At 45.0% G+C, this 287,656-nt stretch overlaps 4 protein-coding genes across 29 annotated transcripts; all 4 read left to right on the top strand.

The window, feature by feature from the left end:
* Positions 1 to 55,004: 55,004 nt before the first annotated feature.
* Glce (glucuronic acid epimerase) lies at positions 55,005 to 121,037 on the top strand. 3 transcript variants are annotated; one of them, XM_063265760.1, is made up of 6 exons: positions 55,005 to 55,227; positions 75,956 to 76,120; positions 87,632 to 87,725; positions 105,968 to 106,566; positions 107,388 to 107,633; positions 117,247 to 121,037. In XM_063265760.1, exons 4-6 carry the CDS (start codon positions 105,981 to 105,983, stop codon positions 118,269 to 118,271), a joined length of 1,857 nt encoding a protein of 618 aa, XP_063121830.1. In that variant the 5' UTR covers positions 55,005 to 55,227; positions 75,956 to 76,120; positions 87,632 to 87,725; positions 105,968 to 105,980; the 3' UTR covers positions 118,272 to 121,037. The 3 variants fall into 3 exon arrangements, with proteins under 3 accessions (XP_063121830.1, XP_038938365.1, NP_001414556.1); XM_039082437.2 differs by lacking the exon at positions 75,956 to 76,120 and having other exon boundaries at positions 55,005 to 55,341; NM_001427627.1 differs by lacking the exon at positions 75,956 to 76,120 and having other exon boundaries at positions 55,057 to 55,227.
* Positions 121,038 to 153,442: 32,405 nt separating this feature from the next.
* On the top strand, positions 153,443 to 235,247 carry Paqr5 (progestin and adipoQ receptor family member 5). 3 transcript variants are annotated; one of them, NM_001014092.1, is made up of 8 exons: positions 153,443 to 153,671; positions 200,847 to 200,994; positions 214,112 to 214,239; positions 217,338 to 217,543; positions 221,271 to 221,397; positions 225,849 to 225,945; positions 227,862 to 228,003; positions 232,624 to 235,247. In NM_001014092.1, the coding sequence occupies exons 2-8, from the start codon at positions 200,944 to 200,946 to the stop codon at positions 232,863 to 232,865; spliced, it is 993 nt and encodes a 330-aa protein (NP_001014114.1). In that variant the 5' UTR covers positions 153,443 to 153,671; positions 200,847 to 200,943; the 3' UTR covers positions 232,866 to 235,247. The 3 variants fall into 3 exon arrangements, with proteins under 3 accessions (NP_001014114.1, XP_006243271.1, XP_038937420.1); XM_006243209.5 differs by lacking the exons at positions 153,443 to 153,671; positions 200,847 to 200,994 and adding an exon at positions 213,687 to 213,869 and having other exon boundaries at positions 232,624 to 232,881; XM_039081492.2 differs by lacking the exons at positions 153,443 to 153,671; positions 200,847 to 200,994; positions 217,338 to 217,543 and adding an exon at positions 213,713 to 213,869 and having other exon boundaries at positions 232,624 to 232,881.
* A 5,485-nt stretch (positions 235,248 to 240,732) lies between these two features.
* On the top strand, positions 240,733 to 269,205 carry Kif23 (kinesin family member 23). Of its 22 annotated transcripts, none has more exons than XM_063265493.1 (24): positions 240,740 to 242,166; positions 243,400 to 243,465; positions 244,554 to 244,682; positions 248,707 to 248,812; positions 249,016 to 249,152; positions 249,440 to 249,549; positions 250,759 to 250,929; positions 252,820 to 252,864; positions 253,903 to 254,015; positions 254,171 to 254,292; positions 256,159 to 256,261; positions 258,431 to 258,510; positions 258,597 to 258,716; positions 258,893 to 259,019; positions 259,356 to 259,511; positions 260,455 to 260,612; positions 261,000 to 261,173; positions 261,334 to 261,513; positions 261,917 to 262,228; positions 264,991 to 265,218; positions 266,335 to 266,417; positions 266,606 to 266,684; positions 267,337 to 267,407; positions 268,776 to 269,205. In XM_063265493.1, the coding sequence occupies exons 1-24, from the start codon at positions 241,987 to 241,989 to the stop codon at positions 268,789 to 268,791; spliced, it is 3,066 nt and encodes a 1,021-aa protein (XP_063121563.1). In that variant the 5' UTR covers positions 240,740 to 241,986; the 3' UTR covers positions 268,792 to 269,205. The 22 variants fall into 22 exon arrangements, with proteins under 22 accessions (XP_063121570.1, XP_063121568.1, XP_063121567.1 ...); XM_039081483.2 differs by having other exon boundaries at positions 240,745 to 242,166; positions 252,823 to 252,864; positions 266,603 to 266,684; XM_039081482.2 differs by having other exon boundaries at positions 240,745 to 242,166; positions 266,603 to 266,684.
* A 2,566-nt stretch (positions 269,206 to 271,771) lies between these two features.
* On the top strand, positions 271,772 to 273,105 carry Rplp1 (ribosomal protein lateral stalk subunit P1). Its single transcript, NM_001007604.2, has 3 exons — positions 271,772 to 271,954; positions 272,364 to 272,438; positions 272,868 to 273,105. Exons 1-3 carry the CDS (start codon positions 271,883 to 271,885, stop codon positions 273,063 to 273,065), a joined length of 345 nt encoding a protein of 114 aa, NP_001007605.1. The 5' UTR covers positions 271,772 to 271,882; the 3' UTR covers positions 273,066 to 273,105.
* The last annotated feature ends 14,551 nt before the right edge of the window (positions 273,106 to 287,656 follow it).

Here is a 287,656-nt window from a genome sequence, read left to right as displayed (position 1 = left end):
GACCAAGGACAAAGTTTGAGGCTAGTCTGGGGGGTGAGGGCAGGGAAAGAAGGAAGGTTCAACCTTCAGTGGCCCCCGTCAAAGTGCCAGGTATGTGAGTGTCTTGGCCATCTTAGACTTTCTAATTGCAACTTCATGAGACCAGAAGAATAAACTAGATAAACGTCTGTCAATCCAGAGACTCACGAGAAAAAGAAAGTCGTTTAAATCACCAGGTTTTGGAGCAATTCCTTATGAAGCAACAGTGGAAACAGTGAGTCTCACCTCTTGTCTGGACCCCTGACAATGATTTAGATAAGTTAGAGTTTCATTGTCCATACCAAGAAGTTGGCTTTTGTTTCAAAGGCCAGAAGCAGCTGTACCTATGGCAAGAGGGGGCTGTAACACCTGAGGAAATGTCACCGTTAGCTGGGTATGCTGATGTGCTGAGCAAAACAAAGGGCATTCTCCTTAAGACTTACTTCCTTTTTAATTATTTGTATGCCAACATAGGCCAGAAGAGGACGTCAAATCCCCTGAAGCTTGAGTTACAGGTGGTATTAGCCACCTGTCATGGATGTTAGGAACCAAACTCAGGTCCTCTATGAAGTCATCAAGCACTTAACAGCTGGACTATCTCCCCAGTTCTCAGAGTGTTGACTGGTAGACCTAGATAATGCCTGTCAGGACCAATTTCTATCAGGAAAATGACTAACTTGTGATTGTCTAGTGAATTTTACTTTCTGTAACAAATTTAACCATAAAAGCGCAAGCCGGGCAACCCATACAGCATCCGCACATCCTGCATTTGAAGGAAGAGGTCTCTTCTTAGCCACTCAATAGCGCGTGCTTTTCAGCTTCCACTGGGTTCAGTTCATAAGCAGCTAATTGATCTTGATTCAGCCCGTGGATGTCGTCACTGAGGATCAAAAGTCCCTGGGCAATCAGCTTCAAGTCTGAAGCATTGCAGGCAAGCAGGCTGTCTGGTACAAGTGATCATGGAAGTAGCTAAAAATAAAGTGGGTAGTTCACACAGTGATCTGGGAGCTGCTACCGGAGTTAGACAGGCATTGCAGTGGACGATGACAGAAGCCATAAAAGGAAATGAGGTTAAAATCCACTTGTTCTCTCTCCTCTCAGTAAATTCTTGGAAGGAGGAAATTCAGATGAATGAGACACGAACTCAGACTTGGCAAGGCTTCTACGGATAACTGATCAACCCTTCCCCCTCTTGTAAGTCACAGTGGCTAACGTTTGTGAACAAGTATTTACTACAGGTCAAGCATTATGCAAAATATGCTTGAATTCATTCTTGAATCTTATCATTGGTGCGTTCCTTCAAGGTACCGTGATTTTAATGTCCACTTTATGACATCTTGGTAAGTAAGTTGCACACAGCCATACTGAACAAATCAAGGTGTGACTGTCTAAAGACTCTGCCCTTTGGCTATTGGAGTGTCAAAACAATTGACCCCTGGAAACTGGCATCCCCCCAAGATTCTCATACTTGGAGGGGGAAAGGGATAGAGTCTGGTGTCAATCAGAAGAGAAACTTGTCTTCCAGGCAGAGATTTTCCACAGCTCTGATCAACGTAGAAGAGACTATCCTGAAACAATGATGGTGATGATGATGGTGGTGGTGGTGGTAGGCAGGACCACGCCCTGATGAGCATTGCTTGGTTATTCATACCTTCCCCATCTACTTAAATATAACCTTTATAGCAGGACCCTGGAGATAGACTGTGGGGGCCGCTGGACCTCTGTGTTCCTCTTCCCAGAATGACCATGTTGACTACATCTCCCTTTTCTGCTTTTCACTACTGTTGGTTTGATTGGCCTATTGAAGATGGACCTCTGTTAACAGGAGCCCCAGAATTCCTGGCTAAGCACACCCCTCCCTCAGTTCTCACTCCATTCTCTAGCAGCCTGGATGCTCATCTCCCTTTGGAAAAACTAGACTGCTCAACCACTCATCTATATCTTATGATGACATTTGTTTTCCCAGAACCCTTTCCATCTGGGCTGCCCATTGAGGTAACACATCGGCCAATTCTGTTCTAACATGGCCCTTTCACTCAGTGTCCTCTGAGCCTTTACATCTTCAAACTGAATGTCTGCACCAGTCCTCAGTCCCTCTCCTCAGATACTTGCTGTGTGTGTGTGTGTCTATGTTCACATGTGTGGGTGGGGTGCATGTGGATATTGTGTGTGTGTCTATGTTCACATGTGTGGGTGGGGTGCATGTGCATATTATGTGTGTCTATGTTCACATGTGTGGGTGGGGTGCATGTGCATAATGTGTGTGTGTCTATGTTCACATGTGTGGGTGGGGTGCATGTGCATATTATGTGTGTCTATGTTCACATGTGTGGGTGGGGTGCATGTGCATAATGTGTGTGTGTCTATGTTCACATGTGTGGGTGGGGTGCATGTGCATAATGTGTGTGTCTATGTTCACATGTGTGGGTGGGGTGCATGTGCATATTGTGTGTGTGTCTATGTTCACATATGTGGGTGGGGTGCATGTGCATATTATGTTTGTCTATGTTCACATGTGTGGGTGGGGTGCATGTGCATATTGTGTGTGTGTCTATGTTCACATGTGTGGGTGGGGTGCATGTGCATATTTGTGCATATGAGCCAGAGGTCATTGTTGGGTGTCCTCTTCAATTATTTATTCCACTCCTTTTTTTTTTTTAAGACAGTCTTTTATTTAACCTGTAGTTCACTAACCCAGCTTTAGGTTGTCTGTCTGTCTAGAGAGCTCTAGGAATCTATCTGTCTCTGCCTCCCTAGAGCTGGGATTACAGTCACCATCAGTATACAATTGCTAGACAGTCCAGTTAAGTTCCTCTTGCCTGTAGAGCAAGCACTTTACCTGCTGAGCCATCCTCCCAAACCTCACAACAGATATTTTTATGGACTATGCTGCCTCTATGTGTGAACCCCAAACTCAAACTTCTGCAAACCCCAAGCTAGTCGAGCAAATGAAGAGTGAACCTGGAACAGTGAGGTCACTCAGACATCTTATGCCTTTATCTTTCCACTTTCCATAGAGACATGGACAAGGAGCCTTTTCTCCCCTCCAAAGTCAATGATAAAAGACAGCTAGCACTCAGCCTTGCCCTGGGGACAGCAAGGAGTGATGAGCACTGAGGCAAATTGGCAAGCAAATGCTTGATCTACACGGCGCAGACATCTCTCAGATCCCTCCAGGTATTGCTACAAGAGGGCTGAGCTGAATTGTCTGAACTTTCTAAAACCTGCCGGAATTGGGGGTTTTGTTTGAAAACTTTTGGCTTTTATCAGATTTTTTTTCTTCTTCTCATCTTTTCTTTTCCCCTACCAACTTCTAGGCTTTAAGAAAAGTTAAAATTGTTTCTGTGAGTTAAACAAAGTGAGTCTGTAGATGCCTGTGGGTGTTGCTGTTCTTTCTTACCAGGTAGACCCAACACCCTGACAAGGTCCAAGGGTCGGGGAGCCTTACCCCACTTGACCTGAATATCATACTTCTAGGAATGCAGAGTTGTCTCCAGGAGCTTCTCAAGCAGCTGTATCCTATCATCCTTGAAACTGTTATGATGCTTGTAGCCAGGTGGCAAATTGCAAGTCTTCAAATGTGGCCCTTCATTAAGTCATTTTGTTAATGGTATGTGGGACCTAACATTCTAATTCTGTATTCATTCATGCCATCCCCATTCTTTCTTGGAAAGGTTTTGACTGTTTTCCTCCAATCTGACTTTATGTGGAGCTTGGAGCATCACCTTTTCTGTGAAATCAACAGCTGGATTCAAAACCCCATTGAAATCTGACAGTCTACCAGCATTCATAGAAACATGGACTCATGGGCTGGTAATGTAGCCCAGTAGGTGGAGTATTTACCCAGTGTGAGTGAAGCCCTGGGTCTGATCCTCTCTACCTTGTAAACTGGATGTGGTGGCACATACCTATCATCTTGGCACTTGGGAGGCGGAGGCAGGAGGAACCTAAACTCAAGGCCAACCTTGATACAAGGGAGCTCAAAACCAGCGTGAGTCTTGGTCCCAAACAGCCACAGAGGTGGCTCATTGTACAAAAGCACTTGCCATGAAAGCTGTGTAACACAGGTTCAGTCCCAGGAACTATAAAGAAGCTGGGTATATTGCTGTGAACCTGTGATCCCAACATTTCTAAAGTGAGAAGAGGGGAAATAAAAAAACTACCCAGAAGCTTACAAGCCAGCACAGCAGAAACTAGAGAGACCCTGTTTCAGCATAGTGGGTAGAAAAGTAAGAACCAACTCTCAAAACTTGTCTTCTGACCTTCACATTCCATGCCGTGTATGTCCTGGTATGTAGACCACTCACACACACACACACACACACACACACACACACACACACACACACACACACACGCATGCACGCATACACACACACATGCACGCATACACACACACATACACACACACGCATGCACGCATACACACACACATGCATGCACGCATACACACACACACACGCATGCACGCATACACACACACACACACACACACAAGAGAGTGGACACTCATGAGTTCTTGTACTTCAGCCCCCTCCTTCTCTTTTCCTACCTCCTGTAGGAACCTATCTCATGGCTCTGTTCTGATGACTGTGGACAAACATCTAGGCTTCATCTCAGTGTCATCTGAACCCCTATCTCCAGTCTAGAGTTCCCACTTCAATGCCTGGTGGAACTATTGTTCTGGATTTCAGTTTCCCTCTGAATGCACATACATGTGCTCCACCCCATGAGTTGGCCTGGCTTTGGCATCTGGCCTACAGACAGAGGACACACACATTGCTGGGCACCATCTCTGGGGCTGCATTTCCATCTTCTCACTTCATAATGAATCTGCTTCCTCCTGTGGTGGTTTGAATACGCTTGGCCCATGGGAAATGGCAGTATTAGGAGGTGTGGCTTTGTTGGAGGAAGTGCCTCACTGTGGGGGAGGTCCTCTGCTCAAGCTCCTCCCACGGTGGAGGAGTCCCATCCTGGCTGCCTTTGAAAGACAGTTTCCTGTTGACTTTGGATCAAGATGTAGAATTCTCCAGCACCATGTCCTGCCTGCATACTGCCATGCTTCCTGCCATGACAATAATGAACTGAACCTCTGAAACTTTAAGCCAGGCCCAATGAACTGTTTTCTTTTGTAAGAGTTGCCTTGGTTATGGTGTCTCTTTACAGAAATAAAACTGTAACTAAGACACACAGCCACCCAAGCCATGCTTTTTTTTTTTTTTTTTTTCAGAGCTGGGGACCGAACTCAGGGCCTTGCACTTGCTAGGCAAGTGCTCTACCACTGAGCTAAATCCCCAACCCCCAAGCCATGCTTTTAAACAGCCTTATGCATGACCAAAGCATTTGTTCTATTTGTTTTCTTTCTATCTCCCCACTAGTGTAACCAGGAGCAAGGTAGCTCGATGTTGGGCAACTTTCTTAACTTGCCATGATAATCTTCTGATGCAATCTCCCTTAGTCAAAGTGGGGAAGTGGGGATGTGAGGAAGAGTTCCTAACCTTGGCTCCTGGAGTGTACAAGGGCGGAAAACTTGACCTGAGCATCAGCAAGCAAGTAAGCATGAATTCTTTTCTCTCCTCTCTTTACTGTGGGTGTGATGTGACTGGCTCCTGCCACCGTGACTTCCCGTGCATGCCCTGGAATTGTGAGCTAGCGTGAACTCTTTCTCTCCTAAGTTGCTTCATTGGGTGTTTTGCCACAGCATCAGTTATGAAGCCGTGATGGTCATCTAACCAGTAATCTACTCAAAATAAATCTTAGATTCCCAAGTTCTACATGGGAAGGGGAGAAAAAAAACATACAGTGACAGATGACCCACAAATGCATTTATGGCCCCATGTCTTAAAGGTACAAGGACACATCCAACCCTCTGTACTGAGGGACCCAGCTGGCCATGGGTCCCCACAGCAACTCTCATCTTTCGGAATCTTGGTGCTAGCTTTGTTGACCCGACCTGATACTTCCCGAAAAGAAAGCAGGCAGTGAACGCACCGACAAATGGTACTGGCTAGTGTCATGACCAAGCCTGACATTTTCTATCACCAAAGGATCCTGGCCCATAGATATTATTCACTTAAATAATCAGTCACTGTCAACCAATTCCAGAATGCTGAGTGAAATTAGCAAAACAAACTATGGGCGTAAAATTCATTCAAAGCTCAAATTGGTGACAGCACTTGCTTTCAACTAGTCTGCCCAACTCTTTGAACATCAACCCTCTTCTACCCGTCTTTTTTTTTTTTTCTTTTAATAAAGAAATAAACAAGCGTGATTAACCTTTTTGTTCAATTGCTGTTGGGTTCGATCATATCATCATGACACTGCTCTTGTCTGAGCGTGAGGTAATTAAATGGTGAGTTGACAGGAAGGCTGCAGGGTGTCTGTGTAGCTTGTCTGGGGTCCCCTTCCCCCGTGGCCTGGGGACCCTTGTGAGTGAAGAGTGGGGAACAGGTCCATGAGGATGAGGGATATTTGAGTTGAGATATTCTTGGAGAAGACTTGTGACACCCATGCTTTGGCCTCAATTTTCCCCATTCTATATACCTGGGTTTGCTTCCTACAGGCCCTGTGACATTGCCCCAAAACTCAGCCCCTTCACCTAGAACTTAACATACCCTCATGGTCCTCTGACAACTCTTATTCAGTTGCTTTAACTGGAGTGTTGAGTCCCCTCAGACACTGCCCCCCAGCCCAGCTCCTTGAGCCTCAACACACTTCAGATCTCCCAGATGGACTGCACACTTCTCTTTTGCCTATCCCAGGAGCTGCACAGGGGTCTGTCTGCGCCCTCATTCTGTTCTTTAACAGATGTTACAGGTTTCTCTCTGTCATCCCACACAGACACTTCTGCCAACCTTTAGCCACTCCACATTCAAGATCCTGCCCCAGTGCCTGGACAATCCAGCCCAAAGCTTCACATCAAGGGTGACCATTACCAGCAGCCACTACCTGCTGGACAGAGCCTCCCCTGACTCCCCCACCTTTGATCCCCGTGAATTTCAAATTGTCAGTTCCGGCTTTGCTTCCCAGCATGCCCTGTACTCTCCTGCCCTCACACTTTGGGTTACAGCAGCCTCATGCAGGGAAAGCAAGCCTTTTCCATTTCTCTCTCTTAGGAAATTCATTCTTCTCAACGCCTGCTCAGAGCTCACATCTGCCATGAAGCTTCCGTGCCTCACCCAGGCTCCAGCGATCTGTCAACTTCAAAGAGCTCGAGAGCTTATTGTCTGGAACATTCTTTTTGATCCTTAACAAGAAGCTTTGTGATTTTTTTTCCCCCTCCATTCACTCGGCTGACTAGTACATTCTTTGAAAGCAGGGCCATGCCTTGTGGACCCTGTGAATGGTCTTGCTTAATGGGTGAAGCCATTTCCAAGCTTTCTCTGAGAAGAGGGCATGCTGGGTAGTTTTATGTCAACTTGACACATGAACTAGAGTTGTTTGAATGGACAAAACCTTAATTGAGGAAATACCTCCATATGATTCAGCTGTAAGGCGTTTTGTTAATTAGTAATTTATGGGGATGGCCCAGCCCATTGTGGGTGGTGCCATCCCTGGGCTGGTGGTCATTGGTTCTATAAGAGAGCAAGCTGAGCAAGCCCCGTGGGGAGCGAGCCAGTAAGCAGTGTTCCTCCATGATCTCTGCATCAGCTCCTGCCTCAAGCCAGGTTCCCGCCCTGCTTGAGTTCCTGACTTCCTCTGGTGATGAACAGCATTATGGAAGTGTAAGCTGAAGAAACCCTTTCCTCCCCAACTTGCTTTTTGATCATGGCATTTTGGGCACAGCAATAGAAACCCTAACTAGGAAGGAAGTGATGTGTCCATTTCTCTCATCTCCAGCTTTCAGGAGATGGCTCAGATGGGTTATCAAAGAAGCTATGCCTTAGAGCAGTTATAGCAGGCATCTGCTTGGCATTCCTATGAGGCAGGCAGCCTGGAAGAGCCCCCCTCACATATGGACATAGTGTTTGCATTGTAGCAGTCTCTTGCTGGCTGTGGCCGTGAACCATATGCCCCACTAGTTCACATCACCCATTTGTCTCCCCAGAGACTCAGGGAGTGGGCACAACACCAAAGGTCTGAGGTGCTCGCACTGTCACTTCTTTCCCTGTGCAGAGTTGCTGCAGGGGAGTCGGCTGCATGGCAACATTAGGAAGCCTGGCCCCTCCAGCAGCCCAGCAGCAGAGTTCTCGATGCATGGCAGAGAACCTCTGTGGATTCTCAGGATTCTCCTATCAAAGATCCCAGGGTGTAGCCCAAGTAGTAAGGCCTCTCCTTTCTCAGGGCTAAGAATGGAAAGAAATAGAAATCTTCTAGCTGTGATTCTTCTCCCCAGCTCCCCAAGGTGCCTCCTGTGCACTAGCAAGATAATGTTTATATTCTTCGCTGTTGTCGTCATTGTATATGTGTGTGTGTATGGTATACATATGTGTGCAGCATGCAAACATGAATGGATTCTGTGTGTGTGTGTGGCATACATATGTGCATGTGTGCAGCATGCAAACATGAATGGACTGTGTGTGTGTGTGTGTGTGTGTGTGTATGTGTGTGTGTGTGTGTGTAGGCACACATGTACCTTGGTATGGGTGTAAAGGTCAGAAGACACCCAGGATGTTGGTCCTTACCTTCTACCTTGTTTAAGACAGGTCTCTTGTTTACTGTTGTGTATGCTAGGCTACCTAATCTGTGAGCTCCCAGGGTTTTTCTGTCTTTGCCTCCCCGCTGCCATAAGAGTGCTGGGTTTATAGACACATGCCACCACATCCTCCTTTTTTAACTTGAATACTGGGATATGAACTCAGATCTTTTTTTGTACAACAGACACTTTACTGAATGAGCCCTCACCTTGGGCCCGCGTATAATTATTATTATTATTATTATTATTATTATTATTACTATTACTAATGTATTTCTGAGGAATAGTTTTACTCAATCACCTTCTGCCTCTGCCTACTGGTTATGGGTTAGCGCAAGGTTATATGTCACAGGCTCACATTTAAGAAAGGACCCCTTAGGTATGCCAGGAGCTATACCAAGGATTTCACACATGCTATCTCCTGCCCCACTCATAGAAACCTGCTAGCAAAGGTTAGAGAGAAGGCCCAGGCTGGAGGAAGCTCTGGGCCCAGCTAGGAGACAGATTAGGCTAGGAGCACAACCGAGCCCATGGCTCCTCCTTCACCAGCCGCACTTGCTCTGCCCCTAGCTGCCCAGTTCTAAAGCCCCATGTCTGGGAAGCTCCTGCCCCGGTTGCCTGGATCATGGCTTACTCTAGCTGTCCTCTGTTTCTGTCATAATCTGAACTGGTGGCTTCAGACACTCTTCCTGACATGTTGTGAGGCTGACCTTCGAGGACTTGGGGATCACGACCACAGAGTCCACACCAGCTGGCCCTGCAGTTGGTCCACAGGCAAACTGTCCATCTCTAAGGCTGGCTGACCAATGTGTTTTTAAAACCTCACAATACAAACTGTGTGCCTGTGTGGATTCTAGGTCACTGTGGCTCTCTGGCTGCCCATGCAATGCTCTTTAGGAAACTGGGCTATACCAGCAAGGCAAGTCCCAATCTCTTTCTTGGATTTAAGTTCTGGGTGACTTGGTGAAGGACTTTACCACCCTGCCTCGGTTTCCTCCGGTGTAAGTGAAGCATCAGTCATCAGTCATATGTCATTCTGAGTGGCTGAGATACAGACTAAGACCCAGCACAATGGCTGTAGATTGTGTGTTTTTTACAAACCTTAGGGCTTTGCCTTCTCACACCCCAAAAGATCACCCAGAACATAACTGCCGTGGAGACAGGAGACTGAGCAATTGCTTCTAGGACAGTGCCAAATGACCTGTGGTAAGTAGGGTCAGGCCCCTGCCTCAGCTCCTTTCCCTGAGCCCTTCTAAGAGAGCCTGAGGGAGAACTGAGGTTGGGCAACAAGGGTCCCCAACCCTTTTCCCTAAAGACCTTATAGAGTCTTGACCTAGGGAATACCCCGCCTCTGTCCTGGGGTGAGGCATGAGCCTTGCTTATATCTTATTGAACTCATTTAGCTGGTTCAAGTTCCAGTTCTGCTCATTACTGTCTAGGTAACCTCATTGTCCTTTATTTTCTCCTCTTGATAATAAGAATGCAATAGTACCTGTTGAATTTGGACCGAAGGAATGTGATTTGGCACGGCATACCACTCATTAAACGTTCAAAATTCACAGTTACCTGAAAGGTTCTTTGAGTCTTAGGACTGAGTCCCAGCTTAGGGACCAATCTTACCCCACAGCTGAGAACACTGACAGACGTGAGATCTTGCTGTGTCAGGGTTGGTGCCTGAGTCCTCCCTTTCCCATCCTTTGGAAATGTATTGCTGAGACTGCCTGGATGTGCTCCCTGTACCTCAGTGCCCTCAGATGAGCAGTGTTTCTGCCTTTTACCCCGTAACTGTTGTGTGCACTAGTGGAGGCAGCTGCCATCATTGGGCCACACCTGCTATGCCCTGTCAGCCCGTGTCAGATGCAACCCCAGGGCAAATCGCAGTCCAGCTAATGAAAAGCCCAGCTTTGGCCCTGGAGCTGCACAGCTGCTGGCTTTGTGTTTCTTAGCCGTTTGCTTGGTGAGCTGGCCCTAGCACCAAGAACCAGGGCCAGAGCCTTGGCACCACGGTCTCCTTCTCCAGTGATCTGGTTACAGAACACATTCTCTGGCTCATTTTGAAAAAAGCAGCTTTTTGATATAACTTCAGGAACTCTGGGGGGAAAAAACCTCCCCAAGCTTCAAATATTTTCCTACTACAAAATTGAAAATCTACCAGAGGGCCAGTGATTCAGAGCCTAATTTTCAGAGCCCAGGCACATCTCCTGTGCGGTGTCAACTGGCTTGCTAGGAAAGCAGATTCTTGAGGCTGGGACTATAGCTTAGTTTATAGTGTTTGCTTAGCACGCATGAAGCCCTGAGTTCCAGCCCCAGCCCATGCCTATGATCCCAGCACTCAGAAGGTGAAAGGGGAGGGGAGGATCAGAAACTCAAGGTCATCCCCAAGTGTGAGCCCAAACAAGTCCTCCTTAAGTTGCTCTGTCAGATGTTGCTTTGTCTCAGCGATGAGACAAAGTAATATAGATGTCTGCGTTGACTGTGTGGAAAGATGACCACTGATGGGGATTTGAAAACCCTAGAAGTATAGACCAGCAGAGAGAGGGGGGAAGAATGGGGAAAGAGATGCTCCCTTTAATCTCATTTCCCTTGCTCTATTCTGCAGGGACTGATTCTCACCGCCATTCTTCCCTTCCCAGCTTCCATTCCAAGAATGGTGCTTGACCACAGTGCTCACTCTAGATGTGTCTTCCCAACCTCCTTCCAGTGTGTGTCTCACAGGCTGTAAGGGTCCTTTACAGAGGTGACTGGTGACTGGAAATATGGGAGGGGTGAGCTCTCCTGCTGTTCTGGACCTTTGGCTTTAAGAAAAGAGCTTTTGCAATTTATGTTGAGATCACCTCGGAGACTAACTTTTGACCAGATACCTTACAGTCCTCCTGTCTAGTCCACAGGCAGACAGTGGGGAGGATGCCCAGAGAGGAAGACAAGTCCCTGGAGAGACAAATATGTATGGTCTATGGCAGCACATTCGGTGGTGACCTGAGTGAGAACACTGCCTACCCCATCCCCCCAGGGCTCAGCCATTTGACTACTTGCACCCTGTTTGGCAGGGATATTTGGGTAGTTTTAAGAGGTGTGGTCTTGGGTTGGGGATTTAGCTCAGTGGTAGAGCGCTTGCCTAGCAAGCACAAGGCCCTGGGTTCGGTCTCCAGCTCCGAAAAAAAAGAAAAGGAAAAAAAAAAAGAGTTGTGTTCTTGCTGGGAGCAGTTTTTGAGGTTTGAAAAAAAATCTCCCACAGGTGGCATATACCTTTAATCCCAGCGCTTGGAAGTAGACACAGGTGGATCTCTTTGTAAGTTTGAGGCCAGCCTGAACTACAGAGAGAGTTCAGGGTAGCCAGAGTTACACAGAGGAATCCTGTCTAGAAAAACAAAACAAACAGACAGACAAGCAAACAAAAATGTCTCCCATCATTGCTAGTGTTCCTAGGACTTTCTCTGCTTCGTGCTTGGAGTTTAAGGTTGTGAACTCTCAGGATCTGGTTCTGCTGCTTGTTCTGCTCCACACCCCCCCCCCCCAAGACTCTTAGTTCTCTGCAACTAAAAAGCCACCCAAGCCTTCCCTTCTATAAACTCCTGTGGTCATGATGTTTTATCACAGCCATAGAAAGCTAATAAACTCCCCTCGGTTTTCAAGCCTTCACATAAGGTACCTGAGCCTATGATGGAGGAGGGAGTGAGTCAAGATCCTAGTCTCTACACAGCGCTCACATGCAGGAGTTTTTAGGCCTGTTCTCCCAGTTTCCCTCTTTTCCCATTGCCAATGTTTTTTTTTTTTTTTTATTTAGAGAATACTTTATTAGTTTTTGTAATCAAACCCACGTATATAAGACCTTACATATTTAATACAGTGTGTTACCCCTGTACAAATGGAAAAAACTTAAGTTCAACATTTCTAGACCAATATGGCTGTTAATTTCTGTACAGTGCCAACTCAACACAGTAAACGGGGATACTTTTTTCGAAAGTTGACAGCACAGGTAAAGTTTCAAAAAATTCAAATTATATATCTGTATATATATATTTATATTTATATAAAAAGACCAATAATAGCAGTGTGTTATGCATCAACAGCAGCAACAGCTTTTCCAGGTTCTGCAGTCATCTGAACAAAACTGTAGAGACATCCAGCACACTCCATTAAAAAAAAAAAAAGTAAAAAAACAAAACCCGAGAAAACAGCACAGTTCTGTTACTCTTGTGGTACCTGGCACCATTTTTTTTTAAATTAGCTTCTCAATCATCATCTGGAAAGAAAACATTCTGAGCAACATCATTAAAAACAGCTCTGATAAAGCACGGTCACTACTACGTATCATAAAGCAGGTACAAGCTATTTTACATCCACAGAGGTATGATACAGTACTGCCCTACATCTATAATACTAGAGGATACAATTTAAAAGGCATTATTTGAGACTTGATTCTACTTTTCCAGCAGAGGGCCCAAAGGATGGTGTGACACAGCTTTGTAAAGAAACATACTCTAGACAGGATTTCCTTTCACTAGTGGCACACTTCTAAGGATTCATTCTCTCCATGAATGTCAGCTAAAACCGTTATTAAAAAAATGAAATATCCCTAGAACAAAACCGTATAACCACCGGATTCACATGAAGATGACCTAGTGGAGACAAGCTGGACCTCACCTTACCAACAAGCTATCAAATCTGTTATGTTTAAACAGTGAGACCTCCAAGGAAGGAGATGCCAAGTAGTGCTTCAAAGCTTCGGATCACAATCAAACACAGCATCCTTTTCAACAGAAGCAGAAGCTCATCTGAATATGCTCATGGATGCTGACATCAACATTTAATCATCTCCTCACTCATCCAGGAAGAGGGGGAGATCAGTTACTACTGTACTTTAATGTGTTCAACCAAATCACCATATTACAAAAATAGCAAGCTGCCATAATAAAAAATAAGGCTCCTCTATCCAGCACGAGATAGCATCATTTTACTTTCAAGCCTAGAAATTGCACACTTGTATATAAACCAACCGAAGATGAGGATTGAGAGTTCATCTTGGTGGATTTTTCCTTTGATGAATATGAAGTGTCCTTCCTTATCTTTTTTGATGACTTTTAATTGAAAATTGATTTTATTTGATATTAGAATGGCTACTCCAGCTTGCTTCTTCTGACCATTTGCTTGGAAAGTTGTTTTCCAGCCTTTCACTCTGAGGTAGTGTCTGTCTTTGTCTCTGAGGTGTGTTTCCTGTAGGCAGCAGAATGCAGGGTCCTCATTGCGTATCCAGTTTGTTAATCTATGTCTTTTTATTGGGGAGTTGAGGCCATTGATATTGAGAGATATTAAGGAATAGTGATTATTGCTTCCTGTTATATTCATATTTGGATGTGAGGTTATGTTTGTGTGCTTTCATTCTCCTTGTTTTGTTGCCAAGACGATTAGTTTCTTGCTTCTTCTAGGGTATAGCTTGCCTCCTTATGTTGGGCTTTACCCTTTATTATCCTTTGTAGTGCTGGATTTGTAGAAAGATATTGTGTAAATTTGGTTTTGTCATGGAATATCTTGGTTTCTCCATCTATGTTAATTGAGAGTTTTGCAGGATACAGTAACCTGGGCTGGCATTTGTGTTCTCTTAGGGTCTGTATGACATCTGTCCAGGATCTTCTGGCCTTCATAGTTTCTGGCGAAAAGTCTGGTGTGATTCTGATAGGTCTGCCTTTATATGTTACTTGACCTTTTTCCCTTACTGCTTTTAATATTCTTTCTTTATTTTGTGCGTTTGGTGTTTTGACAATTATGTGACGGGAGGTGTTTCTTTTCTGGTCCAATCTATTTGGAGTTCTGTAGGCTTCTTGTATGCCTATGGGTATCTCTTTTTTTAGGTTAGGGAAGTTTTCTTCTATGATTTTGTTGAAGATATTTACTGGTCCTTTGAGCTGGGAGTCTTCACTCTCTTCTATACCTATTATCCTTAGGTTTGATCTTCTCATTGAGTCCTGGATTTCCTGTATGTTTTGGACCAGTAGCTTTTTCCGCTTTACATTATCTTTGACAGTTGAGTCAATGATTTCTATGGAATCTTCTGCTCCCGAGATTCTCTCTTCCATCTCTTGTATTCTGTTGGTGAAGCTTGTATCTACAGCTCCTTGTCTTTTCTTTTGATTTTCTATGTCCAGGGTTGTTTCCATGTGTTCTTTCTTGATTGCTTCTATTTCCATTTTTAATTCCTTCAACTGTTTGATTGTGTTTTCCTGGAATTCTTTCAGGGATTTTTGCGATTCCTCTCTGTAGGCTTCTACTTGTTCTCTAAGGGAGTTCTTTATGTCTTTCTTGAAGTCCTCCAGCATCATGATCAAATATGATTTTGAAACTAGGTCTTGCTTTTCTGGTGTGTTTGGATATTCAGTGTTTGCTTTGGTGGGAGAATTGGGCTCCGATGATGCCATGTAGTCTTGGTTTCTGTTGCTTGGGTTCCTGCGCTTGCCTCTCGCCATCAGATTATCTCTAGTGTTACTTTGTTCTGCTATTTCTGACCGTGGCTAGACTGTCCTATAAGCCTGTGTGTCAGGAGTGCTGTAGACCTGTTTTCCTGTTTTCTTTCAGCCAGTTATGGGGACAGAGTGTTCTGCTTTCGGGCATGTAGTTTTTCCTCTCTACAGGTCTTCAGCTGTTCCTGTGGGCCTGTGTCTTGAGTTCACCAGGCAGGTTTCTTGCAGGGGAAAAGTTGGTCCTACCTGTGGTTCCAAGGCTCAAGTTTGCTCGTGGGGTACTGCCTAAGTCCTCTCCGCGGCGGCAGCAACCGGGAAGATCTGCGCCGCTCTTTCCGGGAGCCTCCGTGCACCAGGGTTCCAGATGGCGTTTGGTGTTTTCCTCTGGCGTCTGGATGTGCACAGAGTGCAGTCTCTTCTGGTTTCCCAGGCGTGTCCACCTCTCTGAAGGTTTAGCTCTCCCTCCCACGGGATTTGGGTGCAGAGAACTGTTTATCCGGTCTGTTTCCTTCAGGTTCTGGCGGTGTCTCAGGCGCAGGGATCCTGCCGCTCCTGGGCTCTCCCCTACGGGAACCCAGAGGCCTTATACAGTTGCCTCTTGGGCCAGGGATGTGGGCAGGGGTGGGCAGTGTTGGTGGTCTCCTCCGCTCTGCAGCCTCAGGAGTGCCCACCTGATCAGGCGGTGAAGTCTCTCTCCCACGGGGTTTGGGAGCAGAGAGCTGCTGCCGCCAATGGTTTTAGAGTCAATGTTTCATCATTAATTTAAGGGTGTAATCCATACTAGAATTCCGTCTCTATTGAATGAGTTCCGGGCTTAGGCCAGTCAGGGTTTAAATCTTAGTTCTACTCTTTGTTAGTCGTTATGTTCCGGGTTAAATATTTAAACTCTTGGAGCTTCCTGGTTTCCTTCGTAAAACGGAATCCACGTTTTATGCTTCCAGACGCCTATCTATAGATACTCATTATTATTTCAAGGGATAAAAATATGGGTCTGGATTTCTCACGAGCACATTTCTTCAAAGTTATGTAAAAAGAGATGTGTTTGGAGACAGAAGTGAGTGTTTGAGGATTTTGACATTGACGTGGATGCGTGCATGACTGCTGGTGTTTCTAGAAATGCAGTTATAAAATATAAATATAATGTGACCAGGCACGTGGTAGCATGTGCCTTTAAAGCCAGAGCTCAGGAGACAGAGTGGAGGCAGGCAGATCTGTGAGTTCAAAGATAGCCTGGACCATATAGGAGGTTTCCTACTGAGACCATGCCCTGCCCCGCCCCTCCGTGTGTGTGTGTGTGTGTGTGTGTGTGTGTGTGTGTGTGTGTGTGTTAGGGTGGGGGCTGGGAGCGTTACTAACCCACATTCCCTTCTCTGGTCTACTTGCTCCCCCTCCCTGAAGGCAGAAAGCCAGACTATGACTTTCAATTACCAGCAGTAGAACTGAAGGAGCCCATTACCTGGGCTCTTCAAAGGCAAGCACAGAGAGAGCTACTTAGCCTCTTAATTGAATGCAGCCTCCCAGCATCATCTAACCCTTGGAGCTGTCCCCAGTCTCAGTGCCCGTCCCCTTGATCATCATGAGTGAACTCTTTTATGTGTTCCCATGAGGAAAAAGAAGAGTGCTTCTCTGTAACAGCCTCAGACACATGTTTGTGAGCCAGAAAGATCACGAAGCCTGTTTCATCAGGGTTGAATGAGAGCTGGGGACTGAGGAGAGAGAGAGGCTTGGAGGAATCAAGCTCCCATGGGAATCTGAATTCTAACTTCCTGGCTGCTTGGAGATCAATGGTAGCCTTTGTATGTGCTTCCCAGCTGGAGGGGCCTGGGGCTGGCAGGTGTTTTACATTATTAATAGCGAGATCTCTTTCCTTCCCGATAATCTAGTCTCCTTCCACATGCATGGAACCACTTAAAAGACCAGCCGTGTCTATGTGAGTGTTAAGTAGGTAGCAAGGCATATCGGGCTCCTCTCATCAAGTGTGGCAGGCCTCTGGACTTCCAAGGGCCCGGAAGACATTTCGATTTGGGTTTCTCTTAAAACCAGGATGAAAAGAAAGAAAAGTAATGAAAGAACAACAATGAACATAGTCTAATGACTCAACTGTTTGTCGATACTAGTGCATATAGTATTTAACATCTTACTTTGCTGGAAGAGCCCACAAAAGCAAAAGTGCATAGGGCCTGTGGAAATTATATTATGGTCCTAGACACAGACATTTTAGTGGAGTCTGAAGACAAAGATGTGATTCTACCTTGGGCCCTGGTAACCTCTTGACCTCAACTAAGTCATTCCCCCAAAGTTGTAGTGGTCTTGGTGGTCCAGGATTCTGAAGTGCAGAACAGCACTGAATGTCCCCCTCTTCTCATCCTGTCTGGCTAGGATCTAAGGACACAATCATTATACAACTGGAATTCATATGCATTTGGTAGGTGTGTGCCTATGAGGACAGTGGAGTCTGCACTCCACTGTACAGGAGTGAAGGGTTCTTCAGGAACATTGAAGAAACCCACCGGGCGGCCATTACCTCTCCATTCCTAGGAAAGGTAAGTTACTAAACAGATGGGCTACTAAAGATGTGTGGAGTCCCAGACAATGGGCCCAGAGAATGGCGCAACCCCACCAGAACCCATCAAGGTGAGGCAGTCTACAGCTGATAGGGAGAGAAGGTTCCAGAAGTGAGAGAGGTGTGGCCCACCTGCAGACCAGCTGACTATCCAGCTCAGTGGACCTCCTCAGCTGATATGAAGAGTTGAAGAGATCTGGGAACTGAAATGTCTTTTCATAAATACACCTGGGATCCAGCAAAACAGCCAAGCCAGTAAAGGTGCTGACAACCCATGTTCAGTCCTAGAACCCGATGTAGGTAGAAGAGAGAACTGAATCCACTAAGTTGTCCATCGTCCACACACGTGTCACCAAATACATGCCTCCCCACACAAAAGCAAACTTGTAAAACCAGAAAGAGAGAGAAAGAGAGAAGGGGAAGGAAGGGAGGGAGGGGGGAGAGGGAGAGGGAAAGGGAGAGGAAGAAGGAGGAAGAGAGGGAGGGAAAGAGGGAGAAGGAGAGAGGGAGAGGAAGGGAGGGAGGGGGGAGAGGGAGAGGGAAAGGGAGAGGAAGAGGAAGGAAGAGAGGGAGGGAAAGAGGGAGAAGGAGAGAGGGAGGAAGAGGGAGGGAGAGAGGGAGAGGGAAAGGGAGAGGAAGAGGGAGGGAGAGAGGGAGGGAAAGAGGGAGAAGGGGAGAGGGAGAAGAAGGGAGAGGGAGGGGGAGAGGGGGGAGAGAGAGGGGGAGAGAGAGGATGGTGTTTTCCATTCCAGAGGAGGATCAATTTAAAGTCACCTTCAGCTACATAATGAATTCGAGGTCAGTCAGGGCTGCATGATACCCTATCCAATGAGGAGCGGAGAGAAAGGAAGAAAGAGTAAGACCATGGGAGAGAGGGAATGTGGGAACATTTTGGTTAGGGTCTGCTGTTCTTGATGTGACACAGCTTCCTCCTTACTCCCAGAGACTCATGGGAAACGAGGCAGCGCCAGAACCGGGTTGTGTGTTCTGAGCTGTCCTTTACTGATAAGCATGTCCACCGTGTGCTTCAATCTACCTCCTCGTCCTTCCTCTCCTGCCTCTTCCCCTTCTGTTTCCCCCTTCCAACCCCCCCCTCTTTCACCCATTCTTTATTCTCCTCTTCCACTCCCTCTTTCCAGAAAGATCTCTTTTCTCACAAAAATGCAGGGAAAACGTCTACTTCAGGCTTCCCAGTTGTGGGGACCCCAGGTTAGCATGTCAGGAAGGCTTCTGAGAACAGCTGCTTAATCTTTGGGTCACATGAAGAATAGGCTTGGGTGCCTTGTTCTGACTGTGAAGTCTATGCAGGTCACCCCAGCATCTTGTGTCATTACACCATTTCCTGACCCTCTCCTTGCATTCCTTCTGTGCCTCAGTAGGGAACAGGGGTGATCCTTTTCGGTTGATCCATGGGAACGGGGTCCAGGAGGTCATGCCCAGCTGGCGCGGAGAGATCAGCCAGCTGGCCTTCGCTCTGTCAGCCTGCAGAGCTGGCAGGTCAGGGGCCTACGGATACAAGCTGCATCATCTGCAGGGGCAAACCCAAGACAACTTAGACAAGCGAAGGACAGCTTGGCTATGCTTCACCTACCCTGTGGGGGAGAGGAAATGCAGAGCTCAGCTAGAGGGGTACAGGAATCTCCACAACTGTGATGGGATGTAGAGCTGACTGAAAGGCAGACAGAGCTCTCTCTACCTCTGTGGGACTCTACCCACCAGGGCCCCAAGCTACTGTAATTAACAATCAAAGAAATGTGCATCCACGGAATCAAAAACCATCACGAAACTTATCAGATGGGCAGTTCAATAATAAATGTTTTTGAAGTTTACCTTCCAAGCAGGTGTTTTCAAAGCCTACAGGGAAGAGTCCTCTGAGCTTTCTGAAGAAGTGGGTTGGAAAAAAAATGCTAGCCTGAATATATTTCTCGACACAACAATTCATTTCTAAGAATGAATCCTAAGAAAGGCATGGTGAGCAAGAGTGAGGACCTGGGTTCGAATCCCCAGAGACTACATGAAGTTGGCCCCCATGATGGCACAGCGTGCTTATAATCCCAGTGGGCTTATAGTGAGATGGAAGGTGGTGGGTCAGAAATTGGTTCTCTTCAGGTCCTAGAAGTCAGACATCCGCTATTACAGTGTCGTCAGGGTGGCCTGCCCTTAGCAGGCTGTAGGGGCACATCTTTCCTGGGTGCTGCCATTCTAGGGGGCGCTTCCTTCAGCCACCATTGCCACACATTCTCTTCTCTGGGTGACTCTCCTCTGTGTGTCTTTCATAAGGATGTGAAGTCCTGGATTTAATCTAACTAATCCAGGATGGCCTTGTCTTGAGATCCTAGGCTTAATAGCATCCACAAACACCTTGTATTAGTCAGCTTCTCATCTCTACCACCAAAATGCCTGACAAACAGTGGAAGGAGGGAGGATCCTTTCTGGCTCAGACATCAAAGGACTCTGCTCATTCATGGTTGCTCCATTAGGGTAGAGCCTAAGGAGATGGCTAGAGAGGGCTTCTACCTCAGGGCAGACATGAAAAATAATCCAGTGGCAATGGCTTGGAGGACGGCATGCTAGTCATGGTGTGTGTGTGTGTGTGTGTGTGTGTGTGTGTGTGTGTGTGTAAGGGTGTGTGTATGTGTAAGGGTGTGTGTATTCACTTATTTTCTCCCCCACCCCATACCCTTTAGCCTAGCAGAGTACTGGGTACTTGGTACTTGAGAAGGAGGTAGGAGGGCCTAAGTGTATTGAACTGACCAGCAAGAAGCCACGCCCACTCTAAGACATTTAGTCATTGCTATTCTGTGCCTCAGTTTCTTCTCTTGTAATCTATGGTGAGTCAATGAAGTCAGTGGTTTCTCAACTTTTATTTTCTTAGCAATGGAGCCCCACCCTTAGCCTCACCCATTACAACTAGTACAGAAGGGACCAAGGAGATGGCTTGGTTAGTAAAGTGCTTGTAGTTCAAATGTAAAGACCAGAGCTTAACCTCCAGAACCTACACCACCACCACCACCACCACCACCACCACCACCACCACAACAACAACAACAACAAGGCAGGTGGCAGAGATGGGGACTCCCTAGGGCTTGCTGGCCAGCCAGTGGGGCTGAATCAGTGAGCTCTAGATTCAGTAAAAGACTCTGTCTCTATTGCAGTGCACATAAGAAAGGCATTTTTTGGGCACACATTTGCATATGCACATGGACACGTACACACACACACACACACACACACACACACACACACACACACACACACACTAAAATCAACCCCAGCCCAGCAGTGAGCAGAGTCCAGTAACAGCCCAAGAAACAGACGATGAGAGAGCGCTGTGTCTCCCTCAACCTCAGCTGACCCTCCTACTCACTAACATGTCACAAATGTTCCATAAATACCACTCAGTAGCCAAGTGCTCTGATTTCTTCCAGGCCTTTCTTGCTGCCGCACTGAAACGCTCTACCCTGTGTCCCTCCACCTGGCAGAATCTGGCTGTTCCATCCTCTCTCCTCTGTGGGCCAGGCTGCCCTGCTTCAAATGCTGCCGTGCTGAGTGTGCTGTGGAGGAGTCCTCAGGTCTGGGCATCGCGTATAAAATCTCACTGGTGTCTCCAGTCAGACCCAGGGCTCCCTGGGGAGTTGGAAGCAGCTCTGAGATCCCCTGTTAAGCTAGCCAGAGAGTCTCTGCTCTTCTCTAAGCTTATGGATAAAAACCCTATGGGAGGTTTCCTGGCTAAAAATCAAATCTATGGCCCTGATATCTTATGCTTCCCAGCCAGGTGCCTCACTGCCTAGGCAGATTTCAGGAAGCTCTCTTCAGTCCTCTGATCTTTGCACCCCATCTATAAGGTGACGCTAGCCACACGCAGCGTGGCACTTCGGAACATGTACCCTGGTCGTCAGTCACTCCCTGTGGTAAAGCCAATGCCCTCACACCCCAGCACTCCAGCCTCCCTTCTGGAGATCCAGATGCCTACAAAATCACCAGCCATGTCAGCATCTGACCTAGAAGGAAATAGAGACCTCACACCAATGCTGTGGTCAGGGTCAACTCTGACAATGGGTGTCCGGGTCCTGCTGGTTGTTAATGCTCTAGTGACACCCTTGGCTACATGAATACCAAGTCATGTGCACTCGGTACTTGGCACACTGGTTCCCGGGAGTCAGAGAAACCACAGTGTTTGTAACGGTCATGTGGCTCAGAGCAGGGCTTCCCTCTGTTAGTGTCCTGATAACATGCCTTCCTTCTGGCACTTTTCACAGTGCCTGATTCCTCTCTCCTCTGAGACACAGAGGATGCTGTTAGTTTTATGTGTTGTTCATGTGTTGGCTCCAGATAGGAGGTGAGAAGAAATGAAGCCGTTAGTCCAGAGAAGTGATGAGCCCCACCACGGAGCTCTACTCCAGGACTGGGGTGGGAGGCCCTCTGTTAGAACACACCCTTTATTTCTCTCTCTTTCTCCCTCTCTCCCTCTCTCTCCTCCTTCTCCCTCCCTCCCCCTCTCCTGTTCCTTCCCTCTTTCTCTCCCACTCCCTCCCACCTTTCTTCTTCCTCTTCCTTTTCCTTCTCTTCCCTTCTCCTTCTTTTTCTCCCTCCCAAAATCAAGCCACACCCCTGCAGTTCTCCTCTGTAACAGAGAGTTGATGATTAAAAAGTGATACTGTGGACTTGAAGCCCCTCCCTTGTCCCCTTACAGCTTCCAGGTTAAGTTTATGGTCTCAGCTAATGTCTGCTTGGCTCATTGGCCGGGCCAGGCTAGGCCATATGGTACAAAACTTACCTCCCCCAACATACACACACCCTACTGAAAACCTGTAAGACAGAAACTCCCTTTGTTCTGGAGAGTCTTAGGGAAACGAGGGCCCAGAGGCTCGGTATCTCCCCTTCAAGACCCTTCACAGCTGCCCCTGGTTGCAATGCTGTATCCACTCTGATAGTCTGAGACCAGAAAGGCAGGCTCTTTCTCCCTTTACCATCCCATCATGGCTGCCTACAGCCATGACACTCTGCTGGTCTGCTGCTCTGCCGCTCCAGGGCCTCATGACAGACAGCTGTGGTTGTGAGCTTAGAACTCGTCTGGTAAAGTTTTTCTGAAGGCTAGTTTCATGTCGGCCTTCCCTATGAACCTGCTGTGTTTCTTAGTTCCTAACATTCTCCAGTGGACTTAGGAGCATGGCAGCCAAGTATGTTCTTTGAAGCAATGTATGGCTGGCTACCTGGTGCCTGCTGGCTCAGTAGTGCCCCTCCCAGAGGATATGCCTATATCCTGACTCTCAAAGCCTAGCAATAGGAATTGATTTACAGTAAAAGCTTATACAGTTTGAATATAAAATGGCCCCCTCATGTTCATGTAACTCAAAAGAAAATCAACTTACCTCCAAAGAAGGAGACCCTTCTGATCTCTTTTTTTTATAGATAAAACAAAATCAGAAATTAGAAGTTAGGATAGGAAAGCAGCTTACATTTGGGGGGCCTGTGGAGACTCTGAACATGGGGATGTCCTGTACTACTCTGGCCCCCAACCAAAGAGAACTCTCAGTACACTCTAGCCCAAATAACCCTGCCCAGGACCCAGTTAAGGCTGTGTGCCCTTTGCCCCACTTCCCTCTGATTAATCTGTCTTGGCACCTTGGGCTGGATGATCCTGTGGAACCCCAGTTCCCCTAAGGACTGACGAGGAAGAAACTGAGTGAGAGAACAGGATCTCAGCACGGATTATGGGAACCCCAAATATAGCAAGTTGCAGAAGACATCCCTGCCACAGTGTAGTTAAATTACAGAGATGTTCAGTGAGGGGAGGCACGATAGCCTGACACCCCAAATCCAGGAATAGAGGGGAAACCTGGAAATGAAAGAAAACATTGTTAGGAAGCTTTGGTGGGCATTTCCCTGGCTCCGATCCTAATGCTTTTAGGAAAGCAGACATAGAGAGTTCCCCTTACAGGAGCAGGCAGGCAAGTTGGTTACCATCCACCCACCCTCCATGCTATACCCCATCTTCTTCCAAAAAGTATTTATGGCAGGTAGAAGTAGGCAAAAGCTATTGTTTTTAGCGATTAAAAATAAATTAAAAATATTCAGTATCTTTTGGGATGTTGATGGGGGAGGGGAGGAAGAGGAGAAAGAAGAGAGGAGAATAGCAGAATAGCTAGAATGACACATAGCTGAAAGTCGGAGATAGAAGAGCAGGGGAGGGGGAGGGAGGGAGGGAGGAGAGAAAAGGACAGACCCTCTATAGCACAAGTCATTTATTAAGCAAACGACCTTTCTCCCTTCCTCTGCTATGCTCTCGAAAGGCCTCTGCTGAGTAGTATCGATTGGAGAGCTGGCCACAGTCCCTGCCTGGCAGAATCCATCAAGGCAATACCTGCTTTCACAGAAGATGGCTTTCTGGCACTGATGGATTGGGATCCAGCCGGTTCCTTGCAAGACGGTTTGGATTGTAACGTGCCCCAAGGAAAGGGATCTGCAGGCTGCTTTTTCTTTGATCTTATTCAGGGGGCCGAGTCTAAACAATGATGGGGGAAAAAAGCTCAAGGTCACCTGAGCTATGTAGTAGATTATGGGCTAGCCTGGTCTACAGAGCAAGACACTCCCGCCCCCATCTCAAAAAGCAAACAACACATTAAAGATTAAAAAAATAATAATAAGAGAGATAGGAAGATGGTTCAGTGGGGGAAACATTTGCTATGCAAGCATGAGGACCTGACTCTGACTTCCCAGAACCTACACAAAGCAGAACATGCTAGCCTGTGTTTGTAATCCCAGAGCTCCTACGGCGAGAAGGGAAGCCAACAGGAAGCCAAAACTGAATATTTCCCAGAAATTCTCAGCCAGCCAGCCAGCCTCTCATCCTCACTGACAAACAGAAAAGAGGCCCAGTCTCAAACAAGGTGGAAGGCTCCTCATGTGTGACTTGTCACGTGTGTGCCTATACTCAAACACTACACACAGGCGTGCACACACCGTACCATGCATGCAGACTCAAGAATAAAAAGAAGCTGGGACAAAAGTTTTGGGACTTTGGATTTGCCTTCCTGTAGATGCTTCAGCACTCGGACCGGGCCCACTGTCCTGGGGACGGCCCTGGAGTCCTTCCCTGAGCTCATGGGGTGGGCTGTTGATCAGCCAGCCAGTCAATCAGTTGACTAATGGGTCTGTATTGAGTACTTGAGGTGTTCCAAGGAAGTGCTTGAATGCTGCCCTCTGAGGTCGTTTCGAGGGAGAGCCATTGTGTATTTGACAGCCAATCATGGCTTTAAACAGTAAAGGAAAGGGGAACAGAGTCTCGGTGGTTTCGGTGACTGCCCTTATTAGGAAGGAGCTGGCCAGGTGATAACTGGAGCAAGGTCACGTAGCCATAGAACTGAACTGTGAAGACAGCAACCTGATCCAAGGGCCCAGAGTCTAGAGCCACATCTGCCATGAGCACAGGCAGCCAGCATACAAAAGAGACAACTGGAGCGGTGACTTGTTGCTTTGGCTTAGATGCATCCCCTGTGAATTGCTAATGCTCCAGCACACTTGGGAGGTTGGTGTGTTCGCAAGGCCTTCCTGGCTGCCTGCCTACTCCATCCCTGTTGGGATGACAGCACGTAGGAATTGTTTTGCTTCTGAGCTGGTGGTCTCCAGGAAGCTTTATATGTGTATATAGTTAGCCACAGGGTATCTATTCTCTCTTGGCTAATACAAAGGCAGAAGTTTTTATGGTGAGCTGATCAGTGACCAGTCCGAGCCTGCTTTTCATCCACACATGAGAAGTCAATTAGTCATTCTACACCAACGAAGGGGAACAACAGGAGAGTGGGAGTCATGGATCCTGCTTCTGGGGAAGGCTTATGCAGTGTAGACACTTGATTAACCTGCAAAACAACCCTTGTGGCAGTTACTGTTATTATAGCCACATTCTACATAATGATACATTCCCTGTCCCTTTTAGGGAAGATGGGCATTTTCTGGGGCTGAGGAGATGGATCAGTTGGTAAAGTGTTTGCTCTGTAAGCATGAAGAGCTGATTTGGATCCTCAGAGCCTATCCTCAGGCACAGTAGCATACACTTGTAATCCAGTGTTGGGGAGGCAGAGGCAGGAAGACCCTTGGGGTCTGCTGACCAGCTAGTCTAGCTGTTTCAGAAAGCTCCAGGCTTACTGAGGGACCCTGTCTCAATATATAAGGTGGAAAGTGATTGGAGGAGACACCTAACCTTGACTTCTGACCTCCACGTGCATATATACACTTATGAATATCCCCCACAAACACGCATGTGCATGTGTGCACGCGCATACACACACACACACACACACACACACACACACACACACTCACACACACAGATAATTGGTGGTGGAAAGGCCACACAATTGTCCTGCTTCTCTTTTGCTGCTCTAGGGCACTGGATGAGGCTCAGACTCCTCATCTATAAAATGGGAGCTGGGATTGAGGAATGGAGAAGGCTCCTTTCTCTTCAGTCTCTTAGATTTGGTGATTCCTCTCATGGCCTTGACCTCGGCTTCTAGCGCCCAAGCTGGCTGCTCAGATCCTGTTCTCTCAGTCGTCCCTATGTTAGCAGGCACCAGCTCCAGGACTCTACCCAAAGTCGTGCCCTCCCACCCTGCCCCAGGGCCATCTTGAGCATCTGCCCTCCCTTCCTGCTTCTTGGCATGCACGGGCACAAGGGGTGCCACCCTGTAGCGCCTGGCCAAAAGGCCAGAGCAGGGCAGATGGCAAACAGAGCTGTCACTTGCCACCCTCACGTTGGCTGAAGTCTTGCTCAGCTGGCATCAACTCCTTCCGCTCAGTTCTGCCAAATGGCCTTTACAGACAGAGCCCTGACAAGAGAATATAGCTTCTGTTTCTCGTGGCTTTTGATCTTCCAGCTGGATGAGGACACTCGGCTCCTTCTCTGCTTCTAATGTTCTTGGGTATTGATTGCATCAGACACATGAGAGACTTGATGGTCTTCCACTCTGGTCCTTGTAACAACTCCAGGAAATAGGCATTATTCTCCTTTTTAGTCATGGAAAACTGAGGGCCCAGAGAGGTTAAGTGGTCCACCCAAGCTTACACAGCAGATAAAATAGCCTTGGATTCAACCCAAGTCTCCTTAACTCTGAGGCGGTGTTCCTCTTTGTTATCCCCACTGGTCCGAAGGGCTAGATGCCACGGCGGAGTCTAAGTCCAGGCCAGGAGAGACTTAGCATGGCCCCAGCTTATGGAGCGGGCTGCGGGCTAGAGTCTGGGCCTTTATCTTTTCTGCTCATCTATCTCAGAGATCATTGAGCAATAGAGGTGGGAATAAATGATCTCTGGGGGAAGTCCCACCTGCTGCCTCTGACTGTCTGTCTCTGTCTTTGTTTTTGTGTCTCTGTGTCTATGTCTCCCTCTCCCTGTCCCCTCCCCTTCTTCTTCCCCCTCTCCCTCCTCCCCTACTCCCCGTGTCTGTCTGTGTGTGTCTGTAGGTTGGAGGCCAACTTCAGGTGTCATTTCTCAGGTGCCATCCACCTCGTCTTTTGGGTCAGAGCCTCTTACTGGCTCAGAGCTTGCTGCCCAGGCTGTGGGAGCCACCTGTCTCCACTTCTCTGGCACAAACCGCTTGATTTCATTTTAATACATGGGCTCTGGGGAATTGAACTCAAGTCCTTCTCCCCATGCTTATGTAGCAAGTCCTTTACTGACTAAGTTAGCTTCCTAGCCTTAAACAAAATATCAGGAGTACACGGCCATGCTTGCTGGCTAAAGCTGCTGTTGTACAACAAAGATGAATTGTTGCAACAGAGGCCATATGTGGCCTCCAAAGCCTAAAACGTTTGGTGTCTGGCCCTTTGGAGCAAAATCCAGGCAAGACCTGCTCACCATATCTCTTCTCTCAGTCACAGGGGCTATAGAAATGCTTGCTGCTTTGCTTAGTTACAGCTGTGTAATGATGCAGACCTTATAGGGTCAGCTGTGAGTCAGACCTCAGAAGTGTTTGACTTGTGGTTTCCTTTACCTTGCATGGCTAGTGTGGCATGTGTTACCCTGGTGGGTCTGGGGCAGCATCCCACAGTCAAATACATGATTTTGTTTTAAAACCTATTTTAACTTTTGTTTTTTAGATTTCTTTTTTGTTTTATATGTCTATCACCCTGTGGGTGCTGGGATCTGAACTCAGGTCCCCTGCAAGAGCAGTGTGCACCCTTAATTACTGAGCTATCTCTCAGCCTCATGTGAGTTTTTTTCTAGAGTGAAATAGAGAAGTACTCCTATTTTATAAATAAAACCATGAACATCAATTTAGGCCAGTTTCTGTGACAAAATGTATTCATGTTGCATGAAAGGTGGCTGCCGAGGGAGTTAAATGGGCCACTTTGGAGACCTTAAGAACTTTAGACTTGAAGGCCATTTAGATGTTAGTTAGATGAAGAGGCAGAGGCTGGGAAGGGTCATGCTGAGGTTCTGTAGTTGGTAAAGAATGGGTGTAGACTCTGACTGAAGCCTGATATTTCTCTGAATTCATTTCCCAACCCTCTAGAAGACCCAAGTTTCATTCTATGGCTCCCAACGTCACCTTGCATGAAGCTTCCCTGAAAAGGAAAACCTATATTTACTTTTAACATTTCCAGGGGTTCTTTGCCTCAAAATCTAGTACTTAATTACTATGTTAACTGGTGACATCATACCCCCGCGGTCTCTATTTGTAGGGTGGAACCTGAGTGTTCATCTTTTCTGAGTGATCGGTTGCTGGTGACGGTCCATTACTAACTGTAGAAGGCACAGAGCAAAGGGCTTGGGAGGTGGCTCAGTCTGTAAGTACAGGCAGGAGGAAGTGAGTGCCGTCCCTAGCGCCTGTGGAAAAGAACCAGATGTGGCAACCTGAGCCTTTGATCTCTGTCCTTGGGAGACAGACAGAGGAGGATCCCTGAGGGCTTGCAGGACAGCTATTGAATTGGTGAGTTCTATAGAGGTTGAGTTCTAGGCTGTGTCTCAAAACAAAAGAAGAAAAAAAAAGGATGGGAAACAATTTAGAAGGACACCTGATGTCATCCTCTGGAAAACATACACATCCACACAGACACACACGGAGAGACAGATAGAAATAGAGACATACACACAAACACACAGATACATACACATATACACACACAGAAACAAACACACACAGACATAGACAGACCTAGAAACATACACAAACACACACAGACATAGACAGACATAGAAACATACACTAACACACACAGACATAGACAGACATAGAAACATACACAAACACACAGAGATACACACATAGACACATACACACATAGACATACGTACAAACACACACACAGAGACACACACAGACAGACACATACACACATAGACACACAAACACACAGAGACAGACAGATATAGAGACATACACACAGGCACACACAGACACACACACACATAGACACATAAACACACACATAGACATACAGACACACTCACATAGAGACATACACACAAACATACAGAGAGACACACATACACACAGGTGCACAATTTAATCTGGGCAGTAGGTCTATGTTTTCTGCCCAACATGGGGTGGAATGCAGGAGGTTGCAGGGGTCTGACTACGGAATAAGAAACATGTAGGACACACCCCATTTGACTCCACTAGAAGCCTTAACACTCCCTAATCTGAAGGGCCAGTTTTGAAATATGTTCCTGTGGAAATGAACCATGTGTGGGCCACACATTGTTGGAAAATAGACCTCAGGAAATCAGTAGATCCTGAAACTGGTATCTCAATCATCAAGGGCAGCAAGCAGGCAAAGGCAGCCATCCTTCTGTGGTTGATGTCAGCAGAAAAGCCAAAGACAGAGTCTGCATTTAGGAGAAGCATTTAGGAGAATCTTGTGGCTGAGGGCTCTCGTGGGGCTTGGGTAATACTGATGAATATGTGCGTTTTGAAATGGTCAGGAGTCGTCTAATAATCCATCACATGTAAAGATGCCTTGGGGAACCACTAACCCTTTCTCTGCTGCTGTGGAGTCTAACCCCTTCCAATGACGGGTGCCTGGGCTGCACCACCACAGGATTTATCATCATTATCAGTACTCATCATTGTCAGCCATGGGAGAGACTAAAAGGTCCGCTTGTGTGTGGTGCTTGGCAAAGCTCTGTCCAGAGTGAATCTTCTCTCTCCCTTTAGTGATCGCATGGCCCAACCTTTTCTAGGCAAGTGCTCTACCACTGAGCCAAATCCCCAACCCTGGCCCAACCTTTTCTATGAAACATACTAAGGGACCATGCAGGACAACGCAGGAAGGGTGGCTAGTTGTATTGGTAATCTAGGTAGAGAGTCTAACTTTGCTAGATTATCTGGCCTTAAGCAAATTATTTACTTCCCTAAATCTCACATTTTCATCCATAAAAGGGATTTTCAATAGTAACCCCTTTGTAGGGTTGTCCTAAGGTAGGAGGGCATTCACCCATGCAACTGCATAAGGAGACCAGAAGTTGAGGTTGGGATGCCTTCTTCAATCATGTCTGTCTTTTTATTATTTTACTTATTTATTAACTTTTGGAGACAAGATTTCTCACTAAATCTGGAGCTGGCTATTTTCAGCTAGATTGCCCAGCCAATGAGCCCCTGAGGTTTACCTGTCTCCATTCCTCAGTTCTAGGATTATAGGCAAGTGCTACCACATCCAGCTTTTAACATGAGGTCTAGATGTTCAAAATCAAGTCCTCGTGCATATCTAGCAATCATTTTACCCACTGAGCATCTCTCCAGTGCTATAAGTAAATCTTAAGTCCCTTCCTTTCCTGTCTACTTGCTACTCTCAAAAGGTATTGATAACCTAGTTGGTGCAGTGTTTGATTGTTGATGCCTGCCACACGCTCTGGAAGGAAGAGGGGTAGTATGTGTCCTATATGTAACACACGCAGCAGGCATCAGAATCAATCATTGTACTACACTCTATCTTGCTAGTCTTAAATCTAGCTCCAGAACCTTCAACACAGTGTTCTAGGCTCCAGTCAATTAGGGTTTAGATAGTCATATGCACAATTCCATCCACTCATCCTCAGATAGTGTGGGAGGTTTGCTTTGAACCTAAGCTCTGATCACAGTCAGGTGGAAAATGGTTGTTAAACTGTCAGGACAGGTCCAGCAGGAAATTATTCATACAAAGAACCAAGGAGTCTCCTGGAGAGAAGTTACCCATGAGGAAGAGAAAGGGTATCATAGAAGATAAACTGAAGGTCAGAGGCCTGAAGTGGGGAGGAATTCTACCATCAGAATGACCTCTGCCTAGCCCACTGGGCCAATGCCTGAGCCCTTTTGGTGGTAAAAACTATCAAAAAATTATAAAAGCAGCTTCCCAATGGTGGTCAGAGATAATAGGATATAAGGCAGCTGCTGCCTTAGAGACAGGAACTATTGTGGGATGTGGGCAGGGAGGAGCATAGGGAGGGGAATGAGCATCTTCTGCACAAGCATCAGGGAACAGTTGTACCTGCTGACAGGCCTTTGGTAGTCGGCCTAGTGTGCCTGGGTATGGCCACTCCCTGTGGTGGCTACTGTGTCATTTATAATAGCTGTGACCTGCACAGTGAAGCACCACAGGTGGGCAAGCTAGTGTTCAGTGCTCTCAGATCCCCACAGTGAGCCACCCATGGGGAACACCCAGACACGAGTAGTGTCAACACTATTCTGAGCTTCCCCACAATCCATGTTGTGTAGTCCCAGAAAGTACAGTTTCTGTGAACTGGAATCACCATGCATCTTGCTATTTTTAAAAAAAATTAAAAATCTTATCAATATGGGTGTTTTGTCCACATGTATGCTTATGTATCATGAAGAACAGAAGAGGGTCACAGATCTCCTGGAACTAGAGTTACAGACAGTTGTGAGTGCCATGTGGGTGCTGGAAATTGAACCCCGATCCTCTGGAAGAGCAACCAGTGCTCGTAACTGCTGAGCCATCTTGCTCGTCTGTGTTGTGAATTTCTTTTCTCATAGTTTCAACTCTGTCAGGTCAGAAGGAAAGGCTGGGTCAATTTCCCATTAATTCATTCATTAGTTAATTGAGTCAATAACTGTTTATTGAGCTCCAGCTGTCCCTTTGCCCATTCACAGAGTCTCTTGACATGATGTTTGCTGAGCACCGGTGGTGGCAGGAGCTGAATGATAGCAGAAGAAGAAAGACCTCAGCAAAATCTCTGCTCTATGGGGCCCAACACAGACAGAAGCTGTTAATCCTGGGCTCTACTGACGTGTGACCCCCAGTCAGTTTCCCCATACTCAGGTTGTCAAAGGCCGATTTACCCCCAGACTCTGTGCTGTTTTGCTTCTTGCTCTTTAATAACTGGTCAAGCGCACTGCTGCAGTGGCCACGTGACTAATGTGGCATGAACAGAGGCCACCAGCCCACCCTACCTCACTACCTCTATTTACCCTACTCCTCTCATTTGTTCAATGGTTTCTGTCCCTTTGCAGCCTCAGCTCTCCAATTGGAAGAAGTATCAGCACGCTCTGGAACTCCAGCACCTCAGGTAAAGCTCCCATACACAGCTTCCGCCTATCTCTTGGCTACAGTCAGTAATTCAGCTACAGCCTGCTTCCTCTGCTCAGGACTCTCCTGTTCTAACTCCACCGAGGCAGAGCCACGTGCCAAGCTCAAGTTGACCCTGTTTATCCAGATGCAGAGGTCAGAACCACGATCATCCTGACTTAGAGTCCTAGCTTTCTTGATATTAGAATCATTGCTACTGGTTCTCTTTCCTGGATTTTCTTCTTTACAGTAAATATCTCCATGTCTAGACTGGGAAGATGGATCGCTTGGTAAAATGCTTGGTTGCAAGCATGGGGACTTGAGTTCAATTCCCAGTTCCCATGTTAAAGAAGAGGAGGGGGGAGGAGGAGGAAGAGAAGGAGGAGGAGGAGGAGGAGGAGGAAGAGGAAGAGGAAGAGGAAGAGGAAGAAGAAGAAGAAGAAGAAGAAGAAGAAGAAGAAGAAGAAGAAGAAGAAGAAGAAGAAGAAGAAGAAGAAGAAGAAGAAGAAGAATCAGTAGCAAGAACAGCAGCAGCAGTCAGGCATAGTATTGCACTTACATAATATTACTGACTTTACAGTGGTTACAATGCCAGCACTGGAGGGGAGGAGACATGTAAATCCCCAAGTTTACTAGCTATCCAGCCTAGCCTGCCAGGCAAGCTGCAGACCAATGAGAGACCCTGTCTTTGAAAATAGGGTGGACAGCACCTGAGGAATGCCAGCTAAGGTTGTCCTCTGGCCCCATAAGCACATGGTTCGTTCTCTCTCTCTCTCTCTCTCTCTCTCTCTCTCTCTCTCTCTCTCTCTCTCTCACACTTTCTTTTCAAATTCAAACACGATTTCTCAGTTCTGAAGAACTTCCTGTCCCTCCCTTCCCCCTCCCCCTCTGGCCATCTCTCACCCCTCTCTCTGAACTTTCTTTTTCCTACAGAGCCTTCAGAACCTGCGCTGCCCTATAGTGAACCATGACAAAGAATGTTAACCAGGAATTGAGGCCAGCCAAGCTGCTGTTTTAAGTGACAATTATGTTTCTCCTTGTGCACACTTGGTCCACATTAACCACTTCTGACACACTCTCAGATCTCATTGAGATGATACTAAAATACCACAGTCCTGCCTGGAGTTTTATTCATAGGTGGAACTTGCCTAGTATATGAGAAGTTCTGGGTTCTGTACCCAGCACAGCAAAACTCATGCAAACAAACAAACAAACAAACAGAACAGAATAGCTATTTTATAAATTGAGAACCTACTAATACTTTAAAAATTACATTCTTGAAATTATTAGCAGTTTAATTGTTTAATGTTCACATTTGTCTTATACTCAGATACTTGGCTCAATTCTTATATTAGTTCTAAGAATCTGTAGGTCACTTAGGATTCTTAAAATACTTATAGGGTTGGGGATTTAGCTCAGTGGGGTTGGGGATTTAGCTCAGTGGTAGAGCGCTTGCCTAGCAAACGCAAGGCCCTGGGTTCGGTCCCCAGCTCTGAAAAAAAGAAAAGGAAAAAAAAATTACTTATAGTACATTCAATGAATGAATACTTAGAATATTTTCACTGCTCATTTTAACTTTAATTTACTTTCTATGACTCAATAAAATTTTAAAATAAAAAATCCAAATCTTTATTAATAGATAAAATATGAACATGTATATTAAGGTTGAGATAAACCATGAAGATTCTCTTATAGTTCAGTCTACTACAGGAGTACATTCATTCATTCATTCATTTATTTGTTATGAGTATCGATGTTTTGTCCACACATATGTCTGTGCACTATACACATCCCTGGTATCTAGGGAGGACAGAAGACATCACTGAATGTCCTGGAACTGGACTTACAGATGGTTGTTGAGCTGCCATGTGGGTGCTGGGAATTGAACACTGGTCCTCTGGAAGGACAGGCAGTGCTCATAACTGTCAAGCCATCTCTCTGCCCATTCATTTGACAGGAGAGGAAGCTGAAGTTCACGAAGGACAAGTTGAGCTCCTGTTGAAAGCTTGTGTGGAATGGGGATGGACTGGAGCTCCTGAGTCCTGATCAGCTGTCCTTTCTGCTACATCACACAGCCTATTGATTGGCAGCCACCTCTGAGAAAGCAGAGTGGGTCTTTCTTTTCCAGTCAATTTCTAACTCAGTATTTTGTACTGCTGTGGGTTTTTGAAACTCGATGCATATATTGACTCCTTTTCTCCTTACTATGACAAAATACTCAACAAAACCAACTTGAGGGAGGGGGATGTTTTTGTGAGCAGTTCAAGGATCCAGCGCATTATGGCAAGGGAGACATGGTGGCAGGACCCTGAGGCAGCAGATCACAGTGCACCCACAGTCAGGAAGCAGGGAGAAATGAATGCTGGTGCTCAGCTTGCTTTCTTCTTTACTCAGTCCAGAGCTATAGCCTATGGGACGTTGCCAAGCACAGTTAAGGTAACCATCACAACACACGACTCTGAGGTTAGTCCCTTGGAGTTTCTCCTAACTGCATCAGTCTGAGGAGACCAACCTTGATTTTGTCAGGCATTGCTACAGCAGATACTCCTTGTCTGTGGGTGTCAGCCTCACACACAGACCTTTCTCATCCAGGAGGCTCCACGTTCTGTGACCTATGCTAGTCCATTGCACTGTAAGCCCAGCAAGCTGAAGCCACTCCTGAAGCCAGCCTGACCTCAGTCTCCCCCCATCCCTGAGGCTAGCCTGACCTCAGTCTCCTCCCCTGAAGCCAGCCCTACCTCAGTCCCCCCACCCCTTTTTGACTCCTAGCCTGTTGCCTTCCTTTAGAGCCCTCTTTTCCCACCTGTCTCTCCTGCACCATAGGAGCCCCAAATTCATTTCAGGCTCTGTCACCAGAATGGGACGAATTGTGGAAGATAACCAACTGGACTTTGGCTTCTTCTGTAACACACCCTTTTCTGAGAGTCTGCATGTTGTAGTGAGAGGACTCTGAGCCAGGCGTGTCCAGGCACTGGGTGCTGTCATTCTCCCGATGCTCGGCATTTCTCTGTCCTCAGTTTTCTCACCCATAGAACCGGAGGAGATGGAAACTCACAGCATAGCCGTGTCCCATGCTAGGAGCCATCCTGCGGGCCTCATTTACAGTCTTTCACTTAATTATCAACAAGCCCGTGGAGCAGACAGCATCCCTTTTTGAAAGAAAAGTAATATGGGCAAAGTTAATTTGCCAAGGATTACCCAGCTGGCAAGTGGCAGAGTTTCTTGATCTCCTGCCCTTCCTTGTTGAGTTATCATAAAATATCAAATAATTTAGTAATGACTGTGAGGCTGCTTTGAATGGTAGCAAGCACTCTGTAAATATAAGGGAGTATTATTAAAAGACCTGGGCCTCTCCATCCACTCCCTTCCTTTCTCCTTTTCTGTCACTCTCCTAATGTATAAGCAGCTGCCTTTGGTCCAGACCTATCAAAGAAATGTCATGAAACCATTTTTCAAAATGTCAAATGCCCATGTACTTTCCCCCAAAGTAATTAAGCCTTTTTATTTTCTCCAAGTCATGATGCAGGGACCCTGGGAGCTTCCAGAACATGCCCTTTCTCCTCCATCCTGAACTAATGGAAATCAGCGCTGAAGGGTGAGCTTGCCTGGGACTCCACAAGATCCCCTCAGTGCCACAGAGGCCTGGCCTGGCTTTGGCAGGCCTCCAGCAGTGACCACAGAGCACTAATGACCGGGGATCAGTTATCTATCCAAGGGCCAAAGACTCATGGTGGCATGAGGGCTCACATCTTAAACCGCAAGAAGGAAACAGATCGAGGGAACTGGGAGCAGGTGGAGGTCTTACACTTCTGAGTGACATACTTCCTCAAACAAGGCCACATTTCCTATAGCTTCTCCAGGCAGTACCACCAACTAGGATCTAAGAGTTGAGATACCCAAGACTGTGGAGGGACATTTCATTCAAACCACTACACATCGTGCCCCAGAAATACCTGGGCTTTGGGGTGACGGACAAGACTTGTGAGTCAGCTTGCTTGGCTTGTGCGTGTCAGCCTCACATGCAGACCTTTCTCATCTAGGAGGCTCTGTCTTCTGTGACCTATGCTAGTCCATTACACTGCAAGCCCAGCAAGCTGAAGCCACTCCTGAAGCCAGCCTGACCTCAGTCTCCCCTTCTTATTCCCCCGAAGCCAGTATGGGCTAGTCCTAGCAGATGCCAGGATCCCTTCACCCAAGGTGGGCAGTTGCTTGTGGGTGGATTGCAGTCCTGACAGCTAGCCCCTCCTTCTGTCATCTTCCTGGGTCACAGATGTCATCCCTGCCTTTGTATACAACACCAAGCAAGAACATCATGCCCAGAGGGCACCTGACATTTCAGTGGCATTATTGAGTGTTGACATTGAGCTCAATATTTGTACATACATTTTCCTATTTCATCTCCATGGCAACCTTTACTTTCCCTATCATCCCTGAAAAAAGAACCAAGGTTTATGCGCTGTGGTAACACAGTTAGCAAAGGGCAGAGCTGGAATGAGAGCATAACAATTTCTTCAAAAGAGGTTTTGCATTTATTTATTTACAGGAGTGTGTGCGCGGACATGTGCCATCACAAATATTTGAGGGTCAGAGGACAATATATTAAAGTCAGTTCTTGCACTTTATGAGTTCATTTAAGAGATCAAACTCAGGTCATCAGACTAAGGCAGCAAGCAAGCTGGCCCACAAAGTCTTGTCCCTCACCCCAAAGTCCAGGCATTTCCAGGACACAGTGTACAGTGGTTTGAATGAAATGTCCCTCCACATCTTGGGTATTTCAATTCTTGGATCCTAGTTGGTAGTACTGCCTGGAGAAGCCTTAGGAGATGTGGCCTTGTTGGAGGAAGTGTGTCATGTGGAAGTTTAAGACCTCCATCCACTCACTCCCGGGTCCCTCGATCTGCTTCCTACTTGCAGTTTAAGATGTGAGCCCTCAGTCTCTGCACCAGGGGCCATGTCTGTGGACTGCTGCAATGGTTTCCCTCTGTGCTGGACTCCTACCCGTCTAGAATCAAGAGCCAAACAAACTTGTCCATCTCTTAAGCTGCTTTGGTTATGGTGGTTTATCACAGCAATAGAAAGGTAGCTAGGATACCGTGTGAGCTTTCTCGCAGACAGCTTTTTCTTTGATAGTTACTTTCAAAAGCTCAATCAGGAAAGTTTAGATGATGACAGACACAGTCTTAGGCATCTGTTTATGGTCTTCCTAGTTTTATTCCTAGCTTCTCATCAGATATGAAACAACCCAGACTCAGAATCATCTAGAAGGGTTAAAATCCACATCCTTGGAATACACCTTTGAAGGCTGACCGCAATCCTAACATTGGTAGTGGGATGTAAGGATTGGTATTTTTTCAGCTTCCTTGGTGATTTTAATAATCTCTCAGGCCAAAAATCATCATTTTAGGCAAGCCTTTCCTCTAGTCTCTTTCCAAATTGCCTCCTATATTCTAGTATCACTGAGGTTGCACAAGTCCATGGACTTCAGTTAGATTGGGTGGGCTTTTCTTTCTTCCACCCATCACTATTTTGTTGTTGTTGTTGTTGGTGGTGGTGGTGGTGGTGTTGGTTTTAGACATTCTCATTATGTAGCCCAGGCTAGCTTAAACCTCACAAGTGCTGGGATTATTTATAGGTATGTACCACCAAGCCCTTCTTACTCACCAGTATTTTTTACTTTTCTTTTCTCAGACAAGGTCTCATTATGCAGCCCCTAATGGCCTAGAACTTGCTATATAAACCAGGCTGGCCTTGAATCCACAGAGGACGTCCTTACTCTGCCTCCTATGTGCTGAGATTAAAGGCTTTCAGCACCACACTTTGCTTTAAAGAACTATCTTTAATTGTGTGTATTTCTGTATGTCTGTGCATGTGAATTTAGTTACCTGGGAAAGCCGGCCTCAGATTCTTTGGAGATGGAGTTACAGGTGATTACAAACTGCAGACAGTACAGGGAACTGGACCTGGGTCTTCTGCAAGAATAGTGTGTGTTCCTGACCATAAGCCATCTTTCCAGCCTCTCGTTAGTGTCTTACGGCAGGCAGCTCATGCTCTGTGACCTCTGGGGGATACTGGCCACCATGGCTTGCAGGATTTGCCCTATAGTTTGTCTCCGTTAGCCCTGTTGGTTTTCATCTGGCTTCTCTATTGGTTAGAATCTGTGCTTAGAAGGTACAGGAAAGACCCAGACAACAGTGGCCTCACTTAGCACCTAGAAATTGATTTCTGTCTCCGGGGGGAAGAATGGGTCCAGCAGTATCTCTGGGTATCAGAGACCCAGGCTCTACTATCTTGTCGCTCATCCATAGCACAGTGTCTTTGTGCCTATGAGTCAAGCCAGCAAGCTCCCATTTAAATGTTTCGGCTAGTGGGGGAGGGGAAAGCAGGGTGAGGAGGAATTGCACGGCAGAGTTATGAGCACACCCCACTGTCTGGAACTTGATTGTGTCGCCATACTCAGCTGCAATCAGGCTCACAAGATTTGGGTTTATTTTGCCCAGATTAAAACAGCTGATTATGCTAGCAGATGAGGAAAACGGACTGCAGGGAGCAGCCTAGCAGCTTCAACTTCGACTTGAGCTTAAGTTTTCCACTCTCACCCTTGTTCCGAGCTTCACTGTGGAAGCTCTGTGAGAACTGGGCCCTGACCACCTCTCTGTGACTCAGCCATCCATCATGGGAGGCACAAGTTAAGGACCACTAACCGGCCTGAGACTGGAGAGATGGACAAAGTTCCAGAATGCCAGGCAGGGCTTTTCTTGGTTTGTGTAGTCTATAATCCAGCGATGTCTCTTAACCCCTCTGAGCTTCAGTTTCACTGAACCATTAAATTTAATTGAAGGATGCTTAGGGTATCTACTCCTACCCTCTGGTTTGGTAGAGGAGGAAGCTGAAAATGAGAAAGTGTAGTGATTTGTCCAGGATAAACACACACACACACACACACACACACACACACACACACGTATGCATGCACACACACGCCCCCCCCCCAAATTAATTATAATGCTTTGAAGTTCTGTGAGTAGGCAGAATCAGAGATCAGGCCTCTCAGCAACCAATTCAAGCACAGCATGAAGACATTGCATCTGCAGAATGGGGCTGCAGGAACAGGGTTTTCTTCTTCAAGCTTCCCCCCAACTCAGAAAGCCTGGTGCACAGACTCAGCATCCCCACCACTCAGTCAAATGAAACACACGACTGGGATCATTTCCAAAGCTGGGACTGTGGCACCTATCTGGATCGTGAGACTGACTTTAACAGTTTTGAGTGGTGAGCCAGAGGTGGCGGAGGTGAGACCTTGGGTTGCAGAGAAGCAAAGCTGGGTGGAGGAGCAGAGGACAGAGACCCAAATGATCCATTGTACCTGACCAGAGGCAGCCATGTTCCAAGAGTCTCTGTAGGACACTGATCTGGGTGCCACAGAGCCTCTTCCCTCAGAGACTTAGAACCTGGGTCGCACACGGATAAATGACAGTGGAGGAGGGTGGGTGTCTGTAAGGTTCAACAGAGGAAATGTCACAAGGCAAACTGGCCATCTTAATAATAACAGCTTCCGCTTATTACTCAACTGCCATGCGGGCCCCTCACTGCCATAGGTATTTATTTTATAGGCTCGATCTCATTAAATTCTCACGACAAGCTTCTGGGATTACTGAAGGTCATACAGCTGGTAAGTGGTGATTAATTGTCGGAGGAGTGGTGTGAAGAACATAAATTATGGAGTGGCTCGGGAGGGGAGGAGCGTGGGGATGGAGTGATCTAGGGAACGCTCTGGGGTGGGGGAGGAGAGACTTCGGTGGGACTGCTGAGGGCAGGTACAACTGGTGGGATCAGGGACGAGTTCAGAGGGCAAGGTCAGCCTGGATTTAGGGGTGCTGAGAGAAGGAGGTCCAGATAAGGTAGAGGAGTAGCTAAAGCCAAGGACAGATGTCCCAGTTTGAGGATGGTAGGACTAGCAAAGTGGTGAGGGGGCGAGACACACCCGATAATCATTCTCCCAGAACAGGATTAAAAAGTCAATAGATCATCCCTTGCTCCTCCATGGCCTGCCGCCAAAGGAAAGGGAGAAGAAAATGAGTAGAAAGCTCCCAAAGCAATCTGTATAGAGAGCCCTCCACGCAAGAAGCTCGCTTTTTGGATTAACCCAACGAAAATGTCAGGGACTCCCGGCGAAAATGGAAACAATGTAACCTCTCAAAATAGGAAAGTCCAGCGAGCACCATACCCACGGTTTACCCTTATCTACAACAGCGTTAGCGAGCTTGTACAGCACAGAGGCCTGAGGATCACGTAACCAAACACAAAATACTAAGTGAGGCAGCAGAAGGCAAAGCACACAGTTCTTAGCTTAAAAGTACAGATTTTATAAAATCATGTGTGTCTCTACACATGGACAGAAAAGAAGACAGAAAAGAAGAACATTGTACCATGTACATTTTTTTAAATAAAAGATGGGCTAAGAGCCCAGGTTGGCCTTGAACTTTATATATGGTTGAGGATGACCAGGAACTTCAAATCCTCCTCCTGGTACCTCTCAGATACTGAAAGTCGAACCCAGGACCTTATGCATGCTAGGCAAGCAGTCTTCCAACTGAGCTATATGCCCAGCTCCCCTCTTTGTTTTGTCTTAAAGGCAATTTAGGAGTTGTTGCTGCCATAGAGTTTTGGGGAGTTCATTTAAACCTGATTTTCTGGGCTCTTAGGTAAAGCTCCCAGATGCACGTCCCTTCCCCCCCCCATACCCCCAGTGAGTCAGAAGCACTAAAGGCTCCCATTAATGGTCTCTGTAGCCGTTTAGATAAATTGTCATCCACGGAGCCATAAATCCTAAGTGAACGACACTCTTATTCCAGGGGACAGGCACCAAAGCCCGTTTCAAACTCAGTGATGTATGGATCTGTAGCTTTCAGAATGTCAGGGTCCTTCATCAATATCTGAAGGACCTTCCCAGGTACTGGGACGTACCACAGCTAGTGAGAAGACGTTGTATTTGGGTGAATCGTCGTGACCCTTATCCTTTTGCTGTGTTTGGGTGGTGAGAGGATGTTTTTCTGCCTTCCACTGGTATGGTTGGGACATTAGCAGAAGGACAGTGTATCAGATGTAACTTGATCTCTCCATCTGCAACAGAAAGGCTAATAATACCTGAGAGAGCCCCTCCTCTCTTAACCCCAGGACAGTGCCCCAATACCAGGTGACAATTAGGAGCCTCCATGAATACCAGTGACCAGTGATCAGGCAGAGCTTTGCCCAGGTCTCCGATGAGCTCCAATCTCCATTCATCATGCAAATTGACAGCGCCCAGAGCCAGAGGATGAGCACCAGGCTCAGTCTTTCTGTTTCACCCAGTAAAATGATCGATGCTGCTAGGACTGAGTGGGAGAGAGGCAGGGGAGGGAAGCAGGGAAATGAAATGGGCTTGTCTTCGGTGAGCTTGGGCAACAGCTCAAAGTGTCTGTCTGAGACTCCCAGAGAAATATTGCACAATGATTTTGCTTGTTCCTGCTCGCAGCCTCCTGGCTCTCAGACAAGAAAGGCTCTACCTTCAACGGTTCTCTTTGTGGAGGCGAGGCAGCGTGACAAATTGGAGCAAGCACACAGTCAGTTGTAAGATTTCTGCACAACTTTCTCTGGGCTGTGTTTTCCCATCCATGGAATGGCCCAGCTTAGAGAGAATTTTTTTAATCAGAAATTATATTTTAACTTATAAAACAAATGCCCCAAAGACTTATTTTTGAAAGATTTGTGTGTCTGTGTGTATACGCACATGTGTGCAGGAGTGAAGGAGGCCAGAAGAGAGAGTCAGAGCTTCTGGAGGAGGAGTCGTACATAGGCAGTTGGTTGTGAGTTGCCTGACACAGGGGCTGAAAATCACATTCTGGTCCTCTGCAAGAACAGTAAACACCTTTAACTGCTGAGCCATCTCTCCGCCCTATTGTGCCTCTATTATTCTGAATTTTAGGACGATGATTTTTAGAATAACAGCTTTTCGAATCTAAAGTCTACAGAGACTCCTCAAGGCTGGTGAAATCCCAGCCAAGACAGAGTCCCACCCCACACTAAAGATGGAATCTAAGCTTAACTAGCCACTTGCCCAACTCCATATGTTTGTACCATCCCTGGTTACTTCAAGTCCTTCCAGTCTCTGGATGAGAGACCTTAATTATTCCCAGAGCTGCTAACTATGCTTCCTAGTAAAACATGGCACACATCCCATAATGATCAGCTCACAGAACTCTTATCCTCAGCATGCAGCACCAAACTCCTAGGCATAGGGCAGAATGTAAATGTTAACAGCCTCATAGCTCATTGGTGTAAAGACTCTTTTATGAGTACCTAAAGAACTGGTGGTTTCCCAGAGACTGAAGCCTGTGCAATGTCCCAGCTCCCACTGGGAATGTGAGAACATACAGGGCCCACTGATGTTCAGGGAGAGCCTGAGGACCTCATCAACATGTGCCCACTGTGGGTCACAATGCTACAAGGAAGAGAAGAGGCCCCTTCCTTCGGGTGTTGATGTCCTTTCCGTGTTGGTTGGTATCATGTACTGCCGGATCTCTGAACTCATCAGAACTGCTTCTTGTCTCCTTGAAGTCTCCCTGACCTGGCACTAAGTGGCAGCTGTCTGGTCATTCAACTCAGTGGCTCCTCTCAACTCTTCTTCCTGCAGCCTCTCTCTACTTGTCTTGTCCAAGGTCTCTTGATTCCTGTCTTATATGTTGAGCTCTGATTTCCTGGTCTCCACTGTGTTGCTTGGTTAGCTCCAGGGCTTGCTCTCCTTTGCCTGTGCTCACCAAATCTTCTTGATGTGTGTGGCTATCCAGTCATTCCTGGAATAAGATGGCCCCACAGGACTGACATATTCTGTGACCTTCATTCTTTGTTCCCCTGACATTAGCCCCTAGTCAGGGGAGGTCCTGTCTTATTTCCCTACCACCAAACCTGCCCTGTGATCCAAGTCACCAAGTCCTATTCTTTGACTTGAACCTCTATCTTAGCAGATTCCTTTCTAAGAGTTCTGATTATTCTGTTTGGAAAAATAAGGCCCTACTTTCCTCACTATGCAAACTGTGTTCCTAGGGAGTAGAGTCCAGGGGGAGATTCAATCCCTGAATCCCAAAGCCTTGGTCATTCTTGACCCAGGTCAGACTATGGCTGCCAATACCACTTTCATGGCCTTAACTTCTAATTTGGGCTCTGAGCTCTCGACCTGTCCATCCCTGGTCACAGTATTTTGTCTTTCTGCAAGGACTATCTGTTGCTATTTGTTGCTAGGTTTGCCTAGCAACCTGCTCCCTCTCACTGACAGACACCAGGGCAATCTTATATCCCAGCAGTGTAATGTAATAGCGAGGTCATCATTTACTTCAGGCCAACAGTTTACCCTTAAGCTCCTTGGGATCCTTAACTGTTTCTTTACATCCAGATGGCCAGTAGGTCAGGCAGGCAGTGGATGACTGAGACAGCAGAGGATACCTCAGGAGATCCTAGGGGCTGACGGAGAAGCAGCATTAATGCCTCTATTCTCATCACTGGCTTGAAACTAGCCAAGCGTCCCCTAAGCAATGCAATGTCCTGAATTCCACAGGGGACTCAATGATAAGAGGCAGGCACAGCTTTGCCTCTGGCACACAGTGGAAGCATCTTTTGTCTAAGGGCCCTCTCCTCCCAGTCCAGCACGCCTCCCACCCTGGTTTCAGTCTAGTCCAGAAAGGTCCAAACACCAGAAAAGACATCTAAGAAAATGTGGCAAGGGATATGAACCCGGGCTTTTGTCTCCTCGATTGATACCTGAGCAAGAGATGAGTTCCAGAGGGAAGGTCACTTAGAATCCCTCAAGTCCTGTATACTTTTACACATTGAGCTCTTCCTGATGAGTGACAGGCTTTCATGTCTTCCCAGCAATATTTTCCTCTCCCCCACCCTGGGGATTTGTTCTGAGAGAAGATACCCAAATGATAGATGCTCTCCAAATATCCAGATGCAGGAGAAAAACAATGTGTGAGCAAAACTTTAGACCAAACAATGTAGATCTCCATGGAAACCATCTTTAGAACACACTAGAGGGACGGAATCATCGTTAACATGGGTCTTACTTTGCAGATATATAATCACAAAATTGAATTTTAGAGCCTTCAATCATGAAACCTTCAAAATGCTGGGGTTGTTATGAGCACATATCCTGTGCTGGTTCTCAGGGAAGTGTCCTGGTCCTCAGTACTCTTTAATGAGGACAGCACTTTCATTAAGCAACTTACTGTTTCCCCCAGTGATTAATTTAAAATCAGTGAGAGGTAAGTTAACATTAACCTATTAACACCACAACTTTACTATATTATTCCACAAGTTTTTTTTTCATTCTTCGTGACAGTTGGAAGAATACAGAAGAGGGATATTTTAGTCAAAATGTGCATCAGAGAGAGAGAGAGAGAGAGAGAGAGAGAGAGAGAGAGAGAGAGAGAGAGAGAGAGGTCTTTTATATGGTATGGAAAGAAAAGGAGAACCTGTTCTCCATTATGCAAAATCAGCCTTTCTTACTTTTCTGTCATGAGAAAAAAAGTCCTCAGATGCAGGCGCACTCAGTCAGTGGCAGTGAATCTTTGTGGCTGTTTAAACCAAATCTCTGGGGGGCCGCTGTGTTAGTTGCTTTTCTGTGGCTGTAATAAAACACCATGACCAAAAGCAACTTAAGGAAGAAAGGGTTTATTTTAGCTATGGTTCCAGAAAGATAAATTCCATCATGTTAGGGAGGGTGTGGCATAGTGGCAGAGGAAGCTGGGAGATTGCATTTCTTCCTTTACACATAGAAAGGGGAGAAGGAGGCATGGTGTAATGTGTAGTTTCTACTACCCTGCTTTAAGCTCTGGGTAGACTGAGCTACCAGACACTCCCTGGTTCCCTTGGATCTGCAGATGAAACACACACACACACACAGAGAGAGAGAGAGAGAGAGAGAGAGAGAGAGAGAGAGAGAGAGAGAGCTCACTTTTAACCTGCCTTATGGCTCAGCAGCTAGGCTCTTTTAAGTCTCCCATAGCTAGTGTGGTTTAGTGGCTGGGCTCTTCTAAGCCTCCTGTGGCTAGGCTAGTGTGCCTTTTCAGTTACTCCCTGTGCAACACCCTACATCTGCCCTCAGCTTAGTTGCATTTCTAATCTCCTGCCTGGGGAAGCAGGCAATGGTCACTCTACTCGAGATCTCACATGGCTGGTGACTCTCTGCCCTGAAGTATGGTGAATACTCTTTCCCCCTCCTGTGTCTCCTAGCTTGCCTATGGGAACCTGGAACTCTTGCCTGTTCTGCCCAGCCATTGGCCGCTGGCAGCTTTATATGATGATCAAGAACCAATTGGAGAATAGGACCGTCAATGATCACAGGCAGATTCCTGATCAGAACCACTCCCTACAGCAAGGCTATAAAGCTGGTCCCAGTAGCATACTTGCTTTAGCAAGGCTTCATCTCCTAAAGATTATATAACCTCCTTAACCATTACTGGGTTCTGGGGAAAGCATTCATAATACATAAACATTCCTACTGGAGACATTCCTTATTCAAACCACCACAGTTGCTAATGAACAATTTAACCCAAAGGCTTTTAAATGTATGCCAGAAAATGGAGATGACTCTTTCAAGTGAGTCCTCAGTGACAGGATCACCATAGTCTGGGTGCTGGCATTGAATCCTGTAGTGTCTGCCCACAGTCCCTACCCCAATGGTCTTTCAGGATTCTCACATTGCCTATCTATTCTCAGGTTCCAGCCTTCTTGGAGAAAAGCTGTGTATCTTCCTCATTGGAAGGCAAAGCCATCTGATCCTGTAGTTGGGGAGTCAGGAATTCTTAGATATTTACCTTGAAGACTTCCAGAAAGTGTCTGCATTCCTTTCCATGAACTTCATATAAACAGAATAGTGCATACAGACAAGCACTCCCAAGCACTTCATCTCTAGATGCTGTGCAATGAGTAATACTATGTCCATGTCATGTGAATAGGTGTCACACAGCGTTGTTCAGGGAGTGAGAGCAAGAAAAAAGAGTCTATTTATGTTCAGTATGGACTCAAATTTCTCCCATATGTTTTTGATGCATGGATGGTTGCATCCATGGATGTAGAATCAGGATACAGAGAGTTGATTATATATGATGATGTATATGGGCTCGGGGAGAAGAAAGGCAATTTTTTAAAAACCCAAAACACAAGCCAAGCCTTCTTTTTTTTTTTTAAAAAGATTTCTTTATTTAATGCATGTGAGTACACTGTCACTCTCTTCAGACACACCAGAAGAGGGCATCCGATCTCATTACAGATGGTTGTGAGCCACCATGTGGTTGCTGGGAATTGAACTCAGGACCTCTGGAAGAGCAGTCAGTGCTCTTAACCACTGAGCCATCTCTCCAGCCCCCGCCTTCTTTATTTCTTGATTTCATTTCTTCCTGCAAATCTCTGCCAAACATGTGCTAGGAACTAGGCATCCTCTCCAATGCCAGAAGTGTTCTCACTGTATGCCTCCTACCCATCTCTAGGATTTCCCTTTGTTCCTACATTAGGCACCAGATCCCTCCCTAGCTATTCTTCTGTGAGTTGCACACCTGTGCTAGATGGTAATTTCCTCAGAATGGAGCCTTTCCCTATAGGAGGGAGGGAGAGGCTCTGGAGATTCAGGAAGTAGACACAAGGTCACAAGTCTGGAAAAGTGAAAATTCTCAAAGGCCCTTTCCCAGTTTTACAAAAAGACTAAGGCAGCTGGGAGAAGACTGTGGCCAACAGGGTTGCAGAATCGCCTGTAAGCTGTGCAGAGAACTCCAGGGTTGGCACTTTGGTGGGTCCCTTACTCATGGGTGGGCTTTCTCATGGTTCAGCTGCTTTGAATTTTCTCCCCTCACCCATAGCCTTTGTAGTAACCCTAGTGCAAACTCATTGGTTTTCCAAATTGGACTTCAGTGCAATCATTAATTTTGGTCTGTGATGGGTTCCCTATCTAGAGTGCCCACATGTTGTACATGTGTGTGTGTGTGTGTGTGTGTGTGTGTGTGTGTGTATGGTATCTCCCCAGGAAAGGTCTGTGTCACGTAACAACCTATTCTCAAGGAAGAAAGTTCACGAGTTGTTTGTACTTTGGTGCAAACGTGAGTGGCCGTGTTGCTCTTCTTAGAAGAATTACTATTTTCCATTTTGTGTTTACTGTTGTGTCAAATGAATGCAGTCATCGATCTGCAGAGGAGAGAGTTTCAAGGCAGAAGACTTCCCACATAATCTTTACCTCCAACCATCTGTTGGATTTTGACCACCCACTTAGACTATAAATGAGATTGGCCCTTTGTTGGTGTCTTCGTGTGTGCGATCCAAACAACAAATGGAATTGCAGGAAGGACCTCAACTACAACATGTTAGTATTGCTCTCAGCTTGACAACACAGAGAAACTGATAACCTGTTGCGTCCCACCTAAGTCTTCTGACATGTTTCTCATCTCTGGAGAAAAGCCACGCTGGGATTTTTCACACCTCTGATGAAGCAGCATCTAATCTTAGCCCATGCTTCTGGAGTGAATTACCCATTATCCACCCTCCACCACATTTAACTCCTATTCCTGCCTCAGAATTACCCTAACTGCCATTTGTGCTGGGACATTCTCTCTGATCCTCAAACACTCATGGGATTTGGATAGGTGCCCTGGCATGTGATTTCATAGTATTCAGTAATTCTCATAGCATGTACCATAGTTGTACTCTCATAGCATGTACCATAGTTGTACTCTCACAGCATGTACCATTATTTATTTTGTGGACGTATGCCCCAATGATATCAGTCTTTGCTTATTTCATCAAATTCCCATTTGAATGTTGGGCTCAAAGTAAACATCTGTGGAAGGTGTACATGACCAATCTTGAGAATTATTTTTCTAAGATTCAATCACGAAATCTGGACATGAGAGTTCTCATATCTACTGAAATGCTGATCACTGGGCCTTGCTAAGGGATCACCTACAGTTGAAGTCGCACGTCTCAGGAGGAATTTGTTCTTGGTCTACCCTCATTGACTCATTCCTGGGAGGTCCCCACTTCAAGCCAACTTGTGAGATCACACTGGCTACTCTGGGCACGGGGTTAACCAGGTCACTCTCAGCTTTAAAGCCTCTGGTGACTTGGACTTGAATTTGTCTGCAATCTGATCCTGACCTGCATTTCAGTATTTATTATTCTTCACAGAGTCGTGTGTCCTTTCTCATGGTCTTGAAAAAGGTCTTCTGCATTGTTTATTTCAACAAGAAGCACCCATACCCACACCTTTCTGTGCATCATGCTTCCACCCATCCCAAGAGCTACAGTGTAGCTCAGCCATAGAGTGCTTGCCAAACATCCACAAAGCCCTGGGTCTGAACCCCAGCACCCCATAAATTAGATATGGTGATGCAAATCTGTAATCCCAGCACTTCAGAGGCAGGAAGATCAGGAGTTCATGATCAACTTTGCTATGCCATGCCCTCCATTCCAAAGGTTGAAATTCCCATTCTGTTCCAATAGCGGGACCCTGATCACCTGGTGGAAAATCACTCTTTCATGAAGTCTGTAGGATTAGCCCCACAGGTTTCAGGAGTGGAAGGTTTGGCTGCTTATGGGAAAGCCCTCTATCTGTTCCTTTTCTTTCTTCGGCAGCAACTGTGTTGGTTTTGTTTGCTTCTCTCCTGCCCCTATTCTTCATGATGCTCTACCCTTGTGTATTTGTTGTTTCTATTTGACTGTGAGGTACTGAAGGAAGCAAAGATTTTTTTTTTCTAGGATCTTGTGGTCTAAAGAATTAACTTTTGTCCTCATTGCTAAAAGCCATAGGATGTCTACCACACATCTGAGTCATGGAGATGTGAATGTATTCAGATGCATTTCCTTAGCTGTAAGTTAACTGTTAGTCAGTTTGTAAATGGTCTATGTGTATGGCCGATCTCTATGTCTCTTATATGTGAAAAGTGCAGTTTATTGTGCAAGTGTATAACTTGGCTGAATGGTTTTCTTTTTATATGAATTTTCTCCTTAAAATTAGATAGATAATGGAGGGGGTAGTTCATGCTGGAGCCTATGTTTGATGAGAACAATTTTGTGGACTCAGTTCTCTCTTTCCACCATGCAGGTCCTGGGATTGAACTTGGGTCATTAGGCTTGGTATCAAGCCTTGATATGCTAAGCCATCTTGCCTCATTTTTAGAGAAACCAATTCTTCCTGAATTTTAATTCATTGTGTGTTAATTCAGAGACATACTAGCATATTCAGAAACAATTTCAATCTTCTTGCTGTCAAGCAAGGCTTGTACTTGTCTGAACACTTAATGTCCTCAAAATGTCACTTTTCTTTTGATAGGGGCTCTATATAGATAGAGCTCTCAACTTTTTATTCTGGGATAATTTGGATGGGTAAGAGGATGCTTTCTCCCCTCTGTATTCAAGAAACATGTATTTTCCACAAGATTGGCTGAAAGTGGTGGGTTTGTGGAATGATCTAAGTGTTTGGGAGAAAACAGTTCCCCTACAGCTGAAGAGCTACTATTAACTGCTCCAAATGGCTCCATACTTGCTGTCTCTCCAATTGCTGTAATGCTCTTCAGGGCCTGGATTTTAAGGCACCAGAATCATTGTGTCCATCAATAAAGGGCTTCTTCTACTCTTTATGGGCTTAGAGACCTTTGCATTTTATATGCAGTGAGTTGTGGCTGCTGCTCCGTTGTCCTTCTTTTTAGGTGTCCAGTGCTGTGGGAAGGTAGATTTCTGTGCATGGGTAGGGACTGATCCAACTACTCTTAACAACTACTGTGGCTACAGATTTGCTGCATAATAAATGCTCCAGAATTTTCAAACCCAGACATGTATTATCTCATAGGGTCTATGTGGAACTAGGAGAGACTTTCCCTAGGTGGTCCTGACTCATCTCTTATGAAGTTAGGCCAAGCTGCAGTCTCCTGTGATGGCTAATCACAATTGTCTACAAATTGGAATCAACTAAAAAGCAAGCAGAGGTGCATATACATAAAGGACTGGAGTTTTATTTTCTTTCAAGACAGGGTCTCACTATACAGCACTGGGCTATCCTGTGTAGATCAGGCTGGCCCCAAACTCACAGACACCTGCCTGCTTCTGCCTCCTGGGCACTGGGGTTACTGGTATGTGCCACTACACCTGGCTTTTGATTGCATCGTTCAAGGTGGGAAGATCCTCCCCAAACCTGGGTCACACCTTCTGGTGGCAGTGGTCGGAAGGAGGGAGCTCTTTTTTGCCTGTTTGCTGTCAGTCAGTCTAAAGCAAGTTCATCTATCTTGTTGCTGAGGCATTTGGTTTTTGGTATTATTAGAGCCAGCCCATTTTGGGAGGTAGATTCCAGTGATGTCTGAAGATCGGCTAACGCATCTAGCCTCATGCACCAAACAACTACCAGACTCTTGGCCTTTCCATCAGAATGGTCCATTGTTGGGCTAACCCCCTCTGTGGCTTCTCTTCAACAAACGATCACACAACCTGCAACCACACAGCAAAGTCAGAAGGCTGAATTTCAGCCTCCTAACCTAACCAAATAGGGTAGAAGTTGGATCTGACAACTGGGTTTCTTCTTCCAACTTAAAAAAATAAAAACCTCATTTTATCGTCATGCTTATGAGTGTTTTGCTTGCACATACGTGTGCCTCACATGCATGCAGTGGCCACGGAAGCCAGAAGACCTCATGGGATCCTATAGGACTGAAGTTGCGGCAGGTTGCAAGCCTCCATGTGGGTGCTAGAAACTGAGCCCGGGCCCTCTGCAAGAATAACAAGTGCTCTTTACAGGTGAGCCATCTCTTCCAGCTTTCTGAGGAATACTGTCTTGTATGGTCTTTGTGAAGATGAGGTTAGCCAGGAGGTAGTGAAGCATCCCTGCCAACAAGGATAGAAGTGTTCACTTGTAGTCACTCAGACTACTAGGTCAGGACACAGGCTGCAGAGGGTGTGACCTCAGGAAGAAGCAGGCTGGTTCTCTCCTACTGCTGGTTGGCAAACACCAATCACAGATGGTAGTGAGAAGGCTATGAGCAGAGACCCCAGTGCCAGGATCAAGCAAGTCCCAAATCCACCTGCTAAAATCACCCTCAAACCACTGCCAAGTGGCAGAACCCTTGAGTGGAATTCTATACTTTGATCTCTAAACGGAGACCAAGGTGGCTCTGGTCCTGCTGTGCCTCTAAGAGCAAAACACAAGGAAGAAAGCTCTTGGTACCAGATGGAGAGGTTGTGGGAACAGAGATGACTGTCAGGCCACAGACGGATGCATCATGCAGTAAAGACAGATGGTGGGAGAGGGGCCCCAATCTACGATGGCTTTCTGCCTTTTCAGCACTCACCCTCCCTGTGTGCCCTTCACACACAGCCTCTGTCAGAGCTTTTGACTTCCAACGCTTTTTTATTTAGAAGTCAAACACAAAGTGCTCTGAGGTTGGATGCCCCTCTGGCTGAGAGCACTTCATCTCTGTTCAATTTTCTCAGCAGATGTCTGATACACTAATGATTGAGAGACACAATGGAGTGTCCCAATCCATGAAACTGGAGCGTTAGAGAGAAGAGCATCCATGTGTGTGTGGAGTCAAGAGTGCAGTTTTCTTTTAGTACATTCCTGCTTCTGAGACAACAGAATGAGGGCCAAGTTCGTGGGAACATAGAGAACACATGGATTTATTCTTCAAGATATAAGTTGGTAGGACTCATCACTCCTAAGAGATGTCTCAGCTCTGCTAATCCTCTCTTTAAAGGGACCTGCCTTTAAAGGATTCTGCACTGCCCTCCTACATAAGGAACAGGGATCCATTAAGCTAAGAGGTGTGTGTTCATAAACCTATTTAGTTCACTGTACTGTGGTAAATCTCTCTCGCCAAGTACCCAGAATTGTCCACTCAAATGGCTCTGAGCCCATTTCCAAGGCCTATGTGGGCTTTTCCTAATGTATTCATTAGTGTGTATGATTTGTGTGTGTGTGTGTGTGTGTGTGTGTGTGTGTGTGTGTGTGCACATGTACCACAGCTCATGTGTGGAGGTCAGAGGACAGCTTTCAGGAGTCGAATTTTCTCCTATCATTCTGGAGTCCTGCAGGTGCTTTTTTATAAGCTGAGCTATCATTCTGGCTCCATCCCTGCACTTGTGACGTGCTTGTCGAAAGGTTAGAGTGGGCAAAGTAGGAAAGAAGCTTGGATAGGTGAGCCTGAGTGTCCCCAGAGTGGCAGCTCCTCTGCAGTGTGGCCCTGGTCCAATGTACTGGTTACTTTAAATATTGCTGAACCAAAATATCCGACTCACAGAGGGTACAATCCAGTATGGGTGGGAGTGACAGTGGCCCTAACAGCTTGAGTCAACTGGCTGCCCTGCACCCACAGTTTGGAAGCGAGGAGAGATGATGCTGGCACTCTTCTGTTTTTTCCTTTATGTATTCTAGGGGCCCACCTAGGAAGTGGTGCCACCCACATTTAGGTTAGCTCTTCCATCTCCAATCTAGAGCAATGCTCACAGACATGGCCAGAGGCTTGCCTTCCAGGAGCTTCTCGAGTCCCGTTAGGTTGATAATCAATGTCAATGTTCACAAGGGGCTGGAGGATGTGTTGTGAGAAGGGCCTCTTTATGTCTGCTCTCTTTAACCTGTCCAGTTCCAGCAGAGGACTCTGAGACTCTCACCCTGTTAACAGCATTTTTTTTTTCTTTTTTTTTCGGAGCTGGGGACCGAACTCAGGGCTTTGCGCTTGCTAGGCAAGCGCTCTACCACTGAGCTAAATCCCCAACCCTGTTAACAGCATTTTAAATCCCAACCTGGACATCCACTTTACTAAGTACATTTGTTAAGAAAAAAAAGGTATGTTTTAAAATTTTTTCATAGAATGTTGACTTGTTTTATGTTTCTCTCTCTATATATGTATATATATACACATATATATGTGTACACACACACGTGGTAGAAGTGCTTCCTTACAGCTTAGCTTCCTTATATCCCCTACAAATATTTGGATTTGTTCAGGTTTCCCATTTAACAGCAAATCAAGTGCAATTACTGTGGCTTGGTATTCAAAGCCTTTCACTAGCTGGCTCCTTTCTGATCTTGCCTCCCACCCCCACCCGGCTTCTGCGGAGATCTATTTACCGAACCATCCAGCTTGCAGCCGGGCTCAGCTCACAGGCTTTTTATCTTTGCTCTGGTTTATATTATTTTTCTCTGAAAGGCTTCCATTTCTGCTTTTAATTTATATGGGCCAACTTAGTATTTTACCACCCAGCTCAAGCTTTACAGCCGCCTCTCTTCCCTCTGGATTTTTCTAACAGCTTTTGTCTGAACCAATTTGTGGTTCTCAGAGTGTGCAGTGGTGTGTGGACATTTTTTCTTATTATGCACAAGGTGTGCAATAAGATAAGGAGTCATCAATATTCAACCATTTTCAAACTAGGAGAGGGGACTTTTTAAAAAGTAGCTAAAGAATTTTAAAAACACACAGGCAAGTGCTAAAGGAAGATATCCTGAGCTCCTGAGCACTGTCAATGGGCTTCAGAGAGGCCATTGGGGAAAACATCCTACCAAATAGACTATTTGTCTATTAGGAGACAGGTCTTTTGAAACTGTTGGGAGAGCAGCAGATTGTCTGGGCAAAAGCGGCATTGTAGTAGGGGAAATAAGGGATGAGAAGGTGGGGACCACAATATACTTTAATGTTCTCAAGACCTGGGATTCTCAGGGTAGCTTTAGTGAACAGAATGGGCAGGGAAGTTTTGTTCTGTTCAAAGAATAGGGGATACTGAATGTATTCTGGGGATAAAAGAGTTAGAAATTGGTAATGGGGGGAGCAGAGTGAACAGTCTGGGCAGGCTGAGGTCCAGTGCACAAGGGCAGGAGGTAACCTTGAAAAAGAGTAAGGCTACTTTTTGCTGTGGGCAAGGGAGACTAGGGGAGGGTGAAGGAAAGCTAACTGTAGGCATAATAATGAGAGGAGGGACTTAAGTGAGAGGGGCAATGGCTGCCATTATAAACGAAAGGCTAGGAAAGCCCCGTTTCTGAGGCCAGTCCAGTTATTGAATACCCCACCTGTGCTAAACATTACTGGGCCCTAGGGTCTGCAAAGATACAAGTTCTCATGTACTTCTCGGACTTGTTAGGTTAGTACTCATCTGAGATTTCGCTTTTTGACCCTTGTGGAAGAAGACTTTTTACATTGAATGCACAAATGAATTAGAAGGGTCCTTTGTTAGGCCAGATATGCTGGGTTGGAGCTTAAAGCATACGTGACAATACCGCCCTGTTTGAAATAAAAACTGAAGAGAGGTCGAAATGGGGGAAATCTACATTAAAGGGGGAGAGAGAAGTGAGTAAACGAAGGCTGTAAATCTTCAGGCTGGTAGATGGGACTTCCCTGCTCCCTTCAGGTAGCTGTGTAAACGAAGGTAACAGTTCCTCAGTTTAAGCAATATTAAATTCAGCTTTTCAGCTAAGTGTCTCTACGGCGGCCGAGAAAGACCAAACTTTGCCCAAACTACGTCATCTAAAATACCTTTGAAACTGCCCAGGTCTCCAGACTTCGGGCCAGCAACACCTTTGCCCACAATTTATTGATGAGAGGCGGGGAGAATTAGCTTTACTCTTTTGCAATTGGTCACAGGAGATTGTCAGTCCCGCCTCCTGCGCTGCCGCCGCTGACAGGTTTTCGAGACTGTCATTCGAGGACTCTCCGCCCCTCAGCATGGCCCCGCCCTTCAGTAGGGCTCCTCCTCTTGGTGGCCCCGCCTTCCACGCCGCCGCTAACAGGCTTAAGGGGCTGCCACTCGAGAAGCCTCCTCCTCGCCCCCTCCTCCCCGGCATGGCCTCGCCCCTCACCGTGGCTGGGATCTCGCGGGAAGAGCCGCGGGCACGGCAGCGGCTCCGCTCCCCGGTAGCGCGCCGAGCGGGCGGGCTCTCCTCACACGAGCGCTTCCTCGCCGAGAGGCTGGAGCTGCGGCAACGCAGGCCTGGGCCGCCGTGTCTCCGCCGCCCGCTTCAGTTTTCCTCAGGGCTCTGGGGGTCGCTCGTCCGCCAATGCGCCTCAGGTGAGGGAGCTCGGCGTGTCGTGGCTGAGGAGGCGACCCAGAGCGGCCACGGCAAGCGGGCTCGCGACGGGGGCGGCTCCCGGGATGTGAGGCGCTTTGAGTGCGGGTATCTTGGTGAGGCGGCGGGGGCCGGGGTCCCGGGGCTCGTTTGGCTTGGGGGTGGGGGTGGGTGGCTGCCCAGACCGTCCCGGGTCTCTGGGGTCGCAAGAGCGCTTCCTGTGTCCTGAGAGCCCGTGTGCTGGCATAACGCGGTTCTGGGACTTGGAGATGGTTTCTGGCGATCCCGTGCAGTTGGGGGGCTCAGGATACAGTTTAGCCTTGTCCGGAGGGCACAGGGAGCCCTATGAGCGGGGAGGGGTCCCCTTTGCATTCTTGAGGTAAAGCAGGAGGATGTCAGGGTTCCAAAGACCTGGGTTTGTTTAAGGTCGCCTTGGGGTGATAAGACCATGCCCGGGTCCCTCCCGGGCAGAAACGAACTGGGTGGGTGTGGGTGGGGGCGAGAAGCGTGCACGGGGAAATCAGCATTTGTATTGGGGTTTCTGTTTCGCCCAGAGGGGGGCGGTAACTGTGCGTGATGGTCCCCATTCTTTTTAGGGCGACTAGGAGAATGATCTTGCCGTGTGGGCGCGGCTCAGCGATCTCTGAGTCTCCAGGGGTGCCAGACCCGGTTTCAGGAGCCACCCCATGGCACTGCTTGTAGCTTTCGGTATCTAACGGTTTCGATCTGGTCTCTTTCTCTCTAGATGAGATTTAACTCAATGCTTAGTTGGACGATTGATCGGGGCAGTTGCCTAGTTGGAGACACAGTGGGTTTGTTCTGCAGTTTTCTTTTCTTTGCCCAGGATACCTTTGGGGACGCGCTGGTGTCGCCCAAGCTGTGATCTTTTTAGGAGCGATACCGGAGTTGAGGATTTAGCTCCTGAGAGTAGGGGCGGCTGTACGATTTGGGCTTTCTGTTCTAGGTAGTATTTAATGGTCCTGCATGGTTTTAAATCTGTCCTGAATTTGTCTGGGTGTTAGGTAGTGCCAGGAAGCATCCTTTTTAAAGCATTTGTGGAAGAGGGGGGAACTTTAAAAAAAAAGTATCACACATATATATGGTCTCAAGTCCAGATTTCTGCAAAAGCGTCATTGGCAACCTGTTAAGGGTGTCCTATAGAGCTCTTTTGGAGAATCCTAGTGCATCAGTTTTACCGTGCTTTGAATCTTAGAGAGTTCTTGAAGACTCTGCCAGACTTAGGTGGAACTTAAAATGACTTATAGGTATCTGACTGTGACTGGTTTAAAAATGTGTGTCAGAATGTCTGCATTTGCCCGAGAATTCTCCTGGTTAAGCATTCTAATGTCACCTTAGTGTAAGGAAACATTGCTGAAGTGCTTATAAACAGAAAATATGATATAAGCAGGCAAATTGAAGTATCTTTGCTTTGCCAGTCCTTTTCTTGTCAGTTTTTTTAAAAAGACAGTTTCTTCTGTCTTTTTAATCAGAACGATTGGGAACAAGTTATTAAAAGTTTGAATTTCGCAATCATAAAAACAAAGGAATGTACTGTAGTGATAATTGGGCTTTGGGGCTGGGTAGTAGATTGGCTTTCATTTTCTGACACCAAAATATGGGATTTTTTTTTTTTTACCAGTTTTGATCAAAACTCAGGTAGATTTTCATTTTCAAAATGTTTTTTTGAGAGAAAGACAAATGACAAAGTAGCCAAATTTAAGAAGCTCCAATTAATTTTCTTCCTTCCGTCCTTCTTTCTTTCCTTCCTTCTTTCCTTTTTTAATGAAATAAACATAGATTAACCCATCAGCAAAGACAGGATCATCTATTAGGTGCCATGATGCTGTGATTACAGTAATGCATCCTATGTGGAGAAGGAAGCAACAGATAAATAAAACCATAACATTTCGATACTGATGAAGAAAACAGTATCCTTGGGAATCAGCATTTTTTTTCCTTAAATAATCCCCAAGTAATAATTGACATCTATTGAGCTAACCAGAAGCCCAGTTCTATACCTTCAAAAATTATTTATGATCAGTACAGTTTGAACATTAAGTAAATGTTGCCTCTTTGAAAATGTTTTTGTGATGTAAGCATGAAGAAAGCCTGTGGAAACACAAATGGCACTTACCATGTTTGCAGGTGTACTTAGGAGGGGGAATGGATGGTAGAGAGCTGTCTGATTTTAAACTTTAATAGTCCTTGAAATCATTTCAGTGAGATGTGTTGATCACATGAACATTAGATAAATCCAAAAATGAAAACATTTTGTACACTACAAACTTGTAAACTATGCAGTATTTATAGGCTTTTGTCAGTGTTGCCCATTTGCCTGTTTGTACTAATGAAAAACAAAGCTATTTCTGTTACCTAAAAATTATGAGAGGTAGATGGACAAGTGAGAGCAGAAGACAAAAACATGTATAGCTAAATGTTAAAATATTTCAAGATACTAGGTATTTGATTATACATAAAGTATGTGCGTGCGTGTGCGCGTGTGTGCACATGTGCTCTTGTGCTGACCAGAAAGATTTTTTTATTCTTTGATCAAACATAGGCACATTTAATGGTTGTGTTTTTCTTGTGAGTCATATGAACCATAAAAGTAGTTTTATAGTTTCATTATTACAATGCTGAAAATGAGAGTACCAAAGTGGGTTTTGGATTATTCAAAATTCTAGAACCACAATGTTATATACTAAAGCAGTTTCTAGAAAGGGAATTGTGAGGCATGCATTCTAATATCACTACTGCTAATAGTATGACCGTTGATAATTCCTGGTCTCTCAGGGCCTTGGTTCCCTGTGTAAATAATGGATGCAAGAAAAGCCTGGTCAACACTTCGTACACACTCAGTTCCAGGGATTGTACTGTGTCAGCTTTTGTGTTGCAGAGTCTAGAATGTGACACATAGAAAAGCAAGGAGAACAAGTGGCTCGTTCTATATATAGGATATAACTTGTTCTATATAATATATATTATATATATATACTTCCATATATATGACTTCAGAGACTTCTTCATAGAAAGTATTTAATTCCAGAATACACATTCATGAAGGTAAATGCTTTTCTTTGGATAACTTAGTTTCACATAATACAAAGGTCTTATTTTTAGCATTTTTTTTTTTTTTTTTTTTTTTTTTTTTTTTTGGTATCTGATCCCTTACTATGTGACAAAATACCCATACAGTAATGTTCGGCTCTTATTTAATTTTGGGGTAGAATGAGTGAGCTGTTGCCCTAGGCTTGCCCCTGAATTCCATCCTTACACTGCTTTCAGCATAATGTAGATCTGTTTGTTGCGCCTTACTTAATACCCATTGTTCTTCAGCTCCAGGATTTAGTCCTAACTGTCATTACAAGGCCTTTCATCATCCCTTTGACTCATCTGCATTTTCTCCACCGTAAACCTCAAGCTCCAGTTGCACTAATGAGAGCTGCTTACTGAAAGAACCATCCTGTTTCCTTGACTCAGCCTGCAGTTAGATTCTTTCCACTGCTTAGCATGCCTTCTCTGGCTGGCTGCCGTAAAGACTACTGATTTTTCATTCTACTTCACACTGTGCATTTTAGATCTATCCTCTCTGGCCTTTCTTCCCCCTCCCTGGGTTATTAGCTTAGGTATTCTTGTTCATTCCTTTGTAAGTTTATTTTTTTGCTGTAATTGTATCTTTTTCTAGATTCAAGTAGTTTTTTTTTCCATCCCTCTTTTTCGTTTACACATATGTGGCTCTCTACTTACATGTTTGAAATCTAGAAACCAAATGTTCAAGATTACTTAACCACACATGTCAGACTTGTCCTACTCTCCTAAACTCAGCTTCTTCTAGATTATCTTTACATGCCTTACCCACACACTGATACTAGAACTGTAGTTCTTAGCCTCAAATTAAGTGAGACTTCCAGTACAATAGGAGTTAAGACTGTACAGAAAAATGTACAGGAAAGTCCTGTGGAATTTGAGGCAACTACTCTTCCTTAGCTCTTGGATTGCTGGGTGGGATGCCAACTTTCCAGTCCTGGACATGGGTGATTGATAGGTGCTGTACCTTGACTGCTTCTTACATGGAAAACAGTGTTTGCTAATGTGTGTGTGTGTGTGTGTGTGTGTGTGTGTGTGTGTGTGTGTGTGTGAACATTGGCTTCATAGTTGCTTTCAGTTGATTGCCTTTCATTTTTCAAAGCAAATTCTGACATTAACATGCTCTCAGTCATTACCTCCCAAGAAGTAGACAGTGAGTATGTGTAGAGGTCTGATTTATACTATGTTCTATGCTTTTTCATAGTACTGCACTGCTTTCTGAATTAGGTTGCTTATTCAATGTTTTAAATTACTAATAGGTATTTTACTCATTTTATAAATGGAAGAAGTAAGTTATAAAGTTTGTCTATTTGGTACTTGTCCTCTCCCCCCACAAATTCTCAAAAGGAGAATTTGTGATCACTTTGACTTTAAAGACTAGCCATAAAGCTTTAGTATATGAGGATATTATATATACAGTAGTGGCTGAATAGCTTCCTCAGAATCACAGAGCCTATTCATAATATATTTTATGCCAATCTAGTTGTGAGCACTGATGTGAATCTATTATTTGAGCTGGGAATGATGGCAAATACCCATGAGCCTTCACTAAGAAGGCTGAGGCAGAAGGATTTTGAATTTGAAGTCATCTGGGCTAAATAGTGAGACTTGGTCTCAAAAAACAAAACCCTCTTATTTTAAAGGAATACTAGATGCCTGATTTTTCCCTCCCAAGAAAAGTGATGCTGAGGATCTTAAAGTCTTAGGAAATGACTCAGAAAATCCTGAGCTTGGATCATGTCATGCGGGACCTCCTTAGTGCCTTTACTTCTTTATTTATCTACTTCCCTAATCTTGTTTTATTTTTCCCCCTTTTTTCCTTAAAAAACAAAAGGCTTCACAGATTACTGAGTTATTAGTATCGGGGTATCAATAATCTCTTATGGGCTTTGATATGTGCCAACTCTGTCAACTAAAAAGGCTACAAACGACATAAAACCTAATCACTTTCCTGAAGGGACATAGTGTGTGGGTATGTGTTTGAATAATATCATCTTCCAGACCAGTATTTAACTTTCCTAACTCTACAGCCCTTTAACACAGTTCCTCATGTTGTGGTGATCCCCAACCATAAATTTATTTTTGTTGCTACTTCAGAACTGTAATTTTGCTACTGTTATGAGTTGTAATGTAAAGATCTGATATGTAGGATATCTGATATGTGACCTCAACCACAGATTGAGAACTGGTCTTCTGGTTCTTAGCCCAGGAATGATTTTTAGTGGTTAGCTTAATGAATTTTTTATGCATGTAACCACCAATCTGGTAAATTTACAGAATATCTATATGATTTCATAAAACTTCTTCATTCCCTGTTCTAGTTAGTACTTTCCAAAGGTAATCTGCCTATGTCGTCACCATTAATCTAGATTGTGTTTGCTGTCTGCTCTTGAATTTCATTTAAGAAAAAGGCAAGCCTTTTTTAAATGGTTTTCTTTATTCAACTTAGTGTCTGTAAGATTCATTCTTTTTGTTTGTTTGATTTGTTTGCTTGTTTGGTTTTTCAAGACATGGTTTCTCTGTGTAACCCTGCTTGTCCTGGAACTCACTTTGTAGACTAGACTAACCTCAAGTTTTTGTGTGACCCAGCTTAATTAATTTTTCTTTAAGTTAGCAGTAGTTTATTTTTTGTCTATATATTATTTCATTACATGTGGACATATGTACCTATTCTGCCTTTGGATATTTGGGCTGTTGACAGTTCTTAGCTCTTAAAAACACAGCTATGAATAACAGTTTTGTACATGGTGTTTTAGTGGACATGTAGATTCATTTCTTGGCTAGAATCAGTAGTTACTTTCATTTCAATATATTTAACACATAAGCACACATAGAGTATACATAAAAGATTCTGAGCTGCAAAGGCTTTATATAGATTTCTAGACTGACAATGAGGTATTTGTAGCGGGTCACCCCTCTGCATGATCTCCAGAGTCCAGATGGTACTCTACCTAGAAGAAGGCTTGTCTCGGGGCTGGGGATTTAGCTCAGTGGTAGAGCGCTTACCTAGGAAGCGCAAGGCCCTGGGTTCGGTCCCCAGCTCCGAAAAAAAGAACCAAAAAAAAAAAAAAAAAAAAAAAAAGAAGGCTTGTCTCTTCAGGCCTTTGTCTTTTGCTTTCATTTCAGTCCTTCCCCCTGATTTAAAGGGTATATATTCCCATTGGAGCTTCTGGAAAGATGCCAATCTCTATGTTGCCAGAATTGAGTATTAGTTTTTTTTAAGTTGTAATTTGATAAAAAAAGATTTTACTTTGTATTTTTTATTATAATGAAATTGAGCATGATAAACTGATTTTTAAAAGAACAATTACATGTTAAAATATTTATAAAAAAGATTTTAAAAAATTTCCTCAAGTACTGTTTTAGGGGATATTTTAAACTGGGAAGCTCATTGTGTGGTACCCAACTCATATGAGTTGTCTGGCCTCCAACTCATAGATCTGTCTGACCCTGCCGAGATGAAATTGTGTACCACCACCATTCCTGGCCCATTTTCCCCTTAAATGGAAAATTTTTTTGAATGGTTATTGCAAAAAATTATAAAATTTCGAAGACCTAAGTTTTAAATGCAGTCATTGTTACTTCAAGTTATTGTGTGTACTTCTACAGATAGTAGATGTTCATGTGTATACATCCATTTCCCATCATGCTCAGGGAGTAGTTATCAGTGTCTATGAGTAGTCTTGTATACAAAGTGGTATAGTGCCCATTTTCAGTATTCTTTAGGTTGCTTATATTAGCTCCTCCTACAATGTAAAAGCTATATAAATATGTGTCAGACTCTATTTTTAGGAAGTAATGATTAGAAAAAAATCCATACATGTTCAGTGTAGGATTTTCTCCTCTAATATTTCCAATCCTGGGTTGGTTGAAACCAGTGAAATATAGAAGACTAACTATGTATGTAATGTATGTGTGTGCAAATGTGTACAAATAAATGTGTATTATATAATGTATGTGTCCATGTATGTGTCCATGCATATGTGTAAAGGCTGAACATACATATACATATATATATATATCAGAATAGGAGATAAATTTTAGAGAACATTCATTTAAAATACTATCTGCTTTAGATGTGGTATAGTATATCATATTGTGTACTCAAAATTAAGAAGGGTCTAAAAATGATTAGTATCTGGCTAGTGGCCCAGAAGGAAGAAAAGCAGAATCTGGCAGCATTTGGCAGTAATTTTCTATAAGACAGTGGCCATAGCTCTTTTTATTATTAGATCAATTCTTTGACAGTGGCACTTCTGTTTCTAGTACTGATTCCGGACCTATGTTCTTTGAAGGGAAGCTGTGGGTCCATGTTCCGCCCACTGCTGGGATATAGGACAGTTTTTTTTTTTAAATTAGAGAGTTGATACCTAAAAGAAATTAAAGTACAAAAGTATTTGGTAGTATTCAGAAGAACATTTAGGGGGAAAACTATATTAGACATTTTAGTCCTTCTTTGCTTGCAGTTAAAGAGTTTTAGCAGAATTTTCATGATATTCTTGGTTAACAGTGAGAGATTGAGATAGAAAAATTGCAAATAAAAGTCATCATTTTTCTAAACTCATTTGCCTAATTAAAAAGCTAATCAGCCTTAGTATTAACATTTTAAATATACATTCTAAAGATTTTCATGTTAATAATATAGAAGTAATTTATATCATACATCAAAGATCTTTTAAGCTTGACTTAAATGTGATTGCTGAATAAGTGGTTTGTGCAGTAAGAGTCAGATGGGGAATGGAGAGATGGCTTAGTAATTAAGAGTACTTGCAAAGGGCCATGTTCAGTTTTCACGACCCATGTCAGGTAGTTTAAAACTAACTCCAGCTTCAGAAAATCTGACACCTTTTCATGAACACTTAGACACACACGCATATACTCTCATACAGAAGTAGACACACACACACATATACACAGAAATAAATAATAAATAACATAAATAATAAAATATAACTTTAAAAAAGTCATACAGAAATTGTATATTTTATACAAAAAATTGTGTTGTAATGGTTTAGGGAGAAGATACTTGCTTTGTTAATAAGTTTTTTAAAAAAGTCTTCTATTTCTAAAATTTGGAGATAACTATTTACTGAAAACTCTGGTTTTGTAACTCTGGATCTGTAGGGATAATATCAGATATCTTGTTCAAGATTATAAAGTAAAAGGACCACTTAAAGAATTTATGCCTAATAGAGAGATATAATATTTAGAGAGTTTTACAGAAAGAATTTGTTAGAGATAGAAAATGCTTCCTTTTTTTCTTAATGTTCAATTATATTTATTTATTTATTTTTGATCATTTTTTTCTTTTTTGAGACAGGATTTCTCTGTGTAGCCCTGGCTGTCCTGGATCTCTATAGACCATGCTGGCCTGGAACTCAGAGATCTGCCTATCTCTGCCTCCCAAGTGCACATTAAAGGTGTGTTCTATTTTGAAATTGTATATATTTTTGTAAAATCGAATAGTGTAGAGAACTACTTTTACCATATATCCATCTTGGCATCCCCTAATGTTAGCACCTTACATAATTGTCCATTTATCAAAACCAAAAGATGCAGGCTGAGTTTTGAAAAAGGAATTCAACAACTTTTGGTGGGAACACCTGTTATATATGAAGGATTTTAGCTCTGGAGTGTGTATATTGTTGGAAAACAGGGTCTTTCCGGTGTTGTGACTCAGAGTTTTTTTCCCAGGAAACTTCTTTTAAAGTCCTTTTTGGAATTGGAGTATATATCACAAATAAAAGCTATGTTCACATAACCTTATTGTTTTGTTCGTTTGGTTGATTGGTTGGTTGGTTGGTTGGTTGGTTGGTTGGTTGATATCCCGAGGCTGGTGGTCTTGGGTTTCTCCATGTAGCCTTGACTGTCCTGGAACTTACTCTGTAGACCAAGCTGACCTCAAACTCAGAGTTCTACCTGCATTTGTTTCCCAAGTGCTGGTACTAAAAATGTGCACCACCACCTTCAGTTCAACTTTATTGTTAAGTAACATAATTTTAACTTCTAAGGTCAGCCAGTGACTTTGAGGGTAGACCCTTAAGTTGCCTCTATTATCACAGAACCCTGTTGCTTATTATTCCCAACACTTTAATAGTGTCTAATTGATAGCAATGCTATATGTTGTATTAGTGAGTACATCAGTGACTGACTGAAGCCATATGGATACACCCAAGATCTAAGATAGAAGAATTGGATGATGATTACAGTTTCTCCATATCTGCATTAATTTTATTTCTCAGTTTTGTCTCAATTTTACAATGTTTGCCAAAACTAGAAAGTTGTTTTAGTTGTTTTGGTTGTTGTCTTAGTGTTTCTATTGCTAAGATGAAATACCTCAACCAAGAAGCAAGTTGGGGATGAGACTGTTGATTCAGCTTACACCTCCACATTGCTGTTCATCACAAAGGAAGTCAGGACAGGAACTCAAGCAGGGCGGGAACCTAGAAGCAGGAACTGATGCAGAGGCCTTGGAGGAGTGCTGCTGACTGACTTGCCTCACATGGCTTACTCAGCTTGCTTTCTTCTAGAATCTAGGACTACCAGCCTAGGGATGACACCACCCACAGTGGGCTAGGCCCTTCCCTTTCACTAATTGAAAATGCCTTTCAGCTTGATCTCATGGAGGCATTTCCTCATGACTCTTTGATGACTCTAGCTTGTATCAGGTTGACACACAAAACCATCCAGCAATTACAGTTAACTTCTGAGATTTATCTGAAAACAATTGATAAGAATGTTAGTTTCATCAGGCAGTGGTGGTACATGTCTTGAATTCCAGCACTTGAGAGGCAGAGGAAGATGAATCTCTTGAGTCTAGCCTGGTCTACAAAGTGAGTTCTAGGTGGTCAAGGCTACACAAAGAAACCCTGTCCCCAAAAACCAAAAAATAATAGTTAGTTTCCGAGGCTGGAGAGATGTCTCAGCAGTTAAAAGTACTAGCTGCTCTTTTCCGAGGTTCTGAATTTAATTTTCAGTACCCACATTGTGTCTTACAACCATCTATAACTGTAGCCTCATGTAATTCTCATGGAATCGAATGCCTCTTTCTGGTGTGCAGATGTATATGCAGACAAAATACCCATGTACATTAAAATACATAAGCAAAAAAAAATACTAGATTCTAAGAATCAGGGCATTTCTTGTCAAATTGAACTATAACAATGAAAGCAAAGTGGAAAATGTTTCAAAGCAGAATTAGAAGCAGTAATTTACTTTTTTTTTTTGGTTCTTTTTTTTCGGAGCTGGGGACCGAACCCAGGGCCTTGCGCTTCCTAGGTAAGCGCTCTACCACTGAGCTAAATCCCCAGCCCCAGTAATTTACTTTTGCTTATGTTGCATATGATGAATATAAATGATGTCAATCAAACGAAGTACCACTGTTTATATTGGGAGTCCACCTGCTTTTTTTAATAGCTTCACTGAGGTATAGTTGACATTCAATAAATTGCACATATTTAAAACGTACAGTCTAATAAATTTTTGGAAACCTTTGTATTCAGGATTGCAAATAAACTTACCGCCTCCAGAAATGTCTAAATGTAATCTTTAAATGTCATGCCTCTTCATATACCCATATTCCACCACCTTAGACCATTGGCCTGCCTTCTGTCACTAGGTTGTTTTGCATTTTCTGGAGTTTTATATTTATGTAATCAATCAGATACTATGTGATGTGGAGAGGAGAGGTCTAGCTTATTTCACTTGACATAATAACTTTTAGATTATTTTCTGTTGTCTGTCTCAGTGATTTATTTCTTCTGTTATTGATGTTTGTCTCACTGGTGCACTGTCTGGCACTTTGTAATCCAGGCTGGGCTCACAATCTCCTTATAGCAGCTCAAGTGCTGGAATTACAGGGATATGTCTTAGGGTTTCTTTTGCTGTAATAAAACACCAAAGCAACTTGGGGAAGAAGTGGTTGATTTCATCCTACAGTTTGTAAATCTATCTTGAAGAAAAGTCAGGCAGGAACTCAGGCATGGTAGGAGCTAATACAGAGGCCATGGAGAAATGCTGATTGCTGGCTTGCTCAGCCTGCTTTCTGTATAGCACTCAAGACTATCAGCCCAGGAGTGACATTGCCCACAGTCAACTGGGCCTTCCCATATCAATCGTCAATTTAGAAAATGCACCACAGATTTGTTCAAAGGCTACTTTTAGCATTTTCCCAATTGAGGTTCCCTCTTCTAAAATTATTCTAGCTTTTGTCAACTTGACATAAAACTAACCAGCACAGGGTAGTCATCATGCTTGCCAATTTATTATTTTTAAATTGTTTAGTACTAGAGCTTCATGACACATTTGAATATACACCAACATTTGTGTACCATTCATTTGTTGACTTTGGAATTCTTTAAAATTTTATTTATAAATGTAGGAACTATAAACAGTAGTGTATTAATCTAATTTAAAGTTTTCTTTTTTTAAGATAAATACTTAGGAATAGTAATGGCTGTGTTCCAAGGTACATTAATGTTTTAACTTTGTGGAGGAGTAGCATTATTATAAAAGACTGATTTTCCTAATACTGCAGAGAGCTTATAAATTAATGAGTAAAGAAAAAGCCAACAGCCAACAGAAAAATGGCAGAATGGCAGAAACCATAAACATGCACTTCATGTCAAAAGAAATACAAATGATGTTAAGCCTAGAAAAAATTTCTTTGGAAGCTAAAGATATTTTAGGGAAACATTCTCTCATGTTCTCGTTCATGTTCTCTCTGTCTCTGTCTCTGTCTCTCTCTCTCTCTCTCTTTCTTTCTCTCCCCCCTTCTCGTCCCTCCCTCTCTCCTTCTCTTCCTCCCTCCCTCTCTCACCCATACATTTGTGTTTGTGTCTCACTGTCTGTCTATGAACAGGTTAGAGAACAGCTTGTAGACACTAGCTGTCTCCTCTTACCTTATGGATTCCAGGGGTTGAAATCAGGGGTCATTAGGCTTGGTGGCAAGCACCTTTATCCACTATGCCATATTACCAGCTGAAAGCTAAAAAATTTTGAGGTGCTATTTCTTGTTTAGACCACAAGATAAGAATGCTTGGGTTTGTACATTTTTTCACTTGAATTGTAATCTGTATTATCAAGTTTTAAAAAACTACTTTGTGATTCAGTTTCCTTGCCAATGAAATTGAAGCATTAATACTTCCTTGAAGGAATGTAATGAGAATTAGATGTATACAGGAAGCTCTCACAGCAATCCTTGACACACATATGTCTTCTTTGAAAGAAATTATTCTGAACCAGGCATGGTGGTACATGTCTGTAATCCCAGCATCAGGCAACTAACACAGAATTGTGATTCGGAGGTTATTCTTGGCTACAGAATGAGATCTGGTCCCAAAGAGCATAGTTAGTTACTGTTATCAAAGTCCAGATTTAAACAAGGGCATTTTTACATACCAGTTTAAGCAGTAATGGCAAGGGTATATACAACCCCTCCTCTGTGCTATAGGCAGGAATGGAAGCATGTGCAATTTCTTTGCAAGTTGAGTTGACTTACTAAAATGATAAATGTTCATGCTTTTTAATTCGCTCATTTAAAAAGATTTCTTTTGTTCATTATAGCATTAATTATATTATCAAAAGCTATTAATGACTTTTAATATGATCTGGTTAAAAATAATGGCACAGCTACACAATGAGGTGTCATATAGCCATATAAAGGAAGATGAGGAGCATTAATGCCTGGGATCATCCTCAAACATCTTTTTATTTTTGAGATAGTATGCCCCCATGTACCCCCGACTGGTTTGGAACTCACTGTGTAGACCAAACTGACCTTGAGCTGTGATGACTTTGACCTCCTGATGTACCACTATGCCTGGCTCTAATCTTCAAACATCTTACTGAGTGGGGAGGGGGGGAAAAGCTGCATAAATGTTTAGGACATGGGGTTGGGGATTTAGCTCAGTGGTAGAGCGCTTGCCTAGGAAGCACAAGGCCCTGGGTTCGGTCCCCAGCTCCGAAAAAAAGAACCAAAAAAAAAAAAAGTTTAGGACATGCCAGTATAATTATAAGAAAATTAATTGTATATGTGAGTGTACGTAAACATGTACACAGTAAAATCCATTTATTACTCAATGTGCATTGACGACTTAAAGAATATGAGTAAAAAAGGAGACTAATTCTAGAGGGACTGAAGAAAAGGACTGGAAGATTAAAAGTCTGGGATGCTGCACTGGCTTGTGTTTATATTTAAACTGCTACAGTGGCTCTGGGTTTCTGTTTAAATCTTGCCCTTTTTTGAAGCATTTACAGATCCTTAGAAAGTTGATACCTTGATACAGAGAAGTCCCACTTATCCTTTCTTCTGGTGGTGTACTGACCAGTTTTCTGTATCAACTTGACACAAACTGGAGTTATCACAGAAAAGGAGCCTCAGTTGTGGAAATGCCTTCATGAGACTCAGCTGTAAGGCATTTTCTCAACTAGTGATCAAGGGGGGAGGACCCAGCCCATTGTGGGTGGTGTTGTCCCTGGGCTGGTGGTCTTGGGTTCTGTAAGAAAGCAAGCTGAGCAAGCCAATAAGAAACATCCCCCCATGGCCTCTGCATCAGCTCCTGCTTCCTGACCTGCTTGAGTTCCAGTTCTAACTTCCTTTGGAGATGAACAACTTGGAAGTGTAAGCTGAATAAACCCTTTCCTCCCCAACTTGTTTCTTGGTCATGATGTTTGTACAGTAATAGAAACCCTGACTAAGACAGATGATAATATTTTATATCATTCTAGTACAGTATGAAAACTATGATACATGATGCAGTGTACATACTTTTCTCACATTACATCAGTGTTTAAATATATTCACTGTGTGTTTATATGTTATTCACCTTCAAGACCAAATTTTATCATACCAGTTTTACAATTGTTAACATAGTCAACATACACAAGTGTCCTCTCACCCCCAAAAGAGTATCTCTGGGTCAGCCTTTAATAGTCATATTTGTCATCCTAACCTCAAGTCTTAAAAAACATATACTCTTTTTAAAATTATTATTATTATTTTAAGTATATAGGTGTTTTGCCTGAAGGTATGTCTGTGCACCATGTGCATGCCTGATACCTATAGAGGCCAGAAAAGGACACTGGATCCCCTGAAATTAGAGTTGTAGATGGTTGTAAACTGCCATGTAGGTGCTGGGAATCATAACTAGATCTGCTGGAAAAAGAGCTATAAGTTGATAAGATTGACAGAATTTGTTAACAGTCAAAAAGAAGGGCCCAGAGAATGAGGAAAAGCAAGAAGTTAAGTATAATATGGAATTCTTGATAGGAATAGCTGAAGGATAGAGTTTGGTAGGTAAAATTAAAAATTTTGGAGAAGAAAAGTTTTGGACAACGTAATTTTGGAATACCTACTAGGTGTCTTATTGAAAAAAAGAAAACTGCAGATTCCTGTATCTTGAAACAAAAGAGATGGACTAGAGATTTAAGTTTGGGAATTAAAAGAAATTAGATCAAATGGCTTCACAAAAAAAGGGTAGAGAGCTGAGGTCCCAAGCCTGAGATCTTAGGCACTGCAGAGTTTAAAAGTTGGGTGGTAAGAAGCCAGAAAAGTAAACTGAGGAGGATCTGGTTGAAGAGAAAAAGCTAGCAGGATAGAGTCCTGGAAACCAGATAGAGAAAAAAGTATTCCAAAGAGGGAGGACAAAACCTCGTTGAATGCTGTTGACAGTTAAAGAGGAGGACTAGTAATTATCATTTTGGCAATGTGGAGTTAGACTTCTAATAAGAACTACTCTGATGATGTGGCACTGGTTAGTGGGAGATCTGATTGGAATGGATCAAGAGAAAGGGGGGGGAGAAGTTAGAAATAAGCAGAAAGCACCCTGATAAATTATGTTGAAGAAATGGTAGTAGAGAGAATGAGATGTTTGGAAAAGATTTGGTTGTGAGATGGAAAACTGACTTTTTTTTTTTGTGGGGGCCTAGTAAGGGAAATTTTGATAAGAGGTAGGAATAGGTGGTGAATGAAAATGGAGTACGTGACTAGAAGACTGGGCTATCTCTGACTCAACAGCTGATGCAGTAATGAAAGAGTTGAGAGTATTTGGGCACAGATGTACTTAGATGTGTCTGTGAGCTTATAGAAGTTTATATTGCTTCTTTATTTCTTACTAAAGTGGGAAGTACATTTTAAAGAGTGAGCACATGAAAGAGGAAGGAATGGGAGATTAAGGAACAAAGAGTATAAAGTAGTTGTGTAGGAGAGGGACAGTAAATAAAAAGATATACTTATTAAGCATCATTACAGAGTCATTGGAGATTTCTGGTCCTGAGTTTAAAAAGAAAATAGTTACTAACAAAGACTCTCTCTAGCAACATTGAACTGTGTAAGTACCTACATGGAATAGGCAGAGAATTGGGTTGGTACCGGTTTTAGCCAAGATTGATAAAGTATAAAGGAGGAAAACTTGTTGAGGTTTTGTGCAAGACAGGGAAGTAACAAATGGTTGAATAAGAATTTAAACTCAGATAAGATGGGGATTGAGAAGACAACAAAAGAGAAGGAGAGAAGTAGTGGCAGTAGACTAAGCAGGTGTGGTGGCACAAACCTACAGGGAGGATGTGGTAGAACTGAAAATTTGAGTTCATTTTGAACTACATAGTGTGTCAGTAAACCAAGATGAGTAAGTAAGCAAAGGGAGTGAACTGATAAACCATGGTGCTTGTGTGTGTGTGTGTGTGTGTGTGCGTGCGCCTGTGTGTGTGTTTACATTCATTAAAAAAATATATATGTATATTGAATGTATATATAGTTACATTCATTAAAATTAACACATTTTAAGCTTTGACCATGGCATAAGTGGCTAAAATAACATTGGAATTAAAATGAACTCAGATTAAGCTTTGAGTGTGGGTATTAGTGGATAAATAACATTAGAATAGGATCATGGGAAGAGAGACTGTTAAGGAATACCAAAGCAAAGATTTGGGGAGGAAACAAGGGTAATGGTAGAATGAGCAAGCAGCTGTAGCCTTGAAGAAATAAGTGGAGCATCTGAGAGGTAATTGGAACAACAATAGTCTTGTGCCAGTAGAATCCAAGTTGAATGTTTTCAGGGAGGAGGGGACAAAAATGTGTTCAATGGACACAAGATACTTGTTCTACCTCTGTAGTAAGAGGAGCTGGGAGAGTAAACATAGCACAGAAGAAAGCAATAATAAGGGAGAATCAAGTAACAGACAAATGTCATATATGGATGGAGGCATAGACAATAGGAAGAGTTGAAGTTGATAGCAAAACTAATGCAACTTGGAATTGAAGGCTTTTTCCTTCCTGTTTGATGTCTTTTAGAATTATATACAATTTAGAAGCATTCTTTGTGTTTGACCCATCTAGACTTTTATCCTAAAAAAAATGAATGCAAGCTGGTGTAGCACATTCCTTTAGTCCTAGCACTCAGGAAGCAGAGGCAGGTGGATCTTTTGTGAGTTCGAGGCCAGCCTGGTTTGCACAGTGAATTCCTGGACAGAGCTACATAGTGAGACTTCTATATCAAAACAAAACAATGCCATCCCCAAGACATTAGCAGAGGGTTAATCTTGCCATCCCAGCTTAGCAGAGTATAATTTAATTTTCCCAGGACTGATTGTGAACATTAATAAGGATTTTTGTTGTAGCTGCCCAGTTATTTCCTCCATTCAATTGTAGCTTTGGGCATTCAGCGTAGAATAATGACAGGTCTCCCTCACAAGCTTGTCTCCTTTCAAGTCTGTTAGGAATGTCTAAATCAGAGAACAGTAACAGTTGTAAACAATAAGCAGAGAGCCGTTCCGTTTCTTTTCCAGAGTTTGTTCTATAATTTAATCCCTGTCTTTATTAATAGAATTTTTATTTTCTTTACATTTGAGAGAACATTTTGCTTCACAGATGCCCTTTATATATGTCAGCTAATATTTGTTCCAGGTATGACTGTTTAAACATTAAATGTAAAAGATACCCAATTCAGGTAGCCTTACACAATAAGGAAACTAACCAGTTGTGCACAGCTGGAAGTAGAGGCAAGGTATGCCTCCAGGTTAGTCAGTGAATGCATTAATGCAGACTCAGAAGATTCAGATTTTTTCTGTTGTTCCAGTCCACTTTGCATAGGAAAGAACCTTATGTTCTAAAGCAATGGTTTTCAACCTTCTGAATGTTGCAACCGTTTAATACAGTTCCTCATGTAGAGGTGACCCCCAACTAGAAAGTTACTTTGTTGCTACTTTATAACTGCAATTTTGCTACTGTTGTGAATTTTTAATATAAATATCTGATATGCAACCCTAGAGGAGTTACAACATACAGGTTGAGAACTACTGTTCTAAAAGATGAAACAGGCTGATTTCCTCAAAAAAAAAAAAAAAAAAAAAAAGGATAGACATAATCAGAAACCACCAGAAAATCTTGTATCCTACTGATCTGATTCTCTTTCATCTCAGAATCAATTTATGGCGGTGAGATAGGCCCATTATTGAGCCAAAGTCAGTTCTCCAAATTGCTGTCACTCAGTTGTCGAGTAAATATTCCTGGTAACATATCTATTACAGTTTCTGCCTTGGTTGTGTTCTAGTGTCTTGAAGCTTTTTAATGTTTCTATAATGAGCCAAAATATGTTTGCATCTGTTTTCTTGCTTTAGTTGCCATGGTCATGGGTTTCTATCATGTAAAACAATACAACACTTATCAAACATTCCTTTCTGAACAGAGAATGCTGACACAATGAGAAGGTAAGAGATAGATTGCAAATTTGAACACATAGCTTCTTGTAACCAACATCCTTAACCCTTCACCACCAGGTAGTTGACTTAGCTACCATTTCAATGGAAGCTTTAGTGATTTGATTTCTATCTCTTTTTCCATCTTTGTTAAAAGTTACCAGCACTGAGCCAAAATAAAAAGCAAGCTGTGTTATGATTGAGGTTCTAATTCTAGCTCCACTGCCTTCCAGTAATATGTGATCATAGGCAAACCACTTCATCTCCTGGACCTCCTTTCCCCATCCTTCATGAGATGGAGAATGCTAAATCTTACCAAGTGTTCTTATTGAATTAAATAAGCTGATATGAAATATAGAGTAAAATATAGAGTAATGTGTAGTTAAAAATTGTTTTTTATACTAACAAAAGAATGAAAGTTGTTATAAAGAAACCTTAATAACCTGAGTGATAATTGTTTCTAAAAAACAATTATTCTTTGTTTCTGAATGTCTAAGATACACTATAATACTAAAGAGATAATAAAAACAGAATGTGAACTGCCTTCAAATTCATAAAGGCAGATGTATCATAGATTAGCTACTTGAATACTTGATTTTAATTAGTGTGTATACTAGGGTTGGGGATTTAGCTCAGTGGTAGAGCGCTTGCCTAGGAAGCGCAAGGCCCTGGGTTCGGAGCTGGGGACCGAAAAAAAAGAAAAAAAAATTAGTGTGTATACTAAACATTTAAGAAAATTTTTACTTTAAAATAATTGCCCTAGCCAAGCATGGTGGTGCACACCTTTAATCCTAGCACTTGAGAGGCAGAGGCAGGTGGATATCTGAATTCAACTACAGAATGAGTTCCAGGACAGCAAGGGCCACACAGAAACCCTGTCTCAAAAGACAAAAAACAAACCAACTCACTCTCTCTCTCTCTCTCTCTCTCTCTCTCCCTCCTCTCTCTCTCTCTCTCTCTCTCTCTCTCTCTCTCTCTCTCTCTCTCTCTCTCTGTGTGTGTGTGTGTATTTTCATTCTCCTGACATTTTTAAAAGATTTAAAAAAAATTTTTTTTTAATTTCCTTTCCAGTGGAGGGAAGGGGATACCAACACACCCAAAAACTTTTCTACCCAAAATTTGTCCTGCATACAAGATGTGCAGGGATAAAGATGTTTGAGGGGACAGCCATCCAATGGCTGACCCAACTTGAGACCCATCCCATGGTAGAGCCTACTATAAATGTCCTGTGAGAGGCCTCATCCAGCAGCTGATGGAAACAGATGCAGAGACCCATAGCCAAACATTAGGCAGAGTTCTGGGAGTCTTGTGGAAGAGTGGGAGGAAGGATTGAGGGAGCTGGAGGGGTCAAGGACATCACAAGAAAATCTACAGAGTCAAATAACCTGGGCCCATGGGAGCTCACAGAGGTTGAACCACCAATCAAAGAGCATGCAGAGGCTGGACCTAAACCCCCTACACATATGTAACAGATATGTAGCATGATCTTCATGTGGGTCTTCTAACGAGTTGAGCAGGAGCTGACTCTGACTCTGTTGCCTTTCCTTTGGATCCCTTTCCCCTAGCTAGACTGGACTGCCTCGTCTGCTCTCAGTGGGAGATGATATGCCTAGTCCTGCTGCATCTTGGTGTGTCAGGGTGGCTTGGTACCCATTAGGGGTGGCTTCTCTTCTCAGAGGAGAAGGGAAAGAGGGAAGTGGGGGAGAGCGGTATGAGGGTGGGTCTGGGAGGGGGCTGCAATTGGGATGTAAAGTGAATAAATAAATAAATTCAGGAAAAATTGATAAAATTTAAAGCTTTAAAAAAGTCAACAGTGGAATAGATTGTGAGCTGCATTGCTTTGTGTGTCTTAGATGGCTACCTTTATTTATCTCAGCAATTGACTGTTGTCTGTTATGTGCTGTGTTCTTTTCTTTCTCAGAGCTTTGTTAATTTGAGGGAATCACACTGAAAAACAGCAATTTTTTTGTTAGTACTAAAAAGATAACACATTTTGCTTCTGAAACTCTGAAATGTAAAGCATTGTGTTTGAAGGTGGAAATAAGATAACATGAAGAAAATGGACTTTAAAAATTACTTAATTTATTCATGTCTTAGGTTAATGTTCATGTTGATTCTAAATATATTAATTGTAGAATATCAAATACAGTTTTAGTATCTTAACTGCTATTAGGGAACCAAGGCACATATGCTTCTTGAATTGACAGTATTGACCTTTTGTTTTTACTAGTCAGTGTTACCTGGCAAAATAAATTCCAAAATTTCAAAAAGACCAATTTTCAGTTTATGCTTTTCTTTTGCATAGGAGGTTCTGTATTAATATATAGGTATTGATGAAAGAGAGGAGCTAACGTGTTGGCTTTGCCACCATTTACAAGCATACAAAGAATTTAACATTTATATAATTTAATTTTCCCTTCAACCTGATAAGAGGTTTTAGTATTCCCATTTTGTGAAAGAAAATATTGAAATTTAGAAATTAAGTAAACATGAAATTCATGGAGTAATAATCTTACTTTCTTTCTGTCTCTCCGAGAAGAAACCTATGGTAATTCTCTTGTTTTACTATCTGTAATGCAACTTTTAGCACTGGAATGCACTAATTTGGCCCCTTTTTACAGTTGTGATAGGCCTTTTGTGTGAATATTTGTCCTTGTTTATTCTTCCTTGATCTTAGAACAGTGTGTAGCTTCGAAAGTAGGGATTTTTCTCTACCATTTTTTCTAATATTGCCTTGTTTTTGTTTTTAAGTGTCCATTGTACATATGTTAAATTGTTAATACTGCTTCTTGTACCCTGTCATTGAGTCTCTTCATTTGTGGAGAACTGTCACACTCTCTCTTTCAGGTTTTTTTTTGTCCCCCACCCCTTGGAACAGTTTTATTCCATGGTTTTAGGATTACTGATATTTTTCTCTCTCCTACTTTCTCTCCTTCCTTTCTACAGAGTCTCACTGTGTAGCCCAGGATTGCCTGGAGTTCATTGTATATCCCAAGTTTATCTTGAACATGCAATCCTTTTCCGTCAGCTTCCCAAGAACTGAGACTACAGGCGTATACCACCATGCCTTTGCTAAACCATGGTTTCTTGAAGGAGCTGTAATAAAATCTGGTATTGTATCTCAGTCTCTTAGTATTGGCAGAGAAATGGAAAAAAAAAAGTAGAAGCATGTGCTTTGCAACAAAGTCAAAGCCATGTGTTAAGAAACCTTACCTGTTTTTAGTTCAGTCTTGCCTGGTTGTAGAACTGAATAGCTCTTGACATATGTGCTGTATTCCAGGAATTTCATATGAGCTTATTGTCCAGCAGATTTGCAGCCATGTTGTATTTTGAGCACCCCAAATTAATGGCTAAGATTAGTTGGAAACTGACTAGGATTCAGAAATAAATCCGGATTTCTACTAAGAAGTGGGTTTTAGCATGGGATAAGGTACACTAGGCTCTAAAGATGTGAAGAATCATGCTTTCAATCTTACATGATTTTTAGTTTAGTTTGGGTTGATTTGGGTGGGTTGGTTGGTTGGTTGGTTTTTTGTTTTGTTTTGTTTTGTTTTTGGCTTGTTTGATTCTTTTTCTACTTTTCGTTTGCTGTGGGGTATTCATGAAATTGGAGGGCTCAAGGAATCTCTTCCTCAGAATATTAAAGGGAACAGAAAGTAAGTCAAATGAAAGGAGTCCTGGAACCATTTGTTTTTCTGAACCTTGAGCTGAAGTCTTTGGGGAGAAGGGCAAAATAATTTATTATTCTTATTTTCAACCAGGATTGATGATATATTCAGGTGGAGATGGAGGCTCTAACAGTAATAAAATGATCTGAGCCAGAGTGGCTTCTGTCAGATACCTTCCTCAAGTACTTGCTCTGGCAGTTGGTCTCTGCCAAAAGTAGTCTTGTGTTTATACGTTGGGTACTCAGTTTTTAATACTGACTTCCTGAACTTTTTAATTTTTTAAAATAAGAACATTAAATACACTTATACCATCTACAAAGTATTTTTATAATAAATAGGAATATGAAAATTTCCACTTCACTCAGGAAGCTGCTAAAATCAAATAAGTCTTTTTGGGCCTGTGTAACAGTACCCTTAGTCACTGAGTAGTGGGATGTATTGTAGTAGAAAACAATGGACTTAAAACAAACAAACAAGCAAACAAAAAATCCAGTCAATTATAGTTCAGCTTCACTGTATAACTTTGTAACCTTAAGCAAACTAGTTAAACCTAAGATACATTTTTCCATCTGAAAAATATCATGTATATCGGGAAGGTATGGGGAGATAGATACTGTCTACCCTATATGTTAGTATGAAGATCACAGTGGAGGTATGAAAGTGTTTTTGGAAATGTGTAATTATATAACACAAGTGTAAAAACCGTTTATAAAATTAGCTCAATCAAGTCTTGCTTTTAAACTGTGGATTTAGCTTCTCATCTAAATATTCCTTTTATTGCTGATAGTTTTGAAAAAACTGAAAATAATGTCTAGGTTGGAAAATGGATGTAAATATATGGTGTTTTTGGCAGATATACCAATATGAAAGAATTAAATAATTTTTAACATTCTTTTTTAAATTATTTGAAACTTTTATCTTTTTAATTCCTAGTTTTTAATATCTTTTAAATGTTGAATTCTGTGACATTACATGTGAAATTTCTACCTTGGATTATCAATAGAAAAATTATTATTGTTTTCTATATGTATGTAATATGTATGTATGAGTGTGTGGGTACATGTTCCTATATACATGCATGCTAATGCCAGAGCAACACATGGAGTGTCTTCATGTATGGCTCTCAATCTGTTTCCAAACCAGAGGCTCACAGTTTAGGGTAGGGGGGCTGATCAGAGAGCTTTTGGGATCTGTCTTTCTGTTCTTCAATGCTGGTGTTAGTCAGGACAGTATACCTGGCTTTTTGTCTGAATGCTAAGGATCCAGATTCAGGTTCTCATGACTGCTTACTACCAAACTATCTTTCTGGCCCTGAAAAATTAAAACAATCTGGTTGCTTATTGTCTGATTCTGAAACTGAATCCTCTTCTAATTAGTATGTATGTATTCAGAGGAATGCAAACTGACTTAATATAATTCTAGTATGAGTATAATTAGGGAGTTAAGCTTGTCAAAATGTAAAGCAATGATTGAAGTATGAATGTAATATTTTGGTACCTTCAAAATTATTCATAGTATTCTGTTGTATTGGCATAGATCAGTGAAAGAATCCCATTGGTTGCTATAATCATTCTTAAATGCATGCCTCTTATGGTTACGCTTACATTCTAAAGGATGGAATTAGAAAATAAAAGATAAAATACAGTGTATCCGCAATAAATACTACAGAGAAAAGGGTGAGAAAGGGAATGTGGAGAGGGCTGAGAGACATGGAGGTTGAAGGTAGGCAGGCTTGAGAAAGTAGCCATCTAGTGAAGCCTCAAAGGAATAATCTGCATGAGTAATTCAGGGAAGAACACTGGGATTGCCAGATATAGCAATAATGTCTGTAGAAGGTATGCCTGGAGTGTCTAAGGAAGGAAAAGGACAATAAACTGAATTAGAATCAGGCTAGAGGAGAGCTGTAGAGGTCAGAGAAGTGAAGTAACTTGTTGGAACTTTGCCGTTTGACCTGGAATGATGCAATTGGAGAGTTTTGAACAGAGGAGCCATATGGCCTTATTATTCTTAATGGCAAGAGAGATTTGAGAGTTCAAGGCAGAAAGTTTAGGAGACCATTGCAATAATCCTGTGAGCCTCGTAGAAGTGGAACAGTTTTTAAGAGGTTGGGCTTTATTTTTTAAGTAAAACCAGTAACTAAAGGATAAAAGAGATGGGATGCCTGTGCAACTAGAAACTTGGTGTTACCACTTACTAAAAGGAGGAAGACTGGTGGTGGAGGAAGGCTGTATGTAGTGGGATTGTGCTGAAGCTGGTCAAGGCTTTAATTTTTAACTTCAGTGCATATTAGATGTGCAAGTAAAATATGCTCAGAAGGTACTTGTATATATATATTAGAGAGCAGTTGTGGTGAGAAGACCAAATTATAAATAATTTGGGATATGTAAGTTTGTAGATGTTGTGTCTAAAATCTGGAGGAGACCATGTGGGGAGTAAGCATAGGTGAAAGAGGAGAGGTCCAAGAACTGAACTCCAGGGCATTTTAATCAGTAACATGGAAAAGTTAGGCAAGTTTGGAAAAAGTCTGATCAGTGTGATTTCAAGAGAAAGTGGGAAAGGCTGAGGATGTAGCTAGATGATACATTACCTACCTACTATGGGCAGGACCCTGAGTTGATTTCCAGTAGTGTTTAAAAAAAAAATTTAAGGGAAATTTTACTGTAGAAGGATCTACTTCCTAGCTTGTTCATATTGTGGTTGGCAGGATTCCTTTCTGCCTGTGGCCAGAGACCTCTGTTCTTTACCGTATGTACCTGTAAAACATTTCACAGTTTGAGAGCTGACTTTGTCAGAGCAAGCAAGAAGGCAAGAAAGAATCCCAGCATAGAGCATGGTAGCAGGAACATCAGTCTTAATAACCTTGTCACATAGTGGCAGTCATCCTATCATTTCTGCCATATTTAATTTGTTGTTGTTGTTAATAGATTACTAAGTCCATCCTACTCTTAGAGGAAGAAGAGATTACATAAATGTGTAAATACTGGGTCAATCATAAAGTACATCTTTGAAGTTTGCTACTCAATCTTCAGATACTGCTACTGTAAGATGCTCATCTGCTTGCATGAGTTAGCCTTTTTATCTAGCATATTCATAACTGGTAACACTCATTTGTGAGAGAACTGGGTGAAGGTAAGAATTTGGTTTAGGACTATTAGATAACATGCTTTGTACCCGTGGTCCTGTTTTTTTCTAGTGATTCCTTTTATGAAAAGATTTAACAGTGTTAAAGTCATGCTATATCCAGTGATATGTGCCTAGCGTTGTGGAAGCTGAGTCAGGAGGGGGCCAAGTTGGAGTCCAGCCTGAGATACATAGCAAGACCCAGTGTAAAAGCAATCAGACCACTACCACCAAGAAAAGAAACTAAAATTTTATTCGTAAGAACTCAACAAAAGTAGGAAAGCTATTAAAATCAGAAAATATGCAGATACTTTTATAGAAATTCGAAAGATTGCTTTATTTTAAGATAATTCAAGTTTTCATACATTTCCAACATAGATACTATTTTATGACTTGGAAGGAGGTGGATATATAAAAATCTATGCAGTTGAAGTATAGCTGAACTTGATATATACTGTAAAATAATCTTTTCTTGTAAAACTAAGCATTTAACAGACCATGGATTCCAAATGTTTCTTTGTTATTGTTGCCTACCCCTTTGGCATAGTTTATATGTTGAAGTCAGTTCAATCTTTGTAGGAGAACTAAAAAAAATCACCCTAGACTCACAGCATTTTAAATATTACAAATAACTTTCCAGATGAGGAAATAGTCACAGAGAGATGTACTCAGGTTTGCTTATGACAGAGCCAGTGCCCAATGCCATTATAAGTTATAATATCCTGATATTATAAGTTGCTAGGAATGAGCCTTATGTAACTGCTTAGCATTTTAAGAACCCTCCCTGTCTCGTACCCACCAGAGTTTAGAGTGTAATTTGCACACTGAGATTTTTGAATGCTGCTGAGACATTTCCACTTTGCAGCAGAATTTGGGGACTTATGCTTTTCAGGGAATTGGTGTACTTTAATGATCTGAGACAAATCAACAGTGCAGACTTTGTTCATTCTGACTTGTTAATCTTGTATTTGGCTAGGTTTGGCCAGGGTAGTAAGAGAAAAATCTTTGTGTTAAGAAATAATCAAGAATTTTGCTGTGTTGACTTTCTCAATAAAGTAATACTGTCACTAGTTTTTGCAGTTTGTAAATACCGCGTGCAGACTTCCTTTTTTTTTTTTTAAAGATTTACTTATTTATTTATTTAGTGTATATGAATACACTATAGCTGTTTTAGCCGTACTGGAAGAAGGCATCAGATCTCATTACAGATGGTTGTGAGCCACCATGTGTTTGCTGGGATTTGAACTCTGGACCTCTGAAGAGCAATCAGTGCTCTTAACCACTGAGCCATCTCTCCAGCCCATGCACAGACTTCTTAATCATGAAATAGAAGTTCTTGACACTGATGAGGAAAAGACAAAGTCTTCTGCCATCTGTGTTGTGGCAGGCTTTGCTGTTGTGTTAACTAGATAAGTTCTAATTACTGTTAAACAGACGGTTTGTGAGGTTGTGTTAATACTTTAGAGAAAGTGTGTAAATACAAATCGGCAAAGAGCTGGTTCCAGATTTAGAAATAAAAGCCCTAAAAAAAAAAAAAATTAAAAAAAAAAGGGGGGTTGGGGATTTAGCTCAGTGGTAGAGTGCTTGCCTAGCATGTGCAAGGCCCTGGGTTTGGTCCCCAGCTCCGGAAAAAAAAAAAAATTAAAAAAAAGCCCTAGCTTTGGAGGTAAATCAGTTCTAATCTGTAACAGTTTTCTTTAATAGTATATTTCTTGGTTTTGTGGCAAGGGAAAAAATGTTTGCAATTTGGTGTAACCTCTCTGTGGTACTCTCCTGTTCTCTGCATGCTATAGACAAGATAAAATACTAACCTCTGATTGGTTTGTGGCATACCTTCCCTTCTCATCAGCTCTCTCCACACCTCTTCCCACTCCTTCTTTCCTTTACTCTTTCCCCTTTGACACTGGATTTCACTGTGGCCTAGGTTGCCTCAACCTCCAGAGTTCTGTGGTTCCAGGTAGCTCCCGAATTTTGTTCTTTTAAAGATGAAGTTGATTTTGGTTTAGCTTTTTTCCTTCCTAAAGGTTAGATGTGGGAGTATGAAGTCAGAGAGTTAAGAATAGCAGAATTGCCTGTGGTGACACACACCCCTAATACCAGAATTTGGTAAGTAGAGATAGGCAGGCCTTTGAGATTAAAGTTAGCCTGATCTACATAGAGTTAACTCACACCTGAGCATGCATGCTACAAAAGCTAGTGCACGCACACGCACACACACACACACACACACACACACACACACACTGAGTTGCATGTGCATATGCATGTGGAGTCCAGAGGTCAACCTCTTGTATCAATACCTAGGAACCATCCACTTTGTTTTTTGAGACAGTCTCTCACTAACTAGCCTGAAACTCTACAAGTACACAAGTCTAGCTAGCCACTGAGCCTCAGAGATCCACCTGTCTGCCTCCCTAAGACAGAAATTACAAACATGCCTGCATGACCCATTTTTTTTTAAAAACATGTTTTCTGGGAACTGAACTCAAGTTAAAGCAAGTGGATAAATCCCCTGTGGATAAATTCTCGGCAGTCTGACCATTTGTGTTTCTCATAAGTAGATACAAAGCTTCATTTCTGAAAGAAGGACTTGAGGAACAGTGAATGGAAAACTCATTGGATTACCTTTCATGCAGATCAGCCTCTGCTGTGATACTGTTAAGGTCGTAACAAGTAAAGGAAGGCAATTTCTGTCTTCACCTTGATAGAGACAGGTGGTTTAATATGCTATATTCTTTAAAGGGTACTTGTGAAGTAGGAACTTCTTTTTAGTACCTCAGTGGCTAAGAAACTATAGTGTCCTGTTGGATTTAATTCATGTATAAAAATTCTAATTACATGGAACTTGAAGAAAAGTAGACTCTTGTGGTAACCGATAATGACAGAGGTCTGCTATTTTTGGGTGCTACCATTTAGTCTCCCCAGTTTGGATTTATTTTTTTAAAGATTCTTCCAGTACAAAGCAGTTATCTGGTAACCTTAGCTTTTTGTCCATCAGAGCTGCTTAAACTTTTTCCACTTATAACCCCTTTTTGGCAAAAAATAAATAAATAAATAAAAATAAAAATAAATAAAATCATGAGACACATTTAAAATGTGTACATTTTAGACATTTAATGATAACCATAGATTTATTTTAAAACAATTCCTTGGTTTACATATAATTTTGCCATTCATTAAAGATGAAAGCAAAGTTGCATATTAATGAGATATGTATCTTTTTTCTTATAAAAATTAAATCTTGTATAAATATTTGACACTCCAGGGCATAGAGCATTTTACCTGTATTCAGAGTTGATCAGTATTTTGATTTTATAATTGTCAATGGTGAGAAAACATCACATAAATACCTGGTACAAAATGACAGAAGTAGGTTTAGGGTCATTTCAGAAGTTGTTGGAAATTTTGCATACTACCATTCCAAAATATATTTAACATTTTTTTAAAAGAAACTCTAGATAGTAAGTTCAAATAACAGGTTGTTTAAATTGTTTAAATAAAAAACTGTGGCCCAATGTAACACAAAGATATACTAATTGATGCTTCCATGCTGATAGATAATAGGAAAATATTAAAATTCTTTGAGGTCCACGATTAAACCCTTGTGTTTCTGTAAGAGCAGAACAGTTTTTATGTATATTTAAAGTGCTGCAGTTCATAGTGTAGTTTAGAATATGAGCGTATTGGCATTGCATGACATCAAAGCATGTGTGCATAATGTGAGTTGTTTTCGGAACCATGGCTGTAGGGGAGTCCAAGAACACTGCCGGAAACGCTCTGGGCTCATTGCTTGTTGGGTTTTGAATCAAGCCTTGGTTGTTGCACATGCAGATCCTTTTACTGTTGCCAAAGTTTTTGTGACCTCGACTTGAGTTATGCAACCACAGATGAGGTCAGAGCCCACTCTGAGCAGCTGTGTGTTGACCTTCTTTCCCATTGCCTCTTACATCTTCTAAAGGCCAACTGTATTTACTCAGTAATTTCCATGATCACAGGATTTTGTCTTGTTTAATTTCTCTTATTAAATGTTTGTTAATTGACTAAATTTAAGTATTCAAATGGCTGGCCTTACTGTAAGCACTAAAGACAAAGAGAAGTTTGTTGTCATAGGTCCTACACAGCAAAGAAAAGGCAAGAAAGAAGAAATAATGATTGATTTTTTCTTGATTCTTTGGAGAAGGGAGTGAAATCTCTGTGATTCTGAATATTAAAATATAGGAGCTGCTTAAATGTTTTCAGTGCCACAGAGAGACTGACAGCTAAGATGTACCAACCCTGATAGACGCTGTTGGCAAGTGTCTTGCATTTTGGAGAGTCTGATTTGGTTATGAAACAGCCTTTTAAAAAGTAAATTGATATACATGGACTGACCCTGGGCTCCAACTGCATAGGTAGCAATGAATAGCCTAGTAAGGGCACCAATGGAAGGGGAAGCCCTTGGTCCTGCCTGAGGGGAGAGCGGTATTGGGGGGGAGATGGGGAGGGGAACACCCATATAGCAGGGGAAGAGGAGAGGTTAGAGGGATGTTTGCCTGGAAACCGGGGAAAGGGAATAACAATTGAAATGTAAATAAGAAATACCCAATTTAATAAAGATGGGGGGGGGGGAAAGTAAATTGAACATCTAGTGAGATTATGTGAAACAATACTACACACATGGCTTTCTAGTAGGAACTGTATGAATAAATGATAACGCTAAACTGACCTTGTTGAATTTTTACAAATACCACATACTTTGGTTAAAAAGAATTTGGTAACCAATGTAAATAATTTTCCTCGCCATGTATTTGTGGAGCAAACCTAAATTATTGAAGCATACCGTTTCATTTTTAATTGAATGTAATCTAAGAACAGAAGTCCTTTGGTGAGAGCTGTTCCTTACAGACCCTTGCCTTCTATTTGAAGTTAGTACAAATGCAGATGAGAAAAGAATGACTGTGAAATTGTTGCTGATGTTAGCAGCACAGGCGAGGACTGAGTTTACCGTACATAGAAGTAGTTGGCTGAATATTACTTTTTAAAATAAGTAGGATAAAGAATAATCAATAGATTAAATGACATGAAAAAAGTGTTTGAGACATGGGACAGTATATTTAATTTTATTTCATTATTGTACTGTTGTTCTATGACCATATATGAGTAGTGTAATAATCATTTATTGGAAGCTTATATATAGTTCTGCTTCCATAGAGGTGGTAAGATAAACAACGTAATTACTTGTGAAATCTCTTTCCCACTTTGCTTTTCCTCACCCTATTTATTAAAATACCTTGCTTTCCCTGATAATAAACTCTTATTTTCCCCCATAATAAAAAAGCAAATGAAGTATTGTTTTTTATTTTCAGAATGTTTTCTATGTAATTACCCCCTCCTCTTTTCTACCTAGTATAGGTTGGGAGTGTATGTGGGGGATGGGAGTGGGAGTGTGTATGCATTTGCCAGAGCACATGCGCGAGGCCAGTGATCTGTATTGGGTGTCTTTCTCCATTGCTCTATCTTCCTTTTTGAGACAAATCTCTCTCTGCCCCCAAATCTTACTATTTCGGATAGACTGGCTGGCCAGGATGTCCTAAGGGCCTTCCTATCTCTACATGCCCCTCCCCCCAAACACCAGCTTTTTTATTTGGATGCTAGGAATCTAAATTCTGGTCCTCATGTCTGCATAGAAGCACTTTACAAATTGAATGCTTCCTTGTCCCGTAAGTCAGTATTCTTTAAAAAAGCTTTTTAGACTTATTCTATCGGGGTTGTTTTGTGTTTGAGCTGGGATTTCACTATATAGTCCTGTCTGGCCTATAAGTTGTGATTTTCCTACTTCAGCCTCACAAGTAACTGGAATTACAGGTGTATACCACTATGCCAGCTAAGTTTTTTTAGTTGCATAAAATTGACATTGTTGCTTTAATATCTGTTAAATTAGTCAGGGTTCTATAGAGAAACAGCTGATAGAATGAACACACACACACACACACACACACACACACACACACACACACACACACAGAGTTTAGTAGAGTTACTTGTGGTTCCGATAGTGCAACAATGGTTGCTTCCTGATAGAAAGTCCAAGAATGGAATATTCGACGGGAGGCTGAATGTCTCAGGTGACCTTCAGCATACATTGGAATCCCAAAGAAGTAGTTCTAATACCAGTTAAGAAATGAATTTGCCAGCTAGAATGAGAACAAGCAGGCAAAAAGCAAAAGCTTGCTTCTTCTGTGTCTTTTCTCTAGGCTGCCATCTAGAAAGTATGGCTCAGATCTAGGGTGGATCTTCTGCACCTCAAATGATCCAATCTAGAAAACAATCCCTCACAGGGGTGCTCCGCTGCTTGGACTTCAGTTAATTCTAGAAGTAGTCAAGTTGACAACAACTTTGGGTTTCAGACTCATTTCTCACTAATTCCCTTCTAGTTCAAGATTCCACAGAACTTTTGTGGAGTGTCTCCTATAGTCTGTGACAGTTTCCTGTCTGTCTTTGCTCACATGACCTTAATTAGTCTGAGTGCTGGCCAAGTGTCTATAGAATGTATCTCATGTGCTTTGTCTAGCACTTTCCCTCATGATCAAAATGTGGGATTTAGAAAATAGCAACACAGAACCAAAAATGTCCTTTCACACTTTTTTCTGGGAGTAAGTAGTACATGAAGGCAACACTACTTAGAGAAGATAGTGTTTGCTCAATTTTCCATAACAAAGTAGTTTTGCCTTTCTGTATTCTAACCTTTGGAAATGAGTTACTGAATTCAGCCCATACTTGGGCCAGGACAATGAAGTTTCATGTCATGGGAAAGCAAATGGATGTATTTAAGGAAGTTTTCTCCCTTGGTCGTTTATGTACAGTATGTACAGTTAATATGTTGATTTATCATTCAATCCAAATAGCCCTCCATTTATGGTGGTTAGACTTGAAGTCTTCTCAACTTTGTCACAGTATAAAGCAAAGCATGCCCATTTTCTAAGTTTTCACTTTCACTATACTGTTCAGTAAATTACACAAGATACTTAACACTTCATTGTGAAACAGGCTTTTATTAGAGGATTTCTCCTACTTTTGGCCTACTTAGTAGCCCGAGTGGATATAAACAAGGCTGTGATGTTCAGTGATCTAGGTGTACTGAATACAGCCCCTGGAATGTGTTCAACACTGGGCAGGCTGTCAGTCTGTGATCCTATCATATTTCATGGTGTACCTATAGGATGGTATTTTGCTACAATGTTGGTCTCCTTGTTTAGCAGTCTCTGGGCTCTCCTTTTTCAATCTCTGATCAGAAACTGGAAGCTTTATTTGTTAAGGTACGCTCCCTGAAGCTATGCTCATCTTTAGGACTAAGCAGTAGGAGGATATAGAAGGGGATGGGGACAGGACCCATACACACTAAGGATTCCCATGTCCTCTTACACCAGTGAGCAAGGTTCCCTTGCCCCCTGAGCTTTAGATTCATAATCTTTATTGCTATTGCTCCCACAGATTGCAGGGCCAAAGATGGAGGAGGGGTGTGTGTGTGATATTCCTATACTTTCTTGTGAAAAGATTTACCTGTTCAGTCACAGCTGGAACATGAAACTGTTCGTTTGGGCTCTATATACACTCCAGGCTGGATGATACTAGGAGAGAACCCAATAGCGGCCATTCTGAAATAGTGCTTTGCATTCTGATCCTCTTATAGGATCTGCCTATTGCCATTACTCTTTAGGGTTTCCGTGTATTCTATTGTAGGCATTTTACCCAGGTCTTAGAGCTTCGTTCAGTTGGTGGGACAGTTGGGATGTTGTATTTGCTATATTTTATCTGCAACTAGAACCTTGCTTAAAGGTTTTTTGTTTTGTTCTAGGAATTTAACAAGAAACTGAAGTTTCAAAGATTCAAATATTTTTTGAATTGAAGCCAGAAATGTACTAAGATTTTGATTCTTTCATTTGATTAAGGTAAGATTATTTAATAAAATGTAATTGTACCCTGACATGTTTTCAAACATATTTTATTAAAACATTTTTATTTCTGAGTCTCTAGATATTTGTACCTAAAAACATTTTTATGGGTTCTTAAAGCATTTTATGTTTGCTTGCCACACACAAAAGCCTGAATTCTATCCCTCATACCACTTAAACCAGGTGTGCTGGGGGCACCTGTAATAATCTCACTTTGGCGACAGAGGCAGCAGGAGGGTTAGAAGTTCAAGGTCATTCTCAGTTACTTAGCATGTTGGAAGCCCCGCTAGAATACATGAGATCCTATCAACAGAAAGTGGGATGTGGGGGTCCTTCACCATTTAAATGACTAGTGTTCCTTGTAACAAATACCAGATATAACGGAAGCAGGATGGTATGATTACCAAAGGTGTAATATATTACAAAGAAATGTTTACCTGGGGCAAAAGTCATCAAGTTGTCCTACAGCCTGGCCACTTGTTTTAGTAAATAATGTTTTATTGGAATATAGCCATATCCACTCAGTAGTCTTTGTCTGTGGCTACCTTAGCATTTCAGTGCTGTGTTTATTACTTTAAATTTAAATATACATTGTCTAAGTACCTGTGCCAATCCTAAAATCTTGAAATGAAAGCCTTAGAAGTCCTAGTTTTCTAGCTAGATGTGGTAGAGGCAGAGGCAGGCAAATCTCTTGAGTGTGAGTCCAGCCTGGTTTACAGAGTGAGTTCCAGGCCAGTCAGGTCTACACAGAGAAATCTTGTCTCAAAAAAGCATACAAACAATAAATAAATTAAAAATAAAAAGCAATACTAGTTTTCTGAGATAATTGGTGTATTAAACACAGACGTAATGCTGCCGGTAGTGTGTGCTAAGTGCTTATTTATTTCTAAGTAGTGCTCTATGTTTTCAATACTAAAAGCTTACATAATGGTGGTTTTGTTCCTGTGCTAAAAAGAGATTCATACCAACTATATTTGCTTCCCTAGTAAGGTTAAACAGAACTAATAAGACTGATGAGAGGATGATGAGAGTGAGAGAATGATGATTGTTATTAATAGCCGCCCTGAGTAAGTAATTTACAGTACATGAAGTTTTAAGTGAAAATATCCTAATATAAAAGAACATTAGTGAGCCAGCTGTGGTAGTGCACTGTAGGTTACTTGAGAGGCTAAGGCAGAAAGATTAAAAGTTCAAGGCTAGCCTGGGCTACATAACAAAATCATCTAGCAGTTAAAATAGGAATTACATTTCCCTCTAAAGTGTGAATTTAACATCTAATGTGGTCAGCCTTCCATCTCAGCAAGTTCCATATTGGTGGATTTGACCAACACAGATGCAAGATGTTTACAAGAAAAACTATATAAACTTTATTTCTTTGTGGTAATTCCCTAAATAAAACAGTATAACAACTACAGACAAAGCATTTATACTCTTTTTTTTTTTTTTTGGTTCTATTTTTCGGAGCTGGGGACCGAACCCAGGGCCTTGCGCTTGCTAGGCAAGTGCTCTACCACTGAGCCAAATCCCCAGCCCCAGCATTTATACTCTTAACAGTTGGTGTGTGAGTGATCTGGGCTGATTTATAGGGGAAGAGTTATTGAGGTTCATGAAGGTAGTGTGCTAGTTTATAAAAGGGACATCAGCACACAGATTTTTATGTTCTTGGGTACTAGATCTAATTTAATGGAATTCCTAAAATTGTGAATGTTTAGAAACATTAGAAGAAATTACAGTTGGAGTCGGGTAAGATGTATGCTGTGCTTCTCAATGATCTCTGAAAGGCTAAAGAACAAAAGTATAACAATCTGTGGAGAAATTATAGTGCATTTCCAACTTCTACTAAAGAAACACCTGTTTTAGACACCAAAATCTGAAGGGGAAAAGTAATGGTTTGGAGGGAACTCATTCTGGGTAGCTTATTAAAAATAAACTTTCTGTAATTTTCAGTGTGTTTAAAAAAAAAACAAAAACCATTGGATTTGAAACATATATGTAACACCTAGCCTGAGAGAATATTTGGTTTAAAATAGGTTTGGATGTTATATTTGTGTTTACTTTGTTCTCAAAAAACAAATTTAAAACTTTTAGAGAAGGAAAGCTAGAAATTTAAAGCATTCGTTATTATTTTGTGTTGATTCTTTATGAGTTTCACATCATGTATCCCAACCCCACTCATCTCCACATCCCTTCATTTCCCGCCTTCACCCTTGCAACTTCTCCCCTAAAAAAAAAAGGCATTAAAAAATCTCACTGTGGAAGCTGTAGTGTATCACAGTGTGTCCCGCGGTATATACCCTTTGTCCACACATCTTTACTTGCAAGTGTTCATTTCAGCGAGTCTGGGTCTGTTTCAAGGCCTCTGGCTTCTACTACACCATCAATACTGGATCCTCACCAGGACTCCTCTCAACAGACGTCCTGTTGTTGCCCTGTGTCATGGAGATCCTGCATCTTAGTCCTCTTGTGTGTTCCAGCAGTTTGTAGTTGAGGTAGACTAACTCAAAGCCCTGGATCTCTGGCCTGTGTGGTAACTGAGCTGGTCGGCCTGCCTGCTCTCCTGCCTCCACAACACCAGGGTGAGCTCTCCAGCACTGCCCCAGTGCTACAGCTGGCAAGGGGCAGAGTCATCTGTCCTGTTCTCATGCTCTCAGGGCCAGCCCACCTGTACCCATGCCGCCAGAGCCAGATCTGTGGTGCCAAATCAAGGTGTGGCTGCTTTCCCATGAGCTGACACTTGGAAGAGGTTGGGCCACCTCTCCTCTCACACCTCTTGACTCACCTGCAGTTTCATCATCAGGGCCAGCTCTTCTGTGCTGCTACCCAGGTAAGGTGCAGTGCTCTCCCAAGTACTGCAGCCTGCAAGAGGGCAGGGTCAGCTCTACACAGTTCTTGGACATCAACATCATCCCAGGCGGCAGCCCAGACCAGGAACCTTCACATATTCTTTAGTGGCAATATGAATCAGTCATAGACACAGACTCTTGCTGCTATATGGCCACAGTCCCAGATATGGCCCTCAGCAGCAGTATGGACTGCAATTTCACCATGGCCTCGGGTGGCAGTTTACAGTAGGCTGTTCATTTCTACCTCAGGTCTCCAGTTCTACCTCTCTTCATAATGTTCAAACTGTTCTGCTTCTTTTTTTCTCCCATCTGTCCACCACATAATTACACATCTTAGTGGCTCCCACTTCAGTTGAGCCACCAGCAGGTGGGTCTCTGGGTATCCTCCTCTGCCTGTACTCTATGGTATGGTATCTGGGTGCCCTAGGACTCCGAGTCACTAAGCATCATTTCCGTAAGCATTTCACTGGACTATCAGAAAGTCTGAGCATGTGTTGAATTTCTGAATTTCACCTAATAGTAATACAGACATGTATTTTCTAATGCATGGTGATTTGTTTACAAGAAACAACTCATTTTATGGTAGATCAATAAACTACAATGATTAGACCATCTTTATATTAACTATGTTTTATTCTGTAGTAATGCTAAGCGTTAATATGTAGAATTGTCAAAATATACTTATTGACATTTTTATTTTACTAGTGGCATGTTATAGTACACTTAATAAAAATTCATCTACATACCAAGGATTAACTATTTCTAGCATATTATCTTCAAATCAACAGAAAATATTTCAAGTATGACAAAATTGTATGAGAAACTTTTTCGGGATATAAGAGCCATCAGTCTACATAGATCTTTCCCTTAAAACTTAATAAATGTTATTTGACATTTGGTAAAGAAAAAGACCAAAATAATAAAAAAGAAAGAGTCCAAGACTTAATGTTCTTTTTTTTTTTTTTTTTTTTTTTTTTTTGGTTCTTTTTTTCGGAGCTGGGGATCGAACCCAGGGCCTTGCGCTTCCTAGGTAAGCGCTCTACCACTGAGCTAAATCCCCAGCCCCCTTAATGTTCTTTTAAAACATTCTAGGATAAAGTAGATTGTAGACTGTCTGAGTAATATAAAAAAACATTATTTGGATATATTTGTTTATTCCTTCCTGTGTTCAAGTAGATCAGTACAAGTGGTAAATTAAAAAGTAGGATTTGGAAGACTTGAATTGCTGCCAGACTAGTTGTGTGAACAGCCACAAAACTTAATCTTTTACTCTGTAAATTAAATCATTGGAGTTTGGCTTCTAAGATTAAGTCTTACTTGATGTTCTTTTGTTTTTATTTGTGTGTGTATGTGTGTATGTGTGTGTGTGTGTGTGTGTGTATGTGTGTGTGTATGTTGAAATATGTAAAACATGAAATTTGCTGTCAACCATTTGTAGTTGTATGCTAGTCATCTTTCTCTACAGTCTTTCATTTTGGAATTTTGTGCCCATTAAAATAAGTTCTTAGCAACTTCCCCTGGCAACCACTAGTCTTCTATCTCTTTAATTGTGATTTTCTATTTCATTGTATCTATTACGAGTCATATTGTACTTGTTTTCTGTGTGTAACTTATTTCACTTAGCATGATGCCCTTGAAATGTATCTATTTTACAGCATATAGTAAAGGATACCCCACTGTATGTATTTGCCAAATGTATCTATTCATCCATCATTAGACATATGGGTCATGAACATGAACAGTGCTGCCATCAGTATGGGTGTACAGATAGAACTTCGTGATCATGTTTTAGTTCTTTGGGGAGTGTGTTAAAGTACAGAGTTGTTAGGGCATAAAGCATCCTGCTTTCTACAGTGGTGGCTAAGCTCTAAGTTCTTTCTATGTGGTGTTCATAGTATTTTCTGGTTGTTTCTATTCATTCATATTTGGGAGATTTGGAGCTATATTTTTTTCCATACAATCTCTGTCCCTTTCTTTCTCTTAAAACTCCTACAGTCCATATATCGGTACACATTATGGTGGTCTTATATTGTAACCCTTGTTCTCTGTTCATTTTGTCAATGTTTATACGCTCTTGTTTCTTAGATTCCATAATTAGTGTTCAAGAAGTTTCTGTTTTCAAGACTTTTATCAACACCTAAAATTTAACTGTATGCAATCCGACAAATAAATGGACTTATTTCTCCATTGTGAGAATGTTTAGTGGGTCATTATTTTCAATGTCAGAACCCTCTTGAAATGGATTTGAGACCTTATTTTTAAAAGCTAGATAGATGCTTTGCCATTGCACCAAATAAGGGCCATTTAAAATGGTCAGACTCACAAAACAGTAGTTGGCAAGGACTAGGTTATATAAGAATAAGGCTTTGTGTATTTACATGTAACAAAATCTGTGCTGTACACTTGACTCAGGAGGGTAAAATGCAGTGAGGACATTTTCATGCATGTGTACTATGAATAGTAACTGCTTTTAAAAATGCAATATATTACTGAATACTTCACTGAAGTTAAGCATACAAGATAAATATATCCATAACTAATTTGGAAAATACGCTACTTAACACAAATTATCAGACATGCGAAAAGGCAGAAAAATATGAACCTTAGCAAGGACAAAAATCAACCAGTAAAAAGGGAGAAGTAAAATGTGATGGGATTATCAGACATGGACATTAAAACAGCTATTACAGATGTACTTCATATGTTCAAGAGAACAATGAACATGCCAAGGAAAATGGAAGTTATTTATAGGAAGAGATCCAAATAGAATTTCTGTAAAGGAAGAGCAGTGTCTGAAGTGGAATGAGTAGCATGTTAAATATTTTAGGAGAAAAGGGAAAGTTAAAGTTGGACCACCAAGGACACTGGCTGCCCAGGCGTGGTCCCTGGAATCTGTGTGAGTAGAGAGAACTGACATTGTCGTCTGACCTCTACATGGATATCATGGTACATGTGCCAACACATATACTCTAAATAAATTAAAATGTGATGATTGTTTAAATGAAACACTAAGTGAAATACTCAAAGAAAGAAAAAGAACACAACATCACTGAACTACAATATGTTATCAAGCAAATTAATAAAATATAGCAAGTTTTAGAAGAAAATAGAGACAAAAAAATAGTTCAGATAATGGCCAAATATTACTATGTTTGATGGAAGAATTTGAATAGTGAATAACACCATTTTTTGAGTTGTCCATGAATAACTAGAAAAATAATTTTTTTGAAAATGGATTGGGGTAGAAATGGAGGGATAAGCTGGGTGGTGACAGCATACGCCTTTAATCCCAGCACTTGGGTGACAGAAACAGGCAGATCTCTGAGTTTGAAGCCAGCCTTGTTTACAGAGGCTTTTATACAGAGAAACCCAGTTTACAAAAACAAAACGAGAAAAAACGAAATGGAAAGGATAAAAACAGATGTCCTGTCTTCACATTCAGTATGTTCCTTTAGACTTCTTTTAAAATTGTCTTCCTAGAGATTAAAAAAAAAATGGTTCCCCAGAAAGAAGTCCTTCCTCAATTATGAATATTTACCATAGGCCATATAATCCGTGTAGAAGTTCAGCTGCATTGCAGTTGCTATAATGGAAAAGGGAAGATTTGTGTGTCATGTTAACTTTTGATTTCTTACTCAGTATCTGTTAGCCTTTGAAATCTACAAGTTACAAAATGTGAGTAATTACTTTTCGATGCTGAGAGTTGGACCCAGGACCTTAAGGAACTTAGGCAAGAACTCTACCAATTAGCTTCATCCCAAGACTGAATAATAATTAAACTAATGTCTTGAAGCTTTCCTACTTTTTTAGGCATGGAGCAGTGTATAAGTTATGTGGTAGAGCTTATAGTGGGGAGAGGATACATTCAAGTCTGTGTGAGGTATTGTGATACCTACACAAACACAAGGAAGTGGTCAAGGATGTGGTTGGGGAGAAGCAGAAAGTTTTTTGCTTTTTGTCTAATACTTAGGTTCAGCTTTTACTTCTAAATAATCATGTTGATTATTATGTAAACTGCTTACATAAATATCAGCAAAGTAAGGTTTTAACTTCTAGATTATGTTATGTGTAGGAAATATATTTCCATACTTAGGAATAATTTTTGCATTAAATTTTATGTCTACTACAACTGTATTATTTAGCTAAACAGAATTTCTGTGCTATAGTCTGCTTGCCTTTCAAGTTTTAAAGCTGACAAAAATATGTCTATCCTTCACTCTTGAGTGAGGAGAAGCCTTAGGAGGTAGAGGAGGAAAATGCTGGATTTCTTCAGTTAATCTAGTTCAGTCCCCTTCCTGTTTGTTTGAAAATTGTTCATCTGGGAAAGCTTAGCTTAAATCTTACTTAATTCCCATTTGTGTCTGATAAAATTTATGTTCCTGATCAATATATGATTCTGTGCAAAGGTGGATTATATTTTTGTCTTGATTGCTGCTCTTAGCAACTTTTATGAGATAATAAAAATTACAGAAGCTTAAAGAAAAGTACTCTTCTCATGGGAACATGTACTCTGATTTTTCAGATTGCTTATTTGGGAAAATGGCAATAGATTATTAAATATTTGATTAAATGAACTGCTAGGTAGATGATTATTTAATTTTGCTGGCTTTCAAGGACATAACTTGATAAACATTTCCCTCATTCTGCCTAGTATGAGTATCTGCTATGTGGTGGGCACTACATGGAGGTGTTCATTTTATCTTATAACTATTTCATGAAGTAGACATTATATCTGATTTATAGATGAGAGAGATTTTAGAGAAAGGTTAATTTATATAACATTGTCTATCTTGAGGCTGAAAAGATGGCTCAGTGGTTAAGAGCACTGGTTGCTCTTAGAGAGATCCTGGGCTTGTTTCCCTGCACCAACATGGCAGCCCACAGCAGTCTGTAACTCTAGTTCCACACTCTCTTCTGACCTTTGCAGGCACCAAGCACATAAGTGGTGCACAGACTTATACATATAAAATAAATAATTTAAAAAAGAAAAATTTTAAAGATTGCCTATCTTAGCAAGATTCAAATGTAAGTCTATCAGCCCCTAAAGCTTGGGTATTTTTCAAAATACATAACTTACCCTTGTGTCTACCTTTGTTCATCTTACTTCTTTAACTAGTTTCTTCATTGTCATAGTAGTTTTAAAATTTTTGTGTATATACACAGATGAAGTGATGCATACCTGAAATTCCAACAGTTAGGTGGCTAAGGCAAGAGGACTGGGAGTTCAACGCCATCCTGGGCCTCAGAGTGAGTGGGTCTCAAAAACAAATAGATGGCTTATGTGCATTTATTCATGACTAATTTTACATGTTGTTTAAAAAGTCGGATTTTTAAAAATTATTTGCTTTGGGGGCTATGGGAGAGATTGAGGTACTTGGATTTGAACTTGGGCTTTATGCATGCTAGGCAAGTGCTCTACATTGAGCTGTATCTTCCTTCCTCTTTTACTTATTATTTTGAAACAGTCTTACTAAGTTGACTCTTCAACTAAGTCTGGCTTGAAGTATAATATTTATATAATAAAACGTGCCCCCGTTAAAATATACAGTTAGTGAGCTTTGTCATTTGCCCCAACAGTCAAAGTCTAGAATATTTTTATTGCCCCAGAAAGTTCCTAATTTTCTTTTGTGCCATCCTCCTTGATAGATCTCTTTTTTAGCCACTAACAGAAATGGAATTATATGTTGTCAGTAGCTTTGGATTATGTTTTGGAGATTCATCCATGTTGGGGGAATTTCTTAGTTAGCTTTACTACTGTGAACAGACACCATGACCAAGACAACTCTTATAAGGACAACATTTCACTGGGGCTGGCTCACAGCTTCAGAGGTTCAACACATTATCATCAAGGCAGAAGCATGGCAGTGTCCAGACAGGCATGGTGTAGGCAGAGCTGAGAGTTCTACATCTTCATCTGAAGACCACAAGGCTTCCAAGCAGCTAGGATCAGAGTTTTAAAGACCATACCCACAGTGACACACACCTACTCCAACAAGACCACACTTCCTAATAGTGTCACTTCCTAGGCCAAGCATATACAAACCATCACAGGTAATATTGGAACCAGTATGTTGCTGAGTTATAGTCCATTGTACATATGAGCCATTTTATCCTGTCACCAGTTGGTGGACATTTGGATTACTTCTGGCCTAAACTGCCGTTGGTGCTCACGCATAACCTGTTTAATTTGGAATTTCGAATGACAGTCTTCTTTAGTGAGTACTTTATAGATTTCTTCAGCTTATATCACCTAAAGTAGGAGCTACGTCATTGAAGGCTCTGTTATAAATTGAAGATAAAAAAATTGTGTTGGCTGTTTTGAAAATTTGGAGATCAAATAAATGACATCTGGAACACAATTTTTAAAAAGTTTTGCATGTTCTAGTAATGCAAAGATAAATGAAAAGAAATGAAGTTGAGCAGAAATGTAGTGTGGCAAACATTGGATTAAAGTTTAAAATTGGCCGGATGTGGCAATGCATGCCTTTGATCGCAGTATTAGTGAGGTAGAGGCAAGCAGGCTCTGAGTTCTAGACCAGCCTGGTCTACAGAGTGAGCTACAGGACAGCCAAGGTTACATAAAGAAACCTGTCTCAAAAAAAAACAAAGAACTTAAAATTGTAGTTAGGCCTATTATCTGGCTTTAGTTCAGCCGTATCATTTGTTAGATTTCTACCATTTATTAGTCCTGGGTCAAATTATAATTTTGAACAAATTAGTAACCTATATAAAAGGAAAATAGAACTCTGATGTTTATCCAACTCAATCACCTTCCTGTTTAGAAACATTTCCACACTTTCATGGGTACATACGGGATCTCACTTTGTCCTAGCCACTTTTGGGCGCCAGTGAGAGAACTAGTACAAGAAGTGATTGGCAGCAGCAGCAGCAAAGCCTGGGCGAGTCAGCACTTGACTCGACAGCTGTGTTCTTATCTGGAAAATAGAGCCTCTGTCTAGTTCAGAGAAAAAAATGTGATGACTGATAAGGACTCAAAACTGCCAGTCTCTTCCTCTTCCCTTTTGTAAGAAGCTCCCTTGTCTCCTACTTACCATTCTGTTGAATACTTATTTTTTTTAATTGAGTATTTTACGTATTTACATTTCAAATGTTAATCCCCTTTCCACTTCTCCCACCCTCCTTCCTCCTTCCCCTGCTTCTATGGAGATGCTCCTACTCCACCCATCCACTCCCGCCTCAACACCCTGGCATTCCCCTATACTGGGGAAATGAGCCTTCATAGGACCAAGGGCTTCTCCTATTGATACCAGAAAATGCCATCCTCTATTACATACGGCTGGTGCCATGTGTTACCCCCTACCCCAATGTGTACTCTTTGGTTGGTGGTTTATTCCCGGGAGCTCTGGGGGTGTCTGGTTGGTTGATATTGTTGTTCTTCCTATGGAGTTACAAACCCCTTCAGTTCCTTCAGTCCTTTCTCTAACTCCTCCATTGGGGTCCCTGATGGTTGGCTGCAAGCATCCTCATCTAAATCAGTAAGGTTCTGGCAGAGCCTCTCAGGAGACATCCATATCAGGCTCCTGTCAGCAAGCACCTCTTGGCATCAGCAATAGTGACTGTATATGGGATGGATCTCCAGGTGGGTCAGTCTCTGGATGGCCTTTCCTACAGTCCCTGCTCCACTCTGTGTCCTTGTATTTCCTCCTGTGAGTATTTTGTTCTCCCATCTAAGAAGGACTGAAGCATCCACATTTTGGTCTTCCTTCTTGAGTTTCATATGGTCTGTGAATTGTTTCTTAGGTATTCTGAGCTTTTTGGCTAATATCCATTTATCAATGAGTGCATACCATGTGTGTTCTTTTGTGACTGGGTTACCTCATTCAAGATGATACTTTCTAGTTCCATCCATTTGCCTAAGAATTTCATGTAGTCATTGTACTCAATAGCTGAGTAGTACTCCATTGTGTAAATGTACCACATTTTCTGTATCCATTCCTCTGTTGAAGGACATCTGGGTTCTTTCTAGCTTCTGGCTATTATAAATAAAGTTGCTATGAATATAGTGGAGCATGTGTCCTTGTTATATGTTGGAGCATCTTTTGGGTGTAAGCTCAGAAGTAGTGTAGCTGGGTCCTCAGGTAAAACTATTTCCAATTTTCTGAGGAACCTCCATACTGATTTCCAGAGTTGTTGTATTAGCTTGCAATCCCACCTTTCTCCATCTGTTGTCACCTAAGTTTTTTATCTTGGCCATTCTGACTGGTGTGAGGTGGAATTTTTTGATTTGCATTTCCCTAATGACTAAGGATGTTGAACATTTCTCTAGGTGTTTCTTGGCCATGGAGATGGAGGGAAAACCAAGAAGGGGATAACAGTTGAAATGTAAATAAATAAAATGACCAATAAAAAAAAGAAAAATCGTGGAGATCATAGATATTGAAAATGAATTCACAAGACAGTAAGGCTAGGATGAAAAAAAGAATACTAGCTAATAGAAAGACATAAATTAAAAGGGTGTAAATAAAATAAGGACAATAGGATGGAAACTGTTTTCAAAGCATTAAAATAAGCAATAGAGTAGAAATTGAATTATGCAGTAGCCAAATTAAACTGTACCAGAATAGAAAATACATCTGAAAGTTGAATTCATGATATAGAATACAAATTTGAGAAGCTTTCCCAAAATGCAAATGAAAAAAGAAGTAAAATATTTGAAGAAAGTAAAGAATAAAAAGATGTAATATATAGAATTTATATTCTAGAGAGACCAGAGCAAGTTGAATAGGGATCGGTTTGTTATTAAACACTATAGGAAAAAGATGGAGTATAACTTGATTATAATTCAAACAGGAATATTCTCTAACATTTGCTACATTTAAAAATGAGTCAAACAGGTTGGAGAGATGGCTCAGCGGTTAAGAGCAGTGACTGTTCTTCCAGAGGTCCTGAGTTTAATTCCCAGCAACCACATGGTGGCTCACAACCATCTATAATGGGGATCCGATGTCCTCTTCTGGTGTGTCTGAAGACAGCTACAGCATACTTATATATAATAAATAAATAAATCTCTTTTAAAAAAATGGTTTTAAAAAATGAGTCAAACAAGCCTATTCTGGTGAAATTTTGTCCTGAATTAAAATAATCTTTAAAATTAAAGAACTTTATCGTGTATCCAAGCAAGAAAGAGAAACAAGCAAGCCTTCCAATACAGAGACTTGCTGTAGGCTGTTCTTACAGTTAAATTGTATTTATATGTGCATGAACAGTTGACTGGGGACAGAATTCAACCTTGTCTAAAAAGAGCTTTGTAGGTGTGGTAGCACATGTCTTTAATCCTTAGTTCAGCACTCCTGGGGCAGGGGCAGGCACATCTCTGAATTTGAAGCCAGCTTGGTTTATATAATGAGTTCCAAGCCATCCATCGTTGCACAGTCTCCACACAAAGAAAAAAAGAAAGAAAGAAGAAGAAGAAAGCTTAACATGCAAGTTTAGTTGACTATCAGGGAATCATTCAGTTTCTGAAAGGTAGTTTTGAATAATACAGCATAGATATTCTGTGATATATTAAGAACACAGGCCTCACAGTCTGACAGCTAATGTTCAGATCCCTTTTGATCTTAGTTATGTGAGTCATCAAAGTAAATCTTCAGTGACTATTTGACATCACAAGACTTAAGGCGTGCCATGTTTAAAATCAGGCAGACACATGTGAGTCTTCGTGTGTAGCCCACACTGTCCTGGAACTCTTGGTCATTTTCAGCCTTTCAAGTGGTAGGATTACAACCTGTATCACCACTCTGCATTAGGAATGTAATCTGATTTGAAGCATTATGAGCCACTTGTGTCAGATCATGTTAACTAAAAAAATTAAATGAGCTAGCAGAGCTTAGCTTTGTCCTATTGTGAATGATTTCTAGAACATACTTGTTTACACTTCTAGAAGGGTCTTAGTCACCCAAAATACTAGGTCTTTTTTTAAGTTAAATCCATATTGGATATTTAACCAATTGACTGTATAATTTAAGTCTTCAGTCTATCAAGCAGTAAACAGCAGTAATTAAATTGCAAATCTGTTTTAAAGAGTTGGCCAAGATACATCTCAGTTTATTCTGTTACTTATACTCATTTCTGTTTGGTTTATGGTTTTCAGTTACCTAAATACAGGAAAGAAAACACAGCTGCCTGATTTAAATGCCTGTCTTTTTAATTTGCATTTTAAACAATGCTATTTATTTAACAAATCTTTAATCAAGGTCTCCATTGGACTAGATACAGTCTTAGGCACTGGGAATGCAGTAATGAGTTGGAGATGGACAATAATCTTAGTAAGTAAGTGGACTCAGGCTGAGTAAAGAGCTGGAGAATAGTGGGTGCATGAACTGGTCACTGAGGCCTTTTTAATTGACATCTAAGCAGGGGGTCAAGTGAAGTAAGGAAGGAGGCCAAGTGGATGCTAGGGAAAGAGAATGTCAGGCAGGGGAAATGGCAAACACAAGTGCAAATCTCCTGACTAGAAGCATCCCTGACATGAGTCAGTTTTCTGCTGATTACTCCTTGAAAGGTTTCTGGTTCCCATAAAAAAATTAAAAGAGAATTAGAGGTTTCTTTCTCTCATTTCAGGGCACCTTCTTCCTATCTTTTACAGCACTCGTATCATAGTAACACTGATGATGCCCTTTGATTTTTTTTTTTTTTCGAGGCACATGGTTAGTGTCTTCCTTACCTGCTGCATAATAACTGGAGAACAATTGCTTAACCAGTCAATTTGGGCATGTGTTGATCTTTTTCTTCTACTTACTACCTAAGAATAAAAAGAAAAGTAAATTGCTTGATATGTTAATAAAAGGACATAGTAAACAAACACAGTGTATGAATCTACAGGTCAAAGCAGTCATATCTTCCAAAGCTGCCTGCAGTTGTCATTTCATGAGGGAGTGCATAATACTCATTTCCTGCTGTTTCTCTTCTACATTACAAACTGGCCTTCTGGGAAATAGAATACTACATTGACTGGGGCTATTGAACCATTCTGAAGTATAGTTTGCAAAATTAGTTACTAGTTTCACTGATTTTTTGTTTGTTTGTTTATGGGGTTGTTTTGGGGGGATGACTTTATCCTTTTTAGTAGTGTTGAGACTCTGGATTTTTATTGACCCCATGTGTTCCAGTTAACTTCAGATGTAATTCTCTCAATTTTTAACAAATAAATTTGAAAGAGAAACTTTAAGGCTGACCACAATTCTTTTAGCTGCACAGCACTGTACTTTTTTTTTTTTTGATTGTGGAATGTTAAACATATAAGTATGTAACTTAGTATATAATATGGCTGTTGGTCAGATTTAACATTAACATCTTTTTCCAATGTTGATCTAATGCCCTCTTAACTTTTTCTGATCAGGTTCTTGCTGTGTAACCCAAGCCAGCCTCAAACTCAGAATCTTGTTTTAGCTTCCTAGGTGCTGGGGTTCTGGACAGCACCACACCCAGCTTCTACAGCTGTTTTGACCCATGGGTTATGATTCCATCAATTTTTGAAAGTTTTGTTGTTATCTATCATGAACCTAGAATCATCTAATTTTTTAGGAAGGTCCGTTTTCTTTTGTTTTGTTTTTAGTAAGAAATGGTATCATATATAAATCTTGGCATCAGGGTTATTAAAAATGTGTTAAACTATGTTATTTTGGTTTTCCCATCGTGTGCCTTGTCATAGAGTAGTGTTGTTCCATGAGCAGTTACTCATATTTGGGTAGAGGAGGAAAGACACTCCTCAAAGATATAACAAAGAGCCTTGTATTTCTGTGTTTAAATATTATTATTGTTGTACATGTCCATGGTATTTGGATTGGAGTGTGATAACTGTGGAGGTCAAAAGAACTTTGTGGAGTCCTCTTCTTCCATCATGGCTCCTGGGATCAAACTTGGCTTTATTAAGCTTGTGTGGCAAGAGCCATCTTGCACCCAGTATTTCTGTTTTAATGGTCAAAATGTCGGGTATAGTGGATATATTATATAAATGATAACACATGGGTGTTTTGGTTGTTTGCCTTTATTACAACTTAAGGAAATCTTTTATTTATAAGTATGACCTTTAACAGATCACTTGTACACACTTTGTGCTATTTTGTTTTTAAAATCACTTAATGTGTTTTCTCATAGTAGCGATATAAATAATAAAACATTATTAGAATGAGTATTTCTAATACAAGAAGAAATATTAAATATCTCCCAGATCCAAATTTTATGAATAATGATTTGATGCTACAAGTGGAAAGTGGTAATGAAACTTCCTCATGCACAAATCATCAAAAATACTCTATAAAATTTGGAGCTGGTATGATGGTTTAGTTATAGTCACTCACTGATCTTGCAGAGGACCTAGTTTGGATTTCCAGCACCCAGATCAAGCAGCTCACAGCTACCAGCTCTGGTTCCAGGGTGTCCAGTACGATCCTCTGGTCTCTGGAAGTACCTGCACACACACGGTGCACACACACGGTGCACACACACGGTGCACACACACGGTGCACACACACGGTGCACACACACGGTGCACACACACGGTGCACACACACGGTGCACACACACGGTGCACACACACGGTGCACACACACGGTGCACACACACGGTGCACACACACGGTGCACACACACGGTGCACACACACGGTGCACACACACGGTGCACACACACGGTGCACACACACATACAGGATACGTATATTTTTAAAGTATATAAAGTTCATTTTTAGGCTTTCTCTCATGTTTTATATTTGCGTGTGTGTGTGTGTGTGTGTGTGTGTGTGTGTGTGTGTGTGTGTATAACAAATTAATTTTGTGACTAGATTTGAGTCCCATTTCCAAGATATCAAAGACCAGGAGAGAGGCAAACTTTTCTGGATATTCAACTTGTATTACATTCCCAGCTTTTCACTTCTGTGTGTATATTTTCAGGACACACACATACACACACACACACACACACGCACACACACACACACACACACACATCTTTGCCTCCTTTCCTTTTTGATGTTCCACTGAAATAACATGTCTAGAGATCAGAAATGTATAGATGTGACTAAGAGGATGACAGTTGAAGAGACCTTTGTTTGGTACTAGAAGGCCCAGTTGCACCTTCTGCTCACCCCTCCAGATTTTACTTGTTCCTGCTCTTGACTGCTGATAACTGGCTTAATTCCAGGTGAAACAACAGGCAAACTTTCTGTAGAGAAATTAGAAATGGCTAGGCTTCCAAAACTATGTGCATGTTTGTTCTGACAGAGGGCCTGCTGCCTTCCTGTTCTCCACTAGAAGAGTGCTGCTTTTAGCATCTACCTGGCCCACACAGAGCTCTCTCTCCACACCCCATCCCTGCAATCTAACCAAAAAGCAGACCATCTTCACAGTAATGGAGAGAATCTAATAAGAGATCATTAGGCATGTGAGGAAAACTTAATGTCAGGAAAAATAGACAAGATAACCAGGAAAAATGCCAACACAATAAATAGAAGTAATCACAGAGAACTTTATTTATAAAAAGGAACTCTGTAGCATGTAGAGAGCTACAAAGACAGCACTTCCATTAAGCCATAGGAGGACAAACTGTCAGACAGAGCACATCTGGTACAGAAATAGTCAGCCAGCATGCTGTCTTTTGAAAACTGGAATTCATGAGATGAACAAAAGCTCCTTAATGAAGTCATTCATAGTGACAGCTATTAGACTGCACTCAAACTTTACCAGTAGGTAACCCTTACTATTTTAAGATTGTGCAGTTCTGCCCTAAGACTTTGAAGCTAATCCGAACACAATCTACATCCTGCCAAACTGTTAAGAGTGGGAGCAAAAGGGCTGGAGAGATGGCTCCGTGGACAATTCCCAGAACCCATGTTGAATGGCTCATAACTGCCTGTAACTCCAGCTACAGGGAACCAGGCACTCTGGTCTCTGTAGGTACCCACATTCCTGTGTGCATACCCACACGGAGACATATACACTTACAAATAAAAGTGAACCTTAAAAAATGTTGGAGTTGAATAATTGATTTTAGGCATTCAGGGCCCAAAGTTTACTTTCTCTTGTAATTGGAAGAAATTAGTGGGTTTTATGTTCACTCTTAACTTTCTTAATTGAAATTCATCATTTAATTTTTCATAAAATATTTTATTTGGGCATTTGTTCCTTGTATCCTACGTAAAAGGTATATTGTAGAGAAAGTGAGAAGAAATTACAAACAAAAGAAGTAAGTGTGGAATCACACTGCATATTAAATTACAGAGCGACCGGCAAACATAGACTATGCTTTTACATCATTTACTCTGAGCAATCTCAAGTGTTCCATTCACCACACATAAAGCTAACACGTAATTTCCCATGTTCCCCTGGGATCCCTACATATCATTATAGCTGACTAATACGCCAATGGCCAACAGGGCCAACAACATCAGTGTCTTCTCCCTTCAGACTTGAGAATAGACTTGGGGGTGTAATACTAGGCATGGGTAGAAGAGGGCCAATTTGGCCAGTGTTGAAGTGCTGCAGGTAAAAAATGACCACAGCTTATCATTGTGGCAGTAGTGAAGTTGGTCATTTGGGTCTCAGGTGATCAACATAGGAATCCAAGTTTTGTCTGAATATTAGAAGAGTGAGTGGGTTGAAGGAGAAGATCTGTATGAAGCTGTGAGTGTTACAGTGCAGAAGCTTATTTGGCTTCCAACTAAAGATACCAGTTACTTGGATTGTCTCTTGGGTATGTATATATCTGTAGTTATAAAGGAAATCTAGCTTTGATAGAGAATTTGGGGATAGTCAACATGCAAGTTCCTACTAAGGCATGAGGCTTGAGTGAGATCACTCAGAAATGAACAGAGATAAGGAACCTTGTGGCCTAGGACTGGAAGATCTGTCAGCATATAAGGGAGGCTCAGAATAGACTGAAAGGGGAATGGCCAGTTGGGGGGCTAAGACCAGTTCTTTGGTCTTAAAAATAGAACTATAAGATGTTTCTTTTAAGATGGGGTTTCTTTCTCTATGTAGCTCTGGCTGTCCTGGAACTCATTCTATTAGACCAGGCTAGTCTTGAACTCACAGAGATCCACCTGCCTCCCCACCCACGCACCCACCCTGAGTGCTGGGATTAAAGGTTTGTGCCACCACTGCCCAGCTATAAAGTGTTTCTTTAAGTTTAGGGACATAGTAAATAAACATTGTTGAGTACCAGAGGAGCACCAAATGAAAATTTGGACATCTCTGCTTTAGGTTTGTGCTGAGCAGTTTGCCTATGCTGAAAATTTGAGTTCATAATTTAAATACAATCAGGCTACATGCATTTGATAAAATATCCTGAACATGCACAATGAATAAATATATTTTAAATGAACTTACCTATGAAGCATCAGTATGTCAGTCTCTGAATGATTTTCTTCTTGCCTCCATAGGTATGGTCTGAATATGCGTTGTTTGGCAGCTCGGGTCAACTATAAGACTTTGATTATCATCTGTGCGTTATTCACTTTGGTCACAGTACTTTTGTGGAATAAGTGTTCCAGCGACAAAGCAATCCAGTTTCCTCGGCACTTGAGTAGTGGATTCAGAGTGGATGGATTAGAAAAAAGATCAGCAGCATCTGAAAGTAACCACTATGCCAACCACATAGCCAAGCAGCAGTCAGAGGAGGCATTTCCTCAGGAACAACAGAAGGCACCCCCTGTTGTTGGGGGCTTCAATAGCAATGGGGGAAGCAAGGTGTTAGGGCTCAAATATGAAGAGATTGACTGTCTCATAAATGATGAACACACAATTAGAGGGAGACGAGAGGGGAATGAAGTTTTTCTTCCATTCACTTGGGTAGAGAAATACTTTGATGTTTATGGAAAAGTTGTCCAGTATGATGGCTATGATCGATTTGAATTCTCTCATAGCTATTCCAAAGTCTATGCACAGAGATCACCTTACCACCCTGACGGTGTGTTTATGTCCTTTGAAGGATACAATGTGGAAGTCCGAGACAGAGTCAAGTGTATAAGTGGAGTTGAAGGTTGGTATCTGTTTGCTCTACCTGGCTTTTTCTAGCTTGATTATGTTAAGGACTAGGAAACTGAAGATGTCAGTTACATAGCCACTGTGTAGGACAATGGGAAGGGGACTGTGATTGTTTCTCTGTCTCAGCAAGGAGGAACAGGCAAGTATAAACCTATTGAGCTGCCCAGTTGGGGTGAGAGGGAAGGGCAGCAGTAAAACCAGACTGAATAAATAGGGTTGTTCCATTAATCTGCCTCAGAGTCTCATTAGTGAGGTCAAAGTACCAAGCTCCAGAAATTGGGCTTCAAAACAACATAGGTACTAGAGGAGGGATGTGGCTCAGTGATACAGTTTGCCTAACATGTGCAAGGCCTAGAGTTCAGTCCCTACTATCACAGAAACATATATGTAGCAATAAAAACTGTATGGATACAGGGACTAGATGGACAGGGAGACCCAGGCTACTGGTAAGCTTTCTAGCACCTGAATTCTTTGTCCAAGTGTAGTTCCCCAACGTTAAATATTTTATCACTTAGTTAAAAGGTCAGTATATATATATATATATATATATATATATATATATATATATACATACATACATACATACATATATATATCTTTTTAAAAATAAGTGATTACAAAGATGTAAAATAATGTACAATCAGAGTTAAGAATTGAGCTTGATCAATAGAACAAACATACAGCATTAAAGCAGGAAAAAAAAAGCTTCAGAGTTGCAAATAACCCTAAAACATTACCCAGAAGTAGAACGGTGAAGAGTGGTCCTCAGAATGACTTCGTGTCCGGTTTTAGTGATCCGTTGTTTGTTTTTTATAGGTGTGCCATTATCTACACAATGGGGGCCTCAAGGCTATTTCTACCCAATCCAGATTGCGCAGTATGGGCTCAGTCATTACAGCAAGAATCTAACCGAGAAACCCCCTCACATAGAGGTATACGAGACAGCAGAAGACAGGGACAGAAACATCAGACCTAATGAATGGACTGTGCCCAAGGGCTGCTTCATGGCCAGTGTGGCTGATAAGTCTAGATCCACCAATGTTAAACAGTTTATTGCTCCAGGTGAGTTTCATGCTGTATGTCTCTTTCATTTAAGTTGACCTAACGAATTGAGGCACTTTAAAATTTTTAATGTTTTTTTAAAAACATAGTAACAAGCCCTTTATGTTACATAACCACAATGATATTATCAAAATCCCCCAAAACAGAACTGGGGACAAAAAGTCGGCCTTATAAAAAGGAGAATTGGGGCTGGGGATTTAGCTCAGTGGTAGAGTGCTTACCTAGGAAGCGCAAGACCCTGGGTTCGGTCCCCAGCTCTGAAAAAAAGAACCAAAAAAATAAATAAATAAATAAAAAGGAGAATTTACTACATGAAGAAGCAAACCGTAGAATGATGCTAAAATGTAGATATGGCTATTATGTGCATCCTGTGGTCTGTATGCTCCAGGATGAAGGGGGTTTTTTGTTTTTTTGTTTTTTGTTTTTTGTTTTTTTGGTTTAATCTTTGGTACTGGGATCTAGCCCAGGGCTTTGTACATACTAAGTAAACATTCTTCCACTGAGCATCCTTGGGGTGTGTGTGTGTTCGTGAGAGTGCGTGTGTGTGCGTGTGGGTGCGTGTGTGTGTGTGTGTGTGTGTGTGTGTGTGTGTGTGTGTGTGTGTTAGTGTTATGGCACAGCAGAGTTGAATTTAGATATCCTTTCCTTTGCCTTTTTTTTTTGTTGTTGTTGTTCTTTTTTTCGGAGCTGGGGATCGAACCCAGGGCCTTGCGCTTCCTAGGCAAGCGCTCTACCACTGAGCTAAATCCCCAACCCCATTTGCCTATTTTTTTTAACCAGAATTTTCTTTTTGTAAAGAAATTGTAGCATTACCAAATAGGCCTGTTCTCATTACTAAATTTTGTTCATGCACTACATTATCTGAAACTTCATATAAAACAATTTTCATTAATAAAATCATTTATAAGATCAAATTAACCTTATGCAACATTTCCCTTTTACTGAGACAGTCTCATTAATTCGTATGTAATGTATTTTCCTGACTAATCAATATCCATGAGAACTAATGAGTCCATTACTTAAAAAGACAATGAAATAATCTTAGCACCTCAGGCTTAATCTTGATGATGAAATGTTGTCAGATTCAGGATTCATTCCTCCCCTACAAACTGAAGTAGGTAAATGAAAGAGAGCAGAGGAAAGAGCTCCTTTGTGTTTTGTATTTTGTTTTTGTTCTTTATTGACGGCAGACTAGAAAGCCACATATAGATCTACTCATTCTACATTGTCCTAAGTACTGCACTTAGGAATGTTAATGCAGTGCAAAGAAGGGATGACTTTTAGTTTTTATTGCCTCTAGAACTTCTTTTCTCCCATGCCATTTTGTGATACTCTAGTGCATAGAATGTCTCAGCTTATCATAAAACACCTGCCATGGTTGGGTGAAAGGGTACAAGGAAATGCTTAAGAATAGTTGTTTTCTAACTATTGTTGTTTTGCAGCAGGAAATTATTACATGAAGCAAAAGAATGTTTGCAAATCCAAGGAGTTTCATTTTACATCAGTAGTGTTGTCTAGATACTGGCAGAAAAGTGTACCTTTCATTCAGTCTCCTAGAGTGTCTGAATGGTCTGGTTCTGTCCTGTTAACAGAAACAGATTCCACTGATGCCTTGCTGAATTCAAAGGTAGACTCACAAATCATGCAAGGAGGGATCTTCCCCTTAGCCTGTCATTCATTCAGTGGACAGTTGTTAGAGATAGATCGTTGAGGGGAGCGGGTGTCAAGCTCACAAAGAACTTTTGGCAGCCTTGTTGTTGGAAGGATATAACTACTCAGTTGCTCTCTGTTGGTATAGTCTGTTAGCTGGGAATGGCATGCACATGTTATTGTGGGAGTTACACTATAAGGATGAGGGAGAATGATTGCAGCTACATGAGAACTAAAATCAAAGAAGTAAGGTGGCATCATTGAAGCATGGCTATGAGGCTTGAAGATGTTTGGAAAATACAGTTTTGTGGAAAATAATCCAAGGCATCATTGTTGAGAAGTTGAGACTTGTCTTAAAAGCATGGATGTAAGCGAGCTAAAGCTCTGGGGAACTAGGGAGTCATCTTTCTTGTTTTTAACTCCCAAAGGAGTTTGCTTTTTCCAAGGGAACAAATCCATCTTGAGCAAAGAACTATTTTGTAAGCAAGATGTACTAGTGTGCCTATGATCCCAACACTTAGGAAGCAGAGCCAAACAGGAGTACCAGAGCAGCCTAGACTGCACAATGTGACCCTGCCTGAAAAACATTACACACTTGGTGCTGACCATTTTATGTCTGCAACCTATTCTTTATTACTAAATAATAATTTCCTTAAAATTGATACACACACACACACACACACACACACACACACACACACACACATAGATGTCTATTTATACGAATGGATAGGTGGGTGGGTGGGTGGGTGGATGGATGGATGGATGGATGGATGGATGGATGGATGGATGGTAGAGTTGTGACCTTAGCTGGCCTCAGACTCACTCTGTGGTTGAGGATGGGATAACCTTGAACTCTTAATCTTTCTGTTTCTCTCCCAATGTTGAAATTGCAAGCATGCGCCAGCATACCTGGCTCTCTTTCGACATGGACTGTTTTTAGCTTCTAGGTATTACAAATAAGGCTGCTATGAGCATGGTGGAGCACATGTCCTTGTGGTATGGTGGGGCATCTTTTGGGTATATGCCCAAGAGTGGTATAGCTGGATGTTCAGGTAGAACTATCTCTTGATTTTCTGAGGAACCACCAGATTGATTTCCAGAGTGGTTATACCAGTTTGCAGTCCCACCAACAATGGAGGAGTGCACCTCTTTCTCCACATCCTTGCCAGCATGTGCTGTCACTTAAGCTTTTGATCCTCTTTAGCCATTCTGGTTGGTATAAGGTGGAATCTCGGGGTGGTTTTGATTTGCATTTCTCTAATGACTAAGGACGTTGAACATTTCTTTAAGTGCTTCTTGGCCATTCAGTATTCTTCTATTGTGAATTCTCTGTTTAGTTCTATACCCCATTTTTAATTGGGTTATTTGGTCTTTTTGGAGGTTAGCTTCTTGAGTTCCTTATATTTTGGGTATTAGTCCTCTGTCAGATGTGGGGTTAGTGAAGATTTTTTTTTCCCAGTCTGTAGGTTGCTGATTTGTCCCATTGATGGTGGTCTTTTGCCTTACAGAAGCTTTTCAGTTTCGGGAAGTCCCATTTATCAGTTGTTGATCTTATAGCCTAGCCATTGGTGTTCTGTTCAGGAAATTTCCTCCTATGCCAATGAGTCTGAGGCTCTTTCCCACTTTCTCTTCTATTAGATTCAGTGTATCTGGTTTTATGTTGAGGTCCTTGATCCACTTGGACTTGAGCTTTGTGCAGGGTGATAAAGATGGATCTATTTTCATTCTCCTATATACAAACTGTCAGTTAGATAAGCAACATTTATTGAAAATGCTTTCTCTTTTCCAATATATGTTTTTGGCGTCTTTGTCAAAGATCCAGTGTCCATAGGTGTGTGGGTTTACTTCTGGGTCTTCAATTCTACTCCATTGATCAACCTGTCCGTTTTTATCACTATTGCTTTGTAGTACAGTTTGAGGTCAGGGATGGTGATTTCCCCCCACCCTCAGAAGTTCTTTTATGGGCTGGAGAGATGGCTCAGTAGTTAAGAGCACCGACTGCTCTTCCAGAGGTCCTGAGTTCAAATCCCAGCAACCACATGGTGGCTCACAACCATCTGTAAAGAGATCCGATGCCCTCTTCTGGTGTATCTGAAGACAGCTACAGTGTACTCGTATATAATAAATAAATAAATCTTAAAAAAAAAAAAGTTCTTTTATTGTTGAGAATTGTTTTGGCTATCCTGGATTTTTTGTTTTTCCAAATGAAGTTGAGAATTGCTTTTTCCGTGTCTGTGAAGAATTGTGTTGGAATTTTAATGGGAATTGTATTGAATCCGTAGATTGCTTTTGGTAAGATGGCCATTTTCACTATGTTTATTCTGCCAATCCATGAGTATCTTTCCATCTTTCAAGGTCTTCTTCAAATTCTTTTTTCAGGGATTTGAAGTTCATGTTATACAGATCTTTCACTTACTTGGTCAGAGTTACATCAAGATATTTTATACTCTTTGTGTCTATTGTGAAGAGTGTTGTTTCCCCAATTTCTTACTCAGTCTGTTTATCATTTGTGTCAAGGAAGGCTACTGATTTGTTTTGAATTAATTTTACATCCATCCACTTTGCTGAAGTTGTTTATCATCTGTAGGAGTTCTCTGGTAGAATTTTGGGAGTCAGTTATGTATTCCATCATATCATCTGCAAATCGTGATACTTTGACTTCTTCCTTTCCAATTTCTATCCCCTCGATCCTCTTTTGTTGTCTAAATGCTCTAGCTAGAACTTCCAGTACTATATTGAATAGATAGGGAGAGAATGAGCAACCTTGTCTTGTCCCAGATTTTAGTGGGATTGCTTCTAGATTCTCCATTTAATTTGATGTTGACTGTGGGTTTGCTATATAATGCTTTTATTATGTTTAGGTATGTGCCATGAATTTTTACTCTTTACAAGACTTTTAACATGAAGGGGAAGGGTATTGTATTTTGTCAAAGGCTTTTTCAGCATCTAATGAGATGATCATGTGGCTTTTTTTCTTAAAGTTTGTTTATATAGTGTATTACATTGATGGATTTCCGTATACTGAACCATACCTGCATCTTTGGGATGAAGCCTACTTAATCGTGGTGAATAATGATTTTGGATTTTGTTGTGTTCTCGTATTCAGTTTGCAGGAATTTTATTGAGTAGTTTTGCATCGATATTCATAAGCAAGATTAGTTCTCTTTGTTGGGACTTTGTATGGTTTAGGTACAAGAGCAACTATGGCTTCATAGAATGAATTAAGTAGTGTTCCTTCTGTTTCCATTTTATGGAATAGTTTAAGGAGTATTGGTATTAGCTCTTCTTTGAAGGTCTGGTAGAATTCTGCACTAAAACCATCTGACCCTGGACCTTTTTTGGTTGGGAAGTTTTGTGACTATTTCTATTTCCTTAGAGGTTATGGGACTACTTGATAGTTTACCTGATCTTGATTTAACTTTGGTACGTAGTATATGTCTAGAAAATCATCTAAATTTTAAAATTGAATGATTTAGAACCTCATGCTTGTAATTAGCTTTCCCAAAGCATTCTTTTCCTTCTATTTTCATGACCTCTCCTCCTCTCTCTCCTGTTTAGCTGTTTTCTCTCAGGGTTCCCACCATTTTTTCTACTTCATCCAGGGTTGAGTAAGGCTGTTTCTCATCTGATGTAGCAAACATGTTGACAATGATTAAATAAATGATAGTAGCTTTATGTAAGGATACAGACTTAAAGACTGTTCTGTTTTCCTAGCTTTACTGAGTGTAATTTACAAATGAATTTGTATATAATTAGGGCATACAATATGATGTTTTGAAGGATATACATGGTGGAAATTGGTTACCAAGATCAAGATAGGTAGTTTATACAGAGCTGGAATTCAACACCCATGCCAGGTGGCTCACAGCCACCTATAACTGCACTTCTAGGAGATCTGGATCTGATGGCCACTAGCCTCCCTTGGCACCTGCACTCACATACACAAGCCCAGATACAAAGACATAGTTAAAAATAATAAACTTTGTTTAATTATATGAAAACAAAAGATGATTTACAAATCTATTACCTCATAAGTTGGTGTGTGTGTTGTTAAGAGTGTGGAAAATGTCAGCGTACTTTAAGTGTAGGATGCAGTATTAGCCGTAGTTTGCCATGGTATACGTCAGGCGTCTGAAAACTTGTATTCGCTGGCCTCCATCTCCCTATTTCCTCCATTTTCTAGTTTCTGAATACACCAGTCTATTTCTATTAGTCCAGCTTTCTTACTAATTACTTATAATATTTAATATAGTATATATTATATATATACTATATACATAGTATATATATAGAGTATAGTAGCAATCTGCAACCATATACAGTGTCTGCCTTTCTGTGACCAGTTTCATAAGCATTAGCTCTCAGATGGCAGGGTTTCTTTCTCCTTACAACTGAAAATTACAAACACACATTATCCATTCACCTATTGCCACACACATGTTGTTTCCATGTCTTGGCTATTTCTACTAATCTTTCAATGAACATGGGCTATCTGTCACCAACATACCTCTTTGAAATGGTAATTTTGTCTCTTTTGATGAGTGTAGACCCAGAAGTGGGATTCCTGGTTCACCGAGTTCTGGCTTTAGTTTGGAGGGATCCATTATACAATGCTGTAATGGCTATACCAATTTACATTATGCACAAAGATCCTTTTCCACGCATCTGCTGCAGACCTCGGTTAGTGTTCATGCTTCCCTTGATAGTCCTAATGTATGGTGGCTGTTGTTTTCCTATGGTTTTGTTTGTACTTCATTTGGGATAAGGGATGGACACCTTTGCATATATCCTGACTTTGGATATATTAATTAATCCCAAATTAATTAAATAATTCTTCACCTTATTGCTTTTGTTTTCTGTTGAGTTCCTTATATATCATGGATGTTAACCCCTTCTCAAATCTATAATATACAGATATTTCCTCCTGTTTTTTTTATTTTTCTTCTTTTCATTTAGTTGATTGCTTTATAGTTTGATACAGTTTTAGTCTTCTGTTTGGTTTTGGTGATGGTGCTTTTAGTGTCAAAATAGAGAATAATTGGCAGTGTGTTTGCCCTCCTTTGTTAATGTACACGTATGTTTGGTACGTCTAGACCAAACAGAAAGTTTTAGTAGCTCCTGAAAAATAACTGCACAGAAAATAGGGTCCATGGGCTTATGGGATTCCAAATAGCAGGGAAGTCAAAACTTCTGTTAGTAGATTGGAAAGGAGACCCCAGACAGCAGGTGTTCTAAGGAGAGCACCGTCTGCTGTATTTTCTGTTTACCACACCAACCCATATTCTACCACTCAGACGCCACTGTAGTCTGGCAGATTATATGACTTCACAAGTATGGCTAAAAGGAGGACGTTGAAAGACTATTTCCTATCATTGCGGGGAAGACTCCAGTTGTTGACTGGTTGAGGACTATGACTTCTTATCGATCCTTTGTGTCTCAAAGCCCTTTTGTTAGTGTTATGGATTTATAAAATTTAATAATCAGACCTTTTGAAAAGTTCATTCATTACTGAATCCTTTGGACTCATGTGGTATATTAAGATATAATAAGAGGATTGACTAGACTATGTCACTTAATTCAATTTTTATAAATAAAATGAAAAATTAGAACAGAATTCTGGGGGGAAATGGATTTCAGCTTCCCTTCATCTGAACTTTAAAGATGGGGCATTGTCCCCAGTCTGCCAGAATAGATGTAATACTTAGTGATAGCAGATGAATGAGGTATCACTAAAAAACTAGAGAGAGAGAGAGAGAGAGAGAGAGAGAGAGAGAGAGAGAGACATCAGAGTCTACTGTGCCGAGTGTAACTCAATCCTGTGAGATGCGTGTGTCAGTTCAGAATCCTGCAGTGTCTCAGGTAGTTGAACTCAAGCTCCAGATTTCACTTTACTGCAAAGGAGGAGAGTACTAGTTAGAGCACACCTGCTGACATCTTGACAGATAAAACTAAGTTCTTACTATTGTGGTCAATTTTTAAAATATCACCCAGGCATTATTTGATTTGTAAGTCAGCTAAGATGTTCTCATTCTTAATACAATTTCCATAATAATTTTCATTATCAGATGAAGTCATTAAGAGCTTTGGGCCATGTTTATTCTGGTGTATACTGTGGAATCCAGCATGTGCTTTGACTCCACATGCTGATGCCGTCCAGGCTGATCTGGTCTTTGCTCCTGAATATCCTCTCAAGGACTGGTAGCAGCAGAGACCTGCTTTCATGGCTAGGTCTGAGGGAAGGAACCTCTGCTGAGTATTCTTCTGAGCATATATTTTCTGCATCATTTGTTTTCCTTCTTGGTACTTGGGCCCAGAAACCTGGACTATAGGCGCCGCTGTAGCTGTTTAACCTCACAGAACCTGCAGGTCTTTAAAACAGAAATAATCCTTATTTACCAGTCTTAGGACCAACTGACAGTTTGTATGTGGGTGTGTTTGGGAAATAGATATTCCTATTTCCCTTTGATGTTTTAAAGTTTGTGCTGCAAGTATCATTTATTTCTGCAATGTTTGTGTGCTTCTGGGCGCTATCCTTGCTGATATCTGGTTTTACTATGCACAGTGTCTTGGTGGCTATTAGGTGAGCATCATTCAAATGGTCATCCTGCTAAGAGCCAACCATCACTGTACTCTGGCTATACAAGAGAAATTCCGTACTTCATAGTTTGATAGATAAAACAGAGTTTACCATTTTATTAGCATGTGGTAATCAGTAGGTGGCAAGAGTCACCATCATTTGTCACTGTTCTAAGCCACCGTCTTTTTTTTTTTTTTTTTTTTTTTTTTTTTTTGTTCTTTTTTTTCGGAGCTGGGGACCGAACCCAGGGCCTTGTGCTTCCTAGGTAAGCGCTCTACCACTGAGCTAAATCCCCAGCCCCACCACCGTCTTTTTTAAACTCAAAATTATACTGCAAAGATAATGTTGTCTCTGCTAACTCTTGAAACTGGGACTTGGAAAGGTCTGTTTTGCCTTTTCAGAGCCTCTGTTTTTTACCCCTTTCCTTCTTTTATCTTCTACATAAGCCCATTGTTTAATGTCCAGTAATTTTGTTCACAGTTCCAGAGAATATAAAGAATAAACATCATTTTCTTTTTTAAAATATTTTTTATTTACTTTTACATTCCAGATTTTATTCCCCTCCTGGTTCACCCTCCAACCGTTCCACATCCCATGCCACCTCACCTCCCCCACTCTACCCCATCTCCACGAGGATGTCCCCACCCCACCCACCCTACGACCTCTAAATTCCCTGGGGCCTCCAGTCTCTTGAGAATTAGGTACATCTTCTCTGATTGAGTCCAGACCTGGGAGTCCTCTGCTGTATATGTGTTGGGGGCCTCATATCAGCTGGTATATGCTGTCTGGTTGGTGATCCAGTGTCTGAAGGATCTCAGGGGTCCAGGATAATTGAGACTGCTGGTCCTCCTATATGGCCATTTTCAACATCAAATTAAGACCCAGACTGGACATTCTGGATTCTGCCTTTGTATTTGGCAGGTTTCTTACCTGTGTCTCAGTTACACATCTGTGCAGTGGAGTAAGACAAAGCATGCTCACAGCTAAGCAGGCACCAAGTAAGGTCGGAAACGTGGGACACAGAATATAAGGAGCAAATACAAACTGCATTAGAAGTGAAATTTTATACATAGCCATTTTATCTAAAACTTTAGCTCTCTTGTAATAATATGCATTGAATCAGCTTTTGGCTATTTTTTCTCTCTTTTATGGAATAAGTGTATTAGAATAATCAGTGAGTCTTCATCAGTTGGCATCAGGTCTAGAAAGGACAACTTTATCAGCAATTCTTAGTTATTTGCTCAGAATCCTTTCCAAAGGTAAGGAGAAGCCATCATTAAATTTGTGGAGTTAATTTTGTGTGGTCAGTAGTTGTCCAGAATAAACTATAACTAAAGTATAAAGATACTTTTATTCTAACCAGAACTTGGTCTGTCCCCACAGAAGCCGGTGAGGGTGTGTCTTTGCAGCTGGGAAATACAAAGGACTTCATTATCTCATTCGACCTCAAGTTCTTAACAAACGGAAGTGTGTCTGTGGTTCTGGAGACCACAGACAAGAATCAGCTCTTCACTGTGCACTATGTCTCAAATACCCAGCTAATTGCTTTTAAAGACAGGGACATATACTACGGCATTGGGCCCAGGACTTCATGGAGTACAGTTACCAGGGACCTGGTCACTGACCTCAGGAAAGGAGTGGGCCTTTCTAACACAAAAGCTGTCAAGCCAACCAAAATCATGCCCAAAAAAGTGGTTAGGTTGATTGCAAAGGGGAAGGGGTTCCTGGACAACATTACCATCTCAACCACAGCCCACATGGCTGCATTCTTTGCTGCTAGTGACTGGCTAGTGAGGAACCAGGATGAGAAAGGTGGCTGGCCAATTATGGTGACCCGGAAGTTAGGGGAAGGGTTTAAATCTTTAGAGCCAGGATGGTACTCTGCCATGGCACAAGGGCAAGCCATCTCTACCTTAGTCAGGGCCTACCTTCTAACAAAAGACTATGTATTCCTCAATTCAGCTTTAAGGGCAACAGCCCCATACAAGTTTCTGTCAGAGCAGCATGGAGTTAAAGCCGTGTTCATGAATAAACATGACTGGTATGAAGAATATCCAACTACACCTAGCTCTTTTGTTTTAAATGGCTTTATGTATTCTCTGATTGGGCTGTATGACCTAAAAGAAACAGCAGGAGAGAAGCTTGGGAAAGAAGCAAGGTCCTTGTATGAGCGCGGCATGGAATCTCTTAAAGCCATGCTGCCCTTGTATGATACTGGCTCCGGAACCATCTATGACCTCCGCCACTTCATGCTTGGCATTGCTCCCAACCTGGCCCGCTGGGACTATCACACCACCCACATCAACCAGCTGCAGCTGCTCAGCACCATCGACGAGTCCCCAATCTTCAAAGAATTTGTCAAGAGGTGGAAAAGCTACCTTAAAGGCAGTAGGGCAAAGCACAACTAGAGCTCAAAACCAAAAGTGCGTTCCAGCCTCTTCTGAGCTCCAGGGCTGAGCTGTGTCAGCGGCAGAGTTCAGCAGCACGTTGCACATTTTTAAATGCGGTGTGTTCTGGGTTTGTGAGTCACAGCACTGTGAGAAGAGACCCTTAAAGTTAGTCTTCTGAAACAGTTGCATTCCATGGGTCAGGTGCTTAGAAAGGTAGGCAAGGAGAGTGCTTGGTCAGTGCACTGAGCACAGATGTGACCTCCGCCCTGCTCCTCATGTAGGCCTCCATGCAGTCTCTCAGTCTTGGGAAGATGCTGGGAAGTCACTGCTGCCTAGCACTTACCTAAACCTTAGCATGGAGTGCTTTTAAAATGTGATTATTTATATTTGTACTGAAAGCAGGCTTAGAAATCAGTGTGCTGTGCTGCAGGAAACACATGCATATAGCCTGGATCGTGGACTCTTTTTTAAAAGTGTTTCTTTCCTGTAGATTCATTTCTTGAGAGGGAGTGAGCATTTGTTCAATTATATATGGAAAATATTTTGAATTATGGTTTTCTTGAACTATGTATATCTAAACACAGCCCGTGTTCAGGTTTCACGGTCATATACATAAGCACAACTAAAATGAAACTTGTTGACTGCACAAGAAATTACAGACATGCTATGTTTTATGAAACTTGGTCTACAATCAGTAAAAGTTTGATAATCGTCTTCCCACCTCTGCTCCAGTGCAGTTTGTCTTCGTCACTGTCTAGAAGGTTGCACTTCATTCATTTCATACTGTCCTTTAGTAGTTCTGTCTGTTGAGAGGACATTACTCAGAATATTATAAGCCTAAATTTGTGACAGACTTAACAGTTTGAAACTAACCATTGGTACTTCCTCCATAAAAGAAAAGTACTGGGTTAAGTGTCATGTTCAGGAGTCACAGTAAAGTTTTCCATGCCTGGGTTGTCCCCATTGCTTTTCACGTCATGGCTTCTGTCCTCACTATTTCTCTGAAGCTTAATTTTAAATGATTCCAGCATTGAAACAGAAGAGATGCTACTTACTATGTCTGCTGTCTGTGTGCCATCAGATCTGTCAGAGTCCTCATGCTATGGACAGTGTCTGTGGTAAGGCTTCAGGCATTAGATAAAAGCAACAGGGATTGGTTTTGCTCTGGTATTTGTTTAAGGGTGTGATAATATGGAGACAATTGGGTAACATGAGCCTCACACTTTCTAGGGACAAACAGTGGAGCTTATCCATGCTGTTGGTCAGATGCACGTTTAAGATGGGGTGGATGATCCACCCACACACATTGTACTTCTACTGAATTCAGCTAAAAAGTGCTGTTGAAAACTGGAGTGCATAAACGCGCACGCACATGTATACATAATGATACATATGTAAACTACATTAACATCAAAGGCTGGAAAGAAGGTCTGTACTGAAGACAATATTAAACTGTTGAGAAGTAAACTTAGACTCCCGGTTTATATGACCACACCTTAATTTTACCTACAACGTAACTAGCGTGGTCATTAGGTTCCCCAGTTTTTACCTCTGGTTCTCACACACTAGGTGTTTCAGCAACATCTGAACATGCACATTTTGTCTCAGCAATAAAAACGAAGACTCCCTTTTTCAGTACCTATGTTCAAAACAAGCTTGCCCACCTGGGAACACTGTTCACTACAGATTTGTCACTGGAGTGCTCCCAACTCTGCTTTCTGTTTGCATACTGGTCTTCAGATGAGAGGAGTCAGTGAATCCTGGAACTGATTTTTGTGACAAACACCAGTGCCTTACCAATGTGGTTGTCCTTTTTGTTTCTGTTTCTGTTTCTGAGGTAGAGATGGCAGTTCACTGCTGTTGCATTTCCACTGCCTTCCACATTGCAACAGCCACTTGACTTGTTTGTGATCCCAGAATTCCCTAAGAGGTCACACAGAGCCTGTGATAGCACTGTCAGTGCTTGGCTTGTCAGACATGAGGATGCCTCTGTTGTCACTTGGCGGTTAACAGAATGAGACTCTGGCTGCAGGAAGTCTGCCTGTGAGGTGGGGATCCACTGCATGTTGACAGGTGGGAGAACCGGGCATGTGTGAAGGAACACTGCCTGGGACCCATGCAATTTTGCTTCCAGAAAACTTCAAAGTTTCCTAGGTTTTTAAATCATGTGTTTACTTATCCTGAGTATGGAGAGAATGGGGAGGGTATTTTAAATTTTTATTGTGACTCTTTAACTTTTTTCTTTAAAGGTAATGGTTTGGTTCACTTATCTGAGTTAGCTTCCATGTTGAATCTTTTGCCATTTCAGTAGTAAAACAGCCAAAAGTTTCTAGCAAAGGGCAGATTTGACCCTTTAGGAGTTACTGTATATAACAGCTTCATTCAAGAACCACACAGCATCTGTGAGCAAGTGCAGAAGTGACACCGCACCCTCCAGATGCAGGCCTCTGTCTTTGTTAGTGTACAGACTCTTACCAAAAGCTGCTGCTTTGTTCTTGTGATTGTTTCCTTGCTTCTCCATTGTACATGTGGGGTATATGCCATGTGTCAAATATGCAATAATGTGTTTACCGGATGCCCTTCTGCAGGGTGGTCCTCTGTAAAGCTGTACAGCCTTTGCAGTTCAAGCACAATGTGCACATGTTAGTTTTATATACAGCAAAACTTGATTTTTTCAAATGGAAAGGTATTTTTTGTTTCTATACAAAGTTAAATGGGTTGTTTGTGCTTAATGTAAAGCTGCTTTATAAAATTGTAAAATAAAGTTTTTATCTCAAAAAGAAATGTACTTGGGTATGTCTCTCCTTTTTCTGCTTAGTTTGTGATTATGTGAACCCAGCAAGCATTTGACCAATATTTCTTGTTGAAACTGAAGACAGGGAACCAAAGTATCTCACAGGAACCTTAGTTTGTAGAAGAACTAGAGTACACGGGACAGGTTCGTAAAATAAAGTGCTGCACTGTAGGAACTGAAACCCATGTTGGGGCTCTAGGATGAGGACAAGTGGAAGTAGGGAAAGGGCAACTCAAGCCAACACTCAGGTACCCCAGCTGGGTGTGAGCATGTTCTGCCTGGTTACCATCTGAGAGTTCCATGCTGTCGGTTGTCTTTCTGTTCTAGCCTCTTTAGAATGACTAGCACTGCCTCATAGTCTCTATGGCTTCATTTTACTAAATTCCCCACACAAATCTATGCTGGACTCCAGTTGATCAGTCAGCTGTTAGCTTTCAGTGGCCATGCAGGTCTCAGCATGAGGCTGTACCTCTTTCTTAGAAGCTATTCCTTGCCTTCCACCCTAGTTGAGGAACAGCTGTGTGGTCACAAGCAGTCTTGGACCAGAGTGAGTCACAGACTACTCTTGCTTTGATTTTGCAATGTGTGACAAAATTAAGAGTTGACAATGAATCTCATACTCATTTTTTCATTGCCCTTGAGGTACAGGTCCTCCAAACCACAGAGGTCTTTGATACCTGCAGAGCACTTCTTTCCTGCCTGGGTGCTGGACAGTCGTGCCAGTAGCCAAGCCACTCAGTCTCTCCAGCAAGAATCCAAAATTGAGTTAGAACTTGTAGGCTGAAGTAAAAAGAAAAGCAAAGGTGAAAAACCAATCTTGGCAAGGCTCCAAGCCCTGGATGCAGTGCATTCAGAGAGCAGTGGGATTCCACTCCGGTTCTCTGTGTGTATTTACATCATCCCCTGTGTGCTGACGTTGGCTAGATTCGGTTTCTGTGGCTTATAACAGTGGAGGCCTCATGAATAGTAGTAGTGTCTCCACTGTTGAGGAAGTGGTCCGCAGAGGTACATTTTTTCATCCACTAGGACTACTGTAACTAAACACCACAGGCCAGGGTAGCTTAAGCAGCAGAAATTCACATTCTCAATTCCAGAAATGAGAACTCTCTAAAATCAAGTTGTAGGTAGGGTCAGTTTCTTTTGAAGTTGCCTTTCCTTCTTTCTGTCTTCTTCCCGTATCTTCACGTGGCTGTCTACCTATGTTGTCTGAGTCCTAATCTCATAAGGAGTCTAGTCCCACTGGATTAAGGACTATTCCTATGACCCTGTTTTTTATAAGTATCTCCACATACCATATTTTGATATATTGAGGCTTAAGACTTTAACATGCCAATTTAGGGGCAAGGTATCACAGTTCAACCCATAATAACCACACAGAACACAGAATGATCATTTGATAATCACTGAAAGTCCCAACTCAGGTGCTTAGAAAACACAAATGGGCAGATTTTCTATTTTTTTTTTTAAACATCTAGACCAAAGTTTCCCCTCCCTCCTTCCAGTCCTTCCCTCCAATCCCCCCACACACACTCCTCCTTTCCTCGGAAAGAGGTGGGTCTCCTATCAATACCAACCAGCAAGAGTATATCAAGTTGCAGCAAGAGGAGGCACCTCCTTTCCTTAATTAGAGCTAGATGAAGCAACAGAGGAGGAAGGGGTGCCAAAGGCAGGTAATAGAGTCAAAGTCACAGCTCCCTCTGTTAAGAAGACCAAATTACATCACTGAAACATATGCAGATGACCTAGGTCAGTCTCATGCAGGCTCCCTGGTTGGCAGTTCAGGCTATGTGAGCCCCTATATGTCCAGATTAGTTGATTCTGTGGGTTTTATTGTGGTTTCCTTGACCCCTCTGGCTCCTACAATCCTTCCTCCTCTAAATGCAGGATTCCCCAAGCTCTGCTTGAATCTCTACTTTTTCCATCAGTTACTGGATGAAGCCTCTCTGATGACAATTGGGCTGGGGAATATCATTAGCTATCATTTCATTGACTTTTTTTTTTTCTTTTACCAGTCATGTTTGGCTTTATCCTACATCTGTAGGCTATCTAGCCTCAGGTTCCTGGCCCTCCAGGCAGCATCAGGTTATGCTCCCTCTCTTGGCATGGGTCTCAAGCTGGACTAGCCATTGGTTGGCTTCTCTTAAAATTTCTACACCACCTTTATCCCAGCACATCTTCTAGGCAGGACAAATTATAAATCTAAGGTTTTGTGGCTATGTTGGTGTCCCAGTCCCTCCACTAGAAGTCTTGCCTAGTTATAGGAAATGTCCAGTTCAGGCTTCCTACCCCCCCCCCCATTGCTAGGAGTCTTAGGGTCACCCTCACAGATGTCTATGAGTTTCCATTGAACTAGGTTTTAGTTCATCCCAGAGATGGCCCCAACCCTGATTCCAGTTGTCTCTCACAGTGCTCCCTACTTCCATCCTCCCTATACCTGATCCCTCCTGTTCCCATCCCCAGCCACTTTAGAAATCAATATGTCAGTTTCTCAGAAAATTAGGAATTGACCCCCCCTTAAAACCCAGCTATACCACTCCTGGCAAAGGATGCATCACCATACCACACGGACGCTTGCTCAACTGTGTTCATAGCAGCTTTATTTGTAATAGCCAGAAACTGGAAACAACCTAGATGACCCTGGACCAAAGAGTGGATGAAGAAAATGTGGTATGTCTACACAATGAATCATTACTCAGCTTAAAAAAGAAAAAGAAAAAAATGACATCATGAGATTTGCAGGCAAATTGATGAACTAGGAAAGATCATCTTGAGTGAGGTAACACAGACCCAGAAGGACAAACATGGTATGTACTCACTCATAAGTGGATACTAACCATAAAGGATAGCCATCCTATAATCCACAGACCCCAGAGAAGTTAAGTAATGGGGGTGGGGGCATGAATCTCACTGTGAAGAAGAAATAGAATGGACTCTCTCTAGTACTGTCCAGAAGAAATCACATTGGTTTTTGTTTTTGTTTTTGTTTTTTTTTTTTGTTTTTTGGCTATTTTTTTTGGAAGAGCAGTCAGTGCTCTTTTTTTTTTAAATTTATTTATTTAATGTATGTGAGTACACTGTAGCTGTCTTCAGACACACCAGAAGAGGGCGTCAGATCCCATTACAGATGGTTGTGAGCCACCATGTGGTTGCTGGGATTTGAACTCAGGACCTCTGGAAGAGCAGTCAGTGCTCTTAACCACTGAGCCATCTCTCCAGCCCCGGTTATTTTTTAAAAGATATATTTTTATTTTATTTTATTTATATGAACACACTGTAGCTATCCTTAGAGACACCAAAAGAGGGCATCAGATCCCATTACAGATGGTTGTGAGCCACCATGTGGTTGCTGAGAATTGACCTCAGGACCTCTGGAAAAGCTGTCAGTGCTCTTAACCACTGAGCCATCCCTCCAGCCCCTCCTTTGGGTATTTTTTTTCTTTATTAACTTGAGTATTTCTTATTTACATTTCGATTGTTATTCCCTTTCCCAGTTTCCGGGCCAACATCCCTCTAACCCCTCCCCCTCCCCTTCTATATGGTTGTTCCCCTCCCCATCCTACTCCCATTACCGCCCTCCCCTCAACAATCTAGTTCACTGGGGGTTCAGTCTTAGCAGGACCAAGGGCTTCCCCTTCCACTGGTGCTCTTACTAGGATATTCATTGCTACCTATGAGGTCAGAGTCCAGGGTCAGTCCATGTATAGTCTTTAGGTGGTGGCTTAGTCCCTGGAAGCTCTGGTTGGTTGGCATTGTTGTTCATATGGGGTCTCATGGCCCTTCAAGCTCTTCCAGTCCTTTCTTTGATTCCTTCAACGGGGGTCCCGTTCTCAGTTCAGTGGTTTGCTGCTGGCATTCACCTCTGTATTTGCTGTATTCTGGCTGGAAATCACACTGTTCTTAAGAGGAATGTTTTGTTTGTAAACAAGGCAAAAGGGATGTTTTAAAAATGTGCCATTAGAAACTGAAGAGATGGCTCAGTGGTCAAAAGTACACACTGCTCTTGCCAAGGACCTGAGTTCAGTTCCCAGCACACAAGTCAGGTAGCTCACCTGTGATTCCAGTTCTCTGATGCCCTCTTCTGACCTCTGAGGGCACTGCACTCACACATACTTGCATATGCTCAGACACACATATGCATGTAATTTAAACGTCTCATACTGGACAGAAAACTCAACAGTTAAGAGCACTTCTTGCTCTTCCAGAGGACCTGAGTTCAATTCCCAGCACCCACATGGTGCCTCATAACCATCCATGACTCCTGTTCTTGGGAATCTTATACACGCGAGTGGTGTGCTTACATAGATGTAGGTAAAACGTGTATAATATGATACGTAACTTTAATAAGATACATGTTTTTCCAATGAATTTTAGGGCTGGAGAGATGGCTCCCTGGCTAAGAGTAAATGCTACTCTTTCAAAACAATTCCCAGCTCACTACTGCCTGTGCCTCCAGATCCAGAGGATCCCATCCCTCCAGCCTTCAAGAACATCCCCACACACATGGTATAGCACACAAATTAAAACCAAATATTTTTAAAAGAAAAATTTAAAATATGCCAACATAAATGACTACATTTTTATTTTGAACACAGCCACAGAGGGGGTGGGGAGATGATTCACTCAGTAAGGCACTTGCAGTGCACGTATGAGGACCTAAGTTTATATCCCAGCATGCATGTAATTAGCTGGACATAGTGGCCTCTGTCTCATTCTAACACTGGGGAGGCAGAGACAGGGAGATCCCTGGGGCTCCCGGGCCATCCAGTCTAGACAGTCATCCAACTCCAGGTTCACTGAAAGAACCTGATTCTAAACTAAGGTTGGAAGTTACTGAAGAAGAGACCAGTTTCTGGCTTTTACCCATATTTCAGGTGCATGTGTAGATACACACACACACACACACACACACACACACACACACACACACAGACGTGCACACAGACGTGCACACAGGACATAGATAAGTACTTGAAAATTGCAAACAGGCTATTTTTCTTCCTTTTTCTTTAACATATAATACAAATACTTTAATAGTTGTAGGTCACCCCATGGGCCAAATGGTGGATATCCAGAACACAGCAGCAAGATCAGCACAGCCTACGAGCCTCTCTTTCTGACCCCAGTAGAGTAAGCACATCACCCTCTTGCATAGGACCTTTCACATTGCAGATGGTGTCATTGGTAAATTCACACGAACCTGTGTGCACTGTCCTACAAACCAGTCCAGCCTGGCTGGCACTTGGGTTACCCTGGCCAGTGTGGTAGTCTGTATGTGGCACTTATTCATGATGCCAGCAATCTAGCAGACAAGAGAATTTCTTTCTTAATTTCAGTGTTTTGTGTGGGATTTGTTTTTTAACAGCTTTTGGACAGAGCCTCAACTATATTGCCCTGGCTGACTTGAAACTCAATATGCTGGCCAGGCTGGCCTCGAACTCACAGAAATCAGCCTTCCTCTGCTGCCTGAGTGATTAAAGGCACACGCCACCACGCCTGGCTTTAATAAACAATTTTTAATCCCAAGTTCTCATTTTTATAAACTGTTTAAAACAGTCAACAATCTAGGATAAAACACTGATCTCCATTTTACCAGCCCATTAAGGATGTCAGGTTGAAATAGATGTGAATTTAAATGTTGTGTTGGTGATGAATTTGAATGTTTGCTGCTCCGTTTCTGGTGAAAAGAAATACATTTACCATCTGGAGCAAGTGATTGATCATTCCCATATGTAAACTGCACTTCCTGAATGTTAAGGAGCAGCCACTCAAAGTTGCTAATCCTTCTCCAGGAGTAGAGGGATTTTGCAAAATGATAGCACTGCAAAAAGTCATTAATGAGGAGGAACAGCAGCAAACAGGCAGAGAAAAGGACCGTGAAGCGCAGAGCCAGCAGCTCCCACAGGAGGCAAAAGGTTAGGCAGGTGTTGTTAGGTAGCCCAGGGCTCATGGCAGCTGAGAGCCAGTTGGAGGAGCTGGTACCTGCCTGGGGTTTTGCTCTGGGATAAAACTGAAGGAGGACAGGCTTGGCCCCCTTTGGGGACCACATATCAGAAATCTGCATATTGGATATTTATGATTCGTAACAGTAGCAAACTTAGAGGTATAAAATAGCAACGGAAATAATTTTATGGTTGGGAGTCAACACAACATGAGGAACTCCATTAAAGGGTTTCAGTATTCGGAAGGTTGAGAACCACTGAGTTAGAGAGATGACTCGGTTGGTAAAGGCTTGCTGAGAAACCATGAGTATCTGAGTTTGAATCCTAGATAAAGCTGGGTGTGGCAGTGTGGGCCTGTAATTTGCTAGAGAGGCAGAGACAGGTGGATCCTTGGGGCTCATTGGCCAGGCAGCCTAGTCAAATTGTTCAGCTGAAGGTTCAGGAGATATCCTGTCTGTGTTACTTTTTTAAGTTGTTTATTCTTGTTTTATGTGTATCAGTGTTTGCCTGCACAGTAGTGTCTAGAGATTCACATGCACCAGATCCCCAGGAACTGGAGTTGTATATGGTTGTAAACCACTATGTTGGGGGAGAATTGAACCCAGGCCCTTTGCAAATTATCAAGTGATCTTAACCACTGAGCCATCTCTCTAGCCTCCAAGATCCTGTCTCTAAAAGAGAAAGGAGAGAGAGAGGTGAGGGAGACCGGAGGTCAACCTCTGACCTACACACACACACACACACACACACACACACACACTCACACACACACACTAGTATCTAGAAACCCTGGTATCTATTGCTTTGAGGCCTAGAGAGGACAGTCAGTCGTCCCCGGGTGACCTGAAGCCGAAGTCTTGCCTACTAACAAATATGGAGCAAACTGCACATTTGAATTTGATGCCTGATATCATTTTTAACATCTGCGAGATAAATTCTCTGGAATTGAATTGACTACAGTGGGAAATCCCAAACAAATTCCCACATTCGATCTGTAGAACAAGTCAAGATGAAGTGGAGGTGGGGTCTTGCTTCCCTAGCTCCTGCAGGGGGCGCCGTCTCCATGGGCCTGTGGCTCAGTGGCAGCACCCTGGCCTAGCGCGCACGATGTTTAGGTTTAGCTCCCAGCCCTATGAAGGGGAAAGTATAAGAAATTACAAATTTAGATTGGGGTTGGAATTACGGCACCTCCACAGCATGTTCCTGCTGCATACTTCCTAGAGTCCTTCCTTAGATTGTGCTTTGTCCTCGGAACACGCTAGGTAGAGGAGCAGGAGCCATACAGTCAGTCACACAGACCCAGAGAAGGGCGGGGCTCTGGGGCTCCGGGCTGACAGTGCTGCCCTCACATCTGTTTCAGTCTAGAAATGAGCCGGGGAATTTGGGGACCCTGAGGTGCATCTTGTATCTCAGCTTGTCCTGTCAGCCTCAGGCTTGGCTCTGAAGGAGAGAAGGGACTGGGTTTCCTTTCCCTCCTTTTGGTTAACGGTTCTGGATCGCCTCTGAGCTCACACCCATAACCACACTGGGCAGGTTACCCGTCTGCTCCTGTTCTCTTGGTTCCTAAAGTGTTATGAGCACTTTTCCTCTTCGCAGGGAGTCCTGTGTCTGTCAGACTGGGGTGTCACCAGGGGAGGGGCTAACATCAGACTAACAGTGCTGCTTCTCATCTCTCTTCAAACCTGTCACCCAGAGTTCACACAGTTTGCTGGTGAATATTCAGTCACAGCCATAGATTAGAGTGAACCCCAGGGTACATAGCCTTCTGGGAATTCAGAGCCTTCTGCAAGCCCAGTGAACACAACCGATCTGCAGGAAGAAGCCAGAGTAAGGATATATTGTCAGGGAACTCACAAACCAATCTAGGCTAGCCTGATCCTTTTCTTGGTTCTGTCCCTCCTACTCCCTCTCCTACCCCCTTTTGTTGTTCATGTAGCTCAGGCTAGGTAACCAACTCACTATCTAGCTAAGGATGACTTTGAATTCCTCATCCTCCTGCCTCTACATCCCGAGTGCTAGAATTCCAGAGGTGTTCAACTGAGCCCAACTCAATCTGACCTTTCCAGTACCAGCACACTGGATCCACCCAAAAGACACTGGACCCACTCATAAGAACCTGATTTGTCCTTGGGTTCCAAAGAAGAATTTGCACGCCCTGGTTGAGAAAGTGGGATTCCGATGTAAAGAAGGCAGTCTTGCTCTTTCCCCACCCTCTTTCTCTCAGTCCCTCTTCTTCCTCCGCTCCTGAATCAGACTCCGCCCTGGAGTGTGAACCATGAGCTGACTAAAATGTGAAGTCACTCGTAAGTCCTCCTCACCATCTGGCATTGGTACCCACAGCACAACAGGGGCCTCTTAGGAGCATTAGAAGAGGACATGAGGGATTGGGGACTTAGCTCAGTGGTAGAGCGCTTGCCTAGCAAGCGCAAGGCTCTGGGTTCGGTCCCCAGCTCTGAAAAAAGAAAAAAGAAAAAAAAAAAAAAAGAAGAGGCCATGAATGGGTCCTGGGTCGCAGCAGAGGTGAGAGTGAATGAGGCCTGGCCTCTTAATCTCCCAGGCTGGCTTCTACCACTAGGCTGCTATTCCCATCTCCCTCTTGGGCTCTTTCTCCTCCAGAGCAGTCTCTGAATAGATGGAAGAAATCGTTTGCTGAGGCGTTCTGTCTGGGTCACAGTCTCAGTCGGCACAGCCACTTCTTATCAATGTGCCCAGCCCTCCAGTGACAGCCCGGCACCTGCCTGCGCTGTAAGCAGATCTCATGGTGAATTAATTTTTTTCAAATGACTAATTGAATTTAAATAGACTGAGAGGAAAAGGCTGTCCTGTGCTGATGGCGTGGATTCCTCTAGACCTCTGCAGAGACCTCTGCCCCAGGCAGCCAGCCTGCGGGAAGGCAGGACCAGCCTCCAGGAGAACTCTGTGGATTCTGGGGACCTTTGCCAGAAAAGTACCCAGAGAGAATTCTTAGGGACTTCCTGCCCCTTCCTGCCCAGAGTGGTTAGGGCTTTCAACGCTTTCAGCCAGATGTCTAGAAGAGTCCACAAACCCAAGTAAAAGGCCATTATATTCAGGGCTGGGAGGGCTCAGCCATTAAGAGATTTATTCCTGCAGAAGGGTTTGATTCCCAGCATGTACATGTGCCTCACAACCATTTGTAACTCCAGCTCCAGAGGATCCAATGTTCTGGCCTCCACAGACATCATACATGTACATATATGCAGATAAACCACACATACACATAAATTTAAATCAATCTAAAAGAAAAAACACTATACTCTTCATATTTAAAACATGAACTTGGGGGGGCTGGAGAGATGGCTCAGCGGTTAAGAGCACCCGCCTGCTCTTCCAGAGGTCATGAGTTCAATTCCCAGCAACCACATGGTGGCTCACAACCATCTGTAAAGAGATCTGATGCCCCCTTCTGGTGTATCTGAAGACAGCCACAGTGTACTTATATATATATATAATAAATAAAATAAATCTTAAAAAAAACAACAACAACAAAAAAAAAAAAAAACATGAACTTGGGGCCTAGGAATAGCTCAGCTGGTAAAGTGCTTGTCTTGCATGAATGAGGTCTGAGTTCTATTCCCAGCACCCATGGAGAAAAGAACGAAGTGGTATGTCCTTGTAACATCAGAGGAGGGAGGCCGAGACAGGAGAATCTGCAGGGCTCACTAGCCAGACAACCTGAACTACTTGGTTAACCCCCAAATTCTGGTCAAAAAACAAGGTGGGGTTGGGGATTTTGCTCAGTGGTAGAGAGCTTGCCGAGCAAGCGCAAGGCCCTGGGTTCGGTCCCCAGCTCGGGGGGCAGGGGGGAACAAAACAAAAAAAAAAAAAACAAGGTAGACAGTGTCCTGAGGAAGTTAACCCTTTGTTCCCTGTAAGCATGAGCCTACAGAGAACACACACACACACATACACACACATACACACATAAACACACACATACACATACCTAAATACACACAGATACACACACATACATATACACATATGCATACACATACATACACACAGATACATGCATAAACACACATACATATACACACACATACACACCTACGTACACACAGATACACATGCATACACACATATACACACACATACACATGCATACACACAGATGCACATACATACACACATATACACACACATACACACCTACATACACACAGATGCACATGCATACACACATACATATACACACAGGAAGACAGGAGGAAGAGAAGGAGTGGCTGCAGAAGACCACCACAACCCCTATGTTCAGAACCTTCAGAAACCTGGGTCTGTAAGTGATAGGAGTGGGGGCTGGGCGTGGCAAGTAGGAAGCATTAAAAATTGTTTCAAAAATTAAATTACTTCTTGTCAAGTCTGGTGCCGTATGCCTGTAGTCCCAGCACTGAGGGGACTAAGACAGGAGGATGGCCTCAAGTATGAGGCCAACGGTGGGCACAATAGGCCCTCAGGCTGAAGAAGCTACAATAACTGCTGGGGCTATCACTTCCAGGTCAGATGGCTCAGAGTAGAAGCCTGCCTCAAAAAGCAAAAATAAGGGCTGAGGATGAGCTTGCTGGGCAGAGTGATGGCAGATACTTATAAACCCAGGAAGTGGAGGGTCAGCGGTCAAAGTCACCCATGGATACATAGTGAGTTTGAGGCTACTATTATTATTATTACAAATAAATTACCACTAGATATACAAACAAAATAAACATTAAAGAGTGGGTTTGACTGGTGAGGAACCTGCGTGTTGTTAAACTCTGATGGACATTTACACTGGCCTTCTGTTCTCTGCCTCCTGTCTCACTTGTCACTCCCACAGGACTGAGCGTCACTTGGCGTGAGTGTTCTGTGTTCCCTCCTTGACCTCAAGGGTCAGCTTAGCTCCACGCTCGAGTTCAATGGCACTTCTGGCTACAGAGCATACATACCTGATAGCCCATACCTACAGCTGCACCCACGACCACCATCCTTTGGTTACAAGCTGTGTGTGCCTGAGTGGAGCCTCTCAACTTCTGAACCAGCCGTCCCGAGTCTTCTCTGATGTGATTCCCAAGTCAATGGCTCTCACTGGGGGCTATTTGGCCCCTTGGGGAGCTCTGGTAGTGTCTAGAGACCTTTTTTTTTTTTTGCCACAATTTGAAGAGGGGGAGGGCTATTGTCATAGAGTGCATAGAGGTCAGAACTCTTCAGAACATTCCAGAGAGCACCGGACGGACAGCCACTACACTGAAAGACTACAATGAAGATGAAACTCTCCGAGTCTGTGCCTGGCTGAGCTCGCGTAGGCCAGGGTATGACTTGGTTCATCCTGTGGGCTCTCAAGGTCAGTGACATGGGGTCCTATCTGCAGTAGGCACTCAACATGGTCATGGTGTGGGTCTGATAGCAGGGATGAGGACTGAGGAGAGCAGCCCACTCTTGACACCACCTAGCTTGGTGCTGAGACGAGGACGCGGATGCACGCACTCTCCTTCGTGGTTCACACTGCAGCCGGGTTCACCAACAAGGATGCTGCTTTGCTCTAAGAAGGCTTCCAAGGGACAGTAGGACTAGGTGTTTGGTTTAGACCGGCTCTTAAGATTGCAAGAACATAACAGAACTTCTGGAAAGCCAGTCTCTGGGAAGAACAGGGGATCCACCGTGAGGGTGAGCTGGGTTAAGACACTTCGGCCTTCCGTAAGACAGTGCAGCTGCATTTCTGTCTCTTGTACCATCCCACCCCCACCCCAGGTCCATCCAGACATTCCCGTTTCCCCTTACCTGGAACCCTTTGAGTCCAATTCACCCACAGTGACTAGAACCCATTGTACCTTTTATGAGCCTGGGAAATGTTTTCTTTAAAATGAATACAATGATGTGAGTTAGGGTGTGGTTCAGATGTGGAGTGCTGCTACACCTAGCATTCATTCATAAGGCTGGGTTCCCTGGCACCATGGAAATGTGTCACAATCTTCATGGTGTTGGGATTGACCCACTGGGGTGACGGGGAGCAAAGAGATGACAAAGGTTGGGATGGTTTAGAGGTTGAGAGCGCTGGCTGTTCTTCCAGAGGTCCTGAGTTCAATTCTCAGCAAGCATGTGGTGGCTCACAACCATCTGGTCTGTAATAGGTACATAAAATAAATAAATAAATCTGAGAGGGGGGGAAGAGGTCAGCATTTATGACAGACTACTGAATGGGGAGGCAGGAAGCTCATCTCAGCAGGGAGTCTCTGTGGGGAAGCAGTACCAGGCTGCTGTCATCAGAATGGTTGGTACTACCTGTCCACACTGTCAACGTCTGCAATCAGGAAAGGGAAGGCCTTGCCATTCCCATGGACCTGGAGCACGCATGCCTTTGGCATGATCTTGTTCATGTGAGCAATACAAATTCATTCAGGAGTTTATCCACTTTCCACAAGGAAGGAAGGAAGGAAGGAAGGAAGGAAGGAAGGAAGGAAGGATAATAACAGATTGAAAATCATGAAAGCCAAGTGTGATGATGGAGCACCAGGTACTTGGGATGCAGGGACCAGTCTGGAAGACATAAGAGAACCTTGTCTTGATGATGGTGATGGTGACAGGAGTGGTGGTGGTGGTGATGGTGGTGGTAGTGGTGGTGGTGGTGGTGGTGGTGGTGGTGGTGGTGGTGGTGGTGATGGTGGTGGTAGTGGTGGTGGTGGTGGTGGTGGTGGTGATGGTGACAGTGATGGTGGTGGTGGTGGTGGTGGTGGTGGTAGTGGTGGTGGTAGTGGTGGTGGTGGTGGTGGTGGTGGTAGTAGTGGTGGTGGTGGTGGTGACAGTGATGGTGGTAGTGGTGGTGGTGGTGGTGGTGGTAGTGGTGGTGGTGGTAGTGGTGGTGGTGGTGGTGGTGGTGGTGGTGGTAGTGGTGGTGGTGGTGGTAGTAGTGGTGGTAGTGGTGGTGGTGATGATGGTGACAGTGATGGTGGTAGTGGTGGTGGTGGTGGTGGTGGTGACAGTGATGGTGGTAGTGGTGGTGGTGGTGGTGGTGGTGGTGACAGTGATGGTGGTAGTGGTGGTGGTGGTGGTGATGGTGGTGGTGGTGGTGGTGGTGGTGGTGGTGGTGGTGATGATGGTGATGGCTGATGCACACAGACTGTCACCTGATAATCCTTTTATTGTCTGTGAAGGATGGGGCACAAAGACCCTGCCTACCCTCTTTTTCCCTCCCTCTTGTCTTGTCCTGGGTACAACTTCAATCCAAAGCAGATCTGGTTTTTCTGTAAAAATCCATAGAGGAGCCTTTTGGGACACAAGCACAGGACTGGATGTCCTCTGATGTTGATGAGTGGTCTCTGGGAAAGCTCTTTCCGGAACGGACTCTATTAAGTCAATTTAATTCGTTGATCAATTTCCTATAAACCCCAGTTAAACTATTTCCAATGTTTTCCTTTCTTCATTTCCAGTTGACTGAAACTATTTTCGTCAGAATCTAGTTCTTTCCCTTACATGTTAGAGAAGAGATTCATCTTGTGGGTCAATGTTCGTCGATAGCAAATCCTCGCTGATAGCAGTTTCCACTGTGGCGGGTTTTGTTGACTTTGTTTTGTTTTGTTGCCTGTATTTCTACCCTGTTCATCTTCTGGGGTCAAATTTTTATCTCAGGTCCATCAGGGACATTTGATTCTTTCATGAGATCTGGCAGATTCAACCTACCTAGTGAAGACATTTGCTTTCCCATAAACTTGTTAAAAGACTTCAAGAGTCTGTAGCTTGCTGGGCAGTGGCAGCACACATCTGTAATTGCAGCATTTGGGAGGCAAAAGAGGAGGGGACCTCTGAGTTTGAGGCCAGCCTGGTCTACAGAGTGAGTTCCAGGACAGCCAGGGCTACACAGAGAAAAGCCTGTCTCAGAGGTTAAAAAAAAAAAAAAAAAAGAAAAGAAAAGAAAGTCAGTAAGCGTCTATAGCTTTTCCTGAGACTAAAGTGTGAGGAGGATGTGACTTAGACTCTAGAGGTACAGCAAGGGGATACACAGGAGAGGAGGGCAGCAGAAAACTCTGAGCTGAGTTCTTCCTGAGTCCTCGGAGTATCCTGAGGAGGGAGAGGCCCATCAAGTGAGAACATGGGAATGCTGTCTTCTGTTCTAGCTGATCTCATTGTTTGGAGTCCTTTCAACACTCTTGGGGTGTGCTGGTTAGTTAACGCCTTGATGTCACCTGGGAGGAGGGAACCTCACCTGAGGAAAAGCCTCCATTGGGTTAGCCTGTAGCTAAGTCTATGAGGCATTTTCCTGACTAACAATTGGTGTGGGAGGGCCCAGGTCGCTGTGAGCAGTGCGGTCATCATCCCCAGGCAATGGTCCTGGATGGGGGGTGGGGGGGTGGGGGGGGTGGAGGACTATAAAAGACAACTGACAGTGAACCTGCACAGGAGCCTGCCCTCGGCGATGAACTGCTACTTGGAAGTGTAAACTGAAGTCAATCCTTCCTTTCCCGTGTTGGTTTCAGTCGTAGTGTTTGACACAGCATCAGAAAACAAATGGGGATATATGGTCTCCGTCTTGTGATGTGACATATGACAACATGCACCTGCCTGCCACCAAATCAAGCTGCACCAGCAGTTCTTGGAAAGTAGGGAAGGCCAAGAGAACCTCGTGTCTAGAGGCCTGGGAGGAACAGCGCATCTGCATGGTGGTTCTCTCTTAGAAAGCTCTTTTAAACAGTCCCAGACAGGAAGGGCCACTTTGGGTTTGCAGATGATGGAAGGGGATTAGGCTAATAAGGAAGTCCTTTTCTTTTGAACCAGGTGAGTCTCCCTTGAGTTTCAGACCCTCTGAGAAAAAGGAGAGTGGGGAAATCTGTGGCACACTCTCCCCAGTTGGCAGAAACTGTCAGGATGACTCTTAGCACTTCTGGGGTCTGGAGTAAGAGCACAGTAGGGAGGGCTGGGTTATCGTGGTGGAGAGGGTGCTGAGCTTATCCAAGGGCTTGGGCTCCCCCACCAAACTCCCCTCGTGCACCATGGCAGGAGGCTTCCAAGTGGAAGCCTATTGTGTAGTTAGAGATTTTGATCCAGTGTTCTTCAACACAACCTGTACCTAACAGAGAGGAATTACTATGTAGAGGAGGAAACCTGTACTTTCATATTTACTGCAGTGTTGTTTACAGCCAAGACACAGAATCAACCTACGTGTCCACCGGTGAATAAAGAAGCGGTAGAGTATGCTGGGAATGTGACTCTGCTAGTAGGAAGCTTGCCCAGTGTGCCCAAAGCCCTGCTTCACCCCCAGCTCAGCATAGACCAGCATGAAGTGGGCTATAATCCTAGGCTTTAGGAAATGGACAGAAGGCCCAGAAGTCCAAGGCCATGTTGGGCTCCTTGAAATGCCTGTCTCGAAAATTAATTAATTAATTAATTAATTAAAGACACAACCCATGTACATAATTTTATTTAAACATTTAAAATAAAAAACAGGATAGAACTCTGCTGTTTGTCCCGTGGCAACAGTGTTGAAACTTACATGGTCCAGGTGGTCACTGTGTCACATGAAAGAAGTCAGAGCGCCAAAAGTAGCTGCCCCCTGAGCTCCCTCACCTGTGGGATCTAAGAAAGTTGCTTTTGGATGTAGATGTTGTGATTAGCATGGTGGCTGCCGGGGGTGTGGGGGGGTGGTAGGTAGTTGGGCTGATGTTGGCCATAAGATACACATTTGGGCCGGTGAGATGGCTCAGCAGAAAGAGGTGCCGCTGGCCAAGACCAAGGACCTGAGCTGGACCCTTGAGACTCACATGGTGTAAGAAGAAAATTGAATGACACAAGTTGTCTTCTGACCTCTACATGTACACACACACACACACACACACACACACACACACACACACGCACACAAATAATTATTTTAACAACATACAATTTCAGTAGAAATAGGCAATGTAGTGACTCTAGTTAGTTGGATTCTTGAAACATTCTGAGAGTGGTTGTAAAGCGTTCCATATTGAGTGATGTGTGTGTTAGTTCAGCCCAGGGAGGCTAGCGTGTATGTTTGTCATGCTTAGCCTCAGCAGTGAATTCTGTAAACCTAGAGTCATCTGGGGAGGAGGACTCTCACCTAAGGAAATGCCCACTGTGGACGGTTCCATTCCTAGGTCACTGGTCTTGGGCTGGTAAGAGAGACAGTCAGAGGAGCAAGCAGTAAATGACAGTTCTCCATGGCCTCTGCATCAGTCCCTGAACTTTCATAATTGCCCTTCCCTCGTGACCTCTACTTGTACTCATTTTCAATGATCCACAGAGTCAGAAAATACTTATTTGTGAGGCCAGCGAGGTAGTTCAGCTGGGAAAAGTGTGTGGCAAGCAAACCTGACAGCCTACATTTCATCCCTAGAACCCATTAAAAAATGAAAGGTAGGTGTTGCAATGATAATTTTTGGTTTCTTTAAAAATCAAGTTATGTTTTGTGAATGTTTTTGTTTCAATCCCAGGTGTGGGATAAGAGGCTGCTTCACAGCAGTTTTTATGATTTGCCTCATGCACCAGCAGGAGCATGATTTTTGCCAGCTGCAGAGAGTTTAATGGAGGAGGGGGAGGGAGGAGAAGGTTGGAGGGGGTGTGGAGAGGGTGTAAATGGTCCCGAGAAGGCTTGGGGCTGCTGCTGCTGCTCCCAGTTGCTCTTGTAGAATAATGAGCAGAAGTTGGAGATATCCTGATGAGGAAAACTGAACTTGCCCTAAGGAACTCAATGCCCCTAAAAATCAGGAAGTCGGCAAAAGAGGGCTACATCCTCTCTCCCCTCTAACCTTCCTTCTCTCCCTCCTGTTAGAGATTGGAAGGAAGACTGCCTGGGAGGAATAAACGTTGGAACAGAGGTAGATGTATAAGAACCCGATAAAATAACTAAAAACAAACACGCCAACAAGGTACAGAGCTGAAGAGATGAGTCCTTGATTAAGAACATTAGCTGCTCTCCCAGAGGACCCATGTTTGGTGCCTCAACCACCTGTAGCCCCAGATCCAGGGCATTCGATGCCCTCTTCTGACCTCCTTGGGCACCATGCACACGAGTGGTGTTCAGATCATACGTACAGCTGAAAAGCTCATATACACAAAATAAGGGATTAAAAAAAAGCCAGGTGTGGGGGTGTGCATTTATAATCCCAGCACCCACAGTGAGGTGGGGTGGAAACAGGAAGCTGGCTACATGGTCTGGGTTACTCTACAGTGGAAATAAGAGAGCCTGCCTCCACACAGTGGAAGAAGATGGCTAATTCCTAAGAGTTGTTCTCCCGCCTCCACAGCGCACCTCCACACGCACACACACATGCACACACATACCTACACCTACACACATGCACACACACACACACCTATACACACATACCTACACCCACACACATGCATGCACATGCACACACATGCATGCACATGCACACACACACAGGCACACAATGCACACACATACCTACACCTACACACATGCATGCACGCACACACACCTACACACACACATGCACACACATACCTACACCCACACACATGCACGCATGCACGTACACACACACATGCATGCACATGCACACACACACAGGCACACACATGCACATGCACACCAGATGTATATACATATTTTGAAAAATAAAATTTGTTATATTCAGAATAAGACATCTAAATGTGCTTTCATCAGAGAAATTAGATCAACTGTGAGAATTCTTTTGAAAAGGTATGTGGAAATGATTTTTCCTAAATTATTAAAGCATATCTTAGCCAGATGTGGTGGCCCATGCCTTTGATCACAGCATTCAGGAGGCAAAGGCAGGCAGATCTCTGAGTTCAAAAGACAGCCTGGTTTACAAAGCAAGATCCAGGTCACCCAGGGCTACACAGAGAAACTATGTCTCAAATCAATCAATCAATCGATTGATTGATCAACAATTAACTAGTTAATTAATAAAAACTATGTTTGATGGAAATGGTAAAAATTCTAATTATCTGTAGTAAATGTCAAAATTTGAAATAAAAATTATTTAAATCTGAGATTCCCAATTTAATTTTTTGAAATTGGTTAAAATTTAGCAAATATTTTATAAAAATGAAATAACTGCAGTTGTATCCTTCAATGCCAGTCAAGTAGTCTTGGTGGTGAGATGCACTGTCACTTTCCCTAACTCCTGGACACATGTGTCTTCACTGTAGCAGTAACCATTAGCATTTGTCTGTCTCTTGTTCTCACAGTCTAAAGAAGAGAGACTGCTGGCTTTTGAATTGTTTTAGGGTGGGAGGGAAAGATCAAGGGCTTGCAGAGCAAGATGACTTCTGCTCTGCGAGTCAGCTCTGTAGTTGATCTGTCACATTCAAGTCTCACCCTAGCAAAAGTGCCGAGGGCAGAGTCTTAACTCACAGAGCTGGAGGACTGCTTCAAACCAGGCCAGTGGTTTCTGAGTCTGACGTGATGTGGAGTCCCACAGCCTGGAGCTGAAAGAGTGTTGGGAACGCAATAGCTGAGCGGAGGTGTGAACCGTCACCAGGGCGCCACCTGCAGGGCAGTGGAGGCGCAGCGGAGCTAAGAGGGAGAACGGAGGCGGCCGAAGTAAGATGCTGGGGAGCACAGTAAGGAGGGTGCTTCCTTCCTTTCCTCACCAACTAACCTATTTTTCCTTGTTCCTTCCTCTGGCAGAGCAGAGGGAAGTTCTTTCCGGTGTCTTACTGCAGACACCTCATTCCGTGACTCAGAACAAGCCAGAACAATCTCTCCAAGATTTTTTATTTCTAAAGACCTGGCTAGCCTGGAAATCACTATGGAGACCAGTTTGGCTTCACTACAATCCTCCTGCCTCTGCCTCCCTAATGCTGGAATTAAAGGCATGAGCCACCACGCCCAGCTGGAATTTCGGTTTCTTTACACTTTTTCAGATTTGACATAAATATTTTCAAACACACCCATATTAGTTTTGTAAATTATTGAAGTATCCCGAGAGAGGGGAAATCACATAGCTGAGTCTTTACAACCTGATATCATTCAGTCTGCCCCACAGAATTGCCATCCCAGAGCCCCATCCAGGGTTTTCCTCCGAGCAGCTTTCCAGGGGTCACCGCTGCCTTCAGCGCTCTGGCAGCCCCCCGACCTCCTAGCCTGGGTGTCTCTGAGTTCTCCTCCTCCACTTTTGTGGCCCTTCTTTTCCGATGAAGGACTTAAGGACTCATTTCATTCCCTCTTCTTCTCAATCTCCTTCCACCCCCATGAGAGCTTATTAATGTCTGTAGCATCAGGAACCGCACCTAAGACTCAATGTGGCTGTGGGTGCTCACTGGCTCTATGTGGTGGGACCTGGGGACCCTACCAAAGCCAAGTCCTGCTTCCAGGGACGTGCCCTTCTCTGAGAGGAGTTAGACAGTGAACTTGTGAACCAACAATTTAACAAGTTTATTCCAGAATCCGTGTGAACAGGACCCTGAAACGCCTGTGGGTGTGGGGAAGCTGGAAGCTCGCGCTGCTCTTCCAACACGATTGGTTGTGGTGGCTGCCGGGCTTCAGCGTCTCAGGGGCCAGCTTCTCTGCCAACACACACCTACTGAGTAAAAACCTCTGTACTGAAGAGGCCAGCAACTGGTTCTCACTTTGCTCAAGGGGACTCTCCCAGGGTCTCCAAAGAGCCTTTTCAGGTAAAGGCCTGCTTATCTTGGTGTCAGTGGGTGTCACGAATTGCCACAAATGTAGTGACCTCAAACAACACGAATTCGTTCTTTTCTCATCCTGGGGCTTAGAATCAGCTTCACTATGCTCAACTCGGATGCTTGCAGAATTGAGTCCTTCCAAAGCCCTGGAAAGACACTATTTACTGGCCTCTTCAGCTCTGAGGGGGGGTTCAGATCCCTTAGAGCCTGGCTACATCTATCTAACCCCCTACTTGTTAGATCGATTGCTCTGACTCTAATCCTACTTGGTCACTTCTGAGTCTGTTGGCCCCACCCTGGGAATCCAATATAACTTTTCCAACAGCCTTAAAGTAAGATCCTTGGGCTGAGGATGTAGCTCAGTTGGCAGAATGGCTGCCTAGCATCCACAAAGCTTTAGGCTCCATCCCCAGCACTACACAAATGGGTCTTGATACTGCGTCCTAAACCCCTGAATATGGGAGAAAGAAGCAGAAGAATCATAAGTTCAAGGTCATCTGTATAGGGCTATATAGGGCACTCATTCAAGGCGATCCTGGCCATTATTAGACCCTGCCTCAAATACACACACACACACACACACACACACACACACACACACCACATGCACGTGCACGTGCACACATACCACATCACATGTATACACACACACATACACCACATCACATGCATACACAAACACACATGCACATACATGCATATATACACACATGTTTTTACTTGGGTTCTGGGGATCGAAATCAATGTGCAATATTGATTTTCAGTACTACCTACTGAACCATCTACCTGGCCCCACACTGTAAGTCTTTTTGAGGAGGGAAATTCTCTTAAGACAGGAGGTAGCCAATGTAGCCAGCAGAGTCTGTAATTCATGGGGTAGCCTCAGACCAGTCAGTCACTCTTATAGGATCCTAGAATGTTACTAGGTCTCCATACCCCATCTGGTTTAGTGGATTCCAGTGTAGGAATTGGACCAGGAGTACTCAGCAGCAGTACCCAGAAGTAAGCCAGGAGTACTCAGCAGTGGAACCCAGAAGTAGACCAGTAGTACTTAGAAGCAGTACCCAGAAGTGGAGCAGGAGTGCTCAGCAGTGGTACCCAGAAGTGGACCAGGAGTACTCAGCAGCAGTACCCAGAAGTGGACCAGGAATACTTAGAAACTGTATCCAGAAGTGGACCAGGAGTACTTAGAAACTGTATCCAGAAGTAGACCAGGAGTACTGGGAAGCAGGTTATAAGTATTCAGAAGTACTCAGAATTAGTCAGTGCCAGAGGGAAAGTGGATCAGCCAAATATGGAGATATAAACCTGGAATCCCACTTTCAGGAGGGCTGAGGCAGGATGAGCAGGAATTTGAGGTAAGTGGCTGGAGAGATGGCTTAGTGGGTAGAATGTTTGTCACATGAGTATGAAGACCTGGTTTTGGATCATCAGAACCCATAAAAATAGTTGGGCATGGTGGCACATGACTGTAATTATGGCTGGAAGGCAGACAGGAGGCTCCCGCAGGTTCACTGCCCAGCCAGTCTAGCCAATGAATGAGCTCCGGATTCAGTAAGAGACCCTCCCCCAAAAGATGGAAAGCAGTAGAAGACATCCAACATTGACTCTGACCTCCACGAGTACACACACGGATAGGTTCTTACACCAGATACACATGTGAGTGCACACACATGTGCACACCCCTGCACACGGCAACAACAGTATGGTGGGCCGCCTTAATTAGGGTTTCTATTGCTGTGATGAAACACCGTGACCAGAAGCAACTTGGAGGTTTGTGTCGGCTCACACATCCTGATCACGCTCCACCACTGATGGAAGTCAGGGCAGGAGCTCAAGGCAGGGACCTGGAGGCAGGAGCTGAAGCAGAGACCGTGGAAGAGTGCTGCTGACTGGCTTGCTCCTCGCTGTTTGCTCAGCTGCTTTCTTATGGAACCCAGAACCACCAGCCCTCAGGCGGTATTGCACGAATTGACCTGGGTCCTCCCACATGAGTCACGGATCAAGAAAATGCACCACAGACTTTCTCACAGGCCCATCTGGTGGTGGCATTTTCTCAATTTGCTGTTCTGTGTTCCAAAATAACTTGTGTCAACTTGACCTGAAAGTAGTCAGCACATGGACCAAATAATCACAACTTCACCTCAGGGTAGGACGGGTCCCACACAAACCCTGGGCTCATAGGAGAGCAGGAGTCCTACTTTGAACATTAGCCAAGAATCTCAGAATAGACTTGTTTCAGATTAGACTGGGTATAGATAGAAACAGAAATACATAAACACACATTTAATTTTTGAATCCACATACGCCCCTTCCCCTATGAGAAACAATCCAGGCAGAAAATGAGGAGCATCAAGTTAGGACCTGTCCCGACTGGAGAGTACACTTTGGGCACAAGCGAAGCTCCAGCTTTCTGAGGCGGGAGGCGTGATGAGGGCAGATGTAGGCAGCAGTCTAGAGCCTGCAGAGAACGCCACCGCTGGCCTGGACTGGGAGCTTGGCAGATTCTCGCTGTTTTCACCTTCGGCGCTCTTAGAGCAAAGCTTTCCCTAGCGCCCTGAGTGTTCTGTGTGAGCGGCAAATTGGTCACAGACCCCAGGATCTGGCCTAAGATGCCCCATGGCAGCGAAGCGAGAGCTGCAGGGACTTCCGGTGCCTATCTCTGATGGCTCCTGCGTCTGGGGCTGACAAAACACATTCAAACTCCGTCCCATCTTTCCTGAGGGCACAACTCTGAGATGCCCATACCCCAGCTGTAAGAACCACGGCCCAGCACCAGCTCCTCTTCCCGGGGTTGGTTATCCATTCTGGTGCTAATTATAGAAGTCTCCCTGCCCAGCTAGCCTGCTGCTGAGGAGCCTCAGAAAATAGCGGGGTCCTCTCTTCTCCCCACACTAGGGGACGATGCAGAAATAGCAGATTTAAAGAGCAAACGAACAGGGCTGGAGAGATGGCTCAGTGGTTAAGAACACATACAGTCCTTCCAGAGGTCCTGAATTCAATTCCCAGCAACCACATGGTGCCTCACAACCCTCTGTAATAGGATCTGATGCCCTCTTCTGGTGTGTCTGAAGACAGCTATACTATACTCACATACATAAAATAAATAAAATTTAAAAAAGAAAAGAACAAACAAACAACCCTTCAGCCAAGCCTGGGAAGCCTGGGACTACCTGGGCTCCAAGCTCAGCCCTGCCTTCTACTAGCAAGGGGATTCTCAGTGTCTTTCTGGCATTGGAGGGTGTCTCGTTTGCCTTTTAATGCTGAAATAAAACACCAGGACCAAAAGCAACTTGTCGAGGAAACTTTGTTTCAGCTTACAATTCTCAGGTCCCACTCCATCACTGAAGGAAGTCAGGGAAGGAAGCTGGAGGCAGGAACTAAGGCAGAAGCCATGGAGGAGCAAGGTCTACTGGCTTGCTCCCCATGTTTGCCCAGTTTGCTTTCTTCTGCAACTGAGAACCACAAGCCCCGGGGTGGCTCCACCCACAGTCAACTGGGCCCTTCTAAATCAATCATAGAGGGGGGAAAAGTCCCAAAGTTTCGCCTATAGACCAGTCTGACAGCAGCATTTTTCTCAATCGAGTTTCCCCCTCTCAGATGATGCTAGCTTGTGTTACATGAAAGAAAGAAAGAAAACAGGGAACATAAGACAAAGCTCCCTTCTGACCCCCTGTAAGAGCCCTGACTGTCCTGGAACTCAGAGACATCCATGCGTCTCCGCCTCCTGAGTGCTGGAATTAAAACTGTGCACTACCGTGCCCAGCCCTCCATTCTTACTGTGAACAATAACAAAAAGCTATCTGGAGAGCGAACACTCAGGGCACGAGGTGTCTGCCTGCAGGTCCTCCATGAGCAGCTCGTGTGGCGAGCTTATATGAGTCCCTTCAATGAGGGGCTGTGTAGAGGAGACTCACCTACAGTTTCGGGGGGCTCCGCTGCCTGTGGAGTAACCCCATCACCCTGTCCTGGAATCCCTGCATATCTGAATCTTTGTCCTTCACAGGCCGGTATTCCAGAGCAGCTGGCTTGTTAGCCCCTGTGTTCACATGCACAACTGAATTCCAAGGCCTTCCTGAACGCAGGGCCAACGATACTATTGTTCTAAGCCCATGTCAAATATTTATAATACAAACAATATTACATCAATAGCAGGAATCAAAAAAAAATCACCCACAATTCCCCAAACCTGGAGAGTAGACCGCTTGGTTTTCTTTTTATTTAGTTTTTATTTTTGGCTTCTCTTCCGGCTCTTATCCACCCACAAAAATCATCTTTCCAGTGCCGGGCTTCTATCGTGAAGCAATGCCACGCGCTGGGCACGGCATCTCCAGTGCTTTCCTGTGCCTCAGCGACTTTCCCCATCAGCTTTTAAACCTTTACGCCCGGATGCTGTTGCTAACCGCTGGGGGAGCTGGCCACAGAGGCTGCGGCTGAACTCTTCCATCATTCAAGCTGCTTTTCCATTTCTCAGGCTGTTAGGCCGCCCTCTCAGGTGTGGGGCTGCGAGGGAAGAGGGGGCAGGCATCTCTTCAAAGAGCTGAGTGTGGAGTTTCGCCTGGGGCTCGCAGAGAGCTGGTACTTGAGGGAACCAAGGGTCAGAGAAGGTCTCCAGAATCTCTAAGTGAGCTGGAATTTGCCTAGGGCAGTCTTGAAAGGCCTTTATCCCAGAGGTGGAACCCTGGCCTCGTGAGAGTGGGTTGGAGAGGCTGCGCAGAGATGAGCTGCTTCTGCCTCCCTGACTCCCGTACAGCCTCAGTGCCTGTGGGGGTTTACACAATCCAAGTAGGGGGAGGAGGGGGGAGGGGGCGGGGGGAGGCACCCAGAGGAGCTGCAAGCCGTTGCTTCTAATTCATACAGTAAGTGCAATTGTTAAAATTGCTGCTAAGAAAAACCACCCACCATCCCTGTGCCCTGGAGCTGTCTGAGGAAACACCATGGGTTCTGTGTATAACCTCAGTGGGCTAAACCTAACCTGGAACATTGCAAGAGACGATAAGGGAGGAGACATAGTCTCTGTCCTGATGTTTCCACACTCAAGCAGGCCGAGGTAGATTGACTGAGGGCCCCACCCTCTTGTGCATGAGGGTCCCCAGAGGCGCTTATGAGTCAGCTGACACACACCCAAAAACCCAGAACTTGGAAAGCTGAGGCAGGAGGATGGTGAATTCAGAGCTAGCCTGGGTTACCTAGGAAGGTCTCAAGATTTTTTTTTTCGTGTGTATGTGGTGATTACACAAACATGTGGTTATGTGTGTGCACGTACGTGTGTATGGGTACATGTACACGTATACGTGTGTGGAAGCCAGAGGTGACTTCCTCTTCCACTCCCTACGGACGTGGGAGAGACGAGGGAGAACTATTTCTATGGCCTAGGATAACCTTGTTTTCTGATCCTCCTGCCTCCACCTCTTCCTCTATCTCCACTTCCCTAGTCTCCGAGGCTGGCCTTCTGGGTGTGCAGCACCATACCCTGTTTCTGTAGTGCTAGGAAGGGAACCCAGGTTTCCAGGAGGCTACACTTCCAGCCTCCTGGTCTCAAGACTGAAAAACAACAGCAAAAAAAAAAAAAAAAAAAAAAAAAGGTAAGAGGGGGTTTTAAACAGGCTGAAGTGGTGTGGCTGGACTGGTGTGATGCTCTCTGAGAGGGCACACTACAGTTTGGATGCGGTTTGCATGTGAGAGACTCTGTAGCTGGGCCTGCTAAATCTATGCGGCAGTGTTGGGAAGTTATGGGGCCTTTAAGAGCTGGAGCCTCCTGCAAGGTCATGGCAGTGCCTCCCTCAAAGCAGACTAATGTTGGGACCCTAGTTAGTTGCTGAGAGAGTGGTTATAAGAAGAATGAGCCTGATCCTTGCGTGCTCTCCTGTTTTTCCACCTCACCATGGGATCCTTGGTCTCGTACCCGTTACTCTGACATCATTCGCCATGAGACTTAACCCGATGTCAAATCAATGGAACTGCCTAATCTTGAACTTTCAACCTCCTAAACTATTAGCTAATTTAACCTCTTTTCTTTATAAACTACCCAGCCCTGAGTGTTTTGTGATACTAAAAAATGAGCTGGTGCAAGGGATTTGGGGATGCAAGGACGGGGACACTTTTATGCTAATAAGAGAAAGAAATTTACGAAAGGTAGCAGGGTGCTTGCAAGGAGAGGGAGAGCTAAAGCCTCAATCAAATATCTAAACTTCCTCCCCACCAAGTCTTGTCAAAGAAACTCCCACCTCTAAATTTTTAAAAGACTTATTTATTGTATTTTATTATACTCATATTATATATGAGTACACTGTAGCTGTCTTCAGACACACCAGAAAAAGGCATCAGATCTCATTACAGATGGTTGTAAGCCACCATGTGGTTGCTGGGATTTGAACTCAGGATCTCTGTAAGAGCAGTCAGTGCTCTTAACCGCTGAGCCATCTCTCCAGCCTGAAACCCCCACCTCTATAAAGCAGTATCTCTCCATGCTAAGGATAGCCTGGCCCCCTGGTACTCCCCTTGTAAACAGGGGGCTGCCCAAGAGAGTCAAGTAAGATCTTACCTGATGTAAAGCTAGTGCCTGGGAGTGAGGCTGGGGTGTGAGACAGGCAGGTCTGGACATCACAAGGCTACTGGACTCTCCAGAATGTTTCTGTTGCTCTTGGACCATCTTGTTCTTCAGGTCAGATAGGCCTAGAGGCCCTGCAGGGCACTCTGGCTGTGTTTCATGTTCAGGTGTATGTGTGTGTGTGTGTGTGTGTGTGTGTGTGTGTGTGTGTGTGTGTGTGTGTGTATGTGTGTGTATTTTACAAGTATGCGTGTACCTATGTTTATATGTACATGAGCTCATGTGTGATGGTGGGCGCATGGGTAGATCTGTGCATGCTAACACCAAGTTAATGTAGGGTGTCTTCTGTGATCACTCTACTCTTTATTTACTGAGGCAGGGTCTCTCACTCGAATTACACCTTACCCATTACCTAGTGCAGTGTCTTAGGCAGTGCTCTATGGCTATGAAGAGATACCATGACCACGGCAACTTATATAAAGGAAAGCATTTCATCGGCTGGCCTATGTTTCAGAAGTTTAGTCCATTATTGTCATGGCAGGCAAACATGGTGCTGGAGAGGTAGCTGAGAGCTCTATATCTGGAGCAGTGGGCAACAGGAAGGAGAGTGGGCCACTGGGCCTGGCTTGAGCTTCTGAAACCCCAAAGCCCACTCCACAGTGTCTCACTTCCTCAATGAACCCACACCTACTCCAACAAGGCCACATGTCCTAATCCTTTCAAATAATGCCACTCCCTAAAAGCCTATGGGAGTCAGTTTCATTCAAAGCACCATTCCCAGCTTCTACCTCCCAAGTTCTGGGATTGAAGGAGGGAGGGTTCACCCAGCCAGCTTTTACATGATACCCAGCTTTCCCCATGATGTGGCAAGTACTGTACCACTGAGTCATCTTCCCAGCCCCCGAATTCTAGTTCCGATAGACACTGGACCTACGAACCTTCCAAGCACAGAACAGATCTGGGGCTTCCTTTGAATACCTGAAAAGATGGACTCTTGAAGTTTCTTCTTGGTGAGGCAGAGCCCTGAGCCCTGGCCAAATGGAGGTCCACTCTTCCCCTTACAGAACCTTCTGTCAACCACACACACTCATCAAGGGCCAGTCTTTCGCGCTCCACCTCTCTAAGGGCTGCAGTTAAGCCAAGATCTATACATGAGGAGGGCCTTCTAGACACTGTACCCCTACCCCAAGGGGTCTACCTGAAGCTCTGTGCTCTCAAAACACAACATGAAATGCAAGGCTTCCAGGTCCTATACTGCAGAAAATGGCTGTGGTGTAGGGCAGGCTAGCAGAGAGAAGCATGACTTTCTCCAAGCCCCTTCTCTTGGACAAAGGGTTTTCCAAGGGAGCCCTTAAAGAAAGATTATCAGAAGGGGGTACAACTGGTGCTGTTCAGATAGCTATGGTCAGACTGTGTTGTGTGTGACGGATCATCTCGCAGGGAGACGCAACACACACGTCTACTCACCCCAGACAGGGATGTCACAAGGACCATCCAAGTGGTCTTGGTGAACCCTAAGTTTTATAGGAGTATGAGTGAGGGGTTACAGGAATGACTCAAAGACCTTCATCACCAAGGCCTTCCCCAACATGAATGGACAGCTCACAAAAGCCAGGAACCTGAAGCCCTGCATAGCCTGCAGGAAGTTCAAAGGGCTGGACAGTGTTCCTTTCCAAGTGTCTCTGGTCTAAACTAGCTCAGCTAGTTTCTGCTTCTTCCAGGCAGTTGATCTGGTCTCATAGTTGTCTTTGCAGCCCAGCTTCCTTCTTCTGAGAGGGACTCTCAGCTTTTATTTCTAGTGTTTACTTTGGTAGGGAGGGGCCTGGTGAATCTGGCCAGTTTCTGGGATTTCCTGGAGCTAATTCGAGTGGTTTTTACAAAATAGGATATTTCAATCTCGAGGAAACTGTTACACAACAGACATAAGGGAGGCAGAGAGGGAACTCGCAGGCTAGTGAACCCCAGTCCCACTCTAGCAAGATTTCCAAACAGCTGTAGTCTTCTCCTCCTTCATGACTCCACTCAGAGGGAGCAGAGTCTGTGAGCAGCTGTGAGGCCCAGATGGAAAGGCCGCCTGTGGGTACTACACCGCCCTGGGCTGCAGTGGGAGGAAACGCACACTGCTCTGGACCATGCTTGGCTACCTTTGTGTGTCCTCGTTCCTACTGCTGTGATAATGACTAAGGTGGAAGAGAGGTCTGCAGGTGTCACAAAGTTCAGGCTGTTCTGACCCAAACAGTTGTCTTCCCTGTCCTAAGGCAGAGAGGAGAGGCATGGAGACACCGGGACAGCTGCGTGAAGATGAGGACAGAGAGCAGAGAGGCTGGCTGCAAACCCAGAAACATCTGGAAGACGAAGCTAGGAGATGAGGACTGTCTCTCTTCTTCCTTGGCCTGCCCCTCCTTTTCACCCTTTCTTCCCTCTCTCCCTCCCTCCCACACTTTCTGAGACAGGGTCTTACTGCTTGGTCCCTTGAGCATTGGGATTACAGGTATGTGTCACCACCCAGACTTGGACAAACCCTTTCCCTTGATTCTCGTGTTTTTATTCGTGTGTGTGCACGCTGTGCAAGCGCAGAGGCATGCAAAGATCCGACAGCTCTCGGGAGTGGTTCTCTCCTTCCACAGCGGGAGAACAAATGGCAGGCTTGCTTGCACCACAAGCTCCCTTACTCACTGAGCCCTCTCACATGATCTTAGTCCAAAGGCCAAGAAGCGATCATTGAGCCCTCTCAATAGCCCATTCAAGGCATTTTGAACAGACACAAAAGAGAAGTCACTGTCTGGGCCCAGTCTAGAGAAGCTAGCAAATCCCCCAAAGGTAGGCCTCATGTGCCGGCAGTCAGGAGGAGGTCAAATACCTGAGGAAAGGCAAGATGCTCAATCACAGGTCGTGTGGAGTGGACTGGTTCCTTTGAGTTAGTTTGTAGACATGTCAGAGGGAGACAGACCCTATCCTCCCCACCGTCTCTGGACCACCCCTGACAGCTGCAGATCCCTGCAATGTGAGTTCTAATCACCCAGGCCGACAAGCCACCTCCACAAACCAACATGGAGGCTGGCAGGGAAAAGCCAATGCCCCTGCACACTTTAGATCTACTCTGTGCTCTGTGTTCAAACAACGCTTCCAGATGTGATCTGCAGCCACACCATAACCCCAGGAAGGAAGAGGTTACCTGCTGCTTCAGGTCTGTTTGGATAGAGATGTCTGATTGATGGAACTCACCCTGCCTGTCATATTACCTGTTGCCTTCTCGGCAGGTAACCTGCAGTCTTGTTGGGCATTTGGGGGATCACTTCTCTGCAAGGACATCTGGTGCTCCTGTTCCCCAAAGAACCATGTGCATTGAAATTAGGAGCCTGCTTCTCACAGTGTTTCTCTTGTACTGGGAAGGACTCTAGGCGGGCACTGGGTGTCTCTGTTTTCCTTGAATACTAGTGGGGTGTATGCCCATTCTATGAGCTCTGCAGTTTCTGCAGGGAGTACAAAGAGGCCTTCCAGAAGTAGGTAGGGCTTAAAATGCATCTACATCTGCAGTTGTCAGCCTGGCTTTCCTGCTCCGAGCCACTCCCTCCCTGCAGATCCTGCCACTGTCCTGGCAGCTTGCCCCACTGATTTTAGTGTTGAGGCTTTCCCCACTGCTGATCCCTGGCTTGTCTCCACCCCAAGGCACCCCATATTTCCCAGGCTCCGCATTTCCTTGGGTTGCACAGAAAGTCTAAAGTAACACCTGGTCCTGAGGACCTGGGTCTACATTTCAACTCTGCTACTTATGAACTGTGACAATGTGACCTTGGGCTTAGGGTCTCCACTTCCTCAGCATGACAGTGTGAGTTGAACCCAGTACAGTCGGAATTCTTTTCTGTACTGTCTATGCCAGCCCCCACTCATGCCTCTTTCCGCTGCTCTGATCTTCCTGTGTGTGCACCGTCCCTGCGTCTCTGTTCCACATGTTTAAAGATCTAGCTAGCCAGCTAGTCAACTACTGCTATAACGTGTGTGTGCCTGAGCGTCCGGACATGTACCATGTGCATTGGGTCACGTGGAACTGGAGTCACAGGCAGTGTGAGCTACTGGTGTGGATGCTGGGAACTAAGCCCAGGTCCTCTTTAAGAACACCAAGTGCTCTTAACCACAGATCTGTCTCCCCAGCCCTCCACGTGGTATTTTTATCATTCAACTAATCTCTGAACTCTGTGAGAGCAGGGATGAGTATCTGTGGTGTCGATCTGCAAGACTGTCATGAATTATGATGTGCTAATGAAAAATCACCAAGATCCGTGTGCATTTAAATTAGGAGCCTGCTTCTCCTCACATGCCTGCACTGGGCAGGACTCTGGGTGGGCATTGGGCATCTCTGTTTTCCTTGGCTGCTGGTAGTGGGGTGCATGCCCATACTGTGGGTTCTGCATGGAGTGCAAAGAGGCCTCTAGAGGATGCCGCATGCCTTCATCTGCCTCCAAAGCCCATTCCAACGCCATAATCAAAAGATGATCAGGAGGCACGCAGGGCTGGCCGGTTTTCTGCTACTGCCATGCCATGACGGGGGGTGGGGCGTGGAGGTGGGGGAGGGAGGGAGGGAGGGGCCTTTGCCAGTTGCCTTGGGAAGACAAAATAGGGGTCTGCATCTCCATCTAGTGGACTCACTCAAGGCAGAACTCAGCAGAGAGCCCATTTCCACCCACTTGTCACATTGGTGAGCAGAAGATGCCTGCCTACCAACTTGGCTAAGTCACTTTCCCCGTAAGCAATTAGATCTGGGAGGGCTAGAGCAATAGCGCATTGGTAAAGCGCTTGCCTTTCAAACCAGAAAACCCTGTTCCATCCCCCACGGTCCATGTTTAAAAGGTGATGGGAAGTCAGAGAGAAGACTCAGCATCAAATGCTATTACTGGTCCTGCAGAGGATCAGGGTTCAGGTCCCAGCACCCGCATCAGTGGCTCACAACTCCCTGTAATCTTGGCGAATCCAGCACCCAACACCTTTTTTGTTTTCTCTTTCATGGGCACAAGGCATACACAGAGACACACAAACTAGGAAAAGAAAAAGTCAGGAATTTGTAGTTTATCTTATAATCCCAACACTGGGAGGTAAAGACATGTGGATCCCTGGGCCTCACTGGCCAATCAAAATACATAAATACATGAACACACACACACACACACACACACACACACACACACACACACACACGGGGGGGGGGAGGAAAGAGAGAGAATCTGAGAAAAATAAACCCAGCCACTAATAAAGCAAGGTCATGATCCCAGATCTATACAAGGGGCAATTTGCTCCAACACATCACATTGACTTCATTCAGAAACAGACCTAGAAGGGGCCAGAGCTTTGCTCAGTCAGAGTTGAATGGAGTCTGGGGCCCAGGTGTCTGGAGGCCCAGTCGCCTGTTCTTCCTAGTGTGCATACCTGACAGCGAGGCAGCGCAGGCAGCAAAAGGGAGGCAACTTCAGGGAGGACCACGGTGTCTGCCCACTGCCCACTGGAGCCTTCTAGATTGATCCTGGAGATTGATTGCCTGTTGTGGGGTAGGCAGAGGAGGGAGGGGGAGGGAAGGGGGACAAAGGGGGAAGGAAGAGGAGAAGGGGGAGAGGAGGGAGGAAGAGAAGGGGGAGGAGGCAGAGGGGAAGGAGGTGGCTCTGAGCTGTTCTGCACCTGGAGGAGCTAGCTTCCAGATTCCCAGAGCCAGAATTCGTTGTCTTCTGTGTCACTTCACCTCTTATATCTGTGTTCACTAGATGGGCAATGGCACCTTCCGATCTAGAAGCCTAAGATCTGGACCTCAGAGTCTGTGGAGAAGAGTAGAAGGTTGCCAAGGAGGTGTCCTAGGTGGTCTGATGGCAGGGATCATCAGCCTGGGGTCTCTTAGCAGGGGAGAGGGACTCCGTGGGGTTGGGCATCACACCAACTGTTTTCCTGTCCTTCAGCGAGCTACAAGGTGGTCTATGGGCTCCCTGACCTCAGATCTAAGGATAGTAGTGTAGAGTACCTACCAGAGAGTACAGGGTGCGCAAGAGAACCTTGTGCCCCTCAGATTTCAGCTACAGGGCACCTGAGGCTGAAGGGACGCGGGGGGCTTTGGAGAAGGGGTCTAGGGTTCAGCGCACGAGGCCTGGAGAGACTAAGGAGCTTGGAGGGGAGCCCATCGCTCGGCTCCTCCCCGAGTCGCTCTGCCCCGCCTCCGCCCGGACAGCCTGGGCGGGGACCCGCGACGAGAGGGTGCGCCGCGCCTGGTGCTCCAGGTGCAGTTCCCAGGCGCTTGGGGGCCCGCGGTGGCCTGGGAGGGTGGCCTGTCTCGGATCTGCTCTTGACTCGTCTCTACGCTCTATCCACTGGACGCCAGTGAGCCTCAGAATTCAGGTAACCGAGGGCGGAACTCCTGGCCAGTGTCCCCCACGGGTCCCCGTCCACACGCTCCTACTCTCCGTCGCTGAGCCATGGAGCCCGGGTGCTACTTAGAGATGAATCTTAAAAGTTTGCTCTTGGACGGCGTGCATCAGGTAACTGCCAGGGCAGACATTTGCACCCGCGCACCCCGAGCCCACGTGAAGGAGGGGCGGCCTCTTTCCCAGCCTTTCTAAATATCCAGTTTTTCTCATAACTAATCAACGAAGCAGACACCCTCCCCATCCTGGCTCTCCATCCCTTAAAAAAAAAAAAAAAAAGTCCTGGGATGTAAACTGACAGTTGGTAATTCTTAAGCCTTAGGGATGTTTATATGTGTACTTCCCGCCTCCCTTCACCAGACACACGCTATGAACCAGTCAAATAGTGTGCGGGTAAGGCAAAGTGGTACAGTTTTGTGCCCAAGGAGGTAGGTCTGCGCCCTGATAAAGAGGGTGCCCAGAAACAGGAAGCTGTCTTGTCTTGTCTTTTTTTTTTCTCTCTTCTCTTCTCCTCTCTTCTCTCTTTTCTGTTCCTTTCCTGTCTCCTTCTGTTGGGTCAGGACAGGTCCTTTTTGACGCCCATCCCAGCACTCTCAAACCCCAGACTGAGGTGCCTACGCCATGAGGTGGTTGGGCTGCAGCCTGCAGGTGCAGAGCACTAGAGCCCACAAAACTCTTGGTGGAAAGAAGAAAGCCGCACCTTCCCCCAGAGCCAGAAAGAAGGGAGGGGAGGCTGGGTGAACCCTAAAGCAGCCATCATGGCTGACATGGACACCCCGATTTCACTTTCCAGAGGGGACAAACCATGCAGGCGGTAGCTGAAGAAAGGAGACCCCACAAGGTTAAAGCATTTGACCCAAACACAGTGGTGGGCCTCAGCCATGGTCTCTTAGACCAGGGGCTTCTGGGTTTTAAGAGATTACTATATCTGTTTATTATTTTGTTTTGGGGTGGGGAACATGTGGAACTCTTAATCCTTCTAATCATGTGGGGTCTGAGGATTGAACTCCGTTGTCAAGCTTGGTGGCACTACTCCCCACTGAGTCACTTTGCTGGTCCTTTTCTGCAGTCTGGTTATGCCCTTGACCAGCAGGGGCCTGTTGCTCCCTTGAAGTTCAGGAGTGCGCAAGGCGAGGGCACCTCCAAATAGAACTCAAATCCCCTTAGGAAAGTCTGCCAAACTCCCGCCAGCCCCTTGTTAAGCTCCCCTGACGCAGGAGGCAGGACCCGCATCCCTTCTGTATCCATAGTACTTGGCACAGGGACGAAACATGGCCAGAACATCGTGAGTTCTTTTCCAGCAGACGGGACTCTGCCCTTGAAGATCAGGAAGGACGTTTGAAAAGTAGCACCAGAAAATTGTGAACACACTCCCAGATGCCTTCACGCTCTGCCCCTACTTGGAGCAATTTATTTCTTAATCCAGCAAATAAACTATAATCATTAATCCTACTTCTTGTGGGGCCAAGGAAAAGCAGAGTGTTGGGTAGACAGCTGTCCCTCCCTGGAGGTTGAGATGTCAGCCCACCTAGTGGGCTTCCTCCCTCCTCAGAAGGTCTCATTTGGAAACATTAATTACCATTGCCTCTCCTGGATTCTTACCACCCTGCAGGGTTGCCAGGGATTGGGGAAGGAATTTGTTTTTCTTGCCTTAGTTTCCCCTAGTGATAAATAAAGTTTTATGAGCAAGTGGGTGCCTGGAAGGGATCCGTATGCTGCAGAGCAAATCCAACAGGAGACATGGGTATCTATGTGTGAGTGATGGGGGCTTCTCCAGGTGGGCTTTCTGTCTCCCTTGAGCAGTAACTGCATTTTAGTGTTCCTCAGAGAGTAGGCCTCACTAGAGGCACATAGTAGCTTTGTATGGAGTATTCACTGATGGAAAATAATCTCTACAGGAAGAAAATTTGCCAGAATTCATGAGACCTAGCAAGCCTTGACTCCCTCTTTCCTTTCTTCCCATGTAAGGGGAGCAGCACCGTGCTGTAGAACCAGGAAAGGAGAGAGGAGGGAGGGCTCCTAGAACCCAGGCCAGGGCCTTCAAGCTGGTAGCCCCCAGAGTCACCTAGAGGGATAGCTCCATCAGCTGATGGCCTCTGCAAGGGCCAGTGAGAAGATCCTAAGAGGGGCAAGCCCAGTTTCCGGAGGAGGGATAGAGGCTAAGATGAGCCAGTCTGAGAAGTGCGTCCAGAGGCTATGGGGAGCTCAGAGGCTCCCTAGGAAGTCAGGAGAGCCTGGAGGCAGGGGAGAGATGCACATCCTCATACAGAAAGCAGTTTTTCTGCATGACCCTGGGAGCTTTGGCTTTTGCCCCAGCCCTGCCTTTGACCCCAGACAACTCTGTTCATTGTCAGAGCTGGAATGCACCTGCTGAACTTTGGCGTTGGGACAGAAAGTGCAGAAGCCCAGCCTGAAGAATGTGTTGTTTCCTGGCTTGTTGGGCTACTTGGGGAGGAGGAGTGGGCAGTCAGGGAGTCACTAAGGCTTCACCAGAAGGATTGAGTCAGGGTGGGCCTTCTCCTAGATCTGAGGCCATTGTAGTCTTCCCTAGCCTTCTGCTGCTCTTGCCTCTGGCCACCCTCTGTGGGAGAGTACGGCCCTGACTGAGGCCTGGTTTTCTGTTCCCTTTCGTGGTGGCTTTCTCCTACAAGTTCAGTGACTTTCCACCACAGTGGATGGAAAAGTACGCCTGTGGCAATGCTTCCTGACTCAGGGTCCACTCTCCTGCCTAGTGTCTGGCCCTCACTTGGAGACAGTGTTGGATCTTTGGAGAAAGGGACAAGGAGATTGCTATGAACTCATGCAGGCTTGCAGAGGGGAGCCATTGCACATAAGAGTTTTACTAGTTTCTTGCACTTGGGGAGACGGATGGTGTTCCCCGAAGTGGTGGCCCAATTTTATCCCCGTCCCTGCACTGTCTGCTAAGCTGGGTTTTAGTCTGTAGTATTCTCCTGCCTTCTGACCTTGACTGGGCCAGGATCACCCAGAGGAGGCTCTGGACTGTGCATACCCGAGGAACAAGAGTCACCTGAGCCTCAGGCAGGGCATTTGCCCCTTGAGATCACCCCCACCTTCGTTTCGGTTAATTAGTAGCTTGTAGCCAAGGTGTCCCTTATAACTTGGAGAGTTCATTGGAAGCCTGTCAGAGACACAGAGCCCAACCGTATAGCTTCTAGAGCCCAGATCTTGGAATCCAGCAGCCTCAGTATCCTATCACTAGTTGTGACCTTGGCTTTGACTGCACTCCCAGTGTCTGAAGGCTGGCACATAGCTTCCTCGGGTTCTGGTTCTAAGATTGTTGAGCTGGAAGTGTGACATTGGTCCTGTCTCTCTCTGAGCCTCAGTTTCCTCATCTGTCAGAGTACCTTGGATTCTATCAAGGCATCTCACCTTTAGCACTATTACCATTTGGATGCAGAGAGGAGGAGACTGTCGTGTGTCATAGTGAGTGTTTCCCTGTGCCATTGGCCTCTATACAACATCACATCAACTCTGAATCCCTTGAAAAAAATTACACACACATGCATGCACGCACACACATGTGCGTGTGAGTGTTACATATTCCATGGATGTTTTCCCTGCATGTGTCTTATACCACTTTCATGCAGTACCCATAGAGACCAGAAGAGGGCATTAGTTCCCTTGAAACTGGCATTAATAGATGGCATGAGCTGCCATGTAGGTGCTGAAAACCAAACCCAGGACTCTGGAAGAGCGAGCGGTCAGCATTCACACACTGGGGTGTGTGAATATAGTCCTTGGCCGGCTTCAAACTCACAGCGAATTGCTTGCCTCTGCTTGTATTAAAGACTTGTAACACTATGCTGGGCTAATCTGAGAATTCCTCTGGACTTCACCAAATGTGCCCCAGGACAGTATCACCTCTGATTGAGAGGGGTTGTGTTATATCCGTGGTTCTCAGCTTTCCTGGTGCTGTGACCCCGTAATACAGTTCTCCACGTTGTAATAACCCCCAACTATAACATTATTTCCTTGCTACTTCATACCTGTAATTTTGCTACTGCTATGAATTATAATATAAATGTGCAGGAGATCTTTATGTGTGACCCCTGTGAAAGGGTCATTCAACTCCCCCAAAGGGGTTGCAGCCCACAGGTTGAGAACAGCTAACTGTATTAGACAGTCTCTGAAGAACTCCCCTTCCCTAGGATTCTCTTGGGACAAAAGCGCTTCCAGCCAATCCTGTGAGTGTGCCCTGGGCATGAATGAGGGGTAAGTGAGTCAGGTCAGAGGGAAGGCAAGGCTGTTGGACCTTATGCTGAGAGCCAAGGCTTAGCTCTCTTTGCCTCTAGAACTTGAGTTACATAAGAAGTGGGGAGGAGGGTAGAAGGCAGGCCTGTGGTCTGGATCCCATACCGAGGTCAGCCACCTTCCGGTGCGGGGTAGCATGGTAATGAATGCTCTGCCCTACTCCACAGTCCCCTCTCTCCTTGCCCTGGGGAGGGGTACAGGAAGTGAATCAGCCCAGCAAGCTCATACTTCAACCAACCCACCCCCGGCTGTGTTTTTGTTATTCCTCCCATGTTAGCTGTTTATTAACTCTGCCCACGGAATCCCCCTCTGACCTTGTTGCTTAATGGAAGGACAGAAGATTTATTTTGACAGGGTTAGGGTTGGAGTTGGGTGCTATGACTGTTGATGAATCCTCGAAGGAAATGACAATTGCTTACAGTCTTCCAGAAGAAAGTCAGCTCTGGGCTGTGGGCCTCATAATGGGAAGGTTCCCTGGGCTGCAGAGACCCTAAGCCAAGGTCAGTCACTGACCTGTGTAAATGTACAAGAGGAGGGTGTGGCCAGCCGCAAGGGTGTGGTCAGCCATGAGGTCCTGTGTGCTGGAGGACATTCTACAGAAGGAAGTTCCTTCAGGGAGGTGGCAGTGTCAGAAGCTCACAAGAGGGAGAGGTGGAGGTGGGAGGTGGATTATTTGTGTCTTTGCTATTGTGGTAAGACACATAGAATATAGAATTCTCATTTTGACAAAGTATGAGCGTGTGCCTGGTGTGTGTGTGTGTGTGTGTGTGTGTGTGTGTATGTGTGTGTGAATCTGTGTGCACATGTGAGCATACATGGGCCTCAGCTGTCGTTCTTCAGACAGCACACACCTGGTTTTTGAGAGAGGCATTCTAACTCGTATTTAGAACTAACCTCGTGGGCTAGGCCCTCTAACATGGGATTAGAGGTATGTGCTGTCAAACCTGGCTTTTTTAATTACATGGGTTCTGGGTATCACCCTCAGGTCCTTATGCCCACAAGGCAAGTTCCTTACTGGCTAAGCTCTTCCCGGAGCCCTGTTTTTAGGAGTATTAAAAGATTGGGGCTGGGGATTTAGCTCAGTGGTAGAGCGCTTACCTAGGAAGCGCAAGGCCCTGGGTTCGGTCCCCAGCTCCGAAAAAAAGAACCAAAAAAAAAAAAAAAGATACAATTAATTGTCAGCAAGCACGTTCATATTATTCTGTAGCACTCACCGCCATCCAGCCCCACAAATTCATCATTTACCAGCTAAAATTTTGCACCTACCATACACCAACTTCCCACTGTCCAGCCCCTCGGCTTCCTGTCTCGGTGACTGGCAGCTCAAGGTGCCTCGTATCAAGCAGTATGACTCTCTGTTTTTATGGCACATCGCACAATACGGCCATAGTCTACGTTTTTAATGAAAGGTTTATTTGGTTCACAGATCTGGTCCAAGGTTAGTGATGTGTCTAGTACTGACCCTTCTGTCTGGAAGCAGCATAGAGCATGTCCTGGCAGCAGGCAAGAAGCACAGCTGTGTATACACGTCTTCTCCTCCTCTTCCTGAGAATGCGTTTGGAGGTTCTAGCTGGGCACACCACTACTTATATACCCTTGACTCCGAATGGTCTGCCATTCAAAGATGCACACGTGGGGAGCACAGAAGACTGCACCGTTTGTAGTAAGCAGAATAATCCAGCATCTGTCTTTCTGTGGCTGACCTCTCCATTTCCAGAATGTCCTTGTGGTTGGTGCACGTTGTAGCCTGAGTCAGAATTTCCTTCTGTGGTAGCTATGGACCACATTCTTTGTGTCTGTTCTTCTGCTCCCTGGACACCTGGGTTGCTGCCACTGTCAGTGATTACAGGGTGAACCAAGCGAACCAGTAACTATTTAACCTCCGACTTTGATCTTTTGGAGTGTATGGCCTGAAGTGGAGCTGCTGGTCATAGAGGAAGAATACATTTAGAATTTTGTGTGCTTTTTGAAACAGGGCTGGGCTGGATGAGACATGTCTCAGTGGTTAAAGGCATTTGTCACCAATCCTGGGACCCACATGATGGAAAGAAAAACCAGACTTTTGAAAATTGTACTCTGACTTTCACATGATTATTGTGTGCACGCACACACACACAATTAATAAATGCAATTTTAAAAATTTAAGTCCCTCGTGATAGGCTCTCCTGTGCAGCTTAGACTGGCCAGACTCTTGCAATTCTCTTATTCACCCTCCTGAGTGCTAGGACTATAGGCATGTACCTATGTTTAGGGTGCTTCAAGGAGGGGTGTTTGACATTAGTTTCAAGATTAAATGATCTCTCTGGACATCTAAGAGGGTGGACGAAAGGAGAGCTCTAGCAGCAGGAGTGACTGGTTTGCAGGCTTATGGTCTCGGAGGCTGTGGTGGGAAATGAGCTAAGGAAATTGTGTTCTGCTCCTTGGACACTGAGAAACAATGAAAGAGCTTTCAGGTAGGAAGCCATGCAAGTTGATTGCCGTCTTAAGAGGATGGAAGTGTAAAGCAGGTGAGCTGGGAGGGAAAGAGGCTGGAGGCAAGAAAACCCTGTGGGTAGAAAACCAGGGAGCACCACAAAGCCCAGGAAGGTAGTGGCTGCTCAGGGGGCGCCCATCTTCAGGTTTGTAGCTAAGTGGACAATGCGGCCGGTCTCTGGTTGAGATTATAGGGGTACAGGTTATAGGTTTGAGAAGGTAGGAGAAGATCCTTGGGCTGGGTGGCTCTGAGAGCCCAGGAGACTACCCAGGTGGAATGAACTGGGAGACAGCATCGATCATCCTGAGAAGGCAAGAGTGAGAAGCCAGTCAAGGGACATGACTGCCTTTGGGTGGCACAGAGGGCCCAGGAGAGCGGGAGGCTAGGGCATGAGGTAGCCTTTGCACGGTGTGACCTGCCCCATGAGTGTCTTAGTCCACACGTTTTGATTGCCAAGCTCCAGGCTCTGTGCCTAGGCCCCGAGGACTGGACACAGGTCAACAGGAGCTATGACTTTAATCCGTTTATTCATTCCATAAAGCTCAGGCTGGAACTGGGCCAGTACTTTGCACTGCTAAAGATTGAATGCTGATAGGTGGCATGCAGGAGAAGTAGAGCGTGCAGTGACAGTGTGTCCCAGGCCTTGTCAGTGTGAGGTGGGGCTTCTCAGCACCCCTGACATCCACCTTTTTTGGTTCCTTTGTTTTGTTTTGGTTTAGTGCTGAGGTCCCATTTAGCCCAGACTAGCCCAGAAGTCATACGTCGCTAAAGATTACCTTGTACTCTGGATCCTCTGACCTTCATCTCCTGTGTGCTAGGATTACAGGGGTGACTACCAAGGCAGTTTTACACAGTGCCCTCAACCCACGGGCTGAGTTTTGGTCCAGCAAATTCCTTGGGCCTCCTTGGTGTAAAGGAGCCACTGTAGAGTGTCCAGCAGCATTTCTGGCTAGCTGTGAGTAAGCACACTCACATGGTGTCAGACATTGTTCTCTGGGAAGCAAAATTGCCCTCCACCAGGTGAGCTTCTTTGGTCAGAAAGGCCAATGAGAAGACACTAATCTGAATTTGTCAAGGCTAAGCAGAGGTGGAGATTCTGTGCTAGCCCTCTGTCTATCGCCATGATGGAACTAATTAACCTTATATCTGAGATAATCCCCTTAGACAAGGAAGGGCTTATTCTGGCTTGCAGTGTGGGGAGCTCCATCTATGATTGCTTTGCTCTGTTGCGTTGGACCTGTGGTAAGCACAAGGTGGGTAACAGGCTGGGAGGCAGAGAGAAAGGAATGGGTAAAGCTCCAAGATTTCACTCAAGGGGCTTTTGTCTGGCAGACTTCACATGAGGCACCTTAAAGGTTCTTAAAGGTTCTACTTCCTCCCAACAGTGCCGTGTGCGGGAACCATGCCTTTAACACATGGGTCTTTGGGGGGACACTTACCAAGCCATAACAATAGAAGAGACATTCATGGCATAGATTATAGGATGTTCAAAGGTCTTGAGGTGGGGAAGGGACATAAAGGGAGAGCAGTAAAGAAGCTGGAATCTGATGATGAAGGCTTTAATTGAATGAGCAGTCGTGGAAAAGGGAACGAGGGAGATCTGAGGTGTATTTCAGAGGTGGCTTAGCTATATTTCAATGGCTGACAGGCTTTTAACACCACAGTGGTAAGGGAACCTCCCAGATGTGTAGAGCAAAAGTGTCTGGAAGCTAGTGAGCCACATCTGGGCGTGTGTCAGTTGAAGATACTCGGGCTAGAAGAGGGAGGGGTCTTGTTAGAGACCCACATAGAGAATTAGCAGCACACAGACTACTGAAGACACGGGACAAACTGGAAAACCCTGGATGGAAGGCTGAGCCAAGGACAGAAAAGTCAAGTGGGGTCTAGTCTGCTCCACTCTCAGACACGAGCCATACTTCCCAGCTCTGCCTGGGGAAGGACAGGTTCAGAGCAGGAAAAGGCTTCGGAGTAGGGAGCTGTGTCCACACTGGGCTGAGGAGACTACAGCACCACCTGCAGAGTTGGGAAAGTCAGATGAGAACAGGAGACACCCACTCAGAGGCAGCAGGGGGCAGGGCAGCTGGTTTCCCCAAATATTTGTGGGCTGAGGGTTGGGGGAAGGAGTACAGAAGGCAGAATGGACAGTGTTAGGGAGGGCTTAGGGTGTTTATCTGATCCTGTGTTTTCTGCCTGGTTCTTTATTCTCCCATTTAGCTATTGGGAGGTCTTCCTTGTCTGCACAGAGAGTTTCTCTCTGGTCTAGAATACAGGTTGCCACATTCAGTCTTTTGGCTCCACTCAGCATATTCCACATGGTCACCTTGTACCTGAGTCACTTTTGTGAGTGCAGGTGGCTGTACATGAGGTACTGTCCCAGGCACGGAGTGGCCAGCCAGTGTGGTGCAGTGTTATCAAACTGACTCACTGATTTGGAGATAAAGACAGCATCTCCCTTGCAGCTTTTGCTTCTTTTGTTTGTTTGTTTGTTTGTTTGTTTGTTTGAAATAGGGTCTTACAGTACAGCCCAGGCTGTCCTGCAACTTGCAGTCCTCTCACTTTGGACTCCTAAATGCTAGGATTGTCGATGTTCAATATAATAATGAGAAGAAAACAAATTTCTAGTTGTGTGTGGGGCAAATGCATGTGCCAGTGCACATACATGCACTGTTAAAGGACAGCGTATGAGGGCTGCCTCTTTCTTCCAATTCAGATGGTCAGGTTTGGTGGCAAGCACCTTTATCTGATGTGCCGCCTTGCTGGCCAGACCTGTTCTTCTATGTCATTTTAACTTGCATTTTTCTTACCGTGAGCAAGGTGAACACGACAGACAGGAGCCTTTTGTACTTCCCTTTCTGTGAACAGTCTGTTCATGTTTCCCCCAAAAATTTCCTCAGGTTTTTTGGTTCCTTATTGAATTAGAGGAAATCTTACTGAATCAAAGGAAATCTTTGCTTGTTTTTTTCCCCTTTTGAGACAAAGTCTCACGTAGACCAGGCTTGAATTCCCTATGCATCTGAAGATGACCCTGAACTTCTGATCCTCTTGCCTCTGCTTCCTGAGTGCTGGGATTGCAAACATGCACCACCTTGCTTGGTTTATGGGGTACTGGGGGGGTCAAACCCAGGGCTTTGTGCATGCTCAGCAAGCGCTCTACCGATTGAGCTGCACCACCAGTCTCGGAGGAAACCTTTATGTATCAAGAACTGTGCCTTTTTATCTCGAATGTAAGTTATAAGTCATCCTCCTTTGTTGGGTCAAGGAAGTTGTGTGTGTGTGTGTGTGTGTGTGTGTGTGTGTGTGTGTGTGTGTGTGTGTGTATGTGTGTCGGGGATAGGACTAATTTATTTTGTTTTATGCATGTAAATGCTATGCTCCTATGCATGCCTGGTATCCCTGGAGGTCAGAAGAGGGCATTGGATGCCCTAGAGCCGGAGTTATGGATGGTCATGAACCTCCATGTGGGTGCTGGGAATCGAACCCATGTTCCCTGCAAGAACAAATGATTGTAACCACTGAAGCATCTCTCTAGCCTCTGTTTTCTGGATTTTGCTGTTGCTTCTAAATTGTAAGGTTTATGAATGCTGATGAGAGGTAATTCCCTAGTTGGCCAGCAGGGGGCTCAGCCATGGAGGTCCCTGTGGAGGCAGTGGTCTAGGACAAGGCCCTAGGACAGGACTGTAGACGGTCTTGGAGCAACAGGGAAAGGATTGGACCTCCTCCTGGGCCAAAGTGTAAAGAAAGATGCCATGTGCCTAGAGGTTGGTGGCTACACACCGCAGGAACAAGGGAGATGGCTGAGTTAACCCAAGGATGAAGTCAGGTCTGTGAGATATCTGGGTTGGCGGGGTCTGCTGTGTAAGAAAGAGAGGTAGATGGTCTCTGAGTCAGAGCTAGATGGGGGAGGGGTGAAACCTCTGTTGCCATTGCATCTCCTTAGGTCCCATTTGTGTCCTTAGCTTCTGTCAGTCACCCTGAGGTCTGAGCCTGCCCTAGGGACCATGATTTCCCTGTGCTCTCCAATGCCAGGCCTGGTGCCGCACAGTGGGGTAGCTCTTAACTACCTAGTTAAACCAGCCTGTTCTTAGCCATTTCCCCTGCACTGCCTCGCCTTTCCCAGGGACCCAGACCTCCCTTAACTGCTCCTGGCTCCATCCACTGACTAACATAGTGTTCCGTGTCCCTACATGGCACAGCCGCTCCCTAGATGAAGGTAAGTAAGTAATATAGAAGCTTCGGGTGGAGTCGCCTCTCTATGTAGTCACTCGCATTGATTCCATGTGTTAAGTCCTGGAAGGGAAACCCCGGCATGTAAGAAGTAGGCGAGGCAGCACACTGCGTGAGTGGGTGCTCAGAAAGCCAAAACTCCGACTGGAGAGATGGCTCAGGAGTTAAGAGCATTTGCTCTTCCAGAGGACCGGAGTTCAGTTCCCAGCACCCGGGTGGGGTGATCACAGCTGCCTGTAACTCCAGCTCCAGGGCGTTTGTTTAATGCCCCCTTCCTGCCTCTGGAGGCAACTAGCCATTCAGGGCGTATATCCCACAGACATACACATGCATAAAAATAGATCTAAAAAAGCTCTCTTGGAAGCCATCCTAGAGGAGGTGGCTGGGTGGCTGGAGGTGGCTCTGAAGAATGAAGTTGAAGTGGGGTGTTGGGATAAGAATGGCCAGAAGCAAGTGGGAAGCATAGGAAGTGTGTGTGTGTGTGTGCACGAGTGCGTGCGTGTGTGCGTGTGCGTGTGTGTGCGCGTGTGTGTGTGTGCTTGTGTCTCTGTGTGTGTATGAGTGTGTGTATGTGCGTGTTTCTGTGCGTGTGTTTGTGTGTGTGAATGTGTGTCTCTGTGAGTGTATGTGTGTGTGTGAGTGTGTGACTCTGTGTGCGTGCACGTGTGTGTGTGAATGTGAGTGTGTATGCTTGTGTCTGTGTGTGAGTATGTGTGAGTGTGTCTCTGTGCATGTGTGTGTGTTTGTGTGTGTGCACGAGTGCATGCGTGCGTGTGTGTGTGTGTGTGCTTGTGTCTCTGTGTGTGTATGAGTGTGTGTATGTGTGTGTGAGTATTGTGAGTGTGTGACTCTGTGTGTGTGCACGTGTGTGTGTGAATGTGAGTGTGTATGCTTGTGTCTGTGTGTGTGAGTATGTGTGAGTGTGTCTCTGTGCATGTGTGTGTGTTTGTGTGTGTGCACGAGTGCGTGCGTGCGTGCGTGTGCGTGTGTGTGTGTGTGCGTGTGCGTGTGTGTGTGTGCGCTTGTGTTTCTGTGTGTGTATGAGTATGTGTGTATGTGCGTGTTTCTGTGCGTGTTTGTGTGTGTGAATGTGTGTCTCTGTGAGTGTATGTGTGTGTGTGCGTGTGTGTGTGTGTGCGCTTGTGTTTCTGTGTGTGTATGAGTATGTGTGTATGTGCGTGTTTCTGTGCGTGTTTGTGTGTGTGAATGTGTGTCTCTGTGAGTGTATGTGTGTGTGTGAGTGTGTGACTCTGTGTGCGTGCACGTGTGTGTGTGAATGTGAGTGTGTATGCTTGTGTCTGTGTGTGTGAGTATGTGTGAGTGTGTCTCTGTGCATGTGTGTGTGTTTGTGTGTGTGTGCACGAGTGCGTGCGTGTGCGTGTGTGTGTGCGTGTGTGTGTGTGTGCTTGTGTCTCTGTGTGTGTATGAGTATGTGTGTATGTGCGTGTTTCTGTGCGTGTGTTTGTGTGTGTGAATGTGTGTCTCTGTGAATGTATGTGTGTGTGAGTGTGTGACTCTGTGTGCGTGCACGTGTGTGTGAATGTGAGTGTGTATGCTTGTGTCTGTGTGTGTGAGTATATGTGAGTGTGTCTCTGTGCATGTGTGTGTGTTTGTGTGTGTGCACGAGTGCGTGCGTGCGTGTGTGTGTGCGTGTGTGTGTGTGCTTGTGTCTCTGTGTGTGTATGAGTGTGTGTGTATGTGTGTGTGTGAGTATTGTGAGTGTGTGACTCTGTGTGTGTGCACGTGTGTGTGAATGTGAGTGTGTATGCTTGTGTCTGTGTGTGTGAGTATGTGTGAGTGTGTCTCTGTGCATGTGTGTGTTTGTGTGTGTGTGCACGAGTGCGTGCGTGCGTGTGCGTGTGCGTGTGTGTGTGCGTGTGTGTGTGTGTGCTTGTGTTTCTGTGTGTGTATGAGTATGTGTGTATGTGCGTGTTTCTGTGCGTGTTTGTGTGTCTCTGTGAGTGTATGTGTGTGTGCGTGTGTGTGTGTGTGCGCTTGTGTTTCTGTGTGTGTATGAGTATGTGTGTATGTGCGTGTTTCTGTGCGTGTTTGTGTGTGTGAATGTGTGTCTCTGTGAGTGTATGTGTGTGTGTGAGTGTGACTCTGTGTGCGTGCACGTGTGTGTGTGAATGTGAGTGTGTATGCTTGTGTCTGTGTGTGTGAGTATGTGTGAGTGTGTCTCTGTGCATGTGTGTGTTTGTGTGTGTGTGCACGAGTGCGTGCGTGTGCGTGTGCGTGTGTGTGTGCGTGTGTGTGTGTGCTTGTGTCTCTGTGTGTGTATGAGTATGTTTGTATGTGCGTGTTTCTGTGCGTGTGTTTGTGTGTGTGAATGTGTGTCTCTGTGAGTGTATGTGTGTGTGTGAGTGTGTGACTCTGTGTGCATGCACGTGTGTGTGTGAATGTGAGTGTGTATGCTTGTGTCTGTGTGTGTGAGTATGTGTGTGTCTCTGTGCATGTGTGTGTGTTTGTGTGTGTGTGCACGAGTGCGTGCGTGCGTGCGTGCGTGCGTGTGTGTGTGTGTGTGTGTGTGTGTGTGTGTGTTGGGCATGGACAGTCATCATCAATAACTCCCAGGGAGGGAATTCTTTGATTGTGGGGTAGGAGCAGGCCAAGGTGAGAGAGTTGAAGCATCCTGGCATGCTTAGTGAAAACAGGTTTCATATAACAGGAGTGATTGGCTGTGTGTGAAGTCTTGTTGCACGCTCAGGGCAGGGCGGAGCCATCACGTATGCTAAAGGTTCTGCAATGAGCTGTGTTGGGGCCACACCAGCTCCTGATGATACAGTGAGGCTCTTCCCCATCCTTCCTGGTGCCATCAACAAAGCCTTGCCCTGAATGAACTCAACCACAGGCCTTTGCTCCCTCAGCCTCAGGCCCCGGAAGGCTACCCTCCTTCCTGCCTGACTCCACAGCACAGATGTTTCCCCTCCTACTTGATGTGAGCCTCCCTCCTCCCTTCTCTTGCCTTCTCCCTTCTCTAGTCTCTCTCTCCCTTCTCTAGTCTCTCTCTCTCTCTCTCTCTCTCTCTCTCTCTCTCAGGCTCAGAGCCCACACCTGTCCTCTGGTTCTGACCTTTAATTTATGTATGGGTATTTTGACTACATGATTTCTGTATAGTACATATGTACCTGGTACCCATAGACTCCAAGAAAGATCTTTGGGGTGCCTGGAGCCACAATTACAGACAGTTGTGAGCCACCATGTGTGTGCCGGGAATTAAACCTCTAGACGAGGAGTAGTGCTCTGAATCACTGAGTATCTGTCCAGCCCCTGGTTTTCCTTTTAATTATGTCTATATGTGTGTGTCATTGTGCATGTGTATGCATGTAAGTGCAGTGCCTGCAGAGGCCAGAAGAGGGCACCTGGTCCCCTGAAGCTGGAGTTACAGGTGGTGTGAGCCGCTTGACAAAGGTGCTAAGAACCAGACTCAGATCTTAACTGCTGAGCCATCTCTCCAGCCCAGAAATAACCCTTAAACACTCAAAAGGCTTCAAAACACCAGAAATGGGGCCTGGGGGAGTGGCTCAGTGGCAGAGCACTTGTGGAACATGGTTCAGATCCCTGCAACAGGCTGCCAAGATGGCTTAGCAGATAATGGTGACTGTCGCCAAGCCTGGGGACTTGAGTTCAGTTCCTAGGACATACATGGTGGGAGGAGAGAGCCAACTGTTACAATTTGTCCTATAACTTCCACACATAGACAGTGCCATATTTACATGCGCGCGCACACAGACTAGCCAAAATGTAAAAGAAAAATGTTTGTGCCTGCATCATTCACGGAGAGGAGGGAGGAAAGCAGTAACAATGGTGGTGACTGGCTGCCGTGCTCCTGTTTGGCGCTACACTCCTCAGAACACAGACTCTTAAGGTCCCAATGACAGATGAGGCAAATTCACTTGGGAGAACCAGTGGCTTCCTTTCAGAGCATAAACGAGGGGTTTCTAACAGGAGGATGGGTGCTCCTTCCCCAACAGGTCACACCTGGAAAGCCTCACCCCACATGGATGAGGGTAGAACTCACCCCCCTAATCTTGCCCAGAACATATACTCTTAGCCACACCCTGAGGGCAAGAAGGCAGGTTTGCGTCCAACAAGTGGTAGGGAGCAGTTGGATACTCGGGTGAGGGTCTCGTGCCCCTCCCAGTCCTCCTGGAGGAGGTATACACAGCCAACAAGCACAGTGGAGATCATTATTTTGCAAGAGGGCACCGCTGAATGCCCCAAGATGGCAGTTGCTTAGCTCAGAGGACAGCAAAGTCCCTGTTCTGCAGGATGATCACCCTGATCTGGTCATTGCTGGCATTACCTTGTGATTTATCTCGTTGTTACCAAAAGAAGTCTGTACCTTTTGGAGTGAAATTGGTGGGGAAATAACATTGTGCTCACCAAGCCCTTCACCTAGCTCTCATTTAACTGCTGTATGGTGGCCTTGAAATGCGTGTTAAGATTTTCTTTGCCCTTTGGCTGAGATCCAAATCTGGTGTAACGAATATTACACGAGGCTCCAGATGAACTGTGGTTGACAGAGAGGTTTCTGGAAAGAGGAAGAACACAGCAGACTGTGGATAGGAGGGGTAGTGAAGGGGAAGGAAGAGACAGAAGTCCACAGACGGATGGACGGATGGCCCCAGTGTGGGGCAAGTTGAGTGTCAGATTACATCAATGCCAGAGCATGTTGGTTGGTCAACCTGGGGAGTCAAGGAGCTACTGAAAGGACAGAGTAGGCTCAGAGGAGTCTCTGTGAGCTTCTGCCCCTGGGGAACTCTGAGAGACACCCCTCCTTGTCAATGGAGGAGCCTGGGGATCCCAGCTAGAAGGACTTAGGGCACTTGGAGACCCTAGAGACTCTAAGAAGTTGGGTGCAGCCTTCTATCCACAAGAGGCCAATTACACATGTCAGAGGAGAGAAGGGAGATTTCTTCATGTGACTACATCCGGCGAGAAGTGAAAAGGTCCAGCGCCTCCCCACTCACTCCATTCCATCCACAAGGTCCTGACATGAGGTTCACCTTTGCATAGGAGGTGAGAGGTATGGCCAAGGGGTGGTCCTGCCCATTGTCATTGCCTGGGCTCCAGTCTGTCCTGCAAGATGGTCTGACACATTGTCAGAACTGTGCAGTCTTTCTCCTGGAAACAAGCCCCTCTTCTGGCTGGCACCAGGCTTTGGTTTTGGCTTCTCCCAGCATGAGATTCCTGGGGGAATCCTAATTCCTTGGGGTCTATTTTATAATAGATCACCAAGAGGAGTGGTCCACGTTCTCCTTAGAAGGTCTTCACTCCTCTCAGGACCGTGACATGCTCAGGGCCTGGCATTTCTGTGAGAGACTGTGATTCATTCCCAAGCTCCCCTGTACCTGTCCAGAGCAGGCAGAGGCCAGCTCAGTGCTGCCTGTTGCTTGGTGAGAGGTAGGAGGGAGGTATAGGTCAGCCCATGGGAAGAAGCTTCCTGGGAGGGGAAGTGGCTTCCAGGCTCGATGGCTGGGCCTTAGCAGCTCATCTCTTGCATGGTTTTGGTATGTGTCTTCTCTGGAATTTTTATTTTTTAAGTGAAAAGAAAGAGGAGAGATTAAACAGAAAAGGGTGAAGGACTGGCTTCCCAGGAGACTAGAGGAGGAGAGAAACAAAGAAGGGAAGTCCTTGACTCTGTGGTCCTCCCCCTCCCTCCTCCCCTTTCCAGTCAGGCCTAGTTACTCTTCTTCTTTGGTTGGATGGTCGCTGGTGCTCCCATTTCTAGATTGTCACATCACGAAACTGGAGCTTCTGGGCTTCTCCCTGAGCAGCTGGTTGTATGATCTTGGGCAAGCCTCTATCCACAGCTGCAGATTCCCAGCCGGTTTTCTGCTGCCTTTGAGGTGTCTAGCCCACTCGTTCCTTCTCTTCTCTGGACTTCCAGGGTGTCCTCAGAGGACTAGACAGAGCAGGGGGACTGAGGCAGAGCTGACAGAGGCTGTGGGGCAGGGAAAGCATTAAGGCCTCTACCTGGGCTCTGCAGGGCTGGGAATGTCCTCCATTGACCCAAGACCTCAGATTGCCTTTAAAGGGAAAGCCCTCTGCTGATGGGAGCTGTGTGGTAACACAGGCGGCCTTTCATTCTGAACTGGGCTTCTAGCTTTGTAGTTTTAAAACCAGCCTTCCTGTGTGAAAACTCAAGTTGACTGACTGGTCTCTGGGGTTAAATGACTTCTGCTTGAGAAGCTGAAGGGCTTCCTGAACCAGAGCCCTGGCCAATTGTGCCTTCACTGTCATAGGCCAAAAGTGTCACAGGCCAAAAGCTTGCCAGAGCTGGGCACTATAGTGTGTGTGTATACATATATGTATATGTATATGTATGTATATATATCATTAGTATAGATACATATATATAGTATATGTATATGTATATGTATATGTATATGTATATGTATATGTATACATATACATACATATATGTAAATTTGGGGATTTCCTACCTGTATATAATGTGTTTTGGTGAAACCCCCCCATTTCCACCCTGTCTTAGTCACTGTTGTATTGCTGTGACAAGACACCGTGACCATGACACTTTCTTTTCCATTAACTTATCTATTTATTCACTTTGCATCCGGACTGCAGGCCCCCCTCCTTCCAGTCCCCCCTCATACAGCGCCTCCCCAACTCCTTCTCCCTTTCTCCTCTGAGAAGGAAAGCCCCCTCCCCAGAGTATCAACCCACCCTGGTACCTCAAGTCACTGCAGGACTAGGTACATCCTGTCTCACTGAAGCCAGACAAAGCAGTCCAGCTAGGGGAACAGGGTTCGCAGGCAGGCAACAGAGTTAGGGACAGCCCCTGCTCCAGTTTTGAGGGGAGTGCTGCATGAAGACCAAGCTGCACATCTGCCACGAGTGTGCAGGGGGCAGGCCGAGGTCCAGCCCGTGTATGCTCTTTGGTTGGTGGTTCAGTCTTTGGGAGCCCCCAAGGGTCCAGGCTAGTTGTCTATGTTGGTCTTCCTGTGGAGTCCCTATCACCTCTGGGGCCCTCAATCCTTTCTCCAACTCTTCCACAAGACTCTCCGAGCTCTGTCTAATGTTTGGCTGCTGGTCTCTGCATCTGCTTCAATCAGCTGCTGGGTGGAGACTCTCAGAGGACAGTTATGCTAGGCTCCTGCTGGCAAGCATAAGAGGGTGTCATTAATAGTGTCAGGGTTGGTGCTTGCCCATGGGATAGGCCTGTCCCTGTTGGTAGGGCATGATCCTGGGCATCCACTTCCTCACTCACATGCCAGCCCCACTGTGGCATTGCAAGGCTAAGGAGTACAGGGACCCAGGTCAAAGTCCACGCTCCTCTTAAGGACATCCTGTAGCACTCTGCAGGACACTGAGGACAAGGGTGCCTTCGCTGTGGAAGTGGTTACGATTTCTTCTTGTCACCATCCATAGAGTGGGCCCACTTACCCTTCCTAAGCACAATGAGGGATTTCACATCGTGAGCATTAACAGCTGGACTCAGAGGCCACTGTGCCCAGCGCAAGCCAGGCTTCAGGGACAGCTGTAGTGGCCTTGCCTCTCCACAACTTGTCATCTGCTTGCTGGCTCCTCACCTGTACCTCTGGTAAGCCCTTCTGGATTCTGAGTGAACTTAATCAGGAGCCTCTAAGGCCAGCCTTGGAGCTTCACAGTGACCCGGGGTGACAGGTGCCCAAGAACAGGGTGAGTTATGCACCTCTCCTGTTTTAGAGGGCCGATTTAGAGAGACATGTTTCCAATCTTCATGAGTTTCCTCCTCCTCCTCCTCCTCCTCCTCCTCCTCCTCCTCCTCCTCCTCCTCCTCCTTCTCCTCCTCCTCTTCTTCCTCCTCCTCCTCCACCGTGTGTGTGTGTGTGTGTGTGTGTGTGTGTGTGTGTGTGCGCGCACCAGCACTTTTACATGTGAGTACAAATGCTGGTTCACAAAGAGGAGCCTTCTCCAGTTGCTCCTCTGCCTTATTCTTTTTTTTTTATTAACTTGAGTATTTCTTATTTACATTTCAAATGTTATTCCCTTTCCCGGTTTCTGGGCAAACATCCCCCTAATCCCTCCCCCTCCCCTTCTTTATGGGTGTTCCCCTCCCCATCCTCCCCCCATTGCCGCCCTCCCCCCAACAATCTAGTTCACTGGGGGTTCAGTCTTAGCAGGACCAAGGGCTTCCCCTTCCACTGGTGCTCTTACTAGGATATTCATTGCTACCTATGAGGTCAGAGTCCAAGGTCAGTCCATGTATAGTCTTTAGGTAGTGGCTTAGTCCCTGGAAGCTCTGGTTGCTTGGCATTGTTGTTCATATGGGGTCTCGAGCCCCTTCGAGCTCTTCCAGTTCTTTCTCTGATTCCTTCAACAGGGGTCCTGTTCTCAGTTCAGTGGTTTGCTGCTGGCATTCACCTCTGTATTTGCTGTATTCTGGCTGTGTCTCTCAGGAGCGATCTACATCCGGCTCCTGTCGGCCTGCTTCTTTGCTTCATCCATCTTGTCTAATTGGATGGCTGTATATGAATGGGCCACATGTGGGGCAGGCTCTGAATGGGTGTTCCTTCAGTCTCTGTTTTAATCTTTGCCTCTCTATTCCCTGCCAAGGGTATTCTTGTTCCCCTTTTAAAGAAGGAGTGAAGCATTCACATTTTGATCATCCGTCTTGAGTTTCATTTGTTCTAGGCATCTAGGGTAATTCAAGCATTTGGGCTAATAGCCACTTATCAATGAGTGCATACCATGTGTGTTTTTCTGTGATTGGGTTACCTCACTCAGGATGATATTTTCCAGTTCCAACCATTTGCCTACGAATTTCATAAAGTCATTGTTTTTGATAGCTGAGTAATATTCCATTGTGTAGGTGTACCACATTTTCTGTATCCATTCCTCTGTTGAAGGGCATCTGGGTTCTTTCCAGCTTCTGGCTATTATAAATAAGGCTGCTATGAACATAGTGGAGCACGTGTCTTTTTTATATGTTGGGGCATCTTTTGGGTATATGCCCAAGAGAGGTATGGCTGGATCCTCAGGCTGTTCAATGTCCAATTTTCTGAGGAACCTCCAGACTGATTTCCAGAATGGTTGTACCAGTCTGCAATCCCACCAACAATGGAGGAGTGTTCCTCTTTCTCCACATCCTCGCCAGCATTTGCTGTCACCTGAGTTTTTGATCTTAGCCATTCTGACTGGTGTGAGGTGAAATCTCAGGGTTGTTTTGATTTGCATTTCCCTTATGACTAAAGATGTTGAACATTTCTTTAGGTGTTTCTCAGCCGTTCGGCATTCCTCAGCTGTGAATTCTTTGTTTAGCTCTGAACCCCATTTTTTAATAGGGTTATTTGTCTCCCTGCGGTCTAACTTCTTGAGTTCTTTGTATATTTTGGATATAAGGCCTCTATCGGTTGTAGGATTGGTAAAGATCTTTTCCCAATCTGTTGGTTGCCGTTTTGTCCTAACCACAGTGTCCTTTGCCTTACAGAAGCTTTGCAGTTTTATGAGATCCCATTTGTCGATTCTTGATCTTAGAGCATAAGCCATTGGTGTTTTGTTCAGGAAATTTTGTCCAGTGCCCATGTGTTTGAGATGCTTCCCCACTTTTTCTTCTATTACTTTGAGTGTATCTGGTTTGATGTGGAGGTCCTTGATCCACTTGGACTTAAGCTTTGTACAAGGTGATAAGCATGGATCGATCTGCATTCTTCTACATGTTGACCTCCAGTTGAACCAACACCATTTGCTGAAAATGCTATCTTTTTTCCATTTGATGGTTTTGGCTCCTTTGTCAAAAATCAAGTGCCCATAGGTATGTGGGTTCATTTCTGGGTCTTCACTTCTGTTCCATTGGTCTATCTGTCTGTCTCTGTACCAATACCATGCAATTTTTATCACTATTGCTCTGTAATACTGCTTGAGTTCAGGGATAGTGATTCCCTCTGAAGTCCTTTTATTGTTGAGGATAGTTTTAGCTATCCTGGGGTTTTTGTTATTCCAGATGAATTTGCAAATTGTTCTGTCTAACTCTTTGAAGAAATGGATTGGTATTTTGATGGGGATTGCATTGAATCTGTAGATCGCTTTTGGTAAAATGGCCATTTTTACTATATTAATCCTGCCAATCCATGAGCATGGGAGATCTTTCCATCTTCTGGGGTCTTCTTCAATTTCTTTCTTCAGAGTCTTGAAGTTCTTATTGTACAGATCTTTTACTTGCTTGGTTAAAGTCACACCGAGGTACTTTATATTATTTGGGTCTATTATGAAGGGTGTCGTTTCCCTAATTTCTTTCTCGGCTTGTTTCTCTTTTGTGTAGAGGAAGGCTACTGATTTACTTGAGTTAATTTTATACCCAGCCACTTTGCTGAAGTTGTTTATCAGCTTTAGTAGTTCTCTGGTGGAACTTTTGGGATCACTTAAATATACTATCATATCATCTGCAAATAGTGATATTTTGACTTCTTCTTTTCCGATCTGTATCCCCTTGACCTCCTTTTGTTGTCTGATTGCTCTGGCTAGAACTTCAAGAACTATATTGAATAAGTAGGGAGAGAGTGGGCAGCCTTGTCTAGTCCCTGATTTTAGTGGGATTGCTTCAAGTTTCTCTCCATTTAGTTTAATGTTAGCAACTGGTTTGCTGTATATGGCTTTTACTATGTTCAGGTATGGGCCTTGAATTCCTATTCTTTCCAGGACTTTTATCATGAAGGGGTGTTGAATTTTGTCAAATGCTTTCTCAGCATCTAATGAAATGATCATGTAGTTTTGTTCTTTCAGTTTGTTTATATAATGGATCACGTTGATGGTTTTCCGTATATTAAACCATCCCTGCATGCCTGGGATGAAGCCTACTTGATCATGGTAGATGATTGTTTTTTTTTTTAAAGATTTATTCATTTATTATATAAGTACACTGTAGCTGTCTTCAGACACACCAGAAGAGGGCATCAGATCTCATTACAGATGGTTGTGAGCCACCATGTGGTTGCTGGGAATTGAACTCAGGACCTCTGGAAGAGCAGTCGGTGCTCTTAACCACTGAGCCATCTCTCCAGCCCGTGGATGATTGTTTTGATGTGCTCTTGGATTCGGTTTGCCAGAATTTTATTGAGTATTTTTGCGTCGATATTCATAAGGGAAATTGGTCTGAAGTTCTCTTTCTTTGTTGTGTCTTTGTGTGGTTTAGGTATAAGAGTAATTGTGGCTTCGTAGAATGAATTCGGTAGTGATCCATCTGTTTCAATTTTGTGGAATAGTTTGGATAATATTGGTATGAGGTCTTCTGTGAAGGTCTGATAGAATTCTGCACTAAACCCGTCTGGACCTGGGCTCTTTTTGGTTGGGAGACCTTTAATGACTGCTTCTATTTCCTTAGGAGTTATGGGGTTGTTTAACTGGTTTATCTGTTCCTGATTTAACTTCGGTACCTGGCATCTGTCTAGGAAATTGTCCATTTCCTGCAGATTTTCAAGTTTTGTTGAATATAGGCTTTTATAGTAAGATCTGATGATTTTTTGAATTTCCTCTGAATCTGTAGTTATGTCTCCCTTTTCATTTCTGATTTTGTTAATTTGGACACACTCTCTGTGTCCTCTCGTTAGTCTGGCTAAGGGTTTATCTATCTTGTTGATTTTCTCAAAGAACCAACTTTTGGTTCTGTTGATTCTTTCTATGGTCCTTTTTGTTTCTACTTGGTTGATTTCAGCTCTGAGTTTGATTATTTCCTGCCTTCTACTCCTCCTGGGTGTATTTGCTTCTTTTTGTTCTAGAGCTTTTAGGTGTGCTGTCAAGCTGCTGACATATGCTCTTTCCTGTTTCTTTCTGCAGGCACTCAGAGCTATGAGTTTTCCTCTTAGCACAGCTTTCATTGTGTCCCATAAGTTTGGGTATGTTGTACCTTCATTTTCATTAAATTCTAAAAAGTCTTTAATTTCTTTCTTTATTTCTTCCTTGATCAGGTTATCATTGAGTAGAGCATTGTTCAATTTCCACGTATATGTGGGCGTTCTTCCCTTATTGTTATTGAAGACCAGCTTTAGGCCGTGGTGGTCTGATAGCACGCATGGGATTATTTCTATCTTTCTGTACCTGTTGAGGCCCGTGTTTTGACCAATTATATGGTCAATTTTGGAGAAGGTACCATGAGGAGCTGAGAAGAAGGTATATCCTTTTGCTTTAGGATAGAATGTTCTATAAATATCTGTTAAGTCCATTTGGCTCATGACTTCTCTTAGTCTGTCTATGTCTCTGTTTAATTTCTGTTTCCATGATCTGTCCATTGATGAGAGTGGGGTGTTGAAATCTCCTACTAGTATTGTGTGAGGTGCAATGTGTGTTTTGAGCTTTAGTAAGGTTTCTTTTACATATGTAGGTGCCCTTGTATTTGGGGCATAGATATTTAGGATTGAGAGTTCATCTTGGTGGATTTTTCCTTTGATGAATATGAAGTGTCCTTCCTTATCTTTTTTGATGACTTTTAGTGGAAAATTTATTTTATTTGATATTAGAATGGCTACTCCAGCTCGCTTCTTCTGACCATTTGCTTGGAAAGTTGTTTTCCAGCCTTTCACTCTGAGGTAGTGTCTGTCTTCGTCTCTGAGGTGTGTTTCCTGTAGGCAGCAGAATGCAGGGTCCTTGTTGCGTATCCAGTTTGTTAATCTATGTCTTTTTATTGGGAAGTTGAGGCCATTGATGTTGAGAGATATTAAGGAATAGTGATTATTGCTTCCTGTTATATTCATATTTGGATATGAGGTTATGTTTGTGTGCTTTTCTTCTCTTTGTTTTGTTGCCAAGACGATTAGTTCCTTGCTTCTTCTAGGGTATAGCTTGCCTCCTTATGTTGGGCTTTACCATTTATTATCCTTTGTAGTGCTGGATTTGTAGAAAGATATTGTGTAAATTTGGTTTTGTCATGGAATATCTTGGTTTCTCCATCTATGTTAATTGAGAGTTTTGCAGGATACAGTAACCTGGGCTGGCATTTGTGTTCTCTTAGGGTCTGTATGACATCTGTCCAGGATCTTCTGGCTTTCATAGTCTCTGGCGAAAAGTCTGGTGTGATTCTGATAGGTCTGCCTTTATATGTTACTTGACCTTTTTCCCTTACTGCTTTTAATATTCTTTCTTTATTTTGTGTGTTTGGTGTTTTGACTATTATGTGACGGGAGGAGTTTCCTTTCTGGTCCAATCTATTTGGAGTTCTGTAGGCTTCTTGTATGCTTATGGGTATCTCTTTCTTTAGGTTAGGGAAGTTTTCTTCTGTGATTTTGTTGAAGATATTTACTGGTCCTTTGAGCTGGGAGTCTTCACTCTCTTCTATACCTATTATCCTTAGGCTTGATCTTCTCATTGAGTCCTGGATTTCCTGTATGTTTTGGACTTGTAGCTTTTTCCGCTTTACATTATCTTTGACAGTTGAGTCGATGGTTTCTATGGAATCTTCTGCTCCTGAGATTCTCTCTTCCATCTCTTGTATTCTGTTGGTGAAGCTCGTATCTATAGCTCCTTGTCTCTTCTTTTGGTTTTCTATATCCAGGGTTGTTTCCATGTCTTCTTTCTTGATTGCTTCTATTTCCATTTTTAATTCCTTCAACTGTTTGTGTTTTCCTGGAATTCTTTCAGGGATTTTTGTCACTCCTCTCTATGGGCTTCTACTTGTTTATTTATGTTTTCCTGGAATTCTTTCAGGGATTTTTGTGATTCCTCTCTGTAGGTTTCTACTTGTTTATTAATGTTTTCCTGTGTTTCTTTATGGGAGTTCTTCACGTCTTTCTTGAAGTCCTCCAGCATCATGATCAAATATGATTTTGAAACTAGATCTTGGTTTTCTGGTGTGTTTGGATATTCTGTGTTTGCTTTGGTGGGAGAATTGGGCTCCGGTGATGCCATGTAGTCTTGGTTTCTGTTGCTTGGGTTCCTGCGTTTGCCTCTCGCCATCAGATTATCTCTAGTGTTACTTTGTTCTTCTATTTCTGACAGTGGCTAGACTGTCCTATAAGCCTGTGTGTCAGGAGTGCTGTAGACCTGTTTTCCTGTTTTCTTTCAGCCAGTTATGGGAACAGAGTGTTCTGCTTTCGGGCGTGTAGTTTTTCCTATCTACAGTACTTCAGCTGTTCCTGTGGGCCTGTGTCTTGAGTTCACCAGGCAGGTCGCTTGGAGCAGAAAAGTTGGTCTTACCTGTGGTCCCGAGGCTCAAGTTTGTTCGTGGGGTGTTGCTTATGAGCTCTCCGTCGGGGCAGCAACCAGGAAGATCTGCGCCGCCCTTTCTGGGAGCTTCCGTGCACCAGGATTCCAGATGGCCTTTGGTGTTTTCCTCTGGAATCAGTAATGTGTGCAGAGTGCAGTCTCTTCTGGTTTCCCAGGTGTGTCTGCCTCTCTGAAGGTTTAGCTCTCCCTCCCACAGGATTTGGGTGCAGAGAACTGTTTATCCGGACGGTCCCTTCAGGTTCCGGCAGTGTCTCAGACGCAGGGGACCTGCTGCTGCTGTGCCCTTATCCACAGGAACCCAGAGGCCGTATACAGTTTCCTCTTGGGCCAGGGATGTGGCCAGGGGTGGGCAGTGTTGGTGGTCTCTTCCGCTCTGCAGTCTCAGGAGTGCCCACCTGTCCAGGCGGTGAGGGCTCTCTCCCACGGGGTCTGGGAGCAGAGAGCTGCTGCGGGCCAGGATCCGCGGGTTTGGGTGCCTTATTCTTTTGAGTCAGGGTCTCACAGTCAAATCTTGCTTGCTGTGGTTTTCTAGTCAGCTTGTTCTGGGATCTCATCTCTGCCTTTCTAGATTGAAATTACATGCCACCACCACACCCACCTACCCAGCTTTTAAATGACTGCCTAAGAGCCAGACTCCAATCTTCTTGCTTCAACAAAACACCCCAGCCACTTTTCATGAGCTTTTGAATGGTACAGTTTACTTCATCCCTTAACTAACAACAAAACCACCTTGTGTTTAATAATGCTAGAACAAGAACCTAACATTGCCACCACTGGGGCTCTTAATCCATGGCTGCATTCAAATAGTGTAAAATGTGTTACACAAGACGTTGGGTGAGCAGGAAGCATCCTGTCTGTGCTCACAAGGGAAACAGGTAACTCTCAGAACCTGGGGCAGCTGGAGAGGGTGGTAGGGGGAGGGGTTCCAACAGCTTTGGCTGCACTTGCCCCTGGCTGAAACCAGATCACACACATACATGTAGTGAACACTCCCTGTGCATGGATACTTGGCATTCAACAATCGGCAGTGTGCAAGCTCACCAGGGAAGCAGCTTTCTGGAGACTGTAAGCTAATAGTGTGAACATGTCAAGCCCTATGACCTCTGCGTTAGTTGGTCTTCCCGTTGCTCAGTTTGTTTTTAGATTGATCTCATTTTCATGTGTATGAATGTTCTGCTTACGTGTTTGCCTGTGTGCTGTGTGCATGCTTGGGACCCACGGAGGTAGGAAGAGGACCCTGGATCCCTTGAAGCTGGAGTCATAGACAGTTGTGAGCAGCTGAGGACTGAACCTGGGTCCTGTGTCAGAACAAGTGCTCTTAATCACTGAGACATCTCTGAGAAAGATGAAAGAGAGAGAGAGAGAGAGAGAAAGGAAGGAAGGAAGGAAGAAAGAAAGAGAGGAAGAAAGAAAGGGAGAAAGAAAGAAAGGAAGAAAGGAAGGAAGAAAGAAAGAGAGGAAGAAAGGAAGGAAGGAAGAAAGAAAGAGAGGAAGAAAGGAAGGAAGAAAGAAAGGAAGGAAGGAAGGAAGGAAGGAAGAAATGAAGGAAGGAAGGAAGGAAGAAAGAAAGAAAGGAAGAAAGAAAGAAACCGGCAAATGCAGTTTGAGGATGGGAGGATTTATTTGGACTAGAGTTTGGGGGTTGGGCATAGGACCGCCAGGGCAGGGAAGAGGTGGTGGCAGCTGGTCACTCTTCATCTGAAGTCAGGGGACAGAGATGAATGTCGCTGCTCTTCCCACCCCAGGCTTTCTCTTTTTCTATTCAGCTGAGAGCCAGAGCGTTAAGATTGGTCTTCCCTCCTCAATTTACCTAATCTAGAAACTCCCTTGTCTGTCTCCAAGGAGACTCTAGATCCTGTCAAATGGACCACAGGAGGCTCAGAACGGCTGCAAGATGCTCTGCAGGTAGAATTGAGTCAGGGAGAGCAGGCCTTGTCACTACACGGTCAGTGCCTTGGAGGCTAGGGTATCCCCTGACTTCCCACGTCTAACTCCTCCCTGGATTCGCATCTGTTTGCTAGTTATGTCCTTTCCCAGCTGGGTCTGGTCGGCCCCTCCCCAGACCCTGAATGCCTGCCAGTCCCTCAGGTGACCTCCTCCTGGCAGTTCACACTTCCTGTGGCTGTGTGGCTCCCCTCTTCCCATCTTGCCCTTGGGGTGTGTCCTCTGGGTAATGATAATGTGAACGGCTCACCCACGGTGTTGCTGGTTAATAACCACCACCTCCAAGTCCAGTGGATGAAGTTAGTGGTTAATGATTGCCAAGGGCCGCTTTTCCTGAGTGCAGGCCTCAGCCAGAAGATGAAGAAATGCCGTTCCCCTGGACCCTCACTCTAGAGCCCTGTGGCCAGGAGTACACCACACACACATAAACACAGACACAGACACAGACACACACACACACACACACAGACACACACACACACACACACACACACACACACACACACACACACACACACTACGCATACACCGTACACCACCACTCTGCTATGTTCCGGTCTCCGGCATCTCAAGACCCAGGGCCAGTAGGCCTCTCTTCCCAGCTGGCTTCCCTGCCTTAGGCTTTACCTCTCCCTAGAAACATTACTCTCTCTTCTGTCAAAGTGACCTTGGCTTTAGGATGGACCCCAATCCTTGCTTCTGTCCTGAGCCCCTCCTTGCTTTGTTCTGGGTACCAGCTGACTCCCCCCAGGCTTTGGACAGCTCTTTATGTCTATTTCCCACGTTCTTGGCTTGGCTGGGGGTTCAGCAGAGGGAGGGATGGGAGCTGCCACCCAGATTGGGTCAGCTGGGCTCTTGGACCATTCTTAAGCCTAATGTGCCATCTGGGGTCAGAGGAGAGAGGGGCAAGAGGAAAGAAGAAACGGAATTTTCCAGGCAGGTAAGGGATGTGTGCACGGTCATCTAAAAGCCGCAGGAGTGGCACATCAGAAGGGTAAAGTGGGCCCTGTGGTAGGGTAATGGCCCCTGTGGTGTGAGGACCACAAGGCAGGTGCTCTCACATTTATTTGCCCCTTGCTGTCAGCCCTCCCAGGGCCTTCTCTCTCTGAGGACAGCTAAGATGGCCAACATCTGGCCAAGCAGTGACACCGTGCTGAGTTTGTGCCTACTGAGGGTCTGTGGAGTTCCATGTAAAGCAATCTTAAGAGTAGCTGTCCCACAACTGCACCCAGCCCACTGTCCGCCTTGCCCTGATGCTTCTGGCTTTGGGTTTTGCAGCGCTGTCTCCCAGAATGCCCAAGGCTACGAAGCGTAGACACTTGGTGATGCCCCTTATCTGCCTGTGCCTGGGAACTGTCCCTGAGACTTTGTAAAGGGCAAAAGACATATAGGATCTGAAGAGAACCAGTGAATGGGCCTTGATGGTCATTCTGCTGGGGCCTCTAATTCAGAAAGCTAGAGGTAGATGGGAGAGGAGGGGCTGCCCTTGGGGAGGACCATCAGATACCTGGGTTTCACAGTGTTTGGGGTGACTTGGTGGAAGTTTCCAGGCCATCTCCACCTCCTCTCATCAGCTCACCTGAGGATCAGCTCCCCATCAAGGGCTCCAAGCTGTTCATCTGAGGCGTGGAGCCCTAAGTCCATAGAGGAGCCTGTAGCACTTGAGGACTGTATGGTGTGCTCACAGGGTGTGAACATGTTTATCTCTACATCTGTCTAGACTCCCACACAGTGGCTGCTTTATCTCAGGCTGCTGTCTGATTAGATTAGCAGCTGGAGAGAAGGTGGAGGTGGGTAAATCAGCCTCTCTGAGCAGGCTAGGAGGCTGGCACTAGCAGTCAGGGCCTGTGGTTACTTCTGTGACCCTTTCCAGCCTTAGGAGGAGCCCTACCCTGAGGGCCAATGAGCAGTAGGTAGGGTCTCAAAGAACCCTGGCGCTGTGTTTAAGGCAACAGGTTCATGGCTTCTGCTCCTCTTCCTGTGTTCCAGAACCCAGTAGTTTGGGCTCTTGCTGTGCTCTGCAGTCCCCTGGTGTCCCCTCCTCTGACTCCCTGAGAACGTGAGGTAACTTGAGCTGTAATATTGTAGAACTCCTCAGACAGTTTGGGCACGCAGTTTCCGTGCAGGCTTTGACAGTGCACGCAGGGTTCTTTCCCACTGGATCAGGCCATTCCTGTGTCCTTCACGTGTTTGGATTGTGCAAAATGACATTTTAAAAATGTGATGCTGGATATCCCATCATTTAGAACACAAAAATGATTTTGAGCCCAAGGAAAGGAAAATTTACAGAAAAATAAACAAAACAGCACATTTTCATTTGGAACTGAGTTAGCAGATGAGCAGAAATGAAAGTTCTAGAACATTAAGATCTATGTGCTACTTGTTTATTTACTTACAGATGTACATGTTGTAGGTCTGGGCCTTGTGAGGACTACCCAAGTACTCTGCTGTATACACTTTGAAACCACGACATGTTCAGGAAGCAGGCAGAATCTTTAAATCAAAAAAAAATGTTGCTAGGATCATTTTGTTATAAGTATGTTTTTTGTCTTTTTATTTTACTTGTTTGTTTGGTTGGTTGGTTTGTTTTTCAAGATAAGGTTTTCCTGTGTAGCCCTGGCTATCCTGAAACTCACTCTGTAGACCAGGCTGGCCTCAAACTCACCTAGATCCACCCTCCTCTGCCTCCTGAGTGCCAGGACTAAAGTCATGTGCCTCCAACCACTGCTGTCACCACCACTGCTGGGCATGTTTTGTTTTGTTTTGTTTATCCCTAGAAAAAGCTTTTTGTGGATGGGGAGATGACACCTGAAGTTGGCCTCCGTCTGCCTGAACACACAAGCACACATACACCCTCACACAGACATGCACACTCATGCACACTCTGAAGCAGTGGTTCTCGACCTTTCTAATGCTGCAGCCCTTTAATACAGCTCCTCATGTTTTGGTGACCCCCCCCCCGCCATAAACCATAAAATTGTTTTCATTGCTACTTCATAACTGTAATGTTGCTACTGTTATAAATCATAATTAAATGTGTTTTCCAATGGTCTTAGACTCCCAGAGGGTCACAACCCATGGCTTGAAAGCCAGTGAGATAAAGGTAAGGCAGAGAGAAGATGCTAGGCAAATTACAAGCACGAAAACTCGTAGGAAGGTTCTGGTGTTAAGGACAGAGGCGAGAGAACAGACGAGCAGGCATGGCCAGGCTAACAGGAGGCAAGCCTGGAACAGGGTGGACTGTGGAGGTCAGAAGGACACACTAAAGACTTGAGATCATTCAAGACCTACTGGAGGGGACTGTATGGTTTTACTTTTCAGTAATTGTCTTTGTAGCCCAAACTATCCTGGGCCCCATCCTTCTACCTCTAGTTCTGTGCTGAGATTACAACTCTGTACTGCTGTGCCCAGCCTCCAGATTTTCTTATAGGAACATAAGGTAGGGACTGTGAGAAAGGCACTCTGGGACAATAAAGGGTTATCGAAGTTTCTAAGGCCTCTGGGAGCTCACAGCCACTAGACCTGAGGTGCGGAGTGAGCCTGTATCTTTGATCCCCGGAAATGCACAGGAATGGCGTGGTGGCTGGCTGCTGTAGATATTCAATAAGATTTGCTGACAACTTCCAGTGCCTCCAGCGTGGGCCACGTGTCACTCCCAACCCTCACCCGTGTTGACAACTTAGAAAGAAACTTGGGCCTTTAACCCTAGGAGTCTTGGCTTCCTCTAAGTCATTCAATAGTAGGCCTTTAGGCCCCAGCTACCCCGAATGGAGAAATTCCAAGGCCAATGCCATCCCTGGACCAGGAGAGGGGATAGGGACCTACAGGAACGCTCGGGAGTGACCTTCTCAGGAACTTTAACATTTACAAGTCCAAGTTGGTAGACACAGATTAATCTTCCAAGGCTGGCCAAGGCTTGAAAGACTCACTCTTCTGTTTCTTTTAGACAGCAGGGTCACTTTGATGATGGTCCTACATATGCACATATGTGTGGTTCAGTGTGAGGCAACCCCAGCATTGGAGAAAACTTAGAAAAGAAAGGAAGTCCCTCGGTTGGCTGTCCTGCTCCCACTGCCTTGAGAGAACCCCAGCCAACACTTTGGGGGGGCAACCTTCCAAGCATTTTCATTTTCTGTCCATATATACAAACCATTAAATGCAACGAGTCATTATACGGATGGTATGACAAGATTTACGCCATTACATAACCTGTTTTTCCTTTAACAACCTGTCGTGACACGGTTTCCTGTCAGTTAGCACAGGTCTGTAACATTTTTTATAGGCCAGGTTTTGCATGGGCGTGTTGTGACTGCTTTTCTGTACGGTGTGCTAAGGAATAGCACCCACTCTTTCCCAGATGTTCAGTAATGGCCTAGTGGTAAATATTTAGAGTAACTGCCACAGCTGGCAAAAAGAGAAAAAGGCTTAGCTCCCTCTGAGTCCTAATGCCCAGCTGGGAGGTCACCATGGCAACCCCCTGCTTGCCTCATTTGTGGCCCAGAACCAGCAGCTCTGGGGGGGTTGTGGGTGGGGGAAGTGATGGTGTCAGCGTAGGAAGGAGCAAGTGACAAGGCTGAGGGGACACTCTCTGTCTTCGGAGACTTTATAAGCACAGGGCAGAAGGAACAGCAGAGACCATCCTCAGAGCTGAGGTGGCTGAGGCTGTAACAAGGGTAGTAGTCACTCTCGGCTGGATGCTTGTTCACCATCAAGTACCACATCCACCTTCTTAAGAGCCAGTGCCACTTCTCCTCGCTCAAGGGTAAGAACATGAAAGCGGGTCATTGTCCAAGTGCACGTAGAAGAGTGCCAAACATGTGGGGTAGATGGGAGAGCGGGCATTGAACATTGGCCCGGTGAGATTCCAATGGGTAGTGATTAGCACTCTGGACACTGACAATTTGTATTTGGTACCTAGAATCTTCCTCGTCACCCAGCTGGAGGTCACGATTCTTTCCCCTGCTACCATCCTGAGGCCTCTGGTCCCAGTAACCAAGCAGCCCACGCTCACCTGGGGATTCACTGCCTCTTCATCCAGCTCACCCTGGCCACCAGCCACTTAGGCCCTCTGCCATTTCCAAGCTAAGTTTGACGGATCTGCTGGAACACAGTAGTCCCCTTACCACTGGGGATACATTCTAGGGATGCCTGAAACCATGGGTGTTACCAAATCCCTAGATGCAATGTCTCCTGCCTCTCTCCTGATAAATATATATTTATGATAAAGATTAATATAGAAAATTAGCACAGTTTGGCAGGGGGTGGGGCATCAACATGGCACAGCTGGTGACTGGGCTCCAAGCCTGGTTCCACCCCCAGGACCCACACCATAGACAGAGAAAACTCACTCCTACAAGTTGTCCTCTGACTTTTGTATCACACTGACATTTGCACATGTGTGTGTGTGCGCGCACACACACACACACACATACACACAAATACATTTATTAATGTAATTTTTAAAAGAAATCAGGTACACTGGTGGATTGGCAGCAGTCATATAAAGAGACCAATTACAGCAGTGTGCTGTAACAAAAGTTGTGTGAATGGGGTTTCTTCCTTTCAAAAGATCAAAAGTAAATACTAGTACTCTCGAACTGAAGTTGATCATGGGTCCCTGCAGATGCTAAAGCTGCGGATGTAGAGACAGGCTGTCCATTTTGCCTGCCTGTGGTCTTTCCCAGTGGACTCTCAGATCCCTGAGGCTGCTGCACTGTGGGGGAGGAGAGAATTCACCTCAAGATCTCACCCAGACTCATCCCCTCTCCCATCTCTCTCAGAGTCTGACCCTCCTTTCTTCTCTATGCTCCTCAGAGGCTCCCTTCTTGGCACTGTCATAGCATGGACTGTGGACCGTCCTTAGGTCTGATGTGCACTAGAATGTGAGTGCCGAGCGCGTGAGCACGGAGTGTGTGAGCGCTGAGTGTGTGAGCGCTGAGTGTGTGAGCATGGAGTATGTGAGCATGGAATGTGTGAGCGCTGAGTGTGTGAGCGCTGAGTGTGTGAGCACGGAGTATGTGAGCATGGAATATGTGAGCACGGAGTATGTGAATGCCGATCAGGTGAGAGTCGAGTGTATGAGCGCCGAGCGTGTGAGCACAGGTTGTGTGAATGCTGAGAGTGTGAGCTTTGAGTGTGTGAGCACCAAGGGTGTGAGCGTGGAGTGGGTGAGCGCTGAGGGCTTCCTTTCTCACATTGCAGTTTTTCTCAGGATAAGCTAGAAAAGCTAAGGCCCAGGACAATCCTGGTCCTCACCCCACCCCAACTTTGTTTTTCCCCACCAATGCCACCAGCCCAGCTTTATCCCGTAGGTTCTTCTGTGTTCCTCTCCTCTGGAGGAAACTCAGGTGCTTCTGGGCTTTCCCTCTCTTTGTCTCTCAATTTTATCTAAAGCTTTAACTTCCCCTCTGAAACATGGTTACAGATTTTTAAAAATATTTATATTAATTAATTGATTGACTAACTGATTGACTGTGGGGAACACATGTATGGCACAGGATGTATGTGGAAGTCAGAGGATTGTAGTTAGCTTTCCCTTCGACTGTATCGGTCCCAGGGATTGAACTCAGGAGATAGAGCTTGGCAGCAACCTCTTTTACTCACTGGGCCATCTCACCAGCCCCCTGGCTGCAGGTCTGGAAACTGTAGGCCTGTGAGTCTAAAAACTGCCCTGGGGCCCTTGGTTCTCACAGGGCTCCCACCTCTTCCAGGCCTATAGGAAATGGGGGTCTAGGACTCTGAGTCCCAAGCTGAAGTTACACAGTTTCTCTCTTGTGACTGGATGCTTGATTTTTGTCGCCAAGGGCTTAGACTCTGATCAGTGAACCCAGAGCTGTATGGCTTCATGTTTATCAAGAGAACTGGGGCTCAAGGTTCCTATGTGAGGACCCCTGATGTCTTAAATGTAGGCCTAGGTTTTGTTTTTATATGATATTTTAAGCAGTTCTTTTAGACTGTCATGTTGTTTGTTTTTTGGTTTTGTTTTGTCTTGTTCTTTGACAGGGTCTGATGTATCCCAGGCTAGCCTCCAGCTTGCTATGTAGCAGAGGGTAACCTTGAACTTCTGCCCCACCCCCAACACTTCCTGTATACTGAGATTTCTGGCTTGTCTCACTACATCATGCAGTTTATGCAGTGCTGGGGATCAAACCCAGGGCTTTGTGCATACTGGGAAAGCCCCAGCTTGTATGTTTTTCCTTAGTTGCCTTAGTTATTTAGAGCTGTCTTTCTAAGTTTACAGAAAAATTGTACAAAAGGTGCAGAGCCTTCTGTAGACTCCCTCTCTACTCTATCCCCAATCCTCTGTTGTTAACGTGGCATGTGTAATGTATCTAGAGATAGATACTTCTGCTTAAGACAAAGTCTCACGTAGCCAAGGCTGGCCTTGAGCGCCTGTTCCTTCAGCCTCCATCTCCTGCTAGGATACAGATGTGCACCACCACACCCTAGCCAGAGGAATGTGAGCCAAGCAGTACTGATACACTGTTATTAACCAGAATCTTTGTTCTTATTAGGGCTTCTTCTGTGGGTTTGACAAACGCTTGGTGTCACGTGGCCATCATTACAGAATGGTTCTGGTTTTAAGAAATGCTTTAGAAAGCAGAAGGCTATTTCCCTTGCACTCTCCGCCTTGGCAGAGCTCAGCCGCACCCGATATTCAGTGCTTCCTTGCTGAAGTGGATCTGTTTGGCTCATCTCCTTCCTGGATCTCCTCCTGCTGGGAGGCTCCTCAGGAGAGATTTAGGAGTCCCAGTCTGGGCCACTCTGCCGAGAACCCTGAGAGCTGCTCTGGCAGCCTTCCCAGACCAAGACAGCCTTGCCCTTCACCACACCTGAATGTGTGGCTGGCCTGAGCCAGGGGTGTGTCCTGTGTGGGGCTGAGGCTGAGCACTGTACCCTAAGCAGAGCTAAGGGGAAACTCAGGGTGTGGCCGGCAAGCCTGTTTGTAGACTGCCAGGGGCCTGCAGGGCAGGAGTGGGGAAAGAGATGAAGAGGGGTGGGTGGGACCCCCATATTCCACCCACCTCTTTCTTGACTGGCCTCACAGCTTTCCACTCAAAGGGTGTGAGCCACCAGGCTTGGGAGAACAGTAGAGAAGAAAAATTAGCAACAACCTTACCTGCAAAGCTACACCCCACACCCGCTAGGAGATTCTGGTTTCCTCTCATTGCTCCAGCACCCCACCCCCACCCCAGCTCTGCCTCTATGTAACTGGAATAGAACGCATAGCTTCTCTTTCATTTGAGGAGCTCCAAGATCACTGTGTCCTTTGAGCCTTTGCTCTACCCGTCCCTTCCGCTTCTGAGCTCTCACAGTGTGTATGTACATACGCCACTCCCACAGCAAATCTACCCTAACCCTCCCCTCGCACTCCCTCCAGGAGGATGCCCTGCAGGTCTCTTCCACTCAGCTTTGCCCCTCTGTCCACAGAATATCTGGCCCAGTTGTTCACTAGTGTTCCCAGCCTTCTGAGGAACTTGCCATTGTTATATGCCCCATCCGCAGAGTACCTAAATTGCTAGATCATTCACCAGCCTCACCCCATGGGTAAGTGGGTGAACAAAGGACAAACTGACCCCTATAACCTCAGAGAGAAGACTCAGGAAGGTTTTATAGGGTGTCATAAAAATAGACTCAGCCCTGTCTTCAATTGAGCCATCTAAATAGTGGCTTAAAGGCTGACAACACCCTCAAGACTCAGAATGGGCATCGTGTATAGTGTCTGGGTCCCATCCGCTGAGTGACTTGCGGCAAGCATGCTTCAGGTGGAGAGCCTCTATCCATTATTCATTTAGTTTTCCAGCCTCTTATAAGGACCAAAGCTGAGAACTGAAACTACATGTTCAAGGGTACCAGCTGGTAAGCAGGAAGACTGCATGCACCTCAGCTGTGACCCTAAAGACAAATTGGAGGCAGTCAGGCATGGTGAGGTTGAAGTCAGACCTAAGGGCATTGGTGTTCCTTCTAGAGGAAGCAGACACAACCTTGAAGGTCCAGAGAAGTAGACCTGGAGACAGGCTCCAATCCCCCCACCCCCACCCGCCCCAAGGAACTGCAGAAAAGAGGTTATGAGTGACCTTTATCCAGGCCTGGGCTCTCTGGGTGGCCCACAGGGACAACTGGGTTGAAAAGTAAACCCTGCAGGTGATCTGGCCTGCAGGTGAACAGTAAGCCTGTTGCCTCTGGGTGTGGACATACGTCTGGTGCAGGACAAGTCTAGCAGAAGGCTTCTCTTGAGGCTGCCTGCAGAGAAGGCTCCTGTGTAGCCAGCAATGCAGGCAGATCAGGCCCTCTTCCTTCATCTATCAATGGAGCACCCGCTCTGTTGGAGCCTGCATAGCCACTTCGGCCCTACTGACATCTGTCTAGACACCAGAGCGCCTCAGAGTTTGGCTTAACTCTTGTTGACCAGACATTCTCAGGCTATTGATCTGGAACATTCTTTTTTTCAATTCACAAATATCACTGAATATTTGATAGCATGACTGGTTCCCAGTGACACAAATGTACATATGCATCTCTCTCTCTCTCTCTCTCTCTCTCTCTCTCTCTCTCTCTCTCTGGTTTCTAAGTTCAAAATCCCCACCCCATTAAGTGTCACAGCTGCTGACCCCTGTCCTGATATTTCCCACTCTAGTCTTTCTCAGGCTAGTCAGGACTTGGTAAGTTGACTTTGTGACCTCTTGACAGCATACAGGCTGCACATCAATGGCAAACACATCGTGAAGAGACCCAGTATTGTGGCTCTCATGAACACACAGGCTGCATCTGTTTGCTGAGGTGGGCATTCAGACTCTGACTGAAGCCTGGCTGGAGATCAGGAGTGTGTCCTTTATCTAGGGAGTGGTATCAAATGCAACCAGCTTGCCTGGCCTGTGAGCCTGCTCTTTCCCCCCAGATTTGGGCTCCCACAGGGTGGAGCTACTGGATTTTCCAGTTCTACAGAATCTTTGTACAGGTTCCTTTGCTTAGAGAGCTTGTTTCATCTTGACTTTGCTGGGCCTTTGTCCAGTGACCTCAGGCAAGTCCTTTCTTATCTAGAATGTCTATCTACATAATAGCAAGAATGCTAGGTTGAGCAAGTCTGCTTCTCTGCAGAGAGAGGGATTAACAGCAGTAGGAAATACATGATGCATGCCCCCCACCACCGGGAAGATTTGGAGAGAATAAATTTTTGCATTAAAACAGCTACAACTAGGTTCTGGACCAGGCTATAACATACATGCTTAAAAGAAGATAAGCAAAAAAGATGGTAAAAGTAGATTACATAAAATTTATTATTCTGTGTGCTTATGTGAACACACACACACATCTGTGCAGAGGCCAGAGGTTAATGCTGCGTCCTCAACTTTGCTATCTGAGGCAGGGCGTCTCACTGAATCCGGAGCTCACTGGTTTAGTGAGAGGCTGTCTAGTGAGCATCAGGGATCCTCCTGTCTCTGCCTCTCCAGTGATGAGATTAAATTCATACACTGCTGCTTTTGTATGTGGGTGTTGGGGTCTTCATGGTAGGGTAACAGTCTTTACTGACCGAGGTCTCTCCCCAGGAAACAAACACTCCATTAAATTATGTTTGATAGTAGACACCCTAATGGAGGTGAAATGTTGTGTGGTGGTTTTGAATTATATACCCCTGAGGGCTTAATGCTAAAATATCTTTCCATGTACTTATTGGTGTCTTTGGAGCAAATATTTTTTCATTTGTTTGCTTTAATTTTTATTGGATCTCTCCCCCTCTCTCTCTCTCTCTCTCTCTCTCTCTCTCTCTCTCTCTCTCTCTCTGTGTGTGTGTGTGTGAGTGTGTGTGTGTGTGAGAGAGAGAGAGAGAGAGAGAGAGAGAGAGAGAGATTTTTCAAGATAGGGAGATAGGGTTTCTCTGTAGCCCTGGCTGTCCTGGAACTTGCTTTATAGACCAGGCTGGCCCCCAACTCTGCCTCCCAAGTACTTAGATTAAAGGTGTGCACCACTGACCATAATAGATTTGTGTATATGAGTGCTCTATCCGTATGGATACAAACCAGAAGAGCCCATCAAACCCCATGACAGATGGTTATGAGCCGCCATGTGGTTGCTGGGAATTGAACTCAGGACCTCTGGAAGAGCAGTCAGTGCTCTTAACCACTGAGCCATCTCTCCAGTCCCACAATTCCATCATTTTATTTTTTGGTAATATTTTCTAGAAGTTAAGAAATGTGTCTTGAGTTTTCATTTTCAGGAGTTGCTATGTTTCTTTCTGCTGATGAATGAACTGTTTGAGGAAGACATCTTGATAGTGTGCTGCTTCCCAGTTAGCTGGTACTTGGGATCCCTTGAGGAGGTAGCTAGTCTTCCAGTTGGAGTAAGACTCAGATATTCCTGATGGCCTCCTGCTGGAGAGATGGCTCAGCAGTTGACTGCTCTTCCAGAGGTCCTGAGCTCAATTCCCAGTAACCACTTTGTGACTCACGGTCATCTGTAATGGGATTTAATGCCCTCTTCTGGTGTGCATGAAGACAGCATACTCACATACATAGGTAAACCTTTAAAAAATTATTATATGAAAAGAGTTGAATAATAGGTTGTAACAGACACAAACATCCCAAAAGCCACCGCTGTCACTGAGCATAGAGGCTCTGTCATCCAACAGTTCTAGCACACACCCTACCCTCTAACATTTATTGTCTTAGCTACTTTCCTGTTGCTGTGATAAAATACCCTGACAAAAGCACCTTAAAGGAGAAAGGCTTTATTTGGGCTCACAGTCTGAGGGTACAACCCTTCACAGCGGGGGACATCCTGATGGCCAGACCTTGCTAGAGAAAGATGGATGACAGCTTGCTTTCTCCTTTTTAGACATCTAAGTCTCAAGCCCAGAACTGTGAGTCTTCCCACCCCTCTTCACCTAATCAAGACAATCCCTCAAGAGCATCCCCAGAGGCCTGTCTCCTGGGCAATCCTAGATCCTGTCAAGTTAACAGTATTAATCATCACAGCTATTCAGGAGGCTAGCTGACCTGAGAGCCCCAGTGGTCCTCCTCTTCCCACCTCCCTAAGGCTGGAATTACAGACTCACATTTTACATGAGTACTGGGAACTGAACGTGCGTGTGTGACAGGCACACCCATAACTGAACCATCTCTCTAGCCTCCCCCAAGTCTACACACACCCCAGCCTAACATTTTAGCAGCTCTAAAATTAGAATTCATTTCCAGTCAACAGCATTTCCTGATTGTAATTGGCGTCATTTTCTCTCTTTTTGGTACATGGAAATGGCAATGTGTCTTCCAGCTAACAGTGTCTGAAGGTCACTGACATGCCATCCTGGGCTCAGTTGGTATTTAGATGCTTGGGGACAATAAGACCATGCCTCCGTCCGTGCCCATTGTTAGCCAGTGCAGTGAGAAGCTGGTGCTGGGTTTCCGACATCCATGTTTGTTTCAGCAAACCAGCAGAACAGCATCATAAAAACTTCAGGACAAGCTAGCTGTCCACTGGGGGACTCTCAAGCACACCTTGCCTGAGAGTTACCTGAGGCTGAGATGACGGATGTCTAATTAGTGATACAGGAGGAACTTGAAGTAATAAAATTAATGCCATAAAAGATTTACTAATATGCTTGCTTAGGAGATAGTAAGTTACACAGAGCAGAGTTTAGCTGAAGGAGCGCTGCCTCCCATACAGCCGGAAGGTACTGACCAGCAGGCTGGTTAGAGACTGTAGGAAAGACGACGATATCATAACTATTTAAAAGAGCAACATTGTTGGGCTTAAAAATAATCCTGCCAATACTTTGCTTTGTAAATCTCTCACCTGTCCAAGTAGCCAGACTGGCAGTCTCCTGTCTCTGTTTAAATTGTTTAAAGTGTGGGCTGGATGGATGGCTCAGCAGTTTAGAGCACTGACTGCTCTTCCAGAGGTCCTGAGTTCAATTCCCAGCAACCACATGGTGGCTCACGACCATCTGTATTGGGGTTCGATGCCCTCTTCTGGTGTGTCTGAAGACAGCAACAGTGTACTCATAAATAAAATAAAATCTTTTAAAAAATTGTTTAAAGTGTAACCCAGGGCCAGGACCTGAAGGACATTAGAGAATGACACTGTGTATGAAAGTGTAAGCCCAGGACTTGTGTAAGCTGTTAAGATTTTCTGTGTAACACCCATTCCCTTTGTGCATTAGCCAGAACCAGTCGTGCGCTAGTGTTAAAGAACTCTTTCCTTTGTTCATCTCTAAGACTGTGGATTGATTTCCCCCTCCATGTTAATTCTCTAACAGTAGCATAGTTAAGACATCTGGTTCAGTTCATGTTACCCATTCCTCTCATGTGGGCTCATATGGGCTCCGTGGGAGGAGCAGCCTCCCTCGCTATCCTCTAGCTGTCCCTGTGTGTGCACACCAGAGGGCATATGGACTTTGAATCTCACTAACTTACACGCCTCTAGTCCTCACTCGTTTCTGAAGGGAAAAAGAATTGCTACTCCTGAGTGGACTCTTAGGTGTAGGTGCCCGGTGACCCCAGCTGAACCCAAGCTCCCCTCTGGAGTGAGGTGATGATTGTTCTCTCAGATGCTATCACTCATGAGGCTATGGTTAGAACATTACTTCCACCTACTGTATATGAAGTATTTAAAGGCTACTACTGCTAGTGTGTGTGTGTGTGTGTGTGTGTGTGTGTGTGTGTGTGTGTAACTATTTAAGTGGTTATCTGAAACCAGAAGAGGGTGTGAGATCCCCAGAGCTATAGTTATATGGAGTTGGTTGCGAGTCACCTCACGTGTGTTCTGGGATCCAAACTGAGGTCCTCTGCAACAGCAATGAGTGCTCTTACATGCTGAGCCGTCTCTCCAGCCCCTCCACGTGAAGTATTTGAAAGCAGACTGTAAACGGTACGATACAGCCTCGAATGGCATGCAGTCTTCAGCAGCCAGCACTGAGCTCATCTTTAACTTAAAAGTTCAGCTTTGAACTGTGGGGATGAAAAGGTGAGATCCTGTTTCTCACACATCATAAGAGTCACACCATTATCCCTCCTCACCCTACCCCTACCCCCCAGCATTCAGTTGGTAAGAGGGAAAGTCTTATTTGATCTAAGTTTGCTAGGGCCGGGGATGTGGCTTAGTTGGTAGATGTTTTCTGGCATGCGTAAAGTCCTGGGTGATATCCTGAGCACCACCAAGAATAAAACCAAGAGCAAACAACTTAAACAGAAACTGGAGACTGTAGGTCCAGATACTTGGGCAGATGGGAGGTTTTACACAGCAAAGATACTGGCAGAATTGTTTTTAAGTGCACCTGCGATCCCAGCACTTGCGAGGCGGAGGCAGAGGTCCAGAGTGATGTTCAACTATTCAACAAATTCAAGGCCAGACTGTAGGAGACCCTTGTTTCAGAAATCAAAGATGCTGAAGGCTGAGGAGGTAGCTGTCGATAACAACTTCTGTCCTCAGAACCCACATTTTAAAAAGCCAGATGTGATGTTTACATGTTTGTAATCCCAGCACTTGGGAGGTGGAGACAGGCAGATGGGCTGGCCTGTTAGGAGAGCTCCAGGCTCCGGGAGAGATGCTGTCTGAAAAAAGGGCAGATGGCTCATGAGGGATGACATGTGAGGTTGTGTCTGGCCTTCACATGCACACATGTGAACACACACACACACACTTTCTTTTTTTTTTTTTTTTGGTTCTTTTTTTCGGAGCTGGGGACCGAACCCAAGGCCTTGTGCTTCCTAGGCAAGCGCTCTACCACTGAGCTAAATCCCCAACCCCATACACACACTTTCTATGGCACAAGAGGCTTCAGAAATACAGGCCTAAAGACCCACTGAGAACAAAGTTCATGTTCAAATTCTGTGAAGAATGGGCAGAAGTGTTGACAGACACAGAATTGGCCTAAGGCAAACGGACCCTCAGTGGGGACCCAGGCAGGCCTGTCTGCTCAAAATCTTTTCATCTCTCTTTGCAACATAGTCTCTTTTGGATGTGGGCCAGAGCCTCTGGAGTCAGGAGCACGAGACCATGAATTTTCTTACAAGTTGCTTTAGGAGAGAGAGGTGACAGAGCAGGGCAGGAGGTTTGAGAGCCCTGTTTCTGAGCACTTGTAGTCTCCTTCAGTTTAAAGTGCTCAACTCGATGAGTTGTGTTTTGAGACGCTGTTTTCTGAGCCTCTGTATAGCACAGTGAGTTGAGATTCTATATGTGCGCTTGACAAAATTGGTAAGTTTGTGCTAATAATGCGACTAATTGCTGGTTCGTTCATATTACTAAAATTTATTAAATCTTTGGAACCTGTCATTGGGAAAACAACCCACCAGCTTCTTTGGGGGCCGACTTACGTGACAGTATTTAGTAGGCCTCTTAGGTTTTGTGGTTGTTGTCGTTGTCGTCGTCATTGTTGTTGTTGTTGTGATGAAGCACTGTGACCAAAAGCATTCGGGGAGGAAAAGATTAATTTCATTTTACAACTCAAAGTCCCTCATCCAAGTCTGTCAGGACAGGATTCACACAGGGCAGGAACCTGGAGGCAGGAGCTGATGCAGAGGCCACGGAAAGGCGCTGCCTACTGAGTTGTTCTCCGTGGTTTGCTCAGCCTGTTTTCTTATAGCTCCCAGGATGACACTTCCCACAGTGAGCTGGGCCCTTCTAACCGTCAGTTAGGAAAAGAATGGACCACAGGTTTGCCTGCAGGCCAGTCTGGTGGGGGCATTTTTCTCAATTTAGTTGCTGTCTTCCAAAATAACCCTAGCTTCTGTCAAGTTGGCCTAAACCTAGCCAGCATAGTCGAGTATAAAGTCTTCAGCTACAGCCTTTCAGGTATTGGATATTCCAGCTGAAGTTTGTCTTCTAGGGTTGGGACCTGCAAGAGAGGAACATCTGTCATGAGGTGAATGAAGTCCCCAAGTTCAGTTTTACTTCTTAAGTTTTGGATGCCCTTGAATTTGAGTCCTAACGTGAAGCCTCCTGGTTATGATTTTATTCTCATGAATTTTTTTTCAACAAATATTTTTAGAACAACTCCACAAGTCCTGTGGATATATTACAACGCCCACTTACTTTTTTGAGATAGTCTCTCACATCCCAGGCTGTCCTGAAACTCTGTGTAGCCAAGCATGATCTTGAATTTATCTTTCTGACTCTGCCTCCTGAGTGCTGGGGTTACAAGTGTGTACTAAGTAGTAGACATGTTTTATGCCGTGCTCAGGATCAAGCCCAGAGCTTTGTGCGTGCTAAGCAAAGCACTCTACCAACTGAGAAACATGTCCAGCTCTTCTGTTGTAAAACCACGAAAACAGGGGTTGGGGATTTAGCTCAGTGGTAGAGCGCTTGCCTAGCAAGCGCAAGGCCCTGGGTTCGGTCCCCAGCTCCGAAAAAAAAAGAAAAAAAGAAAAAAAAAACCACGAAAACTCCAGCAAGATGAAGTTTTAAATGAAACACTAATAAGCTGTTGTCTTTCTGATGTGTTTGGATTTTATCTTAGAAATTATGATGGTTAACTTTAATTGTCAACTTGACACAACCTTGAGAGCCCTAATGAGGGATTGTTTACATTGGGTTGGCCTTCGAGCACGTTTGTGTAAAATTATCTTAAATTAATTGATGCAGGAAAATCAAGCCACCGTGGGTGACACCATTCCCTAGGCAGGCGTTCCTGAACTGCCTAAGAGTGAAGAGAGTGAGCTGAACCTGAAGAAGTAAGTTTCACAGATGCAGGAAACAAAGCTGTAAGAATGAAGTCCTGGGAATACAGGAGCAAGGTCTTGGTGATCAGAGTGACCAGGCTTAATGGAAACTAGCAGAAACAAAAACAACTGTTCCTCCTACCCCTCCCTGAGGTAGATTCCAAGAATGACCACAAGATGTCATCCTGACCCTGCCTGACCACCCAGTTCCTCCCCCACCCCCTTCTAAGGGATGTGCCAATTTAGCCCTTTCCCAAGGATTCTCCAAGGCCAGGTGTAGGACTGGATGAGGAAAGTGACCAACTGAGCCAAGAACAGCCCCTTGAGCAGGCCAGTCAGTACCTGACCAGATCCTTTGTCCTGCGCACCACCAATAGAATAGGCCAGCTAACCCTGTTGCTGAAGTCTGCCCTCTGTAAGGAATAAAAGTTGTGTGCTTTTTGGGTTCAGGGTTGCCTCTCCCTGCGTGGATGAGCAACCCCACATACGTGGATTAAAAACCGTATACTCTCATGCTATTGCAGCGGTCACTTTGTCAATCTGTGGGTGGCACTCCTGAGGTAAGGCCACTATGGGGTCTTATAACAAACCCAATCAATCGAGCATGCATTCATTTCTCTGTTGTTGACAGTGGATACAATGTGACCAGCTCTCTCAAACTCCTGCCACTGTCTTCCTTGCAGTGATGGGCTATAGCCTGGGAATTTTAGCTAAAATAATCCCTTTGCCCCTAAGTTGCCTTCCTACCAGAGTGTTTGTATCACAGCAACAGAATTAAAAGTTGAACAGAAGCCCTTGAGCAAGCTTGTCTCTTGACACAGCAACCCAAGCTGCAATGTTGGTGATCCTGAAAATTGCAGTCTGGTTTTTCTAGGGTCTGTGAAATGAAGAGCCTGTTTCCCAGCAGGTAGAGTTAAAAGGATCAGGGAGTTCATTTCAGGCTCAGTGATGTCTGAAAAGCTGAAGATCGGCTGTGTGCTGCGACTTTCTGACATCAGCCACTGGTCTTTTGCAATTGTTGACAAACATAAAGACGGACAATTTAGATGTGGGCTAACAACCTTGTCTTAGGAGAGGCTTCATTACCTTGGATGCTGTAAGAATATAACGGCAGAAGCCTAGCACTTTTGAAACAGGTCGGTCAAGTTCTGTCTTATCTAGGATTTGGCTTCAGCTTGCTGAGTTGGCAGGAGTGGCTCCATACTTGCCATCTAGACCACACACATCATGTCCATCATCTCCCAGTGCTCAGGAGAAATTCCGTCTTGGTGCTTTGTGCTAGGATGTATTCCCTTTGGTTATAGCCAATTTTCTTATATGTGTGTGTATGTGGAGGTCAGAGGTTGTCACATATCTAATTGCCCTCCTTTCGTGTGTGTGTGTGTGTGTGTGTGTGTGTGTGTGTCCAGTCAGCCACAGAGGTCTCAGGAGGAACGTGACTGGTGATTCAGGGAGGTTTGGAAAGGTCCTCAGGCCCTCAGAGGCAGGGAGGCCTCCCTCTGTTGCTGGGGACATAAGGAAGGATCTGAGGCAGCTCAGGTCCAGGGGTGACTGTGGAGAGAAGGCCCACGCTGTGCCCAGGCCCTAGCTTTGCATGTGTCTGTGTCTCGGGCTGTCTGAGAGCTTTAGCTGTCTGTAGTTCACATTGCTCACAGTTGCTGAACAGTCTTAAACCTGTGTTTGATCAAATTCACTGTTTACTCCAAGTTGCTCTGCCTCCAAGAAGCTCCTTGCTCTTTGCTGGCCTGGTTTTTGGGTGACAGAGCTGTGTGGTCAGCTCCCTGGAAGAGCCAATCCTTCCTCGAACTAGAGCATAGTTCCTTGCCCCCTTTCAGTTTTTTATTAAAATGTGTTTAGCTTATTTATCGTGTGTGTGTGTGTGTGTGTGTGTATGTGTGTGTGTGTGTGTGTGTGTGCTTGTGCAAGCGTATGTGTAAGTGCACAGACACCGCAGCAGAAGACTAGGGACAGAGGACAACCTTTCTCTCTCTCTCTCTCTCTCTCTCTCTCTTCTTCTTCTTCTTCTTCTTCTTCTTCTTCTTCTTCTCCTTCTCCTTCTCCTTCTCCTTCTCCTTCTCCTCCTCCTCCTCCTCCTCCTCCTCCTCCTTCTTCTTCTTCTTCTTCTTCTCCTCCTTCTCCTTCTTCTTCTTCTTCTTCTTCTTCTTCTTCTTCTTCTTCTTCTTCTTCTTCTTCTTCTTCTTCTTCTTTTTCTTCTTTTCTTCTTCTTCTTCTTCTCTTTTCCTCCCATTAGGGTCCTGGGAATGGAACTTGGAGGCAAACTTAGTCACTGAAACTTCTCATCCCCCACCCCCCACCCCGTATTGTCTACTTATGTCTCCTAGGGTGGCACAGGTCTGAGAGTCTCTGCCTCCCTCAGACCAGTAGAATGTTCCACCTCAGCTCTTGCTAGTTCAGCAACTCTGGGGAAAGTCATTTACAGCTCGTCCCTCAGAGGGGAGTAGGTGTCCTCCGGTCCTTCACAGCCCTTCCGTTTTCTATTGCAGTCTCCGTTCGTTCTGCTATAATAAATACCTTAGATCAGGTAGTTTATAAACAGTGAAAATGTATTGCTTCCAGTTCTAGAGACTAAGCAGTGCGTGCCGAGACTATCCACAGATGGCTCCTTCTCCTCCCCACCCCCATCCCACCCTGCCCAGGGTCAAGAAAGCTCCTTCAGGCCTCTTTTATGGAAAGGGTACCAATCCCATTCATAAGAGTGGGGCCCTCTTGACCTCATTACCTTCCGAAGGCCTTACTTCAAACCATGCTGGGGATTAAATTCTAGCATACAGGTTTTGAAGGCCAGAAACTTCATGTCTTAGTAATCAGTCACGAGAGGATCTATTTGTTTGCCAGCTGGCACTCTTGGAGTGAGGGATGAAATAGTCTGAATCACTGCTTTTTAAGAAATCTTTGCACACCCCTTGGATCACAGCACTCAGGAGGGAGAGGCAGAGGCAGGCAGATCTCTGTGAGTTCAAGGCCAGTCTAGTTTACAAAAGCCAACTCCAGAGCTGGAGAGATGGCTCAGAGGTTAAGAGCACTGACTGCTCTACCAGAGGTCCTGAGTTCAAATCCCAGCAACCACATGGTGGCTCACAACCATCTGTAATGAGATCCGATGCCCTCTTCCCATGTGTCTGAAGACAGCAACAGTATATATATATAGGGTTAAAAAAAAAAAAAGCTGGTTCCAGGACAACCAGGGATATTACATAGAAATCTTGTCTCAAAATCCCTCCCTCCGCTCCATAAAAAAAGACAGGGGCTCAAGTAGCCCAGGATGGCCAGGAGTTAAGGATGACCTTGAACTCTTGCCTCTACCTCAGGATTAATGGCATGTGCCAGCATGCCTGTCTGATGCAGTGCTATGGACTGAATCCAAGGCCTCACATGTCAGACAAGCACTCTACTAACTGAGCTACATTCCCCATGGGGATCTCGGGAATCTTTGTTTATTCTTGCTATCATTCTGAAAATGTCCAACAGTTGAACCACCAGAACCGTCTCCAGTTGAAGTTAGGTGGAGTCTAACCCGATTTCTTCTTGTTTGTCCTCTTTCAGGGAGGCTACCTTGATATCCCTGGTATGTCAGAAGCCTGAGTGGGCCCTGCTGCAAGGCCGAAGTGACCTCGACTGCCCTCCCCAGCCTGGTGTCGAGATGCTGAGCCTGAAGCTCCCCAGGCTGTTCCGCATAGACCAGGTGCCACAGGTGAGTGTTTTCCTTCCGGCCGACTTCCGGGTCTGCAGTCGATATGTCCCTGCAATGTGGGACTTCAGGCTTTCACAGGCCTCTTCTCTCCAAGGTGCCCTTCTGAACCTCCTGCAGGACCCAGCACCGCTTGCCCCACCCATGCACCAGGCTGGCAAAGTGTAGCCCTTCAGTGCAACATCATGCTGCATCAGGAAACAAAGCCATTAGAGAGCAGAGAGTTGGGCTAGCGGGGGGGGGGGGGGGGGGGGGGGGGGAGTGCTAACAGCTGCAGGGTGGGGAAAGGCTGGCTGGGGCCTCTGTGGTGCTCCAGAGTAGGCCAGAGAGCAGTCACCTTAGCAGGCTCTGCACACGTGTTCTCTCTTCCCCTTACCCCCTACGCCTCTATTTTATGTGAGACAATCTAGCCTCAAACGCACAGTCCTCCTGCCTCAGCCTCCCACATGTAGGAATTACAGGCTACACCACCATTCCCAGCTCTAACCATCACTCTTGCAGGAGGGCCAGGCCAGACCTAGGGTTAGGCAATGGAGAAGGGCTTAGTGGCTCCTGTCTCCTTTCCATGGAGCCATCCTGACACACACAGCACTCACAGACACCCTGCTTCTATAAGCCCAACCTTTTGGTTGTATGCGGTGCCAAACTGGTGTACTTCTATCTTGCCTTGTAGAGCAAATGCAAGACGGTGCCCTTGTCTCTAGGCCTGCTTTCCTTCCTACAGGACTGAGACTCCATGCTGTTTTGTGCTGGTTTGATTTTTTTCTGTAAAGACGAGAGTCCCTTCTGCTCAGCTGATTGTCACACAGTGATGTCTTAAGGTCCCTCACCAAGCTCAGTATCACCAATGGGAGACTGAGTAGAGACCTGCCAGGCTCTGATCTGAAGCTCTCCAGCTAGGTGATGCCAGGGAGATGGTGCTGGGCAGAATCCTGGGCAGTACAGAGCTGTTGTGGGGCAAGATGAGGAACGCAGAAAGTTCTAAAGAAAGTCACCATGCATAGGCCTTTGAGCAGGGCCCTGCCTCTGGTCTCACAGGGCTGTCCACTCTCCACTCTGCCCACACATCAGTGGGTGTGACTACTGGGAACATAGTGTGAGTCTTGGATTTATTCACTCATGACCTTTTTATTGACTTCTTCCTGTGTGCAAGGTGTTTCTCTACAGGAATTAGAGAGGACGTGGGCATTTCTGTCCTTACTAGGTTCCTCTGAAGTTCACAGGAATCTCGAACATGCACAAATACTTTGTAAAGCAGCTCAGAGGAAAGATTCGTCACTTCTGTCACAGGGGAGGAAAGGGTCAGGAAAGAGACTATTAAGATGAGTTTCAGGGGCTGGGGGAATAACTGGTGCTCAGGTGTTTGCTGTAAAAGCCTGAGGACCTGAGTTCAAATCTCAGAACCCAAATAAGAAGCTGGTGAGTGCTTGTAAACCCAGCACTCGGGAGAGACAGGAATGGATCCGAGGGGATCACTAGCCAGTCACCCTAACCTTGCCTGCAAGCCCCACCCGGGTCAATGAGAGACTCTCAAAAGTCAAGATGGATGGCACCTGAGAAAGAACCACACTGGAGATGATTCTCTGGCTTCCACACACATGTCCACACTTACGCGTGCAAACACACACACAAAAAAAACAAATACGTGTAATAAATGTTAACTGCCTCGTGGAGAAGCTAGTTTTGAGCCACTTCCTGGTGAGGAAAAGCTGCCTGTGTCGCCACAGCACCCTGTGTCTAGGGTCCCACCTGGTGATGCAATCCAGGCCCGCCGAGTTTGTTACCATTTGAGTCTTCTCTTCCTTCGCCTGTCAACCCTTCCTGTCGTGTGTAAACTGTGCCTTGTGTAAACAGCTTGGAGTTGGAGCGTTAGCTTGGTGACTCGTATCTTTCCCCTACTCTGTTCTGCTCATGAGTCTAGTGGGGTGCTACAGAGGGATTTGTGTTTGCTTCAGCTGTCCTGTGTGAATGTGTCTGTCCCCTCTGCCTTCCAGTTCAGTCATTTGGGGCGAAGGGTCACATTCTTACTTTCTTTTCACTCTTCTGCTTCTAGACATGTTTTGCAGCTACTAGCTCAGAGGTCACTTCGACTGTTTTCACTTTGTTTTGTTTTTGAGACAGGGTTTCACTGGCTATCCTGGAACTTGCTTTGTAGACCAGACTGGCTTTGAACTCCCGGAAATTTGCCTGCCTCTGGGGTGTTAGGATTTGAGGCATGTGCCGCCGCCACCACCTAGCTCACTCCAACTGTTTTACTATGAACAGCTAACTGTACAAGGCACAAGAGAGTAGCCAAGCAGACGTTTAAAGTTACTCAGGATTGGCTGGGAATGTAGCTCAATTGATAAGAGTATTTATCTAGAATAAAAGTCCCAGGTTCAAGTCCCAGTTACTGCATGCCGGTAATCTCAGCACTCATGAACTAGAAGCAGGAGGATCAGAAGTCCATGATCGTCTTTGGCTACAGAGTGAATTTGAGGTCAGACTGGGCTATGTGACACACCCTGTCTCAAACAAGTTAACCCAGATACCTCAGTGACTCAAAGTGTCAAAGACTGCTTTCACTTCAAGTTAGACAGCAGACACTCCTAGCTGCACCATCTGGAACAGGTGGCCTCCGGCGTCACCACAGAGGGGAAGAGAAAGGACAGCATCTTCAGTTGGATTTCCCAGAAACAAACTCTGAGTTAGAAAACGGCATGCGTGGGGTTGGGGATTTAGCTCAGTAGTAGAGCGCTTGCCTAGCAACCGCAAGGCCCTGGGTTCGGTCCCCAGCTCCGAAAGAAAGAAAACGGCATGCGTTAACTGGGGATCATTCTCAGGAACAGCACTGTGAAAAGTAAGGATGGCACGATGTGGGAGGAGCCGTGGCAGGATGTGGGAGGAGCCGTGGCAGGATGTGGGAGGAGCCGTGGCAGGATGTGTCGGGGGGGGGGGGGGGCACATCATCAAAGGCTCTTCCCACCGCACAGAGGCATCACATGCTCATCATACAAGGGCTGTGCTGTGGGCCTTGCTGTGGCCTCGCTGTGAACCCCGCCTTCCAAAACTGTCCTGAATGTAAAAAGATAGGCCAGGACCTTGAATTCTTGGTGGATGGGGATGGGTTGACCCCGAGAAGGGACCATCATGAAGGCAAGATTGTGCCCTTTGTCCCAAAACAATTTCCCAAAAGACTGGAGCTGGCTGAGTTCTGTCCTGTGGAAATATCACTTGACAACCCAAGCTCAGTCCCCAGGACTCAAATGGTAGAAGGCAAACACCAGCTCCTGCTAGTTGTCCTCTGACCACTACACACACACACACACACAGCACACACACACACACACACACACACACACACACTCACACTCAGACACACACACAGACACACAGACACAGATATACACACACTCACACACAGACACACACACTCACACACAGACACACACAATCACACACAGACTCACACACACAGACACACAGACTCACACACACAGACACACACACACACAGACACACAGACACACAGAGAGTAAATAAACAGACTTTTAAAATGTGAATAAAAGTCCACTGCAATTTCAAGGCAATACACTGCTTTGAACTGTCCTGGCTTAAAAAGAGCATCCTGTTAATAGTCACCTGATTCTGACCGGACTCCAAACAAGTCTAAGACATAGGAAACACACAGGGAGTTGGTGACTGCTCACTATTTTTACCATGCCTGACTTCTCCCACCGGAAGACAGCCACTTTGAACACTTGTGCAAATGTATCTTGCCAAGAACTTTCTTCTTAAACCAGATTAGCCTCAAACTTAGACTTGCAGTGATCCTCCTCCCGCCTCCTAAGTGCTGGGATTGCGATCAAGCACCACCACACCTAACTGTGACTCCATTCCGCCCTGCCCTCTTAAAAATATACTTTTTTGAGATTTTGCATTTTTTTATTGGGAGATATGGGTGTTTAGCTCTAAGCAGTGCCCACAGAGACCAGCAGAGGGCATCAAGCCTCCTAGAACTAGGTTGTGAGTCACCAGTTGGGAACTGAATCTGCGTCAGCTGGAAGAACAAGTGCTCTTAACCACTGAGCCATCTCTACAACCCTTGTGACTCCATTTCTGACCCTATTCTTCCTGCTGTCCCTCCCTTAAGATGTTCTGTTTCTGAGTGTGCATACTTGAGCTAAGGCGGATGTCCCTGAGGAAGGCTTTGTGCTCACCCCTGGGAACTGCCAAGCCTGGAGCTTTTCCTTTTTGAGACATCTTGGTTCTCAGAGACAGTGTAGATTTTGACCAAAAACCCATATACAGACTATCAGAAGGCTCTGAATTCTGAATTCTTGGGAGGTTTTGTTGTTTGTTTTGAGACAGGATCATCTCTTCCTCATCGCTCCAGCTGTCCAGGAAATCACTATGTAGACCAAACTAGCCTCAAACTCAGAGATCTATCTGCCTCTTCCTTCTCAGTGCTGGGATTAAAGGTGTGAATTGCCACACCCAGCTGAGATTATTTTTATACCCAGCTGAGTTTTTCTTTAATCTTCCTTGGTTTCCAGTAACTCTCTTTATTGCAGTCTACCAACTGAGCTACACCCTTAGCCAAAAATGTCTATTTTAAAAATTCTTTATAAAGTGAAATAGTTCAACCTAATTTGGAAAGGGAGTTGAGATAGGTTCTTGCTGTGTAAGGTAGGTTCTTGCTGTGTAGCCAATCATAGATACATGTAGATACATTTTTAAAAGCTTTGGCTAACAATAGCCTATAACAAATATCAGTAGAGAACTCAAACTCATAATTAATATAATTTCCTACCACAGACCAAATTGGAGATCTCTTGTTTCATTGATTCTTTCTAATCATTGTGTATCTTATCTAAATGAAATCCACATGTTCTCTTTTCTTAGCTTCTTATTGGGTGAAATGAACACAGTTTAAGGTCTAATTGGCTACATGTTTCAGGAAGTTATCTCATCCTGGAATCATTTAGAGAATAAGCTACACACTTCTGAACTGTTTCAACAACAGCAACAAAAGCTTTCAGGGGCTGGAGATATGGCTTAGTGTGTATGCACACACTGGATACTCTTGCAGAGGACCCAGGTTTGATTCCCAGTCCATGCTATCTTGCAGCTGTCTGTAACACAGTTCCAAGGGGTCTGAGGCCCTCTTCTGGCCTCCACAGGCACTGTGTACACATGACATTACATGCAAGCAAAACATCCACACATGAAATAAAAATAAATCTGGAAGAAAAAAAGCTAACAACTCCAGCAAGCAACTCAAAACATGTGCACCCTGTCTGGCTTGGGATTTTTGTCAAATTCTGGCCTTTATTGGTGTCCTTCTCCTTCCTTAACCAGTTCTTACAAATTTGGTGGCTTAAGTAAAAGAGGCCCAGGGGTCTAGATTCACACACAGAAGACCCCAGTTTCCATACCTAGCACTGAAGAAACAAAACGAATGGTAACATATCAGTAATTATTATCTTCTAGCCCTATGCACTAAACGTGTGGCATGGGTTGATGGGCCAGAATCCCAGTTAAAGATGACGTGGGGAGAAAACCTCCTACTTGTTCTTCCCACTCCTTGGCTCCTGACCCACTCTCTCCATCTTGAAATCCAGCAACCTTGCATCACTCTGACCTTCTTTCCACCTGCAAACCTCTCCCTAGACATCCTCCTGGTCTCTGTCTTTTCCCTATGCTGGCCTTTCACGTCCCTGTGTGTTTGTGTTAGGTAACAGTCTTGTTTGTTTGTTTTGTCTTGAGACAGGCTTTCTCTGTGTAGCCCTGGTATTTTGGAACTAGCTCTGTAAACCAGGCTGGCCTCAAACTCAGAGGTCCAGTTGCCTCTGCTCCCAAGTGCTGGGACTAAAAGTATGCACCACTGAGGCTAAGCTTAGGTAGTCTTCACTGCACCTGATGTGAACAGTTTAAAAGAAGGAAGGATTGTGGTACAGCAGCTAACAGCACAGCAGCCAGGAAGCAGAGAAAAAGGACACCGGAAGGGATCAAGACAAGGTAGAGTTCCCATAGCATACCTTCACCGATCAACTTCCTCTAACCAGGCCACACCACCTGCTTTTCAGCATCTCTCATCTTGTCGCTCTTCCTTAAAGGCAACATTCTCTTCTGAGATAAACCAGACTCTGGGCACAGAGGTAGCAGCTGGGTTGCAAGGACAGAGGCATCAGCATCTGCCAGAAAGCTTGTTAGCCATCAGCCTCTTCTCCAGGCCTACTGGGGCAGCCTTGTAATTCCAGTTCTCTAGAGGCAGAAGCCTCTAGAGTCAGGAGTTAAGGACCAGTATCAACTATGTAATGAGCTCAAGTTAAGCCTGGGCTCATAAACGTGTCCCAGATAATAATACATAAATAATTGCGGACTCTGATACAAGCCACCCAAGTGCAGTGACGCCCTTGAGTGATCTGACAAAGAGCAGGTTAGAGAATGAGCTGACAAACCATGGAGGAAACCCCGAGAACTAAATCCCACTGTCTATTTCTTCTCAGCTCTGAGTACCACAAGACCAAGATCAAGATGAGGGCAGGCTGTCCCTCTGGGGCCTCCCTCTTGTAGCCATTGGGGTCCACATGTGGGAACTCCGTCAATCTAGGCTTCTTCTTCTTCTGAGAGTTACCAGCCATATTGGATAACAGCCCACTCTAATGGCTTAATTTTAAGTGTTATCCTCATGGGGAGACCGTGTTGCCAGGGCTGGGGGTGTAGCTCAGCAAGAACCCGTGCCTAGAAAGTGTGAAGCCCTAGGGTTGATCTCCATCAGAGAATAGTAGTACACTCCTGTAATTTCAGTACGTAGGAAGTGGGGGCAGAAGGATCCGAAGTCCAAGGTCATCCTTAGGTACATGGGGAGTTCGAGGCCAACTTCAAATACAGTGTGTTGGGGTGGTAGTATTTCACTGTATAAATTTGAGGGGAGACATAATTCTGTCCTTCATGACACTTGAAGAAACTGAGGCTCAGGGTAGGGCAGGAGTATCCTGTACCCCAGGGAAAGGGATGCCAGTTGTACCTCTCAACAGTGTCCTGCTTAGCAGTGTGGGGGAGGGTGCATCATGGTGGGAAGTGGAGAACTGAGGCTTGTAGATTTCAACCTGACTCCTGTGACCGCTGGGAGCAGGGAAAGATGCTGCCGCTGTCATCACCTCCGTCATGAGGACAATCAAGGACTCCTCTTTACAAGGTGTCTGTGAAGATTCTGACATTTGGACAGGAAGTGAAGAGTACACACTAGAAGCCAGCTGCCCCCGCTTGCTTTCCTACGCCACTCTTCCTTCTAACCTTTTCTGACCATCAAAATCTGTTACTTACCACAGGCCAGAGACCCTCATTTATTTCCCCTTGGGTGATTTGCAATTTAATAGCTAGAAAAACCGGAAGGGTGGAATTTCAGGCTTCAGCTGGCCAGCACACTGGGGTCTTGGGGAACCTTCTGTGGCCCTGAGCCTGCCTGGCTGCTTTTGCCCTTCCTCCCCAGGTGCCTGGAGGTTCTCACTCCTAATAGGCTGCACGCAATTCTGTTTCATTTCTCTCTAAATTGCCCATTCTGCTACAGTAGATGCAAAGTAGAACACTAAGAAATGCGTCTGCTGTGCAAATAAGCAGGCGCCTGCTAACTCGGAGGGAGTTGGGGGTGGAGGGAAGGGGGAGCATCACTGGAAATGAAGCCAGGCTTCGGAGTGGTGAGGAGATGGTTGTAATTTGCCACTGGGGATCAAACTGAGCTTGGAATACAAAATTGTTTTCAAATGTTCCCTTTGCCATTTTGATGTATATAACTCGTGTTCTGTGAAGATCGACTCCACGAGGAGTGCTTTGCCGAGGCTGGGATGCCATGGGGGAGGGGGAGGCCTTCTTATGCTCAAAGCTGCTGGAGCAGGAGCTCACCTGAGTGAGTGCTAGCAATTCTGCTCAATAAACAGAGATTCAGTCTGGGGAGGGCAGGGATGGATCTGGGGAGGGCAGGGATGGATCTGTTGTGTTATCTTAAGTGAAAGCCGTTTCTGTCTTGGGTCACAGAGAGCTGTTGTCTTCTTCTATCCTCTACCCACCTGCCACGGCCTCTCAGGCGGATATATACCTGATATCCTGCCCCTCCCACATGCATGATGTTGGGCTTGTCATGCATGTAAAGGTCAAAATAGCGGGGCATGTAGAATCGGGACCCAGCCCTGGTTTCTGTGGCAAAGACCTCTTCTCCTACCCTCAGATCTGGGACCAGATTGTCGTCCTCCTTCTCCTCCTCTTCCTCCCTTTCTTCTCTTCTTCCTCCCCTTCCTCCTCCTTTTCTTCCTTTTTCTCCTCTACTTCCTCCTCCTCCTCTTCCTCCCTTTGGCCATGTAGCCCAGGCTGGCCTTGAAAGTCATATGTAGCCATTTCAAAGAATGGCTTTTAAACTCCTGACCCCCATGCTGCCACCTCAAGTGCTGGGATTATTGGAACACGCCACTCTGCCTGGTTTATGCCAGACTGAGGAACAAACCCAGTGTTTTGTGCTTGCTAAGCAAGCTCTCCACCCACTGAGCCACGCCCCCAGCCCTGGGACCAGATTCTCAAATGTGATTGACAGGAGCAACCTCCCTGCTCTTCCCTTCAGGCTTCTGTCTGTCTGCACCTGTGCTGGCCAGAAGGCCGGGACCCACAGAGAGGAGTATGCTCATTGCTTGCATGCTCGTCGCCTAGGCAGTTTGTGAGTGACCTTTTCTGGGCAGCCAAAGGCCTAATCCTTGATTTCATCTGCCTCTCTACCAGATAAGGCCGTCACTCTAGCTTGTATTCAGCACGAATCTTGTCAGGTTGGTTCAGCCAGGTTCCTCTCCGGGATCTCAGAGATTTTCCAACCACCAGTCCTCCGTCCGCTCCTTGGTTCTAGACTCCCGCTTGCCTATACCACAGTGGTCCCGAGTAAAGTCTTCACTGCTGTGGGTTACCCAGTAATTTAAAGCAAGGATCTGCCTAGCTAGTTCACACAAAGGAACAAACCATTGGTTATAAACACTCATTTCTGGAGTCTGCGTTTTAATAAGCAACCAATATTTTAGCTCACTTGAAAACTTTTAAAAGGTTTACTTTATGTGTTTGAGCATTTTACTTTACTTGCATATATACATATACATATACAACACATATAAACACATACATACACACACACACACACAACACACACACGCCTGTAAGCCAGCCCCAATTAAATGTTGTGAGACTGATCTATCTATCTATCTATCTATCTATCTATCTATCTATCTATCTATCTCACATTCATGTACCCAAAAAACTCAGAAGAGGGTGCTAGATCACTGAGAACTGGAGTTTTGAGTTGGCTTGTGGATACTAAGACCTGAACCTAGGTCCTCTGCAAGAGCGAAGAGCTCTTAATTCTGATACATCTTCCCAGTCCCCACCCCAACCCTGACTGGGAAAAACAAACACTTGGAATGTAGTGTTATGGTTCGTATATGCTCAGCCCAGGGAGTGGCACTCTTAGAAGGTGTGGCTCTGTTGGAGTAGGTGTGACCTTGTTGGAGTAGGTGAGTCACTGTGGGTGTAGGCTTTAAGACCCTCATCCTAGCTGCCTGGAAAGCGTCTTCAACTAGCAGCCTTCAGATGAAGATGTAGAACTCCCAGCTCCTCCTGCACCATGCCAGCCTGGATGCTGCCATGTTCCCACCTTGATGATAATAGGCTGAACCTCTGAACCTGTAAGCCAGTCCTAATTAAATGTTGTCCTTATAAGAATTACCTTGGTCAGGGCTGGGGATTTAGCTCAGTGGTAGAGCGCTTACCTAGGAAGCACAAGGCCCTGGGTTCGATCCCCAGCTCTGAAAAAAAAAAAAAGAACCAAAGAATTACCTTGGTCGGGGTTGGGGATTTAGCTCAGTGGTAGAGCACTTGCCTAGCAAGCGCAAGGCCCTGTGTTCGGTCCCCAGCTCCGAAAAAAAGAAAAAAAAAAACAAGAATTACCTTGGTCAGTGTCTGTTCACAGCAGTAAAACCCTAACTAAGACACATAGTCTTACAGCTCAGCAGGGGTGGTGCACACCGTTAATCCCAGCACTTGGGAGGCAGAGGCAGGTGGATCTCTGAGTTTGAGACCAGCCTGGTTCACTAAGAGAGTTCCAGGACAGCCAGGGATACAGAAAGAAACATGTCTCAGAAAAATCAAACCAAACAAACAAGCAAACAAACAAATAAAACTCACTAATTTCTTATATATGAGTTTACAACATGTACTTATTCTTTGACAGTGTAGAACATGTAAACAATTATCTTGATTCCTCCACCTACCACTTACCCCTCTCACTGGGCCCTAGTCATATTGTGTGCTTGGCGCCCAAGGAAGCCAAAAGACAATGTCAAATCCCCTGGAACTAGAGTTACAAGTGATTATGAGTCACCGTGCGGGTACTGGAAAATGAACCCAGGTCTTGCCCAAGAGCAGCAAGTGCTCTTAACTGATGAACGATCTCTCCAGGCCCCAAATTGTATTTCTTTATGAGACCATAAATCAACTTCTCTGTCTCCATTCCCACTGCCTAACCAGTTTACCCAGAATTGAACTTACAGTTTCCTAAAAGTTGTAGCTAAAATCAGAAAGCAACATATCTGCTGTCCTAGTTAGTTTTAACTGTCAACTTGACAGAGCCTAGAGTCATCTGAGAGGTGAATCCCAACTGAGGAGGACCAGATTTGTGGGCATGTCTGTGGAGGATTCTCTTGACTGTTAATTGATCTAGGAGGACCCTGCCCACCGTGGGCGGCACCATTCCCTGGGCAGGTGACCCTAGGCTATGTAAGAAAGCTAGTTGAGCCTGAGCCTGTGAGCAAGCTAGCTAGCAAGCAGCATTCTCCACGGTTGCTGCTGTATTTCCTGGCTGTGAAATAAGTTTCTTGATTGGGGATAATAATGAGTGGAACAGCTCCCCACTTTGACTTCCCTCCATGGTGGACTGTGATCTGGGACTATAAAGAGCAAACCTTTCCTTTCCCAAGTTGCTTGTGGTCAGAGTATTTTATCACAGCAGCAAAAAGGAAGCTGTAACACCTATCATGCTGGCCACCACTGTCCCATCTCATAGGTCCCATGGTGTACCACAGGAGGCATCAGTGTGCTTCTTCTGTTTTTGAGATGAAGTCTTACGCTGTATGCCAGGTTGACCTTGAACTTGAGAGATCCTCTTGCCTCATTCTCCTAAGAGCTAAGATTTGGAACATTCCTTTTTGCTGACTTTCTTTTACAGTTCTTCAGGAATTCTTGACCAGAACAGTGAGAGGTGGGAGCAACTGTATTGTGTACAGGGCTTTGCTGTGGGTGGAACCCAAGCTTTATACATGCTAAGCCAGTGGGGTTCTTGCAGTTTTCCCCTCCTCCCACGAGAAAGCAAAGTGGAAGCTTGAGAAAGTGTTGTCACTTGACTTCCATCATAGGGACTAAATACACTGCAATAATTTGTCTGTTAGCCCACTCCTGTATAATTATTTTGTGTTTTCGTGTGTGTGTGTGTGTGTGTGTGTGTGTGTGTGTAACTTGCAGGAGTCAGTTCTCTCCTTCTACCATGTGGGTTTGGGAATTGAACTCAGGTCATCAGCCTTGGCTGTAAGCATCTTTACCCACAAGCCCATCTCACTGGCTATAATTTACCTTCCAAAGGTTATGACAGTTTGAATCATTGAAATCCATTGGTTCCAGCCAAGCATAATGGCTTACACACGTAGTCTCAGCATTTTGGCTGAAGCAGGAGCACTGGCAAGGGTTTGAGGTCAGCTGGGACTACAGAGCAAGCCTTTGTCACAAAACAAACATCAGTGGTTCTTAACCAGAATTAGATGCTGCCTCCCAGAGACCATTCCAATATTTGGAGACAGTTTGGGTTGTCACGACTTGGCATGGAGACAACCTGCCCTGATGTGGGTATATACATGTCTGGAGTGCTAGGATATGACAGGAACACATTCCACTTTTCTTCACTTGATACTACATTCTGAGGTGGGGGGAAGGGGCACTTACCCGGGTGTTTTGTCAGTCATTGTGCGCATGAGTGCATGTGCCAGAGGTTGGCACTGATTATCTTCCTCATTGCTTCCCCATCTTATCTATTAGGTTTTTCGAGATATGTCTCACTATGTAGCTTTGGCTGGCTTGGAACTTGCTACCTAGACCTAGCCTTGAACTGACAGAAATCTGCCTGACTCTGCTTCCCGAGTACTGGGATAAAAGGTGTCTGCCACCACACCCAACCTCACTGCGTTCTTTGAGACAGGGTCTCTTATTAAACCCAGGATTCATTGATTGGGTAGAATGGTTGGCTAGTAAACCCCAGGGATCCTTCTCTCTCCACCTCTCCAGCACTGGAATACAGATCCTCACGGCTTTCCATTTTTGATACCTTACACTGCCGCTTGAAATCTGACCTCATGATTGCACAACAGACATCTCACCCACTGAGCCATCTCCTAGCCCTCCTGTTACCATTTTAAATGGATATAATACAATACTTCAGATAAGTCGAAACCCACCAGCCCTACCTGACCAGTCTACATTTCTCACTGGAGGTGCTGGGGGAAGAGAGAGCAGTGCTTCCCAGGAGGCCACCCTGGGGACTGTGGCTCTGTGATTCTGCTGTAGCCAGCCTCCTCTTCCCACAGTCCAGTCTTCGGCATCACAGACCTCATCATCAAAAGGCCTTTATGAAGCGCCTTGTGGATACATCATCCCACTGGCAGGGTCTCCTGCAGAGACCACCCTTCCAGCCTCTGACATCCAGGGAAGGCTGGCTCAGGCAGACAGCATACATGCGAGCCGGCCACGAAGGCGTCTAAAGACCAGGCCATAGGCCTCAGGCAGAATACAAACACGGACTCTAGACAACATTCATGCCAAGGGTAAGCGTGGCAGCCAGGAGAGCAAAGCCAGCCAGCCCTCCCAAGGCCAGCCTGGCCCTTGGATCTCAGCTGGCTTGGGACCTTGGAGGACAGGGGATCTTATGAGCTCCTGGAAGGATAGTGGACAAAGAAAGGGAGAGGACCAGGACAAGGAACCACCTTGGAAAACCATCCGGGAAACTAGCCATGACACCCTTCCTGTTGTCTCACCTCCTTCCCCCTTCCCTGTCTTCCCTCCACAGGTGTTCCATGAGCAGGGCATCCTCTTTGGCTACCGACACCCACAGAGTTCCGCCACTGCCTGCATCCTCAGCCTCTTCCAAATGACCAATGAGACCCTCAACATCTGGACGCATTTGCTACCCTTCTGGTACCTTCCAGTCCCCTGGACAGCCCATCTCTTACTGGATCCCTGGGGACTGACTTGAAAAGCACAGCGGCTCCAGGGAGACTTTAGAGCTAGGCCAGGGCTCCCCTGTGGGTTTAGGTGTATGTATGACAGAGGGGAAAGAAGCTGGGCCCATCCCAGACTGAGCCTCAGGCTATGGGTTGCTGTAGGATCCTAACACTGCCATTGACTGAGTAGCATTGACCTTCATCTCCCTCAGTCTTACAGGCTTTGCAGGTCTTCAAGAAGTCGTTATTAAAGTGTCCCTGATTTGAGCAAGTCACTTACTCTCTCTGACCCTGGCGTTTTCTGCCTACAGAGCAGGCACAATCCCATTTCTTGGGGCTGCTGTGAAGACTGAGAGAAGGCGCCGGTAAAGCAAAGATACAAGAGCTGGACATGTAGCTTAGTTTGCAGAGCGTGTGTAAGAAATCCTGGGTTCATTCTCTAGCATTGCATAAACCAGGCATGGAAACCCTATGCTGTAATCCCAGCACTCTGGAGGTAGAGGCTTGGAGGACCAGAAGTTCCAGGTCATCTTCAACTACATAGTGAGTTTGAGACTAGCCTGAGCTACCTAGTGAGTTTGAGACTAGCCTGGGCTACATGAGACCTTCTCTGAAAACAACAGAAGACACAGGCATGGTTGTGAGTGCTTGTACTTGTCTAGGAAGAGTAACAAGATACCATTGGTCACCTTTAATGGAGCCAGCTAGGTGCTAAGCTCTGGGAAGTAAGGGTGACAGACAGGGGCTCTAGGAAGGCCAGGAGGCTCCTTTCTGAAAAAGATGGAGTGAAGACCCGCTTTACACACCTTGTGCTTTTGCTTGGTCATGGAGAGGTAGGACAGGTCACATCCCCACATCATGGTGCAACTCTCCCTGAGCATCTATGGGGATCAGCTCCAGGGTACCCTAAAGAGACCACAGCCTGGAAGTTCACCCTTTGTCAAGTGGCACAGTATTTACATAACTCTCCACATACCTTCTGATCTTTAAATCATCCCACATTCCTTAAAATACCTGAGGCAAAGTTCTGTCAAAGGTTGTTACATTGTTCACACAATAAGGACAAGAAAAATGTCCGTATATGTTCAGGATAGATACAGCCTCTCCCAATTGCTGGGATGCATTGGTTGAGTCTGAGGAGATAGAGTCTGGACATCTGGACAGTTGGTATCTGTCAGGCCCAGGAGGACCCTAGAGGCAGGGGGTCACTGTCCTACTCTGACCTCTGCGGGCTGACATAGGTGCAGCTGGTGGCGCACGCTGAACCAATCCTTTGAGTCTTGTTGAGAAACTGAGGTAACTGGTGGGTCCTTGAGTGTAGCAAGTGGACCTGAGTCCCAGGAAGTCCCCGGGCTTCAGTGTGGACCAGCCAGCCCAACTAGATGTCAGATATCAGAGTGGGGATCCAGTCACTAACAGGACGGGAGAGAGAAAACAGTCTCGGTGTGATCTGTAGCGAATCCTGACTGCCCTGGGGCCTAAGGTCTGGACAGTGTCAACAAGGTGCAGTGGCTCAAGAAAACCGCTAGCCATGTTAAAGAGGCTGGCAAGCCTGGCCGGGGGGTAAAGACAACTGACAAGCAAGCCCGGCAACATGAGTCTGATCTCCAAACCTATGTAAAGGCAGAAGGAAAAAACGATTCCACAACGTCGTTGTCTGGCCTCTACATACGTGATATAACATGCATGTGTGAGTGCACATGTGCATGCACACACACATACCACCAGTGCCACCACACCACACCACATATGTATAAGAATAGATACCCCCAAAAATAACATTTAAAGACGTTATGCTGAGCGTGGTGGTTTATACCTGTAATCCTAGAACTTGGGAAGTTGAGGCAGAAAGATCATGACTTTGAGGTCCAGCCTGGGCTATACACTGGGGCCCTATTTCCAAGCAGTATCAACGACAGCCTGTACCTGTGGACAAACTGAAGCCTGAAGAAAGGAACAGAGCTAGGCTGTCTCTCTGGCCCCTGGTTCTCCTCCCTGGAGCTGCTGGGGAACCTGGGTACCCTCCAGAGCTTTCTCAGAAAGCCTTGAGAGTGGAGTGGCCTGTGTGCCCTGGCCCTGCATTTCTCCTGTGATCTTCCTGCTGCTCATCTCCCTCAGATAGCACATCATCTGTGCCGGAGACTTTAAGGATTCTGAACAGGTTCCTAGTGGAGGATGGGCCACAGCTGGCTCTCTTGTTGGCTTGGTTTAGTTTTTTGAGACAGGGTCTCATGTAGCCCAGGCTGGCCTTGAACTCTCTATAGCTCAGGATGATCTTCCTTTACCTCCCATTATGTCTAAGTTTCGGCCGCTTTGAATTTTATACCACTGCGTACTGCCTGCTATTGCTGCTGTGCCTTGAGGTCCATGCTCGGCTGAGCCATCCACACTGCTCACAGCTCCCAACACCCAGCCAGGCTCTCCAGATGGCCCACTCCAAGAGCACTGGGGACAGCCTAGGAAAATCTGCATCTGGGACACCCCAAGCAAGCAGGACAAGGAATGATCTGTTGTTAATAAAAGGAAAACCTGGAAGGAACAGCAAACAGCTTATGCTAAACAATAGAAGAAGACCACACTTGTAGCCAGAAATGCTATGTGACCCTTCTTCAGTTAACGGGATTTGTGGTGTCCCCTTCCTTGATAGACATTGTGGGTAAAGGGGCCTTGCTCTCCAGTAGTGGTTTGTGGAAGGAAGGGGTTGTGTGGAGAGGACCTGCACACGGCTAGAGCCCATGCAAATAGGACCCAGAAGGACCTTCCCAACACTCAGAGCTACCACGAGAGGGGATGAGACCCTTATTCTTAGAGGTATAGAAGCTGAGACTGGAGAGTAGCCTGGGAAGGGTGCTGTTGGGAGGATTCTATACCCAAGGACTGACTTCTTACCTACTTGTCTGTACCTACTTGTCAATTCACTGCTTCAAGCCAAGAAGGCACACCCTCACCGCAGCCTCTCCAGGATATGTTATCGCAGTTTAAGTGAAGAGTCATGGGACGGACGGTCTCCCAGTGGGGTGGAAGGCAGAAACCAATCACGCGGGGATTGAGCGGGTGCATGTTCTGTTCTAGGTTCTTTATGTGGAGGTTCATGACTGCACTGTATATGACAGACATCCAGAATGACAGCTACTCATGGCCTTTGCTCGTGTACATGTGCACCAGCTGTGTGTACCCCCTCGCATCCAGCTGCGCACACACGTTCAGCTCTATGTCCAAGAACGCCCGGCATATCTGCTATTTTCTGGACTATGGTGCGGTCAATCTCTTCAGCCTGGGTACGTGAGGCTCTGCCCTTCTGTCCCCTCCTGTCTCCCGTGAGATCGGATGGGCTTTTGGAAGTCGTGAGGATGTAGGAACCCTGCCTTGGGTTCTGTAAAAAGCTCGTTCATCCATGTGCTGTCTGTGGTATTCCCTGCTCTGGAGCGTCTACCGATTCCTGTGGTGTAAACGCTCCTTCTTTGCTTCCCTTCCTGTTCCCTGGTGTCCAGGTCTAAGGAGAGGCCTAGGAGCACCTCACGAAATAGTAACTCCATCACACAGATCCATGTGCTAAGGACTTAGGGCTCCAGTTACTGTGATCTTACTTTAACTACGTTTCAGTAATGGCCAGAATTAACCACAGGTTTGGAAGGACTTTGAAATGTTCCCAGTTTCATCCTCACTGGCCACCAGGGGCTGACCCCAGCATATCAGGGCTGGCATCTGGTATACCTGGTAGAGAAAGAAGGGTCTGGTCACAAAATTGACCTAGAGGCTTAGAGGTGCTGCAGGAGTGGAGTGAACTGCTAGCACAGCTGGCTGTTGCTGTCCCCATCCTCTCTGACTCTTTTTCCTGACTAAGAAGCCCCTCCTCCCACTCTTCTCCTCCACAGGGCCATTCATCTGTCCCTTGGGATGCTGGTGCTGGCTTTTTCCTCCCTCCTGGCCCCACTTTAGCTGTGAGAGCTAGTCATCGTATCTGCTTTTGCAAGAATTTGTCCAGGAGGAGGCTACCCTCATCCTTTTTCCTCTTTTCTTTCACAAGTGCCCACCTGCGTGTGTCACACACACACACACACACACACACACACATACACGCACACATAAACACACATATACACACAAACATGCATACATGTGCACACATGTACACACACACACACACACACACACACACACACACACACACACAGAGCTAACCTTCACTGTCAGCTTAGCTCAGACCCGAAGCTTCTTAGAGGCTTCTTAGAGCCCTGCAGCTCCACCATGTTGCCTGGGAGGCTCTTGATTCATTTCCTGCCAACTCACTGCCTCCCACCGGAAGACTTTCTGGCTTCATATTACCTGGGATGAGGGCTAAAGCCTCAACCCACTGGCTTCCTGAAGGATCCACCTCTCTCAATCTCTCTCTCCACTTCCCTCTCTCCCTCCCTCTCCCTCTTCCTCCTCTTCTTCCTCTTCCTCCCTCCCTCCCCCTCTCTTCCTCTCTCTCCCCTTCCTCCTCTCCTTCCCTCCCTTCCTCTTCCTCTCTCCCTCCCTCCCCCTCTCTTCCTCTCTCTCCCCTTCCTCCTCTCCTTCCCTCCCTTCTTCCTCTTCATCTCTCCCTCCTCCCCCTCCACTTTCCTTTCTCTTTGAGACAGGACCTCCAAACTGGCTATGTAGCCAAGAATGATCTTGACCTTTGACCCTCCTCAGGGCTGTGTGTGCCAGGCACACCCTCTACCAACTGAGCTGCTTCCTGGGTTCTAGTAAAAGTGAGCATTTGGAGTCCTTTGCCAGTTGTATGTTGAGGCTCGCTCTCTCTCTCTCTCTCTCTCTCTTTCTCTCTCTCTCTCTCTCACACACACACACACACACACCCCTTTTTAAAAAAATATTAATTTTTATTTGTGTGCGTGTGCCACATGTATGGGTGCCTGTGGAGGCCAGTCCTCTGGAACTGAAGTTACAGGTGGTTGTGAGCGGACCGACATAGGTGCCAGAAACCGAACTCAATCTCTTTGGCCCCTCTGATACACACTTAACTCAAAGATCCAGATTCTACTTTGTGACACCTGTCCCAAGTTCAGTCTTAGACAAGTTTCTTAACCTCCCCAAGGCTTGTTCTCTAGAGCAGAATGTAGGTGGGTTATGAACAAATTCATTTTGAGCCTGAGTAACCATCATCTCGCAGGGTAGCCATTCCTGTGGTTGACAGTTACCACCCCAGACACGCATGCCCCACAGGACCCCTGGAGGCTCAGGTCAGCTCTGCTTCCTGCTGTATTTTCAGGTGGGCTGAGGCCCCTTTACTCTTGCATTGGGGACACAGCTTAGCTCAGGGGCAGCATCAGTGGTACATCTTGGGCCAGACAACTCCCTGAGCATTGTGTCACAGGGTCCCCTGGTCCCCTGGTCCCCTGGTCCCCTGGTCCCCTGGTCCCCTGGAGCAGAGCTCCTGGGTGAACTCACATTCACATCACAGAAGGTGATGTTCAGCTTTCTCTGCCCACACTGGTCGTGTGTGTGTGGAGGTGAGGGGACCTCGGGTGGCCTTTAGGTGCCTTGCACTTTTGTTTGAGACAGAATCACTCACCGGACTGAAAGGTTTAGACTAGGGAGCCCTAGGGTTTACCTAACCACCTGTCTGCCTCCCCGGCACTGGGGTTACAAATGAATACCAGCAAGCTGTGGTCCCTTGTCCCTGTGTTCAGCTTCACTAGAAGATCCACCTGTTGAATGACCTGTAGCCGTGAATCCAAGGCTCTTGATGTATTAGGACACCGGTTCTCAACCTGTAGGTCACAACCCCATCAGACGTAGAATGTCCCTTTCATAGGGTTCACCTCAGACAACCAGAAAACACAGATGTTTACATTATGAATCGTAACAGCAAAATTACAGTTATGAAATAGCAATGAAAATAATTTTATGGTTGGGGGTAAGCATAGCATGAGGAAGTAAAGGGTCACAGCATTAGCAGGGTTGAGAACCGCTGTATTAGAATATCAGATGAAGGGTTGGGGATTTAGCTCAGCGGTAGAGCACTTGCCTAGCAAGTGCAAGGCCCTGGGTTCGATCCCCAGCTCCGAAAAAAAGAAAAAAGAAAAAAGAAGAGAAAAAAAAAAAGAATATCAGATGAACTGGGGCCAGATCCAGCCTCTCCCATAGGTAAGAGTGCAGGTCCCAGCCACACCAAGATAGGCAGTAATAGTTCTGTCCCTCCAACCGAAGGCTTCTCCTTTAGTCTCTCTAGAACGTCTTGATGTAGCTGCCTCTTTCAGAGTCCAAAACCAAACATGGTCACTGGCCACCCCCAGCCCACTGATAGGACATCTCAATCCTTAGGGGGCCCTCCTTTCCTCTGATGCTGAGGTTCTCAGGGAGAACCCTGCCACAGGCAGATGAGTCTGGTATCATCCTTAGGGGCGGCTTGTAGTTAGAAGCAGGGATTCGTTTCCAGACTGCCTGGGTTTGAAGTTTATTTCTGTTTTTTCCGCTTTGTGACTCCAGATGAGTTACTAGATATCCCTATGCCTCCATATGGTCATTTATAAATAAGTGTAAGCTTTATATGGGGCAGGATTGTAAAGACAGAATGTGTGCCACACTCTCACACATACACACACGCTCACACACACACACACTCACACACATATTCACACACACGCAAGCACACTCACATATACACATACACACACATGCACGCTCACACACACATACACACACATGCACTCTCACTCACACACACTCACACACACAAGCACATTCACACACATGCACGCTCACACACAGATACACACACACTTATACATATACACACGCACACACATACACTCACTCACACATGCCTACATCTCTGTAGGAGCACAGCCTTAAGGAATTTAGGTGGACAGAGAGGCAGGGATGGGGTATTCTGGGAAGACACAGAGGCAGGCTAGTTCATAGGTCTATGCAGAAGATGAAGGCTAACGTAGTCTTTCCCAGGGGTCCTTGCAGAGCTGTGGCCTGGCTTGCGTCTCAAGGATGGTGTTTCTTCCACAGGCTCAGCCATCGCCTACTCCGCATACACGTTCCCTGATGCACTGGTCTGCAGCACCTTCCATGAGTGTTACGTAGCCCTGGCCGTGCTGAACACCATTCTCAGCACTGGCCTCTCCTGCTACTCCAGGTACTGGGCATTCTGATCTCAGGCGGGAGACCATGGGAGGACCTAGCCGGCATCTTCATGGGATGGGCGGCAGGGATCAGCAGGGAGCCTGACAGAAAAGGCTCCAGGTAGAGCTCCTGTTGTGCAATGTTTTGGTTACTTTACTCGTTGCTAGGACAAAGCACCCGACAGAGGTGGCTTAAAGGAAGACAGGTTTTCTCTGGCTCTCAGTTGGTGAGCACAGTCCATCAAGGCAGAGAAGTTACAGCAGCCGGAGCTTGAGGCAGAGAGACGGTGCTTGCTGCCAGCTACCTTTATGCTTTTACTCACTTCAAGGCCACCCTATAGTATGAGGTCACCACAGTTAGGGTGGGTCTTTCCACTTGGATTAATTTAATCTAGAAACTCCTAATAGGTCTACCCCAAGATTTGTCTCCATGGTGACTCTAGATTCTGTCCGTTGACAATATCAATTATCACACTGGACATCATGGGTATCCCTCAGGCAGCCACTCAGCTGTTTGGAAAAGCCCCAAATGTGACCAGATGCTCTGAAATTCTTTATAAGTTAAACAACAGTGTCCCTACAGTAGAATTATTTTTGTGGTCCCTATACGTTCTACAGATGGCTTTACTGCTCAGGCAAGTCACTATGTGTGTTCCTTGGACCTTAGTTCTCTCACCTGTTCAGTGGGGTCAACACAGCTCCCTTCTGGATAGAAGATTCTAGGTCATATGCCTGGCACAAGCCTGGACAGGGAAGGTTCCTCGTAGCCAGGCAGTCCTCCTCTCACAGGGATGGGTGAGAATGGCGTCTCTAGGTGCACTGAGGGGTGATGAGGGCATTCAAACGTGGCCATGAGTCTCGCCCAGCTCCCTATGTCTAATCTTGTTATTCTTTTTCCTTTCATGCAAGATTCTGTGGGGTGGAGCGTGAGCAGTGTTGTCATGGGAATGACTGGTGCTAGTTGACACTGCTCTTTGCAGGAGTGAACCTCCTGAAAACAGGCTTCCTTGGTCGCTTAGGAAACCTTCCAGGTGATTGTAGCAAGGTGACAGCCCCATCTGCATAGTGCCACCATGCTGGGGAGTGGCAGGAGAAGTACTTGGGTCCTGTGTGTGTCCTCTGTACCTCCAACTGTACTATCCCCTCCCCAGAGAGAAGCAGGCAGAGTAAGGGCTCCCTCTTTGGGATGGTTTTAGTTCTGGTTTTCTCTGGGTGACACGCAGGTTGTGGGGAACTGTGTTCTTGGTTTGTTTGTTTGTTTTTTTTTTTTTTTTTATGCGAGGGGGGATAAATTTTTATGCAGCATCAGATAGGTTCACCCCAGTCTGCCCTCCGTTGCCAGAATATTTGAGAAGGTCAAGGGGCAGGCATGGTTTGTTCTCCCTGGGAATCAAAGTGTCTTGCTTGGTGTGTCCCACTGAATTTTCTGTGGCTTCATCCCTGGGGAACTGCTCTCTTCTTGGAAGATGGGGAGAGAGACTCTTATTTTCTTGGAAATCACAGAATTCCATGAAAGCTGGGCAGAGTTTGAATCTACCTGTCAAGCCAGGAAATAAAGTCTCTACTCCTGGATTGCTCCGTCCTAATTCCAGGAGGCGTTAAATGGTGCGGCATACGCCCCTGCACCATAGTGGAAATCTGGGGGCTTTACAGGTGGTGGGGAGAGGAATCGGGTCCCCATCTTGGGTGATACAAGGTCAGAGGCATACTCACAGCACAGAGTTGCAGTGTGCCTGGGGGCCCTTTCCTGTGGTTGCATGGGTTCCTGGGGTAGACCCCTGAGTCTGGTCTTTGGGTCAGTTATTGCCCCTGTGTAGTTGGTCCCTAAGCTCCTCATGGCTCTGGTATTCAGAACTGGGGCCAGAGGGAGCAAAAGGTGTGGGTAGTAAGGATAGCGATGGTGTGTGGGTCTGAAAGATACAGTCCCTATGATTTGTGGGCCAAGATTTCTTTCCCAGGAGCACAGAGGGCAGCTTAGTAGGATGTCTGCAGCCTTTTAAATTGAGTTTTTAAAGCTGACTACCTGTTACCACCAGGACACATTCTTTATTCTAGCCCCCACCCCACCCCACCCCCCACCATGCAGGTCCAGCAGTGCATACCTGTACTCAGCACACCTGCAGGATTTGGGTGAGGACATTTGGCACTGACCCAGGAATGTCCTCTGAGCCCCTGTTTGGGGCTTCCTCTCCTTTACCATGACATAGTTTGTTTTCTGCTGATCCAGAGAGCACACCTAGGCTACTGTCTCTACTCACCTAACCAACATTCCTCAAAGGCTTCCTGGGCTCTGGGGACCCACTGTGAAAAGTCAGATCGTGCCTTCAGAGGGTTCCAGGAACAGGAGAGGCAGGACACAGGCACACACACACACACACACACACACACACACACACACACACACCCCAAAGAGAGGGGACTGCTACTGCTCTGTGGAGCAGAACAGAAAGCAAGAGAAGCAGGTCATGTCACACAGGGCTCTGACAGGCTATCTTAGGACCAAAAGGGAACGAGTTGCCAAGATTATTGACTCAACCTAATCTAAAGGGAGGCTTCTTCCCAAATCCAGCATTTTCTTGCAATTGCTTCGTGGGCAGAGCTCTCGGTCCCAGGAACCTCTGGCTGTGGCGACATCCTGTGCTTGATACTGGCTGGGTGATTCGGAGGCATCTCGGGCCAGGAATCTCTGGCTGTTGCGACATCCTGTGGTTAGATATGGAATTGAACTTTGGGAGCGTCTCCCCCCCCCCCACCCCCCCTTTTTCTTTTTTTCTTTTTGGTCCCCTGTAGACCCAGCTTTGCTGCTGGAGAGGCTGATTCATTTGCCTTCTGGGGAAGCACTTTTTCACAGGAAACCTATGCTTTGGGGCACAGCCCTCGACAAGTCAGAGCCAGATTTTCTTTATGTGTAAGTGGCCAGCCACAAGGAGCACTCTTTTAGGAGTGAGCCCGTTCCAGATACGGTAGATACCGGTTGGCCTATTACAGTTGGACAGCTTCTGCTGGGATTATGGGCCCCTGGGGGGAAGAAAGACAGAGGCTGGGCCTGTCAGCAGCAGGCAAGGGCATTTGGGCCAAATCCTAGCTGTGTGTATCTCTTCTCAGCTCCTCCTTAGACCTTCCACCCAGAACCTGTCGTCTCTTGCTCTGGTCTTCTGTGCCAGCCAGGGAGGGAGGGGTTTGTTTTCAGAGCAGTGTTTAGTAGCTGGGCTGAGCGTGACTCTAAGGGTGGTGACGCCTTGTTTTTTCAAGTCCTTACAACAGCACTGTGAGGCAGGGACAGGTCAGATACGGCTTTAGAGGCAACCTGCAATGCAGCGTGGTCCTGATGTGTCTGGCCTGTGCTGGAATCTGGTGTGTCCCTGAGAAGCCATAACACCGCCGCCTCTTCCCCAGTGTTGGAGTGTGGTGGAGAAGGCCACTGGGTTTTGGTTGTTTGCTTTTTATTTAATGTATGTGAGTGCACAGTCACTGTCTTCACACACACCAGAAGAGGGCATCGGATCCCATTACAGATGGTTGTGAGCTACCATGAGGTTGCTGGGAATTGAACTTGTTTTGATTTTTTGGACACAGGGTCTCCTATAGAGCAGGCTGCATTCATATAAATTAAATAAATCTTAAACAAATGACCTCGAACTTCTGATCCACCCCCCTTGACTTGTCATCAAGTCTGGTTTCTGAGCGCTGGGGATGGAACCCAAGGCTTCCCGCATGCTAGCCTAGTAATTTACTAGCTGAGCTACATCTCCATACCCCAGAGGTGGAGTTTTGGGTGGGGTCTCCCTGCTCCACCCTGACCTCCTGGAAGCCAGTCTGGGGGTTTGTACTACTGAAAGTCTAAAGCTGTTGCCTCTCTCTAGGTCCTCAGTGATGACCAATCTAGAAAGTTCCTGCCTCTTGCTTCTAAACAGTCAGCACAATAGGTTCTGTCTTTGTATTGGAGGGTAGTGGGACAGCTCAGGGAAGAGAGAAAGACAGACTCTGCATAGTCGCTTTCCCCAGGCCAGTGTTCCTGTGTATTGTATAAATGTTCTAGAAACTTCTCTAGGTTACCCAATACCTCCTTGAACCCAGGTCTTTGTGTGGCCATCACCTGGGTGGTTCCAGTTGCTTGGGTGCAACTCTGCTTCTGTAGAATGTGAGACCCAGGGTCTGTGCTTGAGGCCACTTCCTGTCTCTGTGGTGTCTCTGCTGTTCAGTCCCCTCTGCCCTTTGCAGGGTGTCTGCCTGAAGCCCATCTTCCCTCTTCTTGGTTTGCATACCATGGCATTTCATGCTCTTACAGCAAGCTTCTCCTTCTTGGCTGAAGTTTTGTCATTTCCACCAGTGTAGGAGGAACAAGAAAGGCTCATGGAGAAGCTGTGCTCCACAGGAGACTGTGCAGAAATGCTTGTCCTCTGTTGATGACCCGTGTGCACACATGTGAGTTCCTGAAAAGCTCCCGTTTCCTCCCTGACCGCAGGTTTCTTGAACTCCAGAAGCCCCGGCTCTGCAAGCTGCTCCGGGTCCTGGCCTTCGCCTACCCCTACGCCTGGGACTCACTCCCCATCTTCTACAGGGTAAGGACACAGAGCAGCTACATCTCCTCTCTTCCTGTCAGTAGTGCCGAAGGGATTGTTTCCTGAGCTCTGAGGAAGTCATGACACCGAGTTGGGCCCTGGCTGGACTTATAGACGTTGGATGCTCAGTCAGAGATAGCATGAACACAGAGGCCCTTGGAGACAAACTGAGTAAGGCCTTAGGAGCAACCACAGAGAACTGGGAGAGGCTTGCAGCCTGGGGGTTGGTGAACATCAGGGCCAGCTGCAGGGAATGCCCAATAATACAAGCACAGCCGTACAGTGTCAGTAATGTAGTGTGTCAGTGAAGGAAAAGGTGGGGGTGGAAGTCTTAAAGGCGACATTAGAAGGAAACAAAGGACCAGGGAAGGGAGATGAGGTGGGATAACAAACCCCGGACAAGAAGGGAAAAGACCTTCACTTACAGATCACATGGGCCTGGGTTCAAATCCTAGTCTCCATGGTTGCTTGTTGTGGGATTTAGGCAGTATGCATAACCTTTCTGAGCCTTTCCTCATCCGTTATGAGGCTAGCATCTGCTTCCGCATAGGTGGTAATTGAGATTCCTGGATATAATGCATCTTACCGGGTCAGCATTACCTTGTGAGGGAGCTTCTCCCAGAGGCAGCGTGAGGCCCAGACGGCAAGGGCTAGGGGCACAGGGTAGTGAGGAGTTTGCCTGCTACCTTTGGGAAGCAGTGGGTGTTTTCTCTAATTCCCTTGAGCAGGTCTACAGGAGACTTGGGGATGGGCATGAAGCTCACTGCTCTCTGTCCTCGGAGTTTGTGCAGACACACAGGGAACCACGGCTGATGGCCTTATCGGTTGCATGCGGATTTAATGTCCTGTGATGCTGTCTAGTGGCTGTGTGGGACAGCAGGAGGCGGCAGAATTGCACTGGCTCCATTCCAACCCTCACCTCAATGCTTATTGGTGGCTTGCAAGTCAGTCTCAGGCTCACTTTCCTTGTGTGCAAAACGCGGGAGTCTGCCTTTAGGTTCCCAGTGAAGCTCAGATGGGGCGGGCATGTGGCTGGCCAGCCTGGTGCCTGGTTCCTAGTAGCAGGGGAAGCCACTTTTGTTATTTATAAAAATAGCACAATAACTCTGCTTAACCTTTAAGCAACATAATGGTCAGACATTGAGGGACGGTTGATGCTGGGTATTGAGCCTAAGGTCTCCTGTGTGCTAGGCAAGGCTCTACCACAGAGCTGTATCACCAACCATTTACTGATTTACTGACAGGATCTCACTGAGTTGCTCAAGCTGACTTTTGACTAGCTCCATCGCCGAAATGGGCCTTGAGCTTCCGACATTTTTGCCTTAGGGAGTGAATTCAAGCTTGAGTCACCAAGCTGGGCCAAATACTGATGCCTTTTGATGATGCAGACAGGCTCCCGAGACTTTTTCTTTTTCTTTTTTTTTTCAAAGATTTATTTTATTCATAGGAGTACACTGTAGCTGTCTTCAGACACACCAGAAGAGGGCATCGGATCCCATTACAGATGGTTGTGAGCCACCATGTGGTTGCTGGGAATTGAACTCAGGAACTCAGGAAGAGCAGTCAGTGCTCTTAACCGCTGAGCCATCTCTCCAGCCCGACTTTTTCTTTTTAAAGAGTTTTTTCCGGAGTTGACATCCGGAGCCAGGTGCAAATAGAACTGTTCTTCAATGTCTGCATTTTATCCCCCAGAAAGTGCAGTGACATCTAGTAGGGTTTTCTCTTTCCCACCCTCTTCTTCCTCTTCCTCCTCTTCCTTATCCTCCTCTTCCTCCTCCTCCCTCCCCCCCCCTCTTTTCTGCCTGTCCTCTTTCTTCTTGCTTCCCCTCATCCCCTCTGGAGTTCGTGCTGGTGTGCCGAGAGGTATGAGCCTGGCTTTTTTCCTCAAGACCATCTGTTCTTTCAAACACCCGCAGCTCTTCCTGTTCCCAGGGGAGAGTTCAAGAAATGAAGCCATGCTGTACCACCAGAAGCACATGGTCATGACCCTCCTGGCCTCTTTCTTGTACTCTGCTCACCTGCCAGAGCGACTGGCTCCTGGACGCTTTGACTACATTGGTAAGTATGGCAGGACAAGGGTGGGGGGTGACTGTCCACTGGGGTGGAAACATCCTGATGAAGTGTATATGGCCACATGGCAGGGGACCTGGAGAGGAGTGACCCCTGAGGGAGTCATTAGGCATAGGCCTTGGCGAGTGACGTACAGTGACCTACCTTACACCTTGATTGAAGCCACCCTTTGTGTGGCTACCGCACTGCAGGGGACAGGGAGGAGGGGAACAGGTAGGTGTTCCAATGAGCAACCATCCTATTGGTACCTGGAGTCTGACTTCCTAGCACAGCATGGCCATGGGGGACAGACACAGGGAGGAAGAAGATGGGTTTGCAGGTGACACTGAAGGTAGCAGGCAGCAGACAGGTGTGCAGAGAAGAAGGTCTATTCTAAACACTGTCAGTAGAGGGCCCTCGGTCGTGTGGAGCCATGGTTCCAGTTGTCTCTCATCAACACTAGCAGCAGAAAGGTCTGAGACTGCAACTTCCAGGTCCAACCTCAGACCTCCTGACCCAGAACTCCAAAGCTGGGGCGAGGCCAGCACTCACAGTGGCCACCCGTGTGACACTGTAGAGAGCCCAAGCTCACTGACTCGGGTGGCCTGTCAGAGTCCAGAGCTCCTCCATGCTGCAATGTTCCTGTTTCTCCAGGGCAGGATGTGGGAGGGGTCTTCCCACCTGCCTCTGTCTCTGGCTGGAAGGAAGGCACCTGTTTTACCACCTTTCTGTTGCTGTGACCATAAACTTAAGCGCTAACTTTTGGATTATGCTTTGACATACGACCCACCAGGAAAGGGAAGGCGTGGTGGCACAGCATGAGTGGGTAGCGTTGGCAGTGGGTGGCACTGAGGCCGCAGTCAGGAGGCAGAGATGAAGGCTGGCACTCGACTCACCTTCTTCAGTCCAGGCCCACGGAATGGCGGCTCTCCCTTTTTCAGTTAAACCAATCTAGAAACTCTCTCAGAGACATACACAGAGGTCTGTCTCCTGGGTGTTTCCAGAGACTGTGAAATTGACACTATTAGCCCCCGCAGCACCCTTGGGTGGCTTCTGTGGAGGGTGACAAGCCTTCAGTACAAGAGTTCCTTAACTAGAGACTGTGAGGCTCAGGAGGCCAGTTGCTCTCCCCACCCCAGCAAGCACCTAGGTTCTCACCAAGCCACTTTTGTCCCTGCCTGGAGCCTGCTCTCCACCTGCTCCAGCGATGGAGTCAGATAGGCTTTGCGTGATCTAGAGTCTCCTCCTTCTCTTTGTCCTATCAGAAAGGACTTCAGCCAGCAAAACTCTGTTTATTCTACAGAGCACAGTCAGAAGCAGGAACTGGAGGCCCCAGGCTTCTGCCTACCCACTCCAGCCCCACCTTAAGGAAGACAAGAGCTGTGGATCAGGGCTTGGGGACCCAGGGGCAGGCAGGGGTGTGGCAAATACTGGTCACGCTGGCTTCTCCACATTTTTTTTCCCAATTCACTTCAGTCCTGTCTCTCAGAAAAATTTCCTGGTAATAGGGGAGGGTGCTTGCCAGACCTGGCTACCCCAGGCCTACAGGGCCCTGAGACGTAAGTGGGGAGTTTGAAGCCACTCTTCCTGCTGTGGCCAATCTGTTGCGCATCTCTCTCATGGGAGCAGGTTTAGTGAATGCAGTGGATCAGGGCTCTGCGTTTGACACAGCGTCACAGCTGCAGCAGAGGTCATGTGCCGGCATCACACACGTTTGGAGGTGGGCACTGCCTGTGCTTTGAACTTGAGTAAGGCTAGGTGCCACGTACTCACCTTCTTCCTGGGACAGAGGCTGGGGCTGAAGGAAAACAGCAGACATGCTTGCCAAGGCCCTGACTCAGCTCCTGTCTGAAAAGGATGTGCTGTGGCCAGGTGCCCCTCCCCTGTAGCAAGCTTGTTGAATACTTCTGAAGTAGGTTTTGTGCTACCATACAGGACTAACACAATTTTTTATTGCATGTGTTTGTATATGCTGATATGGGCATGTAGGGGTCAAAGGACAATTTGCAGGAACAACTCCAGTTGTCAGGCTTGGTGGAAGGCGCCTTTACTACCGAGTCTTCTCTCTCTCTCTCTCTCTCTCTCTCTCTCTCTCTCTCTCTCTCTCTCACACACACACACACACACACACACACACACACACACACACACACACTTTTTTTTTATTTTTTAGATAGGGTCTCAATGTGTAATGGAGGGTGATCTTAAACTCAATATGTAGACCAGACTGGGCTTGAACTCGTGACCTTCCTGTCTCTGCCTACGGAGTGCTGAAGTTACAGTAGGTGCCACTATACCTGGATATAGACATCTGGAGAAGCCTTATTTAACTGTCATGTTGTATTGGTTTGCTAGGCCTGCAGTTCCCACACACCAGGGAAGCACACTCAGGAGGCTAACAGTTGACATGAAGGTCTCAGTGGGATGGTGTCTTCCCCCTCTTTCCTTGGCCTGCGGATGAGTACCTTCCCACAGTCCTCATGAGGTTCTTCCTCAGTGTAGATCATGTCCAGGGCCAGTGGATCAGGGGCCACCCCAATGATGTCACTGGAATTTAACTATCCCTCCAAAGATGGCCACTGGTTGGACTTTGGCATGTAAATGGCTCAGAGGTAAATGGCTCAGAGCCACACAGTTCTGTCAGGGAAAGTACCATCTTCTCATCCTGCCTTTTGTGTCCCTCACCTTGGACTCCTTTTCTCATGACCTTGCCTACTCCTGTCTGTTACTGCTTGTGCTCCTATCCACCACAGTGGGGCTGGTGAGCCCAGTCCAGCATGGCATCCAAGGAGAGCCCTGGTCATGTCTCTGTTTAGCCAGAAGTTGAAACAAAGACACTTGGGAAGAGGTGGACAGAAAACTTGGCTGACTCTTCCCATGCTGCTGACATCAGAGTTAGCCCTGGGAGAGCAGAGTGCCCAACAGTTTCCTTTGGAAAATGGGTTTGCTGCATAAATTGCTCTAGAAGAGGATTTTATTTATTTAGTCTTCATAGTTTTCTCATATTGATTCCTAAAAATACAGTAGGGTGTTATATAGCAGGGTTCTCTAGAACAGAAGTGACACACACAATATATATGAACTCAATATATATGCACACACACATAATATTTACTAGATTGGGCGTAGGTAGTCCAACAATGGCTCGCAGCATGCTGGAGAGGCACAGAAGCTGCTAGATGTTCGGTTCACAAAGCTGGACGCACCAACAGTTCAAAACTGGGACTGGAGGCTGCATGGAACCCTGAGGAGTTGGTGGTCCATGCTGCAAGGCTTAAGAAGCTGTAGTCTGAAAGCAGGGGAGGATGGTGGCAGGGGCAGGAGATGCTCTTGCTGAGGAAGGAGGCAGGGGACACCACCTTTTCTGTTTCTTTTTCACTGTTCTTTGGAAGATGCTACTCAGTTAAATCTCTCTGAACACACACACACACACACACACACACACACACACACACACACACACACACGGGAGGGGTGCTGCTACCTAGGCTGACTCTAAATCCAAACAAATTCATAATTAAGATTGGGTGCCACAGGCATATCTGACTATTTATTGTCTGACTAATGAGAGACATGACCGGGGGCTCTCCTTCTGGGACACCATGCTGGACAGAGCACACCAGCCCCACTGTGAAGTTACGGTTCAGGGCTGATTTCAACATCTAGGGACAGGCACACCTGCAATCCCAGGGCTTTAAAGGTTGGAGGAACAAGAGGACCATGAAAATGGTGTGTGTCGGGGGACACAGGTACATGTGTGCATGCATGTGGGGTGCATGCCTGTGTTGTGTGGGTGTACATCTATGTGTGTGTACATGTGTGTGGGTGTGTGTATGTATGCATGTGTGTTTGTATGTATGCATGTACATTTGCATTCTGAGGCTAGAGGAAGATGTCAGGTCTTTATCACTCTCTGCCTTCTTGCCTTAAGAGCTCACCAAACCTAGAGCTCAGCTGGCAAACAGCAAGCCCCAGCAATCCTCCTGTCTCTACCTTCCACAGCACTAGAATTAGAGGCATCCGTGACCATGCCTGACATTTCATATGAGGGCCAGGGATTTGAACTCAGGTCTCCATGTTTGCACAGCAAGCAGTTTGACACACTGAGCCATCTGCCAGTTCTTTTCTAAGCACTTCTCACAAATGAAATTATAAAACTGGTGTAGTTGTGTAACTTGTACGCCCGGTACTCAGGTGGTGGAGCAAGGACATCAGACATTACTTTCAGAGGTCTCCTTAGCTACAGAGTGAGTTCATGTTGAGCCTGTGTAACAGGAGACCCAGTCTCAAAATACCAGAATGCGAGGCCAAACAAACAAACAAAACCATACACAAGATCTCTTGGCTGGCTCCTTGCTGTGCCGTGCTAGCATGCATGTCACAGCCTGTGTCCATACACTGTTTGACTGCTGACTCCTTGGCACTTAAGTTACATAGATGTGTGTGTACATAGGGGTGTGCACAAGCCATGACGTGCAGAGGTGAGAGGACAATGGTGGGAATGGATACTCTCCTGAGGGTCCCTGGGGTGGCTCTCAGATTATCAGGCTTAGCGGCAGAGTCTTCACCCACTGAGCCATTTCTCTGGTTCTGACTGGCGATCTTGATGGCCTTTTCTGTTTGTCATAGGCCACAGTCACCAGCTGTTTCACGTGTGCGTCATCCTGGCCACACACTTGCAGATGGAAGCCATCCTTCTGGACAAGACGCTGAGAAGAGAGTGGCTCTTGGCCACCTCCAGACCCTTCTCTTTGCCTCAGATAGCAGCGGCCATACTTCTGTGCATCATCTTCAGCCTCAGCAACATTATTTATTTCTCAGCTGCTCTGTATCGGATCCCTGAGCCTGAATTACATGAAAAGGAAACATGATTTCAGAACATGCCAAGTTTCACTGTTCAGTCGTTGATGTGGTGCTGGCTTACAGTGGCCAAAAGCATTCGTAGCAACTGATGTCTTGACATGTTTTAATGGGTTCATATAGAAAAAAAAATGGATTTAACTGGGCAGAGTTCTCTACACATGCATGGATTCTGTAAAAGGGAGAATGTGGGCGTAAGTCCTGGATACGGATAAATATTGAGTTTTAAACTTATTTAAAATGAGGTGTTAAGGGGATGGTGGTATAGCTCAGTTGGTAAATAGTTGCCTGGAATATACAGAGCCCTGTTTTCCTTCCTTCCTTCCTTCCTTCCTTCCTTCCTTCCTTCCTTCCTTCCTTCCTTTCTCTTTCTTTCTTTCTTTCTTTCTTTCTTTCTTTCTTTCTTTCTTTCTTTCTTTCTTTCTTTCTTTCTTTCTTTCTGCCTGTTGTTTAGTTGAGACAGGCTGTATCTCAGGCTGTCCTGAAATTTACTATGTGGGCCAGGCTAGCTTTGAACTCACAGAGATCTGCCTGCGTCTGACTCCTGAGTGTTGGGATTAAAGGTGCGTGCCACTACACTGAAGCCTTAGTTTTGATCCTTAGCACAGCAGAACTTGGTCCTGTGGCTCGTGCCTATAACTTCAGAACCAGTAAAGCAGAAGCAGAGGATCAAGAGTGTAAACCCAGCCTTGGACACTTAGTGAGTTTGAGGCCATCCTTGGACACATGAGATTGTCTCTTAAAAAAAAAAAGTTCTCAATTCTGTTGAAACAGTCATATTAAGCATACGGCCCTGCCTCTCCAGTGTTTGTATTGATGTTTAAAAGCAGAAGAGGCTACACTTGATGAATGTTGTATAGCTAAGCTTTCCCCCCAGATGAGTGAGATGGTTCAATGAGTTAAGCTTGCTGCCAAGCCTGACGACAGGAGTTCGATCCCCAGGACCTGCTGCAAAGTATTCTGCAGTACACAGAAGATGTGACAGCCTCTGGAGCTAAGTGATGTCATCCCAACTGTTAGGGCTCCCTGTCTCCTTCATTCAAGCAATGGAGGAGCTGTCTTTGGAGATAGCGTGCCTGGCACCGTGTTGGCACGCCAGTATGCTGCCAGACTTGGTATTTATGCAGAGGGTGTTGGCCTCTGTGGGACAGTCAAATGCCCTGTCTTCAACCTAACCTGTGAAATAGAAACACAGGTAAGCTTGTGTCATGCATTTCCTGGGGGTAAACTAGGGTTCTGCTTTCCTACATGAAATGCAGGTTTCTGAAATGTGGACCGGAGCATGTCCCCAGGATTTCAACACAGGAGGGCAGGGGCAGATGCTGAAGACATTTGTGGTGTCTTTAATTTACAACTTGATCAAAGTTCCAGCAACTTGCCATCTACATGTGTGTCCCTGCTTTCTCTCGAGTCTTCTACTACTGATGACCTTTTTTAACCCATTAAGTGAAAATGAAGTCTTATGGGTTAAACCCTAGACTAAAAAGCAAAGCCAGAGGCTTGAAGGAGAGGCTCTTGGACGTGTATGCTGACTTTAAAACGCCAGCATCTTATGTGCCGATGGAACCTGGTCGGCCAGCCTCCTGACCGTTGGGCCAGCCTCACACTCAGGATTTGTACCTTCTTTACCATGATGGATGCCGATATCCTTTCTGAACAGTAAGCCCAACCAAGCCCTTTCTTAAGAAATAGACAATAACAAGAAATCACAAAATGAGAACAACACCACCACCTCTGCCAAGTGCCACAGCCTTGTGCAACAGTCCCTTCAGCCTTATACATCTAACCATAGCTGCCTGTCCATCCTTGGACCAACGTTGCCTTGTTACTGATGCTTATAACCAAATACTACTATGTTCTTGTACAACACATCCTCTTCCTCATTTTGCCTTAAAAATATCATCTTATAGGACTGGGGATGGCAAGATGTGCAAGCATCAGGGTGAGGTCAGCCCACGTGCACCATGGAAACCTAGCTGTGGCTGTATGGACCAGTACCTGCAGCACTGGGAACAAAGACGGGCAGGTGCTGGGAGCTCACTGGCCAGGTCTCCACACAGCAGTCCTCTCTCGGCAAGGTGAGGAAGCAGTGGAGACAGACATTCTGACATCAGCCTCTGGCCGTGTGCATCAGCATAGGTGGGTGTGTCTAGGCACACGCCCCCTTGCCTGGACTCTGAATGTGCATGTCATTTATCAGCATGTGTGCAGACATCACTGTGCTGTTCTGGATTAATTTGTTGTCTTTGGAGAAACTCTGTTATTTAGGTTTGTGATATCAAACATGGCAATCCCTTGTTTGTTGCATTTGTAATTAAAAGTTCAGTGTTTTATAGTGTTTTGGGGGAGTTCAGAAATGCTGACACAAAATAAATTTTAACAGGCCCACCAGCCTCTGGTCTGCACTTGGTAATGACTTTGGGGGGCTGTCCATTACAATGCTGGGTCTGGAATATCCTCTGTCCTATAACACACACCCTCCAGGGTTAAGCAGCCCGGCCACATCAGTGACCTTGCCAGCACCTCACAGCTTCACCCTCTGATGACAAGGACCAATATGTTTTGGATATGAGTGGTCAAGAAATAAGGTTTCATTGTTTTATTCTCTCCCTGGGGAAGGGGGAGTGAGTGATACAATTTATACAGGCTGGTAAATTTCTGGTACATGAACTGCAAACTGCATAACAAATTTTATTCTGTAGCAACCATCTGACGCTCTCAGTGGTGTCCTCATCTACTGCACACTCCCACAGCCCCAGTTTTATGGTGGGAGAAGAGAGGTAGAAAGCTGGGCTGGGCATGTGGCTGGGTTGGTAGGACGTTTGTGCCTGGCATGCATGAAGCCCTTGGCTTTGATACTAAGCACTGCATAAACTGGGCATGGTGTCTAGTGCGCATGCCTGTGATCCCAGCATTGGGGTATGGGATAGGAGGGCCAGGCCATATTCAGCTCCTCATGAGTCCCAGGCCAGTCTGAGATTCATTAGGTAATTGACAGTGATTAGCGGCCCTCAACTGGTGGGTCACGACCCCATTGCAGGTGAAATGACCCTTTTACAGGTGTTCACCAAGGCCATTGGAAAAGCATATTACAGTGCGATTCATGGCGGTAGCAAGATCCCGGTTATGAGGTAGCAATGAAAGTAACTTGTGGTTGGGGGTCGCTTACTTGAAGGTTGAGAACCACTGGTCTAGTTCCAGAGGTTTACAGGCCTCTGGTCTCCGTGGACACTGAGTGAACAGATATACAGGCAAATCACCCACATACATAAATCTTTAAAAAGCAAACAACTTCAAAACCAGTAGGTACAGGGCTAACACTCTGGAAGAGGTGTGGGGGAACCCTTTGAGGCCTGCCTTTGCCGGAAAAAGATGAGCGCTGCCAAGGAAACAGACCTAGGGAGCTGGGAGAAAGGTAGCCCAGAGAACTGCATGGCCAATCTGATAAGCCCTTAGTTCTGGGAGGCTTCAAAGGGCCACTGGAGCCAGGCTGGGTGGCGAGTGGTGGGCAGACATTACGGGCCTTGGGACCAGAAAGGGCTGTCTTACTGGAAGGAGAGGAGTCAGGTTATTCCTTCTAGAAATGTCCACCGGCATTCTGGAAGACAAAGACGAATTCTGAAACCACTCTTCTCCGAGAGACTGCCCCAGGGCTTTCTTTCCTGAGCTGCTTTGGGAGTGTGTGGAGTACGTGGCGTTGGGTAATGAAGCACCTCTGGCAAGGCAGTTATCGGCTGCTATCTTGTCTAAGGGTCAGCTTTCTAGAACTGGCTCTGGCCGCCTCGAAGAGTGGCTGAAGAGGAGCTTAAAGATAACCTTAGTTCATCCCGTCTAAATGTTGGCCGACTGTGTGAATGAACACATTGAAGCTTAAAGCACCCCCTTTAAGATGCAAGGGGGGAGAGGCACTGGATACTGGGCTATTTAGAAAGGTCCGGGGTTGGGGATTTAGCTCAGTGGTAGAGCGCTTGCCTAGCAAGTGCAAGGCCCTGGGTTTGGTCCCCAGCTCCGGAAAAAAAAAAAAAAAAAAAAAAAGAAAGGTCCTCAGGCGATCCCTCACCTGCTGCTGCTGGGACCTTATGCAGAAGATTCACCCAGTGCAAAACTTAAACTCAGCATTAGACCTACCAAGAGGGAGAGAAACATGTCCTGGGGATCAAACTTATCAAGTGGATCAAAGGTCATCAGGCTTGGAGTCAATCGTCCTGACCAGCTCATCCAGTCACTAGCTCCAATCCTACTTTTTAAAGGAAAAAAAAACAAAAACCAAAAACATATTTTGGATTCAGAAAAATGTTGCGAAATGCTAGAAACATTTCCAGTTCCTAACCCTTCTGCAGTAGTGGGACATTTGCTCCCAATAGCCAGTTAGCAGGATGAATTTTCAGACTTGCTCAGTCCTTGAGTGTGGGGCATGATTTACCCTTAATAAGCCATGCTAGGGTGGGAAAGGTGTCATTATAACTTTGCTGTGTCTCAGTTTCCTTCTGTCTGGAATTATCTAATAGTCTAAGCCACCGGTTCTTAACCTGTGAGTTTTGACCACTTTGAGGGTCGAACAACCCTTTCACAGGGTCACCTAAGACCATTGGGAAACAGATATTTACATTATGATTCATAACAGGAAAATTCCAGTTATGAAGTATCAAATGCAAATAATTTTATGGCTGGGGGTCACCGCGACATGAGGAACTGTGCCAGTCAGGGTGACTGAGTGTGTGGAATGGGGTCCCAGTTACAGAATGGCCCTTTCTCCGTTTTATCTCCTCTCAAACACCCGAGCTTCCGCAGCTGCTCTTCACTGGCGTTTGTGGGCTTCCCACAGCTGGACTTGCTTATCTGGGTGTTTTAGCTACGTGTAGTTAACCATTGCACTGTGTACCTGGAACAAAATACAGTTTGAAGCATCTGTAGTGCCATTCCCTCTTGTCCAGAAATTAAAGGTATAATTACCAGACCCACAGCCCTACCCAAGAGAAAGAAGTGTGTGTGTGTGTGTGTGTGTGTGTGTGTGTGTGTGTGTTGCATATATACAGACTTTTTTTTCAAGTTACAGCTCTTTCATTCATAACTACCAACAAGAGGAACAAGTTAAATTCCTCCTAGCTGGCGACTAGATGAATCTTCGATGCAGTGCTATTTGGAAATGACAGGGCACAGACTGCTGGCACATGCAATGCAGGGATACATGTCAGAACCTCCTGTTGGACTGAAGAGGAGACTGGAAAAGTCAAACATCAGGGAAGGGAGTCAGACAAGCAGTTGCCAAGGGATGGGGGTGGGGGTGGGGGTGGGGGGCTGATGAGGAAGGGGCAGCATGGGATACATTTGTGAGATAGAAATTATACCTCAAACTTGACATTTTCCTTCTTTCTTCCTTCCTTTCTTTCTTTCTTTCTTTCTTTCTTTCTTTCTTTCTTTCTTTCTTTCTTTCTTTCTTTTTGACAGTCTTTCTATGTAGTTCTGGCTGTTCTAGAACTTGCTGTTTAGACCAGGCTGGCTTCAAACTCACAGAAATCTACCAGCCTCTGCCTCCTGAGTGCTGGGCTTAAAGGTATGCACAAACACACCCAGCAGCCTGACTTGGTTTGTTATTGTTGTTTTTCTTTTTAGACAGTCTCCTGTAGCCAAGGCTGGCCCTGAACAGGCTTTAGAGCTAAGAATCAACAGGAGCTTCTTTGCTCTGTCTACCTCCACATCCTAAGTACTCAGACACGCACCATCATGTCTCTGGGACGCAAACCCAGGGCTTTGTATATGCTAGGCAGGCAAGCACTCTAGTTCCATTGCCAGCTCCAAAAAAGATTATGTTTTAGACAGCTGGAGAGGTGGATCAGCAGTTAAAAGTGCTTACTGCTCTTACAGAGGACCTGGGTTCAGTGCCCAGCACCACATGGCGGCTCACAACCATCTCTCTCTCTAGTTCTTGGGGATGTGATGCACTCTCTGGCCTCTTCAGGTACTGCACACACATGGTGTACAAACAAGCAGGCAAACGTTCATAAATTAAAATAAATTTTTAAAAGATTTATTTTTGTTTTAATTATATATAAACAATGTGTTGGTATAAAGTATGTGTCTGTGTAGGAGTATATATTAATGGGAATAGAGGTACTCTTAGAGAACAGGGAGGGTGTCATTCACAGGTGGTTGTAAGCAGCCTAAAGTAGGTGCTGGGAACAGAACTTGGGTCAACTGAAAAAGCAGCAATCACCTTTAACCACCAAGCCATCAAATTTGACTTTCAAAACAGCCTCGAAGCCAGGTGGTGATGACTTCATCCCAGCACTCAGGAGGCAGAGCCAGGTGAGTCTCTATGAGCTTGAGGCTAGCCTGGTTTACAGAGAAAGACAGCCAGGGCTAACAAAGAAATCCTGTCTTGAAAAAACGAAAACACAAACACACACACACACACACACACACACACACACACACACACACACACACACACACACACAAAAACCCAAAAAGCCCACCACCACCACCAACTAAAGACAACAAACAAACAAACAAAAAACCAAAAAACTGGGGTTGGGGATTTAGCTCAGCGGTAGAGCACTTGCCTAGCAAGCGCAAGGCCCTGGGTTCGGTCTCCAGCTCCGAAAAAAAGAAAAAAAAAAAAAAAAAAACCAAAAAACTAAACCAAAAAACCCCTCCTAGTTAAGGTTCACTCTACTAGATGGACCCAGTGTCTGACACTGCATGTGTGGCCAAGAACCTAAGAATGGATAGGATAGGGGCCTAAGGGAAAACCAAATACTATTCTCTATTATTCTGCTAAAGGAACATCCAGCCTTCATCAGAGAAGCTTCCTCTTGCAATAGATGGGAACCAACACAGAGACCCACCTGGATAAAAAGAGCGAGAGATTACACAACATTTAGTCTTAAGTGGGATGTCTTCCTCAACCCCTCCCCTCCCAGCTCAGGGAGAAAAGTATGAGGAAGCTCGAAAGAGCCAGAGGGTGTGACGGCTCTAAGGAAACAGTCTTCTAGGCACAACAGGGCGTGTCTACATATGGACTCCCAGGGACTGTGGCAGCATGTGCTGGGGTTGTGGGGTACAAGCCAGCTGGGCACCAATGCTGAGGGAGGGAAGTACACACGGCTCTCACCCCAGCCAAGAGGCTATCTGCACTTGATACATGCTTGCAAAGGAAATGTTAGTTTTTTCCAATGGAGTCTCACTGCATATATAAATCATAGGGATAAGCCTGATGCCCAGCAGTACCGGCCAACACAAAACAAACACTGGGGTATTTTTGTAGACTTTTTGGCCTCATTTTGCTTTGTTTAGGCATTTTTATTGGGCATTTGTGGGTCTATAATGGCCTCCATTTTTGTGTGTTTATGGATTGTGAGTTTATGCCTGTGAGTTTCTCCCCCCGCCCCCTTTTTTTTCTTTTTCTAAAAAGGAAAGAAAGGGCATGGAGGTGGGCGGGCGGAGAGTTCATGGGGATCTGGGAAGAGTTGTGGGAGGGGAAAAGTGTAATCAGGATACATTGTATAAAATATTTCTTCTAAAAAAATGTCTCCCAGATACACTTTGTCTTCTGTACTTGCTCTGGTCTGCATCAACATTCTAGAGAGAAGTCCGGGGCTGTACTGATTGTACTTTTAAGAAAACGAATGAGCTAGAGAGCTTTACTGTGGATGGATAGGAGCAAGAGAAGAGAAGACCCAGCATGAGTAAAAACTGCAGATGGAGCAATGGGAGAACCTCTCCCATGTGCTTCAGTGAGAACCTCCATCAGCCTTTCAAAGATGAGGGGCCATGGCCATACTGTTAAGCGTTGAGCACGCAACAGTGCCATCTAGCGAGGCTGAGGGGGAATACGCTGGGAGAGGACTCAGTAAACAGGCTGTGCCGACTGCTGAAATCAACAGCCCAGCGAGGCAGGGGCTCCAGGACCCAGTGAAGGTGAGGCTTTCACAGAGGGAAGGAAGACTGAGAGACAGAAGAGAGACCTCAGTGTGGGGGCAGATACGTTTCAAGCGCGTGCTTTGGGTTTTGGACAGGTGATAGGTGACACAATGGAGAAGGAAGACTAGCCTCAGGGTCTCACTGAGGGTCTCAAGACCGGTGATTTATAGGTGAGAGTGCTGTCAAATGGAGCAGTTTTGAAAGGTGGTGGTGGCAAAGACTGTTAGCTTTTTATCTGCTTCTGGAAATGTAAAAGGATGCATTTTCAGGTTTATTCATTGTAGCACTTTGTGACAGTAAATATTGGAAAGACTATTGTCCAGTAATAAGGACATTAAACTGTGGATATTAAACTATCCTTATTAGTGCTGGCCCTAAAGGAAGTTCTAAGTGGAGCCTGAGTCACAGAACGCAGGTGTGGTGGATACGTCCTCGAGATCTTCAGCATGGGTCAGGGATTAAGAAAGACAGAATCAATTTGCGGAAGACAAGAGGTAGATTTTGGTGGTTGTACAAGGACAGTGGGTAGATTTTAGTCACCTCTGTATATCCAGGAAACATCAAAATCAAGAATTTGAAGGTTAAGGATGTGTAGCTTAGTGACTTTTACCTAGCATTGTGAGGCTTTAGGTTTGATCCCCAGCACCAGGAGAGAGAGAGAGAGAGAGAGAGAGAGAGAGAGAGAGAGAGAGAGAGAGAGAGAGAGAGAACCCAGAGAAGGGAACTTACAAAAGGTTGACTGCCAAGTTGGTATAGTCTTCAAGAACATCCTGGGGAACTACACTGTAAGTTTGAGGCCAGCCTGGACTACAAGAGACCCTCGTCTCAAAATAAACATCAAAAGTAAGGTAAAATGTAAATGTAGAATAAAATGTAAACGTAGAATTAAATGTAAAAATAAAATATAAAATACAGTAAAATGAATAAGACGAGGTGGTGGCCTGAAAGTCAACCGGCCAGCCTGATAGTAGAACATTCCCGATCACGACTTCCTTAGAGATTCTCTGGACAAAGGCAGGGAGACCTCAGTTTCTGCGTCAGAACGGAAGGGCCGGGATTTCCCCTCTTGGTTTCTCTCGAGCACTACCCTCCTCAGCCTCCTGCTAGTTTCCTGGGTTGCCAAGGAGACGAGCGCCCCTGCTGGCGGTGCCAAGGCTCCCCGAGGCCCCGCCTCTTCGCCGCAGGCGGTCGCTGATTGGCCTGTTTGAAATGCGCCGGGCGGGCGCACACTTGGGCTTGCAGCGTCGCCGCCGGGCTCTCTTCAGATTGAGTCCGGGTCCCCGCGGCCGCAGCCTCCACGGCTTAGTTCCCGCCAGCCCTGCTCCGGTCGGAGCCCGACGTCCCGCGCGCGCGTCAGGACAGCACGGAGACTGCGGTCATGAAGTCGGCGTGAGTACCAGGAGGGGACTATTGGGAGGACTGGGCGGGGGTTGCCGCCCTCCTCACGCGGAGACTGGGGGCTGCCTGGGAGCTGAGTCGGTACGTGTAGGCCGGAGCTCCGTACTCTGCGCAGAGCTCTGGTGGCTGCTGATCCCGGTGTGCCCGCGCCCGCACAGTCCTCTCAGCCCGCGAAGGCTGACTCCGAATTCGGGGCTGTCTGCCACCACCTCCTCGGCTTGCCATCCTTTGGGCTGACCATCCTTCCCCAGCTTCCTTCCTCCCGGCCCGCTGTGCAGGTGGCAAGTCTAGGGACCCCGGGGAGCGCGCAGCCTGGGTGCGCGTTGGAGGGGTTGAGTCTCCATATCTCCGTCGGCATCCCTTCCCTAGTTCCTGGAGGTCAGGGTCCTTCTGCAGCTCAGTTACCTTGGGCTATCTTTGTCCCCAGGCCATCCCACTCGTCTGCTCTATCTCGCCCACGCCCACATTCCTCTGTAATTCCTAGACACTTCAGAGAGCCATATCCTGGTTACACTTTTACTGCAAAGGAGGGCTGGCTTTAGAAATCGTTACTTTCACACGCACACACACAAAAAAACCGGAACTTTTTAAATGAGGAATCGTCAAAGTCTTTATATTTATTTAAGGATATCTACCCCAGTATATCGCCCAACTCTGGTCTACTTCTGTTTTACGTGTGACTCTATTGAGAAAAATACTTAAATAATCTACAGTCTGAACGAATCTTTTGGTTTAATTTGTGTTACATATTCTTGTAGCCTATAAATGAGAAAGAAAAAAGTTAAATGATAGAGAATGTTGAAGTAAATCAAAATGCTTTTTTATATTGTCTACTTAAAATAGCAAGGGATTTCAGCATTGTGAATAATCTACTCTTCCTGCCCAGCAGGAGCAAATCTCTGAATTTGCTCTCCAACATTAAAAAAAAAAAATGAAATCAAAAAAAAGTTCCCCTGGATACTTCTGGTATCGAAAGTATATTTTCCCAATCACAATTTTAATGAGTTAGATTACATATGCCACATTTCTCTAATACAGCTTATTATTGTTTATATTCATGTTATTTGATGTGCAGTATTTTGGTACTGCTGGGAAATGTTTTTTTAAAGCCTAAGAAGTTCATCATTGTTAGAATTCATGATGTCTTCTATGTTAGTAGTGAATTGAAATTTATGGGGTTTTTTTTTCTTTTTTTTTTTTTTCTTTTTCTTTTTAACCAGGAAGGCTAAGATGCCCAGGAAACCTGTAATAAAAAAAGGATCTCAGACAAACCTTAAAGATCCAGTGGGGGTAAGGTGTGTGTGTGTTCGTGTGTTTGTGTGTTTGTTCTTTCTTTAGTTCATCCTACCTTGTGTGTGCTTGAAAGGGGAGGAAAATGATATGAAAGTTGGGTTAAGGAGCACAGTTAAATCGAGCACTAAGTTGTATAAAGCTGATTTTAGCTAGAAAGTTTGCTTTCTCTACAGGATTAACTGGCCTGGAAAAAGGAACTCTTTAGTTGTTGACTGCAAATCTGCTATCACTAATTAGATTTGAAAAGTTAATGATCTCTCCCACCAGGTTCTACTCTTTGGGATAGGGTGGGGATGGGGACTTTCTTCTCAGGTCTTAAACCCTCTCCCACCTGTATGTGGTAACTGACACATTCTCAAGGAGAACCCCATACTCAAGGTTCAGAGAGACTAGTGTAGAATAACTCAATTTAGGTAATCCCTCTTCCTGGAAAAGGGGAAGTTCTGGATACCACCACCCCACTGCTGGGGCAGAGTGGCTCTGGTTCCCAGTTGCACCATCTGCTGTGAGCACAGCTGGACAGGTTTTCCTCACATGAGCTCCTCTACCCTCCAGGTGCTTGATTACAGATGTGTGCTCCCATGCACACCTGAGCTGGCTATTTGACATGGCATCCAGCTGTAAAGAATTTAATGGCCTTTTCAGCTATTTTCAGAGATTTTTTACGTTATTACAATTTTATTTGTGCACACCAGTGAAAAGATGAGCAGTTTAATATTTTAACCTAAGTTTAATTTGATTTAATGAATCTTTGCATTTGACCATTCTGAACTCTAGATCTTGGTTTTGGTGACTCTGGGATTTGTTTGTGCTGAAGATCAGATATTTGTAGGTGACTGAACAGAACATAAATGGAAAGTGAGTGAGTGCTAAACATTCACAGAGGAGCATGCCTGCAGCCCCGACATCCTGGAGACCAGCAGGCAGACTGCTGAGAGCTCCAGCCCAGCTTGGGCTATAGACTGAGAACCTGTGTCTCAATAGGCAAAACAAACAGAAAAGAAAAACAAAACAAAACAACAACAACAACAACAACAACAAAACAGGCGAAGAGTCAACCTGGTTTGAACACTCTCTCTTCCCAGGTGTACTGTAGGGTGCGCCCACTGAGCTTTCCTGACCAAGAGTGCTGTGTGGAAGTGGTCAATAGTACAACCGTGCAGCTCCACACCCCTGAGGGCTATCGACTCAACAGAAATGGAGACTACAAGGAGGTAGGTTCTTAGTGGAACCAAGTTGTTTTCTGTTTTTGAATTTAAAAAGTTCATGTGTGATCTCATTTGTGGGAAGGAATACTTTAGTCACCTCATCTTTCATTTCTAGGGCATACAGATAGACTCTTGGTATGTTGGAATTAGCAGGTTGCTTTTAGGGGCTTTTTTTTCTTTTCTTTTCTGTCTGTTTCTCTCTGTCTGTCTGTCTGTCTGTCTGTCTATTTGAGACAGGGTCTTACTGTGTAGCCCTGGCTGTCCTGAAACTCTATATAGACTAGGCTGGCTTGGAGCTCACGGAGATGTGTTTGCCTCTGTCTTCTTAACCTCTTAGTGGTGGGATTAAAGGCGTGTGCCACCACCACCTGACTTTCAGAGGATATCTTAAAACTGGATATATAAAACTTCACATGAGGAGATTTGAGTAACATTCAATAAGGCATTTCCTGTGTTTTTCCTTTCCCTGGGGCTTGAACCTGTGCATGCTAAGCAAGTGCTCTGCCATTTGAGCTACATCTCAGTAGTATCGTTGTGTATTTGGGTCAATCATAAAAGGTTTTGTTTCTCTGACAGTATCACCTTGTAGCCCAGTGTGTTGGTGTTGTTCTATTTCTCTAAAGAGACACCATAACCAAGGCAGCTTACAGTTTCAGAGGGTTAGTCCGTGGTCATCATTGTAGCAAGCATGGAGGCACACATGCATGGCAGCATGCAGGGCACTGCAGCAGTAGCTGAGAGTTTTTATTCTAATATACAACCATGAGGCAGGAAGAGAGACACTGGGCTTTCGAAACCTAAAACCCACCCCCGTTTCACACTACTTCAACAAGGCCACCCCTCCTCCTTCCTAAACAGTCTACCAACTGGGAACCAAACGTTCAAATGTATGAACTTCATGGGGATGGGAGTGGCATTCTGAGTCAGACCACCACACCTCGGCTGGCCTCAAAACTTCTGGTCCTCCTATTTTGGTCTCCCTAGTACTGAAATTAGAAGTATGTATCCCTTGATGCCTTGGGTGGGTTTTGCTGTTTGATTTTTGTGGTGTTAGGGATTGAACTCAGGACCTTCTTCATCTTCAGCACTTATTTTTTATTTATTTATTTAATTTGAGACAACATCTCTGTAGCTCAGTCTGGATTTGAACTGATTGGTGATCCATGGCCTTTACAGTTTGAGTGTGGTATTAAGAGGGAGGCATGTATCACCATTTTTACCTGGAAGGTGTTTTTGTTTATTATTTACAGTGTTGGGGAATGAATTTAAGGCCTCCTGCACGTTTGGCAAATGTTATACTACTGAGGTGTAGTGAGAGTTTTTATATCTAATGAAGTAGTGGATAAAATGGGTAAATGTGAAATACTAGGCCAAGCTAGAACTGTGATACTAGAGTTTAGGAGACTGAGGCAAGAGGGTCCGAGTTCCAGGCCAGCCTGTGCTGTAGAGGGAGACCTGCTTCAAATACAGTGACAATAACAATGAGTATAAAGATATATTGGAGTTGGGGATTTAGCTCAGTGATAGAGCGCTTGCCTAGCAAACGCAAGGCCCTGGGTTCGGTCCCCAGCTCTGAAAAAAAGAAAAAAAAAAAAAAGATAGATCTATATAGCTATAGAATTGTATTAGTTTTCCGAATGTTGTAGGAGGCTTGTCACTATCTGGTAGGGAAGGTTTTTGTTTTTTTTGTTTTTTTTTTTTTAAATGTAAAACTGCCTTGATGGACTTCATAGCTAAACTGACGGTAAGTAGACAAGTAGTTCATATAATAAGGCAGGAAGTCAGATTTGCTGAAGGGATGGGACTATGGAAATGCAGAAAATAGACAGTTGATTCAGACTTTCTGCTTTCAAACTGCCATTCACTCTTGTTTGTTTAGACAGGGTCTTACCCTGTAATCTGTCTGCCTTACAGCTTGCTGTATAATCTGGGCTTCCTTTAAACTTGTGACACATTGTCTACCTCAGTTTCCTGTATGCTGAGATTCCAGGCCTGCGCCAACACACCGGGCTTGTGCATACTGCTACAGTGATTCTGTTCTGTAGACTTCCCATGTCCTCTCTGCTGCCAGCCTTGTCTCATCTCAGCAGCCTGCCCCTTCCCGAAGTGCCCTGCCACTCTTGTTGCCCTTTCCAGCTCTAGGCTCTTTCGACACTGACCCCCTCTGCTGCCTTCTCTTGTCTAGCCTTTGAATACTAAGGTGGGCTGTGTCCAAGGCTCTCTTTTTCCTTCTTTTTCTCATCTTCTGTTTTCTGTTTCTGTTTCTGTTTTGTTTTTGAGGCAGAGCCTCACATATTAGCCTGATTGGACTAGAACTTGTCTTAGCCTCCTGAGCACTGGGAATGAATACAGGTAGGTCTCAATCACCATGCCTGACCCAGGGGCTCTGTTCTCTGTCATTCCATGGTTTTAAATGTTCTGGAGTCTTTATGGCAATCCCACATCTTTTTTTCTTCTTTTCTTTCTAAGCTTTTTTTGAAACAGGGTTTCTCTGTCGCTTTAGTTATCCTAGAACTCACGCTGTAGACCAGGCTGACCTTGAACTCAGAGATCTGCCTGCTTTTGCTTCCCAACTGCTAGAATTAAAAGCCTGTGCCACCATTGCCCTGCTCATCTTAAGTTTTATATGTTGAAAGGAGCTCTTGAGTCCCTGCTTCCCTCTAAATGATTTCTTCTTAGCCTTTTCAAAAGAAGGTACCATTGCTGTCAGTTGCCCAGTCCAGAAACCTGGGAACTTCTTCCGTCTGGCATCCACTTATATCAGGGTTACAGACAGCCTGTCAGTCCTGCAAAGTGGATTGTGACTTTATCCTTTCCTGTTGGTTCCTTCTGCCACTAGCTGCTTCTGACCTGGTTAGTAATCAAACTATTGTGGTGGGGAAAAGTTTTTTATCTTCATTTGGGCATCAGCTACGTTAGCTTGTGCCAAATATAACTTACCAGCATGAGTTCCCTGCCTAACTGCTTCGTAATCTGTGCATTAAGATATGACCACTGACTGCAGTCCAAGGTAGAGCAATGGAAGGTGGCAGTGGAAGTTTCCCGGAGAACCAGTCATCAGGCTGTGGTGTGCTGAGCGTGCCTTGAGTAGCATTCACAGCCTTTCCTGAAGCCTGTCTGGTCTGCTTGCTTTTACAGATGATCTTGTCTAATGGTTTCCATAGAGGTGCAAGAACGATCTTGCCAAGTAGAAGGAGATCTTATCCTTTTCTCTCTGAGCAGAACCTCTCCAAGAATAAAGTCTGTAAATGGGCAAAATCTGTTCAACCAGCCTCTTGCTTATCTTCCCATCCTTATCTTTCAGTCCTCAACTGTCTTTGGAGATTCTGTGCAAGCCAGAATTGTGCTTACCAGCCACTCAGGCTTAACCTGGACTTCTCCCTGTAATGTAACATGGATGCCGCCTCCTTGAATTTCATCTTAAATTTTGTTTTCTCGGGGTTTTTAGATGACCCCAGCATAAACAGCACCTCACTTTCTGGTCCCTCATTGTGCCTCCTTTATAACACTTACTATATTGATTATTGACAGCTGTGCATTGTTTAAAGATGAAGGTGTCACTGGGTCACTGGGTAGTTTCACCATTTGGTGAACATGAGCAAATGTGCTTGCATATGCTAGATAGATTGCCATAATAGACACTGAGGCTACCGTTGCTCTTAGACCAGAGTGCACAGTACTGCTGTGTGGGTTAGAGTGGGCCGTTGTACTGAGTACCTATCCTGTCTCAGCCTCTGTAGCACTGGCTATCTGTGCTCACTTTTGATCATTCTTAATCTATGCAGCATCAGTGGGCTCAATGGCTTTTCTTCACTTTCCTCAGTGGCTAGGACTGAACGTAGTTGTTACGATAGCTGTGATTTATGTATATTGTGACTACGAAAGGCTCCAAGCTTAAAGACCATTCTTGGTGATTTTTTTTAACATGTCTGGGTTTGAAATGCTCATAACAGAAACATTCCAAGTGTAGAACAGATACAGCTCTAATCTAATGGAATTCCATGTGGTGATGTTTTTCTTTTCTCCACAGACTCAGTACTCATTTAAGCGGGTATTTGGCACGCACACCACCCAGAAGGAGCTTTTTGATGTTGTGGCTAGTCCCTTGGTAGATGACCTCATTCATGGCAAGAATGGTATGACTCTTGGAGTTTAATTGAATTCCCTGTTTGATCTTGTGATAAAACTTTTTAATATTCATATATTTGGTTTGACATTGAATTCAGATTTAACTCATCAGAGTGCCCTTTTTTGGGTTTGTTAATTTTAGCGTTTTAAATAAACGACATGTTATGTGGGGCTTTAAGACTATAACTCATTGTTACTTGCCATACTTTAGGTCTTTTATTTACATATGGTGTGACGGGAAGTGGAAAAACCTACACAATGACAGGGTCTCCAGGGTCCGGAGGCCTGCTTCCTCGTTGTTTGAATATGATCTTTAACAGCATAGGGTCATTTCAAGCAAAACGTTTCGTAAGTACAATTCCTTTGGGTTGTGACTGTTACTATAGACACAGGGCTGAGGCATCTATGGATGCAGTGATGCTGAGGAAAGACAAAGACATTAGAGCTACTTTGACTCTTACATACTTGATGTAGGCGTGGTGGCTGCATGCCTGTGGTATAAACAAGAGGATCAGGAGCTGCAGGGCCCCTGAGTCTTGTGCCCTTTCCCCAGGTTTAAATGTTTAAATGCTTCCTATTTTCAAATGGTTCTGTTCCTTAAAGTTATTTTCAAGTCTATTTTGCCTCTCTCTTAGGTGTTTAAGTCTAATGATAGGAACAGTATGGAAATACAGTGTGAAGTCGATGCCTTGTTAGAACGGCAGAAAAGAGAAGCCATGCCCATTCCAAAGACCCCCTCTAGCAAGTGAGTGACTTCATTGTGACCTAGGGTGGGTGGAATTCTGTCCTACAGTTTCTATAGGTCCGGAGAAGGTAAGTACGAATTAGAAAAGTTGGTCTTACAGCTGACTTTTGTGAGGTCAGGGTTGAGGCATGTTCTTGACTGCTCAGATATTTTATCTCATTTCAAGAGAATACGTCCAAGTAGGGGGAAGGTGAGTTCTTGTGTTGTGAATCTTAAGGGCTTAGAGTGTCCTTGACTCACCTTAAATTCAAATAAAGTTGCTTATGAATTCAGCCCTACGTGACAGAACATCATTAGAGTTTGCTTTTGCTCTGATATATGTGATATCATTGTATTGCTGTGATAAAATACCTTAAACAAAGCAGCTTGGGGAGGAAAGGATTTATTTTATCTTCCTGTTACATTTCCAAGTAACAGTCCATCACTGAGAGAAGTCAGGGCAGGAACTCAAGGCAGGAGCTGATGCAGATGCCATGGAGGGGTGCTGTTTTCTGGTTTACTCCCATGGCTTGCTTAGCTTACTTTCCGTTTTTTTTTTTTTTTTTAAGATTTATTCATTTATTATATATAAGTACATTGTAGCTGTCTTCAGATACACCAGAAGAGGCCATTAGATCCCATTTACAGATGGTTGTGAGCCACCATGTGGTTGCTGGGAATTGAACTCATGACCTCTGGAAGAGCAGTCGGGTGCTCTTAACCGCTGAGCCATCTCTCCAGCCCCTTAGCTTACTTTCTTTCTTTCTTTCTTTCTTTTTTTTTTTTTTAATTTTATTTATTTATATATAAGTACACTGTCTCTGTCTTCTGACACACACCAGAAGAGGGTATCAGATCTCATTACAGATGGTTGTGAGCCACCATGTAGTTGCTGGGAATTGAACTCAGGACCTCTGGAACAGCAGTCAGCGCTCTTAACCATTGAGCCATCTCTCCAGCCCCTTAGCTTACTTTCTTATACAACCCAGGAGCACCAGCCCAGGGTTGGTACCACACACATCAGTCATTAATCAAGAAAAGGCTAGATAGACTTGCCTGGTGGCCAGTTTTATAGAGGTAAGTATTTTCTCCAGTTGAAAGCCCCCTTTCCCAAAGACTCCAGTTTGTGTCAAGTTGACAAAGAACTATCCCACACAGCCATTATCTACTTTTTATCTTAACTCATAGTGGGTACATTTTGAAGTTAGGGGATCTGTTTTCTCATTGTAGGCGACAAGCAGATCCAGAGTTTGCAGATATGATAAATGTACAAGAATTCTGCAAAGCAGAAGAAGTTGATGAAGACAGTGTCTATGGAGTGTTTGTCTCTTACATTGAAATCTATAATAATTACCTATATGATCTATTGGAAGAAGTGCAGTTTGATCCCATAAAGCCCAAGTAAGTACAAGAGTCTTCAGTTAACCTAGAAAGCTACCCCAAGCAAGTCATGGCTTCTTGTATAGATGGGGATGATGCTTGCATTTATTTTCAGGGTGCACAGAAATAATAATCATATAGTCATGTTCAATGAATACTTTTCTTCCTTTTTCTTGTTTTGAGACAGTTTCTCTGTGTATCTCTGGCTGTCCTGGAACTCTGCCTCAAGAAATATCTGGGTTAAGTTATAGAGAGAAATGAAGAGAGTACAGTCCTGCGATCTGCCTGCCTTGCCCTCTGAGTGATAGGATTAAAGGCGTGTGCATCACTGCCTGGCAGTACTTAGATTGTAGCTGTATTAGGAAACCAGTGGGTTAAGGCAGAGTAACTTGAAGATCTTGGAAATTGCTTTTGAAAATTTAGCCTTTATAGGTAATTTTGGGGCACCTATCAGCACCCTGACAGTGCTGGAAGTTTGCAGCCTTTTTGGCTATCTGTGTCTCGGTGATCTCTGTGGAATGGATACTTGTCTGAACAAGTAATTCTTTGCTCATCCATTGCGAATCAGTGTAAAGCCATACTTTACTATCATTCTGCCAGAGGTAAATACTCCTTAGGGGCTATGGGTCTTGCCTTGCAGAATCAGAAGACCAGTTACCATGTAGCTTTACATTAGTGTGCCTCTCTTTGTTCCAGAGCTGACACACAAGTCTTGTGTCAAATGACCAGTGCACGTGGGTGGTTTTATTCTTACTGCAGCCAGTTAGAACATAATAATATGAAGCCCTTTGTCTTACATATAGCATTTGTGTATATGTGTAAATGGACATTACTGTGGAAACCGCTGGATTTAGAAAACCCTTAAGCTGAAAACAGACTCATGTCCACGACTGTCAGGGTGCTCACTATTAGAAAAATCACATGGACTCTGGTCGAGGCTATAATTGATAAAAGAATTTCTGTGGCTCCTACTGAGTTGCATTTCAAAGGATATTCAGAATCCCTTAGTTACTAATGGTTAGTAAAATAAGGATAAAGTTGCTAGGTGAGTTAAATCTGAAGGTCTTTTACTTTTGCTTTACTCAATCATTCTTCAGATGAGAACTGTTTGTTTTTGAGGCAGTGTTGCTGGGTTGCACAGATTGGCCTCCAAGTACATGGGCTCCTCCTCCTTGAGCCTCTCAGAGCTGGGATAGCAGTGTACACCACCAAGCCCAGCTTCAAATGGAAACTATACAAAGGGGCTTCACTTTGGAGTTACCTGTCTTTGTTTTTGGAATGTTGAAATTAAGAGAGATACCTGGGTTAAGTTATAGAGAGAAATGAAGAGAGTACAGTCCTAGAGGCAGTGCTTTTTATATTAAATTCCTTTCCCGTTTTAACAAATATTTTCATGCTTTTTAAACTGTCCTTTGTTTCAACTCCAGTTTTGTGTGTTCCTATTTTATCTAAACTTTTGTGATATGATTTATTGCTACCATTTTAACCTTTTAAAAAAAAATGACTCTCTGTAGATGAGGTTGGCCTTTAACTCACAGACATCCACTTGTCTCTGTGTCCCGAGTGTTAGGATTAAGGGTGTGTCCCACTGTGCCCAGCATTACTGAGTATGTTTATGTCTCTTACGTTTGCAGTTTGGCTTGTCCTAGTGATGTTGTCTTAAGTGATGCTACCTTGATTTATTTAGTCATGCAAAGGAAACAGGTGCCTTCCTGGGAGTCTTATATGTGTGCTGATTGTGGATTTAATGTGAGGATGGTGCTGACTCTCCTTTTCTGAGGAGTTACTGCAGTGAAGGAATCTCACATAGAGGGTTTTGAATCGGCTTCACCATCACTGTCACGAGTCTAGACTGAAATGCCGTTGTAGGATGGCTACTCTAGAGCAGTAATGTCTGCCTTATTCCTTCAGTAGGTGGAACGGCTGCAGTACACCTATGAGGAACGCAGAGGCTGTGTATGTGATGTTGACTTTTAAGACAAAGGGTGTAGTTAAACACTAGTGGGGGCATGTGTGGCATGTTTGTAAGTAGTTTGCTTTTCCTTGGCAGTAGGCAGGGTGCTACCCTCTAAACCCTCCTTTCTTTTCTTTTTTTTTTTATTATTAACTTGAGTATTTCTTATTTACATTTTGAATGTTATTCCCTTTCCCAGTTTCCGGGCCAACATCCCCCTAACCCCTCCCCCTCCCCTTCTTTATGGGTGTTCCCCTCCCCATCCTCCCCCCATTACCGCCCTCCCCCAACAATCAGTTCACTGGTAAACTCTCCTTTCTTGATTATCAGTGATGGTGGCTGGTAAGTGTCTCTATCCTTACCATTCACAAAACTGAGTGTGGGGCTCCTGAATGACAGGTAAAGGTGCTTGCTGCTAAGCCTGACACCCTGAGCTGCTTCCCTGGAACCCACATGGTAGAAGGAGAGGACGGATCTGTAAGTTGTCCTCTGACCTCCACACATTTGAGTGCCGACAAAGAAAATTAATTAAAACATGGGGCTGGAGAGATGGCTCCAACATTAAGAGCACTGGCTGCTCTTCCAGGGGGCCTTTGTTCAATCCTCAGCACCACGTGGTGACTCACAATCATCTTTAACTTCAGTTCCAGGGGATCTTGGTGCTCTCTTCTAGTTTCTGTGGGTCCCAGGCCCCCATGTGGCGACATTCTCTTATGTAAATTTACATCCATTAAAGAATGGATGTCTTAAGAGTCTGCTTATTCTGTCTGACCGTGCGGTGCCTCTGCCCTGATACCCAGGATGGCCCTCACTGGGTGTCAGTACTACACTCATGGACTATCCAGCTTTTAGAACCATGAGCTAAACTTTATAAAAACTAGAGAGATGCTCAGTGGTCCAGCACTTGGCTAGCATGCGTATGAGGCTCTGTTAGCGATCTGAGGAGCAAGGGGTTATTGTATTGCTTGGCTCTTAACCTTACTCTAAAGGAAGACAGTTGCATCTCATTTAGGAAACTAACCCCTCTTTTCTTCCCATAGACTCCCACAATCTAAAATGCTCCGAGAAGATAAGAACCACAATATGTATGTTGCAGGATGTACAGAAGTAGAAGTGAAGTCTACGGAGGAGGCGTTCGAGGTTTTCTGGAGAGGTTAGAAACAACTAGAATTTGAAAAATGTGAACTGCTAGTTTTAACACTCAGAGTTGTTGCTATGATTTAACAGAAGTACTTCTGGATGAATTAGAAAGCAGGTATAATCAATGGCTGAGTTCAGGTATAATCAATGGTTTCTCTGTCATTATAGGTCAGAAAAAGAGACGTATTGCTAACACCCATTTGAATAGAGAGTCCAGTCGTTCACATAGCGTGTTCAGCATTAAACTTGTCCAGGCTCCCCTGGATGCTGATGGAGACAATGTCTTACAGGTAATGTTTTAGTCTTTAGAAGATGACCTAAATTAGGGGTTGCCATGGTGATGAATATTGCTCTAGAGCTAGCAGCTATACAGTTAATGAAATTTTCATGACAGTAGTAGAGCTGGGGTCTGATCCTAGGGTCGAGCATGCAGGGCACACGTTTTCAGTGTTGTGAAGAGGGTCTGCAAAGCTTTAAAGGTCTGGGACAATGTGTGTTGTGTTGGTGTTGCTTGCCTTGTGAGACAATCTGGAACATTTTTGTTTTTCTCTTACTTCTGTGATTATAATGTAGTTACATAATTTCCCCCTTCCCTTTCCTCTCCCCTAGCCCTCTCCTATACTTTTCCTTGCTGCTTTTCAAATCCATGGCCTCTTTTGGTTCTATTTTTGGTTATTTCTTACTATACAGGTAAAGCTGGCCCCAGCTTTGTAACAGCCAGAATTAAAGGCATGTGCCATCATGTCTGGCTTTTGTTTTTGACAACAGAATCTCACTATGGAGCTTGGAGCTCAGAGATTCACTGCCTCAGCCTCCCCTGCTAGGACTGAAGTCTTGCTTTTAACTGTTTAGTCTGGCCATGTCCAAGATGGCGGGAAAGTTTGAGTTCCACTCACTAGGATTTGAATTTGGATTCCTGCCTATTTCCCAAATGTCTGACCTGACTGTAAGAGAGCCTTCTTATAAGATCATGAGAATTAAGGGAAGCAGCGTGAAGTTTCTTGTTCACTGCATGGCTTAGTCAGTCAATAAATGTTAATCAGAAAATGGCCACAAACAAGTCTTCTCACATCTGATTTCCTATGAATGACTTTTTTTTTTTTTGGTGCTAGGAATGTGAATTCTTGCTAACAGCATAATACCATTTAGGTGCTTCTTAACTTTCTTTTTTTTAGCCTTATTTTTATATCAAGTGTATGAATGTTTTGTCTGTGTAGCACGCGTGTGTCTGGTGCTATGGAGGCCAGTAGAAGGCATCAAACCACTGGGCCTGGAGTCACAGATGGCTCTAGACTGCCAAGTGCGTGCTGAGAGCCTCTGCAAGAGCAGCCAGTGCTCTTAACCATGGAGCACGTCTGCCCTGACTTTGGCTTCTTTTCTTTTCTTTTTTTTTAAAGATATATTTTATTTTCTGTATATGAGTACACTGTAGCAGTCAGACACACCAGAAGAGGGCATTGGATCCGTTATAGATGGTTGTGAGCCACCATGTGGTTGTTGGGAATTGAACTCCAGACCTCTGGAAGAGTAGTCAGTGCTCCCAACTGCTGAGCCATCTCTCTAGCCCCCTGATTTCTTTATATAAGTTAGAGTACTGTGAAACTGTTAAGTTAGTGTGTTTTTTGTTTTCTTGTGGGTTTTTTTTGGGGGGGGGGTCTTATTCTATTTTTGTTATGTGTCTTATGTTATAATATGTTTGCTTTTGTTATGTGTGTATTGCTAAAGACAAAGCTTAGAATTCCCAGTGCTGAATATAAATGAGACTTGTTAGAGCAGAATGGCACAGTGTTTGCTCTCAAGTTATCTAATATCTGTTCTGAGGACAGCCAGGTAGCAGACCAGTACTCAGTCATGAGCTCCTAGCAAACTTCCTGTATCATACCTCCCCTGCTCCTCTGGACATTTGTATTCTGCACATACACTCTCCATTAAGACTTAATGCTATGTTAACTGGATCTTTTTGTTGTCGTTTTGTTTGTTTGTTTGTTTTTGAGATAGGGTTTCTCTGTGTGGCCCTAGCTGGCCTGGAACTCACTGTGTAGAGTTCTGGATCTCACAAGAGATCCAGAGATGCCTGCCTCTGCCTCCTAAGTGTTGGGATTAAGGGTGTAATGCAGTATAATTTAGCTTAGATGGTTGAATTTTCTCCCTTTTAGGAAAAAGAGCAAATTACTATAAGCCAGCTGTCTTTGGTAGATCTTGCTGGAAGTGAAAGAACTAACCGTACTAAAGCAGAAGGGAACAGGTTACGTGAAGCTGGTAAGTGGAGTGCTGTACTTACGGCTATACGGCTGTAATTTTCAAGGGCTTGGAACATCAGTTTGTATTTATCAGTGGGTGGTGTCTGCCTAATCAGTGCAATGACATTAACTATTAAACTTAGTCTTTAAATACTCTATCTTTTAAAAAATTAACATTTTATCTGTGTGTGTACATGCCTCAGGGTGTGCATAAAGGTCAAAAGGTAATGGGAAAGAGTTCTCGCCTTTGTGGGTCCTGAGATTCAGGTCTTCGGTCTTGGCAGCAAGTTTTTCTATTGGCTTAGCCACCTTGCCATCCCACCTAAGTTAACTTGTTTGTTTCTTGATTTGTTCGTTGTTTTTTTTTTTCTTGTGGTTTTTTGTTTTATTGGAAGTCAAGACTGGCTGTTGGTCTTCCTGCCTCAGCCCTTCTGAGTACTGGGACTTCAGGGGTGCTTCGTAATATATAGCTACAGGATCTATGTGATAGGCATGATGTAGTTAGGAGGCCTCATCTTTCCAGGATAAACAGTTCTTTAGCATTGGGAGTACAACTGAGGTCAAAATTCTTAAAGAGTTGTGATTGTATACTAGCCTTGTCTGGTCAGGAATCCAAATGAGATCGGTTAGAAGAAAGAAAGCATGATGACTAATAAATCCTGTTGAGGTGTAGAGGGACAGATTTTGCTGGTTCCTAAGACACTTGACTGTTAGAAACATGTCCCTTCTGGGTATAGGAGGGACTTCTGTCCCTGTCCAACTATAGTCTGAAATGGTTCCTTGGAATATGGTTGGCCTCCCATGTATGAGGTGCCTGAGTTTAGTCTCCAGCACCACCACCCCTAGAAAAGGAAAGAAAGCCAAGTTAAATGACTTTGTCTATGACAGAATTTAGGGTTTGGAAGAAACTGTTACTTTTCTATTGCCTTGAAGAGATACCTTGATCAAGGCAACTTATAAAAGAAACACTTAGTTGGGGGCTTGCTTACTATTTCAGGGTGAGTCGGTGACCATCATGCCAAGAAGAAAGGCAGCAAGTAGGCATGGTACTGGAGCAAGCAGTAGCTGGGAGGTTACTGTGGAGTAGCCGTGGGTCAGATGATTCACAACCATGAAGTAGGAAGGGATGGAGGGAGGGAGAGAGAGAGACTGGGAATGCCTGTGCTTTTGAAACCCTTTTTAAGCCCACCTCCAGTAAAACACATGTACCAACCAGGCTGTACCTCTTAAACCTTCCCAAATAGTTCTTTCAACTAGAGACCAAGCAGGCAGACATATGAAACTATGGGTGCCACGTTCATTAAATGACCATGGAGTTAAGTGTCATATTTTATTCCCAAGCTAGAGAGATGGCTCAGCAGTTAAGAGCGCTTGTTGCATCGGGTATGGTGGCACATACCTTTAATCTCCCAGCATCTGAGAGGCAGGGGCAGGTGGATAGGTCAGCCTGGTCTACAAAGCAAGTTCCCGGACAGACAGGACTCTGCTGTTCAACACAGAAACCCTATCTTGAAAAACAAAAAAGAAAGAAAGGGGGGTGGGAGGTAGAGGGAAGGAACTTGTTGCTCTTCCAGATGACCTGGTTTTACTTTGTGGCACCCACAGGACAGCTCACAACTATGTATAACTCTAGTTCCAGTGGATCTGATGTCCTCTCTGACTTTTGTGAGCACCAAACATATGTAGTACATTTACTTACATACAGGCAAAAACACTCAGAATAAACACAAAGAATAAAACTGAATAGAATTAAAATTTAAAAAATGAGATTCTCTCTTTTTTAAGAGTAATATTGTGGGGCTAGAGAGATGGATCAGCAGTTAAAAGCGCTGACTGCTTTTCTAGAGAACCTGGTTCAAATCCCAGCACCCATATGGTAGCTCACAACTCCAGTTCCAGGGGATCCACCAACCTCAAACAGACTTGCCATACATGTAGGCAAAACACACCAATGCACATAGAATAAAAAAAGAGTAATGTATTTGGAGAGTTTTTAATGAAGTCACTGAAAGATGTTGAAGCTATTCAGAATTAATACTGTTGAAGGTAAAGTGAGATCATGCATGGACACCTTGAACTTGAGCATGAAAATCTAGCAGTTAAATGAAGTAGAAGTTTTACAGGCACACAGATTCATTAGCTCCTGTCTTGCTGGTTCACATGTCTTTTGTTTCTTACTTCCTCTCAGGAAACATTAATCAGTCATTGATGACACTAAGAACATGCATGGAAGTCCTGAGAGAGAACCAGATGTATGGAACCAACAAGGTACACAGCAGCCTTCCCCAGTTCTTTGTGGTTTAATTTGTTCATTTTAACTGTCTAATATGCTTAGCTTTTTGATGTTTTTATAGATGGTTCCATATCGAGATTCAAAGCTAACGCATCTATTCAAGAACTACTTTGATGGGGAGGGGAAGGTTCGGATGATCGTGTGTGTGAATCCTAAGGCTGAAGACTATGAAGAAAGCTTGGTAATTTAAGTGGATTTGTGCTATACAGTTGGGTTTCTCTAGGGTAAACAGCTACTTGGATTTGAAGAATGGCATTCTGCACATTTTGTAGATTTATATAGGGTCAATGGTTATGCAGACGAACTTAGAGAAGAATAGGTAGACTAGCTTTTACAGACTCTGTTTTGTATTTTCAGCAAGTCATGAGATTTGCTGAAGTAACCCAAGAAGTGGAAGTAGCAAGACCAGTAGACAAGGCGATATGTGGCCTGACACCGGGGAGACGGTACAGAAACCTGCCTCGGGCGGGCCCAGTTGGAGATGGTAGGATTTGCTGTTATATCATTGTTCATTTGCTTGTCTTTCTGTAGCTTTAAAAAAAAATCTTCTCAAGGACCAAATGCACATAACTTTGAACTAAAATATAAGGTTTCTTTTGTTGTATATTTTATCTAATTTTTGAAAAGTTCCATTCCTAAAGCAGGGTATAGTGAAGCATATCTGTAACTCTAGCATTAAGTAGTTGTAGTTGTAATAATAATAATGATAATATAATGATAATGATGATGTTGATAATAAGAATAAAAAATTCTGTGGTTACTGGTTCACGGGCTCTGTTCATAGCATCAGACTTCTTTCATAATTGTATGTCTACTACAGAACCTTTGACTGAAGAGATTCTACAGAGCTTCCCACCACTGCCCCCATGCAAGCTTTTGGATGTCAATGATGAGGAGACCCTTCCAAGACTGATGGATGCTTTGGAGAAACGACATCGCTTACGACAACTGATGACTGAGGAGCTTAACAAACAATGTAAGGGCAGAGCTGCTCCCAGCTGCTGTGACTTTGGAGGTAGAAACAGGTCTTAGTGACTCCATCTGTTGAGATGCCTCTCAAGGAAGACTTGTTTCTAGCTTTGTTGTGGTCTCCAGGCATTGTTTAATTTGAATGGTAAAGTTTTGTATCCCTCACCAGCTCCACTTTACTTTTAAAGAATATAAGAGGAAAATGTGGGTGCCTCCCTGCCTTATTTTATTTTATATTTTTAATTTTATTTTATTTATTTTTTATGTTTATGAGCACAGTGTCACTGACACACCAGAAGAGGACATTGGATCTCATTACAGATGGTCGTGAGCCACCATGTGATTGATGGGATTTGAACTCAGGACCTCTGGAAGAGCCGTCAGTGCTCTTAACCCCTGAGCCATCTCTCCAGCCTGCCTTTTTAAGTTTTTAATAGTGATGGATATAAGATAGTATTTTTTTATCTCTGTGTATTATCCATTTATAATTGTGCCTCAAGATGGTGTAGGGAAAGTGAAATAATGTTTGAAAATGTGTGGAACAATTGAACAGTCAGGTCATGGAAATGTCTGTCTCTCTGAATGGTGTACTAGGGTCTTCAGCCAGATTGATCTGATCTCAAGTACAGATTATTTCTGTTGTTGCATTTGTAATCAAGCTTTACTGTGTTAGGGAGAGGTTACAGAACACTTCTATGAACATCTCTTTAGGTTCAAGAATCAAAAACCTCCTAATTTCTTTCCAAACTTGGTTTCTTTTTCATTTTTTGGTATTGAACCCAGGGCCTCGTGCACATAAAAAGCAGAAAGGTGCAGGCAGTTGCATTCCCAGCCTTCTCTTGTGTCCGAATGCTATGGAGGGATTTCCTAAGGTGTCTGCCAATGAAAGCTGCTTTTGTGGGTTTTATTCGTACCCTCAGTAACAATAGAGTCTGTATGCTCTGTTTCAGGTGTAGCTTTCAAAGCCTTATTCAAAGAATTTGACAATTCTCTATCAAATAAAGAAAACTACATTCAGGAAAAACTAAATGAAAAAGAAAAAGTGATCTCAGGACAGAAATCAGAAATAGAACGACTGGAGAAGAAAAACAAAACTTTGGAGTACAAGGTTTGTGGTCATAGTTCCTCCTGTGTGCTAGCCGTTCAGCAATGCTCTCATTACAGCTCATGTACCTGTCACTGCTGGAAGGGGCCTGCAAGGGAGGAAAAGACTTTAGTCTTTTAATCTTAGGAGTGGAGCTTAGCCTGAAGAGGGTCTTGTTAAATAGTTTCTCCTTTCTGTGTTGAAGTAGAACTGAGAATTCAGGTGAAATAGAGGGCAAGTGTGTGTGTGTGTGTGTGTGTGTGTGTGTGTGTGTGTGTGTGTGTGTGTGTGTATGCATGTGTATGCATGTGTATTTCCACAAGTTTGCTTTTGCGAGCAACTTAAGGACTATTCTACAGTTAGGTGAAATGTTTGCATACCAGATGCTGAGCACAGTGGTCTCCTTTGCAGATTGAGATTTTGGAGAAAACAACTACGATCTATGAAGAAGATAAGCGCAATCTGCAGCAGGAGCTTGAAAGCCAGCATCAGAAGCTCCAGCGGGAGTTTTCTGACAAGCGCAGATTAGAAGCCAGGTTGCAAGGCATGGTGACAGAAACGACGATGAAGTGGCAGAAGGAATGTGTGAGTGTTGTTTTTAGGTTAAATATTTTGTGTTTCTGTGCTTGTTGGGAGCTCTGGTGGTATCTGCTAATCTCTGAAAGTAGAGAACTGTCATGTTCAAGGAGGAAGTGGGTGATACAGTGTGACTAAAGTAGACTAATTTGTCATTGGCTCCCTGTAGGAGCGTCGGGTGGCAGCCACCCAGCTAGAGATGCAGAACAAACTCTGGGTCAAAGATGAAAAGCTCAAACAGCTGAAGGCCATTGTGACTGAACCCAAACCTGAGAAGCCAGAGAGACCCTCCCGGGACCGGGACCGGGAGAAAATCATTCAGAGATCTGTCTCTCCTTCACCTGTGCCTGTGAGTGTTTGCAGCTGTGTCTAGATCAGCGCTAGAGAAAATTTGTTCAGTTAGAGGGTTGTTTCTCTGGGAGAATTGTTGTTGTTATATTTTTTTAAGTTTCTACTTTTAAAACTTAGCACAAATGGGACAGTCATGGTGTCACATGCCTTTAATCCCAATATTTGGGAGGCCAAGGCATGCAGACCTCTGAGTTTGAGGCTAGCCTGATTTACACAGGGTTCCAAACTAACCAGGGCTGCATACAGAGACCCTGATTCAGAAACAAAGTGTATCATAGAAAAATTAATGAGTGCAAACAGTTTCTTACAATGTTGAATCATCACATAGTAAAATTGTAGAAAAGTAATATTGTTGCTCAGTTTTTCAGTCTTATTCATTAATTTTTCTCCAATTTTTCTAGCTTTCTAGTAACAATATTGCTCAGATTTCCAACGGCCAGCAACTCATGAGCCAGCCCCAGCTTCACAGACGCTCTAACTCTTGCAGCAGCATTTCTGTAGCTTCCTGTATTTCGGAATGGGAGCAGAAACTGTCTCCATTCAGCACCCCTGTCAATGTCACCTCTCTTGCAAGGCACAGGCAGCAGGAGCCAGGACAAAGTAAAGCGTGTATGGTGTCAGACAGAAGGCGAGGGATGTGCTGGACTGAAGGCAGGGAGATGGTCCCTACATTCAGCAGTGAGATAGGCGTACAAGAGGACCACTGCCGCAGGGTCAGTGCCAGTGTTCTTTAAAGTGTTGTAGTGGTAGACTTCTCCTCTGCTCTTTGTAACTTGATTCCAGATGTTCAATGGAAAAATGGGTGGGCTCTAAAATGAAGAAGCTCTGACTTTTCTGACAGCCTCCCTGAAATCAGGCTAAGATGTGAGAAAGTAGAAGCATGTGCCCGAGGGCTCTGATTGCCAGCCAGCATGGTCTCTACCCACACCCCCTCACCCGCCCCCCTCCAGAGCAGACTGCTTGCATGACCAGGGGGCTTTGCACAGAATCAAAGAACAGGAGAGTCTTACTTCCTCCCTCCCTCTCATTTTTATTCCTCCTCTTTCTTTTTTCTTTTTCTTTTTCTTGTTACTGGAGATTGAACCTAGGGCCTCAGCATACTAAGTAATTGTTCTGTCAATGAGCCATAATTTCCCCCAAATCAAATATGGACTGTATTATTTTCTTTTTCCCTTTCTCTCTCTCTTTCTTTCTTTCTTTCTCTCTTCCTTCCTTCCTTCCTTCCTTCCTTCCTTCCATCCATCCATCCATCCATCCATCCATTCATTTTGGTTCCCCTTCCCAAATTGATTTTTTTTCCTTGCTGTTTTTGAAAAAAAAATTTTCATTTAAAAATTTTCCTTAATGGGTTAGATTTTCTCCTGCCTACAGCATTGGCAGATTCACTGTTATTTTATGCAGGTCTTCCCTCTTCTGATGCATTCTAAAGTAAGTCATAGATGCCGTGACACTCCTTAAAAAAAACAAAAAAACCCCAAAAACCCAAAATAAAACATTTTTCTATGTAACTACAGGCTTTACCACCTGATAGAAGTCAGCATCTCCCGAGTAGATGGCCTCTCACTGTCCTGCCTGCCCAGTAAGGTGGCCTTAGCTTACTGCTATCCAGATGCATGCACTGCATGTGGCAACCACAAGTCTTTACTATAAAATCTGCCTCCACCTTGTTCATTTTTGTGACTTGGATTGGCTTGAAACTCCCGACAGCTTTCACATCCGAAAATTTTTGTCTTAAAGCCTTACAAAGGCTCTGCCGCATTCAAGGGTGAAGAAGTGAAGCCAGTTTATATTTCTACAATAGTAGATAATTTTTCCTTTGAACTTGAATGAATTGCACGAATACTGTGAATTAGGTTTACTAAAATCTTAGCTTATCTTTTAAAATTATTGTTCTAAGTAAAATAGTCTTGCAAGTAAATTCTTGCTTAAGGACTTAGGTGATTTAGAATGTCAATAAATGACCTGCAGTCGGATTACTTATGATGGTGACCAGCCAGTCCCAGAGTTCTTAGAGGCAACAGACTAAAGTCTCAACTTTCTTAGCAGATTTTACTTTGAGCCTTTAGGGAGCAAATCATGGTGAATGGTCTCTGTGATTAACTCTGGTAAATCCTCCTCTTTTGAGAATGTCAGACTCACCTGGCCAGCAGTAGAGAAATGCCTGGCTTGGGCTGTGAGACAGGAGGATGTACTAGAGGCATAGACTTTGACTTCTTTCTCAAAATTCAAAATCTCTTTAGAAGTGCAGCAGAAAGTGTCCACAAGATTTGTATCTCTGTGTCCATTTTCATTGGTCAGAAGTTATCAGGGAACGAAGTTTAACATTTTGGTGAGGAAATACTTGAGTCATGACTGCTAATAGATTCTTTGTAGTCTGTCCCCTTTTCAAGTTTGGTTTGAATGTATTATGCTGTAAATGTGTTTGAGGAAGCTCTTCCATCAAGTGCTAGATCTTATAAGAGCTCGGTTTTCTTATTCAGTGTCAATCAGACTGTTTTCAGAATGTAAGTTTCCTGCCTGCACAGAAGCCGAATGTTAGTGACAGTTGTGACTGTTGCAGGGTGCCATTAGAGCTGTCCTGAGCTGGTTTCCTGTAGCTGAGTAAGGGACCAGAATCCTCACTTGGCTAGGCTGCAAGGACTGCCTGCAGACTCTCATTTACTCTGTTTTATAAATAGGAGATGCTCGCAGTTGCTCATACTACTATATCATGCACATGAAAGACGGCTTTTACGGTTTTTAAAGTTGAATGTATTGTTCAAGTTGGCACACATGGCATCTGACTGGAAACAAGTTCTTTTATTATGTGATACAAGCTGATTTCATACTATAGTCTTTGATTCTTGGAGCTTTTAAGAAATGTTTGGAGAGAAAAATTGCTGAGTATACTTGAAGCTTTTGTGGAAGTGTTCTGAAATATAAAATCTTTACAGCAAGAGCTCAGAAGTACTTACACTGTTTGAGGCATGGCTCACGAGAAGTACCTGTACACCTGTGTTCTCAGGATTTTCCTACCCCAGAGCTTCAACAGCTTGCACTTTTTGGTCTGGCTATATATGAGGAATGTTTTCTGTTTAGATGCCTCGGACATAATTACCTGTTATATTGATCTTGCTGATACCTTTAACAGACCTGCTGTTAATTTAATAACTTTGCAAAGCAGGCATGCTAATTGGTTTTTGATCAAGAATGCGAAATGGATTATTTGTCCTGAACTCTAGCCATAAACAGGAAGACCTAGAATCACTATAATTGTACCTTTTGCCCTTTGTTGCAATGGATACTCCCAAACAGACTGTCTCCAAAGATACCTGTTGGTTGTTTGGCTAAGAAGAGAACATTGAATGACTCTCATGTTTAGTGTGGATAGGTTTGATTTCTGTGAACTTGCATTGTAAACTGCTGCACTTCTAACGGAACCTCAAAGTAATCCTGGGTTGTGCTTGTTTCCCAATTCCTCTTTCAACCTGATCAGAACACACCAATTCCTGTACGACACAGAAGGTCCCGCTCTGCAGGGAGCAGATGGGTAGATCATAAGCCTGCCTCTAATGTGCAAACTGAGACAGTCATGCAGCCACATGTCCCTCATGCCATCACAGTGTCTGTTGCAAATGAAAAGGCACTAGCTAAGTGTGAGAAGTACATGCTGACCCACCAGGAACTGGCCTCTGATGGGGAGATTCAGACTAAAGTAATTAAGGTAAAGACCAGTCTTCACAAAAGAATGCCAGTGAGAAACATTTGTCCTGCTCTCCTTGACCAGATCTAGAACGTAGATGGGTATTGGGTGGAGCTTTTGTTTTAGCAGAAAATTAATGTAATTGCTTAGGTTACAGATCCTTTAATAGGCTTAGGCTCTTGGGTTTTTCTTTTCTTTTTTTTTTTTAAAGCTTATTTACTATTTTATGTTCTTTCCTGTATATATATCTGTGTGTTACATGTGTGAGTTGTAGACAGTTGTAAGCTGCAATTAGGATTCTGATAATCAAACCAGAGTCCTCTGGAAGAGCAGTCAGTACTCTAAACCACTAAGCTATCTTTCCAGCATCTGAATCTTGGGGTTCTTGTGATATACTTTAGTTAATATAGTACTAAAGTTTTAGCTAAAACTTTCAAAAGTAAACCCAGAACTATATTGACAATCTGCTTGAACCCTTGCACTTGGGAGGCTAAGGCAGGCAGGTGGGTCACCAGCTTGAGGTCATGCTGGAATACATGGTTATCTTTAAAAACCAGCAACAAGAAGGAAACCTGAATAACTGTCTCCTACTTAGCTGTCATTTCAAGAGAAAATGTTTGCATCAAAACTTGGAGGATCTCAGTTTAACAGTCTCATAAATAAACAAATGAGGATCTTACTTAGTACCAAGCTACCCAAAAATCCTTCTTAGAAAGAGGAGCCTTTCTTTAGAAGAAGACTTTTTTTTTTTTTTTGATCATTTAGCCAGTGGAAAAAATCAGGATTAAAAGATAAAAAGACAATGACACGTGGGACTCATTGCAGGGCTCCCATTGCAGTTGTGCAAGGACAATAGCCTGGAAACATGGGCTTGGTTAACTGACTCTTGTGCAATTCAGTTTTTAAGTTTATAGGTGCAATAAAATATGTCCCACAGCTAGGATTGTTACTGATTATCTGTGGTGACCATCTCGTTAGTGAGAGATGGACCAAAGTTTCTGAAGAATATGATAGTAAATTCAGCAGCTCAAGGGCCTTTTGGGTATATGGGTAAGAATCTTGGATCAGTTTCAGATAGGTTTGCCTATCATTTGGATGTATAAAGTGTAACTGACTTTTTTCCTCCCTTGGATTTAGGGTGATGTTTATAAGACGAGAGGAGGTGGACAGTCGGTTCAGTTTACTGATATTGAGACTTTAAAACAAGAATCGCCAACTGGGTGAGTGTTGGTCACAAATATATCTCTAAAGGGCTATTTCTTTCCCTTTTGTTCTTAGGAACTGAATATCCTGTGCGGTTTATCATTAATTCTCTGCAGGGGTATAGGTGGCTTTCCCCCTTCTAATGTTTTTCATTCTTCTTAGATGCAAAAGTGATTGTTGCATCATGTTTCCCCTTTTTCAGTAGTCGAAAACGAAGATCGTCCACACTAGCACCTGCCCAACCCGATGGTACAGAGTCTGAATGGACCGATGTAGAAACAAGGGTAGGGGTAAAATTAAATACTTGCTTGCTAAAATTAGCTGCGTGGTGCTGTGGCACTTAATGCTTTTGAAAATGCTGAGGCAAAACCATATAGTACCCACGCAGCCTGGAGGCCTGTAGCTAACATGCTGGTAGGGCACTTGCATATCTTTTCGTCTGCCCCTTTCTAAAGGTCTTCTCTCACTGTGTGTGTGTGTGTGTGTGTGTGTGTGTGTGTGTGTGTGTGTGTGTGTGTGTCGGGAGGTTGGTGGGGGACAAGGTTCAAGAATGGGATATCGATCGCTCCAGACTAATGAGCATCATAGCAGATGGACTAACCCACAGCAACGCCAGTGCTCCCTGTGACTACTGCTTCTGAGGAAAGGCTCCTAGGGGGAGAATTGGGCAAGGCCCTGACCACCAGCTTCTTCAGGTCCACCCTTTCTCCTTCCTTATGTAAAGTGAAAATACACCTGGACAATCTTCCAGGCCTTTCTTGCTCCTGTTGCCAGTGCAGAAATGGATCGTAAGTGTGTAACTAGTGGTTTAAACTGGGTGTCCTCGCGGAACTAGAGCAGTTTTGGATTTCATGCATCACAGTAGAGCCCATCTAAATGGAAGTATGCTTCTGGATCATGGGAGCTGACTTTCCCTTTCCTGTCACTCTCCTCTAGTGTTCTGTTGCTGTTGAAATGAGAGCAGGATCTCAGCTGGGACCCGGATATCAGCACCACGCACAACCCAAGTGAGCATTATGGCCAGCCCAGCTGTGTCCTCCCTCTCCCAGGCTTTTGACCACCACTCTGGCACTGGCACTGCTTTTCCTTATTCTCTGGTTTTTCCTGGGTCCTACCGACTGTCTGTGGCCAGCCTCTGCCATGCCAAGCTCTCCAGAGTGCTGTAAGAGTTGCTGGAGGAGGTGTCAGCAGCTCACACTGGGGCATTTCTAAATCTTTTTGAGGCTGAGCTGAGAGGACCTGGAAAGAGGTGAGGTGGGACTGCCTTAATATGACAAGGCATATAATACACAACATGCTGCATGCTAGCTGTCTTTGGAATCATAGACAAGGCTGGCTCTCTATAAAATGCCCTAGACTCTAGGGATGACAGCATTCTGTGTGTCACCCTTACCTAATGGATCTCATGAGTTTGTATAGGGGTACATATTCTTTTTGTTTTGGTGTTTTTGAGATAAGGTTTTTCTGGGTAGCCTTGACTGTTCTGGAACTCACTCTGTAGAGCAGGCTGGACTCAATCTTACAGATTTGTCTGCCTCTACCTCCCGAGTGCTGGAATTAAAGGTGTGTGTCACTGCTGCCTGGCTGGGGTATGTGTTCTAAAGATAGGTGAAGCTGAATGTCAGAATTCATGTTGAAGGAAGCACACCGTTTGCTCGTCTGTTAAACCCACACCAGGAAGCTACTCTGTTCTTTTTCCATGTTACATAAAACCTATCTTTACACTTCTTTTTCTAGATTTTAACCTTAGGTTAATCCTTTGGATATTGGAAGATGGCTTAATAGGGTCAGAACAGGAGAGGTACCTCCTGCTATATTCTATAAGCTACTCATTGCTCCAAAGACATTTTCTTCTGATAAAAGGAATTCACACAATGTTTCTAAAGAGTCATTTGCGGGGTTGGGGATTTAGCTCAGTGGTAGAGCTCTTGCCTAGCAAGCGCAAGGCCCTGGGTTCGGTCCCCAGCTCCTAAAAAAAGAAAAAAAAAAAGAGTCATTTGCTAGGGGGCTTTAGAGGTCAAGAGCACTGACTGCTCTTCCAGAGGTCCTGAGTTCAATTCTCAGCAACCACATGGTGGCTCACAACCATCTGTAATGGCATCTGATGCCCTCTTCTGGTGTGTCTGAAGACAGCGACAGTATACTCATATACATAAAATAAACACGTTTGGTTTTTTTTTGTTTTTTTTTTTTTTGTTTTTTTGGTTCTTTTTTTCGGAGCTGGGGACCGAACCCAGGGCCTTGCGCTTCCTAGGTAAGCACTCTACCACTGAGCTAAATCCCCAGCCCCCACGTTTGTTTTTTTTTTAAAGTCATTTGCCAGACTATGTTGAGAAGTGCGGAATTCAATACTAAATGTTGGTTTTGTGTTTTAGGCGCAAGAAACCTTGAACTGACAACCCTGGTGACAGAAGGAGGTTTTTTGCTCGTGTTGGTGATTTACCCAAAGCCGCACCAGATGCAGTGTCTTGAGTCGTCTTGCAGAAGAATGTGTCTAGATCACATTGCCTTTTTTATTGTGACTTTTCAACTGTTCTGAATATTTTCTAAGATTTTATAAAAAACAAACAAATGCTGCTATTGATTAGCTGCAAAAAAATGCACTTTAGACATATTTAACAATTAAGATTTTTCAAAGTAAAAATGGTGACTGGCCAATGGTTAAACCATTTTAGGGAAGGTATTTAGAATTTTGTATGTATATATTCACTCTCTGACCTTTATATATGCCAAAACAGCTAAATAAAAAAGCACTCAGAGGCAAAGTCGTGTGGTGGCCATTCACTCGGCATGCTCCCAAGCATTTACAGTGTTCTGTTTATCTGGTACTTGGTATTTGTGGGCTACAGATCACTGAAGAAGAGAAAGAAATATGACTGTGAATGATTATTGTCTTTATGGGTTATGAAACAGGCTAAGATACCGTTCATGGACCCTAAAGTCAGCTTGTAAGAGCCACGTCTGATATCAGAAGTACCATGTGTTTATCTATACATTGTCTTTGCTGGACACTTCTTAGCTCCTAATAGCTCGTTTTAGTTGGCAACATTCTGAGAATGAAAGCTTTAGAAGGAGCTCTGGGGAGTTAGCAGGATTTCTTTTTCAGTGTGCTCTGTCACTCAGTTCTGAGATGGCACACATTGACTGACACATTTCAAGGGGACTGCAGGATGTTCTATGTTTTTCCTGTCCCCTCAAGAATGTAGTTCTCCTTAAATGGCATAGAATATCCTTGTACTTTACCTCTTTTGCATACACTCCGGAGTGTTGAGGATGGAGACATGACTAACAGTGCTGCTTGTAGGTTGTGTGTACACCCAGCTTTAAGTGGGTTTTTACAAATTTGTTCTTTATCAGCTTACTGTTCTCACTAGCAGCTCTTCAATCCCCATCATCCTCTCTTGGTGTCAGTCACCTTGTATAAACTGATAGGGTATCGGATCTCACTGATTTAATGAGTATTTCCAGATTGTAAACCATGGATTTGTTTTACCAGAATACAAGAGTCCTTGCAATAAAACTAAGTTTGTGGGTGTGTGGGACTTTCATATTCTTTGCAACTTGAAACTTTGGATCTCCTTGCCCATGACTTTTCTATTTCTTGGCACCTTCATCTGTGATGGTAGGGTGATTCCAGAGCTTCAGTCTGCAGAGTACTTCTACACCAGAGCTATGTCCATTCTTTGGTAGAGCTTGTTTCAAAGCACCCATTCTCTCCCTGGATCTCTGACACTATCAAGTTCTCAGTAGCATGAGGGTGTGCCTGTGGGGTCTCTGTAGAACAGAGCCCACCTCTGCTTCCTCTGGCTAGCTCAGCTTGCTCTCTTATAGAACACAAGACCAGGGGTGGTACCACCCACAAGCCTCCCCTCAACCCCCATCACTAATTGAGAAAATGCCTTATAGCTGTGTCTCATGGAGGCATTTTCTCAAGGCAGGCTCCTTTCTCTGATAACTCCAACTTATGTCAAGTTGACACACAAAACCAGCCAGTACAGGGGGAACCTGTGATGTAGCTGAATGGGTGGAGTACATAGAGTATACCAGGCCTTGGAGTTTCTCCCTAGACTGCATGAACTGGGTAGTGGTGCACACTTAAAATCAATCCCAGGTAGCAGGGGGAAGATCCTACATTCCAGGTTATCCTCAGCTACATAGCAAGTTCAAGGCCAGCTGGGGTATGTGACACCATCAGAGGGGTGTGTGTGTGTGAAGATTGGAGGCCATCTTATCAAATTCCACTGAGATCATGAATCGAATTTTGATTGGAACTATGTTATTTGGAGAAAATTATCCATTTTAGTCTTATCTGTGAAAACTATATTGTTCTACTTAGGTTCCTCTTGATAACTGTTTCATAGCTTCTTTGTGGTGGTGAGATTAGAATTTTATTAATTTTAAAGAACCCACTTAACCTAGTATGCATGACACTTTAGTTGCAAGTTTCTAGCACTGGAACCCAAGGCTGCCTCTACACAAGCTGTTCACAAGCTGTACCCCAACCTGAGGGCTGTTTTTTATTTTTTAATTGTGTATGTGAGCACTTGTTTTTATTGCTGTGATAAAGCACCATGCACTAAAACAGAGGCAAAGGAAAACATTTGTTCTATTGATACTTGCTTTAGATGTCTGCTCATCAAAGTTACTGTCCTAGTTTTCTAGGGTGTCTATATAATTAGTTGCCCAATTTTATCACGTGGTCTACTACTTTCTTCGGGTTCTTTTTTTCCCCACCATACCTCGCGAGACACTTTTTAAAAAGTGTTTACTTTATGTGTCTGCTCATGTTTGCCAAGATCAGTTCACCTGGAACTTAAGTTCGAGGTATTTTTCGGGGTGCCACAACCGAACTTAGGTGCTACAAGATGGCTTAACTTACATCCCTCTGTGCTTTCTCAGTGTAATGAATGAACCTCCATTCACTGCATTTGATATGCAACTCTGGACCCCTGGTGGTATTTATCTCGTCATCACAGACACTGTGTTATTCCTGCGCGCACGCAAGAGCGGGGCGGGGGATGAGGGACGTTTAGGAAGGAGTGAATCCACCACGTGACCGGCAGAACTAAAGCCGGATAGTGACTTTTCAGTGTACCTAAGTCGCGGGACCATTCCTACCAGTTTAAGCAGGGACCAGACAGATATGTTTTCCCTGGATAACTCTCCCTTTAGCCTGCTAAACCCTAAATTGGGCACTTATAATCTTAGCAAGCCCCAAAGGCCAGCAGCGCCGGAAATCGAACGCACAAATCCGGAACTACGTTATGCAGACCCCGCCTCCTGTCGGTTTTGGCCTTGCCCTTTCCGCCCCGAGTCCGGCACCGATTGGTCGGCGCGGCCCCATAAGAAGCTGCGCGCAGGCGCATGTGATCCTTTCCTCAGCTGCCGCCAAGGTGCTCGGTCCTTCCGAGGAAGCTAAGGCCGCGTTGAGGTGAGGCCCTCACTTCATCCGGCGACTAGCACCGTGCCGGCAGTCCACAACATGGCTTCTGTCTCTGAGCTTGCCTGCATCTACTCCGCCCTCATCCTGCACGACGACGAGGTGACGGTCACGGTAAGTGCGTGGATAACCGCGGGGCGGCCACGTGTTTCTGGGGCGGCCACCGGGCTCCGCTCGGACTAGTCACATTCTTGGATATTCGTGACTGGGAGGCCTACGGGGCGCATGCGCTCTCTGCTCCCCACGGGATCCAACTTGAGACACGTGAATGGCGGCCCCGAGCGCACTTGCTAGGCCAAGTGTTTAGAGTGGGTTGTTTTACCTTTGAGTTTTAGGCATCGAACTCAGGCTGTCAGGCGTACGGGACAATCCTACAAGCCTCTGAGCCACCAATCCTGGCCGTTGTTTTTATACGGTTGCTCTTAGCTCAAGCTCAGGGAACATAACTCTGTGTAAGGTACTTCTGTGACTTAGTTTTTAACTACATTTTGATCGTTCTGACGGATTGGCGTTTGTGTTCCAGGAGGATAAGATCAATGCTCTCATTAAAGCAGCTGGTGTCAATGTTGAACCTTTCTGGCCTGGCTTGTTTGCAAAGGTAGGTTTTGGGTTAGACTTGCTAATGTACGATTTCCACCGCCATTTTTGAGTTTTCTAGTTTGTACTTAGTGTGGCCCTGGTTATTTATTTCGGGCCCTGGTTTCTAACACTCCATGGTGTGAAGATAAGTTTGGTTGCCCCCGAAGTTTGGGCATTTGAAAAAGTGAGATTCTTGCAAAAGGGAAAGTTACATTCTATTTTTACAAATAACTTTATAAATTCTTTGGGTTATTTAGAACAGTTTTTCCATCTATGGGAAGAAATTACTTTTTTGTACCTGATACAGGGCCAGCCTTCACACGAAATATCTTGATCATACATGGATTTACTGTAGTCCTTGACTACTCTGAGGGTGAAAAAAACTGAACTGAATCATTGAATCCTGAAGAACAAGACCAAAAGCCTTTTCTATATCTTTATGTTGTAGGCTCTGGCCAATGTCAACATTGGAAGCCTCATCTGCAATGTAGGGGCTGGTGGGCCAGCTCCAGCCGCTGGGGCTGCGCCTGCTGGTGGTCCTGCTCCATCTGCCGCCGCTGCCCCAGCTGAGGAGAAGAAAGTAGAAGCAAAGAAGGAAGAATCTGAAGAATCCGAGGATGACATGGGCTTTGGTCTTTTTGACTAAACTGCTTTTGTTAACATGTCCAATAAAGAGCTGAACCTGTGAGTAGGCCTGTCTCACTTGTGTGCCACAAAACGTTCAGAGATAGTAGCAGGCCCCAGGAATGTTTGGGAAGGAGGTTCTTGAGATCAAAGCCAGCATGAGTTAGTTGAAAAATAAGGCCTGGGTCAGTTACCTAAGAACTAGACCATTTTAGGTAGAGGAATGGGTGGATCTGTCTCCAGAAAGGTACCTTCAAGTGACTATTGGGTTCAGATAACCTGTTTTGTGCCAGCTATTTGATGAAAGCCCTGGAAGTGCTTAACTAACGCAGGGTCTCCCAATGTCGGGGCTCTTGGGGCTCTCAATGGAAGCTGTGGTACGCAGGATGGAACAGCAGCACCTAGGAGGGCCTGAGAACCTACCCCTCCACTGTTGCACCTTTCACAAAGCAGAAGCTTAAAGGGGTCAGGCCTGCAGCCGGAGTTGGTGTGTGGCTACAACTTCATAAGGATAGCTCAGTCCTTAGGACCAGAGCCTGAGGCTGGCTGGCTAACAGTTCCCAGGTGAGGTGCCAGCTACTATTGCTTCTTCCTTAGTGAAGAGGCAGGGAGTGGGTTCAAGGTCAGACTGAAATACAAAATGGGTAAGTTTCATATGTATGGTTTTAGTTGTATCAAGAACGGATGTGGCTCAATGATAGAATTGTGACTCTGGGCTTAAGATGTTGATCTTGTACAGCATGGCAGGACATGGGCTGTTATTTTAGTTTGGCTCAAATAGTTCTGGGCTTCTGGTCAGCTCTTTTGGATGCACTGCAGCTACACTTCTGACTTGTAATAATACTAAGGGGGTTATATTGTCCAATTAAAATGAATGTCTTTGATTTCTGGGACTTGTTAACCTCCCTCTTTACGGGACATTTCTCAAGGTAACCTTTTGTGGAGTTAGGGGGTGTAGAGTTTGAGAAAGGGTCTTAACTATACTATAGCCTTGGTTAGCCTGGAACTTTAGGTAGACCTGGCTGAACTCAAGAGTCACCTGCCTTTGGAATACGACGGGTGCACTGGGACTCTTAATTCTTTTTTTTTTTTAAGGATTTATTTATTTACTATATATGAGTACACTGTAGCTGTCTTCAGATGCACCAGAAGAGGGCATCTGACCTCATTACATGGTTGTGAGCCACCATGTGGTTGCTGGGAATTGAACTCAGGACCTCTGGAAGAGCAGTCAGTGCTCTTAACCTCTGAGCCACCTCTCCAGCCTATGGTTAATTTTTTATTGGATATTATTTACATTTCAAATATTCCCTTTCCCAGTTTCCTGTCCATAATCTTCCCTCCCTGCCCTTACATTCTACATTGGGGGTCCAGCCTTGGCAGGACCAAGGGCTTCTCCCATAGGTGCCCCACATGGCAGCTGGAGCCCTGGGTCTGTCCATGTGTAGTCTTTGGGTAGTGGTTTAGTCCCTAGGAGTTCTGGTTGGTTGGTACTATGGGGTTGCAAACCCCTTGAGCTCCTCCAACAGGGACCCCGTTCTCAGTTCAATGGTTTGGTGCTAGCATTCCCTTCTTTATCACACTCTGGGTGAGCATGCACTTGGGTTAATTGTTGCACTGAAATTTTAGTATTTGTGAGTGGAGACTGGATCAGGGATTCAAGGCTGTCTAACTAACCTGGGTTCTATGACAGCTGGTGAGATGAATCCGAGTAAGGGTACTTGTTAGGCAGACCTGGTTCATTCCCTAACTGTGTTAAGGTGGGTAGAGTGCTGACTTCACAGCAGCCTCCTGACCACAATGTCCTGTGCCCTGCCCGGCTACACACATGGGTACCTGTGATGTGCGTTTCCCCAGGAGCGCGCTGCTATTGGCAGGACCTCCTGATGGGAGGTGCTGCCTGTCCAGCACTGAGGCTCTGGGGTCCAAGTGGCTAGGCATTAGGGAAGCAGGGCCTGAATCCGGAAAATCTAATAGATGCAAATGGCCATCTTACCTTTAGAAAACTGGGTGGGACTCCATGGTCAGCTTATTACTCATGGCTTGGCTTTTTCCCACTCCCACTTAGAGGCTCCTGCAAAGGCCTGGGGATAAGGTACCACAGAGATGGGAGCTCAAAGATTTGTGATGTTATCAGGCGCAAAGCTGAGGGTTCATGACAGACTTTACATATAGGTAAACGTTGCTGTTACCATGGTGAACTAGTGCAGATGAGAACCTACTGTTGAATTTGACAGTTACAAAAGTTCAGGAGGCCCACTCCAGGCTGGATTAACATTACTGCCCTAAAATCCCGTTTTATGGGCTGCAAGCCTTGAACTCACTAGGTAGTAGAGAATGGCCATTATGATCTGGGTTAGCAGATGGACATACTAAGTAAGTGCTGTGCCAACCAAGTTCCAGCCCCAGTCCCACCACTGCCAAAGGGAGATAGCATTAAGTGCACGTGCACTACGTGGCATTGCTTGTCTGACTCTAGTAAGCTCTGTACTGACCATTGCATTAGTATGCAACTCATTGTTGGTCTTGAATATGTAGTTATCAGAGTTCAGTTCTACCTTTACAAATTGCAGTCTGGAGAGAATACAACGGTATCCACCAGCTATTACTGGGGCCCCAAGGGCATCAAATACACTTTATGGCAACAAGCAGCAGGTAGGTGGGCAAAGCCCGTCTACCTCATCCATTCACCTAGCTCACAGTCAAGCATGCCAGGGACAGGTCTGTCAGTAAAGTAAGCCTTGAGAGACTGGTACAAAGTCTGGCCGCAGTACCCGGCCCTGGCACGCTTAGCTCAGCGGCTCTTACCTACCTACTGCCCAGCAGACATCTAGGTAGATTCTCAAGTAGATGCTGGAGCTCGGCTGTAGGGGATGATGAGGGTGCAGAGGCATGGCACTTGGGCACCCGCACACTTTCTTAGGGACACAGGCACTAGAGGCTAAAGTGACCTGTGCACATCCCTAGGATTTGGAAGAAGATGCACAGAAGGTCGAATCCTGAAGCCTGGACCTCGCCAGGTTGGCTGGCTGTGGTGGGTATGGCCCTTGAGAAGGAGGCGGAGCATGGCTGCTTCTCAATAGCGCTGAGGCCTGTGAACCACTAGGGGGTGCTCGTAGGGCCATTGCTAGTGATGAGTGTCTGTGGCCTTGATTTTGAAGGGTTTTGTCTTGTATTGAGGAACTGTTTTGTAAAGTGAGATGTGCCAATTTTCATTAAGCGTTAGCACTGGGACAGGACACACATCTGAACTGGAAATGAGGGTCCCGTTTGTGCTCTGTGGTGGTGGGTAACAGTACCGTGGGGTTTATGGATGGTAGTCCATACTCTCCCGTTGTACTCTAACACCTTCCTTTGCAGAAGGCTGTTTTGCCCAGAGAAAACAGAAGATGCTTTTAAATTTTTTATTTCTAAAGTTTTGAATCCGGGCATTCTTCTCTATCCCAGGCTGGCCTGGAACTCACTACATAGCATAGTGTGGACTCCAACCTGCCGGAAACCCTCCTGCCTCAGACTTCCTGGCCGGGGTGGCACCTATGCTCCACATGACTGTGCTTTGCTGAACTTTGGGTTCTCGTATCCCGCTAAGGTCTCTGGGAAGCTGTTAAAAGCAAAGGGGCAAAAAAAAGAAGAAACTTCTGCAGCTTCCTAGGCCTCTCCATAGGCCACTCATGCGGGGTCCCCCACTTGACCAGCGTTTCTAACAGCAAACCCAGTTCCCCACGTACCCTGTGTCAGGCCTGATTTGGAGGGTCCAAGCAAATAGGCACTGTCTGGCCACTTAGTGCCTCTAAATCAAACCGGGGAGGCAGGAAAGGAATTTAATCAAGGTACTCATTGGGAGCAATGGGGTGATCTAGGCTCTCAGCCCTGTGTTTTGGGACTAACAAGCACTACAAGATTACACAGGGAAGGGTGTGTGTGGGCGAGAGACCTTGCCTGTCACCAGCCTTCAGTATAACTGATAATTACCACAAGACTGGTTCTGAGCACCTCCTGGGAAGTCATTGCAGTTGTCCCTTGAAGGGGCAATTTGTTTTCCATCCCAGGTGAGTGCTCCTGAGTGAAGGGACAGTCTTGTGGATGATCTGCCTGCAGGCGCCCGCTCTTTCTGGAAGGTTTAGATGACTTAGGTGCTCTACGGGTCCGGGACAGGGCGTTGTAAGTCTGGCTGTGGATGATCTGTTGATTATGCCTCATTTTCTCTTATCTCAGTGACTTCTGCTTAAAGGGGAAAGGTAGCAGGCACTAGGTGAAAGGACAGGCTGAACGGAGCAGGCATCTGTCCCAAAGTGAAGGAGGCGGGTCCATGGTGAAAGCTGCAGGCCACCCTTTACCCTGCTTTTCTCCACTCACTACGCTTTTCTGCAGGCCCGAGTAAAGAGTCGGTGGGGCTCCTGCTTTCCTTGTGCCTACTGAGTGGACCAAGCATAGCAGGTGTCCATTGAAAGAGTGCATGAAGGAATTTGTGGTCTCATTGGGCTGTTGAGCTGGCCCATCAGGTAAAGGCACTCGCTGCCAAGCCTGACGACTTGAATTCAATCCTAGACCCACATGGTGGAAAACAGGGGTGTGTGTGCAGGGATGGTTCAGTGGTTAAGAGTTCATACTGCCATTTTGGTGGACCCAGGTTTGGTTCCTGTCATCCATGTAGCTCACAACCATCTGTAACTCAAGCTCTAGGAGGTATCTGAAGCCTCGGGACTCCATGGGCGCCTGCATTCACTTGCACACACCCGCCATCCACATAAAATTACAAATAAGTCTGAGCAGGATGTTTTGGGGCACACTTTAAACTCCAGAAGTCTGGAAACAGGCAAGAGGGTTGCTGTGGGTTTGAGGCCAGCCTGGTCTACATAGAGAGTGCCAGGTCAGCCAGGGCTACACAGTGAGACCCTGTTTCAAAAATAAATAATAAGCAAATAAGTAAGCAAGATGGCTCAGTGGGTACACATGCCTGTTGTTGGCAAATGGATGGAACTAGAAAATATCGTCATGAGTAGGTAACCCAGAGCCATGGTGTGGACTCACAAGTGGGTATTAACCCAACTACAGCATAACCATGCTATAATCAACAGTCCCAAAGTAGCCAAATAACATGGAGGGACCAAGAGAGGATGCTCGAATCTTCCTCAGAAAGGTAAATAAAATAGATACTGGAGGTGGATGGAGGGAGGGAGCAGGGTGAGAGAGGGATGGGTTGGGGAGTAAGGTGGAGGGGAGATCAGATGTGGAGAGAACAGGGGAGAGAAGGAAAATTGGCCATGGGGGTCGTGGTGGGGGACAGGTAATCTCTAGGACTCAGCAGAGACCTTGGGATGGGGTCTATGGGTACAATTCTAGCTGAGACTGCTAGCAGTGGGGAAAATGGATCCTGAAGTGGCTACTTTCTGCGGACTCCCAGTGGAGGGATAAGGATATCAATCCACAAAACTTCCAACCAAAATGTGTCCTGCCTATAAGATGTGCAAATTTGACTGCTCCAAATTGAGACCCATCCCATAGGCAAGAACCAATCCATGACTATTAATGATACTCAGTTATGCTTGCAGACAGGAGCCTAGCATAACTGTCCTGTGAGGGGATCCACCCAGCAGCCAGTGGAAAGGGATGAAGAGACCCACAGCCAAACATTAGATGGAACTCAGGGAAGAGTTGGGGGAAGAATTGAGGGACTAGAAGAGGACAGGGATTCCACAGGAAGACTAACCTAGACCCTTGAGGGCTGTTGGACCTAGGTCCCTGCACATTTGTAGCAGATGAGCAACTTGGTCTTCATGTGGGGACCCTCCAAACAGGAATGGGGGCTGTCCCTAACTCTGTTGCCTGCCTGCCTATGGATCCCTTTCCCCTAAACAGGCTGCCTTGTCTGTGGGAGAAGATGTGCCTAATCCCGCAGTGACTTGATGTGCTGGGGTGGAGGGATGGGGGAGGGGAGAAGTGGGGAGGTGATACCTAGAGGGAGGCTCCCCCTTCTCAAAGAAGGGGAGGGAGGGATGGGAGAAAGGTTCTGCATGAGGGGATACTGGGAAGAGCAGGAGACAGATATTGGGATGTAACATGAATAAGTAAATAAAGTTTTAAAAATGGGTGCTGCCAACCTGATGGTATGAGTTTGATCCCCGGGATCCACATAAGGAAGGAGAGAAATGACCCCACGGTTTTTGCTCTGACCTGCATTTGAATGTCACACTGCATACAGCCCCCTCCAAATTAATGGTAAAAATGATCTTTAAATTACTAAAGATGAAATTAGAGAAGTAATTTGCTGGGGTTTTTTTAGTTTGTATGTTTTAATGATGAGGAAGGTCAAATACAGAGATTTCAGGATTAACGAAAGTAGAATTGTGTGCATGCTGGATTGGGTTGCTTACAAATGAATTTGTAAGGATGCTGTCTCAGTGCTGCCTCACAGTGGCCAGTCATGCGAATGACTTCACAGCTCAGCGCTCCTACGCTTAGGGTGGTGGTGGTGTTGCTATTGGACCAAGGAGTGAGGGGTGGGGGAGCCCACACCTTGGTAAGAAAAGACAAGATTGTGTGTCAGCCTGCGATCTTGTCCAGGGGAAGCCAAGTGCACTTGCATTTGGTCTAAGCTCCTTTGTAATTTACTCTCGCACACTTGGCTTTTCCTCTTCGCACTCTCGAATTCATCTCTTGTCTGAGCCAAGGATGTGGCATGCCCTGTGCCCCTCCCTGCTCCTTGAAGAAACAGCCACGTGAGGACCAGTTCTGCTTTTGCCATGACCTTTCAGAAATGTTGCTGTGTTCTGTAAATAAGAAAAGCTCTTGTGAAATGGAGACCTGGGTTAAAGTTTGCGTCATCTGGAAAATTAATTGTTATAATTGTCATCTTCCTTTAATTGTTATGTTATTATTATATTTAACTTTTTTTTGTCTTTTTGTATTTTTGGTTTTTTGAGAGAGGGTCTTATGTAGATCTGGCTGTCCTGGAACTCACTATGTAGATCAGGCTGGCCTTGAACTCAGTGAGATCCATCTGCCTCTGCCTCTCAAGTGCTGGGATTAAAGGCCTGTGCCTCCATGTCTGACATTTATTTATTTGTTTGTTTGTTTGTTTATATTTTTTTGCTTGTTTGTTTTTTGACCTGGCTGTTCTAGAACTCACTTTGTAGACCAGGCTGGCCTCAAACCAAATTATAGTCCTTTGAAGACCAGGAAGCACTGGTAACTTCTGAGCCATTTCTCTAGAGCCCCGTCAGTTGTCTGATTTGTTTTTATTTTCAAATTACCATCACTTGGTGTGGGCATGTGCATGTTCAAGGACATGCATATGGAGGTCAGAGCACAATAGCTCGGAGGAAGCTGTCTTCTCCTTTTACCTTTCTGTGGCTGCTGGCTATCTAAGCTCAGTCCGTATTCTTGTTCAGGAATGAGCCATCTTGCCAGCCCTGTCCCCTTGTAGAATGTCAGGCATTTTGTGACTTAGCCTCTCAGGCGCTGGAAAATTCATCCGGAGGATTGATGGCTCTATCTCTTGGCAGACGTGATCCACACAGACAACGCCTCTGTTTGCTCCTCCTCTCCTCGGTGCTGTTTTCTTGGTTAATTTACTTGGCTCTTCCACTGACTTGGCTGCGTATCTGCACTTTGATCTAAGCCTTTAAGTCCCTTTGTGAAAGAGGATGGAGGACTCCGTAAATTAAATAGGAATCAAAATACTGGAAGGTACTGTGTGTAGCTGTGACAATAAGTTCTTTGAGCCGGTCTTAGCCGGTGGTTGGATCCAAGTTGGTTTTAAGACTGACGGGTTTATATGGGCCAAAGGTTTTAGGCCGTGGTGTCTCTTTACTTGGGGAATGAGAACCTTATGTGAATGAGGCCAAGAAGGAAGTGGGAAGGTGTGTTATGAGATCCGGTGCTGTTAAGATTTGTTTCCTTATTCAGAGTCCCTCCAACAACACCATCCCCGGTAATATTGCATCAGTGTAAACACTCAAAGACAAAATATTGGTGGTTTATTGGGATCAGAAATATTTTCCAGGCAGGCAAGGTGGCTCAGTGGTTAAGGCACTTGCTGCCAAGTCCGCCTACTTGAGTCGAATCCCCAGAACCCACATGGTTAGGAGAGGACTGACTCCAGTATGTTATACGTTGCCCTCTGGCCTTCACATGTGTGCTATGGCATGCACACATGTGTGCATAAGCACAAAACAAATAAATAAACATCTTTAAAAATCTGCTCCTACTTCTGCCTCATTCTTCCTCCACCCTATTTTTTGGAGACAGAGTCTCACACAGCCCGAGGTCTTAAATTCCCTATGTAGCTGAGGTAACCTTGAACCTTCCATCCCGTTGCCTCCCTCTGAGTGCTGGGACTACAGGCCTGCACCCCCACACCCAATTTATGCGGTATCTAGGATGGAACCCAAAGTGTCCTGTATCCCAGTCTCTCTCCTAACTAAGCCACACCCACATCCCACCTCTGTTGTGCCGCAGCTGCCGCCGCCATTACAGCTTTTTGTTTTCTTCTTGAGACAGAGCTTCATGAAGCCCAGGCTGGCCTTAAACTTGGTATATAGTCAAGGCTTGCCTTAAATGCCCACTCCTTTTTGCCTACTCCTGCCAGGTACCTGAATTACAAGCCTGGTTTCCTTGTAGTCCTCTTGAAATCCATTTTCCTGGTAGGTCAAGACATCAGTGTTCTGAGACTTCAGAGTCAATGAGCTTGGTTCTGGTCTGACTTCCTGTGGGGTCCTGTCAAGGTCAGGGCTTTTGCCTACCCACCAGAAGAGCTGGCTCCTGGAGTGGGAAACGGTGAAGGCGGAGATTGTGTGGAAGAAAGAGGCCTTCTTTTGCTTCAGGGAGCTGTGGGGTGACATTGGCCAGCCTCAGTACTACCCTGGACCTCAACCTCCTGGCCTTTGCACCAAGGACTTTCAAGGACTCCAGTTTTGGCTTCCCACTCCCTGGCTTGGGCAGTGAAGTCACCTTCCTGCCCCAGAGCCACCTCAGCTCCTTACTCTGTTTATTCTCAAGCAAACCCTTCCTTCTGTTTACTCAGCAAAGATTCTTCTAAGACAGGCTAAGCACACCGTTTACTCTGCTAACAAGCCTTGGCATATACAGGGAGACTCGTGTTGACTTATTCTTGAGCCTTCGTTGACATTCACTGGGTAACACAAACACAGGAGGCAGCCTGGGAGCACAGGCCTGACACAGCACTAGGAACTTGCCTGGAAAGGACCATGCTTTCTGTTTTGGTTAGAATCACCCCCTGAGGTAAAAAATAATACTGTACACGGAAGAGATTCCAACTTGTAACTCTCTTGGCAGGAATGAGGATATCCTAAAGAGACACTTGTGGCCCTGCTTGGGTTTCTACATGATTGGAACAGTGGACACCCCAAGAAGTTGGAATTTCCCCCAGAGCTCTGTGAAGGGAGAAGGAAAAGTCTGAGACCTGGTGCCAGCCAGAGCAGAGCCCAGACAGTGACGGGCAGGGAGGCAGCTTGTCCAGGGCCTCTTGGCCGTGTGTGCTTTTTGCCGTCTCATTAAGCCTAAATCTTGTGTCAAGACCCAGAAGATGGACTTGGGCGTTCTCTGGGCTTCATCATCCACCCCTGCCCCAACGTAGCCATGTTGAATAAATCCCCCCTTTCTTCTCTTCACTGAAATGTGCCCGTTTGACTGGCCTATTGAAGGGGAGGGGCCAAGCATAGCTCTCTAGCACTGCTAGGGCCCAGGCTCTGTCTGGTCCTAACAACCCTGGTAGCACAGTGGTCTCCTTTAGGTTTTGGGTTTCGGTAGCTGAGCACTTTTCTGAAGACCTCTGAGAGTATCCTGGGTTTTTCTTTCCAAGACCACATCCTGCAACATTTGGGGACCGTGGCATATTCCCATAGTCCCTTGGGCTGTGGGGCTCAGTTCCAGCTGTACTCTCAGTGGCCCTGGGATCTTGGGACAGTCCCTTTCTTCCTCTGATGTTGTGTCCCCCGGTCCCCTTCTTCATTCTATTTCTTTAGGCAAGGTCTCACCATGTAGCTACTTGCTGGTCTGGACAACTCCTTATGTAGACCAGGCTAGCCTTAAAGTTACAAAGATTTGCCTGCCTCTGTTTACCAATTGCCGAGATTAAAGCCATGCACCACCACGCCTGGTCGCAGCGTCCGTTTTTATGGCAAGGGGCAGCTGTCTTCTGAGTGTGTACCTCTAGTCTGAGCCTTTGTGCTGAAATATTCAAAATGATTTGTTGAGTGAATGAACACTTCACAGCGGCTGATCTCTTCAACCCGCACCGTCTTGTGTTCAAACCCTCTGTAAGGTGGCTCCACTTGGGTCATTGTCTGACAGGATCGGCCAAAGGAGTCACAGGTTCAGATGTGAGGCTGAGGTGGCTTCTGCTGCCTTTGCCTGACTCCTCCCCTGCTCTGTATCCCAGCAAGTGCTTGTAACTGGAATGTCTTTTCAGGTGAGGCGCCTGTGTATTGGGTTTGTCTTTGTTTCCCAGAGACTGTTGACATCCAAGACATCCTGTTACCTTCCCTGGGTAATGAAAAATTGATTACTTTTCTCTGTCAGCAGGAACGCCATAGCTGTTCACCTTGGCCCCCAGGGTGGGGACACGTTTGCTTCTTGTTGCACAGGCATTTGCTTCCTTTCCGGAAGCTGAGGTGTTGGTGAAGAAGACTTGGAAACAGGTCTCTGGGATGGGGGCCAGATCTTAAGGGTGCCTCTTGTGGGGAGTGTGGTTCATTTCTCTTCAGATGCTGCAAGCCAATGTTGTTGCCAGGCAACCCCTAGCTCAGCTCCTTTTCACAGCATCTTGATGCTCACCCAGCCCAGAGCATTTCCCTGACTCCAAGGCTCTGAATCAGCCTTGCTCCCTACGCAGGCTGAAGCCCTGTGAATGCCTGTTTGCGTCATTTCTCCTCTTCACCGTGCATTACGCTGGCTGTTCCCGCACAGGGCAGCTGCTAGGCTTCTGAGAGGGGCAGAACATTCTAGATCTAGGAGGGACTTCTGTACACCCAGCCCTTCTGACATTTACATCTGTGAAGATGGGGCTCAGGGAAGGCACTTGATATGTCTGTGGCCGCACTGTATGGCCACGGAAGTCCACATCGTGTTTCCTGATTAATGAATGGCTGTGACATTTGTCTGGTTGCTATGTGTATCCTGGTGGCTGCAGAGGCCAGACTATGGAAGTGGAGTTACAGATGGTAGTGAGCCACCCCATAGGCTCTGGGTATTGAACCTGGGTTCTCTGCAACAGTAGCCATTGCTCTTAACCACCACTGAGCCATCTTTCCAGTCCCAAGAAGGTTTTCAAAGCAACCGATGGGTTCCTGAGGGAAGGGCTGGTGAGTGGATCTTTATAAAGCCTTCTTCTCCTTCTCCTTCTCCTTCTCCTCCTCCTCCTCCTTCTCTTCCTCCTCTTCTTCTCCCTCCTCTTCCTTCTCTTCTTCCTCCTCCTCCTTCTCCTCTCCCTTCTCCTCTTCCCCCTCCTCTTCCTCCTTCTCCTCCCCCCTCTTCCTCCTTTTCTTCCCTCCCTCCTTTCCCTCCTCTTCCTCCTCCTTCTTCTTCTAGTACTGGTGTTGAAGCTCAAATGTACTCGATCTCTGGAGAGGAGACTTTTGATGGCCTATGCTTCTTGCACACCCTCCATAGTGCTGGCCATATCTGTGCTGTGCTCTTATGAGCCTTGCCTCAGCTATTGAGGAGCCATTCCTGGAGACTTGACACTCTCCTGGTCTTGACCCCAGGCGAGTCTTGCATTGCAAACTCATGCAAAATCTCATGCCTCCTGGAGCCTCAGGCTGCCTCCCTCACTAACAAAGCCTGCAGGTGTGCAACATCTGTAGTTCCAGCTACTTCGGGCTTTGCTGTCCTCAGGGCTGTCCTCTGGCCCCCTGAGACATCTCCACTTCTGCTTTGACCTAGAACTGAGTCACAGGAATGGACCAGGAGAGCCCTGCTGCCTATGAGTGACCCCTCAGGAAATGGACTCCCCAATGCTGGCCCAGGAACCTCTGGCTTTCTTTGTGTGCATAGGACCACTGTGGTCTGGGGACACATGCTGGCTCACAGAGCATGGCTAAGACACAGTGAGTAATTACTGAATTCAAAAGAAGCCTTTCAAGCAGCCTCTGCTTCTTCCTCTTCCCCCTCCCCCTCCTCATCCCTGTCTTCCTCCTAGTCCTTCCTCCTCCCTGTCTTCCCTCCTTCCCTGCTCTCTCCTTTTCCCTCCCCCTGCCCCCACTTCTTTCAGGTTCCAGATAAGAATTCTACCAAAGGGGGCTGTAGAGATGGCTCAGCGGTTAAGAGCACTGACTGCTCTTCCTGAGGTCCTGAGTTCAAGTCCCAGCAACCACGTGGTGACTCACAACCATCCGTAATGAGATCCGATGCCCTCTTCTGGTGTGTCTGAAGATACTACAGTGTACTTACATATAATAAATAAATAAGTAAATCTTTAAAAAAAAAAAGAGTTCTACCATAGTACAACAACTTACTTTTCTTTTGAGACAGGGTCTGGCTAACTTTCCCAGGCTGGCTTTGAACTCAGTTTGTAGACCAGGCTTCCCTTGAGCTTGTGATTCTCAGCTTCAGCCTTCAGAGTTGTTGGATTTATTATGGACCTCACGCTCGGTTGCCTTCCCGGCTCCTCCTCTAATTAATCTTAATTTCATTTTACATGAAGCAATGACTCTCAATAGATTGGAGGTTGGTGATGTGGATCATGAATAAAAGGTGTTTGCTATAAACACAACATCCCATGACCTAAGTTTGACCCCCAGAACCCATAGAAAGGTGGAAGGAGAGACCCCAGCTCCACAGGGTTACCCTCTGACCTCTACGTGCATGCTGGGATGTGCGTGCCCCCAGTAATAAAGCAAATAAACACACAAAATTAAAAGTAGGTTGAAAGTTTTCTGGGGACATAATGGGCTGTCTGTCAGCCAGCCTTCATGAAGGAAGTCCTGACATTCATGGCAGCGGCCTGGATGGACGTGGCAGACACAGGAGGATGGACATGAGAAATCGCTCATGTAGAGTCAGAAACTGCTGGATTGAGCTGAGGATGCAGCTCAGGGACAGCGAGTCACGTTCTCACCACCGAGAACGTGGCTTCCTATCAGCAAGGTACTGAACAGCAGCAACGGTGAGCTGGAATAGGTCTTTCTGTGGAGATGGAGGTAAGTTGAGACAAAGTCCTGCTATGCAACCATAGGTAGCCTGCAACTTACTGCACAGACCAGGTTGCATTCAAACTCATGGTGATCCTCCTGCCTCTGACTCCCCAGTGCTTGGCTTACAGGAAGGTGTCCTCATACCTGGCTTCAGAATCGAGCATCTACAGGGAGTGTATTTACCAGAAGTAGAGGGGAGAGTGGGAGTAGAATTGGGCTCTATGGATCACTCAGGCAGAAGGAAAAGATTCCTGAGGTCTGTTAGATGGCATGGTGGTCGGAGTTAACACGAACGTCTTGTGTACCTCCAAACTGCCTGAGTGTGAGCACGAAACATTCTCACAGTGGGAAATAAGTGTGGGCGATGGATAGGCTATTTATCTCCCCTTGTCCTACAGTTATCACATGGTACATGGTACACTGAAAATATACACCATTAATATCTGCCGATTAATGATAGAAATAACAAACTCAGGGTCTACCTGTGTCTTTTTCACAGATGGCCTCCCTGGGACTCCGTGGGGCTGAGTCTGTGGCGTTCTTCTTTTGGGCAGCAGGGGGCAGCAGCGACTTGGGACTCATCGTCCGGATCAGATCTGGGTTTCTTCATTATCCAGGCGTCTTTGGCTCTTTCTGAAGGCTGGGGAAAGAGGTGGGGTTCGCTCTTTCTCCATCGAGTTTTGCGAAGTCTCCAGGGAGGGCGCCCACGAGGACCACCCGTGTGGAGCTGAAAAGGGAAGCGAAGGAAGATCCAGGAAGGGGAGCCGTATTCAGCTTTGGCGTGTGGGGCACAGGTCTCTCACTCTAGGCTGCCTGCGTTTGAGTTTTCACCCGAAACTGTGAGGCCTTGAGAAAGCCACCCACTCAGATGTCTTGTTTCCTTAGGTGCAAGGGCACTGCAGTCAGGGTAGGATGACTTGGGGCTGTAGCTGGTCTGGGTGGCTAAACCTCCCATGTGTTCGTTATGTAGCCGACCCAGCCGGCCATCTCCCCACGCCCTGGGAGATGTCAGTCTTTCTGGGTGCACATTTCTTAGGAGGTCAGCTGGTTCCACAAATCTCCATAACTGCTGTATGGAGAATTGGTTCAGCCTATGGCTTCTCTAGGATGCCTGCAGGGCTGGACCCATGACCCTGTTTATCATAGTAAATTCGTCAGTGCTGTGAATTCTTCTCGTTGCCTACCCATCCTTGCACGGACTCCTCACATTCGACAGTCTATGAGACACCACGGTTTCTGTTGCACAGTGGAACACCCTGTGACAGGGTCATTGTGAATGTAACAACTAGAATCAGGCTGCCTGGGTTGAAGTCTTGTCAGTAGGTTTTTCCAGCTGCATGCTCTGAGGTAAAATGCTCATCGCCCTTGGGCCTTAGTTTTTCCGTTGTGCCTTGTACCATAGGGTGATAACTGAGTGAAGGAAGCAGATGACAGCCAGATGCCTATGGTGTCTGTTTAG

Source organism: Rattus norvegicus, chromosome 8 (genome assembly GCF_036323735.1).
Source record: "Rattus norvegicus strain BN/NHsdMcwi chromosome 8, GRCr8, whole genome shotgun sequence".
NCBI lineage: Eukaryota > Metazoa > Chordata > Mammalia > Rodentia > Muridae > Rattus > Rattus norvegicus.
Note: the sequence above shows the minus strand (reverse complement) of the source record. Positions and strands in the feature narration are given on the sequence as shown.

What these genes read in the sequence shown, in the direction of transcription:
- Glce (XM_063265760.1), top strand. Translation starts at nt 105,981, where the DNA reads ATGCGTTGTTTGGCAGCTCGGGTCAACTATAAGACTTTGATTATCATC. An exon ending in GTGTATAAGTGGAGTTGAAG is followed by an intron (nt 106,567 to 107,387) that starts GTTGGTATCTGT and finishes TGTTTTTTATAG; the next exon opens with GTGTGCCATTATCTACACAA. An exon ending in TAAACAGTTTATTGCTCCAG is followed by an intron (nt 107,634 to 117,246) that starts GTGAGTTTCATG and finishes CTGTCCCCACAG; the next exon opens with AAGCCGGTGAGGGTGTGTCT.
- Paqr5 (NM_001014092.1), top strand. Translation starts at nt 200,944, where the DNA reads ATGCTGAGCCTGAAGCTCCCCAGGCTGTTCCGCATAGACCAGGTGCCA. An exon ending in GCATAGACCAGGTGCCACAG is followed by an intron (nt 200,995 to 214,111) that starts GTGAGTGTTTTC and finishes TTCCCTCCACAG; the next exon opens with GTGTTCCATGAGCAGGGCAT. An exon ending in CACTCCCCATCTTCTACAGG is followed by an intron (nt 225,946 to 227,861) that starts GTAAGGACACAG and finishes AAACACCCGCAG; the next exon opens with CTCTTCCTGTTCCCAGGGGA.
- Kif23 (XM_039081482.2), top strand. Translation starts at nt 241,987, where the DNA reads ATGCGCCGGGCGGGCGCACACTTGGGCTTGCAGCGTCGCCGCCGGGCT. An exon ending in TTCAGACTAAAGTAATTAAG is followed by an intron (nt 265,219 to 266,334) that starts GTAAAGACCAGT and finishes CCTTGGATTTAG; the next exon opens with GGTGATGTTTATAAGACGAG. An exon ending in GGACCGATGTAGAAACAAGG is followed by an intron (nt 266,685 to 267,336) that starts GTAGGGGTAAAA and finishes ACTCTCCTCTAG; the next exon opens with TGTTCTGTTGCTGTTGAAAT.
- Rplp1 (NM_001007604.2), top strand. Translation starts at nt 271,883, where the DNA reads ATGGCTTCTGTCTCTGAGCTTGCCTGCATCTACTCCGCCCTCATCCTG. An exon ending in ACGACGAGGTGACGGTCACG is followed by an intron (nt 271,955 to 272,363) that starts GTAAGTGCGTGG and finishes TTTGTGTTCCAG; the next exon opens with GAGGATAAGATCAATGCTCT. An exon ending in GGCCTGGCTTGTTTGCAAAG is followed by an intron (nt 272,439 to 272,867) that starts GTAGGTTTTGGG and finishes TTTATGTTGTAG; the next exon opens with GCTCTGGCCAATGTCAACAT.